Consider the following 212,722-nt stretch of genomic DNA (forward strand, 5'->3'; position numbering starts at 1 on the left):
AAATTTATGATGTGTTTTAGATGCAGGTAACTTACAAAAATGAGCTTTCGAGCAACATCGTAATAAATTTAGAATAGACCACGTGTTGTTGAATGAACAAAAAACACGATATATATATATATATGTGAACGGTACTTCCAGATTTAACAAAATCTTTTAAAGAGCTCGCCTGTATGAGGACATGAAGATGGTGTAAAAAGTTTTGTGCGGAATATGTTTGAACGTTGAGTCCTGAGCAAGATTTCTTGTGTGGTTAGTTAACACATGTTCTTTTTTGCAGTGCACTACGCTTGGTTGGAAAAATTCAAGAAATGAAATCGATATGAGTAGCTGCAACAACTCATCGCATTTCACACTTTGTCAAAGTAAGTCATTTTAGAATTTAAACTGTAACCTTACCATCTGCATATTTCTGAAAATTTGTTTCTGAAAAAAAAGTATACAAATAAATGCAACTTACAATAGCCCATATTCGACACTCCATGCTCTTTTTCAGGACGCATAAATTTGATCTCCGACATTTTAACGGAGGTAAATGACTTTTGCTTTGCAAAATCCTCACTAGTATTTTATTAAACAACCTTCTATGGATTATTTAAGATTCAAGGTGCGCCACCAACAACAGTCAAAGTTGAAAATTGGCTCAGACAAATCAACCAGAGAAATAATGAGAGTAAAGTAAATACTCAAACTGTAACCCAGGGTATCCAACTACTCGATACGCTGAGGAAAGACCGGATAAATTATCAGGTAAAGGACAAAAACACATGTGTGTGGATCATTGGCATGGCAAATATTTGAGATAAAGATTTGTGAGTTTGTGTTTCTGGAATAGTACACTTTGTGACTAAATGAACGATAAAATAAACACGCAATGATACTCTTAAACTTTCCCAAAACAATCTAATTAGCCAAGCAAATTGTGGTGATTATTGCTAAGCACTTGTAAAACGTTCGTTTGCATGATCAAATCCAAGGACATAGAACAAATTTGTGCGGTTATACATTAAACGTTTTGTGTCGCATGTTATTTTGTGACGAGGAACTGATTTTTAGATTACAGAAAGCGCAATGAGCAACGTGGTGGAAATTATTGACAGATATTACAGTTTTATTAAAGCAAATGAGTTCTCAATTCAAGTTAATGAGAGAGAGTCGATTGTTAAAACTGTTGAGAACTTCATCAACCGATTGAAACCAGCAAATGATTCATCACCTGCTGTTACTTTCACAACACCGAGTTTTAAAGCAAAGGTAAAACATGTTCCGTTTAAGCATAACGTATTTTGCAACTTCATTTTGTGTGTGGTTTGTAAAGCGGGTAATAAAAACCTGGTAAAATTCGAAATTGTTTTAATGTTGGTAATAAATCACATTGAAAATGAACCTCCATGATTGTTCAAAAAATGGAATTAAAAGTAATAATTAAAAAACTTTTGTTAAATCTCACAGATCCTCTTCAGTAATTTCAGTTCATGGAAAGAAGAATTTTCGTTCGAAGGTGATGAAAGGTTGTCGATAACTCTTTCCTCGGAAATATTTAGAAAATATCGTAATGCCACCAACACTTATAATGTTTCTCGAGTGTCGTTCGTCGAATATGTCGACACCACCTTTTTTAGCGGTCCTTGCAATGGTTCGATTCCAAATGCAACAAATGCGTACAAAGGACCATGTACATCGGCAAACGGGATGTCTGTTCTTGAAGATGGTTTTATTGCAACCAAGGTAAAAAAACGCTACATACAAAATATATTTTTATTTAATATGTGTCAGCAATGAACCAGTAATTATCAGTGATTAGCAGGTATTTGTGCACACTATTTCGACCTATCAGTTCTTATCACTGCAGCTGGTGACCGACGACGTCTTGCCGGCTGATATTTTTATTGCATTTTTTCATTTCTAGGTGATTGCTGCTGATTTTAATGGAATGTCTGTAAAAGACCTAAAAGAACCAGTTACGTTCACCTACCCGTTAAACTTGGGTCTCAATGGGGTAAGTTAATAGCTTTAAATTTATTTTTGTACACCGCTAACAACATAAATAGAAAATCTCATTATTCTGTTCAGAACCAAGCACTAGAGTTCAAATGCGTTTCATGGAATTTCTCGACGTCATCGTGGTCAGAAGATGGTTGTTTTTTAATCTCAAACACCAACCCACCAACATGCGGGTGCAACCATCTTACTAATTTCGCAATTCTAGTGGTAACAGTCAATTTCCGTTGGTTTCAATTTATTTATTTTAACTTTTTTTAATATTTAGAGGGTGGTAAAAAGGCCACGAACAATGGTTTCGATCAAGGTATTTGACTTGGTTAATACAATAGTGGGCGGATTGTCTTGCCTCGGATTTTTGCTAACGGCGCTTATCCATCTTTGTTTCAAGTAAGTTTAAAACCATAAGTAAGTTTAAAAGCTCTTTTGTTTATTTGTTGATTGTACTGTAATACAACGGCTTTCCGTTTCAGAAAACTTCGCACAACCAAACCCGGACCCATCCACATTAACCTGTGTCTTTGCTTGTTTATGGCTTATCTTATATTTATTGTTGGTTCAGACAAGATCGGTTCTAAACTTACTTGTGTGATTGTAACAGCTCTGACTCATTACTTCCTGCTTGCCAGCTGGTGTTGGATGCTTGTTGAAGCTGTGTTCATGTTCTTGTAAATTTGTTGGTATTTATTCTTTAATGCAGGCAGAATGATAATGCCGATTTTTATTTGTAGATTGTTGGTTCGACGCGATCGTAACTTTAATTGCATTGTGGTTTACGTTGTCAGCATTCTCGCTTACTTGGTTCCTGCTGTGGTCGTCGGTGGAACGATTGGAATGCAAATCCTTTTACAACGTTCAGGTGTTCATCATTTAGGTGACGACTGTGTGTTGTAATAATTTGATTATCATCTTGAATAAGATTTGTTCTTTAATGCTCGTGGAATATAACCTTCGGTAAAATTATATTTAATAAACTGGTGATGTCTACAATACGTGTGCGAAATCGATTTTTCTAGACTAAAGAATCATCTGACATCAAAGTAGACTCATTACCTCATACAGAGAAATGTCTCACCAAGAATTACTTTTTTCTCTCTCAGAGCTCTTTGGTATTTACACACATAGTAAGTATTGCTGGCTGCGGGGAAACTCTCTTTATTTTGGATTTCTCGCTGAAGGAGGGATTTTGTTTCTCATTATCACCATCTTGTATATCAGGATCCTGTTAAGCATCACCTGGAGTGGAAGAAAGGTGAACTAGAATCCGGATTTATCCGGATGTGCCGAAATCCAAAAACCCCTTCGACACGTGTTTCTAACCATAAGCGCTGATCACCACAAAAAGCATTGGGCGAATTAATTGTGACGTCATGCACGGTGGAAATGTTATAACGTTGTAGAATGTAAAAAAAAACAATGCAGTTAAGCAAGAATCTGACCACTGTATTACGAAACACCGAAATTACATATTTCTCGTTTTCGTCGCTGAACTTAGACCTATATCTTTAACACCGTGGTTTACTTGTGCAAGACCTGATTATTTTGTAATTTACAGGAAGGAATTAGCAAAATAGCCACCTCACCAAAAGAATCGGTCTGTAGGGGAATGGCACTGGCAAGTATTTTCGGGATAGTCTGGGTTCTTGCAATACCGATTGAAGGCCAGGCTGCCATGATCACAGACAAATTAACTTTGCAAGTACTTGCATACACATTTTCAACCCTGATAGCAGCACAGGTAAGCTAAAGAAATGAATTTTTGTCGGTGCTGTCTTCAGCAAAATGCTTTTTAATGGCGGGATGGTCGTTGTGTCCTCGATATAGCATTACATTACCGGTAAACCGCATGGTGAAAAACTACCAGAGTGAATATGAAGAAATCTCGCGGCGCACCTGAAAACCACCTGATGGTTGGAAACCACTGATCTAACCACATACAGTTTTTAATCCAATCTGTTTTCAGGGAATTTTCGTGTTTGCATTCTTCTGCGTCCGAAACGCCAACGCCAGGCGACTGTGGTGGGATCCCATGCAAAGACGTGCGATGAATTTCTTCACTCCCAGAAAGGAACCGACATCTTCTCAGTTCTACATCGACCGCTCCCTGGCTCGAACAGAAAATTCCATAGTAAACATACAGAACATTTCGCATCGAGTTTAACAAGGAATCCAATAAGCATTACTGAGGTCATACAGTTCCCATGCAGCATTTTTTGTCCAAATTCTCATAAAGAGTGAATTTTAATAATTCGAAACTTCAGTCGAAGATACTATGCCATGACTGTATATTTCAAGCTGTGTTTTTAGTGTGAATGTAAATTTCTGTCACTTGGCTGCAATTGTTGCTCGTTTTGTCTCCTTATGATATTCGTGCAAAAATTTTCTCGCATAACCAATGGAGTTCGCGTATTGATGTTTTTGTGTTAAATGTTTCATCTGTATGCCACGCGAACAGTGTACAATCTGTCCTTCGTATATTATTTTAGTCACAGGAGCCTGTTACTTGCAGATAGAACGAGCTCACAACAAACATTTTTCCGCATCGTGGTCATAGCTGGCGTAAACCTTATATCAGCGGTGTCCAACTTGCCCGCAAATTATTTCCAAATCTCATGTGGCTCTTAACGCAAAACGGTTTAACGCCCATGCCTTATATACAAGTTCCGCTATTTGTCAGAGTATTAGTTTGTTTTGGTGCACAAAGGATTGGCCGTCCCATAAACCAAGAAGAAAACTTGATCCGGATTCAAATCCAGTTGTGGTCAAAAAACGGACAATTTTCTTGAAAGTGGGCATTATATCGCCACTACGTTGGTACATTTCAACAGCAAAAATAAAAAAACATCAGATTGAAGTTGCAATACTATAAGTTTTAATTGTCGTCACGCCAAAAGAAACGTGCATTTTGTGATAATATTACGGGTAATGTGAAAAACAGGGGCACCGACGGCAAAAAATAAACTCCAAATGTTCTATATAATGTGGAAACATATTCAAGCTGTACAAAGCACTGATAGAAAATACTGACAATGCACGCTTACAAATCTATATCAGCCGAAAGCAAAGAAAGGTCGTTTTGCAAGGGAAGCCAATTGTATTTACAGCAAAGTAAAAAATCTACGTAGTACTTTTGCATCTCCGGGAACATAAACTAAACCATTGTATTTTTCGAAGCTTTATCGGAAATGTTTGAAGTATGACGTATCGTCAGTGTCATGACAACAGCGACTAGTGTTACTGATGCAGTAGGCATGTGGTACGTGACATATAAAAGCGGGCATATTTTTTGAACATTATCGGCGTACAGCAAACTACTGATCAAAACACTCGTTGCGGTAACGGAGAAGGGATTCACCTGATTTCAGGGTCGCCCGTCGTCTGCGATCAGCGCAAAAAACAAGCGGGTGGGAAGCGAGTTGCGACATAACATAGACGCACGCGCCGTGCTACAGTGAACATGCCGGGAAGACGATGTGCAAGCGATGAGGAAGTTCACATGGGATGATGGTGAAGTGTGGAGATGAGAGATTATATTGAGATGTAGTGAGACTATTATCGGCTTTAGGGAATTCAGCAAACACTGGGCTTTCGGATGGAATTATTTTTAGTCTTTCATATACAACAAAACATCAAAACAGAAATGTTTTTTAATCCAAATTAAGGGCACGATTTTTCGAGCAGAAAAGTGAGGGTTGATTAAATTAAAAATAAACGAAAAATCGATTTCTGGACAGAATCTATCGTCGCGTTTCGCTCTGGGCTACCGGTAACTTGTTAGTTCTACTTATCACACGCCACAAATTGTCACTCATCTAATAAACCGATTGCGAAGCGCTTGATTTTGGCAAAAAACTCTAACATCTACGCCAGATCAAAGGTTCAACTAAGTTTCGGTGTTGCCAAAACACTAACACTACGATTCCGTCACAGTGGGGGTGAGAAACGTGCCTTGTCGATGCCGCTACGATGGAAATTAACAATAACAGACGGTGCGCAACCTCGCACTTGGCGGAAAACTATGAAATGTGACGGTTTTGTAATGTTTTTGCCCCGGTTCCGGTCCAATTAGCACAAATCACGTGTCTTGATACGCTGCGCATTTTCGTGTGCAAATACAGAAGCATGAACTTGTGCGTTGACGTGGTGTTGTGGTGTACAAACGTGTGTGCTGATGCGGTGTGCCACGATCAGGTGGCACGTGACAAATGGAAGTTGCGTCGCGGAGGTAGACGTGTGACGTAATAATGTCACGTGACGCGAAATAGTCGCGGAAATAGTGCTGGTGACAAAAAAAGAATACTAAAAAACGCGTATAAAAAAGTAAATAGATCTGCTTAAGGTATTTATACGAATATATATAAATGCTATTTACAACAGTGCATGCGGAGAGATAGGGTCGGCGGGCGAAGTTGCAATCTTGCCGTTGCCTCGGCGATTTGGTTTGCTGGGTTTCGGAACTCTTCTTGTATGTTTTCATTCTCTACTTATTCCCATGCCATGATCACTTTACTAAAGGGTGTGAACACACCTTTGTTTGGAGGGCTGGCAGAAAACAAATCATTAGATTATCTAACCACCCATATATCTACCATTAAAACTATTCTTACCATGTAAAATACTTAGTTCCCTGATGAGTACCGGAATGCTTTCCATCTGCAAATGCAAATTGAGTGTAATGACCATACAATAAAGCATAAATGTCAAATCAAACGTTTAAACGATTTCACGCGACGAAATAAGCATTTAGCATAAAACCGATATCAGAATAAATTGTAAGGATGTATTACCGCCATGCGATCATTGCAGCATTTTAGATTGTCTTAGTTCACATATATAAACTATACCAAATATGGCAACTTTATGTCACAAAGAATTTATCTTCAACGCCTATTAAATTTCATTAACACGCCGTGTCAGTCTCAGGTCTGTAACTTTAGTAACTGCTGGTGCACTGTTTTGGACAGACGGACTTATAAAACCCATACCGTGTCCGTCCAGCTCCACGCCGACGAAAATCTCATTTCTGGTTGGAAGATGACCGATGTAGCGAACAGTTCCACGACTCAACTTCCCTCCTGGTCGGGTGAACTTGATGCAATATCCCAACTTGATGTCGGACGGGTTTCGGGGCGCAAACGCTCGACGCGGGAGGCTCCTTTTCATTTGGGTTGGATACCGACTGTATATTGAAGAAAGCCATAGTGAGACGCTAGTGTCAATGCTAAGAGGTTGAGATTGGTCTGTACATGACTTTTAATGTGTTTTGGTATTTTTCGACCTCAAACTGATTGAAATAGAAAAATCTGCATTATGAAACGACATTTCAGATATTAACTTCCAATATGCCTGGCAGCAACAGGAATTTCATTAACTTCCAAGTTCCAATAATGATAAACACAACAGTGTTCGGATGTTTTAGTTAATAGCAACATTGCAGATTTGGCATTTCGAACTTGCAACAAAACAGTGTTATCTGGTTCATATTAAGCATAGATTTGCGACTAGGTTTATAGACTAAGAAAACTGTTCCAAACCACAGACACTTTCGTATCTTTCCAAATAACTTTGTGCAAACCAACAACAAAATTTCCTTCAGTAAAACCAATCCCTTAATATCGACTTACTCTCTTGCCGAGTCGTTGACGCACTTCTGTGATGACGTAAGTCGGGGGCTGATGCAACGAAATCCGACCGGACTGCCGGGGCTTCGTGACCTCCGATGTGGGGAAGTTCCAAGACGGTCGTTACTCCCCGACCTTAAACCGATTTGCGTTGAACTGGAAGAACCTACAAAGGTGTGTTCTTTGAATATGTCGACAGAGGAACTGGTAGGCTTTATGGATTGAATAGTAACACTGATTATAAAGAATAGTTCCTACTTGAGCCTTTTCCGTTTCTAAGGGACGAAATGTGAAGTTCCACGTCATCGTCGTCGCTATCAATGCCGCAAGGTGGCGGTGCGGGGCGACCGTTGATTTGCGGTTGAGGTTTAAGGAGCATTTCTGTGCATTCGCTGTCGTCCGAATGTGGAGACTCATGGCCTGATACAAAATGTAAAATTATTCAACAAAACCTTACTATCCATTTGTTCGTGTACATAAGATTAGCATTACATGCACTTGAGTCTTGAGTGTAGGATAAGGAAAAAGAACCCGGAAAATAATATACGCTTCATTAGTGTATAGATGGTAAACAGGTGAGAATTTTAAATGCAAATATTAGCAGTAAATGTCCTTTAATTTTTATACACAAAAAAACCTAGTTCTTAACTAAAAAAGTCTTCCAAATCTGGCAGCTTCACGATATATAATGCCTAACTTAATACTTAAAACACATATTATTGTGTAAGAAAAACAACTTACCGTCGACGCAGTCATATTGTCGTGTCTCTGGCCCTTCCATGTGGCGGCCGTATCTGTCCATCGTAAGGTCACGCACGTTGAGAGCTGCCGACGGTGAGAGACTTCGGTCTTTGCGGACTCTCGTTGCGGCGTATGATGACGCGTTGGATGCTGCCATGGCATCGGTCACGGGTGAGCGACCACGTTCGAGGGAATCAGAAAACCGAACGCTTTGCTGTAAAAAAATATTTTTACGTAAAATTGTTAAATTTCAAAATATCTTGTTCATACAGAAGTTTGTTTTGTGCATCGTCTAAAGTTGTTGGGTAATTGGTTTACTGTGCTAAATCAACTTGGGGGAACGTGGATTTTGTAGTTAAAAACGTTACTTTCTGGGATTTGTAGTCCAGTTTATAGAAATTAATTATATCTTTTTGCTGTTTGATGTGCCTATACATCATCAATATACCACAGAAAAAAATGTATTGTTTTCCTCCTTACTCAAACCTTTAACTACAGAAGTAGTTTAATTGTATTTATTTTTAACATCGAAGATTCTCTCTATTTGCGCCAAAAATTCACGCTATTATGTAATTATTTTCAGTGTTTTTTTGCACGTATTTTGTTTCAAGTCATAAGTCTACCTTGGATGGACTTGAGTGCGTGTGTCGCGAACCGACTTTAGGTGAACTTGATCTCATTCGAGGACTGCGAGGACTGACGTCACCAAGACGCTGCTTGAGGTGACGTACTTCGTCAAGTAGACGGTCGTGTTCCATCTGGTAATACTCGATCTTATTGAGGAGATCCTGGCGAGTATCTGCAATGACGTAAGGATAAAAAATATCGTTAAAAATCCACTAAAAGTTAAGATACCAAACCCCAGGCATTGTATCTTATGTTTTGCACATATTTTACAAGAAATTCCTGACCTCAAAATCGTTTGTTTTTGTGTTTTAGTAAGTATTGGATTATATTTTACTTTGATGACACAAATGGCAAGGAGTATTAGTTATTTCATAACATGTCTGTGTGTTTCTAGCGCTCTAATTCCTTGTGAAGACTTGTCCAAAAAATTTCATCGTCGCATATAGTGAAACACAATGGCAAATCACTCAAGCGTTAAATTGTAACAACTAATAACTATATGTAGAGTCATTTACCAGTCAGTCTCTTACAAAAACAGTGCCCCAGCAAGCATTATATGTAGAGTGTTAGTTGCAAATGAAGACTTGGTAACAACATACCCTCCCGTAAACACCAGACACTGAAAGTTTTACATACCTCCGCCTTTATTTGCCCGCATAAGATCCAGGTACCTCCGCAGATCGCGTATTTCGGCTTTGCACTGTCGGTTTTCCTCTGACAGATCGTAACATTTCGACCTGAGAACTCGTGCTTCGTCGCGTAGCTCGCTCAGCTCTTTCTGGTAATCCGCGACATCAGTGTGCAGTAAAAGGTTCTCGGCCGATATCTCATGCATGCGGTCAAGCTGTACAGGATTGGAAAATATGTTTCAAGACAAATCACGGCGTAATTCCATGTGTGTATTTTTATTGGCGTGGTCATAAATCCCATACATGTGTGTTTTTCACTTGTGCCAACTCTTATCATAGTTGACAAAGCACCAGGCGCCGGGGCAATTATAATTGGTAGCTTGAGTAAGTTAGATTTTTTGAAAAAAAACTGTCGCAGGTTTCCCTTGCGTCAACAGGGAATACCGTACAATTTGTGATGCTGCGCAAATGGGTTTACGTTAATTTCACAATGGAGTAAAAAAACTTATATCCCAACTGACTTGAAATCACCGAACCTTTTCTCGCATGTTTCCGTGGTCGGCTTTCAACTCGACCAATTCGTGTTCGTTGCTCATTCGAAGCGAGCGGTTTTCGCGTTTCAGAGATTCCAGTTCGCGCTCGGTGCGTTCGAGATCGCTCGCCGAAGACTTGTTCAAAACTTCCAGGTCGTCCACGCGCTCCTTTAGCTCGTCTGCCAAAAAGTAACGGTACAGTTTATCAACGACACACCCACGAAACTTTGATACACTTATTTGAACGCGCGCGTCAGAGGTTAAGTTCAAGGGCCCTTTTTCAACTACTTTGCACACTTACACACACGTGCCGACATATCTGCTTCAAACACATAGTACTCCACACAGCAATGTCTGTGTTTGCGTATGTAACACCATGCCGGCTATAGTTATCTCGTATGAAGTACAAGCAAACAAAACCTCAACTAACCCAAATCGTCCACATTGTAGCTATGCACGCTAAAGTCAAGAGAATCCATTTCACTGCACATATCTCACAAAGCACAAATTACAATTTTGAAGCTAATCCGAAAATTCCTCGACTTGTTTCAAGAAGTGGTAACTGGTCTGTGCTTATCTCTAGAGCGGGAGCATCTTCACCGCCTTCCAGAATTCAAAAGTTGCGATTCCAAACGCATGTACACACAAATAAGCTTCGAACCGGCCGGCGGAGGGAGAAAAAAACTGGGTTAATCATTCACTACGAACAGCGGGTAATAAATCTTTGGCCGCGGGACACCCATTCACTTAGACCGCCGAAAAATGACACATAAAAGATCTGCTGGGTAGTGATCGAGACGCATGTTGCTCTTCAAAGAGTCGTAACGCGCCCTGCGATTGATGACGTCACAATCACTGATGCGTTCACTGAAGGTCAAAATATTGTGTTATGGCATCCTACTATAGTTTAAGGGTGGCACAGCATAAAGTGATATAGCGGCAGGAAATGATCAAGGAATTGTAACGGGTGATCTGTGGTGCAACTGGGCTTATAAACAAAGAGTCTGTAGAGGCGAGAATGAAAGAAAAACATTCGAAAGTTTCCCTTCACCACAATATCCCAATCCTCTGTTGGCCACTGTTTACCCTGCAAACTGCTTATTTCATTCGCGAATACCTGTGATACAACAGTACAGTTAACAGAGATGGAAGGAGTAAAGCGCGCAATGCTCGTCACCGGCATAACTTTTGGTCGCGGCGTATTATTGGTACAAGTCTAAACACGTGCTTCTTCACATAAACCGACCTTCCAACGGTCGGCGCATAAGTCAACAAACTGGCGACGCGAAGGGCCGGCAGTGTCGCTCTTAAAATTCGCCTTTGCGGCGCGTTGTTGCTGGGAACAAAACCCGATGCCCACGTTCAATGGAGGTCGCACATTCGAAACTGATTACTGTTTTGGGGGTTCGGGGGTTCGAGTTACATGTAAAAAAGCAATGCTATTTTGGAATGAACACCTGTGCCTGTGACTTGAGTTGAACCCGTTGATTATTACGCCTGAATCCGACTTGTAATAGAATACCCTTTGTCAAACGAACTTATCAATTTTGCTAGTCTTGAAGGTCGTATGGTATTGTTTTCCGAACTATTTTTAGAAAGAGGTACTTTCACCACCTATTCTGAATTAATCGTGATTCATTGCAGAAAATGTATTTGTGCTCTTCTACGTTTTAAGTTGCTTCTGTGACATTTTTGTGTGTAAATCATTTCAGAATACACCTGACAATTATTGCAATAAAACAAATCCAAGCCCTGTGAGGTCAATAAGTCATCCAGCTGCTCACACACAATAAGCAAATACCGAAGGCGCCCTTGAAAGTCAACGTAATGGAAGGATTTCAGCACAAAAACTTTAAAATATAAAATGCGACAATTTTCACATACTTCTAAATACAACTATACTTACCCAAAAATTTGTTTGATAACCAGCGAAAGGATATGACTTGTGAGTTAGTTATGTTCAAATCATGGACTTTACCGCGACCACGTACAAAATGTATAAACCTTATAAATAATGCTCCAAAAAGAAAGTAATTTCGGAAGCAAACTTTGCCAAGTAACATATGAATCAACACAGGGAATCATTCGATCGTTAACTCAATTTCCATCCGCCTACTTTTGTCGCAACAAAGCCCCGTGCCTAAATTTAAACAAAGCGACCCGCGACGGTTACACGAATTCCATTGTTTGGTAACAAGATTACATGTCTGCCTGTTTGAACACCGACTACCGGCGTGTTGTTAACCATGCAGTCACGCCTTGTTTGGCAAATATGTACACGGATTTCGGAGGCATTTAATGGTGGTAAATCGGCAGTAAATGTTACACTGTCGCTTGGCAATGTGACGTCGAGCCAACATCTCAAAGACCCCACATTGTATTAACAAAACCATAACGCAGGTAAATTATACTAAGTTTCTGTTTTTCTAAATATGCTACTTAACAAGTCCCTTTTTTAATGGAACAAATATTCACATGAGGATCAGAAATTGAAAATAGTTAACGTACCTTCCGGACACCTTTTACTCCATCAGACGCCGAAGCATAACAGTTTATAACTTAACCACAGCGAAATGAACTGTCTACAAACCAATTTCCTATAATCTGCAAGTCAAACGGGATACATAAATAACACTGGAACGCACAGGCCCGCTTTACCAAGCTGTGGTGATACAACTTTGGGCACTAGCTAGCAACCGTATGAAGTTTCACGCGTTTCAACCGGCATTATGTTATCCCTCCTATTGGCCGAACTCTCGCCTAAAAAGAACACGCTCATTGTGTTTTGTTGGCGGCAAAACATTGCTCCATTGTTACGTTCCCGTACGACACAATGCGCCGGCGTTTGTTACGCCAGCGCGCAGTCCTGAACATTGAACGTCGTATTAAGCAAAAAGAAACAAACTGACTGACTTTTTGACCGGGTAGAGGACTGTGACTGTTGCTACTGACGACGACACATGGAAACCAAGGAGGTTTCTGGAATTGCAACGCCCTGTGATGTTAAACATGTAAGCGATGCCTTTTTGTGCCGTAATCCATCGACTCGACATGCGGATTTAACGAACACTAAAAATCGACAAAGCACATTTTCATCGCCAAGCATTTTACATAATATTGGTACGAAATGATGTATGCCCTTTTCTTTATTTTTTATAACAAGAGATTACGTTTAGCATTTCTTTTAAACGCATTCCTGAAGAGAAATTTGGCTTGCTCTAATCACAGGAAATCACCAAACGAATAAACACCAGCAATATAGCAAGAAGATGCATACAAGCCTCAGTTGTCGAATTAAACGATGTTCCTTCTGGTTGGGCATCAAGGCTAAACTGTACGAAAAAATTCAAGACTTTTCTTTTCAAAGTTGCTCCGTAACTGACTGAGGCAAAAGTAGAATCCTACCTCGCCCAACTAAAGCTACTGTATTTAAAAAGTGAAAAGACACACACTGAGAAGGTAACAGTACAACTGCTGGTACCGGCACTTCAACCGTAAGTGCTTGTTCGCGTAAGTGGTTTTAAAGGCTTTACCCCTGCGTGGAAGTTCTGTGTGTTGTGTAGTGACTTGCTAACACATTGGCTGCGTTTGTAAATGTACCCGTGTTTTTCGGATGGGACTCGTGTCTGTTACGTTCTTTCATTGGAGTGAATCGTCGGTCTTATCCAGTGCGGGCAAGGAAATCAGGTTGAAACACTACGGTCCGGTGTTTTAAGTACACGTCAAGTGGTGGCTGTTTACATTAGGCGAGCGAAAGTGTTTTACGCAGTGTTGGGGGAATAGTGGAAATAGTTTCAACTGATGGGATGATACACGTGGATTAAGCTGTTAACTGTGAATCGTTACTAAATTTAAAATACGTCACTTAAATCCAGACAAAAATACCCTTGCATTGCTAGACTAGCGTAGCCATACGTCAAGATTTCCATAACATGCAGGGAGTTTAGTGTTCAAATCTGCGTTGGGAAGAAATGGAGACAAATGCCTAAATGGTAAGGATTTTGAATGTTGCTTTGTGTTGCATCATATAATTGCTGATGACAATGCAATTGTTTTAACGAAATTCTGCAGTACACCAATATAAGAGCATTGCGATGCACTTACATTTTCACAACAGGTCAAAATTTTCGGTGCGTGTGTCTTGAATTTAAATCATAACAAACATATTTGGGCCTCCATAATTGGTGAAAGTGAATGACATAAATCGGGCAGGGATTGTGCCTCTACAGATATGAGCTACATACTTAAAACTGGACTTGCAGAATGCACTTGTTTACGTGTTTCTCAAATACAACACTTTTATTTAATAAACAATCTACTTCCACCCGGGAAAAGGAAATTGTCAGAAACAGAAACCTATTCGAGAGATAACGCGTGATGGCAGTTTTCGGTTCAAAGGCTTCTTACAACTATTGATTGGCAACTGGCTAGTTAGTCGGCAAGAGTGTCGCCAGACACCAGAGACCATGTGCACAGTCTGTAGCTCAGTGATTTACAACTTTTTTACATGAATTAAGTAATCGACCAGCCAACATTTCACTACTTACGAGCATGGAGTCGATTATTTTCTGGGTACAGGTTGGCGGACTTTGATAGAATATGCCGTCGGTCGATTTCCAACTGTAAATCTTCTTTTGCTTTTCTCGTTGCAATCTCTGCGTCCTCCTTTTGTCGCGTAATTTTACCGATTTTTCCCTACATTTACACAGATGATTGTGAAAAATTATTGAGTTAATGTTTACAGACGAATAAATAAAAAGAAGAACTTGTGTTAATCTAAATGAATGTATCGGCACGTTATTATAACTTAAAAAACAAGAAACCAATTCAATGATATACCTCCAGTTGTTCTCTGTCTGTAAGAAGTCCATTTAAACGTTTGTATAAATCGTCTTTGTCCTGTTGCAATCCTTTCATTCTATATTCATCCTGTGTAATGTTGTAATTATATTGATTAAACAGGAAAAATGACAAGCATTAACCTTCTTTGTGATGAATTATGCTTACATGATAAAGACTTTTTACTTTAACTTTCCTGCGTTTAACTTTTTTGCCATGTGTTTAGCCAGAAATAATTTTACACAGAGTCCAAAATGAAAAAGCGCTACTTACAAGACTTTTATCATTTAACCTCTTTTCCAACTTCTTGATCCTGGAATTCGATTCGTTGAGTTGCTTTCCCAACACATCTATTTCTAATTCTCGTTGTTGGACATGTTTCTTCAACAGGATCACCACTTCCTCCAGTGTCCGTACTTTTGATCCACTTTTATTGTTAACCCCCGACGATGACGACATTGTTTTCTGAATTAACGGAACAGCCGTGATCATATAAGTCAAAAGAATGATATGAAAAAACCAAAAAATTACACAACTGTGTAATTGCGTACTGTGCAATGGCTTCATGCACACAAAGTATTTATTATTGCCCTTTTAAATTGTAGGCCAACGTACATCACCAATTGATGTGTTAAAGCATGTAATATATTTATTAAAGTGTACCGATGTGTTTTAAACACAATCGTTCAAACAAATTTGACAAAAAAATTGGTAAATCGTAACAAAAATTTAAACTATTAGTTTCATATTTTTTGTTGCAAGTCATACCCTGGCAAAATTAATGACATTTCAACTCACCTATTTCTAAATAACTTCAATCGTCACCATTTTACGGTAATACAGATCATAACTGTTCCTCAATCTAACATTATTCCTTCACCTAACAATGCATACCGGAGGCCAATAAGCAAATCCAGCAGCCAAACTTGGCTTGTTATCTATGTAGTGCCTGGACTGGGAGTACAACCGGGCGCTGCAGGTTTGAAAGTACTATTGTGCAACCAGGGCGGCGCCGAAAGTGGTTGGCTGAGAGGCCTTCAGGCCGTTGGCGGAATGTTTGAATTCGTCTACCGTGCCTGGTCTATACTCCCATACATCAGCGGTACAGTTTCCAGCTAATTGGTGTCAACTATTCCCGTACGATTATGCGTTGTAACGTGATGCACATCCCAGTAAGACACAGTATACAATAATTAGAGAGCTGATTTATTGTTTAAAAGTTTTACGCGTTAGTTACGACCGGTGGATCGGCGCGACTCGTTGCTTTGGTTACTTTATTAGGCTGAGTTAAACGTGGCCTAACCTTGTTTAGAGTAATTGAAATACACGCGAAATAAATGTCTGCATTGGTCCTGCAGCTGCTTTAAAATAAAATTTTTGTCTTTTTTTGTCGAAAGAAGTTTAATTAGTGTTTTTCTTACATTTTAAAAACACCCTAAGGCACACCATAGTCTCAAAATTCACGCGATGATAAATATAACCAGAGTAACATTAAACACGGCTAACTTTACCTGATTAAAATTCAGCCTGATCAACCAGCTTGTACGTCCCTCGAAACTGATTGACAATTCTCCAGCTAACACACCGCGGCGAATTGATATTCAAAAACTCATATCAAAACAACTAAATCGAATTGTTAAACTCCCGAAGCTTTTGCTGGCTAAATCGACGCTAACGGTCCCCGGTTCAAACGGAAGAATTTGGGCCGATTCATTGATACAGAGATGGAAAGGGTTGTTGTTGTTTTAACTTTCCATAAGCGGAGTAGTGGCTGCCTGAGATGCCCAGACACACAACCGCGTATGGAAACAATATCGCTGTCAAGTGCTTGTTGGGTTTGGGTGGTGTGTGGATTAGAGCAAGCAAATGTGGTCGAAACCGAGCAGCTGCTTTTATGGACATGAGAATAACTGCGGTCGAAAAGTAGGTTTGTAAATAAATGCGGTGATCTTGCTTTGGCGAAAGTACCTTTTATTGAAGAAATACCGTATGTTTTAGAAGTAGTTTTGATTGGCGCAATTTTGTAGGTCCGCTTTTATAATCAACGGTGTTAATGCATATCCTTTGTATTTATTTCGAATATAACCACACAATCATGTGTGACTTCATTTTTATCGAATTAGTATAATTTTGACATGATGTTAAGCCTCTCTATGAAAATGCATAAATAGTGATGATTCGATTACAGCCAACAAGCAATAACCATCAACTAAATGAATTTTAAATAAAATTTAAAGGCAACTGCAAATTTATGCGTGCGATAAGGTGACAACGCCATCGAGCGAGCAAAAACTTTACTATTAGTTTCCGCACAGTGGCGCAAATATTTAAATTAAGATCGTCGACCAGCGCACGGACTGTGTATTGTTTTGATGCCAATCAGGTTGATATATGTCTATAGACTATACTACCGTGTCTAATTCAATGCTACAAAACACAGAAAACAAATAATAATTAATTCCCATGTAAGTTATATATAGCGCATTTGTTTTTTCTGGCACACGCGATAGCCCTAAAAACATATTGCGTATATAGGTTGCTTAAAGTTGTTGCCAGAAGTACTTCACTTTAAATGTCATTCCAAAAGCACATGATCTGGCGGATATCATGCGTAGTCAAACTCTGCAGCATTGAAAGAACCTACGTGGCGTATGAAGCATGCGAACAAATCTAAACTGCACATCTGTACATTTTATCATATCCTAAGTATGCCCATAATGACAAACTTTGTCAATGCATGGGTATGAATAAACAGGTTTGTGTGACGCATTTGAATTAATTTCAAACAATGGTGCGGAACTTAAAGGTAGGCCGAACCCTGACATACTGCAGCAAATATTGCTAAAATCATCATATTTAGCACAAAGACAAACTTACAGAACTATACTTACATCTTCCGAGTCCTCTGTTATCGATTCATCGAGTTCGTCGATCCGCTGTCGACTTTTCGTCACGTTTTCCTGGAGTTTTTCTGCATTTTCCCTCTCCCGCTCAAGGTTGAGTTTAATCGACTGTAGAGCTTTCGTAACACTTCTCACCGCGTCGTCCTCAAAACACTTTCCACTCACCTACAACCAAAACAAACCTTCAAGTTTTATTAGTTTGTTCAACAGAGTACATATGTCCAACATAAAGCCTGATGTCAGGTCAAGCACTAAACTATCTGATGTTTTTTAATGCGTGTCGTTAAAAAGGAAATAGAAACATTGACTTCAAACACCTGTGAATGTGCTCTCGGCATTTCTGGGGAAAGGGATGAAAGGAATTTTTCTCCCATTTTCACAGCAGTGTCATCCACCAGCTCATCAACGTCGATTGCAAACTTGCCACGTTCTAGTTCTGCAGATACATATGGGCCAGGTAAAGTATACCGGAAAAATGGTTCTCAGTTACCATTAGGCTATTCATACGAAATAGCAGTACAAAAATTGTCAATCTATCTGCAAAGCTTGATTTATTTCACAATGATTATACGTTAATTTCAGGCTAAAATCTGTCAGTCTTGGTATGTAAGACAAATATATTTCGCTTTTGTAACAAGCATCCTCAGTGTCTATAAAAAAAAACAATTCAAGGAACGGAATAATAATGCCTACTAACACAATTATCGCTTAAACTGATTAAACTGACTGTTTCGCCACATGTTTCCTGAAGGCAGTGAAAATACCTAAGCGTCGATACGTAAACCAGTAGTTCCCGACCTTTTCAGCACGCGACCTACTTTTCAATGTCAACTTCTTTGACGGAGACATACCATCCTATGCCTGTGTTTTTTTATACATGGCATATACAGTAAGCAACTTCACCCACCCCTGGAATATAACGTTAACCGTAATATACTCAAAAGATGACTTTACGCGACCAGTGTACTTTACAACTGAACTAACGGCCCACTGGTTGGGAACCACTGACGTAATCAAATTTTTTTCAAATCCTAAATTTACCTTTCTTAGCTTCTGTAGATGAGACTTCTGAAAATATGTTTCTTCGTGTTCCTTGTCCACCGTTGCCGGTAGAATGGCTGACTGAGGTGTTATCACAAACCGAAACATGCTTGGCAACCTTCCCTTCTTGCGACCTTAATCCACTCGTACCAACATGTTTAGCCGGCGAGGTCACAGAGTTTAAAATTCCTTCGATTTTCCGGTCTAGGTCTTTGTATCGATTTTCGAAGCGAAAGGAAAGAGAATTTTTTCTCGGCGCCGCCGGCGGAGCCACCTTCGTCTGGAACACAGAGGTTGGTGTGTTGAAATTGTCTTGCGGGTTGATATCGTGCGGCGTTCGGGCTGTGTTAGAGTAAATGCGTTTGGTTTCGTTTGGTTGATGAGAAGTGGTAGTTTTTCGACTTGCAACATCATTATTCTCAGTCTTTGCAAAGTTCTCTGTTATGTCGTCTGTAGCTTGAAGCAACGGCGTTAAAGCAACGATTGGTGTCAACTTCTTACTCGGCGAAAACCCGTGCGTAGGCTGTGTTGGAAACGAATCCGAATGCGAATCCTCGTCTTGGATGCTCCTCTCTTTAAAATCGTCATTGTGTCTTTGTGCTTTGAGATGATTTGAATCGATATTACGTTGGTTCGGAAGCAGCCCCGCACCTTCTCCTTCACTTTCATCATCATCGGCAGCAGGAAGTACCCTATCATTTTCTTTCATTGCAAAATGCGAGTGAGGTTCAGGTTCAGGAGGCTCTACAACCTCATTGATACGATCACAGCATTCGTTAAACATGTCCTGCGGCAGTTCCGCATCTTTTCGATCACTCCATTGATCTGTACCTTCTGTAATGACTTCGTGTTCAGTGGGTGAAATTTCCTCATGTACAAAAACTACTTTAGTCGGCTCTGCGTCAGCGAACTCTTTCTTTTTCAGAGACGCTTTTGATGGTCGGAGTTCGGAAAAGGTCGTAGTACTGTACCCACTTTCCGTTTCGCTCTCGCAGTATTCCTCAGTTGTAAACACTTGGTGGCAGCAAAACTCACTTCTCTCCTCATCCACAGCGTCATCGTTTTTGTGCGTGTCTGAAACTATCACGCCGCTTTTTTGGCAAACGTTTTCGCTATAGTTAGCAATGTTTGTTGGAGATGAGCTCTTGCTTGGGCAATAATTCTGTTCTTCCAAAACATCTTCGTCTTGCTGAAAAACGTCGTTGGTTCTTTGGTTCCTCAGAATGTCTTCCGCGTTTCGAGATGTATAAGCTGGACTGTCCGCAGACTGCGTGTCTTCGGAGTCGCAGCATATTTCTCCAACCTTATTCCCGACTAGAACACGCGATTGAGTTGTTTCTGGCTCTGTGATTTCAGTCAATGTTGGCGGAGAAGATACGCCTGGAAACAAACTTTCCCCAACTTCTGAGTTGTTGTCATTGACTTCGGCGTTATAAACAGCCCGATTTGAGACTACTTCAGAAATTTCAACGTTGCTTTGCAAAACAGGGCAAGACTTCCACATATCTGATATGGTCCCGTTGTGTGCTGGTAAATCCGAGCAGTCTTCTAATGACTGAGAACGATTCAGAATATCGTTAGGTTTTCGTTTCACAGGCGAAGATTCGTCAGCAAGTAATTCGTGCAAGCAGTCCTGGAAAGCCGTGAATTTCTCTAGACTCTCTCCATGTCGCACATTCCGTTTTACGGAGGTTCTACCCGGCGTGGTTAGATTTAAGAGCACCGCCTTGCTAATGTCTTCGTCAATCATATTGGTCGAGGCGGTTTTAAGCATTCGTTTCAACCTCCCAGTAGAGCCTAAATCTTCCCTCTGATGGTGGTTTCGAGTTAGGGGAGATTCGAAGGAGTTTCTGCGTTGGGAAAACACCGGCGTTTTGCGAATGCCACTGGCATGACGATTCAGTGTTGAGTCGGTTATAGATGCGAAAAGTTCGAGGTGTGCGACGCTCCTTTCGCATTTGTTCGCCGCTTGGAGCAACATTAACATGTTGTGACTGTTGCCGTTGCCGTTGCCCTGATATTGTTCCTTGGTTTGCATTGGCGTGGAGGATATTAACTGGATACCTGGAAAATGCACTTGAATAACATTTCCATTGCTCGATGTGCTTAATTACGGTGTCATTAGATTAGGAATAACCAGTTATAAAGTTTTAGTTAACTAGACAATGCGAAGGCGACAACGTTCTACATATGTATACACAGAAATAAGTAAAGTTTTTTAATCAAAACCTTACTCATTTCTGTGAGTTTGTACAATTTTATATTTTGTCGTTTCCGAATAAACAATCCTCGCAAAATTATGTTTGTACGCCCAAAATACTCACCAGCATTTTCAGCGCAGTCCACGTTTTCGCTCAGTTCGCTATCCACTCCAGTGTCAGTCGAATTACCACTCCCAAATCCTTTGGTTGGCGTTGCTTCCGTGCCAGAAGATGAAGCAGAAACGTCGTGTTGATTGTCGAAGTACATGTTCATTTCATTTTCCGACGCATAACTGCTGGGAGTACCATATCCACCGTGTGCATTGCGTCGTTCCTGAAGCTTGCCGGCTGCTGAGAGCAAATCCATTGTGTTTTGTTTCTGTTCGGAGCCGAAAACAGCTTGCAGTTCAGGTTCGGAGAGAACTGAGTCTGCAGAAACATTTTAAGATTAATAGTTAAAAATTCCACAGTTTCTGAGGTTTTATGCAAATATTAGCACTGTATCAAGATACATTTAGCACTGACAATGAATACAGCGTTGTTCGAAACGTCTGCTTTGAATCTGGCATACTTTCTTTGGTTCAAATTATACATATATTGTTGCACAAAGGCACATATTTTACCAACAATTTTACCTTCATTGGTATCTGGAATCAGCTCCATCTGATAAAGCTGTTCAATTGTATCCAAGCGACACTTAGATTTACCACCCTTGCTAACACCCTCCAACGGACTGACGTCATATCTCGGTGTGGATGTCAGGTTGCTGCGATCCAATGAGCTCGTCTTTTGTGACGCAACTGCAAAATAGGTGTTTTAATCACGTCGTATAAGGAGGCTAAATAGAATAGTACAATGTGTCTCATACATTGGCACTAATGATACGTATACATAACACCGATACAAATGCAATACGTGACTAAACGAGACGGGGTTTGTTTTGCGTAAAATTAGAATGGGCGCGAATCAATATGCATGTCAAGAATGCGTTAATGTATTGGTCATGTACAGAAAACACTGACATACACAAGCACAGAACAGATCAACGTCAGGCGCCCTACAGATTGTTTGTACAAGCGCACAACGCTTACTTGAGTTCATGGACGAATTCCTTTGCAGCGACTGCCTGCTGCTGCACCTACTGGCACTTGGACTGACTGAACAGGCAGCGCTTCTCATGTCTGTAGTCAGTGCGCTGAGCATCACTCCAATCAGTGATTCGGCCCCTGCATAAAATGCAAAGGGTTTAGTGACACCAAAACGTTACATTTCCGCGTCGCGGTTTGTATTTTTATGGCAGGACTTCCCAAACTTTTCGCTCGTGGCCCATTTAACGACCTCTCATGTTCGACAATAACATTTAGATATTTTATTACAACAGATAATTGCGAAGGAACAACTGAAAGGTCATGACCCCCGGTTTAGGAAAACCTGGAATACAGACGTGATATACCAAAACTTCTACAAAGGTTCCAATACCCCCCAAAAAAACATTTACCAAGAGAAATCGTAAAATGTCTTTTGGCAGGACTGTATGACGTAGTTTTGCAGCCGAAAAGTGACTTAATACTTAGGCGCACAGCATGCTGACTTAGTCACAAGAATTTGACTTCAATACCAAATACTCTTACCTGATTTAAACGTCTCCGAGTAGCTGGGCTGCAGTAATTCTTTAACGCTGCCAATCTTCAAAGCTCTTGCCGCCCTAAGGCCAATTGAATCGTCCAAACTGCCTATCCAGGATGTTTCATGTTCACTGTCTTCGGCAAGAATCTCTGAAGTGATGTTTAAACCCACATTAGAAGACAATTTATTGTCATGGTTGTTTTCCATTGAAATGTCAGCACTGTCCACACTGCTGCCTTCAGCCATGTCTTACAACAGCCCGCACGGGTGGGGTACTCCTAAAATTTCAAACGCCGCAATGAGATACAACTATTAGCAATCAAGTATTGTTCAATGGTACTTATGTTAACATCACGTATCACCACAAATGATAACAGCAACACTGTCTCAAATGTAGCCATATCCATATGTGGTTATTCTGTATTTAACCGTAAAAATCCCAAAAAAATACTGACAATTCAGCTTTCCATAAGACATTGACAAACAGCCTGATGCTGCCCCTTTAAAAGCTTTTCTTATTACATTCCGACCATCGGCCAAATATAGTTTGAGCAAACAATGCGGCATTGTTATTCCATTGTACAGCATCAGGCCGTATTTAACGTCACGTCTGTATATTTGCGACTCCTTTCTGTTCGCTGCGCCTTCTAAACAACTAGGTCCATATTAAACACAGGGTGTTACAACACGAAGTTTGTTACAATTGTGCAGCTTAATAATCTTCTTCAAAGTGGCTTTGGAGTTATGAGTCTAGTTAACCGCGTAACGAGCAGAGGAATTTTTAATGTAAACACACTTAAGCTTGAATAAAGAACAATCACAATTATGCAACCTATTCACTGGTGGCTCACTTCTTGACACTGCTATCTTGCAAAACCAAATGACACACTTTTTACTATTGCCTGCGAGCACTGCATGTGTACAGAATTTCGCGAGCAACAATGTAACTATTCTTATTGATCAATAGCTGTTGACCAAATTGCTGTAACCTATTCCTGGCCCAAAAAACATAATAGGGAGAAGGGTAGTGACGAAACAATAGTTATCGAACGAGCCGCTAAGTTTATTGTGACGCGCCAAATCTCTGATTACAAACCGTCGGTAACTTAGTTTATGTAGCAGACCACATCGGTATAATTGAAGTGTGTAACAGAAGTTCCAAAACATATATTGTGTTGCTGGACTGGGAGCGCTTCGTTCTCGCGAGCCTTGTGTTTACGGTCTGGGGCAGGCCCAGTCAGGACTCAGGAGTTCGCTAACCTTTGTGCAACAAAGCGGAACGGCACATAGGCCAGTTTAATGAGAATGGCTTGGATTTCACAGCCTGTGTGTGTGAGGCGTAACCTGGAGCCTCGAGTTGTTGCTTTCTTTCTGTTTTTAGATCAACAGATAATATATTTCTATTGTTTAGGATATAATTTACATGCAATGTACATATGTGTCTTGTGTAAAATGGACAAAAAATACAGCCAAACAATAACAAGGCAGTTGCAACTAAAGGTTACGTAACCGGTAAAACAGCCGTTTCGGAAAAACACCCTTAAATTTGCGTAACCTCGTAAATGGTAACGCGTTTTGGTCGAAAGCATTGCGAAAGTCGCTTGATAGGTTTCCACCATAAGTTCCTTGTGGAGCGGTTTCGAACACAGAACAGGTAGAAAATCACGACTCCCTGAAAATATGCCTTTTTTATTTAAAGCGCCTTAGTTAATGTCAGTTGTGAAAACAATTGTCGCAACGCAAATTGCTAATTAGGGAACACAAAGAATCTGTAACAATAGGAAACAGGCTGGTGAACGTCTGCCACTAAGTAACAAAATCTTTCCCCACACACGTTGCTATTATGTGTGAAGGCCTATGATTCGACGTTTGATACATAAGGTGTAGCAAGTCAATAAAGACGTCAATTTTGGGTTTTATGGGTTTCATTGTGATTATTTTTGCTCATGGTTATCTATAACTAAACACTTCTTATACACCACAGGTGTTCAGCGATACCCGATGTACATGTCATTAAAAAATCGAAATATGCATTACTGAATACATTAAAAAACAAATCTAAATTTTACCTTGACCTCCATAGAAAGAGTATGTACAATTGACGCAGTGATATCGACTGTGTTAGCGTATTATCTATACAAGATGCTTCACTTGTAAAACTGAAGGTCGTTTTTATTATTATTATTATATGGGTGTTTTCGTTTTAATCTGAAACGCGCATCGATTAATAAGAAGTGGAATACCTGCAAGCTGTTTAAAATTGAGAAAATGTAGCTGAATACTGAGATGAGCAACGGGTGTGATGACAGAAACAGAGGTAAGGAGAAAATCCATGTAAGACCGAGTAATGCCGAAACTGTCGTGGCTTTGATGACGTGTTCTCTCGAACCTTCTTTTGCCTTCGTTGAATGCACCTAGAAAACGAACAAAATACAAGCGAGGACATTTTAACCGCAAAAAGTATTTTAAGGTATCAAAACAAACAAGCTCAAGTGCTTCTACCCTTCGTCGTCCCCAAGTGATCGATCGCACCACGGCTCCATATATGACGCAGTTAACAATAAATATAATTCCTATTTCGCCAAGAAAGGCAGCGATTAGAGTGTAATCGTGTAGCCAGCAGAAGCTCTGGTGAACATAGGTGGAATCCACGATCGCCTCATTATCTAAAATAAGAACAAATAATCAATCGGTAAACAGGTTTTGCCTTGGAAGGTGTATTCTAGGTTTCCGTTTACACGTTTACGGCTTAACGAGCAAAAATTGCGATGTAGCTGTTTCCACAATCCCTGGGAAATACTGACCTGGATCGGAATACCAAAACGTTTGATTGTCAAAAAATCCAACTGTTATCCCCAAGGTAACAGCAACCGTAATGGCTGGAATGGTGTAACAAGCTACTGCTGATTTCAAGATGAATTTGTCTCCAACGGCACCGAACTTAACCACAAGATTTCTGCAATGTTTTTACAAACTTTCTACTAAGCTGGAAGCAGAATCATTTTTTCAGTATTATGATTTTTCTTACTATATACTGTAGTAAGGTTTTGCCTCATACGAAATAAATTATGGAATGACCGGGTATTATTTTTAGAAGTATATACGTTATGTTGAACTTGGGTCACTGCGTTAGCTCATACAATTTAATATCGTGATCTTGATTTGTATATTCACGACAAAGCAGACTTTACCTGTACATTGCAATGCCCTCGATAAACATCCATAACCATGCGGCGAGTAAGAAATAGTGCATGCCAGCCGCAACTACAATGCAAACTGTACCTTCGTATATTTGATCGGAACCAATCAGAAACACTAAATAAGCAACTCCCAGACACATGCACAGGTGAATGTGAATTGGACCGGGTTTCGAATTTCTTAACTTTCTTTGAAGAAATTGTTCAGTTTTTGATTTAATTTGGCAATCTATAAATCATAATATTCGAGTTACCCGAAATGAATGTAAATGTATGAGGTTAGGAAAAAACCAATGACTGACAGTGAGCAACCAATTTTCCCGATCAAATCCAAACCAAGGTCGGGGGGAATGTAATACAATCTCTGCAAAACAAAATTTCTATTCAGTGCATGCGTTAAAAAAGTGTATAAATTATGTTGTATATGCACAATAAGGGCACCTGACAGAAATGTGTAATTTTCGTGTCGAAAATAAAAAAAACATTTGTAATTGTCTGGTGAGCCTTAACATATACATGCGGAAAAATATGCTTTATCTGGTACATTTGTCAATATGTTAACTTCCATGTTTTCGATATTTTGATCAAGCATTGCAGAGGTTTTTTAGTGAGTCATTTAATATCTTTACCTTACCGGGAATTTTTACTCGCAACAAATTTGTTGTTAACATGCTTTACTACTGCAAATGGCTTACTAACTGACTTACCACAATTAATGCGAAATTACTCAAGTGCGAGCATTCGCATTGCGGCGGCAAGGAGCCAACAACCAGAGAACAACCCTCGGATGACCAGGAGGATAAATTAAAATCCCAAAAGGAGCAACTGAGAAATCGATATTCCTAAGGCAAAATATTATTTCGCATAAACTTTTGGTTTAATATATATTTTTTTCCTATACATTGGAAGAGTTTGCCCCGCGAAGTGGTGTAATGTATTGTAAAGGTGTGATCTGTAGCAGGTGAGACACGTCACTGCCCGAAACGACAGCACTTACCACCTGTAAGAAAATAACCACATTTAGTGTAGTAAAAATCTCGAAAAGTAGTGCAAACGAAACAGCACTTGCGACTTTATAAAGTGGTCTTCTATAAATCTATAAAAACCTTTTCGACTCGATATTCTGACGGAAAAAACACGTCATCTTCATAGCTGATGAACGAAACTCTGAAGTCGGAAGTTGATTGATTCGATGACACATAGCGCACTGGCAAGCGAATCGACACGCTGTCGGCTGCGCTGGTGTTTGCGATCAAAGAACTGTTGTATTCGATTTTTTTATCTCCAGTTCGTACTTTGGTAACCTGGCCATGACTCGAAAACATTGAAGTATCGCCAGGGAGAAGCCAACTTGGCCATTACCCTTCCCATAATATTTAGGTTAAAGTTTTGTAAGTTTGGGTTTCGATCCAATTTGGGCCCCATTTTTTAGGAAATTAATTTTTCTTTGATCATTTCTATAACCTCTGTTCCGAGGGGCAATATATCAAACTTAATAACCCATTAATATTTGGATTCCAACAACAAATTTCGGGCTAACCACGCCACTGCATGAAAAATGTCGTGATATCTATTAGTTTGCACTCATTACTTTTGCATACTGCATTTATGCATCGTCACCTGAATGGCAACGTTCCTCGATGCCGTTACTAGGCTTCTCTCGTTCCTCGGCAGTGCGACGTTTGTGGCAAAGGAAGAAAGAGCCCTGACCAGTCCAGTTTTGCTGGCCTGTGAAACGTTGTCAACCATACTTCTGTCGTGAATAACGTTTGCAACTTGTACTACGTTCATCAGCGACTTTGGCGTAACTTTCTGAAACCCAGAAAACTTTGATTTGCACTTCATCAAAAATATTGCTGAAATATTGAAGGCGGTTCTCGTTGAAACAATATGAGTCAGATTATCTGATAGTGTTATTCAAATTCTTCAATATATAGTTTTCAAGGATCTTGTTCACGAACCAATCCAACTAAACTCTAAAAAACTAGTTGTCATATTCTATAAGAAGAGTAAATGCGTTTCCTCTCAAATATGTTTGTACCTGGTCTATCGGCGAGATGGTGGTAAGCACGGAAACAATTCGTCTGATTGTTGAAATATCCGTCATTTTCGTCGAGTCTTTTGAAAGCTCTTCAATTTCATTTGTGATTTCCTCCACAAACTTTGATTCAAAAACTGTTTGATTGCGCAGCTGTAAACACATGTAGTCGTTAAACTCGTCCAAATACAGATTTAAAGAAAAGTTTGATCATATCGTTCGAAAATTGGCCAACCTTATCCTCTACTTGTTCTAAACTCATCGGCAAGTTTGTTGTAGGTGCCAAATATGTTGTTGTAGTTTGCTGGATTAAAGCTGTTTCGGCGTCCATTGGTGTTGAAGTGGTAAGGTTAAAAACCCGATGTGGTTCAGTTGTTAAAAGTTGTTTTGAAGTATAGGGTACTGTGAGGTGGAACATGCAAAAAAAGTTATCTAGATAAATACGAAGTTACTCTTATACCTGAACTTGGCGTTTTTATTTCACAGATGACTTTCCTTTTAGAATTGCACGGAACATCGCTCCAAACACCTTTAGTGCCTTCATGTGCTATCTCCCTATACGTAACAACAGCACAGTCTTTATTTCCTCTTGAATCTTGATTTGTTGGCCGGCCGATATCCCATAATGAGTAAGTGATGGGTTTGTTACTGTATACAGATGTCCACACTCCTTCGTAGACAGCATCGGAAATACCCAGCCAGAAACCCTCCGCCACCTCGCACATATTATATTCTCCCACGGTTTCCTCCAATAGCTTGTCTTCTTGAGCATTGGTGACGATTACCAACCTCTGGCCGTTCTTATCACACAGACGCCTTGCTTGCCTGAAGGTTACTGCTTTCTTGTCGTATACAACATAACGTACATCTTCTTTCGTTGACCCTGCGTTTGAATGTCCACCTTGACTACAAGAAGCAATTATCTCAAAATTAACTAATGATTCGACTTACATGCTTTGGGCTTTATATTTAGGTCTTCAGAAAAGAAAGTTTCAGCTTCTGTAGAACACACCGAATATAGTACACATAGTATCCAAAATCGTATTTCGTTAACTCGGTTCATGCTGTTGATATAGTCTGATTCAACCAACAAAAACTCCTGTAACGCCTATGAATTAGCATGACGGCAACTAAGTATGATACATCACATTAGTAGCAATTCAGTTAGTATATGTAACATTAATACATGTTGGGTGGTCTGTATGGGATCACATATGAATAACTGACTTGTTTAAAATCGCCAAGCCATAATGTGTCAATTCTAAAACAACGTGTCGCTATTGTCAAGCTCGGGTGATTGACAATCAAACCTGTCAGTCGGCCATTGCAACGCTAATTAGTGATAAATTATTTATCATTTACGCTCCATAATTTCAATAGTTTTTCCGGTTTGGTTTAATCAGTATAATTGTTCAGATTTGCTTCTTCCCGTGCAAAATATGTTTCGTTATTTGTGCATTTTGTGAAATTCCAGTGCAAGCTATATAAAAACAACAGTCATAGTTTGATCAGGGCCATGCCTGAATTTTTTAGAAGTAGTCGTCAACACATAATCGTTTGTCATTTTATACGGCGCTGGTCAAACAAGACAATGCCCCATTGAGTCCCGAAGTTCTTCTGTTACATATTAGTTTTCCTGGCTTAGTTTGCTATAAAAATGCGTGTACACTTTGGTTTGCCAACATTTGTTACACGATTTCGAAGCTGCCTTGGCTCCATAGCAGTAGCACATCAGTAGTAGCAAGAAGTGGTGGTTCTATTGTCCTGTTTTCTGTTTGAAACACCAAAGTTGGCAAGTGGTTTTTCAATTGCCATTGTTGTGGCGGCTTGTTCAAACATTACTGTCCTGCAGATTGGTACTTTGAGTTTCCCACAAATGTCTGTGTTCTGCTCCCAGAGAACAAAAACTGTCCTAATTTTTTTCATACAATGTTATTCACAGCAAAATCCTTGGCAACAACCACAAAACAGTTCAAACAAAATTATTTTTTGGTGACCTCAGTAATGTATTGTCTCAACACCACAGTTAGCGTCTTTGTCTAATATCTTCGAGTACCAATTAGTGTTTATTTAGCAAAACAAATTAAAAATCCAAAACAGCATTGAGCTACCTTTGAAATAGACAGGTTTGCAAATGGCAACTCAAACGATAAACTATTTATTCCATCACGTTTTATACAAAAACAACAATAACAGCATATAAGTATCACTAACAATACATACTGATGGAATGAAGCCAATGTATGTACTATCTTAAACGCAAAGCAATTTAAGGCCCACGGTGAGTAAAGGCCTTGTAATCAGAATTTCACAATAAAAAAAATTAACTTCCCACATAAATTTTAGCATTTAGTTGTACGTAAGGTCTTGCTATAGAAACCAGTATTCTGACACTGCTAAGGACAACACATGTAAAAAAATGCTTGTAAAATTAAGTATGTCATTTAGTTAAGCATGCATGACTCATATGTGGGCACCATGTACTTAATATTAATAAAGGCATCTTCCCCTCCATGTCTCTCAAATGCACCCAATGTTTCTTGGATAAGGTCGCCGATGTTTTCACGTTTTTGTTGACTGTAGTCAATTCCATCACCACTATTTACTGTAATAAAAGAAAGCAGTGTCAGTACTTGGACAACAGACTCAACAACCTCTATCACTTTGATGGTGGCCACGCCATTCACCTCAGATTTTTGTTCATTTACTTCGTTGTCTGTTACGCCAAATAAAATGATTTCATTTTCTTTTTTATGTAAGATACATCAGAATTACTACAAAGATCACATGCAAATACAGGTTGCACCAAAACTTACAGTTGTTATTCTTAAAGATATTCAGTATGGGGAGAATTTGGCGGTAGTAAGGAACCAAAGCCTCTCCCACCATATCAGCCGAAACCACCAAATGCTGTAAAACCTTAAGCGTGGTGCAGATAACTGGTCGGTTCCTGGTGTTTAAGGCATCTGTAACATTACAACAAATTAATTGTTTAGCTCGTAAACAAAGTAATTGGTAAACTTAGCAAAATAAAACTAGGAATCACTACAGTTGATGTTGGCAAAATTCAACAAACTTTACAAACAACTGAACTACCTTAAGCACAAAAGCTAATTATTAACATGCAAACAGTTTCTTAAATACGAAATACTTTCCAAACAGCAATTCCAGTCAATTTTTCACATTACACATTTTTAGAGTTAAATAATATAGCACTTACTTTTGATTGGAATAATTAGCTGGGGAATGACTGGAAGGATTTTAGATCCACCATGCTCAAGCATATCATGGACCCCTTGACGGGCAAAAAACTCATATGGGTGGACAGTTTCACACAGACCATCAAAAAACAAAGGGAGGTAGTGATGGTAGTCAAGCTTTTCAATCTCAACCTGGAAATATGAAATACATGTGGTACATAAATAAACTATAACATTTACAGGAACTTAGCAGAAATTAAACACATACAAGGCAATAAATTAATCCACAACATAATTTGCCCAAATTCCATAATATTTTGCATCACTTACTTTCCATGCTATTCTATTGCCTTTTGTATCATGTTCCAGTGCAATTGGAAAATCACCACGTTCATAAAATTTCCTGAAAGCTGTGCGCTTTGCCGGGCGACATTTGAATGCATTAGCTGCAGGAGGCCCTTTTACCTGTGTGAAACACTATATTAATAAAATGATTTTTTATAGGTTGAACAAAATCAAAAATTATACCTTTGAGTTCTTCATGTAAGACCGTAATGAAAATGCTTGCGAGCGACTTTGCTTTTCACAGGCAGTAGACGACATTTTTAAGGCACACCTATGTACCAAATTAGTACAAGCCTAATTTCTAAAAAAAGTTAAAACTGAAGATGTGTAAAAAAGCTTGCATAATTTACAGTTATAATACCATCCTAAAACACCACTTTGAAGTAGGCAACCTGGTTGGCCGACAAATGTAAAAGATGTAATATCCAACAGTAACTCTGTCAAATTTCAGCAACAGTGTACATGCACTAATAGTAAATTTACACTTGCCAACTGCAGCAAATTTAATAATTCTTGTAGTAAAGTATGGCCAAATAACATCTCCTTATAGCAATAAACAAAGAAAGACATTTTTCTCTGGCATCTGACCTGTTGTTGTTTTTGCGAATTTTAAAATGAAAATACTTACCTTAGCTCGAAAAAAATATGCGACCTGCGCGCATGAACCATACGAACCTCTACTTGTTAAAAGCTAAACACCTGTTCAGCTCAAGCAAAAACGCTTTAAAACTGCAAATGCCTGACCAACCTCTACGAACTGCACTTATTTTACAAACTACGCTCAGCAACTGAGCACCTGGGTCGCTTAGCAACGGATAGTTTTTCTCAGGTCAAAGGTGACACTTCGCTTTTTTCTGGTCGGGGGCACTTTAGTGTGATACATTTTGAGCCAAACATCATATTTTGCAGTTATTTACGACATGTTATTGTTGGAATTTTCTTCACTATTTCATGAGACTTCAAAAATGACTTGAGTTGCGAAATCTGTAGCGCAAACCAAATCTGGCACGTTTGCGGTTTCCAAAAATTAAATTCCTAATTAATATTTGGACTAAAGTTTGTATTGTTGCGTTTAATTGAAATACTGACTGCGTTATAACTAAATCACCACTGGTTGGCAAAAAAGGAACCTGTAGTTATAAATCACTTTCTGTGAGGTTTGAGACCGGGAGATATTCAGGTACTGTGTGCGGCAATGTATCGTATAACAACGAACCAATAACTTATTCCGCATACCGCAAGATGAAATAACTGTGTCTGCGGGTCTGCAGTATCGAGCTGTCCCGCGTTCTGATGGACTCTTTTTTTCGCTGCAGCGAAGCGCTGATCACGCAGTTAGGCTACCATGTGCACGTTAACCTTTAAGTTACAGCTGCAGTTTTAAACTTCGTTTCTCGCTTTATATGTTTATAAACACTTAGTGCGACACGAGCAATCGGTTGAACAGTATGCAGTAAAAGGCATTGCGGATCCAAAAACTAAAGAATAAACTCAAGGTTTACAATGTAAAGTATTGTCAAATAAGTCGTTGACAAAGTTTAAACCAAAAAACATAACAAGTGGAGTGGTAATTTTGTATTTTTGCAAAACCTAATAAGCAAACTATGGGAATCAATGATTGTGACGATAAATCAGAAATTTCATCTAGGACTGAACAATACACTATAAATATTTGCTGTTGTAACAAAATCAGCAGACCGAAGATGGCGAAGAATTTGCTTTTTCAGACGTACTTCAATATTCGACCATGCGAAAAATGCCTCCGTGTTTACAACTGTCGATTGGCGTAAAAGTTTTACACATGTAAAAAAAGACGACATTTTCCAGGCTTTTTGATTTGTAAATGGAAAATAATTGGTATCAAACGACATTATATCTTCAACTCACATGCTTTTAAAGGATATTTGGGTAATAAACAATTAACAAGAAGCCGCAGATAAACAAGCATGCATTGTACAACGAAGCTGCGTATGTTTAAGAAGAGACAGATTATGTTCAGGCAACTGCATCGGGATTCTCATAGCATGTTACTTCAGGTACTGAAATGTTTTTAGTTTTAAAAATGCGTTTTCCTTTTTCGAAGTAATTTTGAATCTCCAAAGCAGATTTGTTGGATGTCTCCGGAATAAAGAAGATCACAAAAATCATCTAACGTATAATAAAAATATAAATATATTAAAACATGACATTAGATGCATCTATAAACTTTAAAAACAGTCAGCTCACTTACCTCCAAAATTACCAGAATTAAGAAAGGCACATATGCGTATCCTTCCCAAGCGTCAATGGAATAGGGAATTATGAAAGCAATTCCGGCACCAGATATCCAAAATATAGCTCCACTTAGCCACATTGCATTTGGGCGTATAATCTGACTTGTGACTTCGGACGGTAAAGAGGCAAGGGTCAGAAGGGGTCCAACTGCTATTCCTATAATAAGGATTGCCATGGAAGCTATTCCAACGTATGTCATGTTTGGTGTGTATTTGCTTGTGATAGATGACAGGATTAGCAGAAGAATTCCTAGGGAGCATACAGAAAGTCCGAAAATAAGCATTCTGCGACCTCCATACTTGCTCAGTAAAGGAGTTCCAAGTAAGGTTGCAACTGCCATCAATCCAAAAATACCTTAAAATAATTTTACACTTTTTTTTAACAGCGTTATTGAATGCGTAATGCAAACCCAACCTCACCTATCGTGAAAAATGTGGAGTGCTCAGGGTTGGCACCGGTTTCCTCGAACAGCACGTTGGTGTATTGCAAAACGACCTGCTCTCCACAAGCCTGGAATGAAAACTGAAGGAAAACAGCGGCTACTAACTGTCGACGATATTTTCCAATGGACACAATCTGTTTGATCGATGCCTTTTCCACGTGTAAATCCGCATTGACTTCCGCTTTAAGGGTTTCATGTTCATTGGTGATTTCCAGTCCCCTACCACATCTCAATATTTTAAGTAAGTCCATGGAAGGAGTCTGTGCGTTTTCATTTGGATTGTTTTCACGGCACTCCGACTTCAGCAACCACGTCAAGGTGTTTGGTATCCACGGAAGAGATAGCAAATACACAACGGAAACAACTCCAGGCAATCCTAGCACTACAGGCCATGTGTTGGACCCTCCCAACACAGCCGGATGCCCCAATGCGTTGCCCAGGGCACCGCTAACAAGCAGAATGAAACCAGGCATGCTTTGGTACAAAGCAAGAGTTTTTCTGTTGCAGATTTCTGCGACAAACAAAGGACCAACATTGAACCCCAAACCTCGAGCAAGTCCTCCAATAAACCGACCCAGGATCAAAGCTTCGTAGGAGTGACAGAAAAACGCCACTGCCGACATGAGGATGGCTGAGAGCAATGATGCTGATTGAACGATGATCATTACGCTTCGTCGGCTGCAACAAAACTTTCAAGTTCATGGGTTTGCATATGTCAATGTTTGGAACACTTCATCCAACTACGCTTTTTGGCCAGCATATTTCATAGTGTGATAGCTCCTACTTGTCTTTACAATTATTTAATTACTGCTTGTTGTTGTTTTGCCTTAATTTTGACTTCGAGCATCCTATAGTGATTTTTTGCTCTCATCGATTATTTATGGTGACTTTAGAAAGCTTGTTTATAAAATATATAGATCTACATCTACATACAAATTATACTCGGTAATGGTGTAGTTTGAAGTTTCTAGGACCTAGGTGTTGTTGCAGAAGTAATGACAGGTTTGGTCCAAATTTCTGAAAATCTGGGGCCAAAGGTTTGTATAAGTTTTGCTCTTAGAATTTAATTATTGCATTTTTACAGCATGACATTACCAACGCCAATAAGTTTGAGACAAACAGTGAAAACAGAGTACATTCAACACTTGAAACCACTTTTGTGTGTTTCCCTGCCGACTAATTACCCACCTAATTTTTGAAAATCTGTTGCCAAAGGTTTGAAAAGTTTCATAAGGCTGGACAGTGGAATATTTTCACGATTCCGAATATTTGGCAGGGTTCAAGTATTGCAAAGTGTCAGAAAAATGAATGTTTGCGGTCACGCCCCAGTAGATGCACAAGTCAGCAGCGGTGCGCTTACATGCCACAGTCGCGCAATTGGCAGAATGTGATCCATTCTGCATAATCATTGCTTATGTGTGTGTAGGATTTTCATGCAATTATCTACCGAATCAATTAATTCACGGTTGAATGACTTCACGATGTTGCTAACTCACCTCAATCGATTTAGCCAAAACCGAACAGATATCGCTCCAATAGCTGAACCAGCGATTAAAAATGCTTGTCCGAGGGTAATGACCAATGACATTGTTTCATCAGTAGCTGATACATGATACCTCACCTTAATCAAGGTATTTTGTTAATTAACCATCATCTGTTGAAGCTCGCAAACTACAGATAGAGAACTTACCCGAAACGATTCATTTACAAAACTCCTCAAAACAGATGCCGTTGGATTCAGTGCCGTAAGAGTTAGTCCCATTGGCACCCAGATTGACATTTGCGTGAGAACAATTACAAAAACACAGAGGCCAGAATTAAGTTTTTGCATATTTTTTTTGTTTTTTTGTAGCCTAAATATCAAACTGTAAAAAACGAGGAACAAAAAACGTCATTCTACATATCGTTTCATCAAGGGTGCCCAAACTAAGCAATTTAATCCGAGACAAGGAATATTCCAGCAAAGGCCCGAGGAGATGGCGGATCCTTCAACGCTACCTCTAATATGCACCCCCGAGCAGGGTTTCTATGTGCCGCGATATATTTTATTTTGAATGTTATAATCTACCTCTGCAATTGTCGTTTTCCTTCGTGACACTAGCTAAGAACAGACAATGTTTTGAACCAGCCTCGGATCAACGCAATTCTCTTACCTAACCAGGGCAACCTTTTGTTTCCTTTTAAATCTTGATTTTGCCTAAACATTTGGTGTGCCGCAATCGAATTAAGAGGATCCACGTGTGCCTTGGGCCGAAAAGGTTTGAGGACCCCAGAACTAAAGAATAATCTTAAAGTGACGTTTAAAATTTGCGACCGTTGTCAGCAAAGAAAGCCCGACACTTTTTCAAGTGACATAAACAGACATTTTTTTACGTTTCAAATCTCATTTAAAAAACGTTTGGTTTTTGGCAACTTTTTACGTTGTCACAGTTGGACAATTCGCCAACAGAGGTTAATCGAAACTATATATAGCTGTGTTTTAACATATGAATACTTCAGTGACGTCAGATAATAAAGGCTACGGTCGATGTACATGACTGTTTTCCATGTATACGTCAAAATACTTTCGCCCCTCAACAATTCTTGATTAAAAACAAAAAGTTTATTTCAGCACTGCACCAGCAGTCTACTAAAAATAAAGTACAGAAAACACGAAGACTTTTCATCGATTTCCAAAACATTTATTCTTAGGACAATATTTGGACCTCAGGTTTTACTGATGAATCAAGTAAAATTAATTCTATGTTTACTGTTGCGTTTGGTTAAAATGTCGTGTTACAACAAAACCAAGTTTAATCGCACGTCTGGTTTTACCACCAAAAACCTGATTACAAACAAATTTTCTTTTGTCGCAGAAACAATTCCACCTTTCCTTGTGACTAGTTTACATACAAGTATATGGCAACCACCAGAGTGCTGCAGACAGTACACGCTCTTTCGGCTTATCAAGTCTGCTCAATGCAGCTGGGGACTGATCCTGTTCTAGTTGGTCTATGGCAACCGAGCTGTAACATTAAAACACTCGGATCGTCGATTTTTTTTAAATCCAGAAAAAACGGAGCATAGTTGCCTTCTTCGTTGTGCTTCATAAGGTCGTGAGAGACGACATTTCATCGCAACTTTCAAGAAGCTTTTCCTTGATTAATAAATGGAACGTTGATGAGTTATTGGGTCTTGCAGCTTTAAACGTAAGTCAGCAAACTGGTTTTTATAGCGAACGAATTTGGTTTACTTTGGTAAATGTGGTTTTGGTGTTCTTCCGGCGGTTGTGGGTCATGTCTGGCTTGTCAATTTTTTTTTATGAACTTAGCATCGCAAGTTGGAGCTGCACAAAAACACCAGGATTTGTCACAGCAACGATCTTCAGTCTTGTCTGTCGTTTCGGGACTCTTGCAACATATACCAACAAAAACAATTTTGTTTTGAATTTAATTGAATCTTGCGGGTAGAGGAGATACAGCAGACCGTAGATGGCGGAAATTAATTTTCTAGACGTTGATTTTCTGGGCCAGTGCACTTGTGTGACGCAAGGCGGCCAGGTTTACCGCAGTATAAATAAAACTAACCTTTGTTACAGACGAAAACTTTACGAATGGCAAAACTTGACAGTTTTTAACTTTTAAATGACTTTTTAATTTTCAGTCATTGTTTGGAACATTTTATCCAACAACATTTTTTTGCTGGCATCTTTTATAATGTGATGTCATGAAAAAGCGTTATCACTGATTGTCGGTAATAAAGATTGGAAGTTTATCATAACGTTGACACGCATATGACAAGTAAACTATCTTTTGTGATTTATTCCCAAACTATATCACAAGCCCTGGGGTGAGCTGATAAAAATATGGGATAAATCTCGTAATATATAGTATTGACTGTCTTTTTTCGGATTTGTTCCATTGGAGTAATGACGAATTTAGGTAATTCCTAAACATTTAATTCCATGTTCTTTCTTATTTTATGGGTCTTCGAGTTTGGACAATATAATATATTTAGGTCTATCGCTTTGGGTACTGCACTCAAGGCATTGTAAAATAATAAAATGTATACAATTCATTGCATTACCAATTGTGCATTACAAGCCTTGGTGTCGCCATATTTAGCGCAAAGTTTCCATCGCCCCAGACATTAGCGGCCGAATTAAAATGCCCTCCCAACGAATGCGCAACAATTCCTTTGTTCGCTAACGATATAACCGTCAGCGCATCGCCACATTCCCTCAAGGACCTATATGGGTATTAGATTGGAGAAATCCTGTGTTCAAGGCCCTCGGCTGTAATGCATCTAGCGACTGTTCCGCTTGTTTCCCAATGACCGTTGACGGGTCTTGTGACTTACATAGGGGTTTCAAATTCTACAAAGTTAAAAAAAAAAATTTGCTCCTGAATGAGACTGTACAGAGCAAGGACTTGTTGGGCCTCCTGGAAGATCAAATGACCAACAGGGGGTTATACCCAGCCCTTGGGGGAGGGCTTTGACACTTTTTCAGCAACTAAATTTGATGCCATCGCATAGAGAAGAGTTGGAACTTACAAAAAAATGCAAGTGAGTGGGTAGTTGAACGATTCATTTCTCTGCAAAATCCAGTTCCATTTTTTGTTGCTCTTTTAACCAAAATACTGAGCAACCAGGGGGGAAAATGGCCCCAGGGGGGTGGCTAAACCATTTTTTCGGAGACTAATTTCGTTCAAACTTTGTAGATATGAAATGGATCTTTCATAAAATCACAAATGATTGGACACTTAAACGATTCATTTTTCCACAAATACAGCCTGATTTTTTTGCTCCATTTTCAACATAATTTTCAGCAGCGCACACCAGCAAGTTACTACCTAATTGGAATAGCCCAAAACCCCACTAAAACTGCCCCAAACACCCTAAAATTCGCCATGACAACAGCACGCACATGTGCGCTCATTCAACCGTATATTTAACTTAATTGCGTCACTGCTTTGCTTGGTGATGCATGACTTCCCATTGTGACACAGGTCTACACGGTGGGCATTTCCCAGCACCAAAACTAATTTTCATAGAAATACCAATATGCGTCCTCAAGCAAACTCTCAATCTGTTCCGCAGGCGGTAGTGTGTGACGTCACCCCCTTTTCCAAAATTCAATTTGAACAAAATCGCGCCAAATATGTGCGCCACAAAGTTATAGAAAGTTGGGACAAAAGAAAGGATACTTTAACTTTTTAAGTGTTGCTTGTTAACAGTGAAATAAACCACGATTACTGCATACGCATTTGTAACAAATTAATAAAAGGCGTAAATTTTTATTTACGCCGATACTTCGACTCAGGTGCTTTAGACCAAGCGAGTAATTAGTGCAAAAGGTGAATCTGCAGCGTGTTAGTTTTGTTGTCGCCAAAAGTAAGGAAGCAGGTACTTGCTGAGTTAACGTTCGATGCTACCATGCGTGGCGTAAAAAAGGCTACGGTCGATATACATGACTGTTTTCCATGTATACGTCAAAATACTTTCGCCCCTCAACAATTCTTGATCAAAAACAAAATATTTATATTCAGCTCCGCACCAGTCTACTAAAAATTAACTACAGAAAAACACGACGACTTTTCCATCGATTTCTGAAACATCTACTCTTAGGACAATATTTGGACCTCAGGTTTTACTGATGAATCAAGTAAAATTAATTCTATGTTTACTGTTGCGTTTGGTTAAAATGTCTTGTTACAACAAAACCAACTTTAATCACACATCGGGTTTTACCACCAAAAACCTGATTACAAACAAATTTTCTTTTGTCGCAGAAACAATTCCACCTTTCCTTGTGACTAGTTTACATACAAGTATATGGCAACCACCAGAGTGCTGCAGACAGTACACGCTCTTTCGGCTTATCAAGTCTGCTCAATGCAGCTGGGGACTGATCCTGTTCTAGTTGGTCTATGGCAACCGAGCTGTAATATTAAAACACTCGGATCGTCGATTTTTTTTAAATCCAGAAAAAACGGAGCTTAGTTGCCTTCTTCGTTGTGCTTCATAAGGTCGTGAGAGACGACATTTCATCGCAACATTCAACAAGCTTTTCCTTGCTTAATAAATAGAACGTTGGTTGAGTTATTGGATGGTTTTTATAGCGAACGAATTTGGTTTACTTTGGTAAATGTGGTTTTGGTGTTCTTTCGGCGGTTGTGGGTCATGTCTGGCTTGTCAATTTTTTTTATGAACTCAGCATCGCAAGTTGGAGCTGCACAAAAACACCAGGATTTGTCACAGCAACGATCTTCAGTCTTGTCTGTCGTTTCGGAACTGTTGCAGCATTTACCAACAAAAACAATTTTGTGTAAGCTGCAGACAGATGGCCACTGTTTCGACCTAAAAGGTCTCATCAGTGCAGCTGGTGTGACTTTCAGACGACTTTGCTGACCAAACGTCCAAGCAGAGACTTTCACTTTGTGGTGACTATACAATCACCGTCATCTGTTGGGGACCAAACTAGGTGCAACCTTACGGAGAAAACAAGGTGGAAACACTTTGTTTATCTTAAAAACAATATTGTTTTGAATTAAAATCAATCTTGCGAGGTAGTTGGATATTCTCCACGCGGTTATTGTGTCGAAATGTCGTTAGTTGAACAAATAGGCGACGATTCAACAGTCACAAACCTACTGCATAGAGTCCACCAACATGCGGACATTTACTGTAAATTTATTTTAAGAAAAAGAGAGATGCAGCAGACCTTAGAAGGCGGAGAATTGTGCCGCAAGACGGTCAGGTTTGCCGCGGTATAAATTAAACTAACCGATCCGGCGGGTATTTGTCGCTAAAAGCATCATTTGCTAGCACTCTTACAAATCCTTTTGAACTTGCAAAAAGTGATTCCTAGGACTGGCCTAGATTGCTACTTAATCATCAAACCAAGACATTGCTTTTTTGAAAAAATATATATCGCCTATACGACATCCCCAGTGTTGTAAAAGCATGAAATAAAACAAAAGTAACCGTAACGATTAGAATCATTAGCATACATCAAGACTAACATGCACTTAACCTCCAGACCGCAATCCTTTTAAGCCTAAAACGAACCGTTGTTACAGACGAAAACTTTACGAATGGCAAAACCTGACAGTTTTTAACCTTTAAATGACTTTTTAATTTTCAGTCATTGTTTGGAACATTTTTGCCAGCATCTTTTATAGTGTGATAGTTTTTACTTTGGCTTTACAGTTATTTCATTACTGCTTGTTGTTGCTTTGCCTTGTTTTTAACTTCGAGCATCCTTTAACGATTATTTTGCTTTCAGAATTTAATTATTGTGTTTTGACCGCATTGCGTTACCAAATGCCATTGAGTGTACGACACACAGTGAATACAGAACATAACATATTTTTTCCAATTACTTTTGTATATATCGGTGCCGACTAATTACCCACCTACAACTCTATTGCTTCCCACTAGTGGGAACTTTCCCACCGGTTAAGAACCACTGGTCTAGAGGCAGACTGATGTCACACAAGAGATATAAAAATGTTGCGTTATTATTGCGTCCCTGGAACACTGACCTTGTGCCGTCAATTAATTCACAGTTGAGTGGCTTCACGATGTTGCTAACTTACTTGAATCGAGTATTAACCATCATCTGTTGAAGCTCGCAAACTACAGATAGAGAACTTACCCGAAACGATTCATTCACAAAACTCCTTAAAAAGGGTGCTGTTGGATTCAGTGCCGTAAGAGTTAGTCCCATTGGCTTGTCATATTTTTCCAGATTGACATTTGTGTGAGAAGAATTAAAAAGACACAGAGTCCATAATTAATTAAGTTTTTGCATATTTTTCTTGTGTTTTGTAGCCTAAATGTTGATCAATCCATTGTAACAACGCAGAAGTAATGCGCCTGCGCAGTGGGGCGATCCTGCCTTGCTATGCGAAAGCATGGCATTACTTCTGCGTTGTCTGATTACGGTGGTGGAGATCCTCTGCGCATGTGAAGGTCGCCTGACAAGTTGTGCGCTGGCGCACCAGTTTACCTTGGCTACAATATACCCCGTGAAGCCACTGAGCTCCTGTAGCTCAGTTGGTAGAGCGTTGGGCCTGGTTAGCCCAGGGTCGTGAGTTCAAACCTCACCGGGAGCTTGATTTTTCAGATCTCGCTCCGACTTCGGGAAAGTGGCTGATCCAGCTTGGCTGCAATGCCTTGGCTGCAAAGCCTGTGAACCTTATGATCCATTGTAACAAGCAAGAACATCAAAGCAATGAAAATTCATTCTAAGTATCTTTTTATCCAGAGCGTCCCAAACTGGGGAATTTGATCCGCGACCAAAACACTTTAATGCGGTGACATGCTGTGGTACCAGCGGTTTGTATTCATTAGTTTTGTTCAAGAACACTCTTCACATTACAGTTAAATTTAACTTTAGTGCACTTTTTTGGCTTCTATTGCAACTTTTATCTATTACGAATAGGTTAGTTTTTGGATTGTACTGTGAACATTGTTTGTCACTCATTGACCGTCTTTGTTAAAATTTTAATATAATTTCTGTACGTTAAGTCAAAAAGTTTGAACATTTTAGTACGAACAGCACAGAACCATCGCTCAAGTAAGAAAACAAACACGAAAACCTGATACACATTTAAAACCACGTCATTTCGTTTATTAGCGTAAGAAACATTCAGAATTTTGCTACACAGTCAAAGTGCCCAACCATCACACCAGGCGAAACAGCATTGATCGATACAAATTTCTCGTGTGCTCGTCTTCTAGAAGAAGTGTTACGATATGACGTCAACTTCTGATGCTACTTTCTCCATCTTTCTGTGTTTCGAAGGTGACACGTTCGTCGCAGTAGTAGCCTTTGTGGCCAATTCCTCGGTGGTCACTTGGGATGGAATACTTGTTCAAAGTACCGTGCCACCTGGAAACATTATTACTTTATTTTCATGTTTACTTGTAAGGGCACACTTTCTTCCAAGTTACTCCTAGGCGAAGCAAAAACAAAGATGGAAAGAAGAGGTTTCACTGGTTTTCAAACAATGGTTACACAATACAACGGGTAGTCCTTCCGACTTAGTTCTAATCTCCCAACTATAAATAATACATTGGAAAATCCGACCAATCAAAATTACCTCTGGTTATTCTGATGATCTTCGGCGTTGCCGCAGTTGCGAAGGAAATTCCAGTAGACGATGAACTTGGAACGGTTCAGGTAGCCCACCATAACACTGACAAGGGCAAGTACAGTTCCACATATAACGATAAAGGCTAACTGGGCGGCAGTGAGATGAAACTCTTTCTCTCCCCAATCACTGTGACAGTAGTAGATCTGTAGATCGTCAAGTTGCACCAATGACAAACCTGTGGTCAAATGAAGGTTTGTTGAGTACGGGGTTCGCCAAGAACCCGTCAAAGGCCGTTATGTAATCTATAACACGAACTTTGGGCTGAGCACAATTTGAAAAACGCCACACTTTGCAACTGCATGTAGAGCGAGTATAAGTTTCCTGTCATAATGAATACTTCTGCAACAGGAATGAACGAGTACACGCAACGTAACTACAGCGCCACAAATCTTTGTCAGCAAAAGGGGGCTCTCTAATGGATAAATGTACTGTTTGTAGCATGGAAGTGCGTTAAAATTCAAACGCGCGGAATGATAATGCATTCTATTGATTTTGTCTTTACGCGACCGAGCGACAAAGGACCGTATGAATAATGAAGGCTTTAATGAATGACTCTTCCTGCAAAGTATTCGTTTGCCTCCTGGTCACGAGTATGTAGTTATGTAAGCTTTAGCTGTTCATAATTATTCTTGCCTTCCATAAGCCACAGTTTGAAATTAAGCATTATGCACAATACCGTTAAGCACCTCTAAACAATAAAAGCTAAAGAGACAATTTTGCTGTTAACATGCAAACAAAACAATACACTGCTGGGTTCGTAAGGTTGGATGTGTTTTCTTTTACATCAACATTAACGCTATTTTGAAGAATATCTCTACAAAGGGATTTAATACTGTAGAAAATCGCTGTACATATCACCTTTCAGTGGGTCGGGTTTGTGACATTCAAGGGCCGCCCAATCAGCGATGATGTCCACGCCACCACCCTCAAATAGAAAATGCATTGCCGTCTTGATGGAGCAACTACAGTCTATCGGATTACCACGCAACAGCAACTTGACCGACGGATCGTCGCTTTGCTTGCGATTTTCTTGTAATGCCCCCCAGTTTCTGTGTTTAGTCCAAATCGTCTGTGAATGATGTAAAATCTCGTCGCTAAAACCGGTTATGTTGTTGTACGTCAAATCGAGTGTGATGATGCTTGTCCGTGTTGAAGCTTCCTTTAGGGGCGCTGCGGAGTACGTGAAGCTCGCATTGCTAGGATTCAGGTTCCGAGTGTATTCCAATTTCTTTTCAAAGAGTCCCCAAAGAATTACTGGGGCCTCTTTGTATAGATTGTTGTGCGCCAAGCTCAAAAGCTCAAGGCGTGAATTCAACACAATATCCTGCAGCATTTCTGCATCAAGAAACCGCAAATGGTTTTGACCCAAGCGCAGTTGGCGAAGCTTGGGAAACCTGGTCGCCCCTCTATTGGGCAGGTAAAGACCTCCAATCTTAATCGCTGGTGGTAAATTTGATTTAAACAGACGCCAGATGAATGACGGGTCTTCACCATCAGCGATCACGTTTTGTACGCTTAAGCTTTGTAATGTCCAAGCCAAGGGCCATAGAAAAGGTAAATATACTGAACGTACTATGGGGTTACCATCGAGCAGAAGAGATGCGAGATTTGAAAATCCGGAAAAAGCGTCCGAGTCAACTGCCTTGATTCCATTTTGGCTCAGATCAAGCGCAACAAGTCGAGTGCAATTGCGCAGCGTTGTGGACGCCAAACGGTTGCCAGGCAACCGGTTGTTTATGTAGGTTAGCAGGAAAATGTCGGAAGGTATTGGCGGAAGAAACGAGCGTCCTCCGTCGCATTTTACTTCGGTTTTGTTCGGTGGACAAAGGCAGAGCCGAGGGCAGCTGGGTGGATAACTGGTCGTCGTCTCATAGATGTAATGTGTGAGTGGATCCCCTGCGGTTGAAGGAGATGCTGCGAAAATTAGGAAATGGGTAAATTACTAAGTTTTACTTTCGCTGTCCAAATTCGTTTTTTTGCTCCAGTGGGGGAAAAACGTTTTATCCACATTTGCTCTGTAGAAAATCTGACACCGGGTATGTTTGGTCGACTTTTAACCACTGATTATTTTACCGCAGGAAGGTTTCAATCAAATCTTTTTTAAGGAACCACATTTAACGTTTAAAATACACACTAAACTGACACTTCATAATTTAAAATACCTTCATATTGATTTCAAGCAAACATTTCTGCACTTACGTTCGACTAAAACAAAATATCGTAAAGCTGCGTATATCACACTTGCCTGTAGCGTTCTTGGCACTGGAAATACGAGGAAGCGTAAAATTGAGACCAAAGGATGAAGACAGAATCGCCACTTCCAACATTGCAGCAAAATAAATCCCAAAAAGTGATTTTTTCATGATCCTTTCCATTCCTCTCTGCTGACAGCTAAGCTCATTTCGCTGCTCCGTTAGGTAAGTTACATCACAGCACAGTGGGTATTAAAGCAATTGCAACACCTACTGATGTCCGTTACTACAGCATAACTCCCTACCTGTATTGATTTACAAACAGATGACTCTCATTAAGCGAGCGTGGTACTGGTCATGAACCCTGTTACATGTCACCGACTTGATAGATGATTGAACTTTAAGTGACCCCGGGAATTACGCGTATAGTGATGATAGTATGGATTGAACCCACCTTTATTTGGTACATTATGCTTGTACTTTAAAGTAATGCTGTTATGTAAATAATTGATGAATGCATTGGAAATGTCAACAGACCAATGATGTACCCCACTATTCCCAAGCGGGAGACTATGACGTCAGCCGAGATTGCGAAATCACCATTCTTATTGTTATGCAATCAAAGCCACGTACAGGGTCGCCATGCCGTACTTTTCTGTAAGTTCATGATTTATTTGCAAGAGCAATCAATGTATAAATACTAATTTCTAAGAAACGTGCTTATTTGAAAGTGTTCTTGTCTAAACCTGCCCATTTTTCATCAAATGTGAATTGTGAGTTATATGGCACAATTTGGTAGATGTTGTTTCAAACCACAAATCATCGCTCTGGTCTGCATTCGAAAGTCATTAATAAAACGGCCTTCAAAATCAGCAAAGTACTAAAATAATCTCAAATGTTATCATTGCGGTATTAAAAAGCAGCAAGCTTGGTACAGAACTATCCTAACCCTGGATATGCATGGGAAGAAGTTTTGCTTTTTCATTCTACCACAAGCAACAAAATTCATCCGGCGCATAACCACCAAACAACAACTTTCATCAAACCAGTATGACGTACATGCAATCCACAACTAGCATAGTTTCTGCAGTGATAATCTATTGCCTATCTTCAGTAACAAGAATGGTTTAAATTCATGACAAAAACTAGTGTGCACAAGCAAGCAACAACAGCGTTTCTTGTTGTGAGCAACAAACCTACCAACGTGCTAATGCAAATTGATAGAGTCCAAGCCATGGTGTTGGGAAGAATGGTAAAATTCCCCTGGGTAGCGCGGTCGAAGTCGTGTTTCCCAATTCTCGAATCTCGTGTCTTCTGTCGCACGCGAACAAGCCAATTAATGGATTTTCGGAGGTTACAAGCACGCGGCTGATTAACCACCTAGTCGTGGTCAATGCGCTAAAATCGATGAGGGTCGTTAAGTTTGCGACGACTAATATAAAAAACTTATCACGCAAATCACTCAACAGACTACGTGAATTACGTCTATTACTATATTGTTATTCTCCCTTAATCCTCCACAGTAGTGGCATTTTTAGTTTCAGCGGCACCATCGTCCAACATACCATTAACACTTGTAAACTTTGAGCTTGTTTTAAAGGAGACTTCTTGGAAAATGCGAATTGTTCTCAATAGTGACAGTTCGTTGTTTCAAACATAGGCGTCCTTAATTTCAATCTATTTTTGCCTTATCTGTTTTTTTAAAAAACATCATTTGCCGGTCATAATCACATCGTGACTGAAAACGTTATTTACTAGCCCTTAATTATTTGTTTTTCAACGTTGGCAACCCAGATTATAAGCTGCTCGCTTTGCAAATGTTTAGTGGCATCCTCCCGTTTAAACCTTAAGCAAGATATGGAAATTGAAACTGTGAGTTGATACAAGCACAAAGTTCAATTTACCACATAACCAGCTTCAAACGAATTACCGAACAGCTGTTTTATTTCATGTAGCGGCACCGTTCACTCCTCAACTAAGCCTTACTCAACGGTATCTGCCTGTGGCCACTTTGTTGCCATATTCCCCCATACACCTCACCTTTACAAACCTATTTCCTAACTTACTTCTAGTTTGACAGCATCTTAATTTTAATCTTTCTCATGTCAAACATAATACGTATCTTCCAGTACAGAATACTTGACGAAGCAACAACAGCTGCAGTTTTGACCTACAACGGAAAATCCCGTTCACACAAACGTTTTCAGAGGTTTTCGGGCTACAGCTTATCAAAACACTAACCAGACCAAAGCAAATAATCTCACTGTGTCTCGCAGTCGGTCCTCACTTAACTAATGGCCGAACCTTGATAAACCCAATTTGTGACCTATGCCATAAAAGGAGACGCGCTTCAATATTTCATGAAGGAAAGAACATGTGGCCGCACAGATAGATGTCACTCTTCTGCCGTGTCTTCTACTGCACCAATTAACGCCGTTACCAGAAATTTACGAGCACTTCAACCACGTCAGTTGTCCAAACCCGAAAAGAAGTATTGCCAGTTAATAATTCAAATCCGTCGGTTGTTTTGTGCAACCCTGCCAACACCGCATTTTCAAACCACTCAACTATTCATTAATAGTCCATTTTCCCTCATTTTAAACGGAACATATTGAACAGGGTTTTCATCTCATTATCCACCTGATTGCTGAACCTTCAACTTGCCGATACGTCATCCTCTCTTTCACCTCGTCACACATCTAACTAAGAGCAATGGTGCGTGCGGGACAATCTACTATGTTCGGGTTAGTGGTAACCATCGATAAGCTGGATAGTTTAAACTTGCTAAACAAGACCCACAGGCGTTGTAACCTTAAAATGAGTGACGTCGTCAGCTCGTAAACTATTGTTTTCCCCTTGCGCCGATACGTTACGAACGCAAGCATCAAAAATCTGAACGCCATGGATCGAATAGGTTTGGGGCTCATTTATTACAACGGCCAAGGAAACAACGTTAATAAACTTTGCGAAGGAGTGGAGTTAAATTCGGAATCGGCAAAATGGCAAAACGAGTTTATGGCGTGCCCTCAATTGCCCTGTGTGTCTATATACGCGCATGCCCCGAAGGCAAATGTCGTATTGATTGGCCGCCAAGCGCTTTTTCAATTAACTGTACACGCAGACACGCAAACATGCCGTATGAATTATCGCAACCGTCACTGGTAGCAAAATATTCCATTAGACAAAGAGGGTTAGTTATTGAAATAAACAAAACAATAAAAAAGAACGCACATCCATCAAATCAATGCTTTCAGAGTTATCCTCAGAATTACGTTAACATTGATTAGCTATCTGTTAAAATAATTGGTTTAAGCGTCGCTACAATTTCGAACTAGATTTATGTTTATCAGGTTTGACAAATGTTTCAAATGCCAGCACGTAACGAATAACAATAGTAATGTGTCTGTACTGTTGTTGTTGTTGTTGTTGTGGTTGCACTTCTGTTTAACATCAGCAAATAGAAGAAAAAGTAATCGTTTTTGTCAAAACTATTTGTTCTCAGCCATGATAAGAGGAACTCGGAACGGGCACATGAAGAAATATAGCATATTGGTTATAGTCTTTTTAAAGGTCGTCAACGATTGGCAAACATCTTAAAACCAGCGTTTAAAACACGCCAACATCTTTAAAGGAACGGCAAATAAAGCGTTGCGTCAAGCATAGAACAAACGGAAAGGAACAACGGAGTCAGGCGGCACAATGCTGAATTAAAGACGCGTTGGTAAATGGAAACTAAATGCGATCATTATATACGCTCTCAAACTCGCTGGAACATGCGACGGCCTCGTGATACAGCTCAATGCAAATGTTGACGTTTCAGAGTCATGTGTGACGTTATATGCAACTCTCCCCGTCACAGTGTGGAACCTTGCGCTCCAAGTCGACTTCAGTGGCGTTTGCCATACATTTCATCTCGATTGTGCCTTCGTTGGTCTGCTTTGGGTCGCTTTCGGCCTCTTTCGTCTCAAACAAGGCCACAGCACCGTTGGCCGACACCTGTGTGTCGTAGGTCTGGCGCGAAGTGTCTGTGCCCAAGCGCTTTCTACGCTTGAACATAGGAAAGCTGCGCAAAAGGGCCAACATTGCCAGACGTTTTGAGATTGCGTCCCCGCTATTGGTGGAAGAAATATTCATCCCCAGTACTCGATGCGAGCGTTCCTTCCCCGTCGCATTGTTATTATTGTGGTTGTGGTTCGGCAGCGGTTTCGACTTGACTGGAGAAGTTCGAGCGACGGTGTCGGCCAGTTTAACAGTGGTCAAACTGCATGTAGGGTGGCCGTTCTGTTGGTGATGATTCAAATTACGCACCGGTGACCGCCCTCCGATTGAGCCGTTCTTCGCGTTGCCGGATTTTTCAATGGACACCAGAGCCACGTCGCCGTTGGTGTTTTGTTGGTCGCCCTCCACGTACACTTGTATTGTTTTGCGACGTTCCTCTTGCCTGCTGCCGCCCTCCGAGCGCTTTTCGGCTGGCCTGGCTTTCTGTCGGTCGTCTCCGTACAAACTGTGACGGTGTGTCTTGTAAAATGCCTTTGCGTCTTTGCGGAATGACCTGCGAAGATTTGTTTGTTTGTTTGTTTAATGAGGACAAAAGTTTTTTTTTAACGTTTCGCGTAAATACCCAATGTTAGCCAGGAATATTAGGAACTGCCGTTTGAGTAATCTTAATTATCAGTATCGTTTCTCTGCCTTACCAGCAGCACCTTTTGGCGAGACACAAATAAAAAAAAACTGTATTCCAAACTGCTGGGGTTTACTTACTTGGTGAGGATAGCGTAAAGAAAGGGATTGCAGCACGCGTTGAACGGAAAACAGGCGACCAACAGAATCTTGGCGGTGGACATCGACAGGAGGGGAAGTCCCGCAAGCGCGAAAAGCGAGAAGAAACAAATAGGAAAAAAGCAAGCGAAGTCGGTGAAAACCAACACCGCCATTCTCTTGGCGACTCGCGCGTCCGCCTTTCTGCTGTTCATCGTGCCATAACACCCGTCGCTTGAACTAAGAAATAACTATTTTGTTAAAAAAGCTCTTTCAAGAAGATTCTACTGTTAATGACGTGCTATTGTTTCTATGCAATCCTTGTAAGAATTAAAAGCAACTAATTTAAACTAAAAAAGTTATTCGAGTTTTGAAGTTGAGTATTAGCATTTTTTAGTTAATTGTTTAGTTCATTGTTGGTTGCAGGATAAAGTACGTTTCTTCATAAAATAAAAACGACAGCAAGACGTCAACTTTAAAGTAAAGTCGGTAAAAAACACATTGTCGAAATACGCAAACAATTACCCGATTTTTCATTGGTTATTGCAAATCGGTATTAACTGTATTGCATCTACGCAGTGTGCTTTACTACCAAACAAAACACAAAAAAACAAAAAAAAACATTCTAACCTAAGCGTTCTAGGTTTGCTTTCGTCATGTGATTTTCTCTGCTGGATTCGGAACAAATCCTTGATGCCTTTTTCAAGTCCGTTGGCCGATCTCACGATAGCGTACATGGACAAGTAGCTTCCAATTACAATCGTGAACGCCACAATGTCGATTGAAAGAATCGCGGCAACATACGCTGTACCTGGGAATAAAATTGTTCGTTACACAAACTTGTTAATTTTAAATTCCTAAAACTTGACTAAAGCTCAAAATATTCAAAACACTGTGTTTACCGCACTGTTTCGTATTAAGTAAAAACTGTTCAAAAAATATATACTAAACATATAAAAACATGAGCCGGCCAAGAATGTGCATACTTGTAAATCAACCTCAGCGGAAAACAGATTTTAAGGCAAATAAATATTGTATATTCTGGTTTATAGCATGCAGCTGGTTGATCGACCTAATCCAGCAAATTCAATGTAAGAAACAAATGAATGTAGAAAACATGTTTTTTCGCAAAACCTTAATTCTATTAGGACATCTGGTTCAGCATAATTGCCATCTGGACGCGTACAATGACTAATAATGTGAGGTTTTATTTATCCAATTTAGCCAAATTGCTTGAATCAATAAATCGAATTTACCAATGCATTCCTTAATGTTTACATTTACTGATTTACGTTTCCATGGTTTTCAAAACATTTTGTTTTTGGCATGCATAATATGTGAATCTCTATATAAATCTCTTTATAACTAATTGTCCATTAGATGGCAAACGACTTGCATGGTGTATGGCTTCCAATAAAAACAAGAAAACAATAACCTATACAATATACCACGTCTTGAAGCTAAATTGTTAACATTTGGCATCCGATTGACAATAGTTATACAATATCTATACCAATATATCCTTACCTGATCTTGTCCTCACGTCCATGGGTAAGCACACAGCAGTCCGCTTGTAACTGTTAACGCCCACTACCGGCAATATGGCGAAGAGAAGGGAAAGAATCCAACCGACCAACATTATGATGCGACCGCATTTAAGCGTCATACGCTTGTCCAGTTGGATCGCATATCGTATAGCATACCTGCACAAAGGTTTCACGATGTAATAATTAAAGGAAGATAAACTAAACGTAGGTGGAATATCAAAATGGCGGTGCAAAAAAATGACATATTCGTCCAAAAGCTTGTATAACCAGACTATACACCATACATTTATCGTTGCATTAATTTATCACGCTATATTCAAAGTGACTATTCCAGCTAGGTTTCAATGCCTGGGCTGCAAAGCCTGTAAACCTAATGATCTTGATACGCTAGCTATGATCGCCCAGTAAGGACCAGCGCAGTGGGGCGATCCTGCCAATCATGCGATTGCATGAAACCTTACTATATCCAAAGTGTTGAACTCTATTAGCGTCAACTACGTTAACTAATCGTCAGTCTCTTACCATCTTTCGAGTGAGATCACGCTCAGTGTGAAAACTGACAATTGAGATGAGAAAACTGACAGGAATCCAATTACGTCGCATCCTCCGAACGCTTGCCACTCGACAGCGAATTTGTAATATTCTCCAGTGCTCTTTCCGTCCATTGCCGATAGCGCAAGAACGTAGATCCCCATACAAAGATCGGCGAAAGCCAGGTTTAAAATCAGGAACTTCGGAACCGATAGATGGCGCTGCTGAGTGCGCGACTTGTCCACTGCGACCGCCAATAACACAAATATGACGAAAAAATTGCCCAGGACGGCGAGGAGCGCGACCCCCCACGAAACTACAACAAGTCCCGGGTGACCCAAAAGGTTCTCGCATGGGTTAAACACATCTGGAGGGGGTGAGCATGTGATGGGATGCTTGTAGACGTGGGGGCGCAGGGAGCCGTCAGCATCACGAATACACATCTTGGTGACAGAGACTGAGGTGTTTGCAGTTGCACTTATCACATCTCGCCAGGCTGTGTTCTGATCATCGCTGCAAAGCAAAATGCATGTTACAATTTCTACAGTTCGTTAAATACTGATTGAATTTAACTCCGTCTAATTAACTAAGCAAGTGTCGGTGCAAAACGCGTAACCTTTGTTGGTAATGCATGGCGAATAATATGTAATGTTCTTAGCTAAAAAGATTGATAATTTGCATGTGAAAGATATTTTGTGGCTGGGATATTCAAAGATGAGTTCTATCTGTACGGTAGATGTTCGTTTTTAACTTTGAAAGCACAAAGTTTGTCGTTTAGAAAACCCGAAATTATCCCGCTATGATATGTACTATATTTGGATAGTTCCAAACAACACGATAATGCAATTAAGAAAAATTTCGTCGCGTTGGTGCCAAACTAATTAACGCAACATCCGATGCTGCTAGCCAGCTGTTATAGGGATAGCGCTTCTAACGTATTTAACCACATAAAAAATAACTGTGTCGACGCTTGTGCTTTAATTGCATGGAAAGCGGATGCGCTTGTAACATTTGGCAACATGTGTTGGTTTGCGACCAACCGCGTGTTGTTAGCTTGCGCGTCGCTTTGATGATTGCAAGACGTCATTAGGGCACGATGTAGCGCGTCAAATCGCTGCAGGCCAGAAACGGCGGCCGGAATGTTGATTCGGATCTACAGTTCGTCGCGCGCTTCGAACGCGTCGTCAGTTAAGCAGGAAAACAAGTGACGGTGTGTGGATTTAGCTCTCGCGCATGCAAGTTGCAGCCGCTGTTAATTATCTCGATGCCTTCGGTTTCCCTTGCAATATACAACGCAGCTGATTAATCTGGCGACCGCCTTATCGGTTTGACGATAGAAGCCATGCAATTTTCCTTGAAAGGTGCTAAACGGGACGCGTTCATCAGCACTCCACGTGTGGTCTTCGTTTTCCCTCCCCCCACGCACAACCGTCCAACAAAGGGTAGGTAAAGCTTTGATTACGACGCATTCCTTTCGTATAGTCAGTTTTTGAATCGTTATTGGCATTGGATTTCAGTTAATAATTGTTTAGAATTGTGCGCCATTTCACAATAAATGCATTTGAAAATGTTGCTGGTTAGATATATTACAAAATACTACAGCGTAACATGAGCAATTGTAACATCATTTTGCAGCCTTATGGCCCCTAAAATATCTCATTGCGATTATATCGTTCATCTGCCAAGATCAACATCTATACAAACCCCGAACGAGCATCTGGGGGTTATAATAAATCCAGTGGGGAAAACACGTGTTTGATATTCCCAAAAAACGTTGCCGAACGAGTGAACATACTGAAATATCCGCGCAAACACTCATAGAGAAACACTTTTCTTGTATACTACGGATAGGAGATCTAATCAAGGTTTCCAACTACAGTCAACATCGCAATATGTTGTTACCTCGGGTCTTCTTCCGCGTCCGCAAAGCTATATTCGCTTACTTCACCCGCATTATCGTCGGTGAAATCGGTGAAGACAATTGCTGATCCTAATAAAAAAAGGATAATTGTAATAGCGTTGATCCCATCATATATGTATGAAACGGGGTAACTAAAATAGCATTGGTTCAAACTTGTTTGTGTCTTTTTGGACATAAGCATGTAACAATATACTTTTATTCCTAGAACTCAAAAAAGAGTGAAAGACGATCCGCGTCGTTATAAGATCTTAATTTATAAACAGAAATATTGCTTTCGCCTATTGGCATCCTCAGTTTCTGTCTTATTCAAATAAAACCGCCTGTAATCACTTTTGTCATTTCCTCTATTAAGCATGTAACAAGTCATTTTTTTCGTCAAAATATGTCACAAATAACTCGCTAGAAATTCCACACAACAAACAACAAAACAGCGCTTACCGTTGTCCGAGGGATAGTTTATATAATCGTACGGAGGCAGTTCGGATCCCAGCACTTCTTCTGGCTCCACCACCCAGCCTGATTTTGGTGAATGGGTTGGTTCGTCACATGGAACAAGCTCCTCCTCGGCCGTTTCTGATTGAAAAATCGTCCCAAATCCATATTCTCTGTTCAGTGCACAACAATGGGCCGGGTAGGTCACCATGGCTTCTTTCAGGGAGGGCAGGTCATCTGTTTTGAAACTGATCAAGTTTGAAGTGTCGGAAATGTCCAGAGTCGACAGCTTGTCCATGCCTGAGGTGGGCAGATTGGAAATCGCGGTGCCTTTTAAAGACCTGAAAACAGAGAAATGTAATCTGTTGTAAAGAAAAGTAGTTTGATTTTGTTCATAATTTCCTACATATTATCAAGATGGACAAAAAAAAATTTTTGAACACAATTATGAAAACATGCACCAATCAAAAAGTTATCAGATTCAATGAATAACATTTTTAAATCCAAGGTGCTGTATTTAAATCCAAGGCAAACATTACCTTGATATGCTCATTAATTACTAATAAGTCCAAAAATGGGCATTTCAGAATTCGAGCAAGACAAACAATATCGCCCGGTACCTGACTAACTTGATGTTTACGAAGTTGAATAGTCTAATGCCCTGTGTTTTTACTTTTCTTTTAATCCACCTCTTTATAAACCGAAAGACGGCGGGAAAGACGCGCCTTGCTATCAAATCCCCCATGCCATAACATAACAGATAAGTCTTTGTACGAAAATAGATTCATGCACCACTGCACCGCTCTCTACATATACAGCTCTGTTCGCGCTCCAACAACAACAAATATAAACAGAGGAATTTCCCAAATATAGAAAGTTTTGTGTGCTTAGGGTTACGAAGGGCCGACATGGTAAAGCAGGATGACAAAACATGGATGCCCTGGCTTATAAAAAGGGTCTACATGTACTTACAATTTGTGGAGGCCGTTGATTCCAAACAGGGAATCTTCGCGCAAATCATTTAAATGCTCGTTGTAGTCCAACACCCTTTTCACAAGAAAAGAAGCATTGAAGAATATTCTTCACACAAACAAAAAAATTTAATTTCACTCACAAGCTGGTGACTCGGCTACCTCGGAAAGCATTATCCTCCACTACGGTCAGTCCCGGATTTGAAATAATTTTTCTGTAAAAATAATAGTGTTATTTTAAACAGCCTAAAACGTTTTGTGTAACGATGGTGGGAAGCTTGAATGTTTCAAACTGGCATATCCATGCTTCTAACATGGCATCGGTTAACATCAGGTTATCAAGCTATGTCTAACCTTTCAGTTGCGTTACATTCGGTTGTAAACGGATTAGGTTCTACTTCAGTGGCGAGTTACAGTTCAAAAATTATTATCCAAATTTGTCATGTGTGCCATTGGGTGATACGTGTGGTGTGTAAAATGAGGACAAAGAGTGTTTTCACTATTCTTTATGATCTAACTTATTTAAAATAATTTATATTTAAAATCAGCAACTGAAAACTCAATTAATGCGAATTAAACTGAAGTATGAACAGTGTGTCATGAGCGCCACTGATTTATACCAACGTTTAGCGGGTTTGAAAGGCCTAACGGCCGAATGTAATCGTAACTTCTCCATGTATGTCCAACTGCTGTGACAAAACATAACCCTTGTGTATACACTTAGCGATGGGCATGCTAGGTTTGGCCGCATAGCGGAATCGATCGCATGAATCGAGTGACAAACCCGATGAGATAAAGTTAGACAGCAGATCGGCAATTTACAGCGTTGTCTCGCACGTCAATCTCAGCTATAAAAAGCACACGTCACACTGAACCCCGATATCGGTGAGTGTCACAATGTATCGATGGTTAACGACCGTATCGCGTATGGTCCTTATGTCTTGAGTCGATTCCCAAGCGGCAAAGTGGAAATCACAACGCATCATTAATATGCATGATTCGATCACCGCGCCGCGACGGGACGGCGATACTGCAGCAGGGTCGCCCTTATACTTACATGTCCAAGTCCACCGCTGTGACGTTCGCCACCGAGTGACTGTGGACCCTCGTCAGTTGGTGGTTTTCGGACAGTGTTCTGCAAAACAGTACGTCACAGAGTAAGCGTCGGTTGTTGTTTCTCACTGTGCGTAGTCGACTTTTATAGTTTCCCAATCTCGCGCCAAAACGACTTAGCTTAATCATGGCCCAAGAGCCGCCCCCTGGGAGCAGCATGTCGCGGTACAGGGGTCGCAATGAGATACACGCCGCATGTGCGGGTTAATCCAACATCCCCGGTACTAACTTTCTCCTGTTAGCTGTGACGATATAATGCGACAGACGGCTGCGGCGTTGGCAAACACATAACGTGCTCGGTGTAGATCGGTTATTACGAAACTCACATTTTCAGCAGCGGTCGAATGAAGGGACCCGTCAGCTGGTTAAAGCCTTGCACTCTAGTGATACCAGTTCCTCGAAGGACTCTGCAAGGAAATAACATTCTGGTTAGACTTTGCAGATATATTCCTTTGGAAATACGTGCCCACGATCCATTTTTATTATTTACACAAAATAATATAATTGTTCTGTCACCAGTGTGCGGTTAATCTAAAAGTTTTTATCCAACATTCCTCTATTATACACTTCTACGCAAATTATGTGTTACATGCATCTAATCTGTGGGGTTACATCCGAGGCATTTTGTCACCGCACACAACGCAAGTATAAATATATGCGAAAAACATAACGCGCTGCAGAGTTTTCTTGGGAATTGAGCTCGTAAAACAGAATTGTGATTTGCAACACAGGAATTAAATGAAATTGTGTTGTAAGCTCTATATAAGTACAACGTAAATTAATATAGGAAAGTTAATACAAATATTGTGATGCAAATGGTTCAGAGACAAAATACATCAAATTAAAACACATTTTTGAATTGATAATTGCATTTACGTGCATTTTTCCGAAAGCGCAAAATGTGTGCTGTGCTGACAGACCTATTTGCGTAAATGCGCAGCGCATTTTCAACACTATTGAATTTGATTGTGATTAAGGACTTCCTTGTAACTGATCCTCGTTTCCTGACAAGGCGCCACGAAGCACAGTTTATCGATCCCGCGGTTCCTTAATTCCCGAAATTCCCACAACTACACGAAAACGAGGAAGGGCCAGCAGTAATCCCAGTTGTGTAAACACAATAAACACAGGTTCTTTGGATTTGTCAGATCCAAGTGTCAAATGCAACTTACACGGCGCGAAGATTTGGTGCACCCTGGAAAGCCGCTTCGGAAATGTACGTCAGACTGGGTACAAACTCGATGGTCCTGAAAAGAAAACAAATAAGCTTGAATCCGAACCGACCGACCACTCACAGAAGATATAAGGGGGACGATCTAAGTGGTTCGCATATCTCCACGCATTTCGGTTAAAAATTATTTGTTGTTCTTGCGTTTTTCTAGTACCGATGCGTAATGAAAAAATGATTTGGCCAACGTTTTTGCTTTAATTTGCCCATAGCAAAACATGTTGATTTGTTACTTATTGTAACATTCAGTTTAAAAGCCGAATGCAAACTTCAAAGAATAACATTAATTAGGGCTGAATTTGGTTGTTTTAATGATGTTAACCGTACAGAAATTTAAATGAGAGACACAAATGATGGCCGAGAATCACAACTGGTTCAAACCACTTCCCAGCAGATCCTTCCAAACATTGATTTCAGTTCTAGAAGGTATCGGAATTTAGCGACACACAGATGACGGAAAACACCGTTAAGCAACTGCAGATGTCGGGATGAGATAAGTGATTAGCTTTTGTCCAAACAAACTGTAAAGCGGTCATCTGACAAACGTCAACCACAACGAAATTTAACGTTCTTTTAACGGAATGACAAAACATTTAAATGGCGAGTTTCAAGCCGTAAACTTGCCGCTGACGATCGTCCATCAAGACAAGGAATTAACTCTCGAGATTGCTGGATGCTATAGAAGGCGCGGCGAAGCGGATTATCTGCCAGTATCGTTTCCACAGAGCTTGTTTGCGGCACTCTATGCTGCCTCGCACAGCTAAGTGCACAGAACTGACAGTTTATGCAGCAAACAAATCAAGAATCGTAACGCGTGGGTCGTTAAAGCTGATCGGACGAACAGTGGGCGAAGGTCTGGTTTTCCCGACCGCGACACCGTAACACGAAACTGCACGGAAATGTTGGCCATAACCTTTGTACTGAATAAACCTAGACTTCAAGGCTTACAAATGGTACCCAAATAGCGCCGTGTTGTCATACTTCAATTAACTTGACACAAGTTTGCTTGAAAGAGAAACATGACCGGTTGAAGTTGGGTTGTGTCAAAATAGTTTGCTGCACTTGCTTTCAGGCAAAGAACATTCAATTCCCGACCTTTTGGCTTAAGATACCGTGGATTTAATTCAATCAACTATTTCGCTTCTTTTTGAAAAATGTTTGTTCCCTTCACACATTATCCCCGTACATTTCTTGATGAACTTTCCACAGCCTTTGAAAACAACAAACTTCAAAACCGCATTTTGGAAAACAAATTCCACCCACCAGACAATCAAAATCATTTTAAGAGCCACTGTTGGAACGTTTGAACCCCGTGAACCCGAGAAAAACCGCAGCTCGACCCAAAGGCCGTAAGAACTACGAAGGATAACAAAACTACGGTAAATAATATGAGCGCAATCAACCGCCACCTTCAAAAAACTACAGTTCAACAATTACGTTATTACTTATCTTGTGCACTTACGCGGAACTGCAAGAGGTTCACGAGACCTTTAGAATATTCAAGTAGCGTACAGAGACCCGGTTCAAAACAGGTCGTCTTCAGTAAAACCTCGGGATATTATTTTCCTTCCCAGCGCGGTTTGAATTGGATCATTAGGCGGTGTTTTGTTTGCGACCTTTTAAAGAGGACCCGTTGTTTGTCGTTTTCGAACCGAAAACATCGAGGGCATCGCTACAACCGCCTTCTGGAGACACACCGGTATTTCTGTGCGGTTTACGATGTGCGAATCATGGTTACACAATAAAAACGCACATATTTGCGCTTCTAATCACCTCGGGACAGTTGTGACCAAGTCGTCCTTAATCGCAAAACCAATCTTTGAGGATAAAAATAGAGTCGAGTTTTAAGGACGTGTTACCGGCGCCTGCGTGCGCAAACAATATGGCTGTTGGCAACGAGAGAAAAATAACACGTAATGCGATTATTCGCCAGTGAGCAGTTCTCCTTGGGCCACCGCTAACGCCAAGAAGCGTGCACGAGAGCCACAACAACACTGGATATTGTGTTCCATACAGGAGGGGTCTGACCCTATAGGGTCAACCAGCTATTTCCCCGCGATCGTGTTTCGGGCTTAATGAGATCATGCCAGGATACCATAAACTTTTGCTGCGGTGCTCGTCAATGCCACACATTGATTCTCAGGGTTGTTAACCGCTCCTAATCCCATTTTGCACCTCGCCAGACAACATAACGCTTTATTTTGAACTTGCTGAGTGCCGACTTGGGCCACGACAACGTGTCATATATGGTGTTATATAACTGCAGTTTTAGGGTTGAATACAACTTCTGTATTTAGCAATTTTGCGCGATGACAACGTGTGATGAATCTGGTGATTTCTGTCAACAATTTTAAGTTTTATTTAAACATCGAACGTTTTTTATGTCTGTAACGTAAAGTTATGGAAAACTACTAAGAACGCTGCGCCTAATGTCATTTTTGCAGATAGGCGAGAATGCTAATAGTTATACACCTCTAGAGTGGTAATTACTAAATGTGCAATCTATACAAAATACTAGTCGTGTGCCAGTATCTAAAAATTATACCTGTATGTGTGTTTTTAGGTTTGTGAGGAATCTAATTTTGCCAAATTCTGTTGTTTCTTGTATGCTTCCTTGCAACCGCGCTAATTACAATTTCACCAATCTCCGCATTAAGACCGCGGCATCTGGCTTATGTACTGTGTTATTGCTGCGGTTAGAGCATATCTTATCATGGTGAGCCAGTTCATCGTTCGGCGGATCCTTGTTTTTCGTTAGTGATGATCCTATCAACTGCAGAGAATCCCGTTCGTTCCGCCTCGTGACCCAACCAAAATCCACTGCATTCCACTACGTTATTTCACCCTTACTAGACTTTAAGGCATTGCTGTACGTGCCTTTACTCATGTAAGCATTCATATGGCAGTGACTCAATTTGGCGACCACCGACATCTTTCTTGTCACGATAATCGATTGATTGACAGCCATAACCGCATTTACGTTGCCAGAGCAAAATCCTCAGCGCGGTTTGTTGTAAAACCCAACATTGAGGATGGACCATATTGTTTCTATGCTGGGGGTATTTTTAGTCAACATCAGCATCATGTGGTAGTTAAACGTGATGCGTGGCTTCAGATAACAAACAACAAGCGTGAGTCCTGCGTCAGCAAGATGCAATTAAGTTGTGATACGCCTGTCCTTGTAGTTGTATTGAAACAAGTGTTATTGTATCGTTACAGCATGACCTTATTATTTAGAAATTAAAGGTTCTTTTGGCAAAAAAGAAAAACTAGTTCGGACGACGTTTCGGTCGTTATCCAACTGACCTTCATCAGGACAAATGAAGTACAACGCATGACACAGCTCGGATTTTCTTTTCTTTTTTGCCAGAAGAGCCTTTAATTACTAATGCCTGGCAGCATCAGCAACAAACTATGACCTTATTATCCTAGAATTTCGAAAGGTTTGTAATACAGTTAGGTCAATTGCGAAATGAACGTCAAACCCTCACGCCATCAGCGAAGGAATTTTGGGGAATTAAATATGCTTGTAATTCACCGACTCCTTTTGTTTATCTTACGAAAGCCGCCAAACTGCTGTTGGCGCCAGGGGCGATAATGCAATAAAGTTTACACAGAGCTGGAAGTCGTGCCAACGCAAAGTTCAGTCTTCTCACCCCAGTGAACTTGGCGGCTAGATGGGGGCGATTTTCGGTCGTTAATTGCGTCTCAACACTAACTTCGTTTGTGGAAAAACCGCCAGGAAGACAGAAATAACCTCGTTACAAGGTTTACCCATTTAATCTCGACGTGTGTACTCGATTGATAAACGTGTCCCCGTGCTTTTAGGTTTGCAACACCTGCGTTTACCTTTACTTGCGGTTACGATTTATTATAGATTCATGCAGTCAAACTATAATCCAAAGTGTGGAAATCCAAACACACAATAAACATTGTGGGTATAGCTGCGGTTATGTTTAAGTGCACTTACACAATTTGGAGATTGAGGAATCCGGAAAACGTTCTTGCGCCGATCTTCTGAAGAACTTGATCCTCTACGAGCGTACTGAAAATAGCAAAACAACATTCGAAGTTAAATTGTGAGCTTTCCTGGAATCGTCGGGTGGCGTTCAATCGGGCTACGCATCACCCGATATTTTACATCCACATGTCGAGCATGTTTTAACAGTAATGCCTCGGGATTGGCCAAATCGCATTAACGCGGCTCGGGAGCGGGAGCAAACCGCACACGGCGAGTGGAGCTTGCTGAGACGGCGGCGCTCTAATAAAACGTGACGGCTAAATACGATCTCTTGCACAACACCAACAAACAAGATCGATCGGACGTAAAACAAAGCAGCTCGGATCGCGAAAAACAAAGGGCTTGAGGCGAAGCATTAGCTACCTGCCGAGAAGATTTAAAGACCGCCACTGGGACGTGACTACTCATGCTGCATGTGGGTTTGTAAACGATACAAAAAGCCCTTGAGAGTCTTCTGCGATGCCCGAAGCTTGTTAACAACCCAGGAGCATGGGCTTTCATCCTATTAAAACTCTAGACAAGAGGATTTGCGTTCACAACAATTCATCTCTTCTTGGCAAACGTGTCGTCGTTGTTTGTGCTGGGCGGTGACCACAGGTGTATAACGCGAAAGTCGCGCGAGCCTCTGAACACGATTTGGGTAATTTTCGTAAGAAAAAGGTAGCTTTTCTCGGAAATCTGCATAATTGCTCGTTCCTCGACGACGCTTGTCCGAAAATAATACTAGCGTCGCCTCAATGAAACCGCAAACATTTATCTGATTTGCAGATCATTCGTGTTTCCCCAGCCATGACATTTCTAACGAGCGCATGCGGCAAAATGACACCAACTGATGTAGCGGCGGCCCGAACGAAACGACAAGACATAATAATTTGTCTGGGACCAGTCGGCAGAACCACGTGGGGAACATTCGTCCCGACTTTATGCGCGCTTAAAGTGCCGCGGCCCAGCGAACGTCCTTCCGCAAATTTACAAGGCAATTAGTGGCTGTGAAAAGTAAGTGCCCCGAATCGGTACAAAATTTTGTAATTAGCGGCAAATTCTTTTTGTAATGAATATGACCAAGGTGGGATTCGCAGGATTGCCGTAAGTAATTTATGATCGAGATTTAGTGACGTGAATGTTGAGCGCCCCTGAATCGATTTTTAATAAACATAAACGATCACAGAATATATTTTAACCGCTGTATACCATCACAAAATATATGTATGCGATTCGTCTTGAGGTTGAATATCTCACAGAATACAACGTGTTGTAGCGTGGCACAGTATATCTGCAAAACAATTTCGCTTCTTCTCATGTGTTGGTTGTTTTGGATTGACCTAATACCATCTTGCAGCATTTGGGCAATTTTGTGACGTTGCAATCCTCGCTCCGATCTTTAAACGGGCAAATATACTTTATATCGGAAAATTTACAAGTATTTGATCGTCACATTTGTTTGAAGTGGTTGCCGTATTGACGAATTTTTTAATAAGGTCAATGAACCTTATAAAATGCGAATTGGTACGTCAGCATTTTGCTAGGGTTAAGCTGATAAACTGCATGGCTTCCAATGTGTGCCTTAATACCACGATCTGTTTTCATGAGGTTTTGGTGTAGGTGATTGAAGTGCAATTTTTAGGCATCTAAGTCAGTTGTGCCGCCCTGTAGAATGTCACGTAACCACTACACATGTCCGTCAAATGCTTCATCGCACGTAAGTTTGGTCAACAAACCATTGCTTATTTATCGCCACAATACGGAAGTTTTCGAAATTGTTTTCCTTCACCAACAAGCGCCATTATAAGGCCAAAAAATGTCCGCAATGACGTAGAAAATGCAAAAGGTCAAACTTCAAAAGGGGCCCGGCCTTTTCGCGGTGTCAGAGGGCGACCTTCCTACAATATGCAAAGAGGCTCCGGCATGCCTCTGAAGTCTGGAGTATTGGGAAGTTGTTGTGCGGCCGAATGGAGTAATACAAAAACACTCACAAGTCAAGAAGTAGGCCAAGCTGGGTGCGATTCAGCGACGTTTCGTCCAGCTTGATGATCTTCGTGTACTCCAGGGTCCTAAAAATGCACAAAACAGCAAGTAAGTTGGTTGTTAATTGAATTCGAATGGGTCGAGTCATTAGCGCACAGAATGTGTTTTTTAAAACAACCGCGTACGGTTATATGGTAAAGGGCAGCTGCTGCATTTGGTTTGTTGCCCGGCAATTGATTTACGAGTTTTTGCAAGTTTTGGCTTGATTTTTCGTACACTGGTTATAGGAATTCAATACTCAGCGTTTTCTTATCGCTCTGTTCTTTTGACTGTACTGATAAATTTCAATTGCCGATTTTCGGCGATCCCTACAAAAACAATTCGCCCAGCAATTACCCATAAAAACTAATCCGTAATAATTGATAAACTAGAAAGCTAAGTCACGTACACATGTTTTTGTAAGAAATGTACGGGATTTCTATTGCCTCAGAGACACAAGGAAATCGAAGTGCATTTGCGTAAAATCGTTGCCGTATTTACGTCACAAAGTGAGCTTTAGAAGTTATGAGATTTTCTCTGGCATTCCGGTGTGCGAAATATGACCAAGTTGTGTCAGGTTTAATTATTAATAGCCGAGCTTTGACGTTTCTATCCCCGAACGTAAACTCATATTAGAAATATCGATTAAGAAGTGATCGAAGTTCACTGTGGATCACCTGCAAAATTTTCTCAGACAGGTTTTTGCTGCACCCAAAGGAGTATAGATGATTAATAGTGACGTCACCAATTAGTCAGGTATTAATTTCAATTACTTGCGTGATCACAGGAAATCAACATCGACTACGTCACTAATACGATACAGTCCGTTAATGCAATTTCGCAAATTGTACCATTAGTTCCCGGGATTTCCGTATCTCCTGTGTCGGTTGTGTTGACTGCAGTGGAAGTCGCCATATTTGGGTTTAAGTCGCGTATGCTGAGCGGAAATAACTCCCAAACCTGCCAGTTTTTTTCTAATTACAAGCCGACCTGGAATTTGCTTCACCGTCCAAGTGGCGAAGTAATCCCTGCTTTTAGACTCAACATGCATCGCTCAAACGGCGTTAAGCCTGAATTTCACGGCGGATTTTTGTTTGGCTGAAGCGCATTACACAGCGAGGAGGACGAGTGGGCGCACGTACACACGATATCACCGAGATGCATAAACAAACGCATTAAGAAATAGCAACAGTTGCAAAGTGTAATTTCTGGGAAGTCATTGTGCATAAGCGCTTATCATCGGTAATATGGGCGAATTAAAAGTATTACCTCAGCAAAAAGTCACGAAAATGAGTAATTTGCGACATTGCGAACGTATTTCAAAACTATATTATATGATACATTGTCAAGTTTGAATTTTTTTTGTTTAATGTCACACTGGTCGTTGATTTAATCGCTTTCGAACTGAGCGCTTTCTCCCAAATTCACATGCATGGCTACCAACTCCGATCAACACCTGAATGTCCAAAAACATGTCAGGTTTGTTTTTATTTTTCTTAGTATTGCAAAGGCTTCATTGACGCTTCCTTGTTGTCAAACAACCATGGTTAATTTCTCTTCGCTTTTTGTTTGCGACGCATTGGAGTTTAGATGTTGGCGTCATGCCGAATTCGAACTATGGACTTCACTTTTTACACCTTTTCAACGCAACGTTTGTCACCTAAACCTTGTTCGATTCGTTGCGGACAAGCAAGTGTGAACGTCTGGCAGTTATATTTGTTTTTACATTTAACTTGGGAGAACCGACTTTGGGTGTCCTGGTAACTTATTAATCAGATAAGATTCCATTAGAAAAAGTGCGGGAAATTTTAATTTAGAGAAAAAGTTCATCAGAGCTCACTTCCAATATTCCCATTACGCTGATTCAAAAGTGCCAAATCCATCATACACAGGCAAACGTTGGCATCAAAACAAAGCAGTTGATGCAATTTTCAAAGGTACCATTTAAGACCACGGAATTACGATAAATTTGCGGCACCATAAATCGCGCTGAAATTTGTCTCAAAACATCGATATCTTCGCTGCGATTATCACATTTTTCCTCAATTTCTGGTTCGTTTACTTCTACAATCACATCAGTCTTACTAAGCGCAATGGCAGTTGTCGCTTATCGCGATCAAAACACGCTTTGCGAGATAGAGCCGCTAAGGTACCTTATCTTAAACAGTGGCTGACATCCGACCCCTAACTTGTGACTTTGCGCATTATATGACGTTAATCGAGCAGATTTTCGAATAAAAATAGAAATTACAGCGCATATATTATCATTGCGAGTGTGTGGGCGTTATATTGAGCAAGACATTAAAATGATTTGCATTGCAGATAAGATATATGGTGGCACAGGGTTTAGTTTGGTGTTTGTACTTACAGATGTGCGACTGTTTCGGGAAGTTCTTGTGGCGGTTCCACGACATCCAAACACTTCACGTTGACATTTTTGTCTAAAACGAAAATATACACATGTTAAAAGCACAGTCACCACAAAGCGAAATTCTTGCTTGGCTATTTAGCTTGTAAGATCGTTGCAAGTCACACCAAAGCTGCACTGATCTATTGGGTCGACAGTGGCCCTGTCTGCAACACACTATAAAAAATGCATACATTTGCATGTTTTCAATACTAAAACGGTTGTTAATTATACAACAATGTAATCGGTTCCAGAAAGCCGTCGCCATTAGTCAAGTTTTTTTATTTTAAAGTTCGTTCACTTATTCCAATAGGTTTGCAGGTCAGCCTATGATATTTGCGGGGAATCCATTAAAGCAGATTTGCAGCAAAATCTACCTTAAATTACCTACTGCCAAAGAGCGTGGTTTGCCACTAAAAGTGTTTCCGAAAAGTGGGGTTAGTGGTAAACCAGTTTCGCGTAAAATTGGGCTGGTTACGGTTTAGTGGAGTGCTTGGATTATGTACTTAGGGTCGGCATACAGCTTGTAACATAGCTTATTTCCACCGCCTTCATAGTGCCTCAGATGCGACACAGTATAGAGAAAGGCACTAATTCGCGTTTGTAGTGCAGGAATGATTTTAATTAAATGCATTCGACTACACCACATTAAACAATCACTAAACTAAAAAGTAAAATGTATGGTAAGATTTAACGCAGGTAAAATATCCACTGGCAAACTTCGGGAAAAACACAAAAACGCATGAAATTCTCTATACCTGGGGAAAAACTATACATATACATCAAAGAAATTGAGCACACAATGCAAGCGACCTACTTGTTGCATCACCGCTCCAGCAGCAGCAAGAATCCGAAACGTTCGGGCAGAGAGCGCGGCTTGCAGAAACTCCCGTGCAAACCTAAGCGACAAACCGATATTGTGTTCAGTACGCGACAAATCGACCACCGCTGTTTTAAGTGGGTCTCACTTCAACCCGCTCATTCTCTTACCTGTTGTGTCGGAAATGTTGGTCTTGCAGCAGAGAAACCAAGTAACAGCAAAACGACGGTTGAGAGCTGAACGCAACTGCAATACATGGCGCGCGCTGTGGAAACTAAAGTTCTTGATGCGGTGTAGTGTGACAAATAGGTGTCATTTAGACATTCACATTCCAGTTGGCAATACTTATGTTAACACGATCTTGGTCAAAGACTGCGTGTTTTGCAGTACAGCCGCTCTGAACAAAAATACGTAGTAATTGAAATTCACAATCATGCGTTTTGTAAATAAACAAACACAATGTTCACTAATTGTTAAACAACAGAAGATAATGAGACAACTCAGGTGCATTCAGCATCGTTTTTCTGTCCACTTACTATGATCTAAAACTTGAGTAGCATTGACAACAATAAAACTTAAACCTTCGCACAGAACACGACTGACAAAGTTTCAAACCGTGACGCACTTACCAGGGCGCTAACACAATTAATAAACCTTGTCATTACGTCAATCGCACTCGCTATTACATACTACATTCTGTCGCAAATTACAATCTTCATACGCGAAGTCAATGCTCGTCGGTTTCACGTTTTGAATTGTGACCAATTTCTCCTTCGAGCTAACCTACATCCGCACTCTCTCGCTCGTCCCGCTTTCACACTGCATTCGCGATCGCAAGTAGTCAATCCATCGCTCCACAACACAATCGGCGCGTAAAAGGCCAATAACACACAGCCGCATTCGACCCTGTTTGCCTCGCGAGCATGGCAGCGGCCAGGCGGTCTTGTAACTGCTGGCAGAGGCACTCGCGCCAAATTAAAGCAATAATTAGATGGGCTGGCGCTCGAAGCCAGGAGAGCCATAGGCTTATCAAGCTCAACCGGCTTGGGTATTGCATTCCAAACCCAAGCCGTCATAGTCCTAATCGACAGATAAACAAAACGCGTTCCCCGAAGCGAAGGCCCGCTGTATTGCGATCTCGATCTGCAACCTCTTCCGCAAGGGTCAGGTGCTCTTTCTGCCGAGCGCTCCTAATTGCTCTGCGGCCATATATTGTGCACAGTCGCCAGTCGCGTTCGCACTGGCCCCGAGTCTTTTTTCCAACGGCGGTGATGGGAAAAAAGACGATGCCTTGCGTAAGTTAGCGATAAGAATTCTCCCTCCTTTCTGAAAAGAGCCAAGTATATTTATTTTCGAACTCTACCAGGCAAGCGTAAAGAAGAAAACAGGCTTTAAACTGTTCGCGTTAATAAACTTTGCCTTTTGTGCGTGTTTAGTGTGGCCAGCCCGTCAAATTAAGAAAAGGTTAGGATTTCTCCGCAAGTACAAACCGCCCAACACACCACAAATGGCACAGACAACCTTTTTTATATCTTTGCGGTCGTTCGAGTTTCAGCAGGACTTTGACTTACACAATCGGAATGCAGGTTTGTTTGACGATACTCTGTCGCGCTGGAGCTCGGCAAGGCATAGAGGGCGGCCGCAATGCAGGTAAACTGTTTGTTGGTCCACACAGCGACAACGGACGTGCGCGCTTTCTCAATAGCGCCGCGATCCAAGATCTGATTCGGGGTGGGTGACCCTGCCAGAACCCCGGCGTATGATAGACGTGAAACACATACAGAACATGGTAAAAAGAATCACCGCGGAATTGAGATAACAGCTGCGAAAGCTGATGGTTGGCGGGATTTAGGTGCATCGTGTCAATTCGGCTTGATCTTGCATGCAATGTTAAATGCGTTTTTGCGACCACTACGCGTGAAGCAAAAGTGCGTTGTTATTGCTGTTTTGTATTTTATTTTGGTTAATTATGTTTGTTTCAGAAAAAAAGACCGAATAAAAGTTAATGAAAAAACAAAATTTGTTTGTTTTATAAAATAAAAGTCTAAATTTTAAGTTACATCAATAGGCTCAATAACCAAAATGTTTTTTTATGATGCAATTAATTTCAACATTTCTTTAAACTTCTTTTAAATATTGTTCGGCTAAATACGAATTCTTTTAAACGATTACTTTAAATACCAACAACCATTGATTTCTTGGGGTACATGTTGGCATTTTTAATGACCTGACATAGAATCGATTAAATTGCAAATAAAATAAAAGCGTGAAAATCATGGCGTAAACATTATCATCTCATACCTGCTTTACTCTTACGCGATAAACATGCACTTGGACGTTGATCCCCGACAAAAACAAGAACAAAAAAATCCTATGCCGCCTCAGCGTCATTTGCTACCAACGTGACGTCATTTTGGACCTTCATGCCTCGCAGGAGACGTTTCAAAGCATCTGCACGCGACGAACTGCCACAATGACAAGGATCGAAAAAGATGCGCCAACCAAGCGACGCCATTGATATCGGGGCTATATTTGGGCGTTCTCTTTGATTTTATCGACCCCAGGACTGCAAGCATCAAAGCTTGCTCTCGGCATCGCTTTGACTGAAAATGTTCCTCGCGTTAATCCGGAAATGCCAAAACATTACACGGTCTGTGGGCTGAACAATTATTGGCTATTCGGCGGTCCTCTCGCTGCTTTTCAGATATAGGCTTGTCGTGCGTTCCGCGCTTGTCCTGTTCCTTGTCACATTGACATTCACGTTTAAAGGCTAAACGACCGCTGAACTCAACTTCTGTTAACCAATCGCGACCATGGCCGACTGCTCAAGTGCAACAAGCTCGAAGTAAAAGCTTTTAATAGTCAGGGTTGCCATCAGTCTGTGCCAAGAAATAAGCACTCTACTGATTTCACGACACAAGAGACTAAAATTGTTGTATTCACAACAATGTCCAAAAAATGTCTAAATTTTAGACTCAATTTCGAAAAATTTTAAACACTACGCGTCATACAGTTTTCAATCCGTTTCCTACAAATACACACATTTGTATTTTCCAAGATACTGCCCTTAAAATTATCACAAACTTGAGAAATAAGCACGGTATGTTCATAGTTGTCAAAATATAGCAAGCCGAGTTTTGTCGAGATACTTCTCCCTTCACCGAGTGTTATACATAGTTGTAAGTAAGCTGGCTCAACAAATCACACCAGATTCTTTGCGCGATACCAAACCAAAGGTTATTGTTGAAATCAATTACCTCACAACATCTTCTGGCGAAAAACTATACTTCCTGAAGAGTTTGTGAGGTAATTCACTTTATGCCTGGCAGGGTCATCAAAAATTTGTTATTGTTGAACATGGCTACAAACAAAAATCGACGCAATAATTCGTTCCCGAAAAAGTAAAAAAACTTACGCTTAGGGTCATATTCCTAAAATAATCTTAATTCCGAAAAATGATGGTCTTGGCAGTTTTTTTTATCCAACTTTCCTACACGTAAATTAAGTATATATGTTAGATACATTAGGCAAAACTAATCTGTATTTCAAAATAAAATATCATCTAGACACTGACGCGAAAAGTGCATTTGACTATTCCCACAGACGGATATTGTACAGAAGTGCGTTAGCTTTGACGTTTCCATCTTATCTACTTGAAAACCATAAATGACTCATGGCAAAGATTTTTTACTCTTGGGTTAGTTGATGGTTTGAGTAAATTTCATGCAGCTGAGTGTAAAACAGGAGGTGTGTCGTTTTTTTCCGTTTAACCCGAGCACGTTTTTCCCACATAGGCTAATATTTTGTGTTAAATATTTTGCGATACAATTGATCCTTGCTATATTGATCAATACTACCTTTGTTACAGCATAACTTTCAAACTTTCGCGGTCGCTTAAGGATTGTATTTGACGGAAATAGATGCAGAACAGAAGGCTACAGCAGCCTTTGATGGAAATGTCTCATCAATAATCTCAGTGTAGGATTTGATTAATGTGTTGGCATGAAATGAAATTCACTCCCCCATTACTTGGAGATTTATTTCGGAATAAAATTCCGACTTTCTATTCAACGTCACGCTTGAATAAAATTTATCGCAATGTTTATTACATTGGAAATTGGCAAACTTAACTTTTCCAATTATTTGAGCTTAACCAATTGAGATTTCCAATTCAAACATAATTTGGTATAGAACATATACAAAAGACATTACAAAGGAACCAAAAAGCTTGTGTAATCCTTGAATGTGGTATTCCGCCATAAATTTGTTGCAATTTGTATCCGTTCGGCTTCTGGCCGATAACGGTGCGAACCATGACCGCGGGCGAAGTTCACAGCAACCGATGCAATATGCGATAAACGGAAGAAGATTTATTTTGCCCGAACGTGTCGAAGAAACTGCTGTTCTTTCGAGGTGCGAACCGTTGATTGATCTTCAGTTTAGAAGGTCCCATTGCACGCTGCATAAATTCTCTGGCGTTATGGCCGAAGGCGAACAAACCACAATGCCGCGACGAATCTCGAAGTCGTCTTCGCAGAAAAACGAATCCTAAACAAAACGTCACCCACCTGCGTGGATGCGGTCGCCAGTTTTGATGTCAACAGGGTCGAATATTAAAGAAAAATTCGAAGTCTGCGGCCGTTGCAAATCAATCGAGCGACGTTTCGCGTGAAAGTGATGAACAACATTCGGATACAAGGGTTTGCAGATAAGGGGCTGCTGATGCCCTTGACCACAGGTGGACACGGTGTGATGGATCTTCGGCGATCGCTTGCAGGCCGCGCAGTGTCAAACACTTGTCAGAAGGTCGTGAGCACAGAATCATGACTAGTTATCTTATGCCAAACAGTCGGCCGCTAATGGAGCGAAAGGGAATCGTGGTCAAAATGTTTAACATGTAGATTTTGAACCGGATTTCAGCCAACTGATTTGAGGCAATTTATAGTCACAAAATTGGTCCGTTTGTTAATCATTGCATGCAAAAATAATTTTTTTTTCTGCGTATCAAAATGATTGGAATCTGATCCAGAGTTAACTGTGACAACCTAATCCATCACATAATTATCACTTGAACGAGGTGTGCACAATTATACGTTGCAAACTAATTGTTACATGATGAAAAAAACTACTTTCCACTATGGACCTCACTCAGCGCTGGACCGAAGGATGTATGTTATTGTGACAGGTTTATCGACATGATCCAGCAGCAACCGCTACCTCACGGAGCCGTACCCCGCAACCTTGCCTCAGTTATTTTGCGGTCTGCTAACATTTTCGTATTTGCCATCAGATAATAGCGAACGCTGTAAGAAAAAGCGCAAGGGACGGAACAGTATCGAATTCCAAACTTATTGTAGCATGGAGAATTGGATCTTCGCTGTTTGCAAAGTTCACAAACAAAAGCAGCTGAAGACATTTTTAGTTATTGGACTTCTTGGGTCAGCTGCACTGTAGACCGAATGTTAACTCGTAACGCTTCGCCACGGTATATTTTATGTTCACAAGTGCCATGGCAGTTTGTTAATATTCGTATGATTTAGGTTAAAAACAGCGCAACTCTTTATCGCCTCATAGCGGATGTATATTTTCCGATTTCATGTCTCAATTGATAAAAAACATGGCCAAGTCACGCTCACGCTAAAATAAAGATTATCCAGCTTTAAAATCATATGAAACAGAACATAATTCGATTAAATGACGTGCACAAAATGCAAGTGGCCAATGGCGTCAAGCAAAAAGTTTTCGGAAAGGGAAGCCCAAACACCTTTAGCATGTAATCGATTAACCGCTGCTCAAGATCAGTTTATTGGATCACATGCGATACCTAAACGCTGATGCTCTTTCGTCCTCGTTCGGTGCCAATCAAACCGGCAAGCCTCAGGTTCTGGCTAAATGGCGGACTCCAATGTGCGCGACGAATTTGTCTGATCGCAATCAGCGTTTTGGAGTTTATTGAATTTTGGTTCGAGCGAGTTTGTTGTAATCGATTCCGTGCTACGACGCTTAGGGCTGCCATGGAAATCCATGTAAACCGATTACTACAGCTCCGGGCATGTTGTGTCTTGCGGCTTGTTTGTTGTCTGTAGGCCGCAGCTGACCAAAACTAAAATTTGGTGCTTTGGCTGAAAAATCATATGGTCACCATAAGAGCGCGCAAAACAGAAATATACCTATCGTGTTTTATCTGGGCTTACATAGTAAGACAGACATTTGAGAATTCTGGCAAAATTACTGCTGAAACTTTTTTCGTGTCTTGCTGTATCCAGAGAGTACATATACAAATGCCATTGTACAACAGGTGAACGTCACCGCAAAAACACATGATGTGTTTGAAAAAAGGCCAAAATAATATGCATTAAAAATGATGCCAAAATAATTTCGAAATATCCTACTGCATAATGTCTGGATATTTAACACTCAGCAATATTTACAAAGTTTTTTACGTTACTAGGTGGCAGGCTGCAACCATAGAGTGCGCACCACAACAGTATTGAATAATAAATAGTTTCAATGAATTAAATCGTTTATCCTACGCCTTTCAATAAAAAAAAAACGTTTTTGGCTCGTTTCAATCTCAGCAAACCAATAACAACGTGTTCGTGGATTTATTGAGTAAAGCTAAAACTCACAAACAAGTGTATTCACGTGACATATCGTGACGTATGACGTCATGTGATAACACAAAACAGAAATGATTTTGCGTCACGAGTCAGCTGAGGCTTGGTCAAGTCTTTACTATAAGCCTTTTCAAAGGTGAAAACCTATTCCAGGTTTGAAGTTAATGTAGTTAAGTACTGATGGGACAGTTCAGAAAAACCTGCGAAAGCAAAATATTAGTTTACAACACAACTGCAAGTCTGGCCTGATAGCAAAAAAGACGAATCAGGTGTAGGCTACTTTTAGCACCACCCCTAAAATCTCTGCAGTTTCTGGTGTCTCTGAAGTGTAGTGTTAGGATAGCTGAGATGTTAGGTGTGGTGCTAACAGTACACTAGACCTAACAATTCAAGGTAATGATAAGAAAACTTTTAAATGCAGTCCTATGATAACTTGTATGCTAATGTCATTCCTTGTCTGTTTACTATAGAAAATCCTAGTTTGTTTTAAAAAAAGTCTTTCAACAATAAACACATCAAGATGCCGAACATGGAATGTAAGTGTGCCCCTTGAGTTCTCTTAAATCAGCGTTTTGTCATTATAATGTGTTTTTCATGCAGCATGCTTGTTTGAGCTGAAAATGGCAACTAAAAGTCTTCTAAGAGAAAGCAAAAGATGTGAAAAAGAGGAAAAGGCACAAAAACTAAAGCTTAAACAAGCTATCTCCAAAAACAACATGGAGGTGATACTACAGTCAGTAGAGTAGAGTCTAGTGCAGAGTTTCTTAACCCTTCCACACTGGACCACAGAAATTTAAAAACAATTTTTTACGAGTTATTTCTTAAAATCTTAATATCAATAACTAAATAAACACAAGAGGTTTTCTTGCAATATATATATACCTGTATGTATATATATGTATGTTTCAGGATATGTTGTTTGTATAGCCTGATAGTGGCTATACTTACTTAGCATGAAAAATCCTTAAACAAACACCAAGTGCCATTAAAAATCTTAAAAATGAACTAGTTAAGAAATCTGTAAAAAAAATTATTATTTCATGATCGTTGCAGGGTGCAAAAATACATGCGGAAAATGCCATTCGACAAAAAAATCAAGCTCTTAACTTTCTTCGAATGAGTGCAAGAGTGGATGCAATTACGTCCAGAGTTCAAACAGCTATTCAAATGAAAAGTGTAAGCATCAAATATTTTCTTTATTTTTATAACAGAATCTGATGATGAATTAAAGGACCATTTATTCTTTCATTTGTGTGAAATTAAGTGTCAAAAAATGTTTTGAACGTTTTGTGTAAGAGGAAATACATATAAATATTAATAAGAGATGAATTGTTTGACAAAGTACCAATCAATAAAGGTCATGTAATGCTTGGGCTTTGATTCAATTTGGATTACACTTTGACCTTTTGTACTTTATGGGTTTTAGGTCACAAAGAATATGTCAAGCGTGACAAAGAACATGGAGGCAACGATGCGATCGATGAATCTGGAAAAGGTTAAACTTATTTTAAGCTTTTCAAATTTGTATGATTACATTTTACATTTATGCACACATTAGCTAAAGTTAGAGTGAAATGAGTTTCTTCTTCATGATATAATTTTTATTGCAGATTTCTCAAATGATGGACCGGTTCGAAAAACAATTTGAAAACTTGGACATTCAATCCCAATACATGGAGAATGCTATGAGTGGAACTACTCAACAATTTGCGCCTGAAGATGAAGTTAGAAACCTTATGCAGAAGACTGCAGATGAAGCTGGGTACATACTAACAACCTATTATAAGTGTAGCACAGTTACTTCAACAAACAAAAGAGTTATAATGTCACAAACAAAATTATTTTTATGTTATGCCTTGCATTCACGCAAGGTGAGGTCAGGTTCCTGACTTGAATGTATGTAATTGTTTTGCACTAAATTAGTTTTATGCAAGATCAGTATAATGTAACATACAGTGGATATCCTTTATATGTATAAGTTGCCAGATTGTATTTATACTGGAAATTGTGGGTAAGTGTATGTATGAGAGTTAAAGATTGTTCTTTACTCCAGCTTATTCATGACTAATTCAAGTGTGAAAATATGATTTACATGCTTTTCATAATACTTTGTGCATCTGTTTAGCATTGAAATGAATATGGAGCTGCCAGGTGCTGGTTCTACCTCCCTTGCTGCCAGTTCAACCACAAATGAACAAGACGAACTTTCCCAGAGATTGGCTCGTCTTCGAGACTAAAAATCATCAGCTTTTGTACAATGCACTTTTATGAAGATTTGTTTTATGTTCTCAACTGTACCGCAAATACGCAGTCAATACTCTTTTACAAGTTTTCATATTTACCGCTTGAAATGAGCTTTGATTGTACTGTATTGTTACCAGTTTTTGAAGTTATGGGCCTGGTGACTGCAAACTCCAACTCTGTTTAAATATTATGAAAATTCACCCACTCCACAAGCCCTGACAGCATTTTGAATTTATCCTGTACATATGGTTAACCTTCGAAATAATAGTCTTCGAGGTTTTGTCTTGCTGCTGAAATGCGTGTTAAGACCAATATTACTAAATGGTAATCTGGTATTTCTGGTGTAACAATTTCAAACCATCCAGCTCATCAGTGGTGTTGTTGGTGTGTGCGCTAAACACCACTAAATGTTCTGGATATAATCAGCATGTTGTTTGGCTGTACTTAAAAAAAACTTGTGTTTGCTCAGCAGTTTTTGGCAGTCTTGCACAAAAGCGCTGACGATTTTCGCCATAGGGTATTGAGCACTACATGAAAAAATTGCCGAGATTAAAAATCACTACTTTTAGGCGTTAGTGGCGCCAATAGAAAACAGCAACGTGACAGAATAACTTGTATAACCGCCCATCTCCAGGGTTTTGTTACCAACACCAAAAAAGTGTCACTTTTTTGATGACGTCAGAATAGTCGCGAAAGCCATGACGTTTTGCGAAAAATTTACCAATTGACTTCATAATGCGCTTGGTTTGTCAGAAAACCAAACTGTAACGTGCTTGTGTAGTTTGACTTGTTCCCATGCTTATGTTATAAAATGCCCAGAAACGTTTTAGAATTAGTGGTCTATCAATCACACAGCCTATTCGGAGTTATCCAAGGCCCCCAAACGCAAAAACGGCCCCGGGAGGGAACCACTACTGTAGCTTCATCTTCAACAAAAAAACATGCTCCCGCTTTTTTAGATTTATTATATGCAAAACAATGAATTTGGCATGATAATTTGCCGCCGTAAAATTGTATGTACAGACACTAACAAAACATGTATAACGAGCACCAACAAGTTAATAAAAAAAATAACTGTACTTGTTCTGGCATTCAATAACTTAACTGTCGCAAAAAAAAAACTTAATAATACACTGCGTATACATAAAAAAGTTGAAAAAACCTTGTTGGCGATTCAAACAACTTATGATGTCCAAAATGACAACTGTGAATAAAAATATCGATTAAGTATAAAATTGTGGCCCGCTTAAATCAGGGTGTGCAAAGTTTAAAGCCCACACCATTAGTGAGTTCGGCGCCACTGTGTCATAAACGAAAGGGCACGGCCGATCTTAGATATTATTAACCGAAATGGGCGCGCTTTAAAAGGCGCAATTTACCATTGAAGCCAAAGAAGGTCCTGCATTTCGTCTAGGAACGACTCCACGAAAGGCTGATGTACCAATTCGTAGGTTAACAACTACAAGGTATATACGTTTGTGATGGACTTCAGTTAAACATTTGTGTTGATTTTGGGAAACATTTTCTGTAGAGCTGTAAACTCCAGGTAATTGGAACTGGCGTAATCACGCATGGAACCCGGTCGGAAAAATGCGTTTTCATCGGACGGTGGTAACTCTGATTCTGCTTCACGAGTATTATCGCACGTTGGCAATACTTGGACATCGTGTTTGGATTTGGGACTTTCTGTTTGAATGCCATGTGTAGTAGCTGTGGGTACTTCGTGTACTAGTTGTGGTTCTTCAATCTGATGAGAACATTTGGCTTTGTTTGGCGTCACAGTGCTCTTGTGCCATCTATGCGCTAGCCAAACACGGCTGTTGTGACCAAAGCCAAACAACTCCATTGGAGATGACGGGGGTGACTCATCAGAGAATGACGACCAGTCCAAAGGATATCCTGAGTCAGCAGATCGGCACGAATCGGAACGACTGCGCACCTGTTCTGTTCTTGTACAGCATCGAGGACAACACTGGCTTCTTCCGTGGCAAACGTGAACCTCCGCGTCACTTTCGTCAACCAGAGAAGGCCCATGACCAGTTGACAGTTGACCGTGTTCATCATGTGCACCAAATATGCTCAAATACCCAAACGAGTGCATTCGCTTGCGCCGGTTGATGCGTCTTTGATAAAGAGAAGATCGTTTGGGTCTGGCCCTGTTTCTTCGCAGTGAAATCACCCTGGAGGAGTCACAACTTTGCTGACCTGGTTCGGATACGTGATTGTCCGCACTTTCAACTGAACTGGAACGATTAATAGGAAACTCAAACTTTCTATTAAAACCGATGGCATCGTGAGGAGATTGCACCTCGGTGATGTATGTTGGATTTTCCATTTCGTATTGACGTGTGCGGATTCTACCGACGGTATTTTGTATCGCCACAGTCCCGGGGTCATCAAGAAAAACATCATCCATAGAAGAACCCGGAGTTGTTCGAAGATTTGAAACTTTATCCTCTAAGCAGGTTTCCAGGACTCCGTTTCTACATGATCTCATTTGCAAACTGCGCGATAGCTCCTGCTCCACTGTGGTGTATTCAAAACTTTGGAAGTTGTGCCTGGTGTTGGTGCTGCAGCAGGGTTCGGTGTTGCTGTTTTTCAACGAAGATGTTGAGCACTGTGAACCACTTGATCCATGGACGTCCACTTTGCACGTATGGACTGGCGTATTGTCTTCCGGAGGTGTGTTCTGTGGTCCAGGGTAGTGACTGATGTTCGCGCTCGCCGCATTACGAATATACATAAAGTCGTTCTCGGAACTTGTATCAGCGTTCACAACGATAGGGATTGAAGGACTCTCCCGACCATCGCTGAATAGCGAAGCAATCGCGAAAACGCTGTCACCGTCGTCTTCGTAATCTGTGGATATATGACAAACATAAGCTGTGAGAACAGATTTACATAGTTTTTACAATTGAAACATGAAACGAAATGACCAAACAAATCAGTCCGTATACATCGCTGTACAATCTTCAATTATTTTGAAAATACCCTTAGTTAAACTTACCAGCGGGGACGAACGACGGTGAAGCATGTGCGCATAATGGCGAAAACGCATCAACATATTCCGGTTCGTCAGAATGAAACTCATCAAAGCGAGATGTTCCGGTCATTGAAGTATCTTCAAAAGCTTTTTCCAAATCTCGCAATATTTCAACCTTTGCAAAACATTTCATGTACTTCTATACTATTTTTACAATATGTTCCTACGTGAAAAATTTAACTGTATGTCAGCATCCTGCATTATATTATTTATGTAGTGTCATGCTTCACAGCACATCATCAAACACTCCGACAAAATCTTCCTTGCGTTAAATTTTTTGGCATGTTTCGTTTGTTCACTAAATTTTTTTGCTCCAAGTATATTTTTAAAAAAGTTTTTTTAAAACAATTTCCGAAGGTTTCCCAATGCGTTCCAAGTTAGAAATGCTCGTGCCCTTACCAGCTTGTCCGGAAGTTTCATATCCCGTTTAAAGAAGCGCTCGTAAGCCATTTTCAGCTTGTACACTGTGACTCCAAGCAACAGCACACCGATAGTCAACGTAACACCAAGAATAATAATAAACTTCGGTCGATTGTCACCAAGGCCTAAAAAAACATAAAGTTTATGTGATAAAGTAATTTGTGTCTTAGCGCAAACAACATTTTACGACTGGTGGTTTCTGCAAGTCATGGTATATAGTAAGGCGCCTATAGTAAGAAAAGGTCGAACACTTTTTTATATTTTGCCTGAATAAATTTTTTTACAAAAAATTAAATGCAGTGCCCGACACATTTGAGTAAAATGCCGCTAACAACCTATCCCTGAAAAGGGTAACAAGCTCTGTCATGAAAATGACAATAAAAAACAACTGTAAAGGAGCCGTTTCTTTAAAAACTCGGGCAAAAAATATAATCAAACAATCTGTACGTTGTTTGTATTTTATCCGCGTCTTATAGCATGGCGGTGAATTTAGCTTTCTTTTGTTTACGGTTACCTGTCGGAAATTCCTATACAACTGCTGCTTGTATACGGCTTCTGTTGTTTTACAGTTATAAGTTACGATAGTATACTGTACAATAGAACTATATGGGCGAGATGGCAGGTAATATGTCGATTGTCATGGATCTTAAATGCAACTTCAACTATGGCTATAACGGTATTAGCACTTGAGTGTAACCCACTGTAATTGTTTATATATGTCTTGTTGTTTACCTTCCGGCATCTGCACGGTTTTGCAAACACTTCTCCAGTCGCTTTTGTATGAGGCATCATCGAACAACCGCATTTTGACACACATGTAAGCATTTTGCTTTGGCTTGCCGAATAACTTTAGAGTTATCAAGGTCCTGTTGAAGCTAGCTCGCCTTTCCTACAATATAAACATAAAGCTGTGTTTTGTTGTTACTTCAGCTGGGAACAAACCACACATCATGTACATCAAATGAGGTAAATTTTGCATTTCTAATGCATGTTAAAAGGATTTTTTTCATTAAACTTTCAAAAAACAAGAAAATTGCACTTTCCCGCTTCGGTTAATAAGTCCACAATAGCCTAATGACAATGAAAGCGTTGCAAGTCTTTGTGGATTGTGACATCACAATTAGCTGTAAAAAAGAAAAAATCTATTGTATGTGTATTCTTACTCTGGTGGGCTGACTGGTATCGTTCGGAGACCAGTACTCGATCATGTACATGAGTTTTTCATCGTAGTAGCAGTCGAGGGACTTGTTGGAAGGTGCTACGAGGTATGGCTTGTTCAAAATGCGAAGCTGGGTTTCCGAAAACACCCCGATGACGTCAAAAGATGGCGGGAGAAGTAAACCTAACAATTATCCAAATAATTATTATACAGGGAATATCTACAATACACAACAAACGGAGAGTAAAATTACATTTCGAAACGATTTATTGGTCCCCGCATTGAAGTCAACATAACTTATAACTCCTTTTTGACAGGTTGGTGTACATCGAATGGAAATATATGTCAAATTTAATGTAATATATTCACTGAAATGCTACAGAGTAACATAAATCTAGCCAAAGGTTTTTGCCATAATAGACGTTTTGCCTGTACAAAAGCTAACAAAGTATCGATAACGAGGCTAAGGGCTTGTGACACAAGGTTTTTAAGAAAAAAAAACGACTGCTGGGTCATTACATTACCACCGAAAGCAATAGGCCCAGTGGTAAAATGTTCAACTTAATTTTATTTATACAGTAGAAAATAACAAAAAAATTACTGACCTGGAAGACGAAGTGGCGAGACAGTTTCAACCCAATCGCTGCACATTTTCTTGTGGTAAGTCAGGCAATCCCGGACTCGAAAGTTGAACTTCCCCATATTGGTGTAATCAGGACACTCCTTGTCGTATCGATCGTGTATTGGTTCGTAAACTCGACAGGAAGATCGTTTTGTTGGATGGCATCCACCCACTGGCTCCCAGATTCTCCAGTCAAACGTCAAGCTGTCAAATTCAAGCGTCAAGTTTGGCTAAGGTGACGAGCATGGGTTTGCCGGCTAATTTGCATTACACTATCTGCAGTTCACAATGCACATAGTAAATTATTGAAAATCTGAATTAAAATTGATGACACGGGGCTAGCGATTGGCGCATGCAACTACTAAAATTTTGTTTGAACATCAACAGCAAGGAGAATAACCCTTACTCCATTAACTCGACTTCAAAGTAGTGATCGTCCAAGGCTTGTGGTGAACCCCAAAATACAGTGTGGTTGACGTTACTTGAAACAGCAGTTACTTGCTGAGGTCTGGGAATACCTGAGGCAAGAAGAAAGAGAATAATGTGATCGTTTGAACTCTTATCAACTTGGTTGGTTTGCAGTCGTAAAAAATTAGAAGGGTTTTGCTATTTCGTAACTATATAGCTTTCAAGTATAGGCGTTTGGCCTGCATTGCTCCTGCTTTGCTTGATGTATTTAACAATTGGCAGGATCACTTCATTGCGCAGGTTTTTACTCAGCAATCACAGCTATCGTATCGAGACTATTAGGTTAACAGGCTTTGACGCCCAGGCATTGCAGCCAAGCTGGATAAGTCACATTGTCCCGACTGATGCTGGGTTCTATTGGTATATTTGTATTTTACTTCCAAAACAGCATTGTGGCAAAACTAACTCCATTTTTTACATCTTCCTGAGCTTCTGTAATGAATCCTATGTACTATTTTGTGACGTACCTGTTGAAGCGTTTTGCGCGCTGTAACATTTATGCGCGGTGCCTTGCAGCCGGAAACAGATTCGGAACACATCGGAGCTCCAAGAGCCGGACAGATCCAATAAATCAACATGTCGCTTGGTCGAAAAACTACCACTATAAACCTGAGAAATATTTTCTAGCATGGATATTTTCGGTCCTGAACAATTCGAAGCAATACGCGCAATTACACTAGTTGGAAGTTGTATAGAATGCTACATTTCCACGAAATTTGCATAAATTACTGCCCTTGATTGGAATACAGCCCAGCTTACCCTTGATTGATTCGAGTTCTGAAAAATCCACCAGTACTCGACACTAACGCTCTGACAGGGCAGCTTCAAACAATGAAGAACAGCTGCAGTTTTCTGGAAGAGTCCAAGAAATTCGAGCGGGGATTGTCCTATAACAAAAATAATCGCATGACCCAAAAGAATAAACACGGTTCTTTGCAGCACATTATCTCATTCGTTGTGATGCAGCTGGAAATGTTGTGCGTTCTTCCCAATGACCCTTACACCACACAAAACGTTGTACCAACCAGCCGAGAAACGAATCCAAGTTGCGTGCAAACGATACTAAAAATTGCCCTCCCGCAATGAAACAAATACGGTGAAACTTTTCTGTTTCGTGTTACGATTGAGGTAGTATGAAACTGATTTAAGGAACCAGTATTACGCTTAGCTTGGATAATTTCATAGTCAAATTTTACTAACTATTTATTGCACGGATCATTGAATGTCTTTTAATCGATCAACTAATTGATGACAAGATGTACATATATTACATATTGGTCATATGGTTTTCCGCAGCTATCACGTGCACTTACCCTGCTTGTTTTGACAGCGGGGGGGCAATAGTGGTTATAGGTTGGAATCAGACCTGCCCACGGAGTCGCTATTTCGACATTTAACATGCAATAGAAACATTAAGGACCTAATTGCTCTGAAGTTCCTCATACACAACGCGAGCGCGGCCACAAGAAGACTTGATCCCTCCCCGTTGGAACTCGCGCGTCGACGCGCTGTCAAAGCTGTCGGGCTGCCGGCAAAATGTCGACTTCAGCGCTCGGGTTTCTGCTTGAGCGCGAAAAACTTTACCCCGCAGTCCGGTTGACGATTGCAATTTGAAGCCTTAATGACTTGTTTCGAGTCAACGCCTCCGCTATATATATATGCCGCATCTGATTGCTTGAAAATGGGGTTGTGTTAAGGCTGCACGATTATTGAAGCAGCTTCGCGTTAAGTGAATATCAAGTTTTTTTTGAGGGGTTAAGTTACAACTTCTTGGTTTTAAATTTGGACTTGTAAATGTGCTAGTTTGCAGCGGGACGACTTTTCCTTGAGCGTGCATTGGAAAGCAGATAGAAGCGTTTCTTCATATCTTAAACCAAACACATTACAAATCAACATTTTGTTTAGTATTTTATAATCACGGTTATCACATTTCATGGTTGCACGTTTACCAAATAGGATATTTTTAATCACAAAACAAATCCCGAAAATTGCGACACAATTCTGGAAAACTCTTATGCAAACAAGAAGGAATAAAAATTCACAGCCATCATCTCATTAGGAAAAGAAAACAACTTCAAGGCAAGGCATGTGTGTAATTCTGGTGACGAAGCTAGCCCCTGTACCGTGCACACGCAATATGCCACGTCCTATGATCACAACAATAAGTACAGCATATACCTCTGTACATAGGAAGTCACACGTTTCCTGACCCTACATGCTTGCAAGCAACAATACCTTCTACATTTTGATTGAAATTCCGTATAGACTTGTTTACCAGCTCTGGTTACACGTATGAACGTTATTATGTGTGATACTACATATTTTCAAACCTGAAGTTGACCCAGTTATTTAACGTCTAAAATCTGAGGTAAATTTTTAGTTGATTAAATGAGACATATGCTATGGGCCTTGCTTACTTACAAAGGTGATATTTGTAATGTTTAATGGTACAGCCTTTACTGATAAGTACATTCGGATGTACAAACGGTCATGTGTTGAAAAACAATCAATACAGTTATCTGAAAGATTCGGGTTAATTACTTGTAAATCGTAACGTATGCATCAATTGTAAAATAAACACAGCTAAAACTTTATTGAGCATACACAAATTTAATTGTGCCTACATTTTTACTCCCAGAACATGTGAAACAAGAAGTAAAACAGCAATAATTATTGTAAAATATATTTTGGAAAAAAAGGGCCTTACCTTTCACAGGATAATCTTCAGTCCCTACGACGCAAGAAATAACTCCAAACCACACACAAAGTTGAAGCAAAGTTCCTCTCCGCATTTGGAAGTCAAATCACTTCGGCAATAAATTTGACGTAATTGTCGTTTTAAAATCAAACTACCTTGGAAACAAATATAATGTTAACACGATATTTCCTTTTTTTGGCGTTTTAATAGAGCCTAAATTGGCGACAAACTTAAGGCATGTAATGCAACAATGTTTCACGGCACCACTTTTGACAACATACAGCTACAGAAAAGCCGCTAGAACTTTAGAATACTGAACGTGAATATCTGTTTAGCTATAAGAAATAAATGATAGGGTTTCACATTCCTGCATCTGCAATTTATTTTCGCCAAACTTTAGCTTCAAGCTTAACTTTGTAGCAGCCTTAATTCCGCCCTCACAAACAAACTCGCAACCCTTTTCCACGTTAGTTATAGTCTCGTGTTGTTAGCTATATCAGCTATCATCAGGCCCGGAGTACGATCACCCGAACGCATTGTTTCTCGCACTGAACAGGAAAAAGACGTCGAGCGTTTGGCAAAGGGATTGTCGGACCCCCAGGGCGCCTCTGGAGCCACACGCGCCTGAATTTCGAACAGCTTGTAGGCGAAACTTGTAGATTGTTGGTTTACATGTTCGCGTTGCACGTTTGGGGCGGAGATTATCCTACACCAAAGTTGTCCTATTGGGTTGTTCACACCCTCGTTCCATCAAATATTGTGTTTCACGGGACTCAAAGTTTATGTAGCCGACTTATGTTGACCGTTTATGCTGCACAAACTGTTTTGAGTTGCGCACAGGCGGCGCGGTGCATTTGGCTTGACATGGTGTTGGCGCATCTAAAGTGAATTGCGCAATAGGTGCTTGTGGTTACGCAATGCAATTGAAGACATTTTTTGTTTCTGTAAAAATGGAAAAAAAAAAATCTTATTGTAAGCTGCATACAGCAGATGGCCACTGTTTCGGGTCTCATCAGTGCAGCTGGCGTGACATCAGACGACTTTACTGACCAAACGACCAAGCACAGACTTCCACTTTGTGGTGACTATACAGTCACCGTCATCCGTTGGTCACCAAACTAGGTGCAACTTTACGGAGCAAAGAAGATTGAAACACTACGGCCAAGAAATGCTCAACCAACAGTGCCGTCCGGTCCGTGTATAACAATAATCATATGAGACCTTTAGGTCGAAACAGTGGCCATCTGCATGCAGCTTACACAATTCATAATATTGGCTCCATTTTGTTTAAAAATCTTCGTATTCAAGTTTAATAGAACTCACATGTATGGGAATCTCCCGACAGTTTTATGACAACAAAGACTTGGTATCTGATTTTTTAACAAGTTATATAAGAGAAAACCTAAGTCCTTCGTCTCTTTGTTGTTTTTTATATATGGCCTATAATTCGCTTATAATTTGGCATCATCAGTATCACTTATTCAAATATTCAAGTTTAACTACGATGTCATAACAAACTATAGGTATATAATACAAAACTTATATCCAAAAGATTGGTGATTTCTATACGGAAAGTTTGGTGATTTCTGTACTTATCGACGTCTAAATATGTGAAAAAAACGTATTTACCTACCACATTACGAGCGACAGCGATTCAATGGATTGAAGATTTACAAGAAATCCATTCTTTCATCTTACGCCATTTTTTGGTGAGGAAATACAAACAGCCACGCAAGTGCGCCAGAGAGCTAACATACACTTCCATACTTTACATGATTGTATGTTACGAAATATACGTCTTGCTGAGACAGTTATTAATATGACATATTTTTATTAAAAGCGATGATTGCATAACTCTAAATAAAGTTTACTTTATTTGACTTTAGCTCTATTCTTTATTTTGGACCTTTGCTTTGTATACCACTGTTTGATTTTGCGTCAAATTAATAACCGAAAAGAACAAATTAAAACCTAGAATATTACAAAATTGCTTCGTTTATGCTTGTAATTTTTGAAGAAAATCCTATATTTTCTTCTATTTAGCCAAGTGACCTCGGTTTGACCAAACATGTGCCTTCTCTAAGTAAGGACAGTTACATTTTGTTGTCTTACTCGATTTTCGAATGAGATGATGCGTTGTTGAAGTGGGGGTTGGGCTACATTGTAAGTGTGTACTTTTTGGGACAGGCAAATTGTCCTTAGGTCAAAAGTTAACGTGTCTTCAATCGACTTTTGATTTAATATATATTGCCATACAGATGTTACCGGGAAAATTTTGTTGTGTTTCGCAATCAAGAGTGTGCACTTTATCTCGTTATGAAATGGGTAAAATTAATGTACAAACTTTAAAATAATCTTGTACAATAGAAAATGAATAATAATGATACCATTCTTGGACAAACGTGTGACGCACGTTTATATATACGGTGGTAATACAAACGTGCGTCACACGTTTGGCCAAGAATGGTATTGACAAACTTGTCCAAAAAGGTGGTAACTTATACTTCCACGAAGCTGTCTTCTGCCCCCAGCATTTTAACATTGACATTCATTCCCCTGTTTGCTATGTGTGATTTACCATTATTTCGGACAAGTTTGTCAATACCATTCTTGGGCAAACGTGTGACGCACGTAAAAGTCGCAGAGCAAACTAAGCGGTAATGACGTAACGACCGTTACCCGACGGAGTGCTGCGCAATATTTCGCGTGCTTGGTAAAACATTAATTAAATTCTGACGGCCTGGTTGTCTGAAAGCTCGAGGGTTCATAAGACAATAGGAGGGAATACCATGGGACAACAGACATTATCCACTGAAACCGAATTAGTTTGGGTTAAGGTTTAGCAGGATATGTTAAGGTCAGATAATAGCCTTGTAATTGAGTGTATGAAAAAGTTTTGTTTGTTGTAGCGTTGAAACAGCAGCAGCCCATTCTATACAGTTAAACCAACTCTCTGTCAGTTAACCCAAAACGGTAAAGTATCATTTTTCGGCATTACTGTTAAACTTTGGGTTTGTCGCAATTGTGGTGCAATTGACATGAATATTACGATTCATTTATCGAGAATGGTTGATGGTACAACCGATACTTTAGTTAGCAGTGAACTTAGCTTCAGGTTTGTTATTTGTGTCATGCAAATAAAAAAGATTCATGTATTTTGCGTAAGTAACACATGTGAAAACATGTGTGAAAGTTAAAACGGCTTGGACATCAGCAATATAACCTTGGAGGTTATCAAGTCAAGCACCCATTTGCTACGACACATATGATATAACTGCTTCCATCGGATAAGACGTTCATTTGTATAAATACAACCCTTTTGCCGTGATATTGTAATAATGTCATAATGTCATTTGTTTCTCCTTTAGTGTTAGATTTTTGTGTTCGTAATTGTATTTTGTTCAGGAATCATGATTTCCAAGGTAAGCAACGTTTAATTTATCATCTCTGCTTACAAACACATTAGCCTTATCGTTGCTGTATTGGTTCAGTATTTTGCCTGATGTCGGAATTGGTGATGGTATATTGCGCAACGAAACAGAGCCGTGCTTAAAGTTTGTATGTTGACAAGATGACCTTGCGTGCATTTGGTCTTTTTAACACAGCCCAAAGTGTCTTATAAGTGCATACCTATTTCCGACCGAAAGTATGCGAATACAAGAACGTTAAAAACAGGTAAACATGCGACAAAGTTCATCTGGTTGTTATAACGTGACTCATTAAAAACATAAACGGAACCTCGGCACGATTGTTTGCGGTTGGGCGGACCCCGCAGCCTCCTGTCTACGTCAGTTTGTTCAGAAATCTTCGATAATGTTACGCGAGCGGAGTAAATAGGAAGATGACGATGATCAGATATTTAAAACCTTCAGTAGCCGAAGCTGACCAAACCAAATTCCACGCTGCAATTTATCACGGAAAAAAAGTCGCTTGGGCCGCTGCAGGACTAAGTGATATTTGCCAGTCGCAAGCTGGTAAATATTGACCCTGTGGCCGGTTGCTACATTTCGGTGCTGAGAATCCAATAGAATTGAACCGAACTCAGACAAACTGAGAATCTCTTTGTCATAAATTCGTGACGATGTAATAAGAACACTTTCGTTTTTCCAGTTGTGGAAAACGTGTTAAGCACAAGCCAATGTCATTGAAAGTACCCACAATAACTTTCCAATTTGTAAATTCTTTCAAAATATGACGGTTTTCATTCAACAATACATGAATAATAACTGTAGAATGCAACACTATTGCCATGCCAACCTTTCAGTTCTCCAACTGGTAGAATGAGGTCGGTCTTAATTTAACATGAACTTTATTTACAAGCATGATCGAGCAGACATTCCAGCAATTTCAACATTATTGTGATCTAAACTATTAAAGGTTATTCAAATAAACCTTATTCAAATAAAATATTGTTAACTAGTATCACGATCCGGGTACAAATGCAACAGCACATACCTGGCAGTAAATTATGCCCATATTTCGCTGACTTACCTCAAACTGCGACAATTGTCAGCCTTGCATCCGAGAGAACAGAAAACATACAGCTTTAGTGGGAAGAATAGTAGTTATTACGTCACAATGCGTCTATGCCGAAACGGGTGTGGTAGAAGTTTGTGATTGTCCATAAGAAACTCTTTCACGCGTGCTCGGTTTTTAACTGCTACATTTTTCACAGATTTCGTTTCTTTGTCTCGCTCTCTTCATTGGCACAGGTAGGTATCTGATTTTTAATCATGATGATAAATCTAAATACGATTTTATAGTCATTCGTTTGCCCACAAATGTTTTGCAAGCAATCCAGTTTTGTCCCACTTATCAATACATTAGCCCCATATCTTTTTGAAACGTTTTGCAAAAAAGTGACTTAATTGGCCAATCCTCATTTTGGCTGGTTAAAAATTAATTTGCAGCACTATACGTTTTGTAATCATACTCTTTTCTTCTGCAACAGTAACCGCGCAGTGTAACGAAACATGCACTGGTCAATGGACTGAATGGTCAGCTTGTTTTCCCGGAACAAGTTCCGACACTCTTGGTTTTATGGTAGGTCTTGTGGCGGCATGAATGATATATGACACAGAAAGCAACATTTTGTTCGCTATTTCTAGGAAAGGGTGTTCAACATGACACCGGCATCAGCGAATTCAAATTGTTCCTGTGCGGTCACGAATTCGGTTTGGGAAACCCAAACACAACCGTGTAACAATTATACTGATGACGTTATACCCGATTTATCGGTTTCAATGAACTTATCTGGTAAACGTTATCTTTTGTCTACATTATCATAATCTCCTGATATCCAAGAAGCACATAATTTTAACAACTTTTGAGATAAATCCGGAGAACTTTGTGTTTCGCTAGTAAATATATATACATATCAATTTAAAACCTTGCGAAACAAACCACTAGGATTTATTACAGAAGTTGGTAGTGTTAGCTTGCATTTCTTAAACGTCATTTTTGTCAGATTGCTCGGGAATGTTTCACTGTGCGAACGGGAGGTGTATTAATCCACTATACAAATGCAACGGTGACGATGATTGCGGAGATGCCAGTGATGAATATCCGATTAGATCAGAGTGTGCTTTGAACGTGAGTATAAAAACGTTCCAATTGCAGTTTCAGACGTTGCACCAGACATGGGCAAACGGCGACCGCGGGTCTAATTTGGCCCTCAAGGGTTTGAAATAAACTCAGTGCTAAGTTTAACTGCTGTCAAAAAACTGGTTATGAGGCAGTTCAATGTAATTTTAATTCACATTACTTTGCTTGTCGGTTACAGTATTTAATGTAAACACCCCTTTTTTCACTTTTACTCACGTGACTGCTTGTCAAATTTTTGGTAATTTCTGGCTCGTAAGTTAAAAATTTTGCCCAGTAGTGTCATTTCTTAAACGTTAAAATTAAACTACCTTGTGAACCAGCATGATCGGCGTTTTAAAGTTGATGCTGTGATCAAATGATTTTCTTTGGTGCTTGCACAATCAAATTTTTAAAGAAAATCACGCCTTGCTGTATTCGATCGCAGCAACTTGAAACTGAGCACTTTGATGACATTAAACTGTTTTTAATATATAGACGCATGGCAAGATGTGTAATATGTCTCACAGAGGCGTTTTGTGCTTTCAGATGGGTAAATACGTGTGCGGTTTAAACCAAGAACCCGGAACCGGTAGTGCTACCCCGATAGGTGAAAGATTTTTGACTGGTATTCCTGGCATCGAGGAGTATGGAGCCGGGTTCGATATTTTGACAGGTGAATACCTCGTTTAAAGTTCTGCTTGACGTTCTCCAGACAAACGCGTTTCTTCACCAACAGCAGACTTTCTGTTGATTCGACTTGAAACATTTCGTGGAAAACTAGCTTTAACAGGAGGTTTTGTTAACGCAACGAGATGTGATATGACGCCACAACAGTTTAAACTGATGCAATTAATTGAACTTTAAATACAAAACGTTGAATCCTTCGAAAATAATTCCCAAATCTGTAGTGTAGTGAAAGGATACAAGTGAACTTTTCCCATGAAGAATTGTGTTGAAATGCAAACAAACTCCATCTATCGTTAAATATGAGAGCATTAACATGTGTTTGCTGTCTTTCTTGAATGACTAAGTTTAACATCAAATAACAGTAAAAAATACTTTACCAGGCGAATTCCGCAGTGACGTACTTTCAATGTCTCCGCACGGATCTTGTCGCCGTTCTCTCATCAGCGGCATGACCGACACCTATTACCGGATACCAAAAAACATCGCCTCATATCGACAAATATATGATGTTGTGATGAGCCCAGTTGCGGTAAGGCCTCATTTCTCCTTAAAACGCGAGTCGTGATATCTAAAGGGTCAAACCAGAGGTCTCTGCACTTTGAAAATGCAAAAAAGACAATCTCTGGTTTGCGTGAAAAATGCCCAACCAAGGAAACCAAAAAACTTGATTATAACTATAAAAAAAAATTTGCGTGCTGGTTATAAATTTGTAATACAAAATTATCCGGCAATTTTTAAAGGTGCTAACAGGTTGGGTAACCAGGGTCACCTCATAAATAGAGTCAAGGGCTGAGACCAAATCCACAAACAATTTACAACATTGACCTAAAACACCAGCATTTGTAGAGTATAATTACATGTTTAAATTTGCACTTGTCCAAAAACTAAATAGTTACCGACGAGGATTTGAAACCATAGCACAAGAATCCACTTAACACTGCCTTATTTGGTCGTGATAGTCATTTCGTTAGCGCATACCCCGGCAAAAAATATATAGGTTTGGAAACGACATTGAACTAAATAACCAAGAGTGTTTGATGTTCAAATGAACCATGTTAGATGCAACATTTTTAGGGTTGCCGGGCACTCACTTAGCCTGGCTTTGTGTTTCCTCTCACCCCATATGGTGTTGCGTGTGTGCTTTGTAATTAATCAGTAACACGTCTAGCAAACAGTAGAATTCCCCATCGCTTGCTAAAGCTGGAAATACCAGGTTAATGTAAAGATTGGATTTGTAAGATCTTTTTGGTTATTGGCAATGTAGAGTGTATCCAATGCATATATTCCATATATTTGAAATCAGATGGTCATATAGTAGAATGGAAAATTATGCGTGTTAAATTGGGTTAAAGTGACTGAAATTTTGCTTCCAATAACCGTGATATGTGGATACATTGCCTTCACAAGCAGTAGTAATCTTATTCTATTTCCCCCAAGTATATTAAACACATTTCTAAAGCTGGTTGTAAACTTTCATGGTGCCGTGTTTCTTTCTAGGTACTGGGAAGTTCTGCTGATGTATTGAATTACACCCAAAATGCTCTGATGTACAATCTTAACTTTGGTGGAAGCCTGCTTGATCTTACAGGCTTGACCGGGCTCACTCAAAGCTCGCTGACTCAATCCATGGTGAAATATGAAATCTCAACCACAAACGAGCGAGCTTACGCCAGACAGACGACGTTCGTTAGCACAGCAGAGGTAAGAAGTGTACAAATTACGTGCTATGTTTTCAAAAAAAGAAACTAGTTAAAAACACAGCAAATATGCTTAAGCAAGGATTTACACCATCGTTAGGCTTTAAAGTTGGTAGTTGGAAAAGTTTACGTGCCTGAATTGGGAATGACTTTTACGACTGGATAAATAAACCGTCCTTAAATAGAATCGGGAATTCTTTTGTGTTACGTGACGAAAAGTACCTGCAATAAAATGAGAGTTAAAATGCATTTTAATTCTTATACAAGGAATATTGTTAAAATATGATTCACTATAGTTGCACTAATCCGTTCAGTAACTTTTTTTTTAATCGTTGTGGCAACAACAGCTTTGAAAATCTAAACTAACTTCAAAAGTGGTTCGCCCATCTATGTAGACTTGTTGAATCAAATTAGATGTGAAGTGTACCTTAAAACACTTTAAAGCTGTAACTTCAATTTCCTAGTGATTAAATGAAAATAGAGCCTAAAACATTGCCTGGAATCCACAAATACCTTATCTGGGGCATCGGCCGTTACATCATACAATATACCATCGCTATATCCATGCGAATACAAATGCGAGGAAATGAAACGCTCATTTTTATTTCGATTTCTATTCGTTATGGTTTCAGGCTACACTCATAAATCCGAGTGATATTGAACTGAGTACTGCCTTCATTTCTCAAGTGATGAAACTTCCATACAACGAGTTCAGCTACTCACAATACATGGGACTTGTGAGAGAGTACGGAACTCATTACGTCTCTGAGGGCAAACTCGGAGGCGAATATCAAGAGGCATATATTTACTCGAGGTAAAAAAGCCATTAGTCGTTGGCACATACGCCACATACTTATGTACCGTTCCTCGTGGACAGTCACTAATTGAGATTATGTTTTTCTTGATGTAATGGGGATGTTGTATCCAAGCACCTTCCCGACAAGTGCATGCATGATCCATCACGTATATACTTGTTTCTTAGAAACACAATCAATATTGTCACAGATTTTTTCTTTGTGTATCCTCCACAGCTCAATGGGTCACAGGGAACCCCACCAGGAAATAGGGTTTAACGGTAAAACATCTTAAATTATTTTCCTGAAATATAACAAAACGCTTTACATTATTTTTTTCCCGTTGAGCTCTAAAGGGTAAATAATAAAAAAAAGATTATTTAGTTGGTGATTCGAAAAGAACGATAATTTGTAAAAATACAAGAAATGTTAAGAACCACTGCGCGGTCATTTCAATGTGCCAGGCTTGCTTTTGTGAATGTCCTCTTTAGTGTAACTGCAAGCAACCTTTGCGCAATTAAGACCAATTGTGATCATTTCGGCACAAGTTACAATATCTATATATATAAAAATTAATTCCCCCCAGTGTAATACTTGTGCCACATGTGTTAAATACTAATGTGGTAATCTGTTTCATTAAGCTCTCAAATATTCACCGAAAAAATACGCACCGATGAGAAAACAAGGTATTTCTCAGTTGCATAACAAACCTGGACTCTTTTACTTTTTCAGATGTTTCCTCGATGGTGACACTTACAAAGATTACAGCAGCCAGGCGTGGCAAACCAACCTTGGTGATTGTACGAGACAAAGTTTCTATTACAACCTGAGCCCCAACACCTCTTCGTTTACATCAAATTGTCAATCAAAGACGGCGAGTGAGTACACACACACACACACACACACACACACACACACACACACACACACACACACACACACACACACACACACACACACACACACACACACACACACACACACACACACACACACACACACACACACACACACACACACACACACACACACACACACACACACACACACACACACACACACACACACACACACACACACACACACACACACACACACACACACAACACCTCTTCTCTAACGACACCTAGTGTAACAAGTATAATCAGCAAGAAAAAATCGTTTTAAAAGTGACTTTTTTGTAAACGTCATATTTTTGTTTCAGCTACGACAACAACTTTCTTGCAAGATGAGGCAGTTGACAAATCTGTTCTTGTTCGCGGCGGAAGCATCAGCACTGCATCCGACCTTAAATTCTCATTTTCGTGAGTTTTCAAATTGAGAAACACATTGTAAACTTATTTTGGGGCGTTTGAAAGTAACTTTGGGAGAAAGATCTTTACAATACGAATTATTATTGCAGTTGGGATCATATAGGATTTACTGTTGTCAATAATTTTGCACCATCACAAACAGATTTTTAATTTTTGGGGAGTTTTATAGAATATCACTAGCTTTTGAACAGAAAACACTAGCTTTTGAACAGGATCAGCCTAGTTTGCCTTGTGGCCGTCATCAGTTCCTTACAGTAAACACAATAATAAAATGAAATTCCTGTTGCTGCCAGGCTTATTGCAACTAAAAATGTACTAATCTTCTGGCATAAACGTACTGTATTTTTACGACGTTTCGTCTGCCATGCGTAAAAATACAGTATTTTCAGTAGAGGTGCCTCTGCCTCTAGCACGTGAGTTGACAAGCGGCGTCAACGTTCTCCCTTTTTTCTTTTTCTTTCGTGCCCCTGCGTGTGTTTCACTTGTTGCGTCATACCTGATGAAGTCTCGCCGCATGGCAGACGAAACGTCGTAAAAATACAGTACGTTTATGCCAGAAGATCAGTGCATTTTTAATAAAAAAAAGATTTAAAAAAGCTTCGGAAAAACAATAACACTAAATAAAAGCTATAGTGCTTTTTGCGTGCATATTGCCATTACAGAAGGTATTGCTAGGCCAGCATCTGCAGTCTATGGTTTAAATCTCAAGTTTTTAATATTTGAAGTCATAATAGAATCGAATTTTCTGTAATCGGCAATGTTTTTTCACAGGAAATCGACGTGGGACGCATGGGTTCAAACGATTCCAAACGGCCAAGTTCTCAACACCAACCAGTTCAGACTGCAAAGAATATCCAAGTACGAATGTTGGTCTAGTTTTTTGAAATTTGTATGTCTATGAATGTCGTTTTTTCGCAGACTCATGTCGTCTAAATCCATCCCGTTTAGCAACAGGACACGGCAACAAAACGTTGCCAACTTCATTGACCAAGCTATTGACGTAGGTTGTCTGATTTAAAATGAGCAATGAACATGCAAAGCGATATGCACTAAATAGTTGTGCTAAAATACCCAAAAGATATACGTGTATATAGTTCAAGAATCAATGCATTTCAAATAACCTTTACGCGCTAGGATTTCATTGCGCGAACAGGTGTTAAAGTAAGCCGCAACGCTGTTAAGGTAAAATGAATGTTTTTCACCAACAATTGCGTGCATCATAATTTCATTACATTTTTTTTAACTTTGGTAATAAAGAGACTGTGCAATATTGTTCAAAACATTGACAGTACAAATTTAATAGTAAGATTTTTTTTACTTTCACGGCTGCCGCATATAACATTGGTCTTCAAAATATGCTAAAACAACACTAAATTTCAACAGATTTACCTGAAAGCTTACGATGCTCAATCTGTTTGCGAGCCTTGCCCTGTTATTGAAGATGATGATTTAAATGCTAAGGGAGTCTTCGACACATTCGTAAGTTTTGTTGCGGAATAAAATACATCTTCTATTTCAGCAGTCCGCACCTTGTTTCTCCCGATTACGCTGTAATTGTTATTTAGCAATACGAAGGTCTGGGATACGTTACTGGCACTAGCAGCGACTACAAGTGCTACTGCGCTTATGGCAATTCACTACCGACGGATGAATTGACCTGTGGTATGTACACACCATCAAAACCTTCATACGTTTTGTTGTAATATCTTACCTGGTTACTGTGTAGTTTTTATTTCCATGCCCAAATTAGGATTGACACACTGTGTTATAAAACAAGCGCGTGAAGTAAAATATTCTGGTACAGAAGTCAGCCTGGTTCATGTTGTTTGGTTTTCTTCTTAACTGACTCAACATAAACTTGACCCAATTCAAACTTGTCACTAAAATTGTTTTGGTTTCAGATGCAACGATGCCAACATCGGTAGTAATATTCACAGTAATCAGTTGCATCGTTACAGCACTCAACACTTACATGTGGTAGTTTACAAATCGGGTTCCGCTGTTGCGTAGAATTTACTGCAACTATTTACTGTTACGTTTTGAGTGCTTGTAGAAATTGAACTTTGTTATTTTGTTTTTGTTATTCGCTCTTGTATTAGTGATTTCGGCCTCGCTTTTACTTTCATGTATCTCTTATTTGTTCATCTTACATACTTTCTTTGTGTGCACCATGGAAATGTTATCGCGCTTATTTTTCTCTTTAATTTTTCACGAAGAGCAATCAACATAAAGAAGTGACCAATATTTTGTTATTTCAAAGATCTTCTCTTCTTCTCAGCAGTTTTATTTACATTGTTCATGTAAATTGGCATCGAGTCGCCATTATTTTAAATTCTGGGAGCAACATACAGATGGCCACTGTTTCGACCTGCATGGTCTCATTAGTGCAGCTTGGTGTGACCTTTTAGGTCGAAACAGTGATTATCTGTATGTAGCTCACGGAATAACTCATGGAAGTTGCAGCAAACAGCGGGTATAGCTGGCCTCAAACAGGAGAAGTGCTTGCAAAAATCTTAAATTTGGACACTTCAAAATCAAATGTCATTTAGTTAAACTGAAGGCTTAGTGTTAATTTAAAAGCAGAACTTATTTAAATAAGCAAGAGAACTTTAGCATACAGTGTAAATGACCAGGTAACAGCACGTAATCATAATTCACATAATGCTTCGCTGAATCATTTCCTCTGCACTGGTCATGTGAAAATGTAAGCCGAGTTAAATTACTGCATGTTACATAGTGCGAAACTTTATATGAGTTCGGGAATCAGTTATATATGTTCAAATCGACTGTCAGATGTTTTTCACATATTTTTTTTTGCTCAACAACGTATTTGAACAAAAAGAACCGTACAGGTAGATGCGAGAAGCGACACGCGACACGCCAATATGCGCCAGAAACGGTTTTGAGCGAAGTCCGCGTTTTCCATGACTCCCTTTTTTCGTTTCTGGGTAGCAGGACAACAGAAGTCTTGCGTCAATGCGATTGCGGAGCACTTTCCTTCAACGTGATTTCTGAACATATAGTGTAGCAAAGGAGTGACAACCTATCAATGAATATTTAGGAAAGGTTAGAGAGTAAAGATTAAGTCATGACTTCGAAATACGTTGATGAAAGTTCGCACTTCGCCGAGCCAGTAACCCCGTTTACATGACGGTTTAAGATGGCTTCGAAGCTGACTCCCCGATCCGACTCTCTCGTTTTCGGCGAAGAGAAAAAGGCAAGCGTCTTAAGCCGTCTCGGCCTTCGATCTAACGCGGAGAGTGGTTTACGGGACAGCTTAAGCGATTAAGTCAGCTTAAACCCAGTTGCGACAAGTGCCGCGAAGAAGTTAGGATTAGGTAATTTGTTTATGAGGTTGTGCGTTGAGGGTTTGCTGTTTACAATAAACCTTAAAAGTAATAAACTAGTTCTAGTACAACTATGCTCTATGCTGCAGGGGCGAGAAGGATGTGCTTACTCGAGTTAATTTTGATAAATACTGCGCAAGTGTTAAATAAATTGTACAAGCATCAAGATACAAAAAAGCAACATTCGTTTTGAGGACCTAAGTTGCATTTTGGAGACCTGAAGGAAACAAATGCATTGCAGGAATGCTGACACTTGCTTGAAAGAAGAATGCACTTGTGTTAACTGTTTTCATTTGCTGCTGGATGTGCTATAATATAACAAGTCAATGCAAACTGGTTGTTTATTCATATTTAGGCTACTGCATCTTATTTATGCAAGGATTATGTGAACAACAATCAACCATAAAATACAAAAGCAGGCTTATGTAAACCTTTTTTGTTTGACACAAGTTTATATTATGTAACTATCACATCTTCTGTATATTTGTTTCAAATTAATTAACATTGGGCTGGTATGAAACATTCCATTCAGTCTTTTCTGACACTCAATTGTACATGGGATTACGGGATTAGACAGCTTCTGAAAAGGATCCTGTGAAGAAGGACAGAGATAATTAATACTACTAAACATGAAATTTTCACTTGAATACTCTTACCATGGTGTTGTTGTGAACACATTCCAGGAAAATGCAGCCTTTTAGTTTAATCAGAAATTAAAAAAATATGGGTTGCAGCAGGCTTTCTAGTTAAATCATCTATTATATCTGGAAAAGTAAACTCACATTATAATCAAGGACCAATTTGCGTAAACTAACTGCCAATAACTTTTCTCTGCATGCCTAGGTTAGAAATATTGATAATTTATTTAGTACAGAGTCTGAATTTACAGCCTGTCAGCCCGAGACAGCTTAACTTAAGCTGACTTAAAAGCCCCATGTAAATTCGTCGTTTTCGCGCGTCGAATTTGAAAATCACGTGACCCGGTCACGAGTCGACTTGATGCTCAAGTCGACTTGGCCATGTAAACAGGGTTAGTGTTCAGCCCGAGGCCACAAAAACTATTTGTTGTGGACAGCGGAACGTCTATCGACAGCTTCGCCAAGCGAACTATTTGTGCAGTCAAAAGTGCCGAGGTTGGTATAGTAAAAATCGTCGTTTGTACGCTAACGATATAATTGTGTTGTCCGAGATAATAACCTGATGGTTTGGCTACATATGGACACTGTTTGTACAGTGATAATGTGTGGACACTGTCAAAACGGCAAACAAGCCAAACGGTCAGTTTTGGCATGCAGTTAAATAAAGGCATGTTTTACTACGCTTTACCCGGAGAAATCTCTAATTATCTTTCTAATCAGTGACGACAAATGTATGCCGCAATTTATAATAGAACTGATCTTCTGGCCAAACTGAGCGTAGTTTATTTCTCTGTAGTTTCGTTTGCTGTACAGCGAGACTTCATTAGAATTTAAACGTTATACCAAACAACATGCTAAGCACCAAAAAGAAAAAAGGACACGCTAACACCGCTTGTAAAATCACGTGACGGGTACAAAAAACACACATCGGGAGGCACAACAGTTACAACAAGTTGTTGTATACCGCGGGGACATAGAAACATTGTTGTTTATCATTAACACCGGTTTAGTACGAAAACATAGACTTTGTCAAAGGCAACTTCGTATCCAAGTATAACTAAACGATGCCCTAAAGCAGTGCTTCCCAACCAGTGGGTCGCGAAGCTATTTCAGGTGTGTCTTTTTTTCTTTTCCAAATGTTACAGTTTTCTAATAAATCACGAAATTATTGCATTATAATTGTTTTTTATTCGTTTGGTCATATCTCATTGTGGGTCGCACAATAAAACTTGCATTAAAAGTGGGTCGCGAACTAAAAAAGGTTGGGAAGCACTGCCATAAAGGGTATCAGATAAACAACTTCCTTTGGGTCGGAAGCCTCCGTCGCAATATTACGGCATTCAAGTTTATAAAAAGCCTCACAGAACGGTTGGTAGCCTAATATCACACCCTATTGTGATGGAAGCTTCCGTCACACTTGGACATGAAGTTGCCTTTGATAAAGTCTAAGTCCCGGAGAAAGAAGCGTGGACACAAAGTTGTTCTAGTAACATTTAAAATAGAATTGAAGGTTAACTTGTGTCACGTGAAAGAAGTGTTGCTGGTTAGGTAGATTTCATGAAGTAAAAACATTTTATTGCTCCCGTAGAAAGAGTTGACAAACATTACTTTCTTGCAGGATTTTGACGAATCTTTTTACGTTGGGGATCTCGGTTCTATCTTTGCACAATTTAAGTTGTGGAAACAGGAACTTCCACGTGTTAAACCTTTCTACGCCGTCAAAGCCAACATGCTGCTGCCAGTGATACGGACCATGGCAGCTCTGGGAGCGGGTTTTGACTGCGCCAGCAAGGTAGAGTAACCAACACATATTTTGAGTGCCGTTGCGGATTTTTACACAACAAATGCCGAAAAACCTGACAGGGCGCAGGGGAATAATTACCCCAATATTTTGGTTAGTGGGGACACAATATGATTTATTGTCCCTTCCAAAATCTATATTTTGTTTTGTTTTGTGTTTAAACTTCCTCGAATATTATGGGTAGATTTCGTTAAAACAATGAAAGATTTTGAAAGAAACATGCATAGCCCATGGTTTGCCCCTATGTAATGGTTCATGCATGTGTTTTAAAAGTCTAATCGCCATTTATGTTAAAGTATTACTCAACAGTCGTCTATTATTGTGACACATTATTGTTATTCGTGTCAGAATCTACCTCCCAACCGACAAAGGCCTTTTTCGTTTACAGAACGAGCTCACTAGCGTGTTGAAGTGTGATGTGGATCCTGACAAAATCATTTTTGCGAGCACTTGCAAATTTTCGTCACACATCGTTGACGCCCGGCGCAATGGTGTAACCATGACTACGGCGGACAATGTGGAAGAACTCGTAAAGCTAAAGAAACTGTGGCCAGATGTTCGGTGAATTAACACACTTTTCAAACCTGTGCAAATCTTCTCTTGAACGTAACCATAGTTTAGAGCATTCTATTTTCCACATTGAAATAACTAAGGTTTTTTTTTATAAAATAACGTCGAAACATCAGACACCATGTGTTTGTTTGTCCATAAGTCGCATAATTTATCAAAGACTTCTATAGATTATGTAATTCAACATTAAATCCAGGATCTTATTGCGAATTCGAACGGATGACAGCAAGGCTAAACTCAAGTTCTATAACAAGTTTGGAGCGAGTGTCGAATATTCGAAACTGCTCATTCGAAAAGCTGCCGAACTTCAACTTTCCGTGGTAGGAATTAGGTAGGAAAGTTTTTTTAAAGTTAATGTTTATTGAGTCGTTACATACACTTATATGTGTTGTGAGGAAGTTTCCACGTTGGGGGATGTACCGCGAGTGTTGCACCGTATCGAAAAGCGGTGAACGACGCCAGGATTCTTTTCGATTTTGCCAAAACCGTCGGTTTTAACTTCTATTTGCTCGACATCGGCGGGGGTTACCCTGGAAGCACAATCGAAAATACGGTCATTCCGTTTAGAAAGGTATTTTTACGCAAATCTACGTGTGTAGTTACCGGAAGTTACATTTTCAATACAAATTAGTGTTTTTTTGCTCAGATGGCGAAAGGTATTCGAGATTTTCTGGACGAGTTTTTTCCTGACGAAAGCGAACTAGAGATTATTGCGGAGCCTGGGAGATTTTTTCCCTCTAAGGCATTTTCGCTGATTGCCAACGTAATAGCAAAGAAGCAAACCCCGGGTTAGTATAGTTAACAAGGGAAAATGTGCTCAGTTTAATTTTGAAACAACAAGTTGCCAATGAAATAAATTTTACGTTAATTTTGTTTGAAATGTGGCTGTGGCTTTCTAGAAGAAACCGCTTACTATGTGGGGGAGAGCATATTCGGTGCATTTTCAACTGGAATGTTCAGAAGTTTCAATTACGAAGTTGAAGCTTTAGTTGTAAGTATATTTTATCCTATGCATTTAGCTATACAAAATGGACATTTTAGTGATGTTACAAAATGATTTCTACTTCATAAACATGTGTTTTATTGGATAACTATGTAACTCAAGCACTTAAACGTCATAAAGTCTGATGACGAGAGCAGCAAGAAAAGGAATGTGGTTATTTATGGTTCGTCAATGGCTGGAATGGACATGGTCAATGAAAATGCATATCTGCCTGATGTAAATGTGGGCGACTGGCTGATATTTAAAGGCAAGTGATATACACACAGAAGATTACCACTGTCACAACTATTCAGTTGGATCCAATAAAGTTTAATTTGCAGGCAACTATCAGATTAATGTGTTAATATACTTGAACATAAGTTCACAGGCTTCACAGCCAAGGCATTGCAGCCAAGCTGGATCAGCTATGTTTGAACAGCATTAAACGCTTGCTACAAATTAGAAAAATGTGGCACTGATATACACATGCACAAATTAAATAAAAATTTATATTGACGGATATTTTTATACAGAGGTAGGCGGCTATGTACCTTGTCTTTCAGTGGGTGTAAATGGTTTGTTCACTTACAAAGCATTCTTCTTCATCGAGCAAGACACGTTGTACGTACAGATATTTTTGACACAAAGCAACCCTGTCGCAACAAATAATATCATCATTGTTTGTACATTTCCAGTGAAGAGCTTCGAGAATTATGCGAACATCCACAACTTTTACCACAAGTCAATAATCTACAAATAACCACATCGACAAGTTAAAGTTTCATAACTTGCCAGTTTTCTCGCATGGAAAACAGAAACATATTTTCAAACATACGAACGTAATTGGCGTATTTTCTGGTGCTTGGCGCGTATAAATGGATTGGAATACAAGCAAGATTTGTCGGATATGTCAGTGAACCGTTGCGAAAACAATCGAACTTTAAAGAAATTTGTGCGGATCAAAGTCCCCTTTTTCGACAAATTGGAGCGAGATTTAAAAAATCAGGCTCCCAGGAAGGTTTGAATTCACGACTGTGGGCATCTACAGCCCCACTACAATTGCCAACTGAGCTATACGAAATCCCAGCCGAAATTACTCGGTACCGTTGCTTTTAACCTTCTCGCTTAGACAAAAATTTTCGGGTATGTTATACATCACTGATTGCAACTTTCTCTATCAATGCAGTCTGTCGGTCATTAAATATGTACCTCTAAGGTATAACAATAACGCGAACTTTTTGTTTGTACAATGTTGGTAGACTTGGTGACTGGTTCCCTAAAATAAACACCAAAGAAGCAACGTTATGCAGCGTCCGCATTTATTGCCATACACGGACGTGGGTCATACAAATTGTTTTCTTTTGTGTAGAAACTTTTTACAAAATTATAATTAAGTAATACAGAAGCGGTTTATAATTATATGTTGTTAAAACTTCACAGTGAAACTTGCGAGTCCAAAAAAGCGACGCACCAAAAAATATTTTAAGATCTTGTCGGAATAATAAAACTATATAAAAATAAAACTACTACGAAATCGGTGATACAAAAGCAGCGCATGGCACCATCCAACAAGAACCACATACAAAAACCTCCCCCGTTACAAATTGTGCTTTCGTTTGTTCACAATAGCAGCCACGTAAACCCAAACGGCTAATACAGAGCCAGGGTAGGGGTGGATGTAGACGGCAAGCGAAAATTCAACGTCGGGATCGACGATCTTGTGTACTTCAGTACTACGAACAGCCGATATCACGTTTTCGACAGAGGTGTAAGGCATGTCCATTGGGAAGCCGGTGAATCGAACTTCGCCCAGCTCCTTGATCAACTCGAACTGCTGATTCGTGTCGCCTTTACAATATTGAGATTCGATTAATACTATTTTTGAGAAAGATAACCATATTTACGGACTTCAAGTAATGAAAAATTTAGATCTAAACCATGGACTGTAGATGCTGGCCTAGCGATCGCTGTGTAACTTCCGTAAGGGCAATATGCACACAAAACACTAGCTTTGACAACATGATCAACCTGCGCTGTTGTTTGGAATACAGGATTCCATTCCAATAAGAGGCTTTTTAAATCATTTTGTTATTGTGTTTACTGTAACTAAGGAACTGAAGATGCCCACAGGGCGATATATATATTCCAAACAACAACCAAGCTGATCCAGTCGTTAAAAGCGAGTGCTTTGTTGTGTAAATATTTACGGAAACATGAATTTCCAACGTCAAAATTAGTCGGTTTATTTTGGTTTTAGACATTTTCAGCGTCTTCAAAAACAGCACCAGATAAAATGATCGAAGTCTTTGAGTGAAAAAAAGGGCGAGGAAGGAGACAGATTAAATATTTGAATTATTGAACACATTAAATATGACTTAAATTTGGTCTTTACGTTATCATGCAAAGACTGTGAAAAATCCCAACATGTACGTGTGATCTCAGTGAATTTTATTTAAAAGCAATCTTACACTTATTAAAACGTTGGATTATGTATGCTTATAAATCACTACATAGCTTCGGTATACTCGTAATGTCTTCAAAATACCTGCCGTCCTTCTCGCCGCGGAAGATTCGAGATGTCGCAAAATCTGGAACAACACCGAGTTCGAATGTCGATTCCACCTGGTCACGTGACGTGGTCGCCATGACGATATTTTTTCCTGCAAAGATATCAAGTCACCGTTGAATCACAATTAACAGATAACACGATATTTGGACCGAACAAATATTTTGTACAACGACACGTGTGTTGTTTCAGTTTATTATTATTTACCAGCGTAGAGTAATCTTGAGTAATTTTTTGCTGTAAAAAGACGGATAGTATAGCATAGTTTGAATGATAAAATTGATAAGGCCGGGTCCACACTCACGCTTTGCGCCGGCGGATTCTTTGTTTGTTTCATTAAACGCCGGCGTGCGGGCGTACGCTCGGGACATTAAAACAAACAAAGAATCCGCCGGCGCAAAGCGTGGGTGTGGACCCGGCCTAAGAAAGACATAGACTTTTTGTGCAAAAGATTTTTTAGGCTTTTTGGTTCTGTAAATTTTGAATTGAAAGTCCGTCAAATCAAGTACTTTGAGCGTTCTTTCGATGGAGTCGGTGAGATTGGAGATGAAGGCAAGATCAACCGGAACAAAATTGAGAACATCAGGTTGAACAGTGGTCAGTGTTCCAGGGTTGGGGAACTTGGAGCTGAAGAACGGTTTCCAATCGCTCGTGTTTGTAATCTAAAAAAGTCACAATATCGTATTTAAATTTTAGCATGATGAGAAGTGTGTGTTTGGTTTACATATTTTTTGTTATTTTTAATCTTTACCAACGGCATAGTACTTTATTTTTAGATACGATTAGTCTTGAGATAACAGTGGGACAGTCGATATTTCAACAATTCACTATAAACTAGGTGATGTTTTACAAGACTTACACGCCCAAAAAGTACTTGAAAAAATCGAAACAAACACCACAAAAAAATGGCGAAAATTTTTATGTTGACGGTGGTAAAGAGGAAGTTATATTACATTGAATCGAGTTCGGGCCGGTTTCTCCAATGGCTGCAAATTGAACCAGATATTCTGGTCATTTACAAGAGCTCCAATGCTTTGCAGAGGTGCAAAGTTGTCCCTGTGGTCGTAATGTTGACCCGTGCTCGCATTCCAGAACGTAACTGCCTAAAAAACAACAGAATAAGCTTTAAAAAACTGCTACGCAGTTACATGACGAGCTTTACTGTTTGTTTTGAAGATTTATAAAACCTAAGAACAAGAAGAGTTTTGTTCTTAAGAATCAACTTTACCGCGGAAACATGACCTCTCTGTTTTTAAACAAGCCTGCTGCTGCTAGGACCATGGTTCTTACGTAGGCGCGGGCAAACTTTTCTACTGACCGGACAGAAATGCATCAAACATTATACAGGCGGCCAATATGGTCACGCGTGTGAACAAAAAGTGGACAATGCATTTTTGCGAAATAACATATACCTACAACAGTAAGTTTAAAAGGTGCATCTGAAAAGTGAAGATGAAATTGAATTAAACTGTAGTACACAGTTTTCTCAAGCAACACCAATTTATACCAACGTTCGATTAAATGACCGAACGGGGTAGGAATTTGTCTATGTCTGTTCCAACGCATACGTTCTTTACATAAGTCTTGCTAACGCAAATTACATGTTGTTTAAACCGTGACCCACGATACTACATGTTAAATGGCCACGATACCGCATGGTAAATGCCCACGATACTACATGGTAAATGCCCACGATACTACATGTTAAATGCCCACGATACTACATGTTGAATGCCCACGATACTGCATGTTGAATGGCCTCGATACTACATGTTAAATGCCCACGATACTACATGTTGAATGGCCACGATACTACATGTTAAATGGTCACGATACTACATGGTAAATGCCTTATGATACGACATGGTAAATGCCTATGATACTACATGGTAAATGCTCACGGCATTTAAACATATTGCGATACACGGAAAATCAGCCAAACCCAAACTTACCCTGGTCATGTCGTCGATCGTTAGAACGTAAGCTGTGTTTCCCTCTGGCACTGCGCTTCCAAGTAGGAGGTAAGCTCTCTTTCCAAGAGAAAGGAAGAAGTTTAGGAGGAGGACTGCGTGCTCTTCCTCGTCGCCAGACAACATGTGGACGAACTGTGACGTAAGAAGTTCACATGGATGACGTCACCAAGTTGAAAGACAAGATACGAACGGATGTTATTCGTTATGTTGTTCCACAAACACCGATTTGAATTGTGACAAATTATGGTAAAATAGGAGTATTTTTTTTCCAATGTATAAAACATATACACTGTGGTTTAACGATGCGAGGCTTCAAAATACGTAATAAACAACGATTTAAAAGCAAAGCAACTCATGTCACTTGAAACGTTTCTATTTCTATAACAAACCAATACAACAGCTTTCCATTTAAATAAAAAGCGCTTATAATTTAAGCGCACAAAAACGCATCCGGCACGAGTACATTAATAATCCCTATTAAAGCAAAGTGACGACTTTTACCTGATCGCAAGTACTCCAGAGATCGCATATGCCGGCGTACGTCACATTGTCTGATACGAATGGAATGAGTGAGACATACCGAGCTACTCGCTCAGCTGTGCCGATAGATTGGGGATCAGATCCGTCCGTGAGTTCGCTCGGAGGTTTAATTGGATGAACATATCTATAGGGCGGTAAAGGCCGAATTGGAGGTTATTGCTAGAAGGGCTTACTTCGCATTACATGAGACCTGGAGATGGTGTGGACTAAACAAAGATTGGAATTAATCCAATATATGAAAATATAAAATAGTTTTGAAAAAAAATGTCTACGACTGGACTCTATAGGTTCTTGAATATTTTTGGACCACACCAAGTTTTGTCTTCTCTATTATTGCAGGTCCCACCAGAATAAAATCCATTCTACTTACATTTGTGTTCTGATTTTCAGTCAATTCGAAATGAAATGTTATGATAGTGATAGACAGGGTTCGTATATTAGATCTTAAACTTCAGCGACACACCAAAACTTTGCCATGGCCTTTTTGGGAACTACTTAAGATGTATATGTACATGGTGATTACTTTTTATGGTAACATCTCCATTCAGGGTGATTTGCATTTCATCTATCTACAGTATACAGGTAAACATTTTGTTGCCAAGTAAGCCTCGAAGGAGCAGAAAAGGTTTACAAACATGTTGTTTTCCATTACTCAAAAATGACTCTCCTGGCTGTTTTCAGTATAAGCTGTATGCCTGGAAGCGTCGGCAGCAAAATGTACGTTTTTACTATGTTTATAAAGCAGGGTACGTTTTGTTTAACTTGTCAAAAACAAGAAAACCGTTTAAATTAAAGCCTACATCAAACTACACCGAAAACAAGCAAATACCTCGTGATGAGCACAGCTTCCCCCTTGAGGTCAACCACAGTCGCCTTGACATTCCGGTTCGGAAATTTACCGATGCATTCATCCAGGTACGTACTACACATCTTAAGAGTGGCCTCGTCTTCCTGGCTCTCAAATTTGGGTCGCGGTGCTTCGGCTGGCTTCAGTATCGGGTCAAGGGTTATGAAGAGAGTAAGAAAGGTTCCGCTGCTTTGTTGACTGAACTGAGGGTCACTTTGACCTTGGTCCATAGTCTGCACAAAGGAAAAGTCATAAATATTTGCTTTTTGCAGGAAATAAACACATTGGTTATAATTTTCAAATAATCAAAATCCGAAAGTTACACAGGAAAAAAGGTACGTGAATGTTCTAAAACCAACTATATCCCCAACAGGAAACTAGCGCTGTTAATAAAACGAACCCAAACTTTTTCTAAGAATTAATTTGGTGTTGACAACATATTTACATATATAATATGAATTGCTTGTAAGCTTCCTAATGGGTTTAATGCATGAAATACAGAAGCATTTAATCGGTTTGTTGTTGTTTTCGTACGAAAAAACGTCAGATTCAGCACAGATGTTGTCAAAAAACATCAGATTAATATAGCGATGTTGGCAATCAAGGGATTTTTTCGGGTTATAATAATTCATAAATCAATCAATAACCTGCTTCACATCCTTGCTGTAACCCAACAAAACGGGTGGCACTTTCAATCTGAACGTCCCTTCAACTTTTCCCTGGTGGTAGACGGTAGAGAAGGGGAGTCTCCATGTTCCCAACCAATGATTCTGGATCCTTTGTACAATGAGTGAAGGATCGTCATCAGAATGTTGGCCTCTGGCTTCCTCGATTGTTCTGTGTTCAAAATAACATTGGTTATTTGGTTGGATCTTGCTATAGGGGTAAGTTATGTGGAAGGGAAGTATTTCACCGTTGATCACAGTAACACATATACATGTAAATTGCTGCAAAATTGGTATTGATTAGTATCATTAATGTTCGTAACGTTTAAATTTATCATAATTTGGTTTAGATTTTATAAAATTGCCATTTTTTATTTCTAGTTGAAAGCTTGAAAACCAATTCCCCAAAGAATCAGTAGTGGTTAAGATGCAGTGGTGCACAAATGATATTAATTATGTTTTTCCGCATAAGCATCAACAATAGTTCAATAAAACAATTTTTATGCCCAAAACAGCAAAAACTACCTGTCAAAGAGGTGGACAAATATAACGTCGTCCACCGACTGAAGACTTCCACTGCTGTAATCATTGTTCGGGGCCGAAAAAGGTATTTTCAGCTCCTCGTTCCAGCTCGGGTTGCGTCCCTCAGATACGCTGGTTGCGATTACTTGATCTTGGAACGAGATAGCGACGAACGGGTTTACTTGGAATGTGTTTGCTATCGGTTCCGAACCAAGTTGTATCATCGAGTTGGTGCCTGCGGTGGTCAAGATGGTACAATTTAAAACACAGTTTGTGGTAGTTTGTGGTAGTTTGTGGTCGAAACTAAAATGAACTGGGAAATAAATTCGGCAAAAACGTAAACCGGATACATATTTTGGAACGTAAGAACAGCACGGGGTTTTTAATCAGGGCTGGTCTATTCTCATGTGGTGCGTTGATGAACTAGGGTTGGCAACAAAAACATATATAACATGAGTTTATGAGTAAGGGGTGCGGGGTGCGGGAACCGGTTGGACAGAAGTAAAAAAAAATGTTAATAATCACTGGCTTGGCAAAATTATGATTTACCAAATTCAACATTTCTTTGTGGTCATTGTATTTTTACCACTAAACCATCGTAATCTTTCCATTTTGAGCGACGGGCGAGTATCCTGTAAAGATTTTTTTTTCTTTTTTATGTTATGATGTGGCGCGGCAACCGGTACTAGCTCTATATTGTCGCTATTTTTATCTATACGTGATATTGCGCGAACTTTTGTGAATAAACTTGAAGAAATCTACTTCAGGAAGACGACGAACCAAAAAAATCCCTGTGTAACTTATGCCAGAAAAGTAGCAACAATAACTTTCGTATGACACGAAATAATGACACAAACATACCTGCGTATCTCCGTTGATTGCTTGGCTCACTCTGTGTAGTTGTGTGTGTGGAGGTGTCCCGAACAGGGAGGTTGTAACCGCGCACGATATTCACCAGCACGCTGACCGAACCCTGGGCTAGACCCTGAGCTGTGGCTTTCTTCCGGTCTTTCTTCACCGGTTTCAGGGGACGTCGAGGTTCGAATGCTTTCGCGATGCTCGCGCCGAGAGTGCTGATGTCTGGTACTTGTTGCTCGTACACCATGTCCTAAAACAATGAAATAATAGTTAGCAACGTGCCATACAATTTATAAAAGCAAATAAATTAAAGGTAGGCGTTTGCTGCGATAATGCGTGCACGAATGGTGAAGATCCGTAACATTTTGTTGCAGTTCGGTTTATGCATCCATTTGTAGTGACCGTGAAAAATGTGCTTTAAAAACGGAAATTCGAAACAATATAAACAAAACTTGTAATTGTATCAACCTGTAATGTATAATGATGACGTGCTGTGTAGAATCGATGCAATACTGCGTCCTTCACAAGTTGTCTGTATCTGAGCACTTCCAAACGATGAGCGCTCAAAGTAGCTACAAACAAACATAGAAGCTAAAGAGCTAAGGATTCAGGCACTGCAGTTTTTTTATTACATTCCTTGCAAGAAAAAAACAAATCCTCGAGGTTACTTTAGGTCAAGGTGACTTTGGGTCAACGTTAGGTTACTTTGGATCAAAGGACGGATACACATTATAACAAGAGAACAGCAATTCGATCTTTACCGGTTTCAGGCCGTTGATCTGTTGCGATTTGGAGAGATTGCTTCTCCTTTATACGACGCTCGTAGACAGTGAATGCGGAATCCATTACTTCGTGTTCTTGCGATGGAACCAGGGCCATGTTGCGAAATTCAGCAACCTCTTTATCACGAAGTTGGAGGAGACGGATTCGGTTCATTCTCTCAAAGTCGATATCGGTGATAAAGTTGAATTCTTCCTGTTGGATCGCACATCAAAAACGTCAACCAGTATATAGAACAAATCATGCACAAAACTGGTTCGTTTGTGAGATTTACGAGATAACAACATGGAATCGAAATCGGTTAAAATTTGTCACGAGGAAAAAGTGTTTAGATATCGTAAATCCTGTCAAAGTGTCAACAGTAAATCACAGCTGTACTAAAATTCGTGCTTTGTATTCCGTTTAAAAATAATACGGTTTGAAGTGGATTTTTTTAGTTTAAAGTACGGCGTCCAAGATTAATTCATACGACTATATCTAAATCATAATAATTGAGTGTCGCAGACAGGGTGTACACACTGTTTCGACTTGTAAGGTCTCATTAGTGCAGCTGTTGACTGAATCAGTTTATATCTAAATCAGTTTGCTGTTATCAACATGCAAAATGATGTTCAACTAACCTTTGCAGACCATTTAACGTCCTTACCACCACATGCTACAAATCTACTATTACTACACGAACACCAATACCTGCAGTTGTTCAAGTCGAAAGTAGTCCGGAGCATAGAGAAAACCATGACCTTCCTGTTCACCGCCCATAAACGGAATAAAAGCTGCGTTTTCCGGGTCATTTGGGTCCAAACGCGATTCGCGCATCCATTTTGACAATGATTCGGGGTCTTGGATTCCATCGGCACCCAAAGCACGAACGGGGTCCGGGTTGTTTTTTCCTATCGATAAACATGTGATTGTTTATGTGCAATAATTCACCAATAAGTCACCAATACTGTAGTCCTTCTGCGTTTGTTAGTTGTACTGCGCGGCAAACCTGTTTTTTGTGCAATTTGTCGGTAAGCCAACAAAGTTTTGGAGAAATACCCCAAAAAATGCTGGCAGTTTCTGAAATAAAAATTGTTCGAAAATGAGCGGCCAGCGTAAACTTCGACATATCGCGCGACTACGCTTTGTGTCGCTTCGAAAAAATTGTTACGATTTACTGTTTTCGAGGCCTCGATAGGTGATCTCCACTCTAGGGTTTGTTCTTGCGTCTTTTTACGCTCAAACAAGCAGGCACCCGACATTTGTCCCGAAAGGTATCCGAAATTTTTATGTGAACAGAAACCCAGGGGCAACAGGTTACAATAATAATAATTAGATATAATGTAAAAATTTGTTCAACAAGCTTTATTCAAGCCTATCGTGTTATCGTATCCTCACCGATAGGATTCAACACAGATTGTGGATCCGACGAAGCTTGCGCGCCGAGTCCCTTTGGCGCCAGCACGCGGCCGTTTTCGTCCAAACCCCACGACACGCTGCTGATCAGTTGACCGCGGGTGTTACAGGAAGTGGGTGACGTATCATTCTGATGTAGCTTGAAAGGTGTGTTGCTCCCAACTGCTTCATGTTCGTATACTTCAACACGTTCGCTGGTAAAGTTGCTGGCGGCCAGTTGAACGTTGCCCGCGTGTACGTTGGTGTCGGGAACGGAGAGATAAACCTCGTTCAACAGAGTCTTCATGACCAGACCCGACTCCAGAAATTGAACCTAGGACAACGGGGTTGAAGTAGTGTTTTTCGTAAGTATGATAATGGAAGGTGAAAGCTATTTATTTGGTTGCAAGTACGGTCCATTGCGTGACAATGCAAACTTTAGTCATATCCTGTACAAGGACAGAACAGACTCGGGTAATTATAAGGATAATGTAAATGCAGGTTTTTGGTCGTTTTTAATATACTGATATAAACACACAATTGACGAACTAAATTTCAAGTGGGAGGATTTTAGCTTGGAATAAGGGCTTACGGGGTCCATGGAGTAAGAAAGTTTAAAACCGCTTCACTACTCAATTGCATATGAAGTTTGTCGAGAGAAACCATGTATACATTCCACAAATAAATACATTTGACAGACAAGAATAATATTTTTTTGGCAAATCCTTCCTAGTGAAAAATAATAACCGTATTATTGAAGCATAAAACTATTCCTTAAATGTAGCCACCTTTAAGCTTTCGGGCCACTGAGTTATCCGGATCCTAAAAATGGATCCGAAATGCAGTTTGAAGTCTGAAGTGAGCGTTTTCGGTTCGGTTTGGAAAACCTCTTTTCCATTAAGGAGAAGTTTGAGGATGACCGAACATTTCTGCATCGCTCTTCTCCTCAGAGCCTCGGAGGCGGTTACAGTGGCCACGGACGAGACGGAGGAAGTGTGGGATAGTTCGAGGGACAACTTCGGCTCGCCTGAAAATACGCGACAGAAATTACAATATTATGAATTCAGCGGTGTTATTATGACAATTTGCTTCGGAAAAGGTAAAAACAAATACAGTCTCAAACTCTTAAAACAGCCAAAATACTTGGGGTAGAACGTTTTGATGAATACTTGTGCCATAATCAGTCATGTGTTGGTGACGCTAGACGCTTTATAGTAGGTCTTGATATAAAGTAATTGAGTTTATGACTCTATCTTACCTTACTATATACCTGCAAACTCCATCTCTCAGCTATCATTCTACTTAACAAGCTTCCCCCTAAGTGTAGCCCTACCGTGGATCAAATTCCATACAATTGTACAATGGCGGTATCATTGCAGTATATAAGCGGGATCATTGCCAAGCGCTATCTTAAAATGACAGCAATATTGGAAATGGAACTAGTCTGTTAGTTTTAGCAACACTGGATTTTTAACAGCGAAGGTACCCGGAATTTACGAAATCATGGAATGTCGCTTGTTGTAGAGTATATTTGTTAGTTTAATTATTGAAAAGAGCAAATATAACTCCTACCTGGGTTACGTCTGTGTTCAAGAAGGGAATTCTTTGCTTCCGTTGTCACAAGTTCAACGTTAAATGCTTGCGGTTTCTCGGGTTTTTGCGGTTTGTCAACATTATCTGCGATCGTCACTTCCTCGTCCGTCTAAAGTAAAACGTTACAATGTTTTACAAAACACAGGAAAAAATTCTTCGTTGTACATTTCGAGGTTGAGTGTCATAGTTACTGAACAAGCGACATAAAAACACCACGTTTTTTGATCGCTGATTAACGCATTTGACAAGTCTGCATTGACACTTGCAAGCGATGTCTAACAAAAATAACAGAAAAACAAATAAAAACACATTTGCCTTTGAGTCTGAACAAACATGACAGAAATTGACGATGTCGTTATAGGCAAAATGAATTTTTCTGTGTTAAAATTAACATCATTTTGATATCGTTTGTCTGCACTCCTTTGAGCTTCCTGCGCATCTTTGTCCATGGGATAAATTCGCGCAGACCAATTTGGTGCCGGTCTTTTATTACCACTTAATAATTTAGCAGCAGAAAAACGACAAAATATCCGTGACAACGAATTATGACAATATTATGAATACATGCTGATACCAAAACGAACCATGGCCATTAGTAGCAACTTTCACAAACCTCAGCAGCCGTGGTGTCTAACAGGTTTTCCTTTGATCCATGTTGTAATCTTCTTCTCTGCTGCTTAAGTTTTGCTCTGCTTTTCTTCCAGTCCTGTAACAGTACGTAAAAAAAGTTGTTTTGGTGTTTGTTATATTTTGATACGTTGTTACGTTCAAAAACCCGCAACCAATGCGGGATTTATATCTTAAATCTAATGGATGTCACGACAAAAACTGTCGACAACATGCGGACTATGTACGAATGTGACAACCATCAGTTTAGGCAAAAAAATGCATATTATTCTTGTCTGTACGAATGTTTACAGACTATTACAAGAGGTAAAGAAATTCCTCCAGCGAAAAACCAACCTGCAGTTGGGATTGGTATTTGCGGAGGGATTCTTGGTAAGGTTTAACGACGCTAATCTCATATTCATCTCGCTTCTCGTCTACTTGGTTTTCCACTTCCTCTTCCCACCTCTGTGTGTCTTGCTGCTGATTCACCTTCAAAAAAGCAGTTGAACATATACTATTCAGCAAGTAGGTTCAACGTCTCCTAGCTTGCGTAATGAAGTAAACCCACAACGAAAATCGAACAGAGTATATTGTAAGTTGTAATAAAAAGTTAGTAATATTGAAAAAGGACGTGTAAATTATTGGCCGGTGATAATAATGTGTTGTTCATATTGATATGAAATAGGTTGAGTAGTGATATTACAACAGTCAACCATGCAGTAAATTTTAGTGTTGGATTTACACAGGACTTACACAGAACAGATACTGCGAGTAAACTAGTGCCGGGCAAAACGAAAAACGAAACACCAACCATCTACTTACAACCTTTGTTATAATATTTTTGCCAGGAGAATACTCCTTAATTGCACTTAAATTTACCCACAATCTATCTAATTTCGTGAAGGGATATAGGCTCAGTTGTATGAACTACTTGAACCGGTGCAGTTTCACAGTCATTTCATATTTCCACTGATAACGAACACAAGTGTGTTTAAAGCGTGTGCTTGACATGACAATCAGCACCATGTTGGCTTGGGCATTTCCAATGATAGGGTTATAAGCTCCAACACACACAAACCTCTTCACGCTTTACAGTGAGCTTCACACTTGTATTCGTAAATCCCTGTACATCTCTTATCGATTTAATTTCCCTCCATTCCTCGATAATCCGCCGCATGAGGTCGCGCTCGGTCTTCTCAGCTTCGTTTAGTTGGCGGGAAGTGCGACGTATTTCCGACATGAAATCGTGAACTCTCGACTCCCGAACGCTCGCCGCCACTATAAAAAAAGGTGCAACGTATTTCCGACGTTCGTGGTTAAATCAAGCAAAGCAGCTAATGCCATATAAGGTAAAGGCAAAAACCAATTTACAAATGAAAGTTTGAGATAGCTGAATCAGTTTCATGGTCGAAAAAGAGTATTAGATTTCATCATTTCTACGAAAAAACTCTAAGCGATACGATGCCCTTATGAGTGGACGAAAAAAATACACATAGTTGTTACTTTTACAAAATTTCAAAGAATTTTTTGTTTTAATAGTAGACGAACTTACAAGCCAACAAAACATTGTCGCACTAATCGCTGACAATTACAGTATTTAGTTGAAAAACAAACAGTAAAGCCCATGAAACTTGGCAGTTTTGGACTTTACTGTTTGTTTTGAAGATTTATAAATTTATTCAGTTATACATCAAAATACACTATACGTGCTAAAACAATGGCAACCGACCTTCTGTGGAGAGAGAATCGTCGCGGATAGTTTGAATAGTGGCCACTGCGCGCCGCAAAGCGGCCAGTTTGTCAACGTAGAAATTCACGTAGTTCTTGTGGCGTTTTTGGATGTACTCGTCATACCACTGACTCACGTTCGATGCCATCACGTGTTCTTTGCTCATTAGAGCGTGGTGATGGTAGATGACTGTCCCAATGTCAATTTGAAGTTCGTTTTCCTCTGAGCCCTGTGTACGTTAAATACAGGATAAGGTAGAGTTTCTCAAAGTGGGTTCCGTGGAACTACAGAGTAGGGGGGATCAATACTACCTTAGACAGTTTTACGTAAAAAAAATAATAGGTTTCGTTAAGCCTTTGGGCAACGAGGGTAAAAACAAAATCAAAAGGAAAATTTGACATTTTGTGTCTTGCAGTTTTCCGCAGACAACAAAGTTGGGGTAGGAAAATTAACAACAGACAATGTTTCTTGTGGTTCGCAATCATTGCCTAGTATTTACAAACCATCAGTCAATTACCCAAAAGCAGATGTTATGTAGGAGTGCTAATACTAAATACAACGTTTTGTCGGTAGTTTTGACAGGCAACAAAACTGCTGCGGTGTTACCGGGCCAAGTATGCAGTATTAAAAAACAAAAATGTTATGGTGAATGTTAATTTTCACCCGAATATTCCTAAATTTTGTTTTCTGGCGTAACACAAACACTCAAGACGGAGCAAAAACACGGTGAAACATCAAATAAGCAAGCAATCATTTCAAAATGAAAGAAATTAAGCACCTGTAGGTATTTCTTCTCCAACGACTGCTCGTATGCCTTGACATAAACTGTTTCTATGTAAGGATCAACCTCGTCTACTGCCTCTACCCACGGTTTAGTGGGAACCTCCTTTGTAGGATCGGGCAAAATTTCGACTTCGCCGTCTGGGCCGAACCAACCGCGCCCACCGTCCGGTTGTCGCAGCAAACGGTTTTCGAGAATGTTCTTGTTCTGCAACGTCACTTCCGGTTTGCGGCCAACGTAGAAACCTTCATCTTGGAGATACCTGGCGATGAACATGTGCTGAGATAACGTTAAAAAATCAGTGATTCGCACTTAAAGACCATTAAAATATTAAAATCGTTACGGCCCGGTGATTATAAAATCTAAACTAAAATGTAATGAACAGAAGATATTGTTGAAAAGGAATGTTAACCAAGGCAAAAATACAAAATCGGACCAGGAGAAATCCATTCAACGTAAAAAAATATATACTGCCGTACCAGTAAACATATTCAAGGCCGACTACTTTAACCAGGGTAGCAACTCTACGGCATTGTTCACCATGGTTAGATACCAGATTAGCTTTAGGCGGTTAAGTACGAGAACATGGAAGACAATTAAAGATTTCTTTGATCACTTCCGTTCATTTAGAACATTGCTATCAATGTAGAATTTATTTATAAAATAAAAAAACTCCGAATTAGGGTTAAAAAAACAAAATTTATGACTTTTATATCAAAATTATAAGAACTGCATGCAGCGTACAGATTGAACACAAATTCACTAGTGGTACCCAATCTCACCTGGGCACGGAACCGACTTCCACCTTTTTGCTCAGTTCGCTCGGTAAGATGCTAGGAATGAAGTAATTGAGGTGTTCCCGGTCCACCTGGTTTTGGTATCCACCGTACTCAGCCGCGTATACGTCATAGAGTCGGTAATCCAGCTCTTTTGGAACAATATCTTCGATCAATCGTTTTCTTTCCCCAGCCGGTGCCTCTTCAGTACCTTCCGGGGCAGCTGGGGTTTCAGCAGGGGCTTCTTCTACGTTTAAACAGGACAGTTAATGTATTAAGGATGAGAGAACCCCGCCAATATGTAAAACATGGTCTGCCAAAGATTACCAAATATAACGATTTCTACGAAAAGCAATTAAGATTGCAATGTAATATAACACGCAGCAGTAAGTAATGGCAATATTTTTTTTCTATTTTAAAAACATAATGTTCTTTTTCAATCCAACAAAACACGATGCATTAGTTTGTTACACACGTACCAATTTGCTCAGTTATCTCGGGTTCTGGTTCTTGACCTTCCGGAGGTGGTTCCTGGCTTTCTTCCTCGACTGCATCTGGTGCGGAGGTTGGTGGTTGTGGTGGTTCAACTGGTGCGACAACAGGTGCTGCTTCAACCTCCGGTATGTCTTCGTATTGTTTGGTGAAAAAGTCGAAGCAATCGGCATCAGTTGGTTGACCAGCATCTTGCCTAAGAAGTAATTAGGTCATAGTAACATTAAGTTGTTTACGCCAATACACAGTATCGGACACAACGATACAACAGCGAAATATCGTGTGGTGTATTTAAAGATTATAACTCAGTTGTTCAAGGGTGTTTTTTTTTACCTCGCAAGGATACTTACTCTCTGTCTGTCAACAACAAACCCGCAGTGGTTAATAAACTCATACATGTACCAGCGGTACATACTCAATTTACTAGCATTGTGCCACATCAGATATTGACTAACATGAGTTTCTTTTCATGTAGAACTAGTCTTAGGTAATGACTGTAATGTCCAACCTCGCTTTCTCAGCTATGTGTTTCCATTTCAACTTGGATTCGATTCGTTCGAGAAGTTGCGATTCCTTGATCATTGTTTCAGTCTTCACAGATTCGTCAAATCTGGCATAAAAACACAACTAACCGTTTCAGAAAAAATGCAGTCAATGCACAATTCGATAAACTTCTGGAGATAATTTGTAGTCAGGTATACACGGATTGGTCATGTACGCGTGCATATTAGTTGTGCTATAGACTGAAAGTAAATTTGATAAGAAACATAAACATTTAAAAATTAAGTTTTATGCAAAAAAGCAAGGGTTGGCCACTGTCTTGATATTGAAATTTAAACACGGAAACAAACAGGTATTTTCAAGCACTACATGGCAGTTGGTTTCGAAATCTTCCAATCTGCCAATAAACACATCACACACTGACACCTAGTGGAAAGATGCATTCTGTCGCGAAGTCTTCTCGTTCTCGGTTTGAATTCCTCGCTTGTTGATGTTCCCGCCATTTTGTTTTTTTGAATTTTTGCCTGCAGGCGACTTCGCAAAGTCGAGCGAGGTGTGGATTTTCCGAATGGGGTGCTGCTGCGACTTTCAGTGTCCGTTCTTGGACTGCAAATTGTATAAATTTTGTGCACCACTACAAAATATACTACCACAGTGAATGCAAAACCTGGGTATGTTTCAACCATTTACATTAAACTGTTACTCTAGAAGTCATATGTCAGACAATGTCATTAGTGAAAGGTATATACATAGAAAACTACACTGCCCCAGAGAGAATGCACTCCCACCTTGCGGGCCCACGAGATGGACCTCTTGACGAAGGGGCTGGGAGGGGGGATCTTGGTGTGGACAAAATGTCATCAACATATTCCTGAAATAAATAAAACATTGGATTGGTGAAAAGTTTTAATTAAAAATTTTGGAAAAATATTTGTGGTCCAACAGGCATGGTGGTCCAAGAATATCTTTACCATATATTTAAGGCATTGGAAAGGAGTTTATAGGTCAGCAAATCAAAATTATTGCCTTTATACAGATTAGGTCTCACTTATGCTGCCCTAACAGGCCTAATTTAAGTTTGGCATTAACTGAACTATTATAACTAAACAAATACTGTGGTTCAAAATTAAGAGACATCAAACATTTTTCACAATGGTACATAAAAGTAGTAAACTAAGCAGAACATATAATTTGTACTAAAACGGTCTCCTTGTTCAGGGTTTCCTAACTTGAAAGCAATAGCTTATAAGTTCAGTGTCAAAATAGCAGGATCTAAAAAAAGTGCCTAAAATGAAATGATACACAGAAATATTTAGATTTAGTGGACACAGTGTCGTATAAACAACTTTTACTTTTGGGACCAAGACTGGTGAGTTGAAGGCATTAGCTTTGTGGACCGGATCTGGCCCGTGAGCTGTGGTTTGGTGACTAAAGGTCAAACACAATGATTTGAAGAAAAACAGAATTTATAGGCTCCAAAGAATTTAAACTTAATCTCACATATGTATAGATAAAAAACGTATATATTACTTCCGATTCATAAACATTTCCAAGTGCCTCATCTCTCTCCTCAGCATCAAGCTTTCTCTTTGACGCTTCACGTCTCTTTTCCATAAGTGATCGGAGTTGATCTCCATCCTCCTCAGTTTCAAGCTCCTCCAGTTGTTCCACCAAATTCTCTGTGAAAGTGTCTTCCGGGAAAGATGCAGTTTCATCTTTAATCTCAGATTGTGTGTTGGTAATGTTCATGGCCCGTCTACGGGCCCGTAACTTATCTTTAAGTAACGTGTCGGCCATATTGGCCTCCTAGAAAACTAAAATGATTTGACATTTACTATGGCATTTTATAATTGCACATTAGGTTTTAAACCAGGTCTACTTAGCTTATGTGTATGTGTCCTTCAATCAATGGTTGCAAAAACACAATCAATTTTTGTAAATAGTATAAAAGTGACAAGGTAGTTTTGATTAATGGAGATAAACATACAACATGGATCACAAACACACTTTCTTAATATTTTCATAAATTTCTTAATAAAGTAGTGCAAAGTTTACTCATAATAAAACTTTTCCAAACAAACATAAAAAATTGCAATTTTGATAAATCCAACAAGCAGCAAGCATATTTCCCAAGTAGAATAACAGGTTCCAAGCAAAAATAAATATGTTGGCCCACACCTCTACAATTGTGTAGTTGAATCTCCAGTTTAATTGCAAAAGCACCCACCAGGTACGATCAAACATGATTTATGAGGAAGAATTTAATAGAGGAACCTGCTAAGTTAACTCATCGTTTGCGTCAACAGATTGCTGCTCAACAGAGTTGTAGTGCTCTCCAAGGCCGAGTTCATGGCGATGATAAGTAAGAATAACTGGTTTGCAGGAAAACTCCTCACCCAAAATGATCACTGGAGCAGTGGACTGAATAACGTGGATCGGCAGTTGCAAAACATGGGACAATGCACGAAGTTCAAGATGGCCTCCCCACACTCCCTGCTTTTTTATATCTTCACAATAATTCATAAACTCTTCCACTGAGTACGGATTGCCGGCATCATTTGTTAAAAATGGCATGAAGTCGTTTTTGTTGTTCACCATGTAGTCAGAAACCCTTACTCGCAATTGAGGAACGTCTAAACTTGTTTCAAGTTGATCTGATATAGCAGAATAAAGACAGTCACCATCAGACCTGATCTGTTTGATTTGTAGACACTTTTCTTTGAGAATGGTTTTGATTTCTTCTTCTTCTTTGTGCCGAGCTGTGTTTTTGTAATCCAAGGCAGCTTCTTCACACAACCTTGCTCGATCTTTAGCTTTGGCAGCCTTTTTGTCCCTTTTTTTCTGAGCTTTGGTCAATTTTGGCGATTTATTCGCAATATCTGGTGTTTGTTCTAATGATAGGTCATCCAAATTTGAAATTACATCATTAGGCTCTTTGTCAAGTGTTTTTTTCATATCCAACAACTCCAACTCTTGTTCATGCTTCAGTTCTAGTTTTTTCTCCATTTCTGCAATTTGAATCTTAGACTGCTTGGCTTGTTTGCGATCACCTTTTGGTACGCCTTTTTTGATTCCCTGAATTTCAGCTTGAAGAGCTTTTTTCTCTTTTTTTTGCCGAGAAAGCAATTCTTCACGACTATCACATAATTCTTCAGCTTCAGACATTGTTAATTTAGTTTATTACATTACCATAACATCTATAGCATTCAGGTCTTGAAAATTATGCCGAGGGTTAGTCATTCCTGTTATCGTTAGCCTACTTCAAATAATACGACAATACAAAACAACAGAAAAGTACAATTTTTAGGTTTGTGAACAATAAAGAAAACAATGTTTACCTACCTGGTAACATAAAGATTCTAGTTATAGTTTTTTAGATACTGGAAGCATCGTTACCACACAAGCTTTGCCGATTCGAACTTTTCGTTGCAAACTTCCCCTTGCTGCCGCATGTGGAAAAATTACACGTAAATGAAGCTGTGAGGTATACCTTCAAATTTTAAATAATATTAACAAAAGGCAGCAGTGATTAATTTATTATAGACAGTACAACCAGTATTCAGTCGAAATATCAAAATACTTTTATTGCACCAATCTCATTTTTAATAACATGCATTGGGAATAAAATTTTCAGTGAGAGGATAAAATCCGTGAAGCGTGAACGTAGTTAATATTTGCTATTGTGGTTGCTATAAACGCTCTTTTGCCTGTCTGTTACTATTTTGTGTTACGGTATGTAGTATTCTCAACAAATGTTCATGTGTTGTTTCAAGTTAACCCGACTATTGCACGTAAGTTCTTTTTGATAATCCTCTGCTCTGGACTGCCTGGTTTGCAGTCTGACGTTTGGTCATTCATTTTCTTTGATTGTAATTGTATCAGACTCAATACAATGTTAATAATAAAGTATGCTGTATGTATTCACAAGGCTTAAAAGAATGAACATATTTTGATTGGAAGGAACGACTAAGAATATTATAACACTGAAAAAAGTAATAGGAAGCCGGGTCTGTTGACCCGAGCCTCATGAACTCTTCTACACCTAACCTGGTTAAGCGCTACTTTCTGCGAAGTCCATATAGTATTAGTTCATTTTCTGTTTGGGTTTACAAACTTGTTCGCCATATAAAAGAACCATCGTTTCTAAATTACCTTTTCTAAATCATTGAATAAAACACTTAATATTAACTTCAACTTAATTACAGTCTGATAAAACTATTTAGTATTGCAGATATTCAGTTGACACCATGGCAAAGAAATGAATCCACCTGGCTTTCGTGTTTGTTATATATGTGGTCGAGATTTTGGTTCCAGATCAATTGACATTCATGAGCCAAAGTGTCTTGAAAAATGGAAATTAGAAAATCAAAAACTTCCAAAAAGCATGCGAAGAAGGCCTCCACAAGTATGTTAAATATACTGTAATTGTTTTGGTTTTTGCTGTTGCGATTTTTAACAGTCATATATACTTGAATGCCAGCCAAATGATTTGAATGCTATGTAAACACATTGTGTCAAACTGCCCTGTAAATACAACATCATTCATTTAGAAACCTGAACTGTTGCCTTCACTTGTTGGGAATGAGAAGTCAAGAACAAATAAACAGATGGTTAGCGAGTACAATGAAAATGCATGGAAAGCAGCTCAAGCACAACTCCTGCCCTGTTCAAGGTTACTTTCCAGAAAGTTCAACCTTTGTTTTTTTTAATTAAGGATTGTACTGTAAATGTGTGATTGTGATCAAACAGAAGTCTCTTAATTGCTATATTTGAGTTAAAAGTGCAGCTTTCATGTAACATAGTCATCAGTCATTTTTGAAAATATGTTCTTTCTACTTTAAGGTAAATAGATTATGTACCATTATTTATAATGCATTAGATTTTGTGCTTAGGTGTGGGAGGACATTTTTGCCTGACCGCTTGGAAATACATTTGTGCAGTTGCAAGGGTGTAAATCGACCTAAAACAGTCACTTTGTCCAAACGACCCCAAAACATTGCTACACGGGTACACATCACACACACAGTAACACCAACATTCTCTTGACAATTTTATTTCAATTTTCCTGCAGTTTCAACACCCAGTCATTACTTCTGAAAATACTTTTGCATCAGTGGATGCCTTTCGGAGTGGTTCTATTGGATTGTCACCTTTAAAAAATGGCAGCAAGCATAAGCGCAAAGCTGGTCAAGTGCCTACACCCACAAGGCCACCATCAAGGAGAAATGGTGTGATTTGCTTATCCGGTAGTAAAAAATATATACTGGTTTTATTAAAAACACTCTTGATTTTTTTCAGGTCCGTTGCAAGAAATTAAGGCCACTGTCACAAATAGAGATGGTGAAAATCCCAAGCAAATGCAGACGAAATTAAAGGATGCAACTCATGCTCCACAGGCATCAAAGTTTGAGCCATCTATATCCCGATTAAAGTCCAGGCAGATGGAAACCCAGTCTCTTCCTGAAAGGCAATTTACTCCACATCCTCCAAGTCGAACAAGGCAGTCTATTCCTTTTCGCAGGAACAAAATCACCTACAACTCAGGTAGGTTTTTAATTTAGATCAAAGTTGGATGATTAACTATAAAATTAAATTTCGCTCCATGTGAATTCAAGTATGTACCCAACAAACTCTTATGTGTTATTCTCATTTGTAACATGTTTTAAGTCTAGAAACATCATGCATAACATTAAAACATTTCTTTAGTTCCACACCCTGAAAGCCATATGGGATATAGGCCACCCTCTCAAGAAAATGCAGAAAGAGCTGATTCTTCTTTACAGCAAATGGCTCCATCTGATAGCAGAACTTCTTCTCCACTGGAATGCAACAAAATCAAATTACAAAGGCGTGGAACTTACAAGTAACTTACAGTTCATTCATGTTGCAAGATTTTACCTGTAGTGAGGACACAAACATTGTCACTTGTAATCTTTAATGCTGTAGTGAGATGTTTTGATAGAATGGGAAGATACTTAAAAGTTGTGTTATTACACTTTCTGCAATTTATATGTTAGCGCGGAAGAAATGGAAAATTCCCTGCAGCACTTCAGCACTAATGAATCACAACAGTCTGTGGATGAGGTCAAAAGCAATATTTCATTGAGAGCCATGGTAATAAACTAGGATTAAAAAATCAAGTGTATGTGATGTGTTTAAAGAAAATAGCTTTTGATCATACATATGTGACTAAAGTCATGAAATATTGCCATGAAGCAAATGATGAAAAATCTGTTGATGTCCCGAAATGCTCAAAAACTATGGTACATTAATATGTCTGTTGTTTTTTTATTAATAATAGATGCCACTTTTACTGATCATCTGCCACTCATTCCTAAGTATTTTTTTGACTATCTAACAATCACCAAACAGAACAGACTCATACCTGTAGTTTTATGGCATTATCTCTAAATGTATCAGTAATTTATTTCCAACATAATTCCTTAAAAAATATAATAATTTTTTGTGTAGACACACACACCCAAGATACGCTCAAACATGCAATTAAGCAAATCACGTCTGGCTGCGCGGACGATTGGCAGGGAGAAACTTCCAATGAAATCTGTTACTCCAAGCATGAAAATGTTTACAAAAAGGCAATTGAAGGTAAAAAAGTAAACATGGATAATCTATGGCCATGTCACTGCCTAGAGCAAAATATATCCATACTGCTTTACAAAGACAAAGTAATAATTTATGTCGGTCATGTCAACAAATTTTTGACACTAATTCTAATTGTATTAGTTGAGCATCATAACCCAGGCTATGATGAAGGCATTACACATTAATGTAATTTTTTACAATGTTTTGTTTTAATGAATTAAATACCATTTTAGCCTCAGCCACCTCCTGAAGCAAAGGGAGTTTCTAGACCACCTCCATATGTTATTTGCTACATATGTGGGCGTAAGTACGGCACACAATCAATTTCAATTCACGAACCACAATGCTTGGAAAAATGGAAATCAGAAAATAGCCAGCTTCCCAAGCGACTACGCCGTCCTGAGCCAAAGAAACCTGAAGTTTGTCCAATTTCAGGTATCTAATGTTTATTTTAGCTCTTTTTCTACGTTTTTGTCTGGATTACATCACTATGCAACTTCAAAGCTTTATAATATTAATAAACAAGTAAAACAAATTTTGGTTCGTGTGAAGGGTTTACTACCTCAGCATAAGATTACTCTGCTGATAGGCAGTGTGCAAATTATGAATAAATAATACATTATGCCTGTAGCTTTTACATCACTTTTTTCTTTATGTGCTGAAAATCATGTAAAACTATTTTCCAAACATTTGCAAAAAATAATTAAACATTGCATTGGAATGATTTAAATCACCTCAAAAACAGCCTTTCTGACTCTTGTTTGCTTTTTTTCTCCATTCACAGCTAGTGGAAGCTATGACTTTGAGGCTGCCAATGAAGCTGCATGGCAGGCAGCACAGCAACAACTCGTCCCTTGTGATTTATGTGGAAGAACTTTTTTGCCTGATCGGTTGATTGTTCATCAGCGGTCATGTAAGGGTAAACGTTAAATCTCATGCTTCAACCAAGCAGTCTTTTTTATGCCTTCACTGTAGTTGGCGAATGTCCGACTGCCACTGTTACTGAGCAGTACTTTACAACTGTACTAGTTTATTTTGTGTTTGTGTAACTGTGAATTCATTTTGTACATTGCTTCTCTAACTAATTGACCTATTCTCTAAAAACTTTATTTTTCTATGAGCGAAATGATCTTGTTTTATAACTAATCACAATTTTACAAAACTAAATGCACTTGTTCTGTGTGTAAATAGTGTTGAGTCATGAAGGCTTATAAATCCAATTTGTCCAAAGTGAAGAAAAGTCTATATCAATATAATGCACATAGGTAACAAAATTCTTGTTTATAGCAACATATACAAAACATAGTTTTCTTTTATTTAATGTAATTTATTTTCAAGCCAACAAATGCACTTTTATAAAATTTTGAAAGTGTCATAAAATTTTTAAAGAAAAATCCACTACTGGATAACCCTGCGTCAGCTTTGATGACGATATGATATCAACATGTGAGCTACAATACTCTTTAACGTTGTCTTCATTAATTCCACCACTTGCTTCCACAAGAACATTGGGAAATTCTTTCTTAAATAACTTGGATACTTCATGTATTTGCTTAAAAAAACAAATTCCATCAGAAATAATGTAACACTTTAAATATGAAAGCCAAATCTAGAATATTGTTGATTGGCATAACTTTTAGCCATCACATTCAAGCTTTACTTGTTTTTTTTTTTTAAATGTACAAGTATTTTACACCAATGAATAATGTAAACAATAATTCAGAACTTATTTACCTTTCCAGTAAAGTTGTCAAACATGACAATATCTGCACCAGCATTTGCTGCTTCCTTGCCTTCTTCCAAACTTTGGCATTCCACCTCTATTTTGACACTAAAACCTGCAGCCAGGCGTACTTCTTTAACAGCCTAAAACACAAGTGTTTGATACAGGAACACCCATTCTGTACAGAAATAAAAAAGCTCTTTCCTACATCACCAACACCATTGGTAATGCACAAGTAAATATAAAGCATTTTGGTGTTTGTACCTACCAAAGTGTAATTGTTTTTACCTTCTCTATCCCCTCAGCAGCATTCACATGATTGTCCTTTATCATTAATTTACCATAGAAGACAGGTTGTACCTGTGTGTATCAACACCAGCAACAAGCAAAGCATATTTCTCAACCAACCGAAAGCCAGGGGTTGTCTTCCGAGTTCCAGCTAGAAAACCTTTCCAACCTGCAATAAATTTGATTTTACAGTATTTTATGAAGTGGTGCATAGGAAAAATAATGGCTAAATTCACAATGGACTCAAAATAACCACAAAATTAGGAACTTATACATGTACATCTTTATTAAATTATAGAAACTTTGGTTTGAGCAATTCACCTGTGTTTCTTACAGTGTTCACATATAGTTGGGCGTTGGTTGCAATCCCACTTGATCTTGCCAAGCAGTTTAATGCAGCTCTTTCCCCTAACAATATTTGTCTGCAGGGTCCATTGACTTCAGCTACGTTTAATTTGCCCTCGGGTGTAAATGTACTCCCTTCGGAAACAAGCCAAGTAACATTGCAACCGAGCTCTTCAAACACAGCATTAAAAAATGGGCCGCCAGCTAGAACTCCTTTGCTTTTCATAAACAGATGAGCTGTTTGTTTGGTTTCCCCCACAACCATGCCTCCATAGTCGAAATTAGGAGCGTCTTCCGCCAGCCACGTTTGGACCAAAGTTCTTACCGCAGGTTTTGGAAGTGCGTCGCACAATTTCATGGTTTTGTTTTTTTGGTCAATCTCTTTTTGGCCTGCTTCAATAGGCCAATATGTTTTATTGTGAATGGAAATTAATTTAGTAATAAAAGCTACCTGGAATTAATAGTGCAAAATATGTTGCATTCACCACCGTCTGTTTATCCTCCAAGACAAGTAAGTTTTCTGGGAAAGTCCCGTGTCAGGATTTGCTCCCAGTAGTTTCTTTACCCCAAGTTAAAAGTTTGAGTATTTATATTTTGATATGTGAATTGAGTGAGATAAAAATGAATACAATCTTAATGAATCCATGGTCTTAAAATATATTTATTTTAGTTCAAACGTAAGCATGTAATGTTTCACGCATGATTGGGCCAGTTCTTTCGAAATCTAAAAGTCAAACGCAGTTTTTCATCGATTGTTAACATATGACTTGACTGACCAATTGATTCCGATGACCACTTTAGTTCGAAAAAAGTGTTGTTTGCATATGACAACGCAAAGTTAATTATTAATTCCACCGAATAAATTGAAACAATAAACTATACAAGTTGCTCATGTGAAACGGGGTCAAATTTTTGTTACTGGACTCGCTTGCATGTTTATGTCTTGACTGTTAATTCACTTGCAGAATCAAGTCTAAAATCACCGAGCGGGAATTTTGTAAAGGCTACCACTTTTATTACTTTAACATTTTCTAATTTTTACGAAAATCTTACGTGAAAGGCTTGTAAAAATATATTAAACTGAGAAGAATATCATGAAACATGGATACGTCCAATGAAAGTTTTGACGTGTCCAACATTGTCAATGGCCCTGGGTACGTTGAGACCTTTATTCTTGCAAACAAACAGTTCGTATTTCATGGTGTTTGCTTTTTAGACTGCCACAAACAAGTGAAATGTGGGATATTGACTTTTCATCTGCCAATACAGTTAAAATGGTTGGTTCACAAACTAACAAATTATTTTGCAAATCCGGTCATTATGTGTTAATCAATATGTTTTATTGACCAGGAATTCAAATCATATCAAGAAGCCATAAATTGCATGGAACGATTCAAAAGCTCACTTTCACTGGATCTTGTAAATAAACATGTAAACAAAATGGGTAAGAATTAAATATTTGTTGCATAATCTGATTTTACATGTGTATATCATTTTTGATATATACTTTTATATAATTGTGTATACAGATACAAAAAAGCAACATGTCTTTTGGAACAACATGACAAGTATACCCTACATTGTTGTGCAAAGACAAAAATGGGAATACTTCCGGTTAAGAGATGAAGGTCCATCAATCTGCGGGAGTGATATGCAAAACAACTATGTTGTAACCATTTTAGAATTGCTTAACTTTCCTACACACAAGGCAAGCACTTTTTCTACATGTTATTTTAACTTAACACCATTGTTTAATTACATAATTTGAGTTATGTATATCAAACAAAACATCAGTAATAATATATCATTTTTTTGCCAGAAGAGTGTCATTACTTTGGTAGATAGTCGAGATATGCGATTCACATCAAGGTCTATGTAACATAGAAATCTATGCGCATGGTATAATAATTTAAAGAGTTACCATTTAAAGTAGTATTTTAATTTCAATTGATTACCAAAAATAACAGTTGTTTGCCTTGCTCACACCTGACCATTAACATTTGCATAGATTTCTATGTTACATTGACTTAAATGTGAATCGCATATCTCGACTCATTCTGGTGACGGTTCTTTAGCATCTACCCATTACTTTAGCGTTATGCCTGTCATTGTTAAGCAGTAAACCTGATTTCAAGGCAATAAAAAACATTTTAAAATAATGAAATTGTTAACAGTTATTTAGTCGATGTGTGTTTTAAAACATAGGAAAGCTTAATTTGATAAAAGTTAGGAAACCTCTGATTTATTAAGACCACATTCTATCAATAAAAATTACATGTATTTGTCATCGTGTTATTTTTGTTTTCATTTGTTAATTTTTGTTATTAGAAAAATCGAAAAAAGCCACGAGTGCGGAGTAGTAAGGTGATTAGAAGTACACTTGCTGCGGGAAACAAAATAAAGGATCAGCATACAACATTTTGTGTGCAATTCTTGCAAAAGATGGAAAAACCCACCACAAAGGTTTGTTTTTCACATTTATTTCAATCATTTACTAAAGAATAGAATTTATTTTTGTCTCAGATTGAGAGAAATTCACTTGAAGTAAATGGGACACGAGAATACAATTCCGTAGAACAAAACATTAGGGTTTGGTGTTTTTTTTCTATTTCATTTCTATATAAATAGTTGCATCACGTTTAGTGGGTTGATTCCATGGATGAATGCAAAACGGAAATAAAGAATTTTGAGTTTGTGACCGGCGCCAAATTTGTTCAATATGCCAAGAATGGATATGGTATGCAAAATGTTATATTTTCTTGCAAAATTCTTCATTGCCAAAAATTAAAAACAATTGCGACTGCCACAGATTGTTATTAACAAAAAAACACAATTAATTACTTTGAGACAATGCTGTTAAAAATTTTGGAAATATATATGTAAATGACCCTGACTATGAAAAACTATTTTATGTACTACATTTTTGTTGCACAGACATATCAAAGAGTCTGGTTCGGTGGGACAAAAGTCATGACACAACCATTATACCCTATGTTATTAAGCACAGTTTGTGGTTGGAATGTGAACATGGCAAAAACCGCCACAAGACGAACAGTGCAAAGCATAAAACTTCCATATCAGACGGGGTTGGTCACAAAATATGTTTACTAAAATCTAATTTAGTTTTGCATTTTTAAGTTAATTTTGTAGCAGCCAGATACTCCGAAAGCTCTCAAAACTAGAAAAGTTCGAAGTACGAAAAAAATGGATTGTAATGCCAAAATGTTTGTCCAGGAAGTGTGGAAATTTCCTCAGTTCCAGGTGAGTCGGTTAAAAGTAAATTGTTGCTGTGAATATATTGCTTAAAGTTGTCAACTTTCCTCATTATTCATTTATGTTAAAAAAGATAATTGCTATGTCTGTTATTTTGCAGACTGGGAAAAGTACTTCAGAGTATTGTTTGAAAAAGTACAGCAGGGCAATTCGCAATCTAATTGACACGGAAAATGAAAATTTGGTGAAAGAGTTTGCTTGTCGCATTTGTTTTCCGAAAGATGAAGATCACTCTGGTCATGTGATGGGGCAAGTATGTACATTCATGCTTTGTTGGGTAAAACAGATAGCAAATAAAGTCGATCTTTGTGGAACTTTAAAAATAAAAATATGTTTCTTTGCAACTTTGTAAAACTAATTAAAAATTTTAATTCGTCAATTAGTTAGTGAGAGCAGCACTTACCACAAAATTTGTACTCTTTTTCACAATAAAAGTAGAATAAATCCAGATTTAATTCTTCATTTGTAGCATTGTTTAAGCTGCCTAATGTACCCAAAAGACTGCCCATAGACCAGGACAGGGATTTTCAACCCACGAAATCCGCCACTAGGGGATTTTGTTTAAAATAAAAATTCCACGTTTTCATCATTGGAGTCAAAAAAGTTAAATTTCTGGTGTGAGGGATTTTAGCTTTGAATATCAGAATTAAAAAAAGTTTGGATCCACTGTACTAGTGCGATACAAGCTAATACAATTACCGATGGAATCAAGTATTTAACGCCACCAATATGTTTACAATGATTTTATCTGTTTAGTCTAGTGAGTTTTTGCCACCTACGGTCGCAACACCGACTGAAAACATGGACGAATTTATACTGGAACTCTACCCTGCCGAAGAGGAGATCCGTACCACGGAAACCGATGAGTTTGTTTGTCCTTTGACAATCGAAGCCAACGACGAGGACACAAGAGAAGATGAGGTTCGAGCAATTCAGGAAAGTCACCAGAGATTCTTGGCGGTGGCGAACACTTTAATGGAAATATCTTATCACGTGACGTCACCGGAGGTTTTGAACGAGGGCATTTCGGATGTAGAGGCGATTATGTCAAAGTTTTCGCAAGCTCTAACCGTGGACGGCGTGCTTGATAACCACCAAGAACCAGAACCAAAGACCCTGGAAAGAAACCAAGGAATTCTACAAACCGAAACTTTCACCGAAACTCAACAAACAATTCCGAGAAAGCGAATAAAAATAGCTTTAATTTGAGATAATTTGTGTTTGGTTGCAAACCAATCTTCACATAGCTATAGTTTCAATTTGACGACTTTTACCTTCAAACGGCAGACGTCGCTGTTACTGTTTGACACGTACAAGCCGTTTCTACATTGCTGGAGTTAAAACCGAGCACTGCAAAAATTATGTTGTTCGTTTGTTCTTTACAATAGACATTCATGCAGCTTTTATCTACCTTGTTATAATAGGAATCAGGTAGTGTCACGTGATTTTTCCGTACCACTGACTTCATTTGCAACTGCTAACTATGGCTTCCCAAGTTCTTGTTACCATGTTGAATTTGGGTCGTCTGTAGGCTGTTTAATGTAATTTTTTCGTCAAATTCTTACAAAAATACAAAAACGCATTTTTGCGCATTATTTATGTCGCTACAGCGAAAATGCAAATTTTGCGTGTAATATTTTTACCACTAATATGTGTAAAGGTTTAAGTTTATTGAACATTGGATATTGACTGCAGGTATTCCAGATCTTTGCCAGTTGTTCACACCTTTAGTCAAAATTAGTTGCTGAACAATTGCTTTAGCTTACATGGCCTTAATAAATCAGTGCAACTGATTAGGGTAATGTGTTTACAACACCAATACCTTTTTATAGTGGAAACAACGCGCAATTGATAAACAACACTGAAGACACAGCAGTCTTCTGTTGCCGCATCATGTAATTCGTCGCTATGCGTTTAACATCAAGAAAAATTGTTTCGGAAAAATGAAGGCAATTAACAAGTCAAGTCACAGCCTTCTGCGACTTTTTTTAACATTGTAACAAATTATCCTGATACATTTATGATTGATTCGTTACAAGTGTGGTGACTCTTTTCAAAGTGCGTAGCACGCGTAAAGTGTTTGTGTCATCACAAAAATAGACCATCATATAATCCTTTGGGATGTGTAAACAACATACACATTGCATTACGTGCGGGTATACGAACCCCGATAATGCGGTTGGATGGATTGTTTTTATTTGCAATTTTTACATAGTTAGTCACTTTAGATGCTTAGTCATCATAACATGACAAATTATGTAAAACTTTTTGCTGTCACGTTACGTTACCACAAGCGTTTGTACACATGGCAGGAAATCGAGTTAACAAAACACTACGTGATGTAAACCTGCAAAAAAGTCGAAATTATCGCTTAGCACGTTTTGCAGGAAGCGGAAAGAATTGCTGTCGTTGTTATGCTATACATTAACCCATTATTATGGGAAATCGAATTTCAACAGGAACGAATGGAACGTCTGTAAGTTTTTACTGTTGGTTTGATTTCTATTGACGAATATTTTACTGAATCAAAACACATTTTGCCAATTTGCTGTAGGCTATTTTTAAACTAATTATGGGAGCGCTGTTGGATATAATAGACAGCCCCGAAAAATTCAGTGCATTAAATAAGTGTTGATATTGATAATACTACGTATTACCTCCATTACCCATTATATTGCCATAGGCTAACATCATTAGGTTGCAAACCTCTGACGTTTTTTTGAAATACTGATGTAGCTTTGGGAAATGGTTAAAAAATGAAGTTCATTAGGTCAATATACGAAGCGAATAGTGTGAATAAACGCGTCATTTAAAAACATTATTACTTTTAAACAGAGAAGTAGTTTGCTTGGAACCGGAGCATTCGGGGAGGCGCGATTAGTAGAACTACCCGAGCACGGAAAAGTGGCTTTAAAAGCACCTAAAAACAGATATAAACAACAGTGGTAAGTGACTGTACCCTTCCTTGCAATTTCTAGTACCTCCGTTCTTTGCAATATAATGCCTTGGTGCCGCGCACTATTGAATCATATTGTTGATTTAATACTAGGTTTGCTGTTTAAAATACGAACATACCAAAGGCTTTATATCATGTGTATATAGGATTAGGAGCGAGGCGGAACTTCAGATGGTTGCCGAGCACGAAAACATCGTGAAGGTTTATGGTTTGCTCCGTCCATTTGGAGGTTTGGAAATCGCCATGGAACACATGCAGGGAGGCAATTTGCAAAGATTGCTTTTAGACAAGGATAAGCATCTCACCTACCAGAAACGACAAAATATGTGCTATGATATAGCTCTGGGCTTGGATCACCTTCACAATTTGCCATGTGGTGGCTTTATTATACACAACGATATCAAACCCGACAATATCCTGTTAACTACAGATTTGAGATGCAAAATCGCTGATTTCGGGTGCAGTATGTGGTATGACAACGCAGGAAGATTTGTGGACGGGTGCCCAGAGGAGTTATTTTGTATACTGTACGCGGCTCCTGAAAAGTTGCTTCACCATCTGTTGCCTTTCACCGAGGCTGATCACGCCAACCATCAGTATCACACTATCACCCATCATTTGATCGACTGCAAACCAGAAGCCTGTGCGAAAAAAGGTAAAAATGGTCGATATCTACCCCATGAAAGTTCGGATATTTACAGTCTTGGTATGACGATCCATATGCTGTTGTATCGCGTTTTTCCGTGGCGCGGTAGCCTGGAAGGTTGTCTGTCACAAGTGTTAAAAGGCAGACGACCGGAAACGCCGAAAATTTACGCTATCAAGTCAGAAATGCAAAGTGCCCGGGTGCTTGCGGGTGTCATGTTTAACTGTTGGAAACAGCGATATACTGCCCGACCTACCTCCAAACAAGTATGTCTCCAACTTCAAGGTCTCCCAAACCTCATTGAGGCGAAGGCGGATTGAAATTGTTATTTTTCTATCTTATTTACATTTATAGACGTTAGGTATAGTTAAAGTTAAAACTTTTTTATAGTGAGCTGCATACAGGACCACTGTTTCGACCTAATAAGTCTCATTAGTGCGATATTTTCAGCTAAGACATCCACTTTGTTTTTGAGAAATAAACAAATTGCAAAAACAAGTTGCCTCATTTAGTTCTTGCAGAGAAAACAAGACAAGCCATTTATCCTTCATTGGAGAAAACATTTTTAATTTTCCGTCCTTCGGTTAGCAGCATATGTTTCTGTATGCCTTCGTGAAAACGTTTTAAAAGCTCCTGAACAAATTCCAATCATTTGTAGTTGTGTGTTAGTTTGTTTGTACAGAGTTAGTTCACCGACAGTTTGCACCAATCTCAGCGAAACATTGAACTTTGTTAACACGAAAGTCATAATTCATAGATGAGGTAAAGACGATGGCACCACACATTTTCTCGTTCTCCCTTTCCCCCTTCCCCACCCCAAAATTGAAAATTCGGATTTTCGCAGAAAAAAAAAATTCCCGAAAAGCTTATGTCTTATTTACAAAAATTGTTGGCTTGCTACGCCAATGCATATTATGCACATTGAAACAACAACATAAAAAAGATTGAAGCAAAACATTAACACATTTGTTATTGTTACTGGGATCAATTAAGCAAGCGGCAGCTCGATTGATAAAATTCTTTACAAATAAGAGATGATTCAAGTTGAAATTTACAGCCAAAGCACAACACTTGGCAAATATTAAATACACATTTTTCTGGATTTTGTTTCCGAAAATCTCTATGCGGTAATTGACCATGAAGATAACTTTCTTTCTTCTTCCTCGTTGGCATGGCGACGATGCTGTAAATACAACCCATGACACGTGGTAAGCTTATATAGTAAATATACTACAACAATATAACAAACTTGTTTTGAGAAGTTGTCACCACACGCCATTCGGATACGTTCGGCAGTTGCGGGAGCATCCATCCGAAACGGTCCGATGAGTCCCGAGTCTTTCCGAGCAGAACCAACTGCCGCTTTAATAGCAAACAAGGCCGAAGCAGAAAGAAAGAACGGCGGCTCCCCAATGCCCTAAACCAATTTAAAGCACAGAGTTTTGCAGGGCAACAAATGTCAGTCATTCGCACGTTACTTTCGACGAGTAAATGGCTTTGTCGTTTTCCGAATTCCTCAGTAAATGTACGTTAAACTGACGAGGGCAATTTCCAAACCCAGGTATCTTGTAGGCACCCGGTCCGATAGTTAACATATGACCACTAGGAGTGTGCAAGGGCTCTTCCAAAGTGAACATTCCATAACCTTGTACAAATCCACCCTCGATCTGCATTACAATGGATGCAAATTTGAATGTAAAAAATTCAATGCAAATAATTATAACCTGTCCAATGTCAATAGCCGGATTCAAACTTCTACCGACGTCCATTACAATGTCCGTCCTCAACACCACGTGATCACCGGTCAAGCAATCCACCTCAACTTCTGACACAGCAGATCCGTATGTAAAGTAGTTTCCCACACGTCCATCAATTATCCCATTCTCTTTATCCCAGGTGTAGTGCATATTGGGTACTCTAATATGTTAGCATGTTGGAGTAAAGTTTTTGTGCAAACGTAACGTAACATAGAAATCACACGACGTCAAATGCACAAATTGTAAAATCCAAATGAAAACTCAAATTGCGTTAATTTCTTCTGTATGACTGTGTCTATTTACTGTCATAAAAAACACATACAACTCCTGAACAAATTCGTTTAATATGAAGTCGTGTTTTAGTTTGTTTATATAATTTTGGTTCATCGACAACCAGTTTGCTGCAATCTTTTTGTTCAAAAGTAAACCTCGACCACATGAAAGTAAATAATTAGTTCATATTTGGCACTCAAACGTGACGTAACCGCTGCATGACGTACAAAAACATTGACTGTTCTTGATACCTGTAATATCCAGTTGCGGAAAGGCTAATGCGCTTTACGAAAGCTTTCATTATTAGATCTTTCCATTCCAGTTCCGGAAATTCTTTTCTTAATGGCGTAAGTCTCTCAATTAACTCATCGCAAGCAGCCTGGAAAATGTGGGCAAATTTCCTCATGTAAACAAATTGTTCTTTTTACTTAAGTAAATTGGGTTTTGTTTTAGGTTTATTACCAACGATGATGCTTTATGTAAAGGCTAGATATAATTTGAAATGTTACCTTCACTGCCATGCCGTTCATATCTGAACTGATGCTGGCCACTGTAGCTACTGTGTTTGGAACAGTGTTGGTGCTTGTTTCTGAAATATGAATTTCATCAATGGGTATTCCCAAGCAGCGACCAGCAATCTGAAACAGAAACACTAGAATTATTCAACCCACGGTCACATGGCAAAACCCTACCAGTGTTTGTACATGGGTTATCCTCGCTTTTAAACAATTGGGATTATGAAACGCGGAGAAATATCTAACCGAACCGCGCGGTAGGGCCTGTTTTAGGAGATAGCATATAAACCCTTTTTTGGCTGAATAGTTTAATTATGAAAAACTAATTACTATTACTTCTTTCATACCAAGCAAGACTTATTCAACAACAAACATGCTTTTTGTGTAGAAAAAACAGTCATGAATTTTAAGCAACAATTGTTTTATTTCGTGGCAAAAATTAAACTATGGCGACAAGTGGTTACCATTGGCCTCCTAGCAAACCTGTATCATTTTTGTGTGAAGTCCCTGCCCCATTTCCGTTCCGCCGTGAGTCAAATACACTGAACCGTCCGTGTAGATGTGCACCAGCGCCCCCGACTGACAGCGCGCTTCCGGGAATCCAATGGCAAATTTGGTTGGAACACAAGATATACCCCTTTTGCGCCACCTAGCCAATAAAAGTGAAAACCGATTTGTTTGTGTGTTTTCAATAACAATGTTAACCCCAACAAAAGTATTACAGACCACACATTCATGTAAGAAAAGATTTCTGGTATTTGGCGTTTTTAAGTCAAATTAATTGTTCCCACCGATTTTGTTGGTTAAATTCGTCGACAGCTTGTTTTCTTTCAGTAAAACCCGACTTTTCCATGCACTCGTCCCAGCACCGTCTCGCCGTGCAGGGATCTAAGTTTTGGCCATAATGAGTTGTTTCCCCAAGTTCCTTGTACATGTTCTTCTCTCTTATCTAAAACCAAATCATTACGTTCAAACCTGATTAAAAATTTAAAACAAATGCTGAATACAATTCGCCACCAAAACTTTTACGATCAAACAATGGTGCAGAAAACATCTTACTGATTCTGGAAGCACACCGAGGTGTTCGGCCACTTTTGTAATCCATGACTCTGTGATGAACATAGCCTGGGGGCCTCCAAATCCTCTAAATGCCGTGCTAGAAGCTGTGTTGGTACGACAACCCGTACCACGAACGTACAAATTTGGCACGCTATACAAATGTATTTATTAGTGCAATGCCAACAAAAATCATGACTTTGGTTGCGTGGAACTTATTTTACCGGTAGCAGTTGTCGAAGTGGATTGCAGACTTCTCAACAACCGCCGGTGTATAATCCGATGTGTGTCCTCCATTGCCGTATAGTTCGGCTTTGACTGCTTTAACTGTCCCATCATCCATAAAGCCAACCTACGTGGAAATGAGGGTAGTGCACATTGAAGCAGTATTGGTGGAAGGAACAGAGCAAATAGATTCACTATACCTTGTACTTGGCGTAAAAGGGATGCCTGCCTCCAGTCATAATCATATCATCTTTCCTTGACAGCATACAGCGAACAGGTCTTCCACACCTATGTGGAAAACATACATGTATAGTTCACCTAAGAACCTTACACAACATTTCATCTCACTTCTGTGCTGCAATGGCCACAGGATTGCTGACCAACCAGAATCGACTCTCTTTACCTCCAAATCCACCTCCCATTCGTTTTGTCCGAACTACAACTTTGTTCCGTTTCACCCCAAGACATCTTGCCACCTAACGCGTTGTATCAGACAATAAACGCACTAATAATTTTCTTATGCTGGATCAGAGAATTGAAATATTGATACAATGCATAGATCTCTGTCAACAGTATTTGTTCTTGATCTTTTAACAAACTAATTCTTCGAAAATAAATTCGTATCTACCTGATCTTGAAGTTTGGTCGGATCTTGGCTGGATGCAAAAACTTCCATTTCTCCGTCTTCCAACTTCGGTACCGCAAGACAAGCCTGTGTCTCCATGTAAAAATGCTCCTGTCCAGCGCTCCTTTAAAACAAGCGATTCTGTCCACGAATCCCGATTCCGAAGGTCAAGTTTAACATCAATATTTTACCTAACTTCTCCCTCAATCACGTGATCACAATCTTCCATCGCCTTGTCTGGATCTCCACGAATTATTTTATTCCGATCACCCATGAAAGAACCGTGTTTGATCGCATCCTGTGGTATTTTCACGAAAAAATTCAACAAATATTCGGTGTTTGCTGAATAAATGACCACAGAGCACTTACAAAATAATGTAATCTTTTATTATAGATCCGGTACTAGTTCATTGCAAAAGTATGCAAAATGCAATAAATTGCTTTATATTTACACAATGTGACATGTTTACGATTGTATAGATGGTCATCAATTACATTTCTTGATGCAACGTTTTATTTTAGTGGTATAATAATTTTGAACTACAAAAGTTGTCAATTTGCATATATTGTTGTTTGATTAAACATTTTTTGCTTTGTCTTTTTTCAATTATAACCTCAATAGTAATGATGACGGGTGATATGTCCTCATACTCGATCTGCACCAATTGCGCAGCTCTTCGTGCGTGAGACTGAGTGTCGGCGATTACAGCACCAATAGTTTGACCAACGCAAGTAACCTGCAACAAACATATCCAATGTACATTTGTTCTCAAATATATTCTTCACAAACGTAATCTTCAACCTTGTCAACTGCGAAAATAACATCGTCGTCTACTATAACCCTAACGCTGTTAGATCCCTTGACGTCACGGTGATCGACATACGTCACAAAACCTGGTGACGGCATCGCTTTGCTTATATCCACGTTGCGCACGTATGCGTGGGCGTGTGTGCTTGTCACGAAACAAAGGTACAACTCGTCTGAAAATATGTAAACGAATCCCATTCAGTTATCGTGGCATCGTTCGGTTACATAATAGTTTTTTCTAAAAACCTGTAAAAAAAATCCATTTACCTTTATACATAGGCATGTCATCAATGTAAACAGCTTCACCGGTTGCATGTTTATCCCCTGACACGTGTTTGATCGGTTTTCCCACCAAATCCTCGACTGGTTGATCGTCGTATGTCTAACAATGGAATTTATGGATTAGTATTGGAATTTTGCTTTGTTTTTTTTTAAATGTTTACCCCTTGCCAGGTTTGCGTTCCAAGTTTACCATTCACAGATAACTCATTCAACGCGATAGTGTCGTGATCCTTAATAGAGCCCTAAACGCATATTGTTGAAAGAATGTATCAATTGACAAACTTTCCTGATATGTATATATACCTCAATTATTCCCTTGTTTATCAAACAGTTCTTGACATAAAGAAAGAACTTAAAGAAAAAGCTCGCTGTCAAGGCCTCCCTGTACTCCACCATTCCTCCTGGCGCATCTAGTTTCAGTGGAAGATCTTCGGCAATCCAAACCATGTAATCTTCAACAAGCTTGTCAGTCCAATCTCTAAATATTTAATTTTTTTTTGAACCATTGGCAGAAGTCCAAGGCAATATTATTGAAACATTTTCAGTACCTTCCGATCATGTTCTGCATTGTTGTCTTCGGCATAACTGAAGTTGCCGCCATTCCACCAAAAGCTGCCAAAAATTTCTTAACTTTGTTCGTTCCCGGATGAAAGACGACACGCATGGCTGCGTTCACGATAGCAATGTCGTCTTCTTTCCGTTTTGCTTGTTTGTATGCTTTCATATACTCGTCCTGTGAGTGTTTGGAACATGTGTACAAAATGTTATTCAAAAGAAATTTTAACATGAAATATTTCCTGTCATGGGGAATTGGGTCTGAGAGACACGTTTATTTTCCAACATAATTCTTCTAACGAATTATTCGAACAATCAATACCTCAGATGAAATTTAGTTACATGGGCCGCGAGCACTCTAATCACCTTTTCATTAAAAGGAACTCGAACAGAAAGTAGAACTTCATCCTTCGCAGCACACGTCGTCCTGTACTTGGGGAAAAAGTTTTGATCGATTAAAACTTGTCGATCACAACGAGAATGTGATCTAAAAGTTGCAAGACTTTCGTTTGCCATCAGGATTGGATTAAGATCAGAGATTGGACTAGCTGTCATGATGTTGCCTCCGATTGCCTGCAACAAAAATTGTTGTGTATTCCTCACACTGTTGCTGTATACAGATGTATCTTTTTTGCCAAACACGAAACATACAATTGGTTTTGGTGAAAATGCTTTTAGGTATTACGTAACTTACTGCAACGTTTCTTATTTGATCGCCTGCAAACCAGTGAAGCATGTCGAGAAACTCAGTCATCCATTGCGTGCGATACGCTTCGGTGCCCTTCATGATAATTTGAAACTTTTCACGAAGATTCGTCAATGTACAAGACGCCCCGAAGGTAACTCCTATGTCAATAACTGCCTGTTATTTAACTTAAAGTTGTGCAATCAAGTTGCTTACAATTGAAAAAACATAAACGCCACAATTAAAACATTATTTTTGCGAGATATGTTCCCATTATGAAAGGAAGAAGAGTGGTTTTGCAATAACAACACAGAAAATCTGTTATTTAATTTCCCCCCATTCCTTATCGACATTAACAGACGTATATCTATAGATTCATACAACACTTTGTCATGGTAAAAGTATACATGCCAAACCATTTACTACCAATAAGATTGATCATAAGCTTTGTTATACAGACGTTATTTTAAAAATTTATCTGCCGGGGACAAAGGAAGTTGCATACCCTTATTGTCAAAACTGACAGAAGAAAGTTCGCTAACATTGACCGGTGATATGATAACTGGAAATATTCTTCCTTTTACGTTGCACTCGACTCCAATTTCAGTATTCCCGTTTACCAGTTGCGCTTCTGGGTATTTCCCTTTCAGTGCTATCAGTTGATCCAGTGACGTTGGTCGAAACCACGTGACCCGTTCACCGACGAACATCAGGGGCTTCGCATATTGTTGCGACTTGGATTGAATCTTAAACAGGAGTTACCATGCTTAGGTAAACACCACAAACTCGCACAAATATCTTTTTGATAGATTGAAAATCTGACGGCCAAAAAGGGAGATTTAGTTCCAAATGCTTCTCACTGGAAAAATGCGACAACATTCGCGGCTACAAAACCCCGACCGATTTTTGCCCGGACCAACAATTGTGTCCGAAGAAAGTATACGTTAAAGAAGCAGTGAAGTACCTACCAACAACTCTGGTGGAAATATAAATTCTTGGGACGGATCGTATCTTGCAAAACACGCGTTGGATACCGAATGAAGATCATTGTTTCCAGATACTGGATGACAAAAACCACCTTAGTTTTAAATAAATAGTGTACATATTTGGATAAAAGTGAATTAAACGACCTTGGAACAATCTAACAAAATTATCACAAAAAGTTGGATTCAGCCTGTATTGGTCTGTGGTAATAACACAACTTACCACCGTTTAACTTGCAGCACTTTTCTTTCATTGGGCAACCCGAATTTGCATCAGAGAAAGTGCTGAAAGCTAGAAAATAAAACCAAAAACCAGTGTGTTGTGTTCATGGCCTTTAGTTGCACATTAGATAGAACGATAAATTACCGCTTAGTATAGGTCTGTATCCTGTACAACGACACAGGTTTCCCTGCAAACAAGCCTCTATGTCTTCCGCGTTCGGTACCGCTTTGTTTCGCAATAATGCGTACATTGACATCACAATACCAGGCGTGCAGAAACCGCATTGAGAACCGTGGAACTTTGAGAGGCGTTCCTACAAGGAGCGAGTTAGTTGATGTCGATTATTAATAACGGAATTAATACCTGCACTGCGTGTAACTTGGTTTTAGTGCTTCCAATTCCTTCCACAGTAGTAACAGCACATCCGTGAACAGAAACCACTGGAGCCAAACATGCGTTGGCAGAAAAATGACTGAACAGAAATTAAGTATAAGTTTCAAAACATTGAACCATTTGTTTTGTTTCCTCACATAATCTTGTTATGGATTGAATCCCATTTAGAGATCATGACTGTACAAGCTCCACAACCTCCCTCCCCACATCCCAACTTCGACCCGGTTAAACGCACTGCGTGGAAAATATTGTGTTGCACTTAATGCTAAGCAGTCTTTTATCGGTGATGCTTATTAAACAGGATAGACAAATGCCTTCGTTGGTGATACGACAATACTTAGTTGTTGGTTAGGCCTACATTTTAGAGGCTGTGAAACAGACATAGGAAAACACAGCAGGCCCAATTCAGGATAAAGTGGGTGCGAACCAGCGTACTAACACGCCATGTTAGCTGAAGATTGTACAACAACTGAACACATGTATTGCCTCACTTGGGTGGCAAAGATTCGCTTACTTACATTCCCGCCTTAAGTAAGTCAGTAAAGTAGTTTCCGGGTCCGCATTCTTTTCAACAACCTGTAACAAGATAATCCGGTTGTTAACATCCGTTCAACTTGTAAACAATCATTGGCATAACGCATACAACACCCCCCTAATTGGTGTTAACATCGTTATACACATCACATGAGGAAGCTAGATTTACTGATGTGGATTTTACGTGTTAATTTATTTCTATCTCGACCACAAAAGTAATAATGTGCAAAAAAGTAATAATTTTTCCGTGATACATTCACAAAACTAACAAGACGCAGATCACAAAGTATAGAGGAAGGTGGGACAAAATTGGCTCACACAGATGCCAATTTGGTGTTTGCACCGCAGAAGAACCGCATCACATTTCCATGATTGGTATAAAATACTTTTCAGGCTTCAAGCAACAAACACGATTGTTAGGTAACAGTCACAACGTGGTGCATGAGTTGACAAACCTTTTCTCCATTTACGTAGAACTCAAGAGCATCCGGTTTCTTACTCCACGCATTTACACTTCCAGCTTCACCGTTGATATTTAACAGCACCATTGTTTAGATTTTTTTTGCAGATGCCGAGACACCGAAATATTACAAACTGGAATATAAAGTAAACACAAACATGCGTAAGCATACACTAAAATACTAGCATATACACATTGCAAAACGCTGCAGTAATTCTGGCACATGACTTTGTCCACAAAACGGCAAACTATGTTCCAACCCACGCCCGTTCTTCAAAATCAACACGCGATGCTTGTGCACAGCAAGGCAACACGAACTAGAAGCAACCACATTTCTTGTCAGTTTACTAAAGTATGCCAAATTCCACTACAGCAAGTAACATTGAGTAGAAGAAAGCAATACAACTTGTTATCGAAGTTCTGCAAATAAAAAGACCGTACACTTTAGTCCAAAACTGTTTGCTTTTGGTTAACCAGTGTGCAGCCGACCAAATCGATGAAAAAGGCTGCAACTGCGGAGGTACATTCCATTCTTTTTAAGTGGGCATACGCACACAACGATTCATATATCATAAACAGTATGGAAGGTTTTAAAGTACCATTACTATACAACGTGTTTTCACGCTCTTGTCCCCTCCGCCCCAATTTGATTGATTTTGCATTTGCGTATTGTATGTAGTGCGGAAGATGACGAAAATTGAATCTTGTGCAGTTTTGATGAACACAGCGTTTTACATTTAAAATGTATTGACAATGAAACTCCTGTTGCTACCAGGCATATTGCAATTTAAAATGTATTGCTCTTCTAGCATAAAATTTACGTGCTGTATTGTTACGATGTGTTCGTCTGGTATACCTGACACACCTGATGAAGTCTCGCCGCATGGCAGACGAAACGTCGTAACAATACAACAGGAGTTTCATGGACAAAGTCGCCGAAAATTCACACACCTATAATGTACACACTCAAAAGAGTTTGTGGCAGAATTACTTACAAAGGTTGGATGGCCAGTCTTAGTTTGTCTCTGTGTTTCTCTGTGTTTGATCAGTCGCAACTGCATCCTGTCCCATCACGTGAAAGAACGCAGATGACTTGTTTGAACAAACAGGCCACAAAGGATCCTGTTTAATAATATAGAGCAGTGGTTTTCACCTGAGGTCAATCCCAGGGTTTTTGTTCAGAAAGTTTCATGTTTGTTTTGTCTCATTTTCTTTTTTTTAAGAAATGCCAACGTGACAACTGTGCATAACTTCAACCACTAGTGGAGGCATCTGTACGACAATATTCGGCAAATTTGTCAAGGTTCGCGTTCCATATTTCGTCAAACTTTGATTTTATTCGATAACAGCGATGTGTGAAAGCGCGTGTAGAAAATGCTTTGCCTACGCAAAGGTTTTAGCCAAGAGTAACGAGCAAACGTACTTTTCATATTCATATGCAAATATTGGGTTACGTAAAATTCACGATTCTACCTTGTAAGACGGTCGAATTATCTGCGTTTAAAGTTTAGTTCGTATTGCTTACCACACATATATATACAATTAAATATGGTTTTGTTAACAGCGATTCGGGAAGTGAAAATGTTCGGAGCAAGAAGCCGGATATACTTGAGTTCTACGTGAATGGTGAATTTGTTTGTTAGCTCATGCCAATGCACTAAACTGAACGAATGTTAACAACTGGGTTATCTTGTTACAGGTTGTTGAGAAGAATGCGGACCCCGAAATCACTTTACTGACGTACATAAGACGGGAATGTAAGTAAACAAATCTTTGCCACCCAAGTGAGGCCATACATATGGTCAGTTGCATACAAGTTCTAGCTAACACGTCGCGTTGATCAGCTGGTTCGCAATCACCGGAAGTTGTGCGTTTGTAGCCCTGGCAAAAAAGCGGCTAAAATATAAACAAAAACCCGATAAGTGTTAAATGTTGAAAGTTTTAATAATATAGAGCAGTGGTTTTCACCTGAGATCAATTCCTAAGGTGTTTCTTTGTCAACTTTTATGTTTGCATTGTCGCATTTTTGTTTAGTAATTTATTGTTCAATGTATCACTTACATTTTGAGGTCATAAAAAGACGAATTGCATGCCTTAAACCATATGCTTGGACTGCGATGTTTTAAAAAGATTAGGGTTGCTATATCTACATGTGAATGAAAGAGCGTTTTGCTTATCATATTTTACATACATATATATATACAGTTAAGTATGGTGTTGTTAAATGATAACAGCGATTCGGGTATTGAAGATATTCGGAGCAAGAAACCGGATATACTTGAGTTCTACGTAAATGGTGAAAAGGTTTGTTAGCACATACCAAAGCACTAAACTGAACGAATGTTTTTTATAAACTGGGTTATCTTGTTACAGGTTGTTGAGAAGAATGCGGACCCCGAAACCACTTTACTGACCTACATAAGACGAGAATGTAAGTAAACAAATCTTTGCCACCCAAGTGAGGCCATACATATGGTCAGTTGTATACAAGTTCTAGCTAACACGTCGCGTTGATCAGCTGGTTCGCAATCACCGGAAGTTGTTCGTTTGTAGCCCTGGCAAAAAAAAAACGCTAAAATATATAAACAAAAACACGAGAAGTGTTAAATGTTAAAAGTTTTGATAAAAGGCGTTTTTTACCCCTTGGTTTTTATTTGTTAGGCATATTTGACGAACACAGCGTTTTACAATCATAAGAACAAATATCGTTTTTCAAGTCTTGACCCTTTTTCAATTTATATACTGTTTATTGTTGATGATTTAATTTGACGCCATCACTGAACAGCGCAGCTTTTATCCATATGTCCTGTCGTATTGATGCTAACACGTCGTATTGATGAAAGCTAAGTCGCAATCTCCAGAAATTGGTCGTTTGTTGACCGGCATGAAAGCCGCCAAAACGCGAACAAAAACGCGTTAACTCTTAAATACAATTAAAAGTCATTTCAAAACCAGCATCGTCCCCAGGCCATCTACGCCATTGTGGTACGACACTTTATGCGTATGCATGTGATTGTCCAACAATGGTAGTGGCAAATGTGTTTTATTTTTTTTTATATATTTAGGATGCATTTTTTTATGATTACAGCAATTTTGCCTCTTGGTCCAAATATGTTCTCGTCTAAACTTGTTGTATTGAGATTAGATTCGTTGAATTGAAAAAATATCAAGACTTGCATTTCGCTCTCTTTCGGTCCTTTTTCTAGTGAATTCCGAAAAAAGATTTGTGAAGTCCTTGCTTTAAACGCAATAGGTCGGTGATTTGCAGCAAGTGCAGGACATATTTCCATTCAGCCCACAAGCAAAGGGCATACAGAGCATGGCATTATTCTCCCTATTATTCTCCCTTTTACGTATCTTCCTATGCCGACTATTCAGTAATTTTCCATCACAGTATTTTCCACGCAGTGCGTTTCACGGGGTCGAAGTTGGGATGTGGGGAGGGAGGTTGTGGAGCTTGTACTGTCATGATCTCTAAATGGGATCCACTCTATAACAAGATTATGTGAGTGAACAAAATAAATAGTTCGTAGGTTTGAAATTTTTTGTTAACTTTGTTTCCTTCCAGTCATTTCTCTGCCAACGCATGTTTGGCTCCAGTGGTTTCTGTTCACGGATGTGCTGTTACTACAGTGGAAGGAATTGGAAGCACTAAAACCAAGTTACACGCAGTGCAGGTATTAGATGAAGATTACTTTTTAACTATAACGTAAAGTTTACATATAACTGTTTCTATATTTGGTGTGCTTTAGGAACGTCTTGCAAAATTCCATGGATCACAATGCGGTTTCTGCACGCCTGGTATTGTGATGTCAATGTACGCATTATTACGCAACAAGGCAGTACCGAATGCGGAAGACATCGAGGCTTGTTTGCAGGGAAACCTGTGTCGTTGTACAGGATACAGACCTATACTAAGCGGTAATTTATCGTTCTATCTAATGTGCAACTAAAGGAACGCAACATGAAAACAACACAGTTTATTTTCCAGCGTTCAGTACTTTCTCTGATGTAAATTCGGGTTGTCCAATGAAAGAAAAGTGCTGCAAGTTAAACGGTGGTAAGTTGTGCTATTACCACAGACCAATACAGGCCGATTTCCTTTTTTAGCGACAATTTCATTAGATTATTCTAAGATCGTTAGATTTACTTCCTTTATTTTAAGCAATGAAACATTTAACCAAATATGTTCACTACTTGTTTAAACAAAGGAGTTTTTTTACATCCAGTATCTGGAAGTAATGATCCTCATTCGGTATCCAAAGCGTGTTTTACAAGATACGATCCGTCCCAAGAGATCATATTTCCACCAGAGTTGTTGGTAGGTACTTCACTGCTTCATTGCTACATGAAAATCAGTGGTGATAGCAAAAAAAAACCTGATCGAAACGATTAAAATTACAAGAAAGAATTAACTGTAGACCAATAATTTGAAACTTTCAAATGTTTCGCATTATTGATTTCCTATTGTAATAAATTGGTGTCGCTGGTAGAATGACAAAGCTCATATAGGGATAGATTCTGGCATAATTATGGAACCAGTACTTAACTGTAGACCTAGTGTTTTCGTGTAGATGAGATTTCTTGATTAAGTAAATATAGGTTTGCAGGCTTGGCAGCACAGGCATTGCAGCCTAGCTGGATCAGCTACTTTTTCCCGACAAGTTGGAGCAAGATTTGAAAACTTCTCTCAGGAAAAAGTGACCGATCCAGCTAGGCTGCAATGCCTGGGCTGCCAAGCCTGCAAACCAAATGATCGCGATACTTTAGCTGTGATCGCCAAGCTAAGACCTGCGCAGTGGGGCGATTCTGCCAATTTATGCCATTGCATGAAATATTACTGCGTTAGGTAAATATATTTACTGAAGTAAAGTTTTTCAACTGTTACCCAAACATACCATGTTTTAAGATTAAATCCAAGTCGCAACAATACGCGACGCCACTTATGTTCGTCGGTGAACGGGTCACGTGGTTTCGACCTACGTCACTGGATCAACTGATCGCACTGAAAGGGAAATACCCAGAAGCGCAACTGGTAAACGGGAATTCTGAAATTGGAGTCGAGTGCAACGTTAAAGGAAGAATATTTCCAGTTATCATATCACCGGTCAATGTTAGCGAACTTTCTTCTGTCAGTTTTGACAAAAATGGTATTTAACTTACTTAACACACTCGTTTACATCAGATGTAAATAACCTGTTAGTGTTAATATTACTTTATTGTTTTGTTGTATGTATTCAAACATATTCCATTGGTACACGTGTATTAGAAAACGGGCAAATTATAATCTGCAAAATAACAGGCAGTTATTGACATAGGAGTTACCTTCGGGGCGTCTTGTACATTGACGAACCTTCGTGAAAAGTTTCAAATTATCATGAAGGGCACCGAAGCGTATCGCACGCAATGGATGACTGAGTTTCTCGACATGCTTCACTGGTTTGCAGGCGATCAAATAAGAAACGTTGCAGTAAGTTACGTTAAGCCTGAAGCATTCTAACAAAACCAATTGTATGTTTCCTGTTTGGTAAAAAAGATACATCTGTATCTAGCAACAGTGTGAGGAATACACAACAATTTTTGTTGCAGGCAATCGGAGGCAACATCATGACTGCTAGTCCAATCTCTGATCTCAATCCAATCCTGATGGCAAACGAAAGTCTTGCAAGTTTTAGATCACATTCTCGTGGTGATCGACAAGTTTTAATCGATCAAAACTTTTTCCCCAAGTACAGGACAACGTGTGCTGCGAAGGATGAAGTTCTACTTTCTGTTCGAGTTCCTTTTAATGAAAAGGTGATTAGAGTGCTCGCGGCCCATGTAACTGAGTTTAATCTGAGGTATTGATTGTTCGAATATTGTATGTTTCGGTTAGAAGCATTCAGTGGGAAAGTAAATGTGTATTTTGGTCCCAATTTCCCGTGATAGACAATATTTCATGTTAAAATTTAGTTCGGATGACATTTTGTACAAAAAAAGCTTTAAAAACTTACAGGACGAATACATGAAAGCATACAAACAATCAAAACGAAAAGAAGACGACATTGCTATCGTAAACGCAGCCATTCGTGTCGTCTTTCATCCGGGAACGAACAAAGTGAAGAAATTTGTGGCAGCTTTTGGTGGAATGGCGGCAACGTCAGTTATGCCGAAGAAAACAATGAAGAACATGATCGGAAGGTAGGTGAAACAAATTGATTTTCGACGGACGTTTTGTGTTAAATTTGTATTACTTGAAACATTTAGGGATTGGACTGACAAGCTTGTTGAAGATTACATGGTTTGGATTGCCGAAGATCTTCCACTGAAACTAGATGCGCCAGGAGGAATGGTGGAGTACAGGGAGGCTTTGACAGCGAGCTTTTTCTTTAAGTTCTTTCTTTATGTCAAGAACTGTTTGATCGAAAATGGAATAATTGAGGTATAAACCCAAGTTGGTAATTAATTATTTCAAATGAGTTAACCGTCTGGTTCTAGGGTTCTATCAAAGATTACGATACGAGCGTTTTGAGCAAGTTATCTGTGAATGGTAAACTTGGAACGCAAAGTTGGCAGGGGGTAAGCAACTATTCATGTGCAATTAAATAAACAAACCTTGTAAAAAAAATATATCTTTTAGACAGATGGTGATCAACCAGTCGAGGATTTGGTGGGAAAACCGATCAAACACGTGTCAGGGGATAAACATGCAACCGGTGAAGCTGTTTACATTGATGACATGCCTATGTATAAAGGTAAATGGATATATACAGGTTTTATAAGGAAACTATTCTGTAACCGAACGATGCCACGATAACTGAATGGGATTCGTTTACATTTTTTCAGACGAGTTGTACCTTTGTTTCGTGACGAGCACACACGCCCATGCATACGTGCGCAACGTGGATTTAAGCAAAGCGATGTCGTCACCAGGCTTTGTGACGTATGTCGATCACAGTGACGTCAAGGGATCTAACAGCGTTATGGTTATGGTAGACGACGATGTTATTTTCGCAGTTGACAAGGTTGAAGATTACGTTTGTGAAGAATATATTTGAGAACAAATGGACATCGGATATGTTTGTTGCAGGTTACTTGCGTTGGTCAAACTATTGGTGCTGTGATCGCTGACACTCAGTCTCACGCACGAAGAGCTGCGCAGTTGGTGCAGATCGAGTATGAGGACATATCACCCGTCATAGTTACTATTGAGGTTATAAAAAACGCTTAAAAAAAGTCAAAATCTTTTGATCTAACAACAAAATACATGAACTAACAAATAATGGTAACGAGCAATTGTGGATCTGGTTTAACAAGGATATTCGCGGTCAATAAAATGGCGAGCAATATATGTGCTGTATAAATAGTTTGAAATTCCTTAACTGCGGAAAAAAGAGTCAATTACTTTTTCTGAAAATCAAAACTTACTGGCACGGTCCATATCACAACAGGATGCGATCAAACACGAGTCTTTCCTTTGCGATCCCAAAAAAATAATTCGTGGAGATCCAGACAAGGCGATGGAAGATTGTGATCACGTGATTGAGGGAGAAGTTAGGTAAAATATTGATGTCAAACTTGACCTTTGTAATAGGGACTCGTGGACAGAATCGTTTGTTTTAAAGGAGCGCTGGACAGGAGCATTTTTACATGGAGACACAGGCTTGTCTTGCGGTACCCAAGTTGGAAGACGGAGAAATGGAAGTTTTTGCATCCAGCCAAGATCCGACCAAACTCCAAGATCTGGTATATACGCATGTATTTCCAAAAAAATCGCGTTTGTTAATTTTATGCAAAAATGGACGAATCGACTAGAAATTTTTAAAACTATGCAATAATTCCAATATCATTAACAAATATTATTTTCAGTGGGAGATCTATACATTTTTTTTATTTCATAACTATTTTTGTTTCCGTGAACATCAGCATAAAGATATTATTAATACGTGTGTTGTCTCATACGACGCGTTAGGTGGCAAGATGTCTTGGGGTGAAACGGAACAAAGTTGTGGTTCGGACAAAACGAATGGGAGGTGGATTTGGAGGTAAAGAGAGTCGATTCTGGTTGGTCAGCAATCCTGTGGCCATTGCAGCACAGAAGTGAGATGGAATGTTGTGTAAGGTTCTTAGGTGAACTATACATGTATGTTTTCCACATAGGTGTGGAAGACCTGTTCGCTGTATGCTGTCAAGGAAAGATGATATGATTATGACTGGAGGCAGGCATCCCTTTTACGCCAAGTACAAGGTAGTGATAGTTCAATTCGTCCCCTCCAATCTGCAGAGGTTTGCATTTCAATACAGGTTGGCTTTATGGGTGATGGGACAGTTAAAGCAGTCAAAGCTGAACTTTACGGCAATGGAGGACACACATCGGATTATACACCGGCGGTTGTGGAGAGGTCAACAATCCACTTCGATAATTGCTACCGGTAAAATAAACTCTCAAATTAATGTGTAGCATTACACTTGTGATAGTTTGTTGCTGATGCTGCCAGGCATACTACTTACTAATTAAAAGCTCTTCTGGCAAAAAGAAACACTGGTTTGTTCGACGTTTCGGTCGTTATCCAACAGACCTTCATCAGGATAATCAAAGTAAAACGCCAACACGGCGATAAATAGTCACGCGCGCAAAAAGCAAAAAAAAAGGCAAGAAGGGCGAAAGAAGCACAACAAGTTAAGAAAACGGCGAGGGAGGAACACCATTAATAGAAAATGCGCGCCAGCAGGACAAAACCGGGGTTTAAAGCATAGCGCGCACCTCACGGCACCTCAGGGAGCTTGTGCTTTAGACCCGACCGAAACGTCGAACAAACAAATGTTTTTTTTTGCCAGAAGTGGTTTTTGATTATTACACTTATGAGTTGTTGAAAGTGTTTACATTATTATTTAGCGATTTTTTGTAGTTATTGGCATTGTAATTTCCGAAAACCAATAATTTTTTTTTTTTTTAGCGTGCCAAATATGTATGTTCGGGGATCAGCGTGTCGCACCAACACCGCTTCGAACACCGCGTTTAGAGGGTTTGGAGGCCCCCAGGCATTGTTCATCACAGAGTCATGGATTTCAAAGGTGGCCGAACACCTCGGTGTGCTTCCAGAATCAGTAAGATGTTTTCTGCACCATTGTTTGATCGTAAAAGTTTTGGTGGCGAATTGTATTCAGCATTTGTTTTAAATTTTTAATCAGGTTTGAACGTAATGATTTGGTTTTAGATAAGAGAGAAGAACATGTACAAGGAACTTGGGGAAACCACTCATTACGGCCAAAACTTAGATCCCTGCACGGCGAGACGGTGCTGGGACGAGTGCATGGAAAAGTCGGGTTTTACTGAAAGAAAACAAGTTGTCGACGAATTTAACCAACAAAACCGGTGGGACACTTTTTGGATATCAACTGCTATCAACTTTACATTTTCTTTTGCTTTAATAATTAATACTATTTTCCATCGATTGTGTTCAAAATAAGTCAAATTCAATGTTTCATATCATGTTTAATTTTTTTTATTTTTTTTATTGATTCATATAGGTGGCGCAAGAGGGGTATATCTTGTGTCCCAATCAAATTTGGCATTGGATTTCCCGCATTTCGCTGCCAGGCGGGGGCGCTAGTGCACATCTACACGGACGGTTCAGTGTATCTGACTCACGGCGGAACGGAAATGGGTCAGGGACTTCACACAAAAATGATTCAGGTTTTATAGCTGCAATAATTTCCGATATGGTGTTGATTGTTTAATGTGATTTCGACGCAAATGACGTAAGTAGTCTGATGGTAAATTAGGTATCGACCCCATATGCGCCTCTATGATAACAGGACAATTGTTCAGCATTTCATTCCTTACAAAAAGTTTTCATTTCTACAAAAACAAGTCACAGGATTAAAATTCCACTCCAAGCTTTTTCGATAACCAATATTTTTTTATGCACTGTCTAGAAAGGTTTCTCCAACTTTCAGCTCCGTGTACAAAGATATAATCAACATGGATTTTAATGTGCATAATTTCTTATTCTGTTCGCGAAATAGCAGTCTCTTGAATAAACACTTTATTTTTTTATTTTAGATCGCTGGTCGCTGCTTGGGAATACCAATAGATGAAATTCACATTTCAGAAACAAGCACTAACACTGTTCCCAACACAATAGCCACAGTGGCCAGCATCAGTTCAGATATGAACGGCATGGCAGTGAAGGTAACATTTCCAATCTCCGTTTTAAATTCCTCAGTATTTACAACATTTGCAAATGGAAAACAAGATCATCCTAGGTAAATAACAAAATAATAACACATAAATAGATAAATTTTTTCAATACGTCGTCTCGGTCTCAGTTCTATAACTTTGATAATTGCTAGTAAACTCCTTTGGGCAGAACAACTTATGAAAAAACTTCATACGAGCTTTCGCGACCCTTATAGCTTCATCAGGTTCTGCAAATAGGCTTATAAAAGTGTCAGTCTATCCAAAAGAGTGCTGTACCGCACATATGTATATGATGTATAGATTCTCAAATAGCATTTTTAGCTGTATTCAGGCGACCAACATTTACAAACACTCCAAATAAAACGCAAATAACTTTTGCTTACAATAGCATGAGTTAAAAAAAAGCCAGAATGCTGTTCATCATAATGCTGGTAAATGCTGCATTAATAGCATGAGTTATAACACAATAAATATTTACATGTTCAAGGCTGCTTGCGATGAGTTAATCGAGAGACTTTCACCATTGAGAAAAGAATTTCCGAAACTGGAATGGAAGGATCTAATAATGAAAGCTTTCGTAAAACGCATTAGCCTTTCAGCAACTGGTTATTACAGGTAACAGGATGGACTAATATTTTTTACACGTCTGCCTTGTTTCAACAACTTTAAGTCACATTGGAAAAAGCTTGGAATAAATTTCAAATAAATTTGTTAACATGTTAGCATTCCAAATATGGACTACACCTGGGATGACGAAAACGGTAAAATAAAAGGTCGAATCGGGAACTACTTTACATACGGAGCTGCCGTGTCAGAAGTTGAGGTGGATTGCTTGACTGGTGATCACGTGGTGTTGAGGACGGACATTGTAATGGACGTCGGTAGAAGTTTGAATCCGGCTATTGACATTGGACAGGTTATAATTATTTGCATGGAATTTGAGAGTTTTAACTTTGCAACCATTGTAATGCAGATCGAGGGTGGATTTGTACAAGGTTATGGAATGTTCACTTTGGAAGAGCCATTGCACACCCCTAGTGGTCATATGTTAACTATCGGACCGGGTGCTTACAAGATACCTGGGTTTGGAAATTGCCCTCGTCAGTTTAACGTACACTTACTGAGAAATGCGGAAAACGACAAAGCCATTTATTCGTCGAAAGTACGTGGGAATAAACAACATTTGTTGCCCTGCAAAACTGTGTGTGTTTGTTTGGTTTAGGGCATTGGAGAGCCGCCGTTCTCTCTATCCGGTTCAGTTTTGTTCGCGATTAAAGCGGCTGTTGGTTCTGCTCGGAAAGACTCGGGACTCATCGGACCGTTTCGGATGGATGCTCCGGCAACTGCCGAACGTATCCGAATGGCGTGTGGTGACAACTTCTCCAAACAAGTAATTTTTAGTTTGATTGAGCAACAAGTTTGTGAATGCTATGAACTTATCATTTTTCAAGTGTTGTGTTTGCAGCATCGTCGCCATGCCAACGAGGACGAAGAAAGAAAGTTATCTCCATGGTCAATTACCGCATAGAGATCATCGTAAACCAACTTGTAGATAATGGAATGCTTTTCGCGTTACACCCGATTTTTTGTAGCACGGCTGGAAATTCGATGTATTTATTTACAAAGATAATTAAAAGTCATCATCATATATCGCTTTTTACTATTGTTCTTTTTGTGTCGCTAACGACATTGATTACTGTTTATGTTGCAAATTGATTCGTGCGCAATGATGGAACGAAATAGTAGCAACTATATCCTACTTTAGATCTGTGCACTTCATGTTTACCGTCTTAAGCTTCAAATTTGTCCCAAATTGCGAAAAATAACGGCTTCCCACTTTCATGAACGCTGTGACGCACTCATTCAAAACAAAATGTTATGAATACGCACCCGTACATTATTGACCTGTTTTGGAGATAAGACCTACACTTTCCCTGAAATGGGTCATAATTTTCGATAGCTAAAATCAGGTATATGACCGTTTTTGCTCTTCCTGATTTGTGATATATATTGTCTTTAAATCTTGTACATACTTGCCTATTGATGCATGAAACAGTAATTGAGCTTACGACGTAATCGAGTCATTCTAACAGCATTCAACGTTCATTGTCTATGATTCAATATATTTTTAGTGGCAACTGGAAAGTCTAACAGCACAAGGCTAAAAGGCGTTACAGTTTGCATATTGTCCCAAGTTTTAGAGATGGATTCACAACAATAATCAATCCTTTTGTCAGCGCAACAGCTGAAATAAAGCCAACCTTTAGGCCTACGACGCTTTTAAAACATTAAAACAACGAACTAATACTGCTTTGCGAGGCACAATCAGTAACCCCTGGTGTATAAGTTCATACGTGTGGATTTTTCAAAACTAATATAAGGTCTTTAAAAGCTAGCCCTGTACCTTAGTTACCCGCTGCACTGATGAGAACTTAGGTCAAAACAGCGATTACGCCTGTCTACAGCTCCCAATGCTTGATTTAGTTTTTTTAGTAATTCGCATTAGCAGAAAGAAAACAACGCTTTGTGACAACATAAAATAAGTTAACAGATTTATTTCGATTATCCTACTTTGCAACATTATGGATACTCAGTCGTCAGTTTGTTTGAGTACAATTAAATTTAATATTTCTCTGTCTTCATTCGCGTCAGGCCCGAATGCTCCACGGTTTAAGAATCTTCTCTTGGTCTCCTGACGTGTGAAGTTCGTGCTGAAAAAAACGTTTTTAGGCAAAAAATACAATGTGGCTTATATCTCTTGAAATATGTAAAAATAAAAAAATATACCTGTTTCGTTAGTTCGTCACCACATGCCATTCGGATGGCTTCGGATGTTGCAGGCGAATCAAACCGAAACCATCCGGACAAACCCGAGTCGCTACGAGCGTATCCGATTGCATCTTTTATGGCAAAGAACACAGACGATGATAGAAAAAGTGGAGGTTCCCCGATTGCCTATTCGACAACAACAAAATTCTGAATGTTTCTATTATAGAAAGAGGTCCCAAAACTCCTTCTACTCTCGCACTAAGGATATGTAGGCATTATTTTCAGACTAGCGACATCAAAGCTTGTTCTGTTCGAACAACGCCATGTCCTACATTGTGAATTGTTTGTAGTCGGTCTGAAAATACCGACACCAGTCCGCAGCCTGGTGGTTAGGGACCGCTGATGAACACCACCACATACATTGTGTAGAAGAAACGAATTCCAATAAAAAATCAAATTATTAAACGCGCCGTATCAGTCTTTTATGTCTACGAGCCTGATGAAGCGGGAGGTTCTAGCGAAAGCTGGTGTGCATTTTTGAACACAAAAGTCAGTCTTTTTTAAAAGAGTGCCAAATCAAGAAGAATTAAGTTAATAAAAAACATGTATTTAACTTTGTTGTCTTTTACCTTTGATGAATAGATCGCACGATCATTTTCCGAGTTCTTTAGCAGATGGACATTAAACTGGCGGGGGTAATCCCCGAAACCAGGAATCTTGTAAAAACCGGGACCAGTGGTCAAGGGTTGTCCAGTAGGAGTATGCAAAGTTTCTTCCATTGTAAACATGCCATAACCTTGAATGAATGCTCCTTCAATCTTAAGAATAAAAACACGCGTTGATATATGTTTTTCTGTTTGTAGAATCGCAAGAATGAATCGATTTCACCTGTCCAATGTCAATAGCCGGATTCAAACTTCTACCGACATCCATAACAATGTCCGTCCTTAACATTATGTGATCACCGGTCAAGCAATCCACCTCAACTTCTGACACAGCTGCTCCGTACGAGAAATAACACGCAATGCGACCTTCCACTGTACCAGTTTTAATATTCCAATTTGAATACATTCCAGGAGTTCTGCAAGATAATTTTAATAACTTAGTACAAAGCATGTTTTGAAGTGCACAACAGCAAGTGATTGCATAGACCAAAAAATGCATTTGTCTCACGCATATCATATTGTAATTTTGCATTTACTTGTGGTATCCGGTAGCTGAGAGACAAATCCGTTCCGAATGAGCTTTCACAATCAAATCATTCCACTCCATATCAGGGAATTGCTTGCGAAGAGGTCGAAGCCGCTCCATGATCGTATCACAAGCATCCTTAAATACAACAACAGTGCTTAACGATCTTCACCACTGTATTTTGATAAGTAAATGATTGAAATGAAAATGATCCTATATTCCAAGTTGATCACCAACATGAAGCACACACTTTAACTGCCATTCCGTTAAGGTCGGTGCTGAAACTTGCTGCGGTTGCTCTGGTGTTCACAACAGTGTTTGTGCTGGTTTCGTGAATGTGAATACGGGACGTGGGAATTCCTAAACACCGCCCAGCAACCTGCATAACCACACAGTTTGTTAAAACACAGCACTAATATTGCATTTGTCTTTTGCGAATATTGAGTCGAATCAGAAGGGTTTTGTGACGTCATGAGCGATGTCACAAATATCGCATATTTTGCACAATATGACCAGCACAAAGACATTAGCTAGTTCATCAGTTGCACCTGCAACATCTTGGTGTATAGACCTTGTCCCATCTCAGTGCCGCCATGTGAGAGATGAACCGAGCCGTCGGTATAGACGTGAACCAACGCACCACCGTGACAACACTGGTATGGAAAACCAATTGCATACTTAGTTGGTATGCAGGCAATTCCGCGCTTACGCCACCTAGATGCAAAATGTAACAAATATTAATAACAATTACAAATTCGGCTTCAAATATTTATAGTTTCTGACGTCGTAATTAAATCTCGAGTTTCAAGCCATAAAGATTTACCGGTTTTCTTGGTTAAATATTTCAATATTATGCTTCCGTTCTTTCATTTTTGATTTTTCAATACATTCTTCCCAACATCTTCGTGCTTGAAATGACTCGAGTTTTTGGTTGAAATGTGTTACGTCGTTTTCTTGGTACATGTTGATATCTCTTATCTATGAAGTACCTAATGATGTTAACTGGATTATGGTAGTTCTCTCATTCAACCGAACCTTTTCTTGTGAGAAATTCAGGAAGTCGGCGATCCTGGTCATCCAGCTCTCAACCACCATCAACCCTTGCGGAGCGCCGAAACCTCGAAATGCGGTGTTCGAAGATATGTTGGTCTTACATACTTTCCCGCGTATTAAAACATTCGGTATTCTGTTAATTAGAATAGTGTTTTTTTTTATCGAATTTGGAGAATTTGTTGTTTGTTGAATTCAATACGAAAACGTCAGCAAAAATCCGTTAGGTTGGATGCAAAAACATAAAAGCTCCTAAGGTATCTACGCAGTTTCGTTGTCTGCATAACATATTTTGTTGGCTTAAGATAGAGTAGCCTTACTTGTAACAACTGTCGCTGTGCATAAAAGCCTTGTTTAGAACAGATGTGGAAAGGTCCTTAGTATTACCACCATTGCTGTAGATGTCTAATACCAATGCCACCACTTTTCCATTATTCATAAATCCCACCTGATAAAGGCAAATGGTCACGTGATGTGCTGGCCGGAAACATATGTTTGTTGCCATGGTTACAGTTGGTCAGAAAAACGAAATACACACGTTGCACTTCGATAACGAAACGTTCATAAAGGCACACGGATAGTACTTATAGATATGCTTTGGTGCGCCAAAAAACGCAATATCACTGACCAGCATATAATGAAAAAATTAGTAGGTTTTAATAAAAAATAAGCACGAAAGTCGAAAATCAGCTGATTAATAAGAAACACGCACTTTTGAATTTTCTTAGGCAATGCTTACAAAAACAAGAAATTAGCACAGCAGTATGACTACCCTGTAATATATAGCTAAACTTGCACTTAATGCTTAATTCCCTTTTCATCACAAGGTCCATTGTTATCATACTGAATAGTGCCGCGCGTTTTATTGGAACTGTGGAAATATGTGCCTTAAAATTCAGAAAATGTACATTCATAAATTTGGATATCTTGGTTGCAACAACCAAGATTAACCTAGAACGACAAAAATCCACCTGGTACTTCGCAAGAAATGGATGTCTCCCACCAGTGATAGTCATGTCTTCCTTTCTACTCAGCATACATCTCACTGCCCGACCGCACCTGTATTGGTTGTGTAAAGACATATCGTCCATAACCACATATCATATCTTACTTGTGCGCAGCCACTGCAACCGGATTGCTGATTAAATGAAATCTTGTTTCTTTTCCACCGAATCCTCCTCCCAGTCTCTTAACACGTGCTATGATCTTGTTTCTCCCAACTCCCAGAACAGAGGCGGTCTTAAGTAAGAGTATCATTTAGACCAGTGGTTCATAACCGATGGGAAATTTTCCACTATAGTGGGAAATCATAGGGTTGTAGGTGGGTAATTAGTCTGCACCAAATTATTAAAAAAAAAAAGTTTATATTCTGTATGCATTGCGCACACTTATTGGCAATTTGCCACGAAATGCCTTTGTTATAAAAGTTTAACAGATGGAGCAAAATACAATAATTAAATTAAAAGTTTAAGTACTCAAACACTAGAGGGAGAAGAGACTACCTTTAAACTGAAAGCGGTAAAGGAGGAGACAAAAGGTTAAGGACCTGACCGATTCCGACAAAGAGATTTTCGCCATTAATCGTACATGCCATATATATTGACTAATTACCACATACCACACTTTAAAGGGCGGTTGGATCCTGACACGCAGCAAACATTTCAGTTTCGCCATCTTCCCCTTTGGGAAGAGCAATGCAAGATTGTGTCTCCAAGTAAAAATGTTCCTGGCCACCTGTCCTGTTTTTTTAAACTGTATTTAAGTCATGTTTTGGGTGCAAAAAAATTGGAGTAAAGTAATTTGAACATAAAAAGGGCCTTGATGTAACAGCGTCGTTCGAAATGTCTGGCTTTCTTGTTCAAGTTATGATTGTAAAAAGCATTTTTGTGAAAACTATGGCAAAATTAGGTCACCTGACTTCCCCACTGATAACATGGTCACACGACGACAAAGCTGCTTCAGCATCACCGTATACAAGTTTCCTCGATGATTCAAAGAACGATTGATGTTCTATCGCATCCTGTATGCCAAAAATACATATTCATTATGTTAATACCAAGGCATTAGGTGTTACCTCTATCGTAACGATCACCGGGGTTTTCTTCTCGTATTCCACTTTTACCAACTGAGCAGCTCTTTGAGCATGAGCTTGAGTGTCAGCCACAACTGCTCCAATCACTTGACCAACGCAGGTTACCTAAAACAATGGCTTTAGAATGTCACAGAACAGAGAAAGTACAGCGAAAAGGACCTGTTTGGTGGCAAAAACTTCTGTTTGTGGATCAGCTACCGACAGAATATTTGAGCCTGGTATATCACGATGGTCGATATACGTTTCAAACCCACTACAGGCCATTGCTTTTGTTATGTCAACGTTTTTTATGTCGGCATGTGGCAGCGTGCTTGTGACTAAGCACAAGTAAAGTTCATCTGCAGAAAAATCTAAGTTAATATTAGAATTGTGAAAATAGTCCAAAACCTTACCACTAAATGTTGGCATATCATCTACGTAAACCGCCTCTCCCGTCGTGTGTTTGTCCCCCGATAAATGTTGGATTGGTCGCCCAACGTCATCATACACACTTTGGTTGCTAGTGACCTGTCAGGTAAAAACACATTTACAAAAAAGTCTCAGTAACTCATTAACAGGGTATTGAATACACTTGGCGTATGGTTTCCCTTCACACATTATCATTAAGTTAATGTTGCCTGTTTTCGCAATGCAGTTACGTTTTTAGTATAGTAACGTATCGTTTTGGAACTGAAATATTAAATCAAAGCAATTCGGTACAAACCCGTATGGGAAAAATCTCTACTCACATCTTGCCAGGTTCTAACGCTAAGTTCCTTGTGCAACACAGTTGAAGATTCAATTGCCGTTTTGTCTCTTGATTCAATTTCTTCCTGCCAAAAGTCAAACAAAAACTCAGAGAAATTCGAAAAAAATTTGTCACCAGTGCTTACTGTAGTTATTCCTCTTTCCACAAGACACATCTTAACGTGAAGGAAAAACTTGAAGAAAAAACTTGCTGCGAGTGTTTCTCTGTATTTTACCATTCCTCCTGGAGCATCCAAGGCAAGAGGTAGGTCTTCTCTTAACCATGTTGTCACATCTTGCAAAAGTTGGTCATCCCAGTTCCTAGATAATAAAATCTTCACACATAGCCTACGTTTGTTCATGCGCAGTATCTTTATCAAATGAACAATACCAACTTCAATAGAAAATGTTTAATTTAAAGAAGGAATACTAATAAGCAATATAAATTATATAGTATTATTATCAAACAAGCAATACCAACCTTCCGATCATGTTCTGCATTGTTGTCTTCGGCATAACTGACGTTGCCGCCATTCCACCAAAAGCTGCCACAAATTTCTTCACTTTGTTCGTTCCCGGATGAAAGACGACGCGCATGGCTGCGTTCACGATAGCAATGTCGTCTTCTCTGCGTTTTGATTGTTTGTATGCTTTCATGTATTCGTCCTAAAAACAGTTTAAACTAGTGTAACATTTTCTATAACCATCAAGAAAGTGTTTAAAACGAGCAGCTGAACAAAGATAAAGCTTAAGACAGATTTTTGTTTTTTAACCAAATACATTTTACCGTAAGTAACATTACCTTTCCATTAAACGGAAGATAAACAGACAGTAGAACTTCATCCTTCTCCGCACACGTCGTCCTGTACTTAGGGAAAAAGTTTTGATCGATTAAAACTTGTCGATCACCACGAGAATGTGATCTAAAAGTTGCAAGACTTTCGTTTGCCATCAGGATTGGATTGAGATCAGAGATTGGACTGGCAGTCATGATGTTGCCTCCAATTGCCTGTTGACAATTTACATTAGGTTTCCTTCAATTGCAGTAGTTTCATTTGACTTACTGCAACGTTTCTTATTTGATCTCCAGCAAACCAGTGAATCATTTCAACCATAGATTCAAGACATTGAGTTTGGTATTTTGCGGAAGTTCCAGATGTAATCATGGTTTTGAATTCTTCTTTGATTTGACTCATTGTACACGAAGACCCAATCGTAACACCTAAATTATATGACGTCGATAAGAAAATTTTTGCCATTTCGCATTGTAAGTAAAATGAAATGCATCCATTTTAAATCACAATGTAGTGTTTACCTTTTTCATCCACCTCAATTTGCCTCAACTCCTTTATTTCTAACGGCGTAACAACGCGTTTCAAAACCCGCCCTTTTATGGCCGCGTCTACACCAATTTCAGTGTTTCCATTAACAAGCTGAGCCTCCGGGTAAATCCCCTTCATCTCGATCAGCTGATCAAGTGACGTCGGACGAAACCACGTGGTCCGCTCACCGATGAACTTTAGAGGTTTGGGACTTTGGTGTTTTGATTTGATCTGCAAAGAGCAATTGTTGTTCGAAATTTTTGCTAAAAAGATGTCGATTGATATGGTTACCAGAAGTTCAGGGGGAAAGACGATATCTTGTGTTGGATCGTATTTTGAGAAACAAACAGATTGATCGGTATCGGTTTCACCATTTTGGAAGCCTGTCGTAAAATACGCGGGTTTTTCTATTCAGTATGCAAATAATGCCTAAATATGCTATATATGGTTTTGGTCGCCGAACCTACAGCATTTTACAAACATACCGTTGCTAATTTGTTTGTTTTGACAGCAGTTTGCTCCCATAGGACAACCTTCATCTTCGTTCACGAATGTGTTAAAAGCTAAAAAATGGTAGATTAATATTTTAGCAAACACTAACAACAAATTTTTGTACGGTGGTATTACCGCTTAGAATAGGTCTGTATCCTGTACAACGACACAGGTTTCCCTGCAAACATTCCTCTATGTCTTCGGCGTTCGGTACCGCTTTGTTTCGTAATAATGCGTACATTGACATCACAATGCCAGGCGTGCAGAAACCGCATTGAGAACCGTGAAATTTTGCGAGACGTTCCTAAAAGCACACCATATAACGAAACAGTTATGTGTAAACTTTACGTCATGGTTAACAAGTAATCTTCATCTAATACCTGCACTGCGTGTAACTTGGTTTTAGTGCTTCCAATTCCTTCCACAGTAGTAACAGCACATCCGTGAACAGAAACCACTGGAGCCAAACATGCGTTTGCAGAGAAATGACTGAAAGGAAACAAAGTGAACGTTCAAATTACAAACCAATCAACCATTTATTTTGTTTACTCACATAATCTTGTTATAGAGTGGATCCCATTTAGAGATCATGACAGTACAAGCTCCACAACCTCCCTCCCCACATCCCAACTTGGACCCGGTTAAATGCACTGCGTGGAAAATACAAAAATTTATATTAATTTTACGTTCTCTATAAACCACACAAATCAATCAAACCAATTAAGACCACCCATTCAAACAAAAACCTGATTTAAACAATTTGGGTTTAAGAATACTTCTCTTACACTTCCTCCGCAGGTATGTTAGCAACGTGACTTCAGGATCAGCTTCTGGTTCCGTAATCTGTGATTAGAAGTTTATTCACTTTAGGATAATGTCGGTTTTAATTTCTGGATATAACTAGATCTAAATGCACAGTCAGTCAACGTTTAGCACTCACGATGAACTTAGCGTTGTGTTTGAAACGTTTAGCTCAACCATGTTTACCAGCAGGCTTGTAGTTTTGGATTTCATCTGTGTGATTGGCCCATATTGTATTTAAAATCTAAAGCTTAAGTGAGGAAGCTAAGCCCATCATTACCTTTTTTCCATTCACGTAAAATTCGAGCACGTTGCACGGCCCACCAGACCAATCACTACTTTGCTCCAGTTCTTTAGCCATGATGAAACTAACAACTTCCTTCACAACAATTTCCTTCCTACAAGAGTCATTACTTCTAGGCTAAAGTCGGTTTATAATAACTGCCATATTACAACTCGGTACAAAAAAGTCGAGTCTTTCCGCACCGTTAAACACACATACACAGGACGACGACTGCACAACGATGCAAAATTTGTCGGTTACTCTGCTCCAGTATAGGCCCAACCAGACCGATCATTACTTTGCTCCAGTTCTTTAGCCATGATGAAACTAACAACTTCCTTCACAACAATTTCCTTCCTAGAAGAGTCATTACTTCTAAGCTATAGTCGGTCTATTATAAGTGCCATAATCACAGCTCAGTACAAAAAAGTCGAGTCTTGCTGCACTTCGACACAAATACACGCAACAGCGAATCCACAGCAGAAATTGTCGATTCGGTGAACAAACCACAACACAGACTTGCGATGGTGTCTTACGCCTATCTGTCGTATATGTAAATATTGCGGCTTCACGCAAGCCCACGAACCACACATAACGATAAGCTATTGCAAGTTTCCTGTGGTATAACTGACGTCACGAGCGTAAACAAAGCCTGTGTGGCAAAGTTACCATGTGTTCTTGTGGTCTCTGTGCTTTTCGAACAAACGACCTGGAAATGGAAGGCAATTAAAGTCCTGTTTAGCGCAGATATCCAGTTACATTCCAAGTGCACTCATCCGTCACACACGACCACACGCTACTACGTGAACTGGATACCGGTTGCGGCCGGAGGCAATTTGATACATTTCGCCACAATTCCTCGAAAGTTACCACAGCGGTTTGATTCAAAACCGTGCCATGCGCTGTGGAACTATTAGACTTATTCATTTATGCATGCACTTTCAAACTAAATCCTATTGAGCTTCTGCTTTTTACAGATGACATTAGTTGTCATTTTAGCTGATAATGTATAAATGTACACGCAAAAGCTTTATGCAGTAACAATTCCAAACCGGATCTAAAAAATAAATGAGATCAGACGATAAATGATAGTAATATGATAGGCATAACGTTTTTGTATTATATCAAAAAGTCAATATGTGTGCTACCAATTTAGGCATGTGTGCATTGTGTCTGCGGCGGTTCGTGTAGTGCCGATATGAGTTCAGGTATTGACATAATCGCGGTAAGTGTGTTAGTCTTTAGCCAACACAGACTGTCTTTTTAAACAATGAAAACTCCTAACGCCAGTGGTACGACGTTTTGTTGGAACGCGATGAAGAAGCCGCGTCCTGATTGGCCGTTTGGATGTGCAACGCCCCTTTTTGATTTGCAGCATTTTGCAATGCGGTTTGTGTTCAGCAGACATAGCTTAACTCGATATAGGCCACGTAAATACAAAGTGTGTACTTACAGAGGTTTATTATGCAATGCAAGCGCAAAGTACACAAAACCAACACCAAGAGCACGTCTAGCACATAAAAGTAAGTTCTGAGGTTTTGCTTGAGGTGTATACATGGTTGTAAGACGTATTAAATTGTACCGCGACAACAAGTTACAACAGTCGCATTTCAGGTTTACACGCATTCATTGCTGGAATATGTGACAGTTTTGGAAACATAACAGACCCATTGATTGAAATGTTATACTCGAATACTCCACGGTACAAGATGCTTTTCATCTTCCACTTTAGTGTGTTGTTCGTGCTGCATCGTAAGAAAACATCATGAATCGAAAATGCCAAATTAACATACCATTTTATGTTACACCTCTGTCTTGGTCTGACTTTTGTTAAAGTCACCATCACAGACCAATTCAAAATTTCGTATGATTTTGTGCAAACTATTACACAGAAAAGATCATAACAAAACATTGCATTACCAAAACCCAAACCTGTTTTGTGAAAACATCTCCGCACGACATTCGGATTGCTTCGGACGTCGCTGGCGAATCAAGCCGAAACCATCCGAATAAACCCGACTCTTTCCGAGCATATCCGATCGCATCCTTTATTGCAAAAAACACGGAAGAAGAGAGAAAGAGTGGTGGTTCCCCTATTGCCTTTAGAACAGTAACATTAACATATCTGTATACAAGTTTATTTTTCCAAATTGTTAATCTTCTTGCCTTTGACGAATATATGGCTCGATCATTTTCTGAATTCTTCATCATTTGTACGTTAAATTCTCGTGGACAATCTCCAAAACTGGGAATTTTATATGCTCCTGGTCCCGTTGTAAGGACTTGTCCATTTGGCGCGTTCAAGGGCTCTTCCATTGTAAATAATCCGTATCCTTGAATAAATGCCCCTTCGATCTACAAACAAAATATGTTAAGGATGCTAATAAATAAAAAAATACTCCCAGAAAATTTGAATTTACCTGTCCAATGTCAATAGCCGGATTCAAACTTCTACCGACGTCCATAACAATGTCCGTCCTCAACACCACGTGATCACCAGTCAAGCAATCCACCTCAACTTCTGACACAGCTGCTCCGTACGAGAAATAACACGCAACGCGACCTTCGGCAATCCCAGTTTGAAAATTATGACTTGAATACATTCCAGGTGTTCTGTAAAATTAGTACAATTGTTGTCGAATTTCAGTTTTCTGGTTGTAGTGAGATGAAGGGATATTCGGCGTCAGACCATTTCACCACAATAGACCAGCGAGGAACAAGAACCGAAACGTATTCATTTACTTGTGGTATCCGGTAGCTGAGAGACAAATCCGTTCCGAATGAGCTTTCACGATCAAATCATTCCACTCCATATCTGGGAATTGCTTGCGAAGAGGTCGAAGCCTCTCCATAATCGTATCACAAGCATCCTTAAGAGTGAAACACCAACATTTTTCACAAAATTAATTGTGTGATTTCGGTTAGACATATATAAGATACCTTTACAGCCATTCCGTTAAGATCTGTGCTAAAACTGGCAGCAGTGGGTCTCGTGTTGACAACGGTGCTAGTGTTGGTCTCAGAAATGTAAATTCGTGAGATGGGTATACCCAAGCAACGTGAAGCGATCTACAAAGAAAACTGGCCTTAATTTCTTCTCCTTTTTTTTGAAACCAAGAAATGTTTACCTGCAACATCTTGGTGTTTAGACCTTGTCCCATCTCAGTGCCGCCATGTGAGAGATGAACCGAGCCGTCGGTATAGATGTGAACCAACGCACCACCGTGACACCATTCGTATGGAAAACCAATCGCAAATTTAGTTGGTATGCATGAAATACCTCGCTTGCGCCACCTAGCAGCCAACAAAACAAAACATTATTCGGACGTCCGCCTTTAGAAATGGTTAAAATACCTAATTGATTCCAAATAACTATCTTACAAGTGCTCAAAGCCGACTAATTTGCTGTAGCAAGGTGATTTTAAAGTGGCATAGGGGTTAAATAACTGGAAGAAACCTAAAAGCAAATGCATTCTAGATATCTATGCAAGGCCAATTAAAGCAGAAAACACTCTGCCCAGTCATTAGAAAACTTTTACATGATGAAAATTTGTATATTTTCACCAAATTAAAGTTTTACAAACCGATTATTTTGATTATATTTTTCAATGCATATTTTCCGTTCCTGCATGTTTGAATTTTCAATACATTCCTCCCAACACCTTCTTGCTTGAAACGACTCAAGTTTTTGATTGAAATGCGTCACGTCATTTTCTTGATACATGTTGATGTCCCTCATCTGAATGAATCGAAACAAATTTAACATCCAAGTATTTCTAGAATATGAAATACTAAAGGTCGGCTTTATAACCAGCGTCCGGAAATAAACATGCAGAAGTTTATCCAAAGACAAAATATACACTAAAAACGCCGGTGAAATAGCTTTCCTGATAAATAAAGTATTTATTTCCCGTTTCGTAACAAGCTAACTATATCGTGGAAACATGCGGGACAAATTATGATCTATAGACATGGGTCGTATTTACAAACAAGACGCAGACTAGTCAAATCCATGATGCGCAGAAAAATTTCCACCTTTTCATGTGGCATGTTTAGAAAGTCAGCTACTCTTGTCAGCCAATTTTCAGCAAACCACATTGCTTGTGGTGCTCCAAATCCTCTGAAGGCATTGTTGGACGGCAGGTTCGTCTTGCACACTTTGGCATGTATCAAAACATTTGGGATCCTAAGATTGAACCATCATTAATTATTTCACATGAAGGTTTATGCGATCGTAATCTCCTCAAAAAGCGAAGCTACGCACGTGGAACGTAAAAAGGCATGGATACCGATAAAACCAAAGGGGTTATCTAGTTAGGCACCCATGTGAAGGTAATTTCTTCACGGAGATTGACCGTCTGCCTTATAGGATCGCAGCCCACTGGGAAGTCAAGCCGCATATGACGTTAACTACTGATGATGGCTACCCATTGGGTAAATATAAATCAATAAAACCAGCGAAGCTGTAGGGACACTTGAAAAGTTTGTTGCGAAAACTGGCAGAATGTACCCATTCTGCGTAATTCCATTTCGAATGAATATACATACTTATAGCAATTGTCGCTGTGCATGACAGCTTTACACAGGAGAGGTCCGGATAAATCAAAAGAGTTTCCACCATTGCTGTAAATGTCAAGAATCAAAGCAACAACTTTCCCGTTCTTCATAAAACCAACCTTTCGTAATAATTAGTTTGAAGTCGTTAGTTTATGCATAGCGCTGTTTGAATCTTGTACAGGAACTCCAACTTTACCTTGTACTTGGCAAAAAATGGATGGCGTCCGCCCGTGATTGACATGTCTTCTTTCCTGGATAACATGCACCTAACCGGCCGACCCAACCTAAAATGCTATAATTGTTTGTTTTTCTGTTTTATTTAGATCAACGTTATGAGTAATACTTGTGGGCGGCCACCGCAAGAGGATTGCTAATCAAATGAAATCTCGTTTCTTTCCCTCCAAAGGCCCCCCCGACCCGTTTTACCCGTGCCAATATTTTATTGTTTTCGACGCCAAGAACGGACGCTGTCTGAAAACGAACGGATATAATTTTTGTGGTTGCCAACATATATCAAAACTACACACGACGGTCGTATACCAAGCTCTGAAGCCGTGTTGGATCTTGGCAGGAACAAAACATCTCCATCTCCCCGTCTTCGCCCTTGGGAAGAGCGATGCAACTTTGAGTTTCGAGATAAAAATGCTCCTGACCGCCGGTTCTAAAAAGTTAGCGGAGGTCGGCATTGATTGCACAGAACAATTGACACAAAATACAAACTTTAACTCTCCCTCAATCACGTGATCGCAGGTGGACATCGCGTCGTTCGCGTTACCGTGTACGAGTTTCACGGGAAAATCAAAAAACGATTGTACCCTGATGGCATCCTGTGCATTACGTAAATGCAATATTCATGGAACAGATTTGGTGAAACAGCTATGTACCTGAATAGTAAAAATGGCCGGAAAAATATCTTCGTATTCAACTCGTATCATCTGAGCAGCTCTTTGTGCGTGAGCTTGACTGTCAGCCACGACCGCCCCAATCACTTGTCCGATGCATGTTACCTTCACCGTCAGAACAAAATGACATATGATTTACAATCACAACATGCAGCAATCGATACCTTTTCGGTTGCGAATACTTCAAACTCTGGTGCTAGCAGTTGTATCATATTCGACCCTGGGACATCGTTGTGATCGACGTAGGTTACAAAACCAGTGCAATTCATCGCATCTTTAACGTCAATGCGTTTTATGTATGCATGAGAGCGCGTACTTGTTACCAAGCATAAGTAGAGCTCATCTGTACAAATAATACACTGATAATTTATAATACTTCCAGTAGTTTTAAGTAAATGTTACCACTAAATGTTGGCATATCGTCGACATAAACTGCTTCTCCCGTCGTATGTTTATTACCAGACGAATGTTGAATAGGTCGCCCAACTTTGTCGTCAAATGCCTGGCTTGCTGTTATCTTTTAATAAAAAATCTGGAAGTTATAAACCAATGGTTCGCGTATGTATTTTTAATTTACGTCTTGCCAAACTCGTGTGCTGGGTTGGATAGTTGTTGCTCCAGGATATTCATATGCTGTTTTCTCCCGCAGTCCAATGCTGTTCTAAAGCACACGCCCACCATATGACCTTAACATGTTAGTTCGAAATTACGTAGTGGTGCTGTAGGAATTACCTGCAATATTTCTTTATCTACCAGACCACTTTTTACATGAAGAAAGAACTTGAAAAAGAAACTGGCCACCAGTGTTTCACGGTATTTCGCCATTCCTCCAGGAGCGTCTAAACTAAGTGGAAGATCTTTTCTCAGCCACGTTATCACATCTGGCAACAACTCATCATCCCACACTCTGCCAAAACGATGTAAAATAGTTTAGTGAAATAACACAACAAACTAGATGGTCGACCAATTCGACACAAACCTTCCGATCATGTTTTTCATTGTTGTTTTCGGCATAACTGACGTTGCCGCCATTCCACCAAAAGCTGCCACAAATTTCTTCACCTTGTTCGTTTCCGGCTGAAAGACGACACGCATGGCTGCGTTCACGATAGCAATGTCGTCTTCTTTGCGTTTTGATTGTTTGTATGCTTTCATATACTCGTCCTGACAAGCAAAAATTGCGGTTTAAAATAGCGAAAGTTTATAGGCAGGGTTTTCACACCAAACTTTTTGGTGAACAGTGTTTTAAAAAAATACAAATGCGCATTTTTCCCAAAAATCTGCTTATTTCGGACTTTCTCGCTGAAATTTCGTATCTGAACTTGTATTTTTTGAACGGATTATTATTGATGTTGCATATTTGAACGGACCAGCCGGTCTCAAAGAATAAATTTGAAATTAACGATGTTTCCCTTTAGAAAATCGTTACGTTCACGAAAATGAATCCAATTTTGGCACCAAAATTCAGTGTTTTATTTTTTTTTGTTGTGAACAATGGTTGACCCGTATATAGGTAATCAATGATACCTTCCCGTTAAAAGGAACTCGAACAGAAAGTAGAACTTCATCCTTCGCAGCACACGTTGTCCTGTACTTGGGGAAAAAGTTTTGATCGATTAAAACTTGTCGATCACCACGAGAATGTGATCTAAAAGTTGCAAGACTTTCGTTTGTCATCAGGATTGGATTGAGATCAGAGATTGGACTAGCAGTCATGATGTTGCCTCCAATTGCCTGTGGCGATTTTAAATTACATTCCATTCATAGTAATGCTTTCATTCACTTACGGCAACGTTTCTTATCTGATCGCCTGCAAACCAGTGAATCATTTCTACTACAGATTCAAGACATTGGACTTGCTGTTTAGCGCAGTTTCCAGAAGTGATGATAGTTTTCAGTTCTTCACGAATTTGACTTATCGTACAAGATGATCCGATAGTCACTCCTGTCCAAAATATCATGGTCTAAATTTAGTTTGTGAGCAATACATTCAATAACCTGAGACCATTTATTTGGAAAAATTTATTTACAGATAGTGCTATTTACTCATCTTGCTTTGTTTTACAAACCTGCTTTGTTTACTTTGATCTGTCGCAACTCTTGAACGTCCAGTGGTGTCACAATACACTTATAAACGTGGCCCTTTAAAGCTGCGTCTACACCTATTTCTGTGTTTCCATTCACCAACTGTGCTTCGGGGAAAGTTCCCTTTAACTCGATCAGCTGATCAAGTGACGTGGGACGAAACCACGTGACTCGTTCACCCACGAATTTGAGACACTTTTGTTCCTGGTTTTTAGACTTGATCTGTGAAAGTATTGTGAGAGGTTATTGGTTATATGTCAGTGTGTGGAAATCAAAGTGGCATTTACTAGTAGTTCTGGAGGAAATAAAATTTCCTGTGATGGATCGTATTTAGTGAAGCACACTGACTGTTCAAGATGGGTGTCCCCGTTTTCAAGCAACGATATTTGAGACCCTGCGAAAGTATTTGTTTTATTCGTATTCGTCCATCTTTGAAATAACTTCTCAATAACTTCTAATGCGCCGTGTCTGTCTCTGGTGTATGCATGGTTTTGGGCAGACTGACTGTCAAACAAGTTTATTCGCAATAGCTTTTCCAAGCTTAATCTCGCTTTATCAGTTGCTGCAAAATCTTGCAATCGTGCAAATACAGTTGTGTAACAGGCAGTATTTTCAAAACCGTGCACCAGCAAGTACTATCTTTAAAATAGACATTTATCATGTCGCTCCTTTCGCGATAATATAATATAATGTTAATATCATTACTAGCACATGCAACAGCGTTGTATTTATGCCTTTCTATATTGCTTATTTCACTTTACCCACCGTTTTCAATACGCTTGTTTTTACAGCAGTCTGCTCCCATACAGCATCCTTTCGTTGGATCGGTGAAAGTTTGAAAAGCTGAAACACAATTGCGGTTAAAGTGAATCAATTTTTTATATACTCTATGGTATAGTGGCCAACCGCTTAGTATAGGTCTGTATCCTGTACAACGACACAGGTTTCCCTGCAAACAAGCCTCGATGTCTTCCTCGTTCGGTACCGCTTTGTTTCGTAATAATGCATACATTGACATCACAATACCAGGCGTGCAGAAACCGCATTGGGATCCATGAAATTTTGCGAGGCGTTCCTAAATTGCACCATACATCAAAACAGTTACGAAAAATCTTTAGGAATAAAGTTCAGATTTATTAGTGTCGTTTATCTAATACCTGCACTGCGTGTAACTTGGTTTTTGTGCTTCCAATTCCTTCCACAGTAGTAACAGCACAACCGTGAACAGAAACCACTGGAGCCAAACATGCGTTTGCTGAAAAGTGACTGAAAGGAAACAAAGTTAACGTTCAAATTACAAACCAATCGAACATTTGTTTTGTTTACTCACATAATCTTGTTATAGAGTGGATCCCATTTAGAGATCATGACAGTACAAGCTCCACAACCTCCCTCCCCACATCCCAACTTCGACCCGGTTAAATGCACTTTAAAATACGTTTTAATACTTAATCATATTACTTACGCTGCTTATTATAAACTATAAAGTATCATGTAGTTGCAAACATATCCCTCTTACACTTTTTGCGCAGGTACGTAAGTAACGTGACTTCAGGATCAGCTTCTGGTTCCGTAATCTGTAATTGGAAGAAAGGCAATAAAACTTTAGAACTATTCCATGTAAAATGTTTCAGTTTCCATTTGCGAACGTACACCAGACTGCTGACACCAAATTATGATATTAACCAAAAACAATCTATTATAACATAAGTATAAATTAATGGTCAAAGAAAGCATTACCTTTTTCCCATTCACGTAAAATTCGAGCAGGTCGCACGGTCCAGCAGAACGGTCATTACTTTGCCCCAGTTCTTTTGCCATGACGATTTCACAATTTCCTTCACTAAAATTTCCTTCTCATAAGACTAGAATCATCACTTTCTAATCTGACACTTGATTGGGGTATATTCGAGCCTTATTACTTCGACAAAAGTCAACAGAGAAACAGGTACCTAACTCCTTAACCCTGCAAAAATTATAAATTTTGTTATGAACATAATTACAGCTCACGACTTTGCTGTGGTGTCTCTCGCCCTGCTGAACTATAAGTGCACACTGCCGAAAAACGTTTTGATGAAAGAACACGACCACAACAAGTCCATGTTGTGGGTGTAAACACAGTCACATACCAAAGTTTTGTAATGCTCTGATGGCCATCTCAAATAACGCACGGTCTCGTAAGTCAGTGAAAACTCATCAAGCGCATCGATACAGTTCCGTTTCTGCTACACTTTGCAAAAACCAGTGAGTTGAAACACTTGTAGATGTTGGAACTGCAGTGTCACGTTGCTAACATTTCTCATGTGTTGCAATTGAGGAAGTTGGTGACATTATCGACAGTTGTTTGAAACCGGTTTGCATGTAAATCAATATTGGCAATTAATTTGTCCGTAAAGATTTTGCCTTTGATACTCTGAAGTGTTTTAACTAGGCCCAGCATTTTCACACGAAAGATGTTGTAATTAAACCTTAGCACACTATACACAACAGCAATATACAGGCGCTGGGAAAGATACGACAAAAAGCAAACGATAACATAATAAAAATACAGCTTCCATTTCTTGGTAGCAAACAAGGTTTATGTTTGTTCTCTTGTGAAGATGCAAAAAATAAGCGGGTCACATCAAGCAGAAATCCACATTATGTTCACGCATTGAACATGATATCTCTGTTATTTCGACATTAACTCGTGAATGATAACGTATTTTTAACCAACCATCATTCGTCCACAGTGCAGTGTCCGTATAAACTACATGACGTAAGTCATCGAAAGATCGAAAAGATGTTTTCAGGCCACAATGACTTTGGTGAAAGTTTAGCCGGAAGCGTAATGTTGTCGACCAAGAATGTGTCAGACTGAACGAACTGTACAAAGCAAGTTCGTGCTATCGCCTACATTTTTCTTGTCTGCATGTCTGCAAAAGTCTTGTCAGCACATTTCTTGTCTGCAAAAGTCTGCACATCAAATGCCGCCTCACTAAAAACACACCTGAGCGCTGCGCTGTCCTACTACAATAGTGCTATGTCAACACAATTCCACCGCTTTATCTGCGAAGCAAACAAACCGGCATCCTGACTCAGTACTCACACAAGCGAATGATGGTTAAGTAGGAAAACATGTGACAAACCAAGTGCCCTAAACCTTTCCGGATTGACTTGGTATGCCATTGTATACTAGATTGCCAAAAACTAGCTATAGCAAGTATACTTGTGCACACACAATCATTGCAATGATTTTATTCGATATTTTGTTTCAGTTTACAACAGAAACCAAACTATTATTTTTAGATCCTATTTACACATAAAGTGGCGGATTCAACTTGGTTGCTTTGTCAGTGAACATAATGATGGAAATTCTAAGGCACCAAGTAAATGGTGTCTGCGCAGTGGGATGATCCTGCCTAGCTTTACACTTCTGTGTAAACTATAATATGTAATAACCACAATAACCTAGGATAATCCCGTTCAGTTTGACAGACATATTTATAGGGAATTATGATAAGGTACGAATTATACGAAGTCTAAATCAGCATTCCTCAACCTGGAAAGTCGCATTGGTTATCGTTAAACCCTTATGCAAATAATCATTTTGTCATAAAACTAAATAGTTTAAATGGTTTTGCTGCGATCAGTTTGTAGTTAAGTCGTAGCAAAAACAGTGTCCATGCAAAACGGTGGCAATTTGCCTTAAAGTGTATATGACAAGGACACAACAACTTTGCATTAAAATTAAGGTATGCAGTAGTTATCCAAAATAGTCATTTAGCTCCTTCTCGCAGATGTAATTTAAAATAGTCCTCTAGCTACACCGCACAGATGATATTAAAAATAGTCCTATAGCCCCCTCTGGCGGATGTAATTAAAACAGTCTTTTATCTCCATCACATGAATGTTAATAAAACAGTCCTCTAGCTCCACCAGACAGATGTAATTTCAAACAGTTTTCCAGCTACACCGCACAGATGATATTAAAAGTAGTCCTCTAGTTCTACCAGACGGATGTAATTTAAAACAGTCTTCCAGCTCCATCACGTGGATGTTATTAAAAATAGTCCTCTAGCTCCACCAGACGGATATAATTTGAAACAATTTTCTAGCTACACCGCACAGATGATATTAAAAATAGTCCTCTACCTCCCTCTGGCGGATGTAATAAAAATAGTCATCTAGCTCCACCACATGAATGTTAATAAAACAGTCCTCTAGCTCCACCAGACGGATGTAATTTAAAACAGTTGTCTAGCTCCACCGCACAGATGATATTAAAAATAGTGCTCTAGCTCCACCAGACCGATGTAATTTAAAACAGTCCTCTAGCTCCATCACGTGGATGTTATTAAAAATAGTCCTCTAGCTCCACCAGACGGATGTAATTTAAAACAGTCTTCCAGCTCCATCATGTGGATGTTATTAAAAATAGTCCTCTAGCTCCTACACACGGATGTAATTTAAAACAGTCTTCTAGCTCCATCACGTGGATGTTATTAAAAATAGTCCTCTAGCTCCACCAGACCGATGTAATTTAAAACAGTCTTCTAGCTCCACCAGACGGATGTAATTTAAAACAGTCTTCCAACTCCATCACACGAATGTTATTTAAAACAGTCCTGTAGCTCCATCACGCGGATTTTATTTAAAATATTATTTCTCTAGCTTCACCATGCGGATGTTATTTAAAAATAGTTCACATGCTTCACCGCATAAATGTTAATAAAAAGAGTCCTCTAGCTCCACCAGACGGATGTAATTTAAAACAGTTTTCAAGCTACACCGCACGGAAGATATTAAAAATAGTCCTCTAGCTCCACCAGACGGATGTAATTTAAAACAGTCTTCCAGCTCCATCATGTGGATGTTATTAAAAATAGTCCTCTAGCTCCTACACACGGATGTAATTTAAAACAGTCTTCTTGCTCCATCACGTGGATGTTATTAAAAATAGTCCTCTAGCTCCACCAGACCGATGTAATTTAAAACAGTCTTCTAGCTCCACCAGACGGATGTAATTTAAAACAGTCTTCCAACTCCATCACACGAATGTTATTTAAAACAGTCCTGTAGCTCCATCACGCGGATTTTATTTAAAATATTATTTCTCTAGCTTCACCATGCGGATGTTATTTAAAAATAGTTCACATGCTTCACCGCATAAATGTTAATAAAAAGAGTCCTCTAGCTCCACCAGACGGATGTAATTTAAAACAGTTTTCAAGCTACACCGCACGGAAGATATTAAAAATGGTCCTCTAGCTCCACCAGACGGATGTAATTTAAAACAGTTTTCAAGCTACACCGCACGGATGATATTAAAAATGGTCCTCTAGCTCCACCAGACGGATGTAATTTAAAACAGTCTTCTAGCACCATCACGTGGATGTTTTTGAAAATAGTCTTCCAGCTCGTTTTCGCGGATGTGACTAAAAATAGTCCTCTAGCTCCATCTCGCAGATGTTATTTAAATATTTTTTCTCCAGCTTCACCATGCGGATGTTATTTAAAAATCGTTCACTTGCTTCATCGCATAAATGTTAATAAAACAGTCCTCTAGCTCCACCAGGCGAATGTTAATAAAAATAGCTAGATTGCTAAACTACTTCTGTCTCCAAACGTTGATGAGCACTGAGCTAGAAGACTATTCCAAATAACATCCGCGTGATGAAGCTACTATTTTAAATAACATCCATGTAAAATGTGTACTGTGTAAAAGAAACAGTATAAAATATAAGTCGTATTGGAGCCGACGCACCATCAAGCATTTAGCAGCGGCTGGAATTGCCGAGTATAATTTTTTTGCGAGAGGCGGCGTTTTCCCCCAACCAGTCTCAGGTTTTGAAAGTTAACCTTGTGCTTGTTTTTTTTTTGCTAGATGAAGATTTATAAAGCCGTGAGTTATTTCCAACGATTAAAATCAGAGACAGTATTACAAAAGAAAGTACATGGCACCGAATTCAGTCATTTTTACGACTTTGTGGCGCATTAATGTTTTTCGTGAATTAACGACGCATCCTTGCGACCACTCAAAAAGTTGATTAGAATAGTGTCTGGTTTGAGTTGTTGGGGTGAATTTATAGACCTACAGCATTGCTTGTCAAACACTTTTGAACAGAACATGCTATAATTTTCGAAAGGAGGTAGCTGATGTGGTTGAAGTACTTTAAATGTTGCGATTTAAAAACGGCTGAAAACCTCTGATTCAGAATACGAAATGCAGAACCAAATAACTACCGTCGGAGTTTGTTAAAGTGTAAACGCGAGTCGCGCGTTCCATGCAGGCGCGCAATACGTCATAACTGCAAAGCAAGCCTTCACAGGCTCATTCTTCTTGTAAAACCGTAATAAAAACATGTCGCATGGGTTCCGATGAAAGCAAATCCTTCAATCCACTATTCGACTCAATATAATACGCCACATCCGGACAATGGCAGGTACAAAATACTTCCCTCACAAGGCAGTAGTAAAGTTGAATAATTAATCTTCATTTTGGTTTCTCCATAAACAAGAGGAACTAAATGCAAGGAAGTCTATTCAACAGGTTGAATGGTTTCACCAACTCTACATCAAATGCAATGTGCAGCTGCTAGGATCAATGAATCAGAATGTTTACTATTTTGAAATTGTAAGCTATTATCGCAGTAGGTATAGTTCAGTGCACAGTTTTATTTTGTGAACTTTTAGTAATGCTTTGATTACTTTAGTCATGCCAAGTTTGCATGGGTGGAATGTTAAAACAGATTAATCTCGTACGCAACAAAGTGTTTCTTCTATTTTCAAATCATTATATTTTGTGCGATTGAATTAAGCGAACATCACCTGCAAAACGTAAAATTATCCGATAAAAAGTCTTTAAAGGACATCGAATATTTTGAATGCACAGTCGTATAATCTGGTTAATTTTTAAATTCGTGATTCATTTTTTGGATATGTACATCAATTATATTTTAGCCACCGCCTGAAATAACATTGCAATGCAATATTATTTCAACTCGTTTATCAATCAACGACTGGTGACATTCTACCTGACAAGGAATTTGTGTACACTTACTTGCTACACCTCATAGTTGACTAACGTTGGTAACCACAACTTTGGACGCAGTTGTTTCCACTTAGAAATCTTGTAGGCATGTGTCTCGCAAAATGTCTTGTGTTGCTCTGCGTAAACTTTGTGAAGGTAAGCCTAACACAAAACATAGAGACGAGATCTGCAACGCTAGTTAGACCACAAGATTCGCTGAAGCAAAACTTCGGAGCATCAATTGTGGTGGCAAATGACGGGTAAATTACTTCAAACATTGATACTTGTTCATGCAAAGTGTTTTGTTTGCCTATCGAACCTTGTAATCCATGAGCCTAACTTCGATGAATTTAAACCATGTTTAACCCATAGACCCCCTATATTATTCTACGTCGGAGCACCGAAAGCAGGATATACTCCCAAGTCATCCAGTCCGGGTGCTGTGTACAGATGCCCTTTGGATGACTCAAGCGCCGGAGAAAAACTTTGCGGAAACAAGATCGAGACTGGTAATAGGAAATGTGCAGAAACAAATCATTGCATTAACGGCCAGTCTTTATTGTTATATTGTTTTATACTGTACTGATGTTCGCTTTGGATCATTTAAAGTTATGTTTTCAAGCGCTTGGAAATTCTTGTCTTACAGGTAAAAGCGGAGCTTTGGGATTATCGATGACTAACATAATAAACTCTCAAGATGTTGTGGTGAGACAAATATAAATTCGAGCAAATGAACCTTTTTGTTACTTTTCACCTTAATGAACGTAAAAATACCTAATGCACATATCTAAGTTACTTCAAATTACAGGCTTGCGCACCAAAATACAACTACTCACGCCGGTGCAGTAATGAGCAATGGATGGTGGGAAGTTGCTTAAAAGTAGGTACAGAGGCGCAAGAATTGAGCAACCCATGTCTGCCAGGTAAGCTTTTGCTCCCATAGCAAATATGGAGCTTTAAAAACAGCATAATGAGATATGCAAAACGTGCAAAAATTGCTATAAACCTTGGATAAAATATAGTGTGGATCGGTGAGTATCACTAACACCACACACCATACTTACTCTGCACAAGAGTCATGAATGCATTTTATATGTTCACATGATAAAAATCGGCACATCAAAGTGGTCAATTCCTTATGCTGTTCTTGATGTTGTCGATGCAACTAAAATACCCACGCAGTTGTACGGAACTACCGACTTGGCGTCGATTAAGTTTAGATGGTAAAACATATCACTTACCAGTGAAATATTGTCTTGGTTTTAGGCAGTTGTCCGTTTTTTGTGGATATGATTTTCGTTGTGGATCAGTCAGGAAGTGTGGGAATAAATAATTTTCAGGCAGGACTCGACTGGATAACGGTTGTGCTGGAGAGATTTAGGTATATGTGTTGTTCACCGTATGGGTAATGCATGTGGTGTTCCAAATATATTTCCTATTCTGAATTTACACTTTTTTCTATTTTCATAACAGCTTGTTTCAAGTTTAAAGTTGAAGTTTATCAGTCCTTACTGTAATGACTATAAACTTGATGATAAACGAATATTTTCTTTATTAAAAGGCAACAGATTGACGCTGGGGATGTAAGAGTTGGAGTTGTGAAGTTTTCTACTTCCGCATATGTTGCAATACCAATCGGCTACAAGACGTTTGAAGAACTTAAGAGTAAATATCTGCGTTTTTTGTTGAAACATTGTTCTGTGTTGTGTGATCAACATTCTCGTACACCCTGCATGACGTGATAAATTAGGCACGCGATAGATTGGCAAATGGGACTGATAAAACTTTACGCGTAGAACTATATCTTTAGCGAACATTCTTTTGCTGCGTGATGGTCTCAAGCTTTATAAAGTGTATCGAAACAAGGTGTTGCAAAAGTACCAGCAATTACTTGAACAATAAGTTGTTAGCCGGTAGAGCAAACACTGAGGTGTCCAAGCTAGTAAGATCAATCCTCACCGAGAAAACCCTATATTTGTTTTAAATCTGCAGCACAAGTTGAAAATATCGACTTCGGTGGGGGCAAAACGTATACGGCAAATGCCATAAATTTAGCTGTACAAGAATTTACCACAAAAACGGAATCCTCGGACCAAATTCCCCGGCTGATGATTGTGATGACTGATGGAGAAGCGCATGAATCTGAAAAAATTCCGTCGTCTTCGATGGCTGCAAAGTTTGTATACAACGGTTTATTCTAAATGTAATATTACGCAATCATTTATCAAATTCGTTACGAAATAATGTGCAACCAAATTGTCTACGAACTAAGTAAGTTTGGTGGTAACAGTGTGGATCATGTTAATGAGTCAGCCATGATAATGTTAAACTTAAAGGCATACGAAGGTCCTTGACAACTTCAGTATTTCTACACAGAGCTGAAGGAATTACCATGGTTGCTGTAGGCATCGGTGGAAATGTCAATAAAGATGAGTTACGTGAAATTGCTGGTGGGAACGAAGACCACGTTTTGGAAGTAGCAGGCTTTGACAGTTTAAACAATATATTGGATTCCTTGACGCAAGTTATCGACGAAACTGCGACCGTGCAATTAGAGAGTGGGTATAGTCGCTGTTTAAAGTCTCTGGTAAAGTTTGGGTTCTCTTTAACTATGGTGGCATTTTCCGTGTGTTTTCACGTCGCGAAGAAACTAATTAACTTTTGCAGGGGTAACTATGTATTTCAAGCTTTTGGTTGATAATTGAGAAAAAACAATATTTTTGCTGCTGGAGTTCTGCCTCTCATTATGGTCATAAATGTGCTTTTATTGACGTTGACCCGAACACACCAACATTTTGTTTGACCTTTTAGATCTGCGAACCCATTTTAAACGAGAAATTTTATTCGACCACTAAAAAGGTCCACTTTCCAAAATCTCTCCTAGCTTAAAAAAAGAAAATAAATATCCTGTGGGCCGGTGTATCAACTAACAACGTGAAAAGGTATGAATATTTTTGCATTCGCTGACTGACATGTTTAAACTAAGGTTCTGTCGGCAATGAAACGTCAGAGTTCAGCAACTGCATGCTTGGTTTCTCCACTTCCACAAATCAGGTGTGTATCGCAATGTTCTGGGGTTAACGGTAGGATGCTTGTATATATTCTCAATACACAATTAAGATGTGTATAAGCTGCAGACAGATGGCCACTGTTTCGACCTAAAAGGTCTCATCAGTGCAGCTGGTGTGACTATAAGACGACTTTGCTGACCAAACGGCCAAGCAAAGACTTCCACACAATTAAGATGTTCGCATTTCATTTATCGACCATGACTTTACAGACTACACCACTCAAATACGTAGTTGCTTACGCAAAATCAGCAGTTTTATTGCAAAGAGCACATAAATTAACCTTCAATGCATGCGCCAAAAGTTTTAAACGAAGCCTGTCTTTTTAATATTGGGTGTGTTGATTTTGCGTTAATGTTGCAGCTTGCTTTTCTAGAATGGTCATTTGTTTGTGGGCGCAGTGGGAGCTTTTGACCGAGCAGGTTCTTTTGCTAATTACAACTCACCTGATGATTCTGCAGCTGGTTTACTTGGCTTGACTGGTCTAGAAGTTATAATGAGTCCAGAGAACATAACACACCTGAGAGAATCTTACTTGGGTCAGTACAATGTTTCTCGACTTTTATATTCTTGTTGGGCCTTACTGCTCAACCGGAGAGAGCAACGGGTAGACGTTAACTTGTCAGTACCACGAAGTTGGAAATTCTGGGCCTTCGTATATTAACCGGCAAGACCATATCCTTCACCAACTTTATTGACCAGACCAGATTGGTCAAAACAGTGCGCAGCTCGTTTCCTTTTGTGTTCCCAAGAAAAATTCTTTTTTGCATTTACGTAATATTAAACGCATATAAATTACGTAATATAGATACCATGATTCACAATTCTATATTGATGCAAGTCGAAGAGAGTAAGTGGGTTTTGAGATTTGTTACGAAATGCGACTTTCAGCTAATAGAAATGTCTTCAAACGGACTCAAGTTCAAATGTAACAACTTAGTTTGCATTAAGAATCAACCACTGATGTTCAGTGGTTAACATTGATATTCGAGCACGTATTACTTTGGCAGGTTACTCCACGACAAGCGGAAGGTTCCTTAACGGGTCAACGGAGTTCATAGTTAGTGGATCTCCAAGATACCATTCTAGGGGACAGGTATGAGACCACATGAGCGGAATTTTGCCTTTTTGTCTCGATGTCAACCAACCCATAGACACCTGTTGTAAATCATACTTATCTAGGTTCTTATAATGGTATCATCGGAGACCCAGTCACCTTCCACTTTCTACTATTCCCTGCATCTTCATGGACCCTTGTGGCAACTTGGTGCGTATTTCGGACAGTCTGTGTTAGCGATGGATACGAATGGCGATAGTTACGACGATTTGCTGGTGTCCGCACCACTTTTTTCTGACAACGTCGGCTACGACCATGGTCGGGTTTTCGTTTACATGAACAACCCAAAAAATCCTGGCCCTTCACAATGGGTAGGTTCCTTGACAGTTTACTAACCGCAAAAGTAAAATAAACCTTTTACCAATTCATAAGATTACCTTAGACAATAACCTTGTTTAAATATTCAGCTGTCGACAAGGCTACTGCTTCGACCCAATGGGTCCCAGCAATGCAGCCATGGTGTGACTAAAACGATTTGTCAGCTCAATTGCAGACAAGACTTCTACTTTGTGTTGACTCTACAGCCATCATCAAATTAAATAAATCATGTATAAGCAATACATATAAGTAGTGCTTAAAACAAAATTGTAATTTTTTTTTTAAATTGTAGTGAAATGTCAATTGGAAATTCGACGCAACAGCAAAATTTAAAAAAACAACAACAACAACACAAAACTGTCGTACTATTCGGCACTAAAATTTAGTTTTTTTTTTATAAATAATAAAATTTTCACCAGGTTAATTCCACATACGTTCCGATGATGTTGGTCGGTAACAACGTCAACACGGCACGTTTTGGTCTATCCATGGCAACACCCGGGGATGTTGATCTTAATGGTTACGATGACGTCATAATAGGCGCCCCGGGAGAATCATTGACGTCTTCAGGAAGTGGAGCTGTGTACGTTTACTATTCCAGCGCCCAAGGCTTGTCCAATTCATATAAACAGGTTTGAGACGTTGATTGATTTGTAACATGAGTCAGGAACTGCCTTCCGCAATAACTACCGCAAGTGATTCCACTTCGCAGCGAATGTGTTTCAGTGTGGAGGTTTTAGAAACTACACAATAAAATAACCACGAGGCCAAAACAGTAACGTATGCCTGAATGCGAATTTTGTGAAACCTCCATATCTTTGGAAATTCTTTCTTCAACTAATACAATGCGGCCCAACTACTTCCGCCTACTTTATACAGAGAATCGAAGGAAGCTCTGTTGCGCCATCATTGGTCAACTTTGGATATTCTTTTGGAATCGGACCAAGCCAAGGAACAGACGTAGACAACAACCACTATCCTGACTTGTGGATGGGGGCTGCTTCCAGCGATACTGTAGTAATACTACGTGCAAGACCGGTGATAGACGTTTCATGCAAAGTACGGGTACATCGCCCGGTCATTGACGTAACCACGTGCATAAATGACATCACCATGCCTTGTGCGGCGTTTCAGACTTGTCTAAACGCAAATACCAGGGACCACAGCTCCTTTGATGGTTTCGGCAAGTACTATTTTGTTAGTTGGTTGGCAGAACATCACTCCGAGTAAACAACGGGATGTTTTTGTGCAGATATGGTTACGACTCTTACCCTCGACAGTCTTTCTAACAGCATCGATGGATCAAGAATAGTGCTGATAGGTAACGCCAGTATTTCCGCGCGCCAATTTGTTACCTCGACTGAGACATGCAGAAACTACAGCGTCCGCATCAATGTAAGTTAAAGAGGCAGATCACTATGGGTAGCAGTAGGAAAAGGTTTGACAAGTCCTACTTAACATTTCCCTCCCATGAGAAAACAACATATACTACTCAAAAACTGCAGTAAACAGTCACAGTAATTTTGATCACAATAAAAATAAATATTAATTTATTTATTACGTAAATATGTGATTAAGTGCCAACAGTAAATTCTCCTTCTCTTTAAAACAAACAGGCACCCGAGTTTTTACGGATCGGCGGCTTAACTACACCAATCAGGGTGACCTACAGCTATGATTTTTCATCCCAGCACAAAGCACAAGTTATGTCCCCCGTGACAGACACCCTAGGAAAGAATTTCGCGTACGCTGATTGGACGATTTACAACGGTTGTCAGGGAAACAACTACACGTGCAAAGGCGATCTTGCGTTAAAAGTTTCCTACTCGTAAGCTGTTTGTTTTACTTTTCTGAATGACCGCAAAAAGGCAACAGAAACCAAATGATGTTTTCAGGATTCCACAAAGCAGCCAAGCGTACGTAATCAAGAGTAGTGAAAACGTATTTTCATTGGCCGTTACCATTAGTAACCACGGACCTGATCCCGCTTTCTCCGTTAGGCTTGAAATTACATCTCTATCGATTGGAGTCAGTCAGGTTAGCAAAACCTTTGGCTGTAATATGTCTAAAGCTAATAAAAATTTTTGTGGGGTTTGCAATACTATTAAAAACTGTTTATTCGCAATAATTAACAGATTGTCAAACTCTGAATATTGACTGTTCGTTGAAACTCACAAGAATAGCCTCTTAACGAGTTTCGACAATTCAAATAAAGTTAACGCCACTGTTAGTTTAAACAAGGCATGTTCATTTGTTTAGATTCTTTCCACTTGTGCGGATATTTTTCCGAGTGAAAGTGGAAACAGAAAGACGGTGATCGTTTTAAAATCACCCATCTCGCTTCTGTCCAGTGGTGATCAGGTAACTTTTGTCTGATATTATTCCTACTTTTGAAAGTAACGAAACACGGACGATGGGTAAAGTCATAATACATTTTTATGGTAAATTTTGCAAAAGAAAATTGCATTTGTATTATTCTCAAAATACTTAATTACCATTTCGCAATAAAAAGAAGTGAAGTTTAATGACAAAAATTTTAATGTGTGCGATTCCGAACAGTGCAAGGTCGAAATTCTTTACGCTCTTCAATCGCTCACGAGGAGGGCTACGGTTGACAAACTTGCGATTCATGGAGAACTCCTGTCAGGGTAAACTGCAACACATTTTCATTAACTTTTCCACAGTCCAACAGTAAAGCACAGCACAACATGTTGTAACAAGATGGTTTTGCGTAATTTCCGTATCAATGATTACATAGGTTATTGCAATCAATATTTTTAACCGGTGGGAAAATGGCAAGTTAAATGTGGGTTTGAAAATGTATTCCAGATATGAAAAACATACGGATACGAACAAATTTAACAACGATTTTAACTACGAAAGAAGCATTAAATACGATGTTAACCTTGCTGTAACCAGGTTAGTAGGTTTTTATTTCAACATTGTTAATTTTTTTTTGGTTATCATTGAGGAATTACCAAATTTCTCAGAGTAAATCAACAATATCTTTTATTAGCATTTTACCATTAAAAATAAAAAAAATGTAACACAATCATGTAATGTGGAGTTTTGCAGACAATGTCGAAAAAACGATATTTTTTTCAGTCAAAGCCCGAGCTACACGGTCTTTTTCCAATCAAATCAATTAACTTCACGAAACACAATTCAATCAATCATGGATCCGGTGTTCCCTGCACCAATCATACATACGTTTAGGGTTCGTAAGAGCACAAGAAAATACAACATATCTACAAGTGACATAATTTTATTATTTTGATCCACGCTGATGCAGATCTACAACAAGGGATCGCAACTGCTTTCATCGGGTGGTCTTACATTCCAGTGGACCGACATGACTTTAGATGGCTTTCAACTTCTCTACCTGTACCACTTCACGTGTTTGGTATGTTGATGTCGTTGAGTCATGTCAGTACAAAGGCATATTTCCTTAGCTCCAACTTCTGTTTTATTGCAAGCCCGCGGCGAAATGCGTTTGCAACCTGAATACAGCGGTCAACAAGTTGGGTATTCCCCTGACCAACGACACGAGGTTCAGTCACCAGCTTCGCTTTCCTCCAATCGAAGCCAAACCGATCCCACTTAAACCGGTAATATGTTGAGCACGAAAACATTATGCCTGTTCGTGTTTCGTTTAACTTGCAAGAAACGTTACAAACCTCCTGAAAGCAATGTTACAAGACAGCAGTAGTTTGTTTTTATGTCAACAGAACTGCACCAATGTTAAATGCCAAACAATACTGTGTCACGTGACTGATCTTACAGCATTTACGTCCGTGGTTGTAGAAGCTCGCTTCGTCCTCTGGGCGCCTTCATTTACCGGGGTGAGAACTGAAATGCCACAAAATAATATACAAACATTTTTTGTTTCGTTCTTGGTGTGTTTTTTGCAGAACAACGTGGAAAGTTCGCCGACTTCTAGCGTGATGCTAAACATTTCGTCATCACCGGTTTATCCTATGAAGAATTACGTTGCCCTGGTAACAAAGCCCTGTTAACTTTCCTTATTGGTGTCAAAAACACTGCAACATAGATGTGACATAGCTCTGTTAGGCACTTCGCTTATTTTTGTTAGAAATCTAAATGTTATTGAATTTGTGACGTCAGGCTTCGACCACAATAAAAGCAAACAAGTCACCAGATGCTCTACCACAGTCGAGGGATACCTCGGATATTTTGGCGATTCTCGGTGCAATTCTCGGGGGAGTAGCCTTACTGTCAATAGTAGTGTTGGTGTGTTGGAAGGTGAGTTAATGAAATTTTGAATTAAATTTAATAAATAAATTTTATGTACAAGTGTCACACACAATTAGATAATCATTGTAAGTAATCTTATATTTAACTTCTCTCGGCAAATACAAGATAACGGTGGCTTGAAAATATATATATATGCTGTTGCTTAGATTGGATTCTTCAACAGCAAGTATAAAGATAAGCTTGTGGAGGCACAACAAGTTGATGAGACACCAACTATAGTAGAAGATATTGAGGAGGAAAAAAACAAAGATTAGGAAAAAAATAATTTCAAAAAACTGGATTATTGCTGATAAATATTACTTGTATTTGGAGAATAAATTTTGGTGACACGCGAAGACAGGCTACTTTAAGAATGAAATTATTGGAAAGCAAAGCAACTTTATGCAAAATAAGCCTTGGTTTTTGAAATGTAAAAAACGCAGCAGAAAATAATATAGAAGCCCAGGTCACGAAAAAAGCCTTATCAAGCGAAGTCATATTCGTCTTTTGATTATAATCATTAACATACTTACTATAGGAAAAATGCAGTGAAAAACTTTACGTAATTTTATCGTACAAAAAAACTTTATTGTTACAAAAAAACGCAAAAGTTTTTAATGCATTCGCATGATATGGCAGGATCGTACCATTGCACAGGTCCTCACTGGGCGGTCAAGGTTATTCGGTTTGTGAATGCAAGTATTGTACTTCTCGAAACAACGCTTACATCCACGTCCACAAGACGCTGCGCTAATGGCTAACCACGAGTCTGTTTCAGCACTACGGTTTACCCCACTTTGCATTACTTGTTTGAAACTTCGAATATATAGCTTTAAAACACCAACAGCACGAAAAAGTGTCTCGAATCCTTCATTAGTTCGGTTTATATCCGTAGTTTCGCTCTAAAGCCAATAAAGCGAGAGGAAGGCGTAAAAGAAATCTAGGTGGCGCTGCGATAAAAAAATCAACGTGTGATGACTAGTACTTTTATTTGACATCAATGTTTTAACCTCTGCATCTGCTTCTACTCGTCTCTCTGTCTGGTCCGCCCATTCCCCTCGTGTTTGTTTGAGGCAATTGTTTTCAACTGCTTTACGACGTCCTTCTTCGTTCTCGATCAATCCCTCATTAATCGAGACGGAGTATTCTACTTGCCCGTGATCCAAGCACCTGTCATGATCGAGACAATGGATATACTCTTGATGCATCCTACGCCTTCGCAATTACAAAGGGGCTCCACTGCAACAAAGTGTTCCTCAGACGAGTATGCGATATTACCGGAGGTCAGTGTCGGTATCAGGCGAGCATCGTGCGAGTCTGCAAGCAACCTCACCGGATGGTCGGATAAAAATGACTGGAACAGTGGCTTCAGAAGTTACAGTTATGTTTCCGGTGGCGGAAAAATCATTGTTTCTTATAACTCTTGATTAAAACCAAATTTTACTCTTGATTCAAACCTGAATTCCATCAATTTTATGTTATAATCGACCAAATTAGAATATAGTGACGTCATCATAACAACCTCTCCGGACATGACAACGATTTTTCGTAACTAACTAACTTTTACTCAGTGCGTGTACACACCCTGTCTGCAGTTTTGCAATAATATGGGTTTTTTGTACATATATAACTTTTACCCACCTTCAATCATCACAACATACATCTCAACTAAACTTTCAGTTCACTTGTAAGGTCGCCATTTAATCTACGTTTATTTCAACCAACTTATCTGAGTGTAAGAAACTTCAATGAAAACATTTATACGAAACATCGGTATTTATGTTACGCTTCTTAAATAAACGCTCTCCTTGGTTCTCAGGACGCTGCATTCACGGCCAACCACAAGCCTGTTCCAGCACAACCGTTTTGATAACATCTTGTTCATAAAAACTCTAAAAATACCACAGACGAATCACAATCTGCCAAAAACGGTCTGTCTCGCGATGTCACTTAGCGTCTCGTGTCAGCCCAGTTTTTCTATTTTCTCCGGCCAGTCATTGGCCCTACCCGTGTCACGTGAGAGGAAAGGAGCTAGCGCTGCGATATAAAATCAACGTGCGGTGGAGACACTTGGTAAATATATTTGACTAAGCAGGTGGAAGGTGAAATAACAAAAGGTGAAAATAAACGTGGCGTAAAAGAATACGCGTGATACAATGAAAGCATTAAACTTGAGAAAAAACGCCAACAAGTGATCGCAAGTTCTTTTGCGCTACATTTACATTGAAATAATACACAGTCTCCCGTACAAGAAATACACCACTTTCTAATTAACCACATACAAACGTATATCTTTCATTTGGGATCAGGGTGATTTTGGAAATCGTGATTCAATTGTGCGAATCCCACACGTTTGTTGGTGTGGTCGAACGTGGTGTAGTAGTTTCCAGATATTGCCGATGACCCAACATAACATATCTACTGCTTCCCAAAACCAATGTAACATGCTGTCGGTTCCTGTAACACATCGCCTCATCGTATATCTTTGTATTCAATACAAAAAGTCTCTTCTGGCAACAATATTTATATATAACTTATCAGCATCCTTCAACATTAAAATGCCTGGCAGCATCATTAGTAATAAACTTGAGCATTAAAGAATACCTTTACGTAGTAAAAAAAATACAGACGGTATACCAACATACGTGTCCTACTTGAATATCATTGACAGTGTAGCAGAATCACAAGGCGTTTGAGAAAAAAATTCCAAAGGCTTAAAGCTGCTACAGGCCTATTGACGGGAGAACCAACATTACAACCTTTTCAAAGACAAATTTCCACCATGAAGCAACGCGTAAATGGATTGGTCGTGCAGTGGAACAAGAAAAAAGAAAGTATAAGGTATGAATGCCACTTACCTGACAACTACCATATTCTAAACAGAGGCAAGTGACGTCAACCGAAACTTATTGTTGTGCACGCTAGGTTTAGTCTTCTCACCCGATATATCTACTCCAGTTGGTTTGACACCAAAGTAAAACCACTTACCTTTAATATGTACTGCTCAGGAGTGAGTATGTACTCGATGCCTGAGAGCGTGATGATTACATTCGGGAGTGTGGAAATCATTTAGCAGGAATTCACATCATTTTGATTGGCACCAAGAATATTTCGAATCCTTTCGAATTCATCCCGACATACACAAATATATGGAGACCCTACATCGATTTTGGCGTTGCAGCCATCAACACAAAATTGTGATCCACTCCGTGAGTTATAATTGACAAACATACCATTTGAACAGTACGATAGTTGAGCCCTCCAGTGAATCATGTGGGATCCACACCGCCCAAGTACAATTTGTAGTATAGATTAAAGATGCCGCGCTGTTGTATTTGCGATGTAGGCCTACTGTTGCAGAAGGCAGCATTAGGTGTGGGAATTAAAGAATGATTTAGTGTTAATATACTTTTTGTATTGCCAACGTTTATTGGAATCAATACCCCAGATGATCTTACCACAAGCAACATCAGATCTTTTGCACTTAATTGATGGCACCTAAATAAATGAAGTCCTTGTATCAATTGTCACATGGAACAACTGAGGGGCCGTCCAGATTTCGATATCTCGAACTTATAAAATGCACTTGATAGTTTCATTTATTATTACAATGACCATATGCATACATTGTCGTAATTGCTCAGTGTTCGTGACCAATTCCAATAGCAGTAAAAGCGAACTTCACATATTTACTGTGTGTGTATTTCATATTCTCCCTTTCCCGTTCTTTCACGTCTCTGTGCTTTGTCTGTGCTTCTGAAGTTTTATTCTAAACACAAGGTATAACAACAAGGTAAGATGCAAGGACATGCATAGGAAAAATCTTAATTCGCATCACTTACATGCGACCACAGCAAAGTTTTTCCAACAGCAGAAGAAATACAACAACTTTCATCTTAGTGACAACATACAAAAAACAGTGAGTTTTTGTATACATCATAACTAACTAATCCTCTGACACAACGTTTAAATTTTAGCCAAGCTATTTTGATCAGGGAGGACAAATTTAAATTAAGATGCGAAACCTTTTACACGAAACAATCAACAACTTCATAAACAGGATCTTCGGCTATAAATCCTCGTTTTAGTTCTCTTTGCTCTCGCGATGTTATTGTTGATAGAAACTAGTGAGCTTCAAGTACCTTTTCTGATCGTCATCCTGAAACCGCGTGTGAAAATTTTCTTTTCATTAACAAGGTTCGGTTACAACAACGGTCATTCGCGCCTCTCACAAGTTTTCTTATCTAGCTACTTGCAATTACTAAAATTAGCCCTTGGTATAAGCTTCCAGAAAGAGTGCTCTTGCTTTGTGTGAATGTTTATCGTAAAACAACACAAATTTGCTTAAATTACTGATAAAACTCAAATGAAATGAAATCATGCGTGATTTGCCCCCCAAAAACAATTGTACAGATGAACGATGCACAAAAGAAATAAAATCACAGGTACATGGATAAAACCTACATATCGTGGGCACAGTGTAAGGTATAGATATTTTATTCTAAATCTACCTATCGTGGACACAGTTTAAGGTATAGGTAATTTACTGTAACGCTAAACAAAGCTACCCATCGTGGACAGAGTGCAGGTTATAGCTATTTTATTCTAAATCCACCTATCGTGGACACAGTGAAAGGTATAGCTAATTTACTGTAACGTTTAACAAAGCTACCTATAGTGGACAAAGCCTAAGGTATAGCTATTTTATTCCAAAGCTAACTGTCGTGGACACAGGGCAAGGTATAGCTATTTTATTCTAAAGCTACCTATCGTGGACACAGTGCAAAGTATAGATAATTGAATGTAACGCTTTGAAAAGCCACTATGCTTTAAACCCCGGTTTTGTCCTGTTGGTGCGCATTTTCTATTAATGGTATTCCTCCCTCGCCGTTTTCTTAACTTGTTGTGCTTCTTTCTCCCTTCTTGCCTTTTTTTTGCTTTTTTCGCGCGTGAATATTTATCGCTGTGTGGGCGTTTTTACTTCATTATCCTGATGAAGGTTCGTTGTATAACAACCGAAACGTCGAACAAACAAGTTTTTCTTTTGCCAGAAGAGCTTTTAATTACAAATAGTATGCCTGGCAGCGTTAGTAACAAACTATGCATCTTCTAAATTATAATTTGATACTTCATTGGCACCTCGCAGTCTGGCTGTGGTTAATTTTGCTAACGATTGCGTCACTGTAAGCTAAAGGAACATAAGCGCGTGGTAATCTTTGTGTAAACAGAGGGGATTTGTGTGGGATAAAGTTTTCCTTCGCACAACGTTTCACAGTTGACTGACATAACAGAAGTCAGCGATTAAGGCGACGTGCGTGCGTTATTTACGAACATTCCTTCCTAACCCAGAGTTTTAGTTCTTGTTGGTCATTGGTGGAATTTTATGTTGTTGGTTCCCCAGATTTAGTCATTACTCACGTTGCTGTTGGTTATCAAGCTTTGGTTGAAGTGGTCACTCTTTCAGTTATTGGAGCTTCAGTGATAGTCGTTATATATTTTGTTGTTGGAATTTCAGTTCTAGGTAATACTCTTATTTTTGTTTTTTGTTGTGGTCGTTGCTGCTGTTGTAAATTGAGATTTAGATGTAGTCGTAACCACTAATGCTGTTGAAACTTTAGTTGTTACAGTTGTCATTTTTAAATGTAGTTGTCACCCCAGTTGTTGTCAATGGTTCGTTTGTCGTCGATTCTGTTGTCGGTAGTGTTGGAGGCTTAACGTTTGGCATTATTTGTTGTTTGATTTCTTTACAATCGATCTTACACCAGGATTTGCAGTTGTAAACACTTTATGGAATGTGGAACATCCTGTAGTTGTCAAGAATGTTATTGTTTTTTTTGCTTTGGGCCACTGGTTTATTGGTAGTTTATTGCAATCTTTTTTGTAGCAATGTCCAATATTCAATTTCTTGAGAACATGTGATGTCTGTCGAAACTAACATCAATATATATCCATATATCACTACGCATTGCAAAACTACTGTTGTTTTAAGTGCTACAAGTACACATAACTTACTTTTAACTGGGTATTATTTTACGCAAATGCTGCGTGCAGACAATTTCCTTCAGTGAACGTTTGCAGTTATATTTAGGTTTGTTGAAGATAGTGTTTAACCTATTGTATGGGACGTATTCGAGATTTCTGCCAATACTTCTCCTTGGGTTTTGGTGCAGCTGTTTGTCTGTCACGCATTCAAACTCTTTACCAGCAAACCGGACCAGAAAGTAAAAATACAGTGAGAAGCCTTTTTCACAGGCTTCGCGCAATGCTGCAGAATCCAACGCATTCTTTTGACGTCATGAAGAAACACGTTGTCGGGGTTTCTGGGTGAATGCGATACGACCAAACGTAATGAATGAGACAGGCTTTGTATCCACAGTTTGTGCTGTGCATTTAAATACAGCAAATAACTCGCGACTGCTTTCCCAAATGCAAGATGGAAACGCGGCATTAAATTGAAATTAAACACAATTTTAAGTTAAGTTTACCCGCCCGAAAAATGTTTTTGTAGTAAATGATACAGGAAAACAAATTGACTGTATGGGCATTTGTAGGTTCGATTGCCGGAACTCAAACACAAAACAAGTTATTTGGTTCGTTTTTAGCAATGTTTGGTCAAATACGTTTACTCAAGGTCGCATTTCGTTGCATGCAGTTTTAATGCTACTTGTTGTGGACACAATGAAAGGTGTAGTGAATATACTCCAATCTTTAACAAAGTTACCTATTCAGGACACAGTGCAAGGTTTAGCTAGTCTACTCAAACGCTTTATCAAAGTAACCCATTGTGGTTACAGTTCAAGGTATATACTATGTCAGACCTTTAGCAAGGCTACCTATCGTGGACACAGTGCAAGGTATAGATAATCTATTCTATTGCAGTGCAAGGTATAGCTAGACAAATATGAAGCAAAGTGGGGGTCAATAAACGTTAATAAACGATAACATCAAGTTTAATTAGCCATTGGGTTTTAAACATTCCCAACCAACACACTTTTGATAGCAGTGTGTTTTAAATGATATGTGGCCAGCTATTACAATTTTTCACGTTTATACATCTTCTAAATTTTTAGTTAGATAATTCATTGACACCTAGCAGTCTGGCAGTGGTTAATTTTGCTAACGATTACGTCACTGTAAGCTAAAGGAACACAAGCGCGTGGTAATCGTAGTGTAAACAGAAGAGAATTGCATGCGGCAAAGCTTTGCTTCGCTCGACGTCTCACGGTTAACTGACATAACGGAAGTCAGTGATTAACGTGATGTGGGAGCGTTATTTACGCACTGAAAGTGTATGAAAGTAACAACAACTTTTTAATATTGGAACATGCCTTCTTAAAGCGGAGTTTTAGTTCTTGTTGGTCATTGGTGGAATTTTATGTTGTTGGTTCCCCAGATTTAGTCATTACTCTCGTTGCTGTTGGTTATCAAGCTTTGGTTGAAGTACTCACTCTTTCAGTTATTGGAGTTTCAGTGATAGTCGTTATATATTTTGTTGTTGGAGTTTCAGTTGTAGATATTACTCTTATTTTTGATGGAATTTCTGTTGTTAGAGCTTTTTGTTGTGGTCGTTTTGCTGTTGGAGCTACAGATGTAGTCGTTGCTGCTGTTGTGAATTGAGATTTAGATGTAGTCATATCCCTTAATGCTGTTGAAAATTTAGTCGTTACTGTAGTCATTTTGAATGTAGTTGTTACCCCAGTTGTTGTCAGTGGTTCGTTTGTCGTCGCTTTTGTTGTCAGTTGTGTTGGAGGCGTAACGTTTAGCATTCTTTGTTGTTTGATTTCCCTACCATCGCTGTTTCACCAGGATTTGTAGTTGTAAATAATTTATAGAATGAGCAACATCCTGTAGTTGTCACGAATGTTATTGTTTTTTTGCTTTGGGCCACTGGTTTATTGGTAGTTTATTGCAATCGTTTGTGTAGCAATGTCCAATATTTAAGTTCTTGAAAACATTTTATGTCTGTCGAAACTAACATCAAGATATATCCATATATCACTACACATAACAAAACTACTGTTGTTTAAGTGGTACAAATACGCATAATTTACTTTTAACTGGGTATTATTTTACACAAATGCTGCGTGCAGACAATTTTCTTTAGTGAACGTTTCCAACTATATTTAGGTTTGTTGAAGGTAGTGTATGACCTACTGTATGGGACGTATTCGAGATTTCTGCTAATACTTCTTTTTGTGTTTTGGTGCAGGTTTTTATTTGACACGCATTCAAACTCTTTAACAGCAAACCGGACTAGAAAGCAAACATACAGTGAGAAGCTTTTTTCACAGGCTTTGCGCAATGCTGCAGAATCCAACACATTCTTGTGACGTCATGAAGAAATACGTTGTCGGGGTTTCTGGGTGACTGCGATACGACTAATCGTAACAAGTGAGACATGCTTTGTATCCACAGTTTGTGCTCTGCGTTCAAATGCAGGAAATAACTCGCGACTGCTTTCCAAAATGCGAGAAGGAAACGCGGCATTAAATTGAAATTAAACACAATTTTATGTTGAGTTTCCCCACCCGAAAAATTGTTTTTGTAGTAAATGATACAGGAAACCAAATTGACTGTATGGGCATTTGTAGGTTCCATTGCCGGAACTCAAACATCAAAAAAAGTTATTTGGTTCGTTTTTAACAATGTTTGGTCAAATACGTTTACTCAAGGTCGCATTTCGTTGCATGCAGTTTTAAAGCTACCTCCATGGACACAGTGCAAGGTACAGCTAACGCACTCTTACGATCACAAAGGTACCTATCGTAGAACAGTGAAGGGTGTAGTGAATATACTCCAATGCTTAACAAAGTTACCTATCGTCGAGACTGTGCAAGGTATAGCTATTCTACTATAACGCTTTAACAAAGCTACCTATTGTGGTTACAGTGCAAGGTATATACAATATCTGACCTTTAACGAGGCTACCTATCGTGGACACAGTGCAAGGTATAGATAATCTACTCTATCGCAGTGCAAGGTATAGCTAGAAAAATATGAAGCGATGTGGGGGTCAATAAACGTTAATAAACGATAACATCAAGTTTATCTAGCCATTGGTTTTCAAACTTTCCCAACCAACACATGCACTTTTGATAGCTGTGTGTTTTAAATGATATGTGACCAGCTATTAAACTTTTTCACGTTTATACATCTTCTAAGATTTTTCTTTGATACTTCATTGACACCTTGCAGTCTGGCAGTGGTTAATTTTGCTAACGATTACGTAACTGTAATCTGAAGGAACACAAGCGCGTGGTAATCGTAGCGTAAACAGAAGAGAACTGCATGGGGCAAAGCTTTGCTTCGCTCGACGTCTCACCGTTAACTGACATAACGGAAGTCAGTGATTAACGTCACGTGGGAGCGTTATTTACGCACTGAAAGTGTATGGAAGTAATAACAACTTTTTTATTTTGGAACTTGCGCTCTTAACGCAGAGTTTTAGTCCTTGTTGGTCATTGGTGGAATTTTATGTTGTTGGTTCCCCAGATTTAGTCATTACTCTCGTTGCTGTTGGTGATCAAGCTTAGGTTGAAGTAGTCACTCTTTCAGTTATTGGAGCTTCAGTGATAGTCGTTATATATTTTGTTGTTGGAGTTTTAGGTGTAGATATTACTCCTATTTTTTTTGGAATTTCTGTTGTTAAAGCTTTTTGTTGTGGTCGATTTGTTGTTGGAGCTACAGATGTAGTTGTTGTTGCTGTTGTGAATTGAGATTTAGATGTAGTCATACCCTTAATGCTGTTGAAACTTTGGTTGTTACGGTGGCTATTTTTAATTGTAGTTGTTACCCCAGTTGTTGTCAGTAGTTCGTTTGTCGTCGATTTTGTTATTGGTAGTGTTGGAGGCTTAACGTTTAGCATTCTTTGTTGTTTGATTTCTCTACAATCGTTGTTTCACCAGGATTTGTAGTTGTAAATAATTTATAGAATGTGCAACATCCTGTAGTTGTCAAGAATGTTATTGATTTTTGATTTGGGCCACTGGTTTATTGGTAGTTTATTGCAATCGTTTGTGCAGCAATGTCTAATATTCAATTTCTTGAGAACATGTTATGTCTGTCGAAACTAACATCAAGATATATCCATATATCACTGCGCATAACAAAACTACTGTTGTTTAAGTGGTACAAATACACATAATTTACTTTTAATTGGGTATTATTTTATACAAATGCTTCGTTCAGACAATTTCCTTCAGTGAACATTTCCAGCTATATTTAGGTTTGATGAAGATAGTGTTTAACCTCTGTATGGGATGTATTCGAGATTTCTGCCAATAAAGCCACTTCATTGTCTTCTTCTTGGATTTTGGTGCAGGTTTGTGTTTGTCACGCATTCAAACTCTTTACCAGTAAGCCGGAATAGAAAGTGAAAATACAGTGAAATGCCTTTTTCACAGCGCAATGCTCTCAAATCCGCCACATTCTTGTGACGTCATGAGAAATCACGTTACAGGGTTTGTGGGTGAATGCGATACGACCAACGTACCGAATGAGACATACTTTGTATCTACAGTTTGCGCTGTGCATTTAAATCTGCAAATGACTCTTTTGCTTTCCAAACTGGGAGGTGGCATTGCGGCATTGAATTGACATTTAACACAATGTTGAGTTTACCCACCGAAAAAGTTGTTTTTGTAGTAAATGATACAGGGAAACAAATTGGCTGTATGGGCATTTGTAGCTCCATTACCGGAACTCAAACACAAAAAGAAGTTATTTGGTTCGTTTTTAAGAATGTTTGTCAATTACTTTTACTCAAGGTCGCATTTCGTGGCATGCAGTTTGAATTTTATCGGTTTATACCGGTAATGTTGGGAAAAATCCTTGCAACAGAGAATATGTTTCGGTCACCTTACAAATTCTACCTATGTATAGGGATGTTAATATCGTAAACATGTGAGGAATTAAAGTTTTTCCCCTAGGATTAGTAATTATTTGCACCTTGTTGTGCAAGTGTTAGTTTACGCCAATTGCAGAAAAATTGTTTTGGTGGTTCTTGTTTTGTTAGTGTTGAATGATAAGCTACAGAAATTCGTTTCGCTCAAACTTCTTTTGAAAAGCGGATTAAAAATGAAAAGGTATAAATGATCACTTCAGAAATTATTGCTGTTAAACTATTTGGAAGGTCGTAAAAACGTGGAAAACAAATATTTTAAATTTCAAGTGGACGAAAGCTTTTGAGTTAATTTTACACCTAACGATATTGTGTTTAAAGGTTTGTAAAGAAAATACATGAACGGACTAAATCAGTTTTACAAATTGCCACAAAAGCATGAACCCATTATACCAATGTTCTCCAAATCCAGCCGAAATTCATGAACCGTCACCACCAAAAAATCCCGAACGGACTCCCAAGTACGTGAGTTCTCCAAGTACTGCCGAAATTAATCAACCACCAAGACCAGTAATACCACGAATGCCCCCCAAGTATGTAAGTTCTCCAAGCACTGCCGAAATTTATGGACCGCCAAGACCAGCAATACCGCGAATGCCTCCGAAGTATGCAAGTCCTCCGGGTTCGGACGACGATTCTATACCGCTATCCTCTGACGAACACTCTAAAAAAACTTCGCTCATTTCTTCTCTCCGGCGGGAGGCAGCGAGCGAAATTCCCGCCACTCGCTTCAGGACAAGCGAAGCTTTCGCTCAACCCTTTTTTCTCGCATCGAAATAGGAGAACCTTTGTCTCTTTTTTAAAATCGCGCGCTCCGCAGCCGGCAACGTGATTGGCTGGCGCAAAAGAGGAGATCGAAATTGAATTACGCCATTCACATATTTATTGCGCGAAAACTGCGGGATATGATTTTTGAAGGCCCGAGCATTATCACTAAGTTGGACGACTGTTGATAGCGTAGGCTAGTCCATTTGAAACGTCGAAGGCAGAGATTTTGCGATTTAGTATTGAAGAGCTGCTACCGTTTTGAAGGATAAACAGTAAATTGACGATACTATGGAGAAGGAATTGAGAAGTAAGTTAATGTGTTATTTTGTATTAATAAATTATAATTAATCAGTTCAATAAAGATGGTCATCATTTATTATTTGCTGTAATATTTTGTTTGCAGCTATCCTTCCAAACTACTTAAAATTGAACCTGCAAAGTCAATGGCAAGAAGTTTTACAGCTTTGATGGGCAAAGTCAAGAATACAAAGGGCTATGTAAGTGTACTATAAATGCTGAACTTATTCTTTATCTTATATATATTTTAACATACATGCAGGAACATTATTGTGACGACAACATTCCACTTATGTACCGTGCCATAAGTGCAACATTTGATTACATAAGAATGGATATCTAACAGGATCACCCTTTCATATCATCTGTTGTGCTCAAATACCCAGGATTTGTTGATGTTGATCAAGGTGAATTGGTGTATATGTCTTGTTTATCAAGCTACTAACCATGCATTTTTTATGTTCAACCAGATCTTGAAAGAGTATTATTGGTAAAAGCCACATGCGAACAGAATTAAGAATGTTGGTCCAACAATCCTGCCAAAGTATGGGGTTGAGGAAAAAGGCAGGCGTCAACATGGCCAAATATGCTTTGAACAAGTCCAAAGAGCTGTATGAATGGACCATACACCAGTGGGAGTTGGATGTGACATTCTCTTGGCGTTTGAAACACTTTTAGCCCTGTTTTGTTTTTTTAATGTTGAATACTAACCACATTTTGTAACATTTTTGAGGTTAATTGCCTTGATATGAAAGCTAAGGGTGCAGTCCACTCTTTCAGTGTTATAATGTGATGTGTAATAACTGTATGTTCATTTATATTTACGAAAAATAAAACAGGATGTGAAAAAATGTGCATGTTGGGTGCAAAGTGAATCATTCAATAGCTTAAACGAATGAGTGAAGCAATCGCCGAAAACGCAGCACTTTAGTCATTCAATCACTCAAAACAGTGAGCGAAGTTGTTCGCTCATTTCAAACGAGCTTTTGTTTCACTCGCAGAATTTTTCGCTCAAATTTCGCTCATTTTTTTTTAGTGTGAAGATTCTATACCGCTATCCCCGGAAATCCCCGAAAGGATACCCATAAAGGTAAGTTCTTCAAGCTCTGCGGAAATTCATAAACCGCCAAGACGAGCAATACCGCGACTGCCTCCGAAGTATGTAAGTCCTCCGGGTTCTGACGACTATTCTATACCTCTATCCTCTGACGACGATTCTATACCGCTATCCTCTGACGAAGATTCTATACCGCTATCCCCGGAAATCCCCGAAAGGATACCCATAAAGGAAAGTTCTTCAAGCTCTGCGGAAATTCATAAACCGCAAAGACGAGCAATACCGCGAATGCCTTCCGATTACGATAGTCCTCCTGACGAATATGATTTACCGCTATCCCCGGAAAACCCGGAAAGGATACCCATGAACGAACGTTTTTCAAGCTCTGCGGAAATTCATGAACCGCCAAGACCTGCAGGACCGCGAATGTTTCCAAAATACGAACGTTCTTCAAGCACTGCGGAAATTCATGAACCGCCAAGACCAACAGGACCTCGAATGTTTCCTATATACGATCGTTCTTCAAGCACTGCGGAAATTCATAAACCACCATCCCCAGTACACCCTAGAAGGATCCCCAAACACGAAAGTTCTCCAAGTCCTTTCGAAATTCACGAACCGCAAATCCTAAAACCAGGTACGAGCATTTCGGGTTTGTTTGTTTTATTAATTGGCAAATCATCATCACAAAAACCATGGATTTGGAAATAGAGCGTGCTTGCTTAATGCTTTGACCTAAACCAACTATGCATTTACTTGTCTGTTTTAATCAAAACCAGACTCGATCCCATAGTATTTTTGGGAGGCAACAATTGTATTAAAACTATTTTTTGTGGCTGTGCAGATTCCAGTGAGAACGAGGAATATTACGAAGAAACAACTGGAATGGAAGAGTAAGTAAAAACATTATTCCACAATATAGCTTTTTTATTTGGAAGAGTTTTGCATCTTCAGAATAAACAATCAATACATTGCGGATGTGAAAGCAGATCGCCTGAATGTTGTAACCAATACACGAGGAGAAGATAATTTTATTTATCTATTGCCTGGAAGGAATCTAATTCCCGATATAAATTACACTGATCAAGAAGGACGGACCGCCCTTAGAATTGCCATCAACAACCGATCAGTCAAAGCTTGCAAACTTCTTCTGGAAATGCAGGTTTGAATTGGACATAAGTTACATACATAAATCACACACACACACAAAAACACACACAATTTATGTAGAATTGCTGCGCCATAACCCTCTAAAAGTCTATCAATAAGTGCAGTTTTTTCAACAACAAAAAAAAAAAACACAAAAGTACAAACGTAAAGATTTGTTTTGTCTTAAACAGGTAAATTTAGAGTGGTCACTTTTACATGCGATCAAGCAAGATTTCGTGGAAGGCGTTGAATTAATTCTAGAATCTGAATACAAACGCGGTATTCAGACTCCCACACTTCCATCGAGCGATTATTACTTTCCTGGATTCGGTCCGGTTGTCCTTGCTGCACATTGTAACAAGTACTACATTCTGAAACTATTAATCGAGCATGGATATAAACTGGAGGTAGGAGCTGCGTGCCATACAGTCTACACAATAGATTATTTGTAAAGCTTACATGAGTTGCGACATCGCGAAACCCAATTCTGTTTCGAGATTGTTTCTAACCTTTCTTTTATTAAAAACACATTACAAATGACATTTATTATTTGACACAGGAAAAATGCACATATGACGGGGTTTTCTGGGAGTCAGCAAATGATAGGAAAATAATGTGCCAAGCAAAATCAAGCCCAGCCTATACTACAGTACTTGCTGAGGTAACATAAAGTAATTGAAAAGAAAGCATTAAACAAAGTTATGGTACACTTTGTTGGCGATACAATACCGTTCATACGTTTACTGTTTTGGTTGGATTTGATAGAAGTTTGGTATTGATCCATTCCAACATTCCATGGATTTGATAACAACAATACGAGAAAATGCCAAAATGGAACCAGCACACAGTCAGTTTTACGTCGATTTAGAACGAGAAGTTGAAAGTTATATGTGCGCTCTTTTAGATGAGGTAATCTGCAATTAAGGTCCGTATAAGAAACGAAACATAAAAAGAATGCTTGTGCAGATTCGCTCGTCTGATGGTCTGCTCTGCCTTTTTCAATGTGAGGTCGCAAACCTGGACACATCAAAACCCATACAACGATTAGGAAGAGTTGTTAAAGAATTCAACGACATTGAAATTCGCCAGGATGGAAGTGAACAAAAAGATAATGCGGAGTCACGTAAAAAGTTGCAACTCCTTGACCGTTCGGTCGACATGCGGTTATTAAATTTCGTAACTCATAGCAACACACAGGTTTGTAATCAATTCCATCCTAGGTCTATATTTTCAATGTAATTGCAAATGTTTTTTCCAGCAATGCATCGATTACATGAACTACAAGGGGGCAAGGTACATGCATCAAGGAAATATGATTAAATGGATTTTAGTCAACTTTTTCGTCGGATTGCTTTTTCCTTTTCTGTCTCTGTTTTATTTGACTGTCCCAAATATTTGGATTGGAAGTAAGCAGTTCCCGTTCTAGTCCCGATGTGAACAAATATATTTTGTAATACTCGATCATTTTGGAAACTATTACAGAGCTTATTAAACAACCTGCAGTGGCATTTGCTTGTCACCTTATGTCGGATTTATCCTTTGTTGTTTTGGTGGTCATCAACGTTGCAACACGATCTGTTGAAAACGATTATCTGGGTATGCCGTGGAAGTTGCACTGTTCCGCCATGTTGTCGCTTTTACAATGATTTTTTAAGGATCTCCTCCTACTCCAGTTGAATGGTTGATGCTCTTGTGGATAATCGGAAAATGGAGTCAAGAATTCGTTGAATTAAAAATACACGGCCCTTCCAAATACTTCTCGGACTGGTGGAATATAAATGATATCACACAACTTACATTGCTAAGCACCAGCGCCATATTGAGGTAAGTTTGCTTTGATTTTACCCACCCAGAATGGCGACAAGCGAAGAGCAATGACAAACCATTGCAGTCAATTCAAGATATAAACCACTGACATAATTACTGGTACACAGCCATTTAATGCAATACAATTTTCTATAACGTAAACAATCGTGCTAAGAAATTGCAGGAATATTATATGGCTGTCACAGAAATACAATTAAAAATATTTAGTTTTCATGACTCTCCTAAACTAAAAATGTTTCCTACCATGATTGTGCATTTTCGGTTCTAAACCCAAATTCCTTTGCGAAAATCGCTGTTGGTTTTTCGGCGCCGTTGATTACGAATACATTTTATTCCCTTCTTTGAACGTATAAGGCGTGTAATTCAGCAAGGTTTGCAGTCTTTAGTTGTTTAGTTGACTGTCCAAAATAATCTTTAAATCCTTTCATTTTTAACAGGGCAGTGGATTTTTTTCAACACAACAATAATGTAATCAAAACACCAAGATACGAATGGAAACCAAAGGAACTTATACTTATTTCAGAAGCTCTGCTTTCTTGGGCTTATATCTTTGTGTGTCTCCGTGTTTTTAATTCGATCAGAACAATTCGTAGACTTGGCCCCCTACAACTGTCATTAGCCAGAATGGTAACCAATATCCTCGAATTCCTTTTCATATTCGCACTTGTCGTGGTTGCTTTTGCTCTAAGTCTCAGTGAGTTGTATTGGTATTATGGCACAAATCCTGGCAGACAACTGCTTTGTATTGCAAATAATTCTACTGCTTCGAATTGCAACAAAAGTGTTCTGTTTACTGATATCGGCAGTTCACTATGGTCCCTGTATTGGACAATTTTTGGGTACCTCGACCTGTCTCTTATATCGCTTTCTGGTAACCACTTCGTAACTGAAGGGTTCGCTTGGTCGCTTGTGACTGTATATCACGTTGTTGTTCTCATTGTTTTGATCAACATGTTGATTGCCATGATGTCGCGAAGTTACGAACAGACGAGCGCCAACGCTGAAGTGGAATGGAAACTTCACCGGGCGGCAGTTTGGCTGCGATTTATTCGAAGGGAAAACGTTCTTCCTCCTCCAATGAACATTATTCCGAACATTCTTCAACTGGTCAAATGGATCAGGGGAAAGTACCTTAAAACCAAGAGAGCACATAAAGTAAACAACGATTCAAATGAAACTCTAAAAGGATCGAGAAAATACGTCATCAAGGTTATTCTGGAAAGATATAAATACAACAAAGGACTTGCAAAATAGGTAAATGTTTATATTACCAACATACGCTCAACGTGACAGTACAAAGTATATCAAAAACATTCGCCGAGCATTTTTTGAGATGTTTCAAATTGTCAAGTTTATTTTGTTGAATTTTTTTTTCATGTGTAACATTTACCCTACTATGTTAAATATCCTTATTACTTTTGTAACAGTTTCTGGTCAACCTTGTATTCAATACAAAATGTCTCTTCTGGCAACAATATTTTTATATAACTTATCAGCCTTCTTCAATATTATTATTGCCGAAGAGACTATTCGCATTGAAAATGTGCTTGGCAACATCATTACTAATGATCTTTATAAAATACCTTTACGTAGTAAAACAATATAAATGGTATACCAGCATATGTGCCCTATTTTGATATATTTGACAGTGTAGACACAATCAAAAAGCGTTTGAGAAGAAAACTCCAAAGGCTCAAAGCTGCTACAGGCCTATTGATGGGAGAACCAACGTTAAAACCTGTTAAAACACAAGTTTCCATCATAAAGCAACGTGTAAACAGCTTGGTCGTGCAGTGGGACAAGAAAAAAAGGAAGTATAGGCTATGAATTATGAAATAGGTTTAATCTTCTCAGCCGATATACCTACTCCAGTTGGATTGACACCAAAGTAAAACCACTCACCTTTAATATGTACTGCTCAGGAGTGAGTATGTAGACGATACCTGACAGCGCGATGGTTACATTCGGCAGTGTGGGAATCATTTAGCTGGAAATCACATCATTTTGATTAGCACCAAGAATATTTCTAATCCTTGCACAAATATATGGACACCCCGCATCGATTTTGGCGTTGCAGCCACCAACACCAAATTGTGAGCCATTGCCTTCGCCAATCTTCATGCCGTCCACTGCAATCCCCCATCCCAACTGTGATGAAATGTTATGGGTCACAATCATACTTGTGAGTTATAATAGACAAACATACATTTTAGACAGTATTATAGTGTCGCCGCACAACACATGTATATACTAAAAAAGGCCCAAAGCGTATAACTATCTTATATGACCGAGAGTTAAGACCAAAGTCATTGTAATCACGCGTTCAACGCATGTCCAAGTTGTGATGTCCAACAAAACGACATGGGAAAAAAGAAGAACTCATTTCCGGTTTAGGTCAATTCCTGACCGGACAATTTAATAGGAAAAACCTGCCAAGCTGGTGGCAGGTGAAAAAATTGTAGCCGGTAGAAGCAGCCACATTATATTTGTTTTGTAAACCATGTAATTTGGGCAATGAAGTCATATAGGTAACTTAGGCAACCAAACTAACCACGTAAATCAAGTTCAAATAATGACAGGCATTTCTTTGGCAAATAATAAATAAGGTTAATTTAAACACAAGTACTTCTTTCGCAAATGATAAATAAAGCTAAAATAAACATAACTACTTTTAGTTATTCTGAAAACAAAGTCTACCTATACATAAATAACCTATTAGGGCACTTAGTTAATTAAGCTATATAGATAACTGACGTAATCGACCAAATCGGCCACCTTCAAGTTGCGCAACAACTCCAAATAAGGCATCAATACGTGTGGCCAACCGCAGACTATATAAGCAGAGCAACTATAGTGCCTGCCAAATCAGTGTGTTTTAACTGTTGCTGTGTAAGGGTCTAGGCTGTTGGTTCTTCTTTACTACACTGTACAGAAGCCCCAATGGTACTGTACTTGGATTTATTCGTTGGATAATATCAATAAATGGATTTATGAACAAGTTTGGACTGGCTTGAAGCTTGGTGGATGTATGTGTTTAGTCGGGAGTTAGACTATTTAGAAGACGCACAGACTTGTGTAAAGGAGTTCTTTAACTCCAACAGTAAACCTTGAGATAGAGAAGGCAAGTTGCCTACGAGGCCGACTTGCCATCGAGACTCAGTCGGATCCGTAAGCGAGGCCCGAGACGCAGTCGCACCCCTCGGTCACCCAGCGGGGACATACCCCGACAAGTGGTAAACCGACAATAGTTAAACTCTCCAGTGAATCTTGTGGTATCCAAACCGCCATCACGTTTACAACTCCCCGCCATCACGTTCAAACGGATCCCTAAAAGCGAACGTCATTCAAAATATTGGAATAACTACATATTGTACATATGCAACTTGACCTGTTTAAATACAATGAAAATAGGTTCCATGGCACTGCTCTCTGTATATACATTTCGCCCAACACATTTAGCTGATTTTCACTAACAAACGAAGTTTCAGGATATCCAATTCCCAGGAAACCATCAAAGTAAACTTCAGAGTAACTTTCGCCATAAATCCTGATTGCTTCAACTATTGTTTGGTTAAAACTCTTTAAGCCACCGATCTACAATGCATCAGGATATTTCGTAGTTTCTTTTGTCAATGTGGAATAGGTTATATTTGTTTGAGTTTATGCAGATCTATAGATTTCAGCACTAACTTTCGCGTTTTAAGAAGGAAAGAAGTTTATCGTTGCTACAAATTAAAATATTGAAATTTTAACGTGAAACGAAATTTTTGTTGGTTTACAAAGTGACTCAAAAAAATGAATGAAATATCGGAATCGGCCAGGAAATGTCCCGATCATAAAAGGCAATACGGGAAGTAACCCTGCAGCTATGTCTTTCGGATAATAACTATTTTAACTTTGCTTCAATCGCGTACAAAAGGACGCTTCATTATCTTGCCATTAGCACGTCCTGACCAACTAAACCACTAACTTCATGATATTTCAATCCATTTGTAGTATATGTTAGAGATGCCGTGCTGTTGTATTTGCGGTGTACTGCTGCAGAAGGCATTAGGTGTAGATATTAAAAATGGTTTAGTGTTAATATACTTTTTGTATTGCAAACGATTATTGGAATCAATACAACAGATGATCTTACCGCAAGCAACATCAGATCTTCCACACTTAATTTATGGTACCCCAAAAAAATGTCCACGTATCAATTCTCACATGGAACAACTGAGGGGCGTCCCGATTTCGATCTCAACAACATATACGGTTTGAAAAAGCACTTGATAGTTATATTTATTCGTACAATGACCATATGCAGACATTGTTGTAATTTCCGAGCTGTTCGCGACCAATTCCAAGAGCAGCAGACGCGAATGTGTGTATTTCATATTATCTGTGCTAAAAGGACATCTCCTATATTATGGCTTCTTTTTCACATATATTGCATTGGGTTTTAGCATTATCGGTTACTAAGCAGTCCCGTTTGGCAATAGTGCCCTCCACAGTGGTTCGTCTCTGTTGTTTGGTACTCAGTATAGGGTACCCAACAGATCGACGTCGACCGCAGGGGTGCCCGCTAGTGTAACAGTTAGCACAGTGCCACTGTCACCAGCTGTGTGGTGATCGAACGCAACGCTGACACGGGCGCGTAATGAATCATGCCTTCAGAAATGTACGCTTCCTTGTGTCCACCAGCGCCCTGTGGTTCCTTAGTTGTTACTGGCGTTTCTCTGTGTGCAGTTTAACTTTTGTTTTTCTTTTTCAGGTGTTATTGTTAATCAGTCAAAGTTCAACTGAATTAAAACCTGGATTCTGTTCACCAATAAAAATCTCTCTAAAGGTTTTGACAAGCTGCACTGATGTGACCTTACAGGTCGTTACAGTGCGTGTACTCTCTGACATTATCTCTCCCCCGTTCTTTCACGTATCTGTGTTTTTTTAGGGCTTCTGAAGTTTTATACGAAACACAAGTGATTCTGTGACTATAACAAAAAGGTAAAAGGGTAGGACTTGCATAAGAAACTCACATGTGACCGCAGTTCAGTGTTTCCAACAGCAGAAGAAATTCAATAACGTTCATCATAGTATCAACATACAAAAAACAGTTACCGTAGTTATTATATACATTATAACTAACTAATCCTGTGACACAACCTTTTAATTTTAGCCAAGATATTTTGATGAAGAAGGACAAATTTATATTTAGATGCGTAACATTCACAGGAAACAGTCAACAACTTTATAAACAGGATCTTCGGCATTAAATCCTTGGAAGTCGTTTCTGAAATTGCTGAGATTGGAAGAAGAAAAATCCATTTCTGTTTGCTCTCGAGATTTTATTGTTGATAGTAATCAGTGAGATTCAAGTACCTTTTCTGCTCGTCAACCTGAAACCGCAAGTGAAAATTTGCTTTTTATATGAACAAGGTTCGGTTACAATACCGACCATTCGCGCCTCTAACATGTTTTCTTGTCTAGCTACATTAGGTAATTCATTTACTAAAATTCGCCATTCGTAAGCTTCCGGAAAGAGTGCTTTGTGTGAATGGCTCTCCTGTAACAACACAATTTTGCATAAATCACTGACGAAACTCAAATGAAATGAATTTAAATTCTGTGTATTTTGCCCCAAAATACAACTGGACAGATGAACGATTCACTAATGAAACAACATCACATGGACACGGATAAAACCATAAAGGTTGTTAACAAAGCTACGTATCGTGGACACAGTGCAAGGTATAATTGATCTACTCTAACGTTTAACAAAGCTACCTATCGTGGACTCAGTGCAAGGTATAATTAATCTAATCTCACGTTTAACAAAGCAACCTATCGTGGACACAATGCAAGTAATAGCGAATATACTTTAACGTTTAACAAAGCAAGCTATCGTGGACACAGTGCAAGAAATAGCGAATATACTATAATGTTTAATAAAGCTACCTATCGTGGACACAGTGCCAGGTGTATGCTATCTCATATCACATACGTTTGTAAAGGTACAAAACTTAAACTACTTACTACTGTGCCCAAACAAAGAAATATGAAGCGAAGTCGGAGTCAATTACCGTTAATAAACGTAAACATCAAGTTTAATTAGCCATTAGGTTTTGAACTTTCCCAACCAACACAGTTTTTGATAGTTGTGTGTTTTACATGATATGTAGCCAGCTGTTATGCTTTTTGACGTTTATACATCTTCTCAATTATAATTTGATAATTCATTGACAGCTCGCAGTCCGGCTGTGGCTATTTTGCTAACGATTACGTCACTGTAAGCTAAAGGAACACAAGCGCGTGGTAGTCGTTGTGTAAACAGATGGGATTTACATGGTGGAAAGTTTTACTTCACACGACGTCTCACGGTTAACTGACATAACGGAAGTCGGCGAAGAACGTGACGTGCGTGCGTTATTTACGCGGAACTTAAAGTGTATGAGATAAAAACTTTTTAGTATTAGAACATGCTTTCCTAACACAGAGTTTTAGTTCTTGTTGGTCAGCAGTGGAATTTCAGGTGTTTAAGCTATTTGTTATGATTGTTTTGTTGTTAGAGCTTCGGGTGTTATCTTTGCTGCTTTTGTAAATTAAAATTAAGTTGTAGTTATTGCCCTTAATGCTGTTGAAACTTTAGATGTTACTGTTGTCATTTTTAAATGTAGTTGTTACCCCAGTTGTTGTCAGTGGTTCGTTTGAAAACTGAAAATGGGTTGTTAGTACCAGGTATCATAATGAATTATAAATCTGACGTTCTTCTGGTGATAAACAGCAAATATTCACCTTTGTATAAAAAAGATTGTATTTTCTGACGTTTCGCGTGTACGTACGACTAGGCTTCTTCAGAGAATGAAACAAACACAGTAGCGAAGCGAACCCACGGGCAAAGAAATTAAGCGACGAAAAGAACGCCCTTTTTGTTGCTCGTGGGTTCGCTTCGCTATTGTGTTTGTTTCATTCTCTGAAGAAGCCTAGTCGTACGTACACGCGAAACGTCAGAAAATACAATCTTTTTTGAACAAAGGTGTATATTTGTTGTTTTTCACCAGAAGAACGCCAGATTCACAATTCAGTAGTTCGTTTATCGTCACTTTTGTTGTTGGTATTTGTGGAGACTTAACTTTTGGCATTTCTTTGTTGTTTGATTTCTCTAGAATCGTTGTTTCACCAGGATTTGTAGTTATAAATAATTTGTAGAATGTGGAACATCCTGTAGTTGTCAATAATGTTATTGTGTTTTGCTATGGGCCACTGGTTTATTTGTTGTTTATTGCAATCGTTTGTGCAGCAATGTCCAATATTCAATTTGTGGAAAACGTCTTATGTCTGTCGACACTAACGTCAAGATATATCCATATATCACTACGCATTGCAAAACTACTGTTGTTTAAGTGGTACAAATACACATAATTTACTTTTAACTGGGTATTATTTTACACAACTGCTCCGTGCAGACAATTTCCTGCAGTGAACGTTTGCAGCTATATTTAGGTTTGTTGAAGATAGTGTTCAACCTACTGTATGGGACGTATTCGAGATTTCTGCCAATAATTCTTCTTGGGTGTTGGTGCAGGTTTTTGTTTGTCACGTATTCAAACTCTTTACCAGCAAACCGGACGAGAAAGCAAAAATATAGTGAGAAGACTTTTTCACAGGCTTTCCGCAAAGCTCTCAAATCCAACACAATCTTATGACGTCATGAAGAAATACGTTGTCGGGATTTCTGGGTTACTGCGATACAAACAAGCGTGACGAATGAGACAGGCTTTGTATCCACTGTTTGTGCTGTGCATTTAAAAACAGCAAATTACTCGCGACTGCTTTCCAAAATTAGAGATGGAAACGCGGCATTAAATTGAAATTAAACACAATTTTAAGATAAGTTTACCCACCGGAAAATTGTTTTTGTAGTAAATGATACAGGAAATCAAATTGACTGTATGGGCATTTGTAGGTTCCATTGCCGAAACTCAAACATCAAAAAAAGTTATTTTGTTTGTTTTTAACAAAGTTTGGTCAAATACGTTTACTCAAGGTCGCATTTCGTTGCATGCGGTTTTGAAGCTACCTACCGTGGACACAGTGCAAGGTATAGCTAACGCACTCTAACGCTTTAATAAAGCTACCTAACATGGACGCTGCGCAAGGTATAGCCAATCGACTCTAACGCTTTAACAAAGCTACATATCGAGGAACAGTGAAAGGTGTAGTGAATATACTTTAACGTGTAACAAAGCTACCTATTGTGGAACAGTGAAAGTTGTAGTGAATATACTCCAGCGTTCAACAAATTTACCTATCGTCGAGACTGTGCAAGGTATAGCTAATCTACTCTAACCCTTTAACACACTAACCTGTTGTGGTTACAGTGCAAGGTATATACTGTATCTGACCTTTAACAAGGCTACCTATCGTGGACACAGTGCAAGGTATAGCTAATCTACTCAAACGCAGTGCAAGTTATAGCTAGAAAAATTTGAAACGAAGTGGGGGTCAATAAACGTTAATAAACGATAACATCAAGTTTAATTAGCCATTGGTATTTGAACATTCCCAACCAACACACTTTTGATAGCTGTGTGTTTTAAATGATATGTAGCCAGCTATTATGCTTTTTCACGTTTATACATCTTCTAAGATTTTAGTTTGATAATTCATTGACACCTAG

General features: G+C 39.1%; 20 protein-coding genes, 1 non-coding gene and 1 pseudogene across 26 annotated transcripts; 10 read left to right on the plus strand and 12 right to left on the minus strand.

Moving 5' to 3' along the window:
- Positions 1-4,862: 4,862 nt before the first annotated feature.
- LOC145894715 (uncharacterized) lies at positions 4,863-23,035 on the minus strand. The gene is made up of 19 exons (XM_082983360.1): positions 22,768-23,035; positions 22,228-22,362; positions 21,772-21,936; positions 21,260-21,565; positions 18,936-20,999; positions 18,212-18,330; positions 17,883-18,059; positions 15,265-15,456; positions 14,992-15,081; positions 14,700-14,847; positions 10,156-10,331; positions 9,627-9,834; positions 8,987-9,162; positions 8,364-8,577; positions 7,881-8,042; positions 7,626-7,788; positions 6,987-7,180; positions 6,609-6,654; positions 4,863-6,543 (listed from the first exon to the last, which is right to left on the minus strand). Exons 1-19 carry the CDS (start codon positions 23,006-23,008, stop codon positions 6,486-6,488), a joined length of 5,034 nt encoding a protein of 1,677 aa, XP_082839486.1. The 5' UTR covers positions 23,009-23,035; the 3' UTR covers positions 4,863-6,485.
- Positions 23,036-30,139: 7,104 nt separating this feature from the next.
- On the minus strand, positions 30,140-31,861 carry LOC145894370 (parkin coregulated gene protein-like). The gene is made up of 5 exons (XM_082982934.1): positions 31,726-31,861; positions 31,528-31,662; positions 31,218-31,389; positions 30,814-30,963; positions 30,140-30,602 (listed from the first exon to the last, which is right to left on the minus strand). The coding sequence occupies exons 1-5, from the start codon at positions 31,798-31,800 to the stop codon at positions 30,442-30,444; spliced, it is 693 nt and encodes a 230-aa protein (XP_082839060.1). The 5' UTR covers positions 31,801-31,861; the 3' UTR covers positions 30,140-30,441.
- Positions 31,862-32,832: 971 nt separating this feature from the next.
- LOC145895018 (solute carrier family 2, facilitated glucose transporter member 5-like) lies at positions 32,833-36,107 on the minus strand. Its single transcript, XM_082983757.1, has 5 exons — positions 35,949-36,107; positions 35,755-35,879; positions 34,236-34,936; positions 33,773-34,170; positions 32,833-33,690 (listed from the first exon to the last, which is right to left on the minus strand). Exons 1-5 carry the CDS (start codon positions 36,087-36,089, stop codon positions 33,538-33,540), a joined length of 1,518 nt encoding a protein of 505 aa, XP_082839883.1. The 5' UTR covers positions 36,090-36,107; the 3' UTR covers positions 32,833-33,537.
- A 6,176-nt stretch (positions 36,108-42,283) lies between these two features.
- Trnat-ggu (transfer RNA threonine (anticodon GGU)) lies at positions 42,284-42,357 on the plus strand. Its single transcript has one exon. It is a non-coding gene; the product is annotated as a tRNA-Thr (tRNA).
- A 617-nt stretch (positions 42,358-42,974) lies between these two features.
- On the minus strand, positions 42,975-45,776 carry LOC145895713 (uncharacterized). Its single transcript, XM_082984499.1, has 4 exons — positions 45,647-45,776; positions 44,260-45,315; positions 43,348-43,576; positions 42,975-43,136 (listed from the first exon to the last, which is right to left on the minus strand). Exons 1-4 carry the CDS (start codon positions 45,774-45,776, stop codon positions 43,007-43,009), a joined length of 1,545 nt encoding a protein of 514 aa, XP_082840625.1. The 3' UTR covers positions 42,975-43,006.
- A 2,735-nt stretch (positions 45,777-48,511) lies between these two features.
- LOC145894194 (lutropin-choriogonadotropic hormone receptor-like) lies at positions 48,512-67,739 on the minus strand. The gene is made up of 17 exons (XM_082982688.1): positions 67,517-67,739; positions 67,344-67,425; positions 66,488-66,560; positions 64,089-64,166; positions 62,065-62,139; positions 58,039-58,113; positions 57,193-57,273; positions 56,811-56,888; positions 55,897-55,968; positions 55,755-55,829; positions 54,789-55,123; positions 54,332-54,419; positions 52,421-52,942; positions 51,879-52,054; positions 50,982-51,162; positions 50,355-50,591; positions 48,512-50,145 (listed from the first exon to the last, which is right to left on the minus strand). Exons 1-17 carry the CDS (start codon positions 67,601-67,603, stop codon positions 49,428-49,430), a joined length of 3,033 nt encoding a protein of 1,010 aa, XP_082838814.1. The 5' UTR covers positions 67,604-67,739; the 3' UTR covers positions 48,512-49,427.
- Positions 67,740-74,347: 6,608 nt separating this feature from the next.
- On the plus strand, positions 74,348-76,812 carry LOC145894071 (charged multivesicular body protein 1b-like). Its single transcript, XM_082982512.1, has 6 exons — positions 74,348-74,499; positions 74,564-74,685; positions 75,017-75,139; positions 75,390-75,458; positions 75,574-75,725; positions 76,089-76,812. Exons 1-6 carry the CDS (start codon positions 74,484-74,486, stop codon positions 76,198-76,200), a joined length of 594 nt encoding a protein of 197 aa, XP_082838638.1. The 5' UTR covers positions 74,348-74,483; the 3' UTR covers positions 76,201-76,812.
- An 887-nt stretch (positions 76,813-77,699) lies between these two features.
- Positions 77,700-84,711, minus strand: LOC145895715 (uncharacterized). The gene is made up of 10 exons (XM_082984500.1): positions 84,627-84,711; positions 82,679-82,806; positions 82,387-82,528; positions 81,858-81,969; positions 81,435-81,655; positions 80,834-81,012; positions 80,368-80,559; positions 79,650-79,772; positions 79,215-79,365; positions 77,700-79,066 (listed from the first exon to the last, which is right to left on the minus strand). The coding sequence occupies exons 1-10, from the start codon at positions 84,709-84,711 to the stop codon at positions 77,700-77,702; spliced, it is 2,700 nt and encodes an 899-aa protein (XP_082840626.1).
- Positions 84,712-87,996: 3,285 nt separating this feature from the next.
- LOC145895196 (complement component C7-like) lies at positions 87,997-96,685 on the plus strand. The gene is made up of 16 exons (XM_082983963.1): positions 87,997-88,039; positions 89,293-89,329; positions 89,569-89,660; positions 89,726-89,873; positions 90,085-90,209; positions 90,747-90,873; positions 91,268-91,416; positions 92,385-92,588; positions 93,217-93,398; positions 94,111-94,256; positions 94,583-94,682; positions 95,463-95,549; positions 95,610-95,691; positions 96,075-96,170; positions 96,257-96,353; positions 96,593-96,685. Exons 1-16 carry the CDS (start codon positions 88,028-88,030, stop codon positions 96,670-96,672), a joined length of 1,764 nt encoding a protein of 587 aa, XP_082840089.1. The 5' UTR covers positions 87,997-88,027; the 3' UTR covers positions 96,673-96,685.
- A 1,166-nt stretch (positions 96,686-97,851) lies between these two features.
- On the plus strand, positions 97,852-102,789 carry LOC145895716 (ornithine decarboxylase-like). Its single transcript, XM_082984501.1, has 10 exons — positions 97,852-97,954; positions 99,068-99,171; positions 100,295-100,468; positions 100,866-101,038; positions 101,244-101,378; positions 101,447-101,618; positions 101,694-101,835; positions 101,947-102,035; positions 102,171-102,297; positions 102,563-102,789. Exons 1-10 carry the CDS (start codon positions 97,852-97,854, stop codon positions 102,787-102,789), a joined length of 1,446 nt encoding a protein of 481 aa, XP_082840627.1.
- Positions 102,790-103,326: 537 nt separating this feature from the next.
- Positions 103,327-120,444, minus strand: LOC145896024 (coiled-coil and C2 domain-containing protein 2A-like). 2 transcript variants are annotated; one of them, XM_082984818.1, is made up of 27 exons: positions 120,166-120,444; positions 119,424-119,506; positions 119,062-119,241; positions 118,643-118,744; positions 118,122-118,330; positions 117,649-117,886; positions 116,864-117,128; positions 116,086-116,314; positions 115,435-115,634; positions 114,711-114,845; positions 114,361-114,453; positions 113,727-113,856; positions 112,943-113,181; positions 112,158-112,488; positions 111,471-111,670; positions 110,762-110,975; positions 110,469-110,572; positions 110,004-110,250; positions 109,146-109,377; positions 108,603-108,792; positions 107,938-108,188; positions 107,070-107,232; positions 106,548-106,700; positions 105,549-105,698; positions 105,105-105,257; positions 104,575-104,689; positions 103,327-103,877 (listed from the first exon to the last, which is right to left on the minus strand). In XM_082984818.1, exons 1-27 carry the CDS (start codon positions 120,430-120,432, stop codon positions 103,627-103,629), a joined length of 5,124 nt encoding a protein of 1,707 aa, XP_082840944.1. In that variant the 5' UTR covers positions 120,433-120,444; the 3' UTR covers positions 103,327-103,626. The 2 variants fall into 2 exon arrangements, with proteins under 2 accessions (XP_082840944.1, XP_082840943.1); XM_082984817.1 differs by having other exon boundaries at positions 117,649-117,889.
- An 11-nt stretch (positions 120,445-120,455) lies between these two features.
- LOC145896027 (deubiquitinase OTUD6B-like) lies at positions 120,456-121,844 on the minus strand. The gene has a single exon (XM_082984822.1). The coding sequence runs from the start codon at positions 121,798-121,800 to the stop codon at positions 120,913-120,915; it is 888 nt and encodes a 295-aa protein (XP_082840948.1). The 5' UTR covers positions 121,801-121,844; the 3' UTR covers positions 120,456-120,912.
- A 459-nt stretch (positions 121,845-122,303) lies between these two features.
- On the plus strand, positions 122,304-126,433 carry LOC145896026 (zinc finger protein 474-like). 2 transcript variants are annotated; one of them, XM_082984821.1, is made up of 11 exons: positions 122,304-122,426; positions 122,859-123,040; positions 123,186-123,307; positions 123,528-123,642; positions 123,707-123,863; positions 123,934-124,179; positions 124,342-124,498; positions 124,653-124,749; positions 125,107-125,241; positions 125,472-125,673; positions 126,023-126,433. In XM_082984821.1, exons 2-11 carry the CDS (start codon positions 122,894-122,896, stop codon positions 126,166-126,168), a joined length of 1,524 nt encoding a protein of 507 aa, XP_082840947.1. In that variant the 5' UTR covers positions 122,304-122,426; positions 122,859-122,893; the 3' UTR covers positions 126,169-126,433. The 2 variants fall into 2 exon arrangements, with proteins under 2 accessions (XP_082840947.1, XP_082840946.1); XM_082984820.1 differs by having other exon boundaries at positions 122,308-122,426; positions 122,867-123,040.
- Positions 126,426-128,092, minus strand: LOC145896028 (nicotinate-nucleotide pyrophosphorylase [carboxylating]-like). Its single transcript, XM_082984823.1, is given in 6 exon segments — positions 126,426-126,790; positions 126,973-127,104; positions 127,250-127,294; positions 127,297-127,418; positions 127,571-127,984; positions 128,046-128,092. Coding segments are annotated over 5 exon segments (861 nt in total). The 5' UTR covers positions 127,953-127,984; positions 128,046-128,092; the 3' UTR covers positions 126,426-126,610.
- A 466-nt stretch (positions 128,093-128,558) lies between these two features.
- Positions 128,559-132,481, plus strand: LOC145896025 (uncharacterized). Its single transcript, XM_082984819.1, has 11 exons — positions 128,559-128,748; positions 128,811-128,871; positions 128,945-129,038; positions 129,124-129,302; positions 129,923-130,057; positions 130,118-130,183; positions 130,238-130,331; positions 130,529-130,680; positions 130,745-130,855; positions 130,968-131,120; positions 131,624-132,481. The coding sequence occupies exons 1-11, from the start codon at positions 128,696-128,698 to the stop codon at positions 132,074-132,076; spliced, it is 1,551 nt and encodes a 516-aa protein (XP_082840945.1). The 5' UTR covers positions 128,559-128,695; the 3' UTR covers positions 132,077-132,481.
- An 823-nt stretch (positions 132,482-133,304) lies between these two features.
- Positions 133,305-134,789, plus strand: LOC145895717 (uncharacterized). Its single transcript, XM_082984502.1, has 3 exons — positions 133,305-133,343; positions 133,703-133,812; positions 133,970-134,789. Exons 1-3 carry the CDS (start codon positions 133,305-133,307, stop codon positions 134,787-134,789), a joined length of 969 nt encoding a protein of 322 aa, XP_082840628.1.
- A 342-nt stretch (positions 134,790-135,131) lies between these two features.
- Positions 135,132-143,975, minus strand: LOC145895378 (xanthine dehydrogenase/oxidase-like). The gene is made up of 30 exons (XM_082984182.1): positions 143,839-143,975; positions 143,368-143,425; positions 142,987-143,083; positions 142,820-142,928; positions 142,601-142,769; positions 142,457-142,525; positions 142,219-142,310; positions 141,756-141,996; positions 141,260-141,411; positions 140,932-141,138; positions 140,559-140,743; positions 140,314-140,488; positions 140,172-140,252; positions 139,996-140,110; positions 139,723-139,901; positions 139,535-139,657; positions 139,112-139,218; positions 138,924-139,044; positions 138,644-138,771; positions 138,496-138,583; positions 138,295-138,422; positions 138,074-138,224; positions 137,806-137,963; positions 137,498-137,663; positions 137,009-137,137; positions 136,751-136,878; positions 136,194-136,386; positions 135,948-136,136; positions 135,719-135,886; positions 135,132-135,652 (listed from the first exon to the last, which is right to left on the minus strand). Exons 1-30 carry the CDS (start codon positions 143,929-143,931, stop codon positions 135,590-135,592), a joined length of 4,062 nt encoding a protein of 1,353 aa, XP_082840308.1. The 5' UTR covers positions 143,932-143,975; the 3' UTR covers positions 135,132-135,589.
- A 2,079-nt stretch (positions 143,976-146,054) lies between these two features.
- On the plus strand, positions 146,055-155,554 carry LOC145895718 (xanthine dehydrogenase/oxidase-like). Its single transcript, XM_082984504.1, has 30 exons — positions 146,055-146,147; positions 146,217-146,274; positions 147,252-147,348; positions 147,412-147,520; positions 147,596-147,764; positions 147,835-147,903; positions 148,073-148,164; positions 148,753-148,993; positions 149,162-149,313; positions 149,433-149,639; positions 149,839-150,023; positions 150,090-150,264; positions 150,321-150,401; positions 150,463-150,577; positions 150,669-150,847; positions 150,913-151,035; positions 151,274-151,380; positions 151,448-151,568; positions 151,795-151,922; positions 151,983-152,070; positions 152,127-152,254; positions 152,780-152,930; positions 153,041-153,198; positions 153,354-153,519; positions 153,889-154,017; positions 154,514-154,641; positions 154,750-154,942; positions 155,000-155,188; positions 155,249-155,416; positions 155,492-155,554. The coding sequence occupies exons 1-30, from the start codon at positions 146,055-146,057 to the stop codon at positions 155,552-155,554; spliced, it is 4,062 nt and encodes a 1,353-aa protein (XP_082840630.1).
- A 1,046-nt stretch (positions 155,555-156,600) lies between these two features.
- Positions 156,601-164,883, minus strand: LOC145896038 (xanthine dehydrogenase/oxidase-like; annotated as a pseudogene). Its single transcript, XR_014401641.1, has 30 exons — positions 164,750-164,883; positions 164,454-164,511; positions 164,222-164,318; positions 164,049-164,157; positions 163,804-163,972; positions 163,644-163,739; positions 163,468-163,559; positions 163,170-163,407; positions 162,919-163,076; positions 162,657-162,863; positions 162,336-162,520; positions 162,001-162,175; positions 161,857-161,940; positions 161,521-161,635; positions 161,288-161,466; positions 161,111-161,233; positions 160,950-161,056; positions 160,655-160,775; positions 160,148-160,275; positions 160,008-160,095; positions 159,357-159,484; positions 159,022-159,172; positions 158,810-158,964; positions 158,535-158,700; positions 158,237-158,365; positions 157,997-158,124; positions 157,684-157,876; positions 157,425-157,613; positions 156,814-156,981; positions 156,601-156,737 (listed from the first exon to the last, which is right to left on the minus strand). The product of XR_014401641.1 is annotated as a xanthine dehydrogenase/oxidase-like (transcript).
- Positions 164,884-166,205: 1,322 nt separating this feature from the next.
- On the minus strand, positions 166,206-174,254 carry LOC145895340 (xanthine dehydrogenase/oxidase-like). Its single transcript, XM_082984130.1, has 30 exons — positions 174,037-174,254; positions 173,816-173,873; positions 173,627-173,723; positions 173,454-173,562; positions 173,203-173,371; positions 173,062-173,139; positions 172,584-172,690; positions 172,281-172,518; positions 171,999-172,156; positions 171,739-171,945; positions 171,191-171,375; positions 170,944-171,118; positions 170,789-170,872; positions 170,614-170,728; positions 170,376-170,554; positions 170,194-170,316; positions 170,030-170,136; positions 169,850-169,970; positions 169,653-169,780; positions 169,506-169,593; positions 169,301-169,428; positions 168,788-168,938; positions 168,337-168,491; positions 167,881-168,046; positions 167,693-167,821; positions 167,495-167,622; positions 167,173-167,365; positions 166,919-167,107; positions 166,685-166,852; positions 166,206-166,497 (listed from the first exon to the last, which is right to left on the minus strand). The coding sequence occupies exons 1-30, from the start codon at positions 174,115-174,117 to the stop codon at positions 166,435-166,437; spliced, it is 4,077 nt and encodes a 1,358-aa protein (XP_082840256.1). The 5' UTR covers positions 174,118-174,254; the 3' UTR covers positions 166,206-166,434.
- Positions 174,255-179,416: 5,162 nt separating this feature from the next.
- On the plus strand, positions 179,417-188,340 carry LOC145895719 (integrin alpha-2-like). Its single transcript, XM_082984505.1, has 26 exons — positions 179,417-179,568; positions 179,681-179,817; positions 179,955-180,013; positions 180,117-180,231; positions 180,575-180,689; positions 180,870-180,973; positions 181,301-181,484; positions 181,685-181,866; positions 182,295-182,362; positions 182,753-182,915; positions 183,387-183,472; positions 183,559-183,804; positions 184,231-184,443; positions 184,691-184,994; positions 185,064-185,206; positions 185,503-185,639; positions 185,707-185,848; positions 186,071-186,172; positions 186,371-186,459; positions 186,641-186,722; positions 187,104-187,214; positions 187,288-187,419; positions 187,540-187,653; positions 187,723-187,809; positions 187,937-188,074; positions 188,233-188,340. Exons 1-26 carry the CDS (start codon positions 179,417-179,419, stop codon positions 188,338-188,340), a joined length of 3,513 nt encoding a protein of 1,170 aa, XP_082840631.1.
- Positions 188,341-196,331: 7,991 nt separating this feature from the next.
- Positions 196,332-205,823, plus strand: LOC145894430 (short transient receptor potential channel 4-like). Of its 3 annotated transcripts, none has more exons than XM_082983020.1 (13): positions 198,976-199,426; positions 201,067-201,724; positions 201,932-201,980; positions 202,042-202,249; positions 202,428-202,643; positions 202,796-202,897; positions 203,002-203,145; positions 203,203-203,433; positions 203,495-203,642; positions 203,719-203,832; positions 203,892-204,060; positions 204,501-205,317; positions 205,713-205,823. In XM_082983020.1, the coding sequence occupies exons 2-12, from the start codon at positions 201,376-201,378 to the stop codon at positions 205,315-205,317; spliced, it is 2,547 nt and encodes an 848-aa protein (XP_082839146.1). In that variant the 5' UTR covers positions 198,976-199,426; positions 201,067-201,375; the 3' UTR covers positions 205,713-205,823. The 3 variants fall into 3 exon arrangements, with proteins under 3 accessions (XP_082839145.1, XP_082839146.1, XP_082839147.1); XM_082983021.1 differs by having other exon boundaries at positions 205,718-205,779; XM_082983019.1 differs by lacking the exons at positions 198,976-199,426; positions 205,713-205,823 and adding an exon at positions 196,332-196,456 and having other exon boundaries at positions 204,501-205,663.
- The last annotated feature ends 6,899 nt before the right edge of the window (positions 205,824-212,722 follow it).

Source organism: Ascidia mentula, chromosome 3 (assembly GCF_947561715.1).
Source record: "Ascidia mentula chromosome 3, kaAscMent1.1, whole genome shotgun sequence".
Taxonomy (NCBI): Eukaryota; Metazoa; Chordata; class Ascidiacea; order Phlebobranchia; family Ascidiidae; genus Ascidia; species Ascidia mentula.

Excerpts from the sequence above, each read along its gene's own strand:
- LOC145894715 (XM_082983360.1), bottom strand. The coding sequence starts at position 23,008 with ATGGCTGAAGGCAGCAGTGTGGACAGTGCTGACATTTCAATGGAAAAC. Across the intron at positions 10,332-14,699 it reads AAATAATCGACTCCATGCTC|ACGAGCTAAAGGAGCGCGTG; the intron begins GTAAGTAGTGAA and ends ACTTTTTGGCAG. Across the intron at positions 9,835-10,155 it reads ACGGAAACATGCGAGAAAAG|CTTGACCGCATGCATGAGAT; the intron begins GTTCGGTGATTT and ends AATCCTGTACAG.
- LOC145894370 (XM_082982934.1), bottom strand. The coding sequence starts at position 31,800 with ATGTCGTCTACTGCCTGTGAAAAGCAAAGTCGCTCGCAAGCATTTTCA. Across the intron at positions 31,390-31,527 it reads GCAATAGAATAGCATGGAAA|GTTGAGATTGAAAAGCTTGA; the intron begins GTAAGTGATGCA and ends TCATATTTCCAG. Across the intron at positions 30,964-31,217 it reads GCTAATTATTCCAATCAAAA|ATGCCTTAAACACCAGGAAC; the intron begins GTAAGTGCTATA and ends GTAATGTTACAG.
- LOC145895018 (XM_082983757.1), bottom strand. The coding sequence starts at position 36,089 with ATGCAAAAACTTAATTCTGGCCTCTGTGTTTTTGTAATTGTTCTCACG. Across the intron at positions 35,880-35,948 it reads TTGTAAATGAATCGTTTCGG|GTGAGGTATCATGTATCAGC; the intron begins GTAAGTTCTCTA and ends ACCTTGATTAAG. Across the intron at positions 33,691-33,772 it reads TAATTCTGGTAATTTTGGAG|ATGATTTTTGTGATCTTCTT; the intron begins GTAAGTGAGCTG and ends ATTATACGTTAG.
- LOC145895713 (XM_082984499.1), bottom strand. The coding sequence starts at position 45,776 with ATGGAAAGGATCATGAAAAAATCACTTTTTGGGATTTATTTTGCTGCA. Across the intron at positions 45,316-45,646 it reads CAGTGCCAAGAACGCTACAG|CATCTCCTTCAACCGCAGGG; the intron begins GCAAGTGTGATA and ends TAATTTTCGCAG. Across the intron at positions 43,577-44,259 it reads CAAACCCGACCCACTGAAAG|GTTTGTCATTGGTGCAACTT; the intron begins GTGATATGTACA and ends ATTTGACCACAG.
- LOC145894194 (XM_082982688.1), bottom strand. The coding sequence starts at position 67,603 with ATGTATTGCAGTTGCGTTCAGCTCTCAACCGTCGTTTTGCTGTTACTT. Across the intron at positions 52,943-54,331 it reads GACGCGGAAGAAGACCCGAG|CGATGATCAGAACACAGCCT; the intron begins GTAACAACATAT and ends TTTGCTTTGCAG. Across the intron at positions 51,163-51,878 it reads GGACGTGAGGACAAGATCAG|GTACAGCGTATGTTGCCGCG; the intron begins GTAAGGATATAT and ends TTTTATTCCCAG.
- LOC145894071 (XM_082982512.1), top strand. Across the intron at positions 75,459-75,573 it reads GATCGATGAATCTGGAAAAG|ATTTCTCAAATGATGGACCG; the intron begins GTTAAACTTATT and ends TTTTTATTGCAG. Across the intron at positions 75,726-76,088 it reads AAGACTGCAGATGAAGCTGG|CATTGAAATGAATATGGAGC; the intron begins GTACATACTAAC and ends GCATCTGTTTAG.
- LOC145895715 (XM_082984500.1), bottom strand. The coding sequence starts at position 84,711 with ATGCGGAGAGGAACTTTGCTTCAACTTTGTGTGTGGTTTGGAGTTATT. Across the intron at positions 82,807-84,626 it reads TGAAGATTATCCTGTGAAAG|GACAATCCCCGCTCGAATTT; the intron begins GTAAGGCCCTTT and ends TTTTTGTTATAG. Across the intron at positions 79,366-79,649 it reads TGAAACTTCCGGACAAGCTG|GTTGAAATATTGCGAGATTT; the intron begins GTAAGGGCACGA and ends TGTTTTGCAAAG.
- LOC145895196 (XM_082983963.1), top strand. Across the intron at positions 93,399-94,110 it reads GAGGCATATATTTACTCGAG|ATGTTTCCTCGATGGTGACA; the intron begins GTAAAAAAGCCA and ends TTACTTTTTCAG. Across the intron at positions 95,550-95,609 it reads AGACTGCAAAGAATATCCAA|ACTCATGTCGTCTAAATCCA; the intron begins GTACGAATGTTG and ends GTTTTTTCGCAG.
- LOC145895716 (XM_082984501.1), top strand. The coding sequence starts at position 97,852 with ATGGCTTCGAAGCTGACTCCCCGATCCGACTCTCTCGTTTTCGGCGAA. Across the intron at positions 99,172-100,294 it reads GTGCAGTCAAAAGTGCCGAG|GATTTTGACGAATCTTTTTA; the intron begins GTTGGTATAGTA and ends ACTTTCTTGCAG. Across the intron at positions 102,036-102,170 it reads ATTACGAAGTTGAAGCTTTA|TCTGATGACGAGAGCAGCAA; the intron begins GTTGTAAGTATA and ends AACGTCATAAAG.
- LOC145896024 (XM_082984817.1), bottom strand. The coding sequence starts at position 120,432 with ATGGCCGACACGTTACTTAAAGATAAGTTACGGGCCCGTAGACGGGCC. Across the intron at positions 118,745-119,061 it reads AGAATGCATCTTTCCACTAG|ATTTGACGAATCTGTGAAGA; the intron begins GTGTCAGTGTGT and ends TTTTTATGCCAG. Across the intron at positions 110,573-110,761 it reads AGATCAACGGCCTGAAACCG|CTACTTTGAGCGCTCATCGT; the intron begins GTAAAGATCGAA and ends GTTTGTTTGTAG.
- LOC145896027 (XM_082984822.1), bottom strand. The coding sequence starts at position 121,800 with ATGTCTGAAGCTGAAGAATTATGTGATAGTCGTGAAGAATTGCTTTCT.
- LOC145896026 (XM_082984821.1), top strand. The coding sequence starts at position 122,894 with ATGAATCCACCTGGCTTTCGTGTTTGTTATATATGTGGTCGAGATTTT. Across the intron at positions 123,308-123,527 it reads CAACTCCTGCCCTGTTCAAG|GTGTGGGAGGACATTTTTGC; the intron begins GTTACTTTCCAG and ends TTTTGTGCTTAG. Across the intron at positions 125,242-125,471 it reads TTACAAAAAGGCAATTGAAG|CCTCAGCCACCTCCTGAAGC; the intron begins GTAAAAAAGTAA and ends ATACCATTTTAG.
- LOC145896025 (XM_082984819.1), top strand. The coding sequence starts at position 128,696 with ATGGATACGTCCAATGAAAGTTTTGACGTGTCCAACATTGTCAATGGC. Across the intron at positions 128,872-128,944 it reads CTGCCAATACAGTTAAAATG|GAATTCAAATCATATCAAGA; the intron begins GTTGGTTCACAA and ends TTTATTGACCAG. Across the intron at positions 129,039-129,123 it reads TAAACATGTAAACAAAATGG|ATACAAAAAAGCAACATGTC; the intron begins GTAAGAATTAAA and ends TTGTGTATACAG.
- LOC145895717 (XM_082984502.1), top strand. The coding sequence starts at position 133,305 with ATGGGAAATCGAATTTCAACAGGAACGAATGGAACGTCT. Across the intron at positions 133,344-133,702 it reads CAGGAACGAATGGAACGTCT|AGAAGTAGTTTGCTTGGAAC; the intron begins GTAAGTTTTTAC and ends ACTTTTAAACAG. Across the intron at positions 133,813-133,969 it reads AACAGATATAAACAACAGTG|GATTAGGAGCGAGGCGGAAC; the intron begins GTAAGTGACTGT and ends ATGTGTATATAG.
- LOC145895378 (XM_082984182.1), bottom strand. The coding sequence starts at position 143,931 with ATGGTGCTGTTAAATATCAACGGTGAAGCTGGAAGTGTAAATGCGTGG. Across the intron at positions 143,084-143,367 it reads GACTTACTTAAGGCGGGAAT|TGCGTTTAACCGGGTCGAAG; the intron begins GTAAGTAAGCGA and ends TTTTCCACGCAG. Across the intron at positions 140,489-140,558 it reads ATGCAGAACATGATCGGAAG|AGATTGGACTGACAAGCTTG; the intron begins GTACTGAAAATG and ends TTAAATATTTAG.
- LOC145895718 (XM_082984504.1), top strand. The coding sequence starts at position 146,055 with ATGGTGTTGTTAAATGATAACAGCGATTCGGGTATTGAAGATATTCGG. Across the intron at positions 147,904-148,072 it reads GTGCTGCAAGTTAAACGGTG|TATCTGGAAGTAATGATCCT; the intron begins GTAAGTTGTGCT and ends TTTTACATCCAG. Across the intron at positions 148,994-149,161 it reads TGTCAGTTTTGACAAAAATG|GAGTTACCTTCGGGGCGTCT; the intron begins GTATTTAACTTA and ends TTATTGACATAG.
- LOC145895340 (XM_082984130.1), bottom strand. The coding sequence starts at position 174,117 with ATGGCAAAAGAACTGGGGCAAAGTAATGACCGTTCTGCTGGACCGTGC. Across the intron at positions 170,317-170,375 it reads AAGTATTCGCAACCGAAAAG|GTAACATGCATCGGACAAGT; the intron begins GTATCGATTGCT and ends CTGACGGTGAAG. Across the intron at positions 167,822-167,880 it reads TAAACACCAAGATGTTGCAG|ATCGCTTCACGTTGCTTGGG; the intron begins GTAAACATTTCT and ends TTTTCTTTGTAG.
- LOC145895719 (XM_082984505.1), top strand. The coding sequence starts at position 179,417 with ATGTGTCTCGCAAAATGTCTTGTGTTGCTCTGCGTAAACTTTGTGAAG. Across the intron at positions 180,014-180,116 it reads TAAACTCTCAAGATGTTGTG|GCTTGCGCACCAAAATACAA; the intron begins GTGAGACAAATA and ends TTCAAATTACAG. Across the intron at positions 187,420-187,539 it reads AACCGATCCCACTTAAACCG|AACTGCACCAATGTTAAATG; the intron begins GTAATATGTTGA and ends TTATGTCAACAG.
- LOC145894430 (XM_082983019.1), top strand. The coding sequence starts at position 201,376 with ATGCCTTCCGATTACGATAGTCCTCCTGACGAATATGATTTACCGCTA. Across the intron at positions 203,643-203,718 it reads CCCAAATATTTGGATTGGAA|AGCTTATTAAACAACCTGCA; the intron begins GTAAGCAGTTCC and ends AAACTATTACAG. Across the intron at positions 204,061-204,500 it reads AGCACCAGCGCCATATTGAG|GGCAGTGGATTTTTTTCAAC; the intron begins GTAAGTTTGCTT and ends CATTTTTAACAG.